The sequence below is a fragment of the Mauremys reevesii genome, linkage group 6, assembly GCF_016161935.1.
Source record: "Mauremys reevesii isolate NIE-2019 linkage group 6, ASM1616193v1, whole genome shotgun sequence".
Lineage (NCBI taxonomy): Eukaryota > Metazoa > Chordata > Testudines > Geoemydidae > Mauremys > Mauremys reevesii.
In genome coordinates, this window is record NC_052628.1 from 87034106 (window position 1) to 87322463 (window position 288358).

The 288358-nt window shown below is 41.5% G+C and overlaps 6 protein-coding genes and 1 pseudogene across 26 annotated transcripts in view; 4 read left to right on the top strand and 3 right to left on the bottom strand.

Moving 5' to 3' along the window:
- The first annotated feature begins 405 nt into the window (after positions 1-405).
- On the top strand, positions 406-48233 carry ERMP1 (endoplasmic reticulum metallopeptidase 1). 7 transcript variants are annotated; one of them, XM_039543375.1, is made up of 15 exons: positions 406-486; positions 9171-9472; positions 18500-18627; positions 19905-20010; positions 26178-26324; positions 28243-28335; positions 29921-30133; positions 31448-31668; positions 34290-34464; positions 35834-36024; positions 37116-37268; positions 38986-39188; positions 39778-39893; positions 40404-40567; positions 42123-44700. In XM_039543375.1, the coding sequence occupies exons 1-15, from the start codon at positions 425-427 to the stop codon at positions 42285-42287; spliced, it is 2439 nt and encodes an 812-aa protein (XP_039399309.1). In that variant the 5' UTR covers positions 406-424; the 3' UTR covers positions 42288-44700. The 7 variants fall into 7 exon arrangements, with proteins under 7 accessions (XP_039399309.1, XP_039399304.1, XP_039399305.1 ...); XM_039543370.1 differs by lacking the exons at positions 406-486; positions 42123-44700 and adding exons at positions 514-878; positions 48069-48233; XM_039543371.1 differs by lacking the exons at positions 406-486; positions 42123-44700 and adding exons at positions 515-878; positions 47344-47470.
- On the bottom strand, positions 47409-128791 carry RIC1 (RIC1 homolog, RAB6A GEF complex partner 1). Of its 2 annotated transcripts, none has more exons than XM_039543368.1 (26): positions 128180-128791; positions 116830-116937; positions 110664-110740; positions 88598-88705; positions 84638-84780; positions 84236-84369; positions 82451-82542; positions 79574-79662; positions 77758-77902; positions 77173-77221; positions 74341-74493; positions 73740-73943; positions 70772-70810; positions 70347-70457; positions 69844-69933; positions 67551-67711; positions 63543-63681; positions 60263-60379; positions 58412-59140; positions 57901-58059; positions 57651-57787; positions 52656-52942; positions 51573-51767; positions 50128-50305; positions 49797-49985; positions 47409-48790 (listed from the first exon to the last, which is right to left on the bottom strand). In XM_039543368.1, exons 1-26 carry the CDS (start codon positions 128318-128320, stop codon positions 48505-48507), a joined length of 4260 nt encoding a protein of 1419 aa, XP_039399302.1. In that variant the 5' UTR covers positions 128321-128791; the 3' UTR covers positions 47409-48504. The 2 variants fall into 2 exon arrangements, with proteins under 2 accessions (XP_039399302.1, XP_039399301.1); XM_039543367.1 differs by having other exon boundaries at positions 84236-84372.
- A 16968-nt stretch (positions 128792-145759) lies between these two features.
- On the top strand, positions 145760-147419 carry LOC120407280 (annotated as a pseudogene).
- An 8902-nt stretch (positions 147420-156321) lies between these two features.
- Positions 156322-192923, bottom strand: LOC120408002 (programmed cell death 1 ligand 2-like). 6 transcript variants are annotated; one of them, XM_039544454.1, is made up of 8 exons: positions 190776-191081; positions 177573-177838; positions 176420-176488; positions 168769-169131; positions 167503-167784; positions 166661-166798; positions 165955-165996; positions 156322-161606 (listed from the first exon to the last, which is right to left on the bottom strand). In XM_039544454.1, the coding sequence occupies exons 3-8, from the start codon at positions 176472-176474 to the stop codon at positions 161527-161529; spliced, it is 960 nt and encodes a 319-aa protein (XP_039400388.1). In that variant the 5' UTR covers positions 176475-176488; positions 177573-177838; positions 190776-191081; the 3' UTR covers positions 156322-161526. The 6 variants fall into 6 exon arrangements, with proteins under 6 accessions (XP_039400388.1, XP_039400383.1, XP_039400386.1 ...); XM_039544449.1 differs by lacking the exons at positions 177573-177838; positions 190776-191081 and adding exons at positions 176613-176692; positions 177112-177187; XM_039544452.1 differs by lacking the exons at positions 177573-177838; positions 190776-191081 and adding an exon at positions 192800-192923.
- An 8085-nt stretch (positions 192924-201008) lies between these two features.
- On the bottom strand, positions 201009-286145 carry LOC120408000 (programmed cell death 1 ligand 1-like). 8 transcript variants are annotated; one of them, XR_005600363.1, is made up of 12 exons: positions 285892-285949; positions 242705-242797; positions 230305-230384; positions 220667-220869; positions 219257-219409; positions 210590-210658; positions 209544-209897; positions 207995-208288; positions 205561-205661; positions 203814-203870; positions 203085-203150; positions 201009-201957 (listed from the first exon to the last, which is right to left on the bottom strand). XR_005600363.1 is itself a non-coding variant. In XM_039544442.1 (12 exons), exons 4-12 carry the CDS (start codon positions 220683-220685, stop codon positions 201935-201937), a joined length of 1146 nt encoding a protein of 381 aa, XP_039400376.1. In that variant the 5' UTR covers positions 220686-220869; positions 230305-230384; positions 242705-242797; positions 286131-286145; the 3' UTR covers positions 201009-201934. The 8 variants fall into 8 exon arrangements, 7 of the variants coding, with proteins under 7 accessions (XP_039400376.1, XP_039400375.1, XP_039400380.1 ...); XM_039544442.1 differs by lacking the exon at positions 285892-285949 and adding an exon at positions 286131-286145 and having other exon boundaries at positions 205551-205661; XM_039544441.1 differs by having other exon boundaries at positions 205551-205661.
- Positions 236037-280006, top strand: PLGRKT (plasminogen receptor with a C-terminal lysine). Of its 2 annotated transcripts, none has more exons than XM_039544456.1 (5): positions 236037-236250; positions 237636-237727; positions 274563-274693; positions 277181-277290; positions 279775-280006. In XM_039544456.1, exons 2-5 carry the CDS (start codon positions 237647-237649, stop codon positions 279894-279896), a joined length of 444 nt encoding a protein of 147 aa, XP_039400390.1. In that variant the 5' UTR covers positions 236037-236250; positions 237636-237646; the 3' UTR covers positions 279897-280006. The 2 variants fall into 2 exon arrangements, with proteins under 2 accessions (XP_039400390.1, XP_039400392.1); XM_039544458.1 differs by having other exon boundaries at positions 237641-237727.
- LOC120408003 (relaxin-3-like) overlaps positions 285221-288358 on the top strand; it is a 13258-nt gene continuing 10120 nt past the window's right edge. The window contains exon 1 of the mRNA XM_039544455.1: positions 285221-285499. Within this exon, the coding sequence (XP_039400389.1) occupies positions 285256-285499 (244 nt within the window). The 5' untranslated portion in view covers positions 285221-285255. The remainder of the gene's footprint in view (positions 285500-288358) is intronic.

The following is a 288358-nucleotide window of genomic DNA, read 5'->3' on the forward strand; positions in this document are numbered from 1 at the left end:
GCGGCAGGTAGCTCCGGTGGACCTCCCGCAGGCGTGCGGAAGGCTTTGGTGGACCTCCCGCAGACGTGCTGGGGCCTGGTGCCACCCCTGGTCCTGACTGACTACAACCAATCAGTATCAGCCAGGAACCCAGTCTCAGAGCAAGAAGCACGTAGGGGCTGAATTTCAGAGGTGCTGGTTATCTGCAACTTCCAGCTGAAATTATGAATAACCAGCACGTCTGAAAATTGGCCTCTCTCGACCTAGTTTATGACGGGCTCAATAGACGGCTAGTAAGACTCCTGGGCTGTATTCTTTGGCAGCCGGGCAGGAACATACTGAACGGAACTGAGCTGGGTGCGTGAACTAAGCCGGCCTTTGCTTTCCTGGCAGCAGGGAGCCCCCACAGGCAGGGCCCAGGGCTTCCGGGGTGGGGGGAGGGGGAATGGCTGCCGGTGTCTCCCCATGTGACTCCTCGGAAGCCGGCACCTCCCCCGCGAAATCCAGGTGGGGCGGCCCTAACCGAGCTGGTTTGACCCAAATCCGGCCCCGTAGCGTCCTTGCAGAGCAGCCTCCGCGCAGGCTGCCGGGCAGTGCCGGTTCGGTCTCGCTATGGAGCGGGGTGCGGCGGTGGCCGTGAGGCGGCTCCGTACCGCTGGCGGAGAGCGGGAGCCCCGGGCTCCGCAGCCGCCGCCGTTGCCGGGGCGCGGGGAGGCGGACCCAGGTGGGAAGAAGCGGGACTGCCCCGCCGGCGGCTCCCGGTGGCGGCTGCTTCCTGAGGCCCGGGGGGCGCTGCTGGTGCTGCTCTACCTGCTGGCGCTGCGGGCCCTGGTGCAGCTCTCCCTGCGGCAGCTGCTGCGCCGGCCGGGGCCGCGGGACTTCAGCGCCCCCCGGGCCAGGTACGGGCAGCGCCTGCGACCCCCGTCCAGCCTCCTGTCCCCTCTCCCCATCCTCCCGCCTCCTGTTGTTCCCCGCGCGTGCTCGCCTCGGCCTCCCAATCCCTCCCCCTTCTCCCCGCGCCCCCTCGCCGCGGCTTCCCCATCCCGCCCCCTTCGCCCCGCGCCCCCTCGCCGCGGCTTCCCCATCCCGCCTCCTTCTCCCTGCGCCGCGACATTCCCCGGGCCAGGTACGGGCAGCGCCTGCGACCCCCGTCTCCTCTCTCCCCATCCTCCCCGCGCCCCCTCGCCGCGGCCTCCCCATCCCGCCCTCTTCTCCCAGCGCCGCGACATTCCCCGGGCCAGGTACGGGCAGCGCCTGCGACTCCTCCAGCCCCCCCCCCATCCCGCCCCCGTCCTTCTCAGTGCCCCTACCCACCACGTCCTTCCCAGCGCCTCCTTTCCCCGTCCCGCACCTCAGTGCCCCGCCCCCCTTCATCCTGTCCTCGGACCTCCCCATCTCACTCCTGGGTCAGGTACTGGCCAAGTGGGCCAGCTGTCTAATTGCAGTGGAAGAGTCAAACTAGGTGTGATCTCTCGCACATCATCCCCATCCCCATCCCCAAAGATTCTGCCCTCACTGACTTCTGTGCAGTCCAAATGCTTTCACAGAGTTTTCAGAGAGTAGCTAATTGGACATGCAGTAGAACCTCAGAATTACAAACATCTTGGGAGTGGAGGCTGCCTGTTCCGAACTCTGGACAAAACATTAGGGTTCTTTTAAAAGTTTACAACTGAACATTGTATTAAGTCAACTTTGAAACTTTACTATGTGGAAGAAAAATGATGCTTTCCCTTTATTTTTTTGTTTTTACTAGTTTAGTACTGTGCTGTATTTGCTGCTGCTTTTTTTTTTTTTTTTTGTCTCTGCTGCTGCCTGATTGCATACTTCCGGTTCCAAATGATGTGTGTGGTTGACTGGTCATTGTGTAACTGGTGTTTGTAACTTGAGGGTCTACTGTACAATTCTGTTGATGAAACACGGGGACTAGAATCCATTTCTCTTAGCTGTGTTGGCTGTATATGGCTAACAGGACTAAAAAGCAGTAAAAGTTTACGTTTTGCCACTGAACAGATTTAATTTTGAGAAAACAAAAGGAAAATATCTAATTGCTATTTTTTTTTATTTATCAGTTTTCAGAGTGGAACTCTGCTTTGAGGCCTGATTGTACCAGGCATTGTACAAACACATAGACATGTTTGTTGCCCTGAAGAATTATAATTCTGGGAAAATGGGAGGGAGTTGCTGTCAGTTTTCTTCATGAAGAACATTAATTTCTGGAACTCCCCCCTTGGTCTGTCAGAGCCTAAAATTGTTAACTTTTCTGCCATTCAGCAAAGTCTGTCTATCTTAGGCCATGCCCACACTAGTGAGCTTACGGTGGCACAGCTGTCCTGCTGTAGCTGTGTTGCTGTAAGACTGCTCGTGTAGCCTCTCTATGATGGTCGAGAGCTCTCCTGTCGACATAACTAAACCATCTCAACGAATGGTGGTAGCTATGTCCTTGGGAGAAGCTTTCCTGCCGACACAGCACTGTGTACACAACCACTTATGTCAGCAAAACGTATGTCACTTAGGGGTTTGTTTTTCACATCGCTGAGCGACATAAGTTTTGCTGACATAAGCGGTAGTGTAGATATGGCCATTCTCTGGCTATTAGCCCTGGTCCCAATATCTACACTACTGTTGTTACCCATGTTAGCTAAATTAAATTTAGCGTGGGTATGGCTGCCTGTACTAACACCTTCACTTGCAGTGTAGACATACCCTGGGGAGAAAATGAGCTAAATATTTAAGAGCTGTGGTTTCCTTTTGGCTTTCTCATGGGTTTTATTTTTGTGGTGAATAAATATTGTGTTAACGTTTGGGTCGGGGCGGGCAAACTTTTTGGCCTGAGGGTTGCATCAGATTTCGTAAATTGTATGGAGGGCCGGTTAGGGGAGGGGGTCGTGGCCTGTCCCCAACCTCCTATCTGCCCCCCTCCCCCCGGGACCTCTGCCCCATCCACATACCCCTGCTCCCTGTCCCTGGACCCCCGCTGCCCCATCCAACCCCTCCTCTCATTCCTGATGGCCCCCTGGGACCCCTGCCCCATCCAACCACCCCTTCTCCCTGTCCCCTGACTGCCTCCGGAACCCCCCGCCGCCCCTTCCTGACTGCCCCCTGGTATCCCTGCCCCCAGGGCCGGCTCCAGAGCCCAGCGCGCCAAGCAGACGCGTGGGGCAGCATTGTCCTGGCAGGGCGGCATTTGGCTCCGGCGGACCTGCCGCAGGCATGACTGCGGAGGGTCCCCTGTTCCCGCGGCTCCGCTTGAGCTCCCGCAGGCATGACTGCGGCGGGTGCGCTGGTCCCGCGGCTCGGACGGAGCTCCTGCAGGCGTGCCTGTGGATGCTCCACCGGAGCCGCGGGACCGCGGGACCGTCCGCAGCCACTTCTGCCCCGGCCGCGGGACCGGGGAAGGGCGGCGCGAGCGGCGTGGCGCGCCGCCCTGTCCTGCTTGGGGCGGCGGAATTTCTAGAGCCGCCCCTGCCTGCCCCCATTCAACCCCTTGTTTCCCCCTGACCACCATCCACACCCCCAACCACCACCCCAAACTTTCCTGCTCTCTATCCAACCCCCCTGCACCCTGCCCTCTTACTGCGCTGCCTGGAGCACCGGTGGCTGGCGGTGCTACAGCCGTGCTGCCCGTCTGGAGCTGGGCCATGCTGCCACCGCCGCCACCACGCAGCACAGAGCATTGGGTCAGGCTGGGCCGCAGGAGCTCACATCCCCGCTGTCCAGAGCATTGCACCGGGGTGGAGCAAGCGAGCTGAGGCTGTGGGGGAGGGGAGACAGCGGGGGAGGGGCCTGGGGCTAGCCTCCTGGGCCAGGAGCTCGAGGGCCAGGCAGGATGGTTCCGTGGGCCAGATATGTCCCATGGGCCGTAGTTTGCCCACCCCTGGTTTGGGTGATCAAATTGTGTATTCTTTTGGTGTTGTATATCTTAAATTTTAATTGTTCTAATGTGTTTGGGAAAGGTGGTTGACAAATAGAAATAAATGTAAAATAAATCTATTATTTGGCTCCTTGTAAATCTTACTAAGGGCTTGTCTACACTACAGGACTATTTCGAATCTACTTAAGTCGAATTTGTGGATTCGACCTTAATAAGTCGAATTTGTGTATCCATACTAAATACACACATTCGAACTTCTGAGTCCACATTCACGGGGCCAGCTTCGACTTTGGAAGCGGTGCACTGTGGGAAGCTATCCCATAGTTCCCGCACTCCCCGCTGCCCATTGGAATCGTGGGATTTCCCCCCAATGCATGCTGGGGGGAAAAATGTGTCGTCATTGAACCGTCAATCCCGCCCTCCCTGTCTTCCTTGAAAGCGCCGGCGGGAAATCTGTTCGCGCCCTTCTCTGGTCGGTTACAGCGCGGACGCCACAGCACTGCGAGCATGGAGCCCGCTGCGATCATCGCTGCACTTATGGCCGTTGTCAACTCCTCGCACGTTATCGTCCACCTCTTCCACAGTCAGATGCTGAGAAACCGGGCGAGGAGGCTCCGGCAGCACGGTGAGGAGAGTGGCGCAGACCTCTCACAAAGCAGGGTACGCCGGGCAGTGGAGATCATGGTGGCAATGGGTCAAGTTCATGGTGTGGAACGGCGATTCTGGGCCCGGGAAACGAGCACAGACTGGTGGGACCGCATAGTGCTGCAGGTCTGGGATGACATAGAGTGGCTGCGAAACTTCAGGATGCGTAAGGGCACTTTCCTTGAACTGTGTGACTTGCTGTCCCCTGCCCTGAAGCGCCAGGACACAAGGATGCGAGCAGCCCTGACTGTGCAGAAGCGAGTGGCCATAGCCCTCTGGAAACTTGCCACGCCAGACAGCTACCGGTCAGTAGCGAACCACTTTGGCGTGGGCAAATCTACCGTGGGGATTGCTGTCATTCAAGTAGCCCACGCAATCGTTGAGCAACTGCTCTCAAAGATAGTGACTGTCGGAAATGTCCAGGTCATCATAGATGGCTTCGCCGCGATGGGATTCCCAAACTGCGGTGGGGCTATAGATGGGACTCACATCCCTATCCTGGCACCAGCCCACCAGGCCAGCGAGTACATTAACCGAAAGGGCTACTTTTCAATGGTGCTGCAAGCTGTGGTGGACCATAGGGGACGTTTTACCAACATCAACGTCGGGTGGGCGGGCAAGGTTCATGACGCGCGTGTGTTCAAGAACTCTGGTCTGTTTAGACGCCTCCAGGCAGGCACTTTCTTCCCAGACCACAAAATAACGGTTGGGGATGTGCAGATGCCTACAGTGATCCTCGGGGACCCGGCCTACCCGCTAATGCCCTGGCTCATGAAGCCCTATACAGGCGCCTTGGACACTGAAAGGAACTCTTCAACTACCGGCTGAGCAAGTGCAGAATGGTGGTGGAGTGTGCTTTCGGACGTCTCAAGGGAGATGGCGGACCTTACTGACTCGCTCGGACATCAGCGAAAGAATATCCCGTAGTTATTGCTGCTTGCTGTGTGCTCCACAATCTCTGTGAGAGCAAGGCGAGACCTTTTGGCCGCTTGGGAGGTTGAGGCAAATCGCCTGGCTGCTGTTTACGATCAGCCAGACACCCGTGCTGAGAGAATATCCCAGCGGGAAGCGATATGCATCAGGAGGCTTTGAAAGCGAGTTTCCTCGCAGAGCAGGGTAACCTGTGACTGTCCACTTGATTTTAAGAGAGCCTGATCATAAACCAAGTTTCCCCCACTTCCCAAGGACGTTTTAAAACTAAGGACATGTTTTAGTAATTAATAATAAATCTTTCGTTGACTTTGCATTTCTGTTTCTTCGTTGAAACATGGAAGCATTCTGTGCTGGTTAAGGTGTGCACTGATGGGTGGGTTTGCAGGAAGGGGCGAGGGGTGCCGTCTTTGGATAGGGGTTACCATGACGGCTGTGGGTTTGGGCGTTGGAAGGGGTGAGGGGTGTGGGGGAAGGGTGAGTATCTGCCCCTGGATGAGGTCTCTTTTTGGGGCTCAGGGCACCGGGGAGGATCGTGAGGATCCAAGTGCATGTGAAGGGAAGCCTGCCTTTACATTCGGGGATGTCAGGCACCAGGACCCTGCACAAGCATACACATCAAGGAAAGACCCGGGGCAGCATACACCACACAGACTGTCCCTGGTGCCTAGTGACTGCAGTCTGTGTGTGCCCTGCAGTTGACCCTGCAGCCAAGTCTGTAGCATGGCACTGTGGGCTATGCACTGACATTACAATCCCCCCCACAGAACAACAGAAAGTCTTCTGACACCAGAAACGTGACGGAAACAGTCAGTAACACCAAACCGCTTTTAATAATGTAATACACAGTGGGGGGTTTGAACTTGGAGTTGGGACTGGTTGATGCTGTAAGGAAAGAGCTTGTACAAATTTACAGCGCGACAGTTGTCTCGAACATTATCGGTGTGCTGCGGTGCAGGGACAGTTCTCACGGCCCCTACCGCCCCTCCGTCTTGTCACTTTGGGTGAGGGGGGGACAGGACTTCTTGGCGTTGGAGGCGGTTGCAGATGCACTGCAGGGCTCTCTCCTCCTGACTGCGGTCTTGCAGAACATCTACAAGGCGCCGGGCGTCTCCGTTTGCTCCTCATTAGACCAAGCAGCGTTTGAGTCGCCTGCTGGTCTTCCTGCCGCCACCTATCCTCCCGTTCCAGGTGTGTGCGATGCTGCTGACACAGGCTCTCCCTCGACTGTCTCTGCTCTGCCGCCTCCGCTCTGGAGCTGGCCATCAGTTCCTGGAACATGTCGTCCCTTGTCTTTTCTTTCGGCGTCTAATCTGAGCCAGCCTCTGCGTGGGGATGGCGGGGCAGTCGGGAAGGAGCGAATCTGTGTGAGGCGAAAAAGTAGGTGATTTCCTTGAACAAATACATGTTTGCCAACAGTAAACACAGTCTAGTCATTTTCAGTTAAGAAGACCAAACAGGGAACCAAGTCTCAGGAGATCTCGGAACTAGTCCGAGATTTGAATACGCTCTCATTGGCGGCGCGATTGCACTGGATAGCGCTGGCGAGGAGAGACAGCTGCATCCCTCTTGCACAAAGTCCTGGTAAGCCATACAGTACAGAGTGCTTATCGGTTAGTGCTTAGCTGTGCTCTCCTGCTGGAGGCAATGTGCAAAGCTGAAAAGATGAGCGTTATGCGGCATCTCCCGCCAGTGAGCAGGAAAGACCCTGTATGCTTTTCCTCTGAGGCCTGCAACACGTGGCTGTTAAGCGAGGTCATTCTTATGCAAAGTAAAACTCTGTTAAGCGAGGTCATTCTTATGCAAAGTAAAACTCTGTTAGCGAGGTCATTCTTATGCAAAGTAAAACTCTGTTAAGCGAGGGTCATTCTTATGCAAAGTAAAAGTCTACCATGCACAATAGTAACAGTACACTAATTCCACTAATTAGATGCAGCACTTCCACAACGACATCACCCTGAGGCGTGTCAGGCGCACACAGAGAGAGCGGATGTTAACAGAAGCCCTGCACAGACCAGGACCATACGCTGCCATGCTTGTCGAGGCGATGCTTCCCCTTTACCTTAGGATGGCCTGGCGCGGAAGAGTGTGCTTCAACGGAGCACCCAATAAAGCACCTCTCCCAAGAAACCTCTTGCTGAGGCTTTTCCAGCTGCTCTCTGAGAGCTTTTTTGAACTATCCCCAGAGGACTATTGCTCCATTCCTATATGTGTAGACCTGCTGTTTGTATAGTTTCATATTTAAAAATTTTTATATAGTATTTCTATTTTTTATATATATCCCTGTTTCTTAAAAAAAAAATGTTTCCCTGTTTGTAGCACTTACCGCCTGATCCTTCCCCTGATTCCGAGTCCGGGTTAACGGGCGGGGACGGTTGGTAGGGGATCTCTGTGAGGGTGATGAAGAGATCCTGGCTGTCAGGGAAAGCGGGAGTGGGTTCGATGTCGCCTGCGCCGTCCTCAAAAGACCCTTCCTCATCTTCCCCATCGGCGAACAGGGAGGAGGAACTGTCCCGGTACACTATTCCGTCCTCGGAGTCCACCGTCACTGGTGGGGCACTGGTGTGCCATTCACCTAGAATGGCATGCAGTGCAGTGCCTCGTAGAAGCGGCATGTCTGGGGCTGGGCTCCGGAGCGTCCGTTTGCCGCTCTGACTTTTTGATACCCTTGTCTTAGGTCCTTCACTTTCACGCGGCATTGCATCGCATCCCGGCTGTATCCTTTGTCTTTCATGGCTTTAGAGACCTTCTCGAAGGTCTTCGCGTTCCGCTTGTTGGAGCGCAGCTCCGAGAGCACAGACTCCTCACCCCACACAGCGATCAGATCCTGGACTTCCCGGTCAGTCCATGCTGGGGACCTCTTTCTATTCTGGGATTGCCCGGACTCCTCTGCTGGAGAGCTCTGCATCGTTGCAGGTGCTGCGGAGCTCGCCCCGATGTGCAACCAGAACGTCAGATTCAAACCGCCCAGACAGGAAAATGAATTCAAATTTTCGCGCGTCATTTCCTGTGTGGCTGGCCAGAGAATCCAAGCTCGGACTGCTGTCCAGAGCGTCAACAGAGTGGTGCACTGTGGGATAGCTCCCGGAGCTGCTAAGTTCGATTAGCATCCACACCAAGCCTAATTCGAGCTAGCAAGTGCGAATTTAGCGTTACTCCACCTGCCGGGGTGGAGTACCAAATTCGAACTAAAGAGCCCTCTAGTTCGAATTAAATGGCTTCCTGGTGTGGACGGTTGAGCGGTTAGTTCGAATTAACGCTGATAAATTCGAATTAAAATCCTAGTGTAGACCAGGCCTAAGAATGTGCTTGTTCAGACCTGCGGGGGATGGGGTTGGGGGTGTGATATATATGCATCAAAAAGCAAAGAACTTACTTGACAGTTTGCTCTCCCTTCATGCTTTTTTCTATGCAGATTGTCACTGCTGATATTCTTATTTTGAAAGATAAAATAAGTGGATTGTCATATTGTCACACAGAAAGGCGTTGTTTAGTGCTGTCACACTTCTCCCTGGTTCTGGTAGGCAACATGGCACTGAGCAAAAGGCCTTAACCTTTGACCTTAATAGCATTAGTAATTTTAGCAGTGTTCAGATGCAGTACATGCTAGGTGATTTAAGCATCTTCTGCTTAGCTTATGGAATGAAAGGGTATCTGAAAATGTACAAATTATGGCCAAGTTGCATATTGAATGCATTTGTTACAAGAGAGCTGCATTGTTAATGCTTCAATTTATCTCTTCTAGGGAATATCTTGAAAATATAACAGCAGTTGGTCCCAGGACAGTTGGAAGTCCAGAAAATGAAATTCTCACAGTTAACTACCTCTTAGGACAAATTAAGGCAATTGAAAGCAAAAGCAGTGATGCACACAAGATTTCTGTAGATATACAGAGGCCAACAGGCTCCTTCAGCATTGACTTCTTAGGTGGTTTTACCAGTTACTATGCAAACATAACTAATGTTGTGGTTAAGTTGGAACCCAGAAGTGGAGCTAAGCATGCCGTGCTATCCAATTGTCACTTTGACTCTGTACCAAATACCCCAGGTAGGTGCAAGTATTTACCAGTCTTTGTTGAACTTTTGTTGTCTTAATATGACAACTTATACCTTTTGGCTTCTAAAAGTTTTTCGAAATGAAGAGTAAGCAGCTTCTGTTTTATTAGAGCTTTTGGTGTTCTTTAGGATGCTTTTTACAGCCGTATAGTAATAGGAGCTGCTTGTGGACAAAGTGATGCATGTTACATGAGCAACAGAACTGTTTTCATGCAAGGAATTTCTTCTAATGTGTTTTTTTTTTTTTTTTTTTTACACACAATGTCTTTTACATCCACTTATAAGAGGACTAGCCATGTTGAAGAGTATCTCATACTTGCAACAAATTACACAAAACATTTAGGGTGAAATTGTGACCCATTGCAGTTAGTCGGGCCAGGATTTCAGCCTTGGTCTCTGACATGAAACCATGAGTATTTTCCTGCCTGTGAATTCTGGAAAGTGTATTTACATCTGAATTTCTCATATTCCTCTGCATACTCCTCTGTATCGTGCATTTTACTTACTTGGCCCAGATCCTTCAATGTTACTTTCCACTGATTCAAATTGACTTTTGTTATCCAAAACCAGCAGGGTGGCTTGATATACTAGATATTGTTATATTTGTAATTAATAAAGTCTGCATGTGTATTTTATACAGATGTGTTAAATAATGTGATTTGGTCCTGGTGGCGGCTAAGCTTCAATTGCAAGGGCTATAACATTTCTAAGTGGAGGCTGTTTCCCTCCTAAAATCAAATCAAATTTTGTTTGCAGCAGCATGTAATCAAACTATACTTATTATTTTACTACCAAGTCTACTGTGGCTCAGCAGGCAAAATGAATTGTTGCTTGTTTCAGGCAAAAATAGATTTTTTACTTTGAGAGACCTGACTGCAGACTATAACTTCCAAGCTCTTAAATTCAGCCTCTTAAAATCAAATCAAAGTATCTTGCAGCCTCTGCTGATGGTAAATTTGCATGTCTCTTTAACAGTGGCTACACATCCTACTCTGACTTGACTGGAAAATTAAACTATTGCATACCTTCAGACAAAGAGATACTACAGTTGAAGCAGGATTCCTATCTATGGAAAAACTGCCACTCAGTCTCTTCTTTCACTAGTCACCACAGATCTTTAATCAGAGGACTGAGAGAGAATGCCTACAAACTGAGGGTTGGCCTTAAGCCTGCTTAGCATGACCATGGTGGTCAGAGGAAATGCTACAAAGACGCATTGAAAGTGTATCTCAAGACAACTGACCTGGACATCACAATTTGGGAGGAGCAAGCTACCAACTGACCTCAGTGGCACCACATCCTCCATCAGGCAGTAGCTTGCTTCAAGGAGAAGCACCTTGCCGAGGGAGAGGGGGAGAGAAAAGGAAGGGAAATGAAAGACCTTTCTCCCAGCAGGCAGCTGACCTGCCAGGAAATGTCTGTACCTACTGAAGGCAGATCTGTGTTCCAGGCTCGTACTCCTGAGTCATCTCAGGACTCATATGTAAATCTGTGGTAGAGATCATCCTCGAATCAAGGGATTGCCAATGATGATGCTTTGCAGTGTCCTCCTTCCCGGCCCTCTTCTCTCAAGTCATTACTCATGTGGCTGTTCCCTGCTAGGCCGATTACCCTTCCCACTTGCTGGAAACTCAGAGCTAAGCAGAGCAAATTGAACTTTCTCCTTGCCTCTTTTCTACATTCTCACTGAGCTTCCTCTTAGATTGGCAGATCAGTGCTGCTGTTCCTGGTTTCACTCAGCCTACCTAAGCCTCCTCTGTTGTCCTTATCTGGTAGGCAGAAAACCTGATGCTTTTGTGCATCTGGATGGTGCTCTTACTTGTCAGGGGCTTCTGGGAAGTGAGATTATTTTTCCCAAAGCTAAGGTGGATGTGACATTACCCAAGCTACAATCTGGACTGTTGAACAGCTGTGTCCCCTTAGTTCTTTAGACTGGGGTGCTTTTTACACTGCATTGCTGTCAAACATTCACTCCTGGCCTGCTCTCTCAGCCTTCAGCATGCAAATTAACTCCTAACTAAATTCTTGAGCACTCTGACCTTTCACTCATGAATTACATACAGGGCAGCTCCTGCAGATTCCTACTCCTAGGCTTGTCCCCCTAGAAATGTGTGTCTTATATGGCTCGGTACCCTTCTGAACAATACAAGCTCATAGGAAGTCCGTCATTTCATGAAAGGAAAATGATAATGCACAAACCTTGTTATCCCCAATGGAGTTTTCCATACTAATCCAAACACATTGGTTAGATAAAACAGTAAGATAGGTGTAGACAGATTTTAAGTGATTACAAGTGATGATGCATACATTTCAGGATTGGTTACAAAAAATAAAAAAGTAAAATGCAAGCTAATACCTAACTTAACAAGCTAAAAGTGAACTTAAAAGCAAATGGTTTTCTCTCACCATATGCTGCAGTAAATTTCACAGGCTGGGTTTGCTTTCAGACTGGGACTCCTCCCCCTTATTTCAGTGTCCTTCAGATATTCTTTAATGTCATGAGCAGAGAGATTGGAGAAGTGAGTTGAAGACTGCTGTCTCACATTCTTATGCCCCCCTCCCCTCTGTGAGGGCAACACCCTGCTGGAGTGCAAGGGAAAAGCAAACTTTTGTGGACGTGAGGTTTGAACCATTCTTATGATGCAATATACGTGTGTGCAATTCACACCTTCCCTCTGCTGCAGAATGGCCACTTAGGCAGGTGATAGCTTTTCAACGCCAGTGTGTCTTTGTCTCTGAAAAAACTGGTTTGTGGGCTCTACCCAGAGTCACAACATATTTCAGTAACAATCATACAGCAGAATCTTTTAACTTCACTTATAGTGTTGCTACACATATTTCACCAGAATAATGACATTCAGCAAATTCTGACTTTTCAAATGAAACCTCACAAGACATACATTATACAAAGTTTATCATAGTCTTGTAAAAGTGGTGAACGTAATAGTATAGACTGTCAGTGGGTGAATACGGTTGCCAGAAAAGTAGTCCTGGCCTTATGGACATAAAGTCCATGAAAAAGTAATGATTCTTTTCTGCAGACTTTCTTATGGGTTCAGGGATTGGAGTGTACCTATCACTGACCTGCAGAGGGACAGTAGAGTCTGTCTAGACTGAGCAGGGAGTACTTGTGTGGCCAGTGGAATTAGGAAGCTGAGACATGGCTGCACAGATAAGACTTCCTCACAGCAGTGGTAGCGAGGTGCCTCACAACCTTGGTTACCCTTGGGAAATGTCACAGTTCTATGCTTAAATCGGCTGTGAGGAGTGGCTTGGTGGAGGGGGAAACGGCATAGTTCCATTCTGTCATAACTCCTATGGACCATGTGGACCAGACTGTGCATGCACCATTCTCATGGAGTGACTGAGCATGTTCCTTCCAGCCTAGGGGTACAGGCATGAAGCTGGGCTTTCCCTTTAATTGCAAGCTGCTCTGGGCATGGTTAGGGCTGGGCACTGGAACTTGAGAGTAGGGAGCCTGTCTCTCTTGTGCTCTCAGTGACTTCCCTGCTGACCCTAAGGCAGTATAGCATAGGAAGCTGTCTGACTTGAAATCTGGAGCTGGGGGAGGGAAAGCGGATGGGGACAAGGAGTCTGGGAAAGTGGAGGCGGAGAGAACTGGGGAGGGAAATGTGGAGGTAAGGGGGAACTGGGAGCCAGATAGCTGGAGAGGAGGATCACAGAGGTTGCGGAGAGTGATAGCTCAGTAGTTTGAGCATTGGCCTGCTAAACCCAGGGTTGTGAGTTCAGTCCTTGAGGGGGGGCCACTTAGGGATCTGGGGCAAAATCAGTACTTGGTCCTGCTAGTGAAGGCAGGGGGCTGGACTCAGAGACCTTTCAGGGTCCCTTCCAGTTCTATGAGATAGGTATATCTCCATTTATTATTATTTATTATTATTTTATTATTAGACTAAGAGCTGTGGGGGACATTGGAGCAAGGAGCCCAGGAGGGTATGTGTGAGAGGGAGACTGAGACTGGATGAGAAGCCCAGGCAGTGAAACTAGGAATAGGAGCAAGTGTTGGCAGAGAAGGGAGACATCAGACAAGATGCGGAAGTGGGACAAAGACTAGGACTGGCTGGGCAAGGAGACTGGTACTGGGTAGTGAAGGAGAATGGGACTGGGACAAAGCTTTGGGGGAGGAGAGGAGGAAGAGGTATGACAGGGACAAGTTGGAGGGGATGGAGCAGAAGGATCAAGTTTGGAGGGAATGGGCAGAAGAGCCAGTGTCCACTCAAGCACACACCCCTCCAGAACCTGAAATGAAGCTTGAGATCCCAAAGCTTTGCTATTCCTTTGCCATCAACAAATACCCGTGAAAACCAGTGGCAGAGTGTGTCTCACCTGCCTCTACTGTTGGTCCACATAGACTATGATGACCTACCACTGCTATCAGTCACTCCATTAGCTCAAGGGGAAGCTGTGCAGTAGATTTAGAGGTTCCAGTTCTGAGGAACTGTGTGGGTGTCAGCATGATACTATATGACAGAATTTCTGCTTTTGCTTTTCTAAAAAATCTAGGAAATTGCAACACAAAAACCATGTTAAAAGAACATGATTAAAATTGCAAAGTTAACAATCAAAAAGTTAGGAAATGCCAGTGTGACGTTAAGCCCCCATATTCTTCATAGAAATATCATGATATGAATATGGCATAACTAAGATATGTTTTATGCAAGATGGGTTATGTGAGGAATTTTGAAAGGTTATAATTTACTGAATGTAATTATCCAATTTGTATGTATGTATCATTTCTGTATCTGAAGTTAGGAATATTAACTATGTAACAATTGCAACTGTGTATAGTTGGGGAACGCTCACCATACAGTATGCAATCAGCCTGGATGGGCCATTAGGAAAGACAGTGGGTCTTTGCAGATGCTGATCTCCCATCTTGCTGGAGTTCCTTCCTGAGGATGTGGCCATATATTGAACCATGAGGAAACAATAAAATATTGACTAGATCCTCATTAAGGGAAAATAATCCCTCCTATACACTGAATGAGGCCGGGGCCCTATGGAAAAGATAGTATGTAATTAAGGACCATGAATGCATGTTTCTGGCATTTCATACCTTTTGAGTACTTGACTTTGCAACCCTAATAATGTTTTAACGTATGTTCTTTGTATGTAATTATTTAAATGTTGCTGCATAAATGTTACAGAATTCTCTTTGGTTTACTTCTGTGAAGAGGCTTTTTATTAGTTTTCACATTGAGTATGCTCTATGTCAGTGGTTCCCAAACTTTTACAACCTGAGAACCCCTTTCATGAAAATACCAAATCTCGGGAGCCCCCTCCTAAAAATGAATATTTCCAGGGATTTTCTCCCTTTTCTGAGAATAAATTAAATTATAGAAGCAGTGATCTTGGAAATAATTTGTTTTTTTATGACACGCTTATTACATGCTATTTATTACGTATCAGAGGGGTAGCTGTGTTAGTCTGGATGTGTAAAAGCAGCAAAGAGTCCTGTGGCACCTTATAGACTAACAGACGTATTGGAGCATGAGCTTTCGTGAGTGAAGTCTATAAGGTGCCACAGGACTCTTTGCCACTATTTATTACATTATTTATCATTACATTATTTTATTACATTATGAAAATGGCAACACTCTTCCAAGATTTCACTTTTGTAGCTCATATCACTTCAATAAAGCCTGTTATAGGACAAGGCTACCACATGTTTCATCAAGGAGTACCAGACATGAACCAGCATGAAGCCAATTCAGATAAAGAGGTCCTTCCATGAGCATTTGAATCTTGAGCAGCTCAGGCAAACAATGCACGACTATACCAAAGCTTAAACTTGTTCTTCATAATAATTTAAAAAACACTAGCAGCCTATTTAATTTTAGAAACAGCAACAAATATCCACCTCCCTTTCCGTTTCTCATAAGGAGTCTTAAAGTTTTAAATGGACGTGCTTGCTTTGATCTGCATAGCTCTTGGAAGTCTAGAACCACTGGAGAAAGATAAAGTCTCAGGTCTGGTTTGGCACTGAGTCTGCTTCTGTATTCAGTTTTCAGATGTGCATACGAGGAAAATGCTTTCTCGCATAAGTATGTTGAAAACAGTAACAAAATTATAGTAGCTTTTTCTGCTAGCAGGGGGTACTTGTTTCTTAAACTCATCCAAAAGTTGATCAGTGACAGACTTCTAAAACTCCTTTTCAGTTTGTAATCACAGGAGATCTCAATCAATTTCTCTTTTTCGTCAGTGCTCAATATCGGCATTGAGAAAGTGGTATCATCAAAGGAGTTGCAAATCCAGTCATTATCGCCTGATATAGCTGAAAAGTATTTCCTGAATGTTGTGCAAAGTCCTTTTAGGTGTGCAATTATATTGGTTTTAGTGCACTTATCCAACTGAAGTTTATGTTCTGCCAGGAAGTCATGAAGAGTAGTGAAACACTCATGATTGTTTTTCCAAACACCTTTCTCAGAACTGCAACTTCTTTATCATGGATTCAGCTCAGTCTTGCACGTTGAAAACTGTTATATTGAGGCCTTGAAGAGACAAATGTAGGTCATTAATCCTCAAGAAAATGTCTGCTAAATAAGCTAGGCTCTGGAGCCAGACATAATTTTCCATACAGCTGTCGAGGCGGAAGGGGTGGTTGCTGAAAAAAAACAAGGATTTCCGTTCTAAGCTCAAACAAGCGCACAAAGATTTTGCCATGTGAGAGCGGTCTAACTTTGGTATGGGACAACAGACAATTGTGTACACGACCCATTTCTTCACAAAGTATGTGAAATATTCTGGAATTTGTTGGCTATGATTTTATGAAATTCACCATTTTCACTGCATTGTTCAGCACTTCCTTCAGTCCATCAAGCATGCATTTTGCTGTGAGGGCTTGTCTATGGATACTGCAATGAGTCCAAGAGATGTTTTGATGCAGCCTTTTTTTGTTCGAGCTACAAATCCGGTCTATTCCCCATCATTGATGTGGCCCCATCAGTGCAAATGCCTAGGCAATGAGACCAATCTATTTCCTTTTCTTGAAAATATGTATTAGTCAGATTGAAGATATCTTCTCCAGTTGTCCGTTCTTTCCGTGGTTGGCAAAACAACAAGTTGTCTTCAACCAGACCTTCATTCACATAACGTACAAACACTAGCAGAATACCTTAGCAACATCAGTTGATTCATCCAATAGTATATCATAATATGGACTATTTTTCACTCTGTGTACAATTGTGGTCTCTACATTACTTGACATGACATAGTAACTTTGTCACGAAAAGTTAATGACATTGGACAAAGGTACTATGTCAATCCTTTTTTCAGCCTTTTCTCTGAGCATGCAATGAACTCTGGTCCATTAATAAAAGACAATCAAGCTCTCTGCTATGGTATGGGCTTCTGATGCTTTTGCTACTCGGTAGCTCACTTGATATTGCATTTCAAGTGCATTTTCGTTATCAGTACTTGCTTTGGATACAAAACTGGTAATGTCACTTTTCCACTTGACTAATTTTTGCTTGAAAAAATCAACACGCTTGACGAGTTGTGTGGGATCCCTAGTTTCTAAGTTGTGCCGAAGTAGAGAAGGTTTGTGGCTGCTGTTTGCTAGAACATCACCACAAATTATGCACTGTGGTTTTGGACATTTTTGATCACCAGTGCACGTAAAGCCATATTTTATATAATCGTTGTCATATTTTCTTTTCTTCATAAGCAACTTTTCAGGACCATCATGATCATTTGACTTAGATTTTCCACACTTTGTAGTTGACGAAACACTAGCTGATGTCAAACGTTCATTTTCTCTCATCTTTACACTTTCCATTTTCAGCCACTTGTCCATATTAGGTGTACAACATTTCAAATGAAAGTAACACACTGGAACACTAACAAACGAACAACCTAGTAAATGAGAAGATTCACTCATGTCTCATTGGAGCAAAACAGCATGCTACAGAGAATGACTGAGTATGAACTAACTGAGGGTCATTATCGCTGCTTTGGCTACAGTGACCTTGGTTCTGGCTGATTTGGCGTGCAAATACTTTTTCTTCCGCCATCGGGGGGTGCGGGGCCAGGGATTAGCCTGACTGGCCCCCCAGGTACAGCTCCCCCCTCTGACTTTGCCCCGCATGCTGCTCGACTTCCCCTGTCTGCCAGTGACAGGGTGTCAGCTGCTGCCTGCACGGCTGGGGTCCAGCGCTCCACAGGGCTCGGGCTGCTGGCCCTCCCATCTGGGTCCCTAGGGACGGCTCTGACCGCCATTACAGATTTTTTTTTTGAGAACCCCCTAATACATTTCGCGAACCCCAGTTTGGGAACCACTGCTCTATGTCAATGTTTGTTCATGTAATGTTTAAGGATAAACAACCCACAGACTTAAAGATTACTTTACTTGTGCAGCGTGGTGATATGCCAAAAGCTAACTCTCATCAGAAGCTGGATTATTACACAAGTGCTTTTAAAATAATACTTGAAACTTTTTATTTTAAGAAAAGAATGAATGTTTGGTCCAGTATTTTAAAACCATTTTACACTGTTTCCTCTAGCACTATTTTTTTGCATAGATTTATCTAATATCGCTGTAGGTACAATTAATATAATTTATTATGAAAATATCAGAACATAAATATTAAAGGAACACACTTGACTTTAAATCTGTTCAGTTTACTTTTAACTTTTTTTTTTTTAATCTTAAATACTATATCTTTCCAGTCTACTTGGCAGTTTTTGCTTTTAAATGTTTTTTTCTTTGTCATTGCTGTAAAGGACTTGTGCAAATACAGGAAACTGATTATGCAAAGGGAAACACTGAAACTTCATTTGTTCGCACATTGTGTATAGTCTGAATAAAATTAGTGAGGAATAATACATTTTTTAAAAATCTTTGTAGTGTTATGACGTGTCACTTGTAATAATATTAGGTTTTCAAAAATGAGGTGGATGATGTACGTTTTAAATATGTTTGAGTAGTTAAGGGTCAAGTTGAGGGCACAGGTCTTAACCATGTTAAATATCTCACATTAGCTGCTCTGTTCCACTTATTAAGGTGCCAGTGATGATGCTGTTAGTTGCTCAGTGATGCTTGAAATACTGAACACTCTCTCAAAATCATCTGATCCCTTGCAACATGCTGTCATATTCCTTTTCAATGGCGCAGAAGAAAATATCTTGCAGGTAAGATTAATTAGTATGCCAGATTTATAAAACATGCATAATCAGAACCCTGAATTAAAGATGATTGACAAAGAAAATAATAATTATAGGTATAACTTATAGGTAATTATAGGTATAACTTGTATTTTACAAGTCTAAATGTCAGTTACAGATGTTAATCTGCTTTTTAATTATCTGAGGAAAAGCTACTTGCTACTTAAAGTTAATTTTATACCTGAATTATGAATGCTCACAATATTGCCTTAATGAGTAGGTTCCTAAGTGTTGCAAGTAAGATGCAGCATCACGTGTTGCTCAGCTCAGAGGACTGAGAATCTTCTACTCCCAGCTCTACCTCTCATTGGTGTGACGTTGAGTTTAAAAAAATGTGCATCATTTAGACTTGTTTTCAGATGGGTGAAATACTTAATATTTGTAAATGTTTTGATTTCCTATGACAGACGTTACAGAAGTGCAAATTGATTATTTTATTTGTTTGCGTTAAAGTGTCTTTTGTCACGGTTGGGCCATTCGTTTCCTCCTTTGCCCGCCCCTGAAAAAGTATTTTAATGCTGTATAACTTTCTATTGGTGAAAGTTAACAGACCTTGTAACTCTAAAGGCTCATTTACTCTACAGGCATGATTCTCACTTAGATTAAGGTAACTTTTTTACATTATTCTGGAAGTGTACAGTAGTCTTAGTGTTCAATTTACATTTACACTACAAGTCTAACCATACTAGTGTACTGTTATGGAAGTCTGTGTATTATGTGGTTCTTCATTTATAATTCAGGTGGAACAGTTTAGTTAGTAAGCCATAGTAGAGAACCTGTTGCATTCATGATAATCAGTAATAATTAGCTAAATTTATTTTGTTATTACAAAACCGGATTGTAAACTATGCTAAACTATTGTTTGTAGGCATGTAAGCTCTCTGAGATAAACACTGTGTGTCTGTGTTTGTGTTTGTAAAGGGCCTGGCTGATTGGACTCTCTAGTATGTAATGATATACATATTAAATATTTGGATTTGACACGAAACAGTGAGCATGAACATAGTGGTTTTGAGGGCATGAAGAAAGAGGAGACATGTTGTGGTGGTGTCATGGATGCAGATGAGTGAATTCTGTTATGTTGATTGCTTCTCTTCCCTGTGCTCTCAAACTTCTGACTTCACCTGAATGCACCTATGATCTTTCCCTGTCAAAATCTGAATTCTAGGTGCCTCTTTTGGAAAACAATTTCTAGGCTTTGTCTTAAAGATATTTGACCTATATCTTCTTTGCTTCCTGTCAAGGCTAGTCATGGCTTCATTACACAACACCGCTGGGCCAAGTCGATTAGAGCATTTATTAACCTGGAGGCAGCAGGTGTAGGAGGGAAAGAGCTTGTGTTTCAAACAGGTATGATCATGCATTACATTTCCCACTTGTATACATGAGTTGGTTATGTTTTATATAGAACAAAAAACAAACTAAAGCTTTCTTATTAGAAACAAACTTCTTAAAGAATATTGAAAATAACCCATGAGGTCGATGAGAATACATTTCACACCATGCAGAATCTCCATCATATCCTTACCTTACAGATAACAAACTATTGAACAGGTTTAATTACCTGAAGGCTGTGGCACAAGCAGAGACAGTCATTGTGAAGACATGAGGCAACATGTCTTCTTAATGCCAATTTTTTGTACTTTTTTCCATAATGAATTTTAAATGGAATATTGGCTTTAATCTTGGTTTCTTGGCTCTCATCTGTCAACCTTAAATTTTTAACGATAAAATACACTTTGGGATCCTTTAAAATTCCATCTGCCTCTTTTTTTAAACAAAAAAACTGTTTTATGCTGTGAAATTCACTGGCAAGAAATCCTCTGCAGCACAACTGGGGCTTTAATAGCAGCAGTTGTAGTTTCATTTTGTGTTGAAGTAGTTGGTACCAAACAGATCAGTGGAATGGTGGGATAATCCTGCTGCTGTACTTCCTAACATTTTAAATGAGTGCATTTTGTATTTTCTGTTGGAAGCACAGACCTGGTTCTTTCCAGAGCTTTCTGCTGACCACAGCTCTGCAGAAATATAAATGGGCTCGTGATAAATTTCTGTTGTGTCCTGGTTGGGCTGCAGATTTCCCTCTGCTGCACCAGTTTATTTATTGCTTCTACGGAAAACTTCAGTAGAGAGTTTTTCAAAACAATGAATTTGACACATTGCTGGAGAAATAATGTGGGAGCGGAGGGGTCCCAAAGCATTGAAAAGGAGACGGTCAAAACAAAGCCCTAAAATATGAAACGTATCAAAATATTCAGATTCCTGCACTGACACTTATTTTTCCTAAGAATTACTTGATATCTGCCTAAGGAACTTGCTGTGCTTGAGTGCATTAATCCATGCTACTGTGTTGTCATTTTTAATGACTATACGCATTATAAATGACTCCTGTATATCCAGTTATTACATTAAAGGAGCTCTTGAATTAAGTGTTGGTTAGAGCAGAAGTTCTCAAGCTCTCCAGACCACTGTACCCCTTTCAGGAGTCTGATTTGTCTTGTGTACCCCCAAGCTTCCTCACTTAAAAACTACTTGCTTACAAAATCAGACAAAAATGTTAGAGAACACTATTACTGAAAAATTGTTTACTTTCTCATTTTACCATATAATTATAAAATAAATCAATTGGAATATAAATATTGTACTTACATTTCTGTGTAGTATATAGAACAATTTAAACAAGTCATTGTCTGTATGAAATTTTAGTTTGTACTGACTTCGCCAGTGCTTTTCATGTAGCCTGTTGTAAAACTAGGCAAGTATCTAGATGAGTTGATGTACCTTCTGGAAGACCTCTGCATACCCCAGCTTGAAGACCACTGGGGTAGAGTAATGAACCTGAGACAGGAAGTCAGGAATGTCTGAGAACTGTTCCCAGTTTTACCAGTGACTCACTATGTTGTCATCACCGTATTACTTAATCTATTTCCCAGTCAGTGAAGTGGGAGATTAATACTGCTAATACCTCTTCAAGAGTTTTGAGGATTTGGTAGAAGTTTATACATTGCTTTAAAGATCTAAAGTACTAAATGAAGGTTAAATATTACTACCCTTCAGATGAAGTAAGAAATACTCCTTTAGGGGAAAGTGATTTACTTTGTTATGCATTTTCAAACAATTATGTCTCTTACTTCCTTTCCAGGTATTACATTGATAATTAAATGCATATAGAGAAATGGTTCTTGAAAAAATGCTTTGACAATAGTGGTGTTCAAAACAGCATTTAAAAAGTGTTGTTGACTTGTTTAAATTAATTTAATCTTCTGAAGTGCTGGCCATCAACAGACTTCTGTACTAAACAGGAAAGTATTTACAAGATCAACAAGCAAAAAGCCAGGTGAATCACTGCAGAAGTGCTCTGTGTGCTGGAAGTAGCCAAGAGGGCCCTTTGTCACAACCAGTGCCATGATTTCAGTATAAGATTATTAGTCTAGTCTGGAGAGACACAGAGAGAGGCATTTCTGAAAGGAGTTTTAAAACGAAGAAGGGCATTTAAAAAAACCTTGTGCTATTGTGCCACTAGTTCAGCCTTTATGTTACTTCTAAGGAGAGTTAATTGCTCCTGTCACTATAGATATTCAAACGTGAAATTAGTTCTCAGTCCTCCAGTAGAATGTAATGATAACACCCTAACTTACTTCAATGCGAGCAAGATATGGCTCTTGAAACTGTTCTGTAGGGAACAGTACTGATTGGAAGTGAAAGAGATGGACTGAATGATCTGACAGGGCTCTGCCATTAAGAGTGACATGAGATTTCAATAAGTGGTGACTATTTACGATGGTATTGACCGTTTCCAGTACATGTTGCTATGGTGCTAACAGTTTGTAGCACAAAGTCAGTGGTATGTAGATTTAATTTAAAAAAAAAATTTAATCAAACTTGTAACTGCTTTAAAGAGCTGACTGAGGGGAAGAGTAGAAAAACATGTCTGTTTCAGTGAATTCTTGAACTTCTCAAAAGCCCTTCTCTCTCCCCCATTTTTTTTTATCACAGTGAACTACATAGTCATCTTTTCTCTGTCTTTGAAGCTTATAAACTTGGCATCTTCTTCGATTGAGCCCTCTCCTTTGACCAACATGTCTAAACCTTGCTGATTCTTCCTGTACAGCATCTCCAAGATCCTACATTTCCTCTTTGCTCACACTGCTAAAACTCTAGTCCATGCCGTGATCATCTTCTGCCATGATTACTGTTAATACCACCTCTCTGGCACTGAAGCCTGCAGCTTCCCCCACTCAAATCTATGCAGAATGTGGCTGCTAAGATACCCTTCCTGGCTCACTGCTCTGTCAGGCCCATCTGAAGTCCCTTGACTGGCATCTCCTCTTCCAGTGCATCAAGCAAAAACGTATTGTCCTTACTTTCAAAGTCCTCTACAACTTTCCCCCAACCTACTTAGCCAGGCTGTTATCACAAGGTCATCTCTTGGCACCATTCTGACCATGATGCCAGCCTTGATTGCCTGACTGTCCGAGCACTTTCAGGCTTTCTCTCTCGTACTTCATCTTATGAGTGGGGGAAAACGCTCAGAGTCAAAATCTATAAAGCTGCTTGCCACCTTACCGTCGTCAAAACTTGCCTCTTATGTAATGCATACCATAAATTACAGCCTGATAATGGCTAGGAAAGTGGTGAGCTGTAGTCACTGCTACTAAATGGCTAATTGTGCTCATGTGATATTTATCTGTTATCCTGTCTTCCCCATCCTTGTTTATCTCCTCTGCCTGTGATATCTTTTTTTTTTTTTTTTTAAAGAAATCTCGTAGGTGGATTGGGGTGAGAACTGTCATTTTTGTACAGTGGCTAGCACCATGGGGCCCAAATTAATTGAGGGGTCTATGTGCTACTGCTATATAAATGTTTATTGATCAACAATATGTCCTAAAGAGTTACTTAGATTTATACATTATAAAAAGAGACTGTGTAGTTTTAGGCCCAGATTAGGAAGGATTTTGGTTTGGGGGCAGGAGGAGTCTTTTGTAAAACCTTAATCAAGCCATCCTTTCATCTTGGATTAAAACCTCTCCAGAAGAGTGTGTAGGTCAAACACTGCATCACTGTGCTATTGCACAAGAGTCAGAAAGTGAAACTGATTGTAATCAAGTGAGAGATTTTTTTTTTTAAGTTGTGGTAGGGACCACAGTGCTAAATTCCCCAGTACCTCTGTCTGCTCTATGCTGTTCTGATGGTGTGAAGAATCCGTAAACCTGCCAATTGAAGAATCCCCTTTGCCTGGGGAAACCTAAAGTGATGTAGAGCCATGGTAGTGGCTCCTGGGCTATGGAGCCAGCCCCTGAGGGTGCTCAAATCCATGTTGGAGTCTTCATGGTGCAGAACTGGCATCAAGCTAGGGGTGGGGTGTAAACATGGTTTAAATAGGGAGCAAATTTTGGTTGGATTTATTCCTGGAGGGTTCATCACATGACATAATCTTTAATTAAAGTTAAATCTTTAATTCCTGGGGACTCCAGGACAATCTTGGAGGATTGGCAACACTAGGCTTAAAGCCACCTTGGTTAACTTCCTTCCTAAGGTGTGCTAAAATGGGCTCGGTGCTTTGCTAAAACATAGGACACCATGTTAGCTTATTTTCAGTGTCCAAAATGAACAAAGTATCAACAGTAAAAATGGTTTAAATAGTGAAAAATAAATTAATGCAATTCATACAATTTTAAAAATCCTTGTTCGTAATAACGTCACAGGTAAAGACTTGTATACTACTTGAATCTTTTGTACGGTGATGTTTTAAGAGATTTACTGAATGACATTAGCAATCTTACATTAAATCCTCACAGTTTTCAAACAGTTTATTTTAGATTGACTTTAATCTCTCATGATGAAAGGGCTTTAACTTGTTTTTAAACACTGAGATTAGTGTTTGTTGCATGGGAAAATGGGATTTGAGCATTGTGAACTGGAGATATGCAGTAATCCTTACTGTTTTATGTTGAACCAATAATTGTATCTAATCACTGATACAGTTGTGATTAAGGCTGGTTGCTTGTCATGGGAAACATTTTAGTTTAAAAATAAGAAGGTCATAAAAGCATATAAATTTCCCTTAGGAAATTATGAGAAGAGAAGGATTTACAATAAAATTGATAATCATGTGTCATGGATCCACAAAGCACTCTATGCCTCCAACCAGCCTTTATATGGTGTCTCTGGGAGTGTAATTGTCTTTTTCCTAGGCCTCCCTTTTTACAGGAGACAGCCCTTCCACTCAGCTACTCCAAGACTGGGTCCTTGGCTTCAACACCTTTTGGTTGACCATTGGTAGGTCCAAAAGAGCTCAAACCCCTATTAGAGACTTGCCCTCTTGGGAGGTCTGCAACGAGCAAATGTTTGCAGCAACACAGGACAGCCGTTTCAAAACAAGATATCATTTATTAGTCAACTGTAATATAATATTTAGGTCCTTAGGCTTTGCTTTACCATTCTAATATACCTACACGTGTGTGCTGCAGCATAGAGTGCATGTCTTGCCCAAACATCTAGGATTTCACTCTCTACTGCACTGGGTCGTAGCATTCTTATTATAGTCTAACATCTCAGTTCTTTGTTTCAAGCTCCAGTCACACTTCTTTCACATGTTCAGCCTGCCTTGGCTGGCAGTCATTAAAAGTTGGATTCGGCTGTTGGTCTTCCATTATACCTCCACGGTAACACCATTCATATGTTGATGGTTCTTGCTTGATCATGCATATGCCTACTGATGCACACGCAGCCACTTCATTACTTTCCCTCTGCCCTATGATAGAAATTAGCCCTTTCAGACCCTGTGGCCAAAAAAAAAAGTGTGACTCCATTTCCCTGATCACTTTTGTGTTAATTTTTAAAAAATAGAGAAATTTCCCATATTTTTCATGACCTCTTTTTAGTTACTAATATTCCATTATGCTGGATGTATAGAGAATATTTGTAAATGAATGCATTAAGAAGTGGGCTGGTTGGAATGAAGGACAATGACATGAAAAACCCTACAAGTCAGTTTTTTTTTTTTTTTTTTAAATCCTAGAGGTCATGACTCTCACTCAATATGATATCGATATGATCCTGATAAAACTTCAGTTTTCTCTCTCTTCCCGTCCACTTCCAATCTGGTTTACAGTCCTTACTCTCAATCTTATGCTCTCACACAGCAACATATTTGAGAGATTAACTAAGGAGCAGCATGAAACTTATTTAAGGGAGAAACTGTGGAAACACGGAAGAAAACAGTTTTCCATTCAGGTCTGTTTTTATGGGTGAACACTGATACTTAATCCAGAGACTGGCTAGATGTAATTGAATGTGCCTAGTTCTTCTTTGAGTATTTGCTTGGTTTTGGGGTAGATGGGTTCAGAATCTACTCCTTCATATCAGGTAGACCTGCCTACAAAATAATTAAGATGTTTCCCAGGAATCAGATATTTAAGCCCAGTGATGCCTCCTTTTAGCAGCCTTCATTCCTTTAGTTTTGATCTTGTATATGATTCTCCAGTTTTTGTAAATCCCTTGCTTTCTATTGGCAGGGCCTGAAAATCCTTGGTTGGTGCAAGCATATGTCTTTGCAGCCAAACATCCCTTTGCCTCTGTGGTGGCACAGGAAGTGTTTCAGAGTGGAATTATTCCTGCAGATACAGACTTCCGTATCTACAGGGACTTCGGGAATATTCCAGGTATGTTATCAGAGAACCTGTCAATGGGGGGCATTATTTAACCCTTATCTAGATTTATAACAAGGGGCTAATCCTGTAAATGCTCACTCACGTAACGGTTTTAGGGTTTGGGCTCTAGGCCATGAACTCCAAACTGAAACTTGACTTGGTATCTGCTTAAGTTTAGGAGGAACATATTGTATTTCTCCCCTAGGAAAATAACCCTCATGGTTTTTTGGTGTCCCACACAGACTTGGTGCATACACTCAGGGTCCTGAGTGTTCTCTGTTTCAGTGTGTCTTCATTCTCTGTCAGCCCCCTGACTTCTAGCACATTAGTGCTAAATGCCATGGCACACTGAAAATTCTCTGACTTTTAAGTTGTGGATTAATATATTAATAATAGTGAACTACATTTGATCTTAAACCAAAAAGGTACCACATTGGCAAAGTACAGCAGGTTTGAAAGTATAAAATGCTTTCCTCTATGACAGCATTGAGCACCGGGGGAAGACGGGGAAAAAAGAAGCATCGCTTTTAGATTTGTAACTTTTATGGCTGCAGTCTTACTAGTTTCATTGCAGTAGTCATGCTCCAGATGGTCAGGAATGGGGACTTTTGAATCCTTAGTTTACAATTCACACTAATCCCTTTTTCCTAACTACTTAAATAATGGGTGGTTTAATTGGAGAAGACAGCACAAAATGACATCTCACTTGGCACAAATGCTAAAGGAAAATAGATTTCTATAGGAGGAGGAGGATTTAAGGTATTTTAATATGTCTAGCTTTGAATGAACCCTGAGGTATCTTGTTCTCTAGAAAAGTGGTCTGCACAGAGTGACGCGTAAGGACATGGCATGGCTAAAACAAAGTATTGTACTGCATGCTCTGAACTGTTCTAAAGCACACTTTTAATCTCAAAATGAATTGTGTAAGCAAAGTACCTTCTGATATAGCTAATCTGGGTCCATGTGTGTTTGGAAACCTATCTGCTCTATTAGGTGGCAAATGAGGTTTTTATTGCCTTTCTTCTGATAGCCATGCAGAGCGAAAACAGCTGTGTTTGAGAAATGGATTCTATTCCTTCTTGTGCACCAACAGAATTGTTTGTTTTGATCAGCTACAGCGATACAAAATCAGTGACAGCACTAAGTATGCAGGTACTACTGTAAGCGTACACACTATGAATTGCACAGGGGTACACTGAAGGCATCATTTGGCTTGCAGAACCTCTGCTAGTGGTGATTCATGGGAAGGAAAGAAATCAGCTTGATTCTTGGAGCCCAGGTAGACTTTGCAGGACTGGCAATTACAAAAAAAAATAAATCTCTTTTTACCTGTAAACTGACAACACAGAATTGTTAAGCGGTGGTAGTCATGCAATCTCAGGATTACATTTTCTAGTTGCTTTTCTGTGTAGAACCACACTGAATCTTTAGCGATGATGTTGGGAAAGCACAGAATTTGGCCGTTGGCTGGTAAGAGTGATATTCCACTGCTTCAGGCAGACAACCAGTCTCCAAATAAACTATGGAAGGTGGTAGGAGGCTTATGCTGTCCTTGGAGGCTAGAGACTAGCCTCATTAGAGAATCAGGTGATCAGGAATATTGGTATAGGCATGACTTTCTACAGTAGAGGGAAGGGGTGTGTGTGTGTGTGTGTGTGTGTGTGTGTACACCAGGCATGACAGTAAAATACAGAAGGACCAAATATTTTCATATACCTTTAATTAAATATGTCCATGTTCTGTTACAAAATTGGTTCTTAAGCAGTCTTACTACATGTGGTAAGCTGTTCAAGTCATAGTAGTCAAAAGTGATTGTTGGGTTACATTGGTAGAACAAAACTATTTTTTATTTTGTAAAATGTTCTGAAAGCTTTCAAGTGTTTGATTAGGTTTAGGTAATTTTAATCATAGTCCTTTTCTATCTTCATAGGAATAGACTTGGCTTTTATTGAAAATGGCTACATTTACCATACAAAATATGACACACCAGACAGAATTCTAACGGATTCAATTCAGAGAGCAGGTTGGTATTCAGACTTCCATCAAAAATTTGATAAAGAATGTCGCTAAATGGAAATTGCTTCCTTTTCCCACTAATCCTTATCATAGCTTCTATAAATTGGAAATTTCTTAACGATTAGTGATGCATAATCTAAACATTGGTAAACCTCAAAAGAAATAAAACTTCTCAGAATTCAGTGGCTTGTGATTTGTAACAATCTATGGAGCCTCTTTCAGATTGAAATCTGGCCAGGCCAGTGGTGACCAAATTCATCTCCGTCTGAGGACTGTTCAAAGATCTATCTCTGGCCATTTTCCTATGGGTAAATATCCACAATACTTTGCATCCGTCTTTAATATTCTCCACAAGGAGACTGAGGGTTAAATGGGTGGCATGGAGACTGAACCGCCTCTAGAACTGGTCCTTCCCGAACCAGGGCAGAACCAAAATGGCAGGACAGTCTTGGCAAGCTTCTGATGCCGCCACAGCCCATATTTTGTTATTTCCATGGTAAAGAGGAGAATTCACTTTCCTGGTCGGTCAATATTTCACCTTTTATAAGCAATAAATTTACACTTAAGTAAAGAATCTGTAAAAGTAATTAATAATTTTTTTTGAAAAACCACAACACCCAAAAGTGTGTGTTAGCCACCACCAGGAATATTAACAAAATTAGTGTCTTCTTTCTTTGACTAGCAGAATTAAATCAGCTTTACTCTTTCCAGGCTTGTTTCTCAATCTTTTTATAGGCACTCAAGCAACAGTTGTCCTCTTGTAGTTATGAACAAATTATATAGCTAATATTTGTTCGGTTTTAGTTGAAGGAATTGGGTCAGCAGCAGAGTTCTGTGAATAACTTTCATGGAGATCAAACAGTTTTAAGTGTGTGTGTGTGTGTGTGTGTGTGTGTGGTTTTTTTTATTTTTTTTAAAGTAATACAGTTGCAAGATGCCCTAGTGTGCTTCTGTTTTTTCCCCTATCCCTGTTGTAAAGCTGATGCTCCTCATTTTGATAATTTGTTACAGCAAACGCAGTTCACTGCTTAGAGCTTGGTTCCCAAGGATGTTTATATCAAGGATCACTACGCAGGTTTAGAACAGTGGTTTTCAAACTGTGGGTCAGGACCCCAAAGTGGGTTGTAACCCAATTTTAATGGGATCGCCAGAGTTGGCTTAGACTTGCTGGGTCTCAGGGCTGAAGCCCAAGCCCCACTGCCCCTGAGCAACAGGGCTTAGGTTACAGGCCCCCTGATGGAGCTGAAGCCCTTGGGGCAGTGAGGCTCGGGCTTTGGCGCCCCACCTGGGGCAGTGGGAGACAGGCAGACTTAGGGGTTGCGTAGTATTTTTTGTTGTCAGAAGGGGGTCGCGGTGAAGTTTGAGAAGTCCTGGTTTAGAAGAATATTTTGTGTTGTGCGTAATGAAATATGTAATGACAGCTAAAAGATTCATTAAACACATTTCTAATGTGATGTAGAAGTATAATTTTAGATGTAATATTTTTCTTTTTTTATAACATCTATATATATAGAACTATGCTCTTGTCTTTCCTATTTTCATATTTTATATATATATATATATATATATTGTCTTTTTTCCCCCTTAAACAGGTGACAATATTTTAGGAATGCTAAAATACTTAGCAACATCAGATAAATTGGCCAAATCTTTTGACTATCGGCATGGAAATGTGGTCTTCTTTGATGTGTTTGGTCTGTTTGTCCTGGCCTACCCTGCTCGTGTTGGCACCATCATGAACTATATAATAACTGCAGTTACTGTCCTTTATCTAGGGAAAAAAATATTACAGCCCAGAAACAGGGGTAAGTCCAGCTAAGAACAATGTGATTTTTCTGAAGAGGAGGAACTTGGTAAGTTTTTAAATAAACAGGAGTTGATATGATAGGAAATTATCAGCAGATTATGCAATTACTTGCATAGATGAACTTTAAAATGGATATTGTCTACTCAGTAGCTTGTGTCAGTTGCTTTGGAACTCATTGTATTAAGTCACTCGAGCATGAAATGACTAAAGTGATAAAGGGATCCCCTCTAGGCCCAAAACCAAGAATGTGTTGTAGCTCAGCTTTTCATGAAAATTTCAATGGCATTTTTTAAAAGTTAAAAACAGTAACCTGAAATTATTTCAAAATTACACAATGTCCAGTTTATGTTAGTTTTAGTAACAGGGGCAGAGCTTTTTCCTTTTCCTCCTGCTTTTTTTATTATTTTTTTTTAAAAAGGGGTATCTTTTTACATACAGATTTGTCAAAAAACAGCAAATAATAAAACAGTCTTTAAGAGGAAAAAGGGTACTGAAAGTTATTGAAAGGACCTTGTCCATGTAGACTAAATAGACTCATAGACTTGAAGGTCAGAAGGGACCATTGTGACCATCTAGTCAGACCTCCTGCACATTGCAGGCAACAGAATCTCACCCACTCTTGAAATAGACCCCTAAACCTGGCTGAGTTACTGAAGTCCTCAACTCATGGTTTAAAGACTTCAAGTTACAGAGAATCCACCATTTGCACTAGTTTAAACCTGTAAGTGACCCATGCCACATGCTGCAGAGGAAGGTGATACCCCCCCCCCCGCCTCCCCAGGGTCTCAGCCAATCTGATCTGGGGGGGAAATGCCTTTCTGATCCCAAATGCTCTGCAATTAAGTCTCCTTTAATTATTGGGAGGGGAGAACAAGCACAGAACTAATAATTATATAATATAACTTAATAAAGAAATACTTTTAGCAAAACTTTATAAACAAAACCAAACCCACGGAAACTACCTTCTTTCTCTGGGAAACATAAACTGGAATCCTTAAAAAAACAAAATCTTTCCTGAAGTTTCCTATGCTGTGGGATAATCTCTCAAGGGAAATGCCCTGAACAAATCACTAGTTTAGTAAGAAAGGATCTTGTAGTGATAAGGGCATGGGCTGGATAGCTTGGGCCCTGATGCTGCAAAGGAATCTTCAACAGCAGACCCCTAAACCTACATTGCATCTTATTTAATTGCTTTAATGACCACGGTGATTATTGTTGTAATTTTAGTCCCAGTATAGCACCCTAACTGCAAGATGTAGCTAATAAAATGGCCCATTGCATTTGAGTTTACTATTTTTTCTCTCTTCCTTAGCTATTAACTACATGAAGGAGCTCTCCGTTGCATTGGGTTTCACACTGTTAAGTTGGTTCTCCACATTAGTGACTGTCCTTATTGTGGCAGTGTTCATCTCTCTCATCGGACAGTCTCTTTCTTGGTATAACCACTTCTATGTCTCCATCTTCTTGTATGGAACTGCAGCTGCAGCTAAACTAATCCTCGTGCACACGTTAGCCAAAAAGTTCTATTATAAGGTAAGTGCTGATTCTTTGTAGTTTACTACTTGGTGACATAGAGTAGAAAATTTAGATCATTATACTGATGAAGAACAGGGATTTAATAATCTGAACTGTGATAAGTGTTGACTTCTTGAAAGCCCATCAGTTCAGTTGGCTCATAAGCTTCATGAAGATTTGTATCTCTGTCAAACATGTATTTAAAAGACTTCTCTTGGGGTGTTAAGTTTAATATTTTTAAACATATCAAACTGGATCAGTCCCTAGACCCATCCAGTCCAGAATATTATGTCTGACAGTGACCAATACCAGATGCTTCAGAAGAAAGGGGAAAAACCGCATGGTAGGCTAATTTAAGATAATTCTTCCACATTAGGTCTCATCCTGGTCTCTAGTAGTTAAATTGGTTTAACCCTGAAGCATTCTTGTTATCACTAATTATGATAACTCTGCATATTCTTCATCTATGTAGTTATTCAGTCATTCTTTGAATCTTGTTAAGTTTTTTGGCTTCAGATAACTGCCTATGACAATTAGTTCCTCAGATTAATAAGAGACTGTGTGGAAAAGTGATCCCTTTTATTTGTTTTGAATTTCCTACCTTATAAATTTTATTAAATGACCCCTTAGTCTTGTGTTATAAGGCAGAGAGAACAGACGTTCCAGTCTGCCTTCTCTATACTATTAATTAATTTATATACTTTTATCATGTTCCCTCATATTTATCTCCTTTCTAAGATAACAATCCCAATCTTTTCAATCTCTTCATATGAGTTTTGACCTGGCTTTGATCATTCTCTAGTTGCTCTTCTTTGAATTTCTAATTCTGCACTTTCCATTTTGAGTACTGCATACAGCAGGGGTAGGCAACCTATGGCACACATGCCAAAGGCGGCACACGAGCTGATTTTCAGTGGCGCACTCACTGCCCTGGTCCTGGCCACCGGTCCGGGGGGGCTCTGCATTTTAATTTAATTTTAAATAAAGCTTCTTAAACATTTTAAAAACCTTATTTACTTTACATACAACAATAGTTTAGTTATATATTATAGACTTCTAGAAAGAGACCTTCTAAAAACGTTAAAATGTATTACTGGCACGCGAAACCTTAAATTAGAGTGAATAAATAAAGACTCGGCATACCACTTCTGAATGGTTGCCGACCCCTGGCATACAGTATGCTAGGTGAGGCCATACCATTGACTTATATAATGGCATTATAATTTCCATGTTGTTCATCCCATTCCTTATGCATCCTAATTTCTTGTTTGCTTTTTTGACCACAGCTTGATTGAGCTATCTACAGTGATGTCCAGGTCCCTTTCTTGAGTAAATATAGTTAATTTAGCACTCTGTAAGGTGTAGTTTACATTTTCACCTCCTTTGAGCATTACTTTGCATTATTGACATTGAATTTCATTTGCCATCATGTTGCTATGACATTCCGGGGTGCAATCCAGACATTAAAGGGCTGTGTCGCCTTTGTCCTGCAACCTGGGGTGTGTCGCAGTGCTTTGCTGCCGTAACTTGCAACTTCGGCCCCCTCAATAAACAACAAACAGCATGCAGGTCATACCCTGCGAGTTTGCTAGCAGGCTGCAGCTATACATGCTTCAGTCATACTCTGGTTTCCACCAGCCTTGGTTACCACTTGCATGGTGACCTCAACACACTCTCAGTCCCAAATTTCCCCTCAAAATGTATGTTCTGCACTGCCCAACCCTCTCCTGGACAACTCAGATATTTTAGGTCTGTTGCCCCTCTAAGGGGATCGATATCTAACAGTCCTGCTAGTTTAAATGGAGTTATCTCACAATCCAGTTTAACCACAACACTGGATTAGTTTTGATTAAAGACTAAAATAAGTTTATTTAAATATAAGAAGATACGTTTTAAGTGAGTATAAGATATTAAAATCAGAAATGGTTACAAGAGAAATAAAGATGAAATGGTTTCTAGTACTAAAACTTAACAAACTTGACTTGGTAAAGGTGAAATCTCTTACCACATGTTTTCAGTAACATTGCTAACCAGTGTTAAAAATGTGCCTAATCTTGCCTGTGGACCCTGGTGCTTCCTTTGAAAAAAAATAAAATAACCCCCGCATTTGGACAATATAGAATACTATATCAAAAAAAGGCTTTAATGTAATTGCATATGCAGTAGTAATACCGAGTATATAGGAAGAGGCATAGTTAACAGCTGCTGATAAAACTGCAGCTCAGAATCTTCTTAAGTGTTTGTGAAATGTGTTTTCATGTGGTTACAGACAAACTGTTTGCTACATATGAAAGTAAAAAGCAATGTGCATAAACCATACATCTAGAAAATGTTGCCTTTCTTTTCCTTTAATTCGCTCTGCCTTCCCGCCAACTTCCAAACTAATCTCCTGTTAAACTACTTTTTTGAATCCGCTTTGATGTAGCATTGTATAGCTCCATAAAAGGAAAGAAATTGGTGTGGCAGTGTTTATAAAAGGATAGATGGTGACCAAACAAAACTTTAGATGTGTATAAGCAACAGAAATTTGCAATAGTGGCCTTAAGAGATCTGATGTGTATATACACACACACATATATACACACACTGATCACTGAGTAGGCTAATTCTGTATTTTTGCTCTTTTTTTTCCTTTACAGAATAGAAATGAGCAGTACCTGGGGGAGATGTTCTTTGATGTCTCACTTCTCGTTTGGTCTATTGCATTGGTTCTAATCACTCAGCTAGGCCTTTGCTCAGCATTCATCTGTGCAATGTGGGTAGCGTTTCCTTTACTCACAAAGCTATTGACCTATAGAGAATTCAAACAAAAAGGTAAAAATGTATTTTATTATTTGACAACCTGGGAGCTCAATTATTATATGTCAGGGCATGATTACAGCCAGCTTGAACTAAACTAAAGAGAATTCCCATGAACGTGGTGTGGTTCTTTAAACAAAAATAACTTCTCTGAGCTCTGAATTATTCTGACTTAAGAAAACCAGTAGCATTTTTGTTAGGAATAACTATAACCTTGACAGAAAGGCAGCTTTTAAGAATAGAGCATATATGTAGGAGTGGCTTGAGTCATCTATATAATTAGAGCCCTGTGTGGATACAAAATTTGTATCTGCATCCGATCTGCAAAAATGGTCCATGGATATCTGCCTCCATAGACGCAGATATCCACAGATACAAAGCGGATATCCATGGATTTGCAGGGCTCTCTAGATAATATTCCAGTATTGTCGCCCTGAAGCCTAGAATGTCTGAGTCAGTGTGAAACTATGGAAACAGCAACAAGCATGTCTCTTTTGTTCAGAATATCACCAGATTCAATCATCACTAGAGTTTGCAGTCTGTTACCATCTACTTTCTAAATTCTCAGCTATTTTGACTTTACGAATTACACCTGTTTGGTGTACGGCTACACTATGGCTAATTATCTATGCCATGCCAAGAGTCATAGACCATTGTGATATGAGAGGTAACTCAACCTGCCACCACCCTTACTTTACAACTAATTTGCATGCAACAATTTCTTTGCCCATTTGAGGGATGTTGCATAGATGTGGGTTATTTGGCCCAAATGCTACACCCATGTGAAAGCGCCTCGGCTTTTGGCGACTAGTATAATATATATAAGATATATATTATATCAGTATAGACTCAGTAGGGCAAATTATCAGTATGTTCAGTTATGATCATTGTTCAAATACACCTCTACCCCGATATAACGCTGTCCTCGGGAGCCAAAAAAATCTTACTGCATTATAGATGAAACCGCGTTATATCGAACTTGCTTTGATCCGCTGGAGTGCACAGCCCCCCACCCCCCCTGCGAAATGCTGCTTTACCATGTTATATCTAAATTCATGTTCTATTGGGGTAGAGTTGCATTTAGATGAAAGATGGTACCTAAACCAGTGTCATAGTTAGACACACATATTGAGACACAAGTCTGTTTAGCTTTTTTCACAATACAAGTATAGTATTATGTGGCTTTAAAAATGTCTTGCATTGGCATGGTCTGTACCAAATGGAGCCTTCTGTCCATGTAGATGGACCTCGCCCTTGGAAATAGCTTGCATTTGTCCCTTGATATTGTATACAGTAACTAATTAAAACTGCAAGTTCTGTATCTTATAGGCTACAGAATATCATGCTTACTTGTTTTTGTTTTTTTTTAATCTCTCTCCTGTAGGTGCCACAATAAGATTTGTCATGATTTACATGCTGGGAATGTTTATTCCATACCTCTATATAATGTACCTCACCTGGACGATATTTGAAATGTTCATTCCCATCATGGGTCGAAGTGGTACAGAAATTCCACCTGATGTAGTGCTGGCAGCCTTTATCCTTAGCAGCACTGTAATTCTATCTTCCTATTTTGTAAGGAGATTTTTTTTTTTTTAAACCTTGTAATCCATATATTGAGCTACTTTTTAAAGGAATATTTGAAATTAATGGTGGCTTAATTGTAGGCTAAAAAGCTAGCTGATCACAAGGAACTCCCATAAAAGTAACTAAATCAATACAGTAAAATTAAACTAGACTCTCTAGAGATGCTGTTTGTGGATACTTGAAAGCCAAATTCTAGCTTCATATAGCGGTGTGCTCCTCTCAGTGAAGTTGGTTGGAGTTGTGCATGTTACAGGGTTGAATTTTGCCCAGTATCTGACTAGAGAGTTGGCTTTATACATGATATGAAAATGAGATGCTGATGGGGAAGTTCAGTGACTTTCCCCTATTGGTGAAGGAGTCCCTGAGAGGACCAGCAGAATATTGACCCAAAAAATATACTGAAGTAACCTGCTGGCTATGAAAATGGGGGTTCATCCCATTGTAAACTTCCTTTCCTGTATTCAGGATGATTGTTTTGCATTCATGATAAGATTAAACTGAGCCATTGTACAGGAGAGAGTTTAAATGAATAAACAATACATTGTTAGTTGAAGAAAACCCATTTAGACAGAACACAAGATAGATCTGCCGTAGGATGGAGGTACAGAGATCAGTGCAAGGAAAGACTATCCTCAATTGAAAAACATAATTTAACTTTCTTGAGAGATTTTAATTCTGGAGGGTAATTAGGACTTAGTGTAATTTAGGAAGAATGTGGCATTGAGTATAAATTGACCTGAATAATATATAGATAACTTCATGTTTCAGCACTGTTTTTAACAATGTGCCCTCACACAGTCCTCTAATTAAAAATAATCAGGTACCATTTGCTAATGAACATTTTAAAAAGCAGTGTGTGTTTTCTTAAAACTCTAGGAAGTCCGCACATAGATCTAGCATATCGGTTATTTAAGACTGCATGACTTAATGTCTCGTGCATCAAATTAAATAACGCTTGTGAAGATAATCACATTTTAAAATGTCCTCTGAATTCCATAAATTAGGCCTTTAGAAATACACTAACACTGCTACTCGGTGCAGTAATTTCATAACTGGTGCCTGATATTTTTATTCTCTAGCTTAACTTCATCTATCTTGCCAAAAGTACAAAGAAGACACTAATAACTTTAACTACAGTGTTTGGAGTTACACTAATTCTTGTTTGCAGTGGAGTATTCTTCCCATACAGTTCTGATTCCACTAATCCAAAACCTAAGCGAGTCTTTCTCCAGGTAAGAGAAACCTTACATAATATATAGCCTACATCTTCTATTTTTTTTTCTCTCTTCAACCTTCCTTTTCCTCCTTCAAAGAAGAGCGTTTTGTCCTTAAATATAGGACAATTCGTAAGAGGATTGTTCATTCCCAGGCAGTTTAAAAAAAAATGTAGCTGCTTGAGATTATTGTAACTTTTTTTTGTTTTCATTGCTCACGATGGGCCACACTCTTCCCTGAGTTCTGTTTGGTTACACCAGGAATTAATTTGGCTCAATAAACATGTTTAAATATTTACATATATTTGTTCTAACGAACAATATTCTTAGCATGCAGGAAGCTAGGCAGACTGTCTCTCTTTTGATCCTTGTGGAACAGTCCATCTACTTTGTGTGGAGGCTGGCTCAGCTGCACTCTGTATATACTGATTTTGCTGGAGTGCTATGGTCAACTTGAAAAGATAGGGCGTGAATCTTTTTAGCAGTGACATGATTTGCCTTCCCCATTTATTTTTAGAGTGCATACCTATTTTTAGAGTGCATATGTGTGTGCAAAGAGTGGGTGGAGTGACAAGTGTAGCTTTGCAATAGTTAAGTCTTACCAGATTTTGGAACAACACGAAGTGTAAAAACAGGAAGTGTATAAAATAAAGGCAAATTGTCTTGTTGCAGTTGGCTTGGAGCCTCTTTCTCTACTCATCTCCAGTTGAGAGATGTTACTTCAAGAAAACTTATTAATAACTTAAAAGACAACCAGTCCTGTTTATCAATGATATCCAGGTATTATGTACTGGAATTACCTTCTTAGTAGATTAGTGGGTAGTGGCAGTAATTTGAAAACTGGGATAATTGATTTTGTTCCTGACAACTTGTTCTTCTTTGAGTGATGGTGCCTATGTGTATCCCACATGTGGGACACCCATGTGTTGGAGTCTGGAATTTCTTGCAAGCAGTTTCCATTAGCCCACATATGCCATAGTTCTCGTGATGTGGGCTGACACCTCTCCAGTTCCTTCTGACCACCACATGGTCTGAGTCAGAATCTTCAGTGTCCTCAGCAGTCTTTGTTTTTTACTGCACTATTCCTGTAAGAATTGTGTATAACTAGTTTCTTTAGTAGTTTTTATAGTATAGTATAGTATAGCATAATCAGGGGTAGTCGATTATTTTTTGTCAAGGTCCAAATTTCTTAGTCAAGGTCCAGGGGTGTGCCACAGACCGCGCTCTGCCCTGGAAGCGGCCAGCAGCAGGTTTGGCTCATAGGCGGAGGCACACAAGCGGCTCTGCGTGACTCTCACCTGCAGGCACTGCCTCCCCCGCCCCCAGTTCCCATTGGCCAGTTGCTGGCCAATGGGAGTGCAGAGCCGGGGCTCAGGGCAGGGGCAGCATGCGGAGCCCCGTGGCTCCCCTGCCTAGAAGCCGGATCTGCTGCTAGTTGCTTCCAGGGCACAGCGCTTTGTTGGAAAAGGTAGGCAGTAGCCTGCCTTGGCTGGGCAGCACTGCCAACAGACCTTTTAACATCCCGGTTGGCGGTGCTAACCAGAGCAAGGTGACCCAGTGCCATACATGCATGCATACCCATGGTTTGAAAAATACTGCCATAGAAGACCTTACGCTGTGCCAAAAATGTGTGGGCGGTAGTGGTGGGCATTTCAGAATCTGTTCTGACTTTATCAGGTTACACAAAATATTCCAAATGCCTGATGGTTTTTCTGTTTGTTCCTCACTCTTCCAGCATGTGAGCAGAAGATTTTATGGCCTAAATGGAAACTTGGTAAAAAGTGACTCTGGAATATGGATTAATGGGTTGGACTATGCTGGCATATCTCACATCACTCCTCATATACCTGAACTCAATGACACTATCCGAACTAATTGTGAGGACAAGGCCCCTCTCTGTGGCTTTCCTTGGATTCTTCCTGTGCACTTTCTTCTCAGGTAACTTTCTTCTGAGTAATGCCACCGCCTGTTAGGACCACATGGAACTTAATTTCCAAGACACATCAGACACCTTTGCAAAAGATCCATCGAAGGATGAAGAATAAAACTCATTTTGTAAAGTTTTTGTCACTGCGAAAGGCTTTCTTTTTCATCATATTATAATGTCCCTGGCTGCAAGTGTTTTGTCACAAACTTTAGGAGAAAACATTTGATAACTGATGTCATGGTCTTGTGTCCACCCAATGGTAGCAATTTGGAAATCTAAAAATTCCTTATTTTGGTTATTGTTTTACCTTAAGTTAACAGGTGGCTTGGTCAAAGAGAATGAGGTGAGGAATAAAGGCATGGTGGAGGCAATCCTGCTGTTCACTGAGGGTCCCTTTTAAATGTTTTGATTGTGGCCACAGACTATGAAAGCATTAATCTTCACCTCTAGGGTGAATGGCACTTGAACATTTCATTTTTTAATAGCAAGGCTGCCCAGCCTTGTTGTACAAAGACTTGCATTTTGCCCAGAGTCTATAATCTTTTAGCACTAAGGCACTTCTGAGTGTTGCGTTGGGCTTAAAAATGCTTTTTATTGTAGAAAGAACTGGTATCTTCCTGCTGCAGAAATTTCTCCCACAAACCCTGTTCACTTTAAACTTCTGGCCAAAGAGCAAATGCCCTGGGATTCTACGAAGTTAACCTTTGAAGTATCAGGTGAGTGGCTATATGTCTATCAGCCTCTGATTTGTGATTTTGTTTTATGCTTATTATAGGCTTAAATTCTGGTATTGAAAGTGGCTATGCTATCCCTGGGACAGCGGAGTGATTGGCACTAATGCAAAATTGGGAACCTGGCATCAACTTATTCAACTTCCCAGGCACTCCAAAAATTGTGGCTGTATTGCAGTCGTAAACTTAAAGGCTCATTTGAATTAACAATTGACTTTTGTTAGCTAGAAATTTTTAAAGCTCATTTTATAACTCTGTCCCTCACTGCACAAGATCCACTATGGCTTCTTCTAAGGATAGCAGAGCTGCTTAGTTCTGTATCTCATATTGAGAGACAACTGGCAGCATACAGGCTAAATCTCCCATACAAAATTATATTAAACAGCTGATTGGGGCACAGAAAAACCCATAGTAGCTAGAATGCATTAGAAATGTGTTTCTCTTCACTTCCTTCTGCTAATACATCCAAATACATTTGCCTTTCTGATGTTGTAGGTCCCAGTCACATGTCACTGTACATTCGATCACATGAAGGGTCAACACTGTCCAGCTGGTCTCTTGGAGATGGCACTCCTGTTGCTAGTATAGGAGGGGATTATTTTGTGTTTTACGCTCATGGGCTGCAGGCTGTGGCATGGCGCTTCTGGATCGAGTTGAAGGTGAGGGTGAAAATGTTTGAGAAAACTTTAAGAATAAACCCAACTTGCTTTATTATATAGATTAATAGAAGTTAGCGGTGAGATTTAATTTGTCTTTTAGTCTGTCCTCCGTGGGCTGATACAAGGCTGTTCCTCACTGTGTGTGTGTAAATATTTTAGTGCATTCTCTTGTCAAATTTTAAATGACCCAAGGGATGGGGCTTCCATTATTTCCTTTGATAGACACTTTTACAGTCTTCTGTCTTGCCATTAGGATTTTTTTATATTTATCTCAACTTTACCTTTTCTTAATAATATCTCACTGCTCCTAATTAGAGCTGTTTTGTTGTAGTCTAAATAATTCCTCCCCATATACTCTGTTTACTTACTTTGGGAAACTAGGTCTCTTTTAAGTGGCAAATCCATCCCCTTAGAAAGGGAGGGAGTTACAGACTTTGTTTTGTAAACTTCCTGTGGATGCTTTTACCCTTTTAAGGTGCCCCTTTGAGCAATTCCCAGTTTCTTTTCCAAGGTGAATGTTGATGGGACCACGGAAGTCCTCTCATCATCTTACCTAAAGTTTCCCAGAAATAATTCACAGCATACCTGAAGCTTTTATTGCCGTAGAATTTCAGATGTCTGATTCCCTTGGAAACATTTATAGGGAAACATACAGGTTCAGCAAAGGTTCGTTCCTGGATAAGGTGTTCTGATCACTTACCAAATGATTTTCCAAAGTGGAGTAAAGAGATACTCACCAGCAGCCCTGCACCCAGTTGTGCGAAACAGGAGTCTGTTTTGTACTAGAGCTCTGCCAGATGGACAAGGAAATTTTATTTGTTACCTAAACTGTGAGATTGAGGAGTTGGGAAGAGCTCCCAAAACTTGTAGCCCCACTTTGGTAGTTATGATCAGGGGGCTGAACTCCTTTGTATAGTAAACTGAAGGTAAACTAATTTCATTTAGTTGCTAGGAAAGGAACCCTGGTGTTGGTGATGAGTGAGCCTGCTGCAGGGCCCATCAGAAACTTGACAAGTAGATTGATCCAACAGGTGAAGGAGCAGCCCTATTCATCCCAGATTTTGGAAGCTTTTCACAGTAATTCTCTTCAGGCAGGAAGATTCACTTCCTTGTGTGTATTGGAGATTTGATCATACTGACCTTCAAGGATATATGGGCCAAGTTCTGAGCACAGTTGAATGTGTGCAGTCTTAAGTAAATGGCATTGTACATGTGCAACGGAATACAGATCAGCTGGGATATTGGGTCAATATCAATACTTCTATAGATTCTCTCTTCTATCAGGGATCTCCATTCTGCAAAGTCTCTTCTGCATGGTGGTAAATCCATTTTCTTTCACATTAAATAATACTGCTGGTATATTTTAACAGACATTAAGAAGGCTTTTAACTTTAAAAATAGTGAACCATGGGGCTGATGTAGTATATTGGACACTAGCTAGCTTGTAGGAAGACTCAGCAGGGGTACCTGGAATGAACAATATCTAGAACCTATGAAAAGGCCAAGGGTAAAAATAATGCTTGGTAAATTTGGCATTGCCTTTTCTCACTTTCAGGCTGCAGAAAAGCACTCTGATGGAATGGTTTCCCTCGCCATAGCAGCACATTATTTCTTTGGGGAAGATCAAAAGTCACCTCAGCTGTATGCCTTAATGGAGAGATTTCCAAACTGGACATTTCCTTCTGGTTGGGTCTGCACCTATGACCTCTTTGTCTTTTAGTCTTGCAGCAATGCAGAGATAACAGATTAGTCTCACCGTGTCAGAAGATGCAACTCTCATTCATAATGAGTTCATTCTGGCAAGGTGCACAAGATGGTTTTTACAAATCTGTGAAAAACATTCTGGGCACAAGATTGTTTTTGTGGTAGCGTAACTGCTTAAAGGATAAGCAGGGTTCCTGTCCTCTTTCGCTGGGAGTGGGTGGTCTTGCCCTGTTGGGCTGGGGGAAAAGTGCCTCCATATTTATGCAACTATAATTCAGCTGTTTCTCGCACTGATGTGGCAGTTCGACTAGTGTAGATCTAACATGAAGACTGCATTTGAGGAGGTAACTATAGAGTAGCCCTCTGTGCACTATAAATGAGGGTCTTTGTGAAGGAATTCCAACAGTGTTGTAAAATACTCCCCAGGTTTTAAATGCATGTGGGTGCTATCACCTACAAACACTTATTTTAATAGGACTAAGGTTTTGGCTAAAAGATTTTTGATTGTGTATGTGATGGAGCAGAAGCCTTTCTCTGAGTAAGTATTACTGTGACCTCTGGATGAAACCAGTTTTGAAGTAGTCACTTAGGCTATGCTGTGCCCTTGGAAAATTTCAAAGACTGGAAATCTCATGCATGGAACTTGATCAGTCTGTTGCTTTCCCTAAGGATTTATGTAACTGTTGTGAAGAGACTTTTAAAGCACATGAAGTATCTGACGTGTGGAGAACTGTTCTTAACTTAATCTTATAGTGTGGGATTTCCAAAAGCACATAAGTGGTTTAGGAACACAGCTCCCATTTAAAGTGAACAGGACTTGTGCTCCTAAGTTAGCTGTGTGTTTTGGAAAATCCCACCCCTCTAGGAAAAATGCAGCCACCAAAAAAAAATTGAATCTTTGATTTTGTTTTCCTAAACTGTGTGTGTAAGGTGGGGAAACTTCTCCAAATTAATTCCAGCGGTTTGTGCTGACCATTCTCTAGCACAATGGTGTAAACTTAGTACTTTTTCACCTGAATAAAACTTGCTGAATTATATGCACAGGATTATCTTTGTGCATGCACCAGTTAAAGCAAACAAGCTGTAGTGTGGTGGATATCTACACAGTATGTGAGAAATTAATGCTTAAGATGACATTCCTCATGACTTGCAGTTGGCCCTGAGGGATGATCAGGTTTATTGGCTTCCAATTTAATTTTTTTAATTGTTCAGTTAGAGTGTACTTAACCAGCCTGGAACAATTCAGAATAGTATGAGGATACATTTGTAGGGTGTTGCATAACTGACTCTCACAGATCAATTAAAGTAGCTAGTTGTTTTGGTTTGTGTATTGCATAAAGGAAACAAACCCACCAGACTAACACTGTTGGCTCAATAGCACCTGGTCTTTCATGTACAGTGCTTATCCCTATTCATTTAGAGTATTTAGCTATAAAGAGGGGTGTACTATTAGCTTTCTGTAAAACTATTAAGATTGCAGAGTCTTAATAGCTTTCTTAAATGTATGGTAGTTCTCATTAAATGCACTATTTTGTACTGCACTTACACTAGAGTTGGCACAGTTAAGCCTGATGAAGGATTAAGGCTGTACCAGAATCATTCACTATGTCTTCCCCAAAATTGGTATTTTCATTGTGCCTCTAACTTGTAAACTTAAAAAAAACAAGTGCAAGAAGAGTCCATGGAGTGGGATAATACCAATGTGCAGCATGTAGATAACTTCTGGAACTTCAGTGAAGCAATAACTATATTTTGTTACTGTAAGAAAAAATAAAATTACTAACTCAGGATGACCCTTTATTAAATAGCAGAATTAAATTGTTTGGGATGTCTGGTTATTGTGAATTCCTGCCTTTTTAACATGCTGATTCTGTTACTGGGAGATTTGATTGTTTTTGTTTCTAGCACTTGGAGCCTAAATCTTTTACTGGGGGAATTAAAATGACTGGTAAGACATAGCATGACCACAGAATGTAAAAATATTCTCAGTAAAGTGTGGACATGGAATGAGATAGTGATGTATCTGCATGCCTGAGTAGTGCAGCATAGGTTTGCTGAATTGTTTAGAAGGTGTCAGGGTAACAAGGTTTCTAAAAACTGTAATGGCACAAATCGTGTGTAGGTAATTAGAGATGCCAGAGGGATTCAGATATATTGGCTTTGTTGAATAAAAACTGATTAGTTGTATATATGTACCAATATAGTTTTTTATATGACAAGTCTGTATGAACTGTTCTATATTTTTTTCTTTTAACCCTCTGACTTCTAGAAATAAGTCTGCAAGCTCTATGTGCAACTCACTCATTTCACATTACAAGCAGTGCAGCCTTCAGCTAACAATTTCAGGAACTCACCTACCTTTTTTAATACTGCAGTTTTCTTGCCTCAAACTCAAACTAATAAAGTACAGTATTGGACTTGAGAGTGAAGCATGTCCCAATGACAATCATGTGTTGAGTTGAAAGGTAAAGGTGCACTGGGTGGAAGCCTTTCTTTACTTTTCGTGGGGTAGTAGGCAAATAGTAGATTAACTGTTCCATTTGTGGTGGTGGAAGTTTATAGAAGTCTGGTCTTTTTAAAAGTGCTTTCATTTAGGCTAACTCTTACAGATACTCCAGAAAAGTCTCATGTGGTAAGTCTTAATTTAAACCTTTACCACTAGCATATCTATATAAATAAACTACATAAAAGTTTCAAAAGGCAAAGAAGTTAATTACCTTGCAGTAAGGGTGGGTCTGTGCATTCTGTACACATGGATCCCACTCTTGAATATAGGTGATCAGAATATTTTACACCAGCAGTGTGTGTTTAGGGCTGTGGATGTGTCCTGTATGCTTTCATGCAACCCCTCTTGAGGGTGTAGCATCCCTATCTGCATATAGAACATCTTGAAGAACCTCAGTTACTGTCAGGTAAGTAACCATTGTTTGTGTACACATGTGTATTCTCCTCTAGAACAGTACTTTCCTGAGACAGGAACTTAAGACTCATACTGCTTAAGCAAACTGGGTAGCAGAGATGGAGACTGATACTTCCAATTTATTATCCTCATTCCTGAATTGTGGACATTCTTGCACCAGTGCTAATGAGGTAATACAAGTTTCCTATTCCTGCCTGTAGATCCAAGGAGTGCATAAGACTTTTTGGCCACAGCAGTGTTCATATTCACCAAACTCTTGAGTCACTGTAGCCCAAGCTCAAGTCCCCTATTGTGTGACTATGAGCTTACATTTGCTCTGTAAGCTAGCTCCAAACACTGTATCTGTGACCCACTGTCAGGATTTAATTATCAATGCCCCAAACTGTCAATGATTGTTTTCTTCTAGTTCATTGATAAAATATTATATCAAGCCAAGAACTAATTCCTGTTGCAGCTGTGTTAGTCCCAGGATAAGGTAGATGAGAGGAAACCTTTACACAGAACTGTTCATTAGGTATCCATTCTAGTTTAAGCCATGGAGGCACAAGTCAAATTCCATTGTCATCTGATGGAATTGAGACTGACTGCTTTAATAGCTTTTGAAAGTAAGATTTAGGCTCCTACATCACATGCCTTAGAGAAGCCTATACATTCATTACATTACAAGTTGAGCTGGTCCAGAAGTGGGTCCTCCACTAATGGTATCTTGTAGAAGGAAGTATTTAATGAATTAGATCTTAGAGTAGTTTTGGTAAATGCTATTTTAATTACATTAAGTTTTTAGTATTGCTTTTACTAACAGGACAGCTAACTTGCTTAATTTTTAACACTCCTGTCCACAGGTAATTTGCTGTTTATTTCAGCAAATGCTAGGACATTGGTTAAGGAAAAAAACCTGTATTCCAAAAAGAGTGGTGTACAGGTTGACTTAAGTGTTTAAGATGCTTTGCAGCACTGCAGATGACTGCTACAAGGCAATTTTTTCTATATCTGTTCAAACTACACATAAAACAGCAGTGCGGGAATGTAAAAAAGGTCAAAAACTTGGCAGTGATTCTCAACGAGGGGTACTTCAACTCAAACAGATATTAAAAGTACTAGCAAAAACTCAGTACAATGAGTTGTTTATACTACAATATGTATTTACACTGAAATGTAAATTGAGGAATAGCCAGACACTGAAATTTAAGTACAGTATTTGGTAAATAAGAAAGTAAGCAATTTTTCAGTTAACTGTCTTATATACCACCAAATTATACCTCAGACTGCTGAATGGTTGAGTCACTGGTTTATGGTGAAGGAAAACTTGCAGCACAAGTTCTAATTATAGCAGTAGCTGTCATTTTCAAACAGTAGGAAGAGTCCTGCAAGCTCACTTCAGGTGGGGGCAGATCTACCTTGACTCCTGTAATAAATCTAACTTTTCCAGGAGTGATAGTCTGAACTTCTGTTCATACTTTTTCCAATCCATTAGTGCAGCTCTCAATTTACCATGCACAAATTCTGTCAGTTATTAAAAGTGAAAAATAAACGGCAAATAGTACACAAATGACAGTCAGACTTTTACTTACAGCATTATCTGCTGACTGGCCATCTTCACAAAATTATTTTTTTCTACACCAACTTTAAGTTAACTGTATTCTTTTAACCCAGTAATAGATTTAAAAGTCAGTTCACCAAAAGCTTAATACCACTGTTTCATTGTTCAAGTCCCCTAATTTGAATGGAAGAACATACTTCAGATAACTGACAGTAGTATGCTTTATTTACTAGGCAGGTATCTGTCCCCCAAAGCTATACTGCTGTAGATTAACTTTTGCTGCATGTAAGACAAATTAAAGCAATCAATAAAATTACACCTACAGCAGACACCATTAAACTCTTTAAAACATAAATAAGTGCAACCAGCCACTTATTTCACCCTTGTGAATATTCTTCACACTTAAGACAGGTCAGGTTTTATTTTCAGAATCTGAATAGGAGTAACAGCAGTGGGAGACTATCCTGTAACTACCACATTGTAAAAAAATCAATACAATGATGTTATAAAAATAAGCTAGGGGGATTTTGTATAAAATAAGCAATGTTGCATTATTTTGTTCAGATTGCACAGTACAAACAAGCTAATATCTACATTTTAATACTGTTACAGGTATTTAATATTACATATATTGGAGGACAGCAGCTAGGAAAATAAGCACCTCAAAGCAGCCATGAGACTTCCGCAGCCAGCTTTTCAGAACAGTGTCTGAAAGTTAAAATAAAATCTTATATTTAATTACAGGTATACACATTATAAAACGTTCAAAAAAAGTAAGTATGCACTGCTTACATATTACTAAAATTTAGTAATAGTACATAAGTGATTCTATTTACATAAAAAAATCCATTCTTGTGAAAGGAATTTACACATGAAATAAATAAAAGTTCAGTAATCTTAAAATGAATTGTAGGTCAGAGTGGCCAAGTGTAAAAATTAAGCCACTTTTAAAATGTTACTCTAATGATAGGGCAGAGTATAAAAGTATGCCACGTCCAGAAGGAAGTGCAACTCTGCTTTAATTTTACCAGTTAGTTGTAACCATGCAAAATACACAGGTACCTTCAAATATGGTACAACCCCAAGAGCATGAACAGCACACCCTTGAGAATATTTATACAAGAATATTCACAAAAACATACTTTACAATTCTTAATAAAAAATATTTAGTGATATCAAATAGCATAATCTATTAAACACTTAAATCCCAGTTGACTCAGGCCATAACTTTCTAACTAATCTTACAATTCATATTTTTAAGTCTTACAGGAAAAACAGGCAAGGTGGGGATGATTATAAAATGGTGTAGTCATCTCTTGCTTTCTCTCATTATATAGGAGATATTCAGAAGGTTGTTCAAATTAGGTGACAGACATGGCAAAGGGACCCATGAAATGGATGTTAAAATAAAAAACTGCATTGATGCCTATTGCTGTTCTTCTGCAAGCAATATCCATTACCAGAGAGCAAGTTCAATTTAGAGAAGGATAAAGGAAGAACAAGTCTTATTCATAATAAAACCAAATATTTTCACATAACTATTTCTCTTGGTTTCAATTGTAGATGTTTTAAAACTCTGAAAGGTTGAGCTGCTTATTTGAGATCACCTTATATTCATCCATGGATTTGACACTCTCTATTTAATGCTTGTAGAAATCAAACATTAAAATCCAACCCAGGGAAGCATGTCTGAAAGCTGGTTTGCTTCTTTACAATCCTGATAATTTGTGTACTTATCTGCCAGCTGTGCTATCATTAATAACTAAAATCATGTTAGGATACAGTGCAGTCATAACTGCCTTCCTGGAGAGGATCCTCCTCTTCTGCCCCAGACATGTCCTCTTCATGTCGACTCACACTGCTACTTCCACTATCACTCTGAGGGCTAGTGCTATGGCAGGTCAAACTCCGGCTTTCCTCTGCCCTTGGGCTGGCTTGTTCAGTAACCTTACAAGGGTTCACTGGTTGAAAAGCTTCAGGCTGCACTTGCTCTTCTGATATCTCATTTAATTTCTGGAGTTGTGGCTTGATGACATTTAAAAATGGCTTGTACCCAGGGCTAAAGAACAAAGAAGGAAGAGGTAACTATGCAGTGAACTAAAAATAGCAGTTCATTCACATTCTGCCCTCTAGGCTTCAGCAGTAAACCATTACTGTAGACAAGGGGTCAGCAACCTTTCAGCAGTGGTGTGCCGAGTCTTCATTTATTCACTCTAACTTAAGGTTTTGCGTGCCAGTAATACATTTTAACTTTTTTAGAAAGTCTCTTTCTATAAGTCTATAATATAGAACTAAACTATTGTTGTATGTAAAGTAAATTAAGTTTCTTAAACATTTTAAAAACCTTCTTTAAAATTAAATTAAAATACAGAGCTCCCGGAGCAGTGGCCAAGACCCCAGGCAGTGTGAGTGCCACTGAAAATCAGCTCAGGTGCAGCCTTCAGCACATGTGCCATAGGTTGCCTACCCCTGCTGTAGACCCACCTATTAGAGCTCTTGCATAAAGCGCAGGGGGTCAAGCTGCTACCATCAAACAGTGACAGCAATTCAAATAGATACCATTGTTTCAGGGGACTATACATTATAACAGACTGTTACAGAGCTGTCTTTCCTGTGAAGTTCTATAGGGAAGCTGCTAAGGAAAGTTCTATTCTAAGTGACTAAACTCTTATTGAAGTCAATGTAAATGGAGACCCAAGTAGCAGAACATTGTCAAAATACCAAATTTATATTGTAATAGGAGAGTCCCTTCATTTATTCAAAATAATTTTAAAACTTATAAAGTAATAGTGGAAAACATGGCACTGTGTTCTGTAATTAGTAAAAATGTAAAGTGATAGGTTTCTAGTTGCATTGAAAGTATAAGTAATCAGTATATTGCAGTGGCACCAAAAAGTCTCAGACAGGATCAAGGCCCCATTGTTCCAAGTCTTGTACAAACACACAGGAAGAAAAGAGACTGCTGTGTGAAAAAACTCACACTAAAATATAAACCCCAAATTGAATTTTGTACAAATTCTGTATTCAGCCATCTATCAAAACTAATCTGCTGCAATGACACTTACCAATCTGTGGAAGCCCATCTGTCTACAGCATGTAGCCCAGTCCTGATATTCTGCCATATCTCTCCATCAGCATCAGAGGACTGCATTATGATAAAAACCTGGTTGATTATTGAAGATTCTCTGAGAATAAGGCCTATGATAATGCACCAGTCCAGACATCCTGCTTCCATGAAGATGTGTAGCAAATACCTATAAGAACAAAACAGTTCATGCAGTGCCACGCTTTTCCCCCTCCCAAGGACAGAATTCAAACAATGCTAGATCACACGCATGCTAAAAGCAAGAGTGAACATATTTTAGTCTCAATTCATCTTATGATGATGTAACTTACCGTAGTTGGACCTGTGACTTGTGTGGCCCTTTACTAGCCAATTCCAGAGAGATATGTTCCAGCTCTGACTGTGTTAAACTTAGAGTGGAAATGTTTTCATCCACCATGGTCCAGTCACCATCCACAATAGAACTTGTTTCTGTCAGGTCTGTTGCTGAACCAATGCTGCATTCATCACCTACCAAAATACATTCAACAGGATATTTAGAAAGCCATCTATTAATTTATCAGGTGTCAATGTTTTCTTTTGCAGTGCTTCCTCCAGAAACTGACTGGGCTCATTTAATAGTTAAACATTTACATACCAACGTAACTAGCTTTGGGATTCAGTAAGGGTGTTATTGGGTACTGAACAGCTAGTAGTTAGCCAGGAGCAATCTGAATGTAGGTATAGTGTCCTTCTAAGGATTTAAAGGTCTTATTGGTGCATTGGATTAATATATACTTAAAGATAGACTTGCTTTTCTTTGCAAGCTGTTTTTTCAGTAGCAATTCTTGTTTGTACCAGGTAAAGACAGTCCTGCAGGATAAACTGGGTAGGAAGAGTAATATGTATACAACAGGTCCCCCAGGCACTCATACAGATCATTTGAAAAAGAGTGAAGTACTGTTGAGCTCTTGGACAGATGTAGAAATCTCCCAAACACTATTAGTAATCAAAATTACTACAGTGAACATCTTAACTGATCGTAAAACTAAAGTCAATGGAAATAGGTTACAAGGCTGTTCTTAGCATGTGCACAACATGCCCCAGGTGGCACATGACCAAGATTCATTGCCAAATTTGGTCTGCTGGTTGGATCATTAGCTTCCCTGAGCATGACATGAATGCTGATTCATGCCCCCAGTTAAGTTATTTCCAACACTCCTATGTTCCTTTGATTCCTGTTCATTTAATACTGTAAGTTTTAGAGCATAAAGTGAGTGAAATGGTCCTGAAGGATACAAAGAAGTCTGAAGAGCAGGAGTGGATTGGGAAGTGTGAAACTGATTTAAAATTGACTTGTCTTTTTCCAAATGAAGCAAGATACAGAAAGGAAACAGTCAAATTTTGTTGTTAAAATCATGAGTTTTAATAGTTTCAGGTGCTACCAACACAGGTAAGGACTTTGTGTTTTCTTTAAAAAACACAAAAAAAACCACACATGAATTTTTACTTTCAATTCTTTTTAAATACAGCTGTCACTTGCCTGGTCATAGTCTTCAATTTTGACTCAGCCACAAAGTTGTCAGTGCACTTTTCATTGTTTTTAGTATACTTTTCCACTGACTGAGCCAATCTTTTCTGCATTACGGTATCACCAGATAACAGGACAGCACCATACAGCAGTGATGTGCATTCATGAGAAAGGATGAATACCTATATGCAATTTTCTGAGGGTGATGCAGAAAAGTGTGAGAGTGTGAGTGTGTGTATGTGAGAGAGAGAATGAGAAATAACCTACCTTTATTTAATAAAGGAGAGAGGAATGCATCTTGCATGTGAGGTCCATGGGAAGAAACTGTGTCCATTTCTCTCTGGGAGGAATTGATGGTGCTAAGCCAGCTGTGACTCTGAGGTGCACTTGAGACCCCCGTGTCCATTTCCACATTTAAAAAGCTGTCTGCAGACTGGGACTTGAGCAGCTGCTCTCCAACAGCTAGAAATAAGGAGGCATTTATAAAAAACTGACCTACAATACAAGTAGCCATTTTTTAATACATCTCCCAAACAACTTTTTACAGTTATATCCAAGTCAAAATTCAAGTAATTAAGTTGCTTCACAAACGAACAAATGCAAGGGAATGCAGCTCTTATGGCTATTGCAAGACCCTTTGATCAGCCTCAGTGTACCTAGACACTGGCACACAGTGTAAGTGCCATCTAATATGTTGCTGGTATAGCTGAGCTACCACGTAAACTCACTTTTTTGCAGTCTTGAGACAAAGAAACTCAAGTCTACCTTATAGAATTAAAAGATGCTTTAAGATTGCAGTGAGATCCATGTGGTAATCACAAAAATAATATATGCAAAGATGTAACAACATTGTAATACAGGTTTGAAAACTGCAGCACATTCTCACAATTTTAACTCTTCCATCTCACTACCACATTGCTAGCACATTTCATCAGGTCACATAAAAACAAGGTGTCATCTTTAAAAATCAGATAAAGCTGATCAAATGCACATCTAAAACCACATAATGTACTGATTTTAGTCACTTTCTTTGGCTGAAATTATATAAAAAGTTGTGTCCAGACTGACCTGTAATAGATCTAGCTCTCTAATTTAATACAGCTAAAATATAACTTCTGAGAGAAAACAGGAAATCTCAACAGAAGCTACAACAAAACAACTACGACTAAGACGTGATGTCTATTCTAAACAGAACCCCTTCAAAACCATGCAAAGTAAGGAACTGTGCAGGTGAAAAACCTCAACCTGTTCTTTGCTTGGCTGAATTGAGACACGGGAGATTCAAACTGATGGAGGCAGGACTGCAGGAAAGAAACCTAGTCCACCAAAATAACTCGGATGGTACAGCACCTGTCTTGTACTTTCCATTCTTGAAAGGTGAATTAATAGAGCAAGCTGGTATGACTGGAAATGGCCAGAGAAAATCCTTGTGTAGTCTCTTCAAGGCTATCACAAAATCCTCCACACGGGCAGCTCGGGCTCGCTCCTTACACAGCCAGCCAATCAGCTCAAAGCCTAGTTGTGCAGCAAAGCATCCAAGGTCTTTAAGCCTGATTTCCTCCAGCAAGCGTCGAGCATGACGCCAGAGCATCATATCAATGTACATGTTCTCAGCACAGTCACCGTCTTTACTCCACCTGTGGACCAACACAAGAGAAGACTGTAGCTTAGAAGTCACTTAAAGATCAGCGGTAGCACAGATATATGAAATTGCAAACTAAGTTGAGTAACAATTTAATAGTGAAAACCACTTGCACATTGATAAAAGAGACTATGCATTACCTGGGGTTCCTTTACCCAAGAACCTCCACTATCACAATGAGCTATCGGACAATAGGAATGTGGTAGGTAGAAACTAGATAGGCAGCACCAGCTGCAGTGGCTTAAAGTCTTCGCAGTGTAGGCAGGGCTACATGTCACTAGGGAAACTAGGGAAACAAGGAGCAGCCCCCCTTCCAAAGTGGCCTTTCAGAGAAAGCAAACTCCAGAAGACTGTAGCACTAGCAGTTTCTCTCACAGACAAGCACTCCTGCCACTCTCTAAACCCTCAGCTGGGGCTCCTCTGTTAAGCAGGGGGATGAGTCCCACCCCTCTGCATCACCCCACTAAGCCCGAACCAGACCCCTACCCCACCCAGCTCCACACTCCCAGCACCCAATCCCCCCACACTCCCTGCTGAACCCTAACCATCTTCACATGGACCCCCCCTGCAGAGTCTCATTGCCCCTGCACCTGGAACACCCCCTCCTCCCCATAAGCCCCTCTGCATCCAGATGCCTCACAGAGCTTCCCACACCAAAACTACCACACTCAGAAGCCTCTTGTTCCACACCTGGATCCTGCTAGCCTGAGCCTGCCTGCCAACACCTGGTGTGCCTGGCTCAGAGGGGCAGAGCCCTGGAGTGTTTCTGGGGTCAGCCCAGCCCTTGTGCTGGGTCAGGTGCAGCTTCACCTCCGAGTCCCTGTCCTTGGGTGGGGGTACTATAGGGTGAGCTCCCATCTCAATGCAGCCAGTGACCTGTGCTCCCCACTGCCCTGCTGGAGCCTCCACATTTATTTATTGACGAATTAAAATGTGCAGAATTTTTAGGCTCAGAATTCCCTCAGGAGTAGCAATGTCACTGTGCTGTGGCACCAGGTGTCAATTCAGGACAGCTAGCTTTCAGCAAATGACTCTTCAGGAGATGGCTATGCATGAAAAATGGTAGCCTTGCAAGTTTTGTGAGAGGTGAGCTTTCCCCTGGGTCAATGTTTCATACAGGTACTGACTGTCTAACATGAACTTTAAATACTGATCCAGGAAGTGGACTTTGTGCTGGTGGTGGAATAGTAGCAATCTTCAAACAGGAGAGGCCTGTGAAGTCCAAGAACCCACTGAAGAAAAATAGAGTAAATGTGCTTCATATTACCGTCAAAGCACAGATATCTACCTTGTTCCTTCCTACACCAAGCACCATATCTGAGTGGGAGGGGGACACTGCCTTTAAAAACGAAATGTACAGTATTCTGGAACACAAATGTCTTACTGGATCAGACCGGGGTCCATCTAGTCCAGTACTTGGTCTTTAACAATGGCCAATACCAGCTCCTTTACAGAAAGGAAGTAAAAAGAAGGAAAATAGGATAGCCTGCTCCCAATAAAGTTTGTCCTAACTTCCAATAGTTAGAGATCTGAGTAAACTCTGAAGCTTAATGTTTTTATTTCTTTATGGGGTTGAAAGAGGTTGAACACACTGTAATTTTCAAAATAAAAATACCACAAGAAAAATAATCAAAGCTGATACTTGGGAGAAACATTTAGATAGAATTATTAATTGCATCTCATATGAGTAGTCCAGCAAAACCTACTTCTGGCAGATCAACACCAGATTCAGAGAAAGCTGGTCCATTCCACATAAGAAGTGTTTAGCACTCCTTGAGAAAGATTGATTTTCTTCAAGTAGGAGGCCTGGTCTACACTGGGGGGGATTGAAGTTACACAACTTCAGTTACGTGAACAACGTAGCTGAAGTCGATGTACTTAGACCTACTCACCACAGTGTCTTCACTGTGGTGAGTTAACTGCTGCCGCTCCCCCATCGACTCTGCCTGCGCCTCTCGCAGTGGTGGAGTACAGGAGTCAACAGGAGAAAGCTCGGGGGTTGATTTATCGCGTATAGACTATACACGATAAATCAACCCCCGCTGGATTGATCGCTGCCCACTGATCCGGTGGGTAGTGTAGAAATACCTGGAGTCTTTTACAAGAATCTTTGATCTGGCAGCTTAGGGAAAAAGATGTTTCCCTGGACAGAATCCTCCCAACATGAAGATGGACAACTGCACACAGTGAAAAATTCCACCTGCTCAGAAGCACAAAGATTTAGGAAAATCAATGCTTATGGCTAAAAATTCCATAGGGAATTTCTGTGCTTGGGCTGGTAGGAACTCTTAATACCAAAGTCATAAATTAACAACTTTGATCCAACTATTAGAAATATCTTAATTTTAAATGGTACAAAAAGGGGAAAAAAAGTTTTAAAATAGCTTAAGATTGGAGAAAATTCTCCTAAGAACATAACTGAACTCAGCTTGTAGGACATCAATCTGACTTCACTGTAACTAAAATTGATTTGAACTGCATGCTTTCACTGTAATTGCCAGAATTATTGTTCATACTTGTCTGTGTAGTGCTAAGCTCACTTAACTTGCCTTATCTGTTGTATTGCTTAAAAGGACTAAACTTGAAACCTTTAGTTTGATGAGTATATAACTAAATTTCAGCATTCGCATAGCACTTTTGTAGCTGGCATTGCAAGATATTTACGTGCCAGATATGCTAAACTTTCAAACTTTTCATGCTTCGGCTACCATTCCAGAGGACATACTTCCATGCTGATGACACTCATTAAAAAAATAATGCATTAATTAAATTTGTGACTGAACTCCTTGGGGGAGAATTGCATGTCTCTGGCTCAGTTTTACCCACATTCTGCCATATATGTCATGTTATAGCAGTCTCAGATGATGACTCAGCACATGTTCATTTTAAGAATACTTTTGCTGCAGATTTGACAAAACGCAAAGAAGATACCAAATGTGAGATTTCTAAAGATAGCTACAGCACTGGACACAAGGTTTACGAATCTGAAGTGCCTTCCAAAATCTGGGAGGGCCGAGGTGTGGAGCATGCTTGGAGAAGTCTTAAAAGAGCAACGCTCCGAGGCAGAAACTTACTTCATTAAGTTTATACTTAGTTATTTGATATTCTGTCTCAGTTTAGGTGTTAAAAATGCTTAGTTACTAGTTAATATTGATGCTGTTAGTATTTTAAAGTGAACACCATTGTGGTTAATGCTCAGAGGTTTTTGAATTTTATACTCAGCTTTATAACTAGTCCACTCAATACAGTTAACCAACCATATTTTAATTTACTTTATATTTCAGAATTTCATGTTTTGTTTAGAGGTTGCTTTAAGAGTTGCTACATTGTCTCATTCATTTTACTTACTTGTTTATGTGGTTTATATCATTTGCATGATTTGTTTATTGGTTTTATCATTTTTAATTACTTAAAACACTCTATTTCAAATAAGAGTTAACTGTTTATTTTGGGGGCAGCAATGTATAAAAGAATCCATGTTAAGTTTTGCAGTGATGCACTCCCAGTGCAGTCTCATTAATAACCATAATCAGTAAGTCCAGCTTTTGATTTGGTTTTCCTGAACTGGTCATGTGAGAAGCAATTAAATAATAATTCCATCTAATTAATTGTTTCCCCAAAGTATTCATTTTGCTAATTGCTTGTTTCTTTTGGTAATTTTACTGGCATCCAACCCCTACCACAGCAGGCCTTCAAAAGCTTTTGTTTCTTAATTTTATAATAGTTACTATAACAACTCTGGATATTCTTGCTATCCATGTAAATGTCCGTTTTATTACACCTGCTAAGTTCTTGACCGTAGTACTATCTTGTAGCATTTTATTTGAGTAAAAGATCAAACACTGTGGTCAGAAGGGTCATTTTCCTCAAAATGATTTTAAAAATACAATATTGGACAGTAACTTCTTATGGACAATTCTGGTTTGTGCTCCCTGCTTTTTATCTTTTTACCACTTCTAAGCAGAACAAAAGCACCGATGAAGTGGGTTTTAGCCCATGAAAGCTTATGCCCAAATAAATTTGTTAGTCTCTAAGGTGCCACAAGTACTCCTGTCCTTTTTAATATCAAAGTTACAGCTTGTGCACATAAAAAATTATGATAGATGGAAATTGAAGTAGCCAATATCTGCAGTAAAAGCAAAGAGAAATATTTCTTCTGTGGTATTAGGTGAGATGCTCTATTACAGTTAATGGACATGTGAGTGTTCACTGTATTCTGCTCCGAAAGAACCTCCAGGGGTTTGTGGAATCTCACAGCACACAGACCACCACCACCACCAAGATTGCTGTCAGGGCCAAATTAAGACAATCTAGGGTCCTGGGCACCCCCCACATAACATCCCCCACCCCACCCATGCTGTGGCCCAGACCCTTTCAGGACTAACAACAGGTTTCACATTTAAGATGAATGGCTCATACACTCTAGAGGTACTGTTTCAGGCAGGCATCAGCTATACTTGGTTCACACTTTTCAACTTGTCTTTGCATCCATGAGAGCTAGAAACAATTTTTTTTTAAATGGAAACTGAAATCCTTATCTCACATGACTCCAGGAGTCATGAGTGCCCATGCCTTAATATAGCCCCACTGTATAATTTGTTACAATGTAAAGAGTTTGGATGAGTGGGGCAGGGACTATTCTCTGTACAGTGTCCCAGCACGGTAGGGATCAATCATGAATTGTACTGTGATACAAATGTTACCTTTTCCCAGATGGACCAGAAGGCATGCTCAGTGTTTTCTGTAGATTAAATTTGTTAGCAGGAAGATTCTCTGCTGATTGGGATAAACTAATGCTGCGATGTCTGAAGAACTCAAAGCCACCAGTTGAGCTGGGTTCCTACAACAAAGAAGCATATGACCAACTAAAATAAAAACATGTGCATCCTGGTATACATGAGATTCATTATGTTTAGTGACTGATGTACAAGATTTATGATTTTCTTAACAAACCTGAGTTGTGGGCGTAGGTGGCGGAGTCTCTGATTCACCAGAACCAATGGCTTTAAGAAATCTGATCATGTGACGACAAAGGTCCCACTTCCCCTGCTCCAGGGCAGTGTTGAACAGAAGAGTGGCATGCTGCCTACTAACTGCTGGAACCTCCATGTTCTACAAGTAACAATGCACAATATAAAAATAAATTTGCTTCTGAAACCCAGCAATACTTTTGGAAAAAGTCAAGCCCCCACCCCAGCAGTATGCTCAAAAATGAGAGTTGTAGGTAAAGGCACATTTCACAGTTTTCTATTTTGTTAAGTGCCATTTTAGGAACCTATTCATATTTAATTTGATCCCTAAACAGATATAATTGAGGTGAGCTGTCCACCAAAACAAACGTAAGTGTTACATTTATTTTTTTTAAAGTTATGCTAAACATGCAGTAAATCATTTAAACAAAACAAAAAATATGCCGACTAACTGGTCACTTCTTTTTTGTAATCAAGTAGCAGGATACTATTACCTGTAGGATAATAAGGTAAGAGGCAGCTGTGTCTAAGTCCTGGGCCATTAAGCACTCCTCAAATAAGTCTTTTGGGTTTCCAACAGCAGCAAACAGGTAATTCCACAGGGCATATTCCGTCTTCCTAGCGCAATGAACAACTGTCTGCAGGAAAAGGGGGAACTCTGTAATGAACTTAGCCACAGTGGGAAGCAGAGGGTCGGGAATGGGCTCCCGCGAGGTAGCTTCTTCTTCCAGCACTTCATGAAGCATCAGTTCTAGCACATGAGGAAAGTAAGGTAATGTGGCACAGGAGTGGGCCAAAAGCAAGGCTTGCTCTCCTAGGTTCCTCACCAAAAGCTGGCGCAAAATGTGATGGAGGTAGATCTGAGAGGTTCTCTCAACAATACAGAAAGGAAAGAGGACCTCCAAATGTTGTCTAGCACTGCTGTGAGTGTATAAACAGTCGTAGAGTACAGTGTCATTGACAGCACCAAGAACCAAGGCATCTTCAAACAGAACAGCCAAGGGGTATATGTTGATGTGGAAAGGCAGCATGATCCGTCTTGACAAAAAGGAATGTGGTTTGCGGTGATCCCTGGGAAATAAAGGAAGCCAGACTTTCATACCTGACCCACCACAGCTGAGCCAGAGTGCCTCCAGTAAGTGGCGCTTTTGTTTGTTTGCCCTGCAGGTAGTCCAAACATTTTCAACCGACTGGGCTAGCACAACTGGAGCACAAAAAGGCAGCTAGGGAAGAAAAGAAAAGAAAAAAAAAGGATCTTAATACCCTTTTAATTTATGCCTCATCTCACTGGTATCCTTCCTTCAGCTGAAAGGGGTGACAGCACATTTCACTTCCATTTAATAGATTTGTCGGTGAGGGGAGTATATGATAGAAATTCACTATTGTAGAGAATTATGTATTAGGCACTTCTAAAACGCTAGACAGTGCAAGTACTCAAGAAAGCAATTCAACCTGCGTTTCCAGCCCCACAAACCTAAAACTGCCAAAGTACTGTATACCACAGATATTTATCAAATGCTGCCACATCCATTTTAAAGGTTTTTTCACAAATACAACTTGTCGTCACCGTGGTGTCGTTACTTTTCTACAAGTGAGGACTGATAAGAAGTGCAATTCCTATGCAACTTAGTCTAGCTGCATTTTGGGCACCCAGAAAAAGCTCCTGTATTAACCCACCAAGAGGGATCTCTTTCATTCCTCACCTACCGGCTGGTTACTGTAACAATAATGTTTGCAAGCATTCACTTGAATCCAACCATGCTCACGCTCACACCTCTCTCTCTGCAATTTCTGAAGATTCACACACAGATCATTAATACGAATGATTGTGAAATTGTTGCTCTTCATATGACTCTCTACACATTGTCATAAGAACAGGGATAGTCATACATTAAAGAGTTTGTTCATTAATTTGTTATCTCTTAAGAAGTTGGTCAAAAATGCCAGTATGTGCCTGAAGGGGACGACAAACCACAAGTATTGAAAGTGAACAGTTTAGGAATAGCCCACAGGTCGAAAATTGTTTGCCCAAGCTTCGTACAGCATCTATCACAGTGGGATCCTGATCCATGATTGGACCCCTATGTTACAGCAATACAAGGAGTAAATCTGATTGTCACAGATACTTGCAGAAATAAAAACTGGCTTGTGAATGATTCGTGAACAGAAAAGAGGGCTGCATTTGTCAGGTAATTTATTCACAACAAATAATTCAACCAGTTTTAGCACAGACATTGAAGTGTAGCTACACACTTGTTTCTAGGCCGAGATCAGTCACCTTCACAACTTGCTGAGTCCTCAGAACCTTTGAAAAGTCTTGTGTAATCCCAAATATGTTTACTCACAAGTTTCCTTTGGTTAGGACTGCTGTCCTTCTCTCGTATCTGGGGGCCAGACCGATCCCTTTGTACCATGATGAGTTGTCCTGCTAAGTTTAACATAATGCTTTCTGCCTCACAGGCCTGTGGGGGAAAAAAGGGTAAATTACTTATCTCTAAACTTTTCTGAATCCATCATTTTTGCTTTGATAAGTACAGTATAGTCTCTGCATAAACTCACAGCCAAACTCAAATTCAGAACACTGGCACTCCCACTGAGCACATCTTTATAGGAGGCTTGTAAATACTAGCTTACAAACTCTGGATACAATTCTAACTATCTTCCAAACCAGAGTGCATATAAAGGAGGACAGATGCAAATACTCAAAGCTTTGATCTGTTTCTTAGGGAGGGACCTACCCCGTATGCTCCTTAAAAGCTTTGCTTGCCTAGGAGTAAAGCATATAAACTGGGGATATGTTGGAGGGAGGTGCTGGCCTTTCCCTGCTCTTCATTTTAATCAAACAGTTTAATTGTAAGCGGAGGTTTCAGTGTGCAACTTTCCTCAAAAAGGCTCTAAGGGTATGTCTACATTAATTTAACACTTGCAGTTGGCTCACATCAGCTGACTTGGGCTTGCAGGGCTTGGGCTGTGCTACTGTAACACAGTGGTGCAGATATTTGCCTCAGGCTAGAGCCTGGGCTCTGGGACTCTCCCCCATCATGGGGTCCCAGAGCTCGGGCTTCAGCACTAGCCCAAACATCTACACTGCAATTTTACAGCCCAATAGCCTAGCCTGAGCCACACAAGCCCAAGTCAACTGATGAGGGCCAGCCAGAGGTGTGTAATTGCAGTTCAGACATACTCTGAAACTGCATTGCATAATGCCATGGTTTTTTAAATGGTGTTTAACAGGAACAGCTTTTTTACCAGAGCTAGTATGTAATGCACTCCCACAGACCTCTACACAAATCTCAGTTAAAGGGTTGACTTGAGGCTGGTTACTGTATCTACCTCAGCTGTGGCTAAATAAGCTCCTAGCAGCTCACTGCCAGTTCACCTAGGGAACAACAGCCCACAAGGACAGCCATTTTCAACACTTAACTTTTGAAGAAGAGAATAGAATGCCGTGGTTGTAGAGTACTCCATATTCCAAAAAGGAAAAAACCCAAAAGAACGTAAATTATATGCTCACAATGTTAGTTCCTTTATTTTACCCAGATACATGCACCCCAATCATCTAAGTGTCCTTTGTGCCCCTTGCTTTTAAATCTGCTTATTTTAGTTAGCATTGCTGCAGGTCTGTGCAAGTGCCATGTGGTGGAATTGGTTACGCCAGGGTCAAGCCTTCCTAATACACAGAGGGAAGCCCCTTAAAGAGCCAATTTAGTATAGGAAGCAATCAGAAGAAACAAGCAGGGCTGGGCACCTATGGAAGGAAACATTTAAATGGTTCTACTGTAGAAGTGACTGTAAAAATACCATCTTGTTCAACAGGACTGCTCCCTGTGTCTAGTCGTAGTTTTGCCTCAACTTTAATTGTCAAGTAAGCTTTTTCTACTTCTGTTCTGTTGACATTGCAGAGTCAACACTGCTACAGGAAAGGAAGATGGATTCCATTTTGGCTCAGGCATCATCAATAGAACCGTTAATCAAGATTGATCACAGGGACTTTACTGTTAATGCTAGGGCCAAAAAGAACCCAGCTTAACTTTGATGTTTAAGGTTGACTTGCAGAGATGACAATTAGAGTAAATATCTTTTTACTTGTAAACTCAACAAATTTGGTATGGAATTTCTTGACAGAAAAGCAATCAGGGAACCCAACCTGTAGTGTAAATTTTTCCCTCCGAAACAGAAGTGCACTTAAAAATCTTAAACGTTTACTACTACACGGATACTTGGATCTCTGAAAAATATTTATTTTGTTTTACATTTAAATCAACTGCCTGACAGCTTACATACTATCATGTGTGTAAAAACCCACATCCAGTTTTTCGTATCAGACAACAAGGACCTGAATAGTAGATTCTCAGCATCTGAGATAGAAGACAATTAATTTGATCCTTTGCTTATAAGCATTTTCTTGCAGCTAGCTAAGAATGGCAAGACTGTGTCCTAGAGCTCATGATGATTTAGAGTCTGCAATGCAGCTTCAGCACTGCACAGGAAGAACAGAATGCAAGAGGCATCTCATAATGAAGCAGGAAGTGAACCAATGAAAGCTCTAACACCCATCCACTGGATCAGTTACACTTCTCACAGACAATTCATCTCCCTTAAATAACCCAATAGGTAATAGTCTTCAGAAAGGAAGGATAGTCCAGAGTTAAGGGCACTAGTTGTCCAATTCCCTGCTCCACCACAGAATTCTTGTGCAACCTTGCACAAGATAGATAGTATGTGACTCTGGGTATATGTACACTGCAGCTGAGAACATGCCTCCCAGCCCAAGCAGATAGACTCTCACTAGTTCAAGGAGCGCTACCATGCTAAAAATATGCTGTGTCATGGGCTAGTCACCCAAGTACAAGCCCACCTGATCCTCTGGGTCCCTACTCTGGTGGCTAGCCCATGCTGCAACATCCACACTGCTATATTTAGGGCACTAGCTCAAGCAGAGCTAGTGTGTCCATCTACCTGGGCTGGGAGGCATGCTCCCAACTGCAGTGTAGACATACCTTCTGTGCATCCATTTCCCATCTGTATAATGGGAATAGCAGCTTCCCTACCTCACAGGGGTGTTGTGAGGATAAATACATAAAAAAATTGTGAGACTATACTATGATAACAGGGCAATAAGTACCTAAGATAGAAAAGTTGGTCCAGGCCTCAATGCTACGTAAACAAATATTGCCCCTTTCTCAGGAATCAGCTGCTCCTTTAGATGGATTCACTGCCTAATTGACTTTGGTGGGTAATACCAAAAAGATGCACCTTGTGTGTGTCCAGGGGTCCTACATTATAGAAAAGAGTTCTATGCATGTTCTAGAACAGCTTGGAATTGTATGGGCATTGATCCAGAAGATGTATATTTCATACCCACACTATTTAAATAGTTAAATGTATCCAGGTCTTTTGTTTGCTTGCTTGTTTTTGTTTTGATTCTTTTGGGCTTTAGCTCTCATACTAAACAATAGAAGCATTTTATAAATATTTGAAAAGCATCTTCAAAAGAACTCTTTATTGCTACTGTCTGATATCATCACCCAGGCAGAACTCTTAAGACTAAAACTACCAACTCCAAGGACTGTCAGTTATTTTTTTATTAAACTTCAACCACTCAAACACTGGATAGACTCATACCTGCTGTGGCATTTTCAAGCTGATGCCAGTCTCTGTTCTCACTGATGTCAGAGTTACAGAAACAACGAGGAAAGGATGAGGAATGTAACGAGACATGGATACCTCCTGAAGAACTTGAATACTGGCAGTAGGGTTAGGACTGTAAGAGGAGGAAAAAAAAAACAGTTGCTAATCATTTCTCCTCTAAGATAGTTTCTAAATGCTTAATGATGGAAAATACTAATTTAACCATAGGAAGCAGAGCTCTTTCAAGAAACCAGAATAATTTCCCCTTAAACTGCAAAACTGTACCCAGGCCACTCTTCTGAACTGGATAAAGTTATATTTAATAAACCCATTAGCCTGATTTGTTCCATCTTGATAATTCATGGGAACACAGGAGGAAAGAGCAAAGTGCTCAATGTACCTCTCAATAGTGATGATTTCAATCCAGGTTTCTCTGAACAAGGCATTGGAACTACTCTCCTCCAAGTTAGACAACAGCCATCTCCCTCCCTACTGATGAAGATTCCCTCTCTGATTTCAATGCAGGCTACAATATTGTGGACAACTCCATCCATCAACTGCAATAAATTATGAACTCTCCCTTGTTCTGGTTCTAATCCTCCCCACTAAATGGTGCTGACTTCTGTGCTAGATCCTCCTCTACACTAAGAGGAGACTCCTACATGGAGTCTAAAGGTTTACTTTTCACAGCCCTTTGCTCTTTTTTACCTCGCTCCTCCTTTTCAGTCATCCTATCCTTCCTCTCCCTTTAAGCTTAATTTCCACTTTTATGGTGATGATTCTCAAGTGCACATATGTTTCAGTGCCTTTGATGACTCCTATCCACATTGGTAAGATATGAGGCATTACACCACTAACCCGATATAACACGGGTTCGCAAACAAGGCGGTAAAGCTCTGACAAGCTGCTCTGAGCAGCGTGTTAAGGGTGCCGGGCTCGGCCAGGCCAGGGCCAAGGGGTTGATAGGGGCAGAGGGTCTTGGGGGTGGTCAGGGGCTCCCCCCCCCAGGGTCTGGGGGCAAGAGCTGTGAGAGGGCACTTTTGGGGGCCCCGCAGTCCCAGAGTGGCCCAGGGGATTAGTGGGGGGCCGGGAGCAGCCCGCTCCGCTTCCCTCACCCCGGCCGTGTTGCTCGGGGGAGGAGGTTTGGGTGAAGGGACCCCCCGCACTCACCAGCAGCGGCGGAAGCGGAGCAGCCCAGCCCCAGCCCGCTCCACTCCGCCAGCTCCCAGCCACAGCACTCCACTTCCCGCCACAGGTGAGTACGGGGCTGTCCTTTCCCCAACCTCCCCGCACTCACCTGCAGCGGGAAGCGAAGCGCCGCGGCTGGGAGGTGGCAGAGTGGAGCGTGCTGGGCTGCTCCGCTTCCCGCCGCTGCCGGTGAGTGCCGGGGGGCAGGGGGAGGGTGGATAGGGGTCGGAGCAGTCAGGGGACAGGGAGAAGGGGAGTTGGGGGTCTCTGGAGGGGGCGGTCAGGGGACAAGGAACGGGGGAGAGCGCAAAGCAAGTTTGATATAACGTGGTCTCACCTATAACACGGTGAGATTTTTTCTCCCCCGAGGACTGTGTTATATCGGGGTAGAGGTGTATTTAAAAGTTCCTTCAGCTAAGTATCTGAGACGGAAGTTTTTATGGGCAGGAAGGGCATTCTCCAACATTTTGCTCTTCAATTTAAAACATACTTTTACTATTCACTTTCTGTAACCTTAGCACCCGTGATTCAGAACTCACCAATTCATGAGTTTACTATGCTGTAAATCTGTCTATAATATGACCATCTCTATAGCACTGACCACATTTTTTACCACTTTGATGCCACCTGCTCTGAAATCCTCATGGCCTTTTATCTTTTCTTTTCTTGACAGCTACCTTCGTTATGGCCTCCCATTTCTCAGCTTCGACTGTGGGCATATAAAGAGTAATTCTCAACTCCATTCTCCAGCAGCTCTACCAGCTCCCATTTGTTTACCCAAATCCTGAAACACTTAGTTGTTTTTAAAGTCTCCATGGAACTGTTCTTGCCTGTCATGTGGACTCATACTGCCCAAGTGCCCATTCCTTTTGCTATCAGGCACCTCATCTCTCTGCAGCTCCTTCTAACAGTGGAAATGCCTCACATACCATCTGGAACAGTCTTCCTGTATCCCTCAGCCACTCCTAGTTCACACAACAAATCTCTGGCAGGACTGGAGAACCGGAATTAGTAGTCCTGACCTCTACTACTCTGCAGACATCTATTAGGGCCATTTTACATTCAAGGCTGCATAAGGAAGGGTGAGAAATTAGAGGGGGAAAAGTAATAATGAACTGGAGCCCAAAGAGTTAGAAAACCTCTTCTCTATGGAAATCTTGTAGTGCCTTAAATACTACCAGCTAATCTTTTTCTGGACCCACTTTCAGGTCACGAATCCTGTATCTGTTGCAGAAACTACTCCAGCTGAGCATTCACAAACAGGACAAGTTTCTCTCCATTACATTTACTTATTGACTCAACAGATGTTCAAGCATCTTCAAGCTTCTAAATAAAAGTCTGCACTGAAGGGAGGGATTCCATGTTATAGGTTTTCTGAAAAAATACCAAGTAGGCTAAAGTAGCAGCTACATAAGCTCTCCATAGTCTAGGTTTTTACAGAAGAGTAGGCCACCACTTAAAGCAACCCAGAACAGTACCCTCAGGGACAAACTGTAGAATTTAGAATTCAATGGGTAAAAAAAAAGTAAATAAAAACTCAATCTGTCTAAAGCCAGCTCTTATTAAGAGTGTATGTCCATTCACAAATGATATTTCGCATCCTTCCTTGAGAAACATTTAGAACCCTTAGAATTCTTTGTCTAGACACCAGTTATCTAAAGATCTTGTGTCACTGTTACATCCTGTAAAGCAAAGTAATGTTGTGAATACAGATATTCGCTCGCTTAGGCAGTTGCTAGGGAGTGTAGAAGCAAGTTCCATTCTGACAAACTATTAAAAACAAGCACTTAGAATCTCTGAAAAAGGTATCTTCAACTTCTGAAGTCATTATTACCTTACCTAAATACGGCTTTCTAAAGTAAGAAAACAAGACAAAAAAATTCCTCTGACTGATCTTTAAGTGCTATACCAATTAGTGACAAACCCTTCCTTCTCCAGCTGCTTACTTGTCAAAAAGTACAACAGACTTCTGTCCCTGACCATTTCCTCTAATTTTCCATGGTGAATGGAATGTGAAAACTAAAGAGACAGAATTAACTGGTGGGTACAGTTAGATTTTTTTTTAAATTCTCTATTTAGAAAAGAACTTTACAGATTTTGTAAAGTTACTGATACCAGTTTAAATAATCACAGGTCTGGATGCAGGTTTTTATAAATTATGAAAGTTGTATATAGTTTTCACATGCTTGTTTATGCTAAAATACAACATTTAAAAGCTACAATTTCTAACACTAACGAGTGGACTGGAACCCAACGTGTCTAGAGATACAGATAATTAGAATCAGCTAAGCCATAGTCAATGCAAATTTAATCAGTCCATCTACCATCTTCCTCAAGTTTAATCTCAATGTGTGATACAAGTCCCAAGAGAAAACACCAGAAGCCCAGGTTACTTTCCCTACCAGCTAAAATGGGCCAAGTTTTCAAATGTGCCCCAGTTCTGACATGTTTTTCCTCAAGCACAAGTTTGTAAGTGCACATTTCAGGCACTGTCACATGCACACGTAAATTATGTGTGGAAGTGATAGTGCTCAAAAAGTTTCTCTGGGTAAGTATTGTGCATGTGAACTTCCAAATATGCAAACCCTTGCATCCACATTTTGAGCATTATCATTTGCACACACAGGTGACAGAATTGCTACAAATGGATGCCATATTTTGAAAAGTTATCTCAAGTAGTTATCAAAGCCTGTGATTAATCTTAAGACTAACAGTTTATGAAAGGAAATTAGTCATGTAGAGGAGATATTTCTGAGTTAATTACTATAAAAATGTGGCAAAATAATTTTATAGACTTGCTTCAGTTGTACTCACCCATCAGGTTGTCTTTCAATACTATAAAGGCAAATAGAACAATCTGCTCTAAACAATATTACTATATCCCGGAAGACACTGAGTAGTAATGTTTCTGCCTGCACTTTGGTGACATGTGCAAATGCATTGTCCAGATTGGATGTTCGCAGGTAGATTCTTAGCTGTAAGGACAATTAATGGTTTAAACAAGAGTTCTCTTGCTGCAAACATCAACGTAATGTAAATACTCAACAGAACCATTAATGCCTCATATGGATTTTTGTGGTATGACAAAACATTTTAGGAAGCAATTTTAAATTGTATACTAAACTGACTGACTGAGTGCTTAACTGGTAGTGCTATGGTAGTTATATCAACAGCAAAAAGTAAAACAAAACAAAAAATTAAGAGAATCAGTTCTAAAAGTGCAGACCTTGAACGAAGGGAAGTTTTTACCTTCCGCAAATATTCATCCAAATTCCTATTCACACTGAGCCTCTTTCCCCCTCCTCTCCCTCAACTGAAGAGTTATACAACATTCCCCCAAACATTCCTCTATATTTAGTAGGGCTGTCAAGCGATTAAAAAAATTAATTGTGTGATAAATCACATTGCTAAATAATAGAATATCATTTATTTAAATATTTTTGGATGTTTTCTACATTTTCAAGTATATTGATTTCAATTACAACAAAGAATACAAAGTATGTAATGCTCACTTTACATTTATTTTTGACTACAAGTATTTGCACTGTAAAAACAATAAAAGAAATAATATTTTTCAATTCACCTAGTACAAGTACTGTAGTGCACTCTCTATCAGGCAAGCTGAACTTACAAATGTAGAATTATGTATAAAAGACTGCATTCAAAAGTAAAACAACGTAAAATTTTAGACTCTGCACGTCCACTCAGTCCTACTTCTTGTTCAGCCAATCGCTCAGACCAACAAGTTTGTTTACATTTGCAGATCATGCTGCCCGCTTCTTATTTACAAAGATTTTCTTTTTTTGGTGGTTCAGGTTCTGTAGTTTCCATGTCGGAGTGTTGCTCTTTTAAGACTTCTCAAAGCATACTCCATACCTCATTCCTCTCAGATTTTGGAAGGCACTTCAGATTCATTAACCTTGGGTCGAGTACTGTCGCTATCTTTAGATATCTCACACTGGTACCTTCTTTGCCTTTTGTCAAATCTGCAGTGAAAGGGTTCTTAAAACTAACAGCAAGTGCTGGGTCATCATCTGAGACTGCTATAACATGAAATATACAACAGAATGCGGGTGTAAAAGAGCAGGGGACATACAATTCTCCCCCAAGGAGTTCAGTCACAAATTTAATTAACGCTTGTTTTTTTTTTTTTTAAAGTGTCATCAGCATGGAAGCATGTCCTCTGGAATGGTGGCCAAAGTATGGAAGGGCATACAAATGTTTAGCATATCTGGCATGTAAATATCTTGCAATGCCTGCTACAAAAGTCCCATGCAAATGTCTGTTCTTGCTTTCTGATGACTATGTAAAGTGGGCAGCATTATCTCCTTTAAATGTAAACAAACTTGTTTGTCTTAGTGATTGGCTAACCAAGAAGTAGGACTGAGGACTTGTAGGCTCTGAAGTTTTATATTGTTTTGTTTCTGAGTGCAGTTATGTAACAAAAAACCTACATCTAAGCTGCACTTTCAGGACAAAGATTGCATTACAGTATTTATATGAGGTGAATTCAAAAATACTATTTCTTTATCATTTTTACAAATGATAAATATTTTTACAAATGATAAATATTTTTACAAATATTTGTAATCAAAAATATATACTTTGATGTCAATTACAACACAGAATACAATATATATGAAAATGTAAAAAAAATCCAAAATATTTAATAAATTTCAATTGGTATTCTACCGCTTAGCTGTGTAATTAAAACGGCGATTAATCACGATTAAAATTTTATTTTTTAGTTAAATTGCATGAGTTAACTGCGATTAATCAACAGCCCTAATATTTAGAAAAACACAAAAACCTTTCTGCCAGCATTCAAAATTATGTCACATTTCTAAGGAAGATGAACATATTCTTATGTTGTCTTAACATGAAAATGGCTTTTAATGTCAATGGACAACTTTACCACAAAGGATTGATGCAGGCAGAATCAAAATGCTTCAAACATGAAGGGTTAAAGGAAAGGAACCTATATTAGCTGAGATTCCTACAGTTCTATGTTTGTTTTTTCCTGTTCATAAAATTAATTTTGAACATGCCTAATATTTAAAAATAAGATAGCAACTGAATAGCTTGCTTGAAGAAACGAATGCCTTACCTCTTCTTGGCGGTCACTTAAATTATAACATGCAAGAACAATGAAATCATTCCACCAGGCTATGCCACCTGTTACGATCATATTTTGCTCCTTAAAATAAAATGAAAGATCAAGCAAGTCAGAAAGGTTATAAGCTGCTTACAAGTTTCCACAAATCACATAATTTATACATACAAAAATAAATTAATACATAGAGAATTATACACACACTTAATACATATATAAGCCTCCTACAGACTACATATAAAAAAAATCTCCTGTAGATGACACATAAAAAACAGTATCAGTATGAATAGGACAATCTTAATTAGGTATGACATTACTTTTTTAAAAATAAGTCTTCAAGGGTTGTCAGATGGATATGTGATCATCAAAAACTATTCAACAAAGCCAAGTTCTTCTGTCTTCAAGAAATTCATTTGAAAAAAATATGTTCAAAATATTGTGATTAGAATAAATCTGGTTAAATTGCACACAAGCTCATAAAACTAGTCAGCACTCACCTGGGTAATGTTCCCAAACAACTTCCATTTTTTGGTGAGTAAAGAATAATGTGCAAAACCAAACTTGCCAACAACAGCTACATTCTGCCCCAGCTTGTCAATGGCTGAAAACTGTTCAGACAAAAATTAGGTGGGGGGGGGGGGGGGAGAGGAGGAAAAAACTATTGTTCAGAAATCTTTCAAAAAATCTCACACTTCTGTTCAAGATGATCAATACTTTAGCAATATTAATATACTCAACTGAACTTGAAAATTGTCTGTACTAATGTTCTCTACCATACTTTTAAATAAATGACATTTTTCTTTTAAATACATAAATTGCTTTGATTTAATACAGTGGCAATCTCACCCTATAACAAGAACAATTACAAAAACCTAATGCTTGCATTTTTCATCAAGCACCAACCTATTTTTAAGTAACTCACCCTTATAGGCCAGTTGCTCTCTAGATATGTACTGTGAATCTAAAAAAAAATAAAATATATAATACAGATCACTGTACTGATAAATTGAAAATAAATTCACACACTTTAAGGGACATAAAAGAAACAATGTTGACTGTGTATCTATTTTTAATTCCAACAACATTCTGGTTTCTTCACAGCCATTGGAGTTTTTTCACCACCACAATTCTTCCCTCACACCACTCTTTCCAATACATTTTAGAATTATATAAACCCTAGGAAAACAATTTTAACAACATATTTTAAGCTTGTTTTCTGATTTTCTTTGCTTTGATTAAAATATGTAAAAATCTACGAATAGTGAGTTACAGGGGCAAAATACTATTTTTTTAAAGATTTTTTTTCCCCTTCAAGCAGTTGATTTTTTCCATCGATTGAAGAACTGTCAAGGGAGGATTCTATTCAGTAAAATCATCTGTTATGGATGGTTTCTTCAGTCCTCACCTCCAGGAATCAAATTTTCTTGGATTTGTACTGACATAACAAAAAAAACCCTATTCTGACTCAATTTGCCTTTTTTGCACTCCTGAATGGTTTTATTTTGCACAAAATGTATATACTAAGTTATGTTCTTCTCATAAAATTAACATGGTAAAATTCCATTAGTCTGTATACAAACTGCAGCATAGCAAACTAGTGGCAAGAAGATTAACTAGAACTATGGCTATAAGGAAGGGAAGGATTTTGTTCTCTAATACAGTTGTCTGAAATATCTGTAGTTTGATTTATGGTTTCAATGGATTACATTTCTTGGTCAGTTACCTAGCTGTTTTAAATTGGCTTCAACTTCTGCCACAGACAAAATGAGATTCAGTATGCAATATCAATACTTTTTTGCTAAAACTCAAATTATTCTACTTGGAAGTCTTCTCATCATTCCCCATTCCCGTCTGCAATTTATAAGGATATTAACCATAATTTCAGACAAATTTAGGATGTTCATTGTAACCCATCAGGTAAACATTTCACAAGACAACAACTGTCTCAACCTAGGTTTGAGGTAAATTATAAATTTCAGGGAACAAGTCTTTCAGAGTTAGATTTTAACTTTTGATTCTTTTGACATGAAAGTCCAAGGGGTTTGGAAAGTGGCTGGCATTGAAATGAGAAAAAGAGTGAACTTAGGAAGATACTGAATTGATAACAACCAACAACGCAAAAGCTAAAAGACTCAATGCAAGCAATTTATAAAAGCCTCCAGCTCATTTCCAGATAGAGAGTTTACTTACTCAGTATTCTGTTACCTGAATGATCCAAAGTGTTATCAAATTAAGTTTTACTGTCCATAAGATATAGTAGCTCTTTAAACAGAAACCAATCAAAGCTATTTTGCAGGACACAGCAGGGCTGCCCAGAGGATTGAGGGGGCTTGGGGCAAAGCAATTTTGGGGGCCCCTTCCATAAAAAAAGTTGCAATACTATAGAATACTATATTCTTGTGGTGGCCCCTGTTGGGCCCGGGGCAAATTGCCCCACTTGCCCTCCCCTGGGCAGCCCTGGGACACAGTACTTCAAGGGAACTTTTATCCTGTAAATGTTCAACTTGGATGAGTTTAGGCAAGAAAAAAATGTATTGGTTGAGGCACCAAATAAGATCATTCAATCCTTGAAAGGATTCAAGGCCTGTATTTTTGTAACAAGTTAAACCATTATGAAGAGATTTTTGGCAGTTGGATCCATTTCTCTAATATTAAATCTGCTGTCTGGTCTTCCTTATACTCTTACTACTCATTACCAACTGTAAATTATGCCTCAGCAGATAAACTAGGCCAATGGGGGTGAAGAGAGCAGTTGTCTGAGTATTTCTCCTATTACCTGTGTGTAAAGGCCTATTAAACAGGTCTCAGCCTAGATTGGTTCTACAGTTCTCCTGTGTAACATTCCTTTTCATTTCTGAGTGCAGTGGAGAAACAGAAGAAAAGGTGGGACCAAATTCCTCTGTGCAAAGTCTGTTAGGACAGGCTGACTGGCGCTACTGCTCTTATCATATGAGCAACTAAACCATCAGACACCATAATTCAAATGAAACTGCTTCCCTAGATGAGGTCGTTTTCATTAAAGGCAAGCAGGTACATTCTAAATTAGAGTAAGATTAGAAACCCACATAAACACTCTCCAGGTTCTGCAGATTATTTGTTTTAAAAGGCATCAGTTTGTAAAATATCATGGGTTAATGACTGTAATTAGTCGTAAAAAGCCAAAAAGCCAGGAAAGATGTGAGGGGTGTAGACACTGCACATACAATAAGTTAAATCATGTCAATTTTACTAAAGTGTCATCCTCAGTTTTAGTGAAATCCATAAAGCAGATATGTAAGCAGGAAACTGTGTCTAAAATTATGGATTCAAAATTATCTAAATTGTTCCTTACTGCTGGAATGAGTAAGCCTGATGGGCTTTGGACTTAACACCTTCTGGAAACAGCTTCTGGCAAGCTATGATACTATAAAGTGGTTTCAACTCCTCATCTAAACAAACAGTTTGCATGTATTGCCAAAACCCTGATGCTGTCTGCAACAGACAATCTTTAAATCTGTCTACGCGGCCATTAGAAACTTCATATATTCTACAGAGTATTTCGTACCTACAACATCCCCAATGCTCCTTCAGGGCAGGAGGCAAGAATTTATATGTGGAAAAAAACCAGCTCTCTCTCATGAGGTCAGAAAGGCATTTTAAGCCCTTGATTGGCTAAGATGCAAATCCACAGCCGGAGGAAAAAAGGCCAGCCAGAATTCTTTTGACCCTCAGAGAATAACAAGCTGTACCGTGGGAGCAAGCAATAGGAAACAGAAGGGCAAAGAGATTTCACACTATATGAAACAAATACAATACTTGCAGAAGGGATAAAAAGAAACACAGACGCCACCAGGTTCAGGTGATAGCAAGTAAGTACAAAAATACTATTTGAGTAACAAATGGAGAATTACCTGTACAACATGCCAATGCCTGTGTCCTAATAAAGTGCTTAAACCCTGAGAATCTAAACTGCCCTCCAAAAATGGGCCCCTTTCCCTGATGGGCTTATGATCAGAGTGTGCTGAAGCACTTCTGGGATTCTGGGCCTGTGTTGCATCCCCACAGTTCAAATACAAACGATCTTCTCCTTGCAGGAGGACCTGCTCCTGGTTACTCTATATTTAAAAGAAAAAAGAAAAGATAAGATATAATGTTACTGCACAGAAAATAAAATAAACACAGAACACTTCATTTCACAGAGTCCAACTTAAACCAACAGTAAGAAAATATGATTTAAGGCAGTTTTTCCATCTTTGAAGCACCAATAATATACTGCAGAGATAGCAAACAGAGGATGATCATTTACAGCAGTATTTTCAAAATAGCTCCTATTTCAAAAGCCGATTTTGCTTAATTAGAAAGACACACTTAAGGCAAGAGAAATATACACAAACATGACAATTTATTAGAAAACACATCAGGCTTCACTTTATAAAGGAAGAAACATAAATAAGGTTATCTGAAAACTGGGGACAATCTTCATAGATAGATCTTACTATTTTAGACACATACCATGCAAGTGTTAGCAGTGAGTGCACTCTTGATGAACTGAAATTGCAGAATACCAAGTTGATGAGCTTCGTTCTTGGTATCTATATCACACCCTGCATTCAGAGAACAATTCCCATCGATCACCCATAGGTGATAGCCTTCTGAACCCCAGCTCTGAACACATGCAAAACATAAAATAAATAAATATCACTTAATTGATTTAGACTGTCAGAAAAACAGAACATACAGGAACTCCCTTTATACAGATCATCCAGGGTCTTGGGCCAGCCATAAGACTGGCAGGGAACTCCCATAGCTTGCAGTTTTCAAGTCAGCAGCTCCAGTTGATATAGCATAGCTACTCCTGGCAGGGAAAACACTTTAGTGCCCAGTTTAAATTCTTCTCTATGCAAAAGCTAGAGAATATAGAATTTGGGGGGGGGGGGGAAGATTAAAGCACCCATAAATTATAACTTTAAGAGGAAGTATGTGGGTGAATGATCTGTTAAACTTATTCCTGTGATCTATGAATATATAATTCATATTAAGTAATTTTATTTTGTATACAGTATCAGTTGTAACAGATCAAGTCTTTCAAAAGCACTAAAAGCATTTCTAGAAAAGTAAATATTAAAAAATGGTACTGCAAGAGGCAACTGAAAAGCGGACGTCATAGGAACATACCATGACTCAAAGTCAATAACTGGACAGTCACCACCAGCATTTGATTGGTGTTTTTTTTGTTGTTGTTAAAAGTAAACCTTCATATACATCCGTCTATCAATCTTTATAATAAAGCATACATAATGTAGACAGTGATTAACATTTGCAGAACAATCTTTCTTTATTGTTTCTAGGCTCTTGTGTTAAATTTCTCAACCTGAATGCTGCATTAATGCTAGTTATTTGCATTTAAAATACACGCAGACTTCAAATGTTCTGCAGGAGACAGTAGAAACGCTATATAGAAGACTGGACATTTTCATTGCCCAAGTTAATTAGTAAACATGTGCCTGGACAGAAGGCACATCACACCAATCAACCAATGGAAGATCTCCCATTATCTGTAGTAACAAAGGAACAGTTGGTTGGCAGTGCTAAGAGCTGCTGTGGTTTCACTGCAGAGACAGTGCATGAAAAAACCTGCTGGACCCAGTGGCTTTAACACTAAGCAATTGGGGTTTTCTTCCATGTGTCATGCTAGGAAGCACAATCCCAAGACTGGAAATCTGTTACAGGTAGATACTTTTGGAGAAACAAAATGTTTATCTTCACTTTAACTACACTCAAACTCTGAAATGCCTTTTTAAAAAATGGGCACCTTACCAACAATGGTATCAATATTAAAATTAACAAAGTATCGCTTGCATAAGCATCCCACTTAGCTTAACCATTAGTCTGCAAAAATCTGTTTTAGCACTGTAATGCCCCATTGCTCTGAATGGCATCTTAGGCACCAGTTATGTTAGGTCCTTTTGAAGCAACGCATTTCCAAAATGTATCATTATGAATTCTAAAATATATATATGTGATATGATCTTTGTCAGGGGATTATCATCTCCATTGGCAGGGGATGAACTCAGATGTATAGATCTTTTCCATGTCTAAGTTCTATATTCCTATCAGTAATCTGTAGTTAGAAATTCAAAGGACAAGTATATATGTAACATTTCCTAAACAGAAAACAAATTAAAGAAGTTCACATGTTTAAGGCTTCATATGCAAAAAATCCTGTTTAGCCCACTGGTTTAAATCCCTAATAAAACACCGTAAAACTAACGGTAAAATCCTGCCCTGCCCCCCGGCCCTCCCACCGAATCAATGACAACTCCCATTGACTTCAGGATTTCATCCTAGACTTTTAGAAAACCCAACTAGTATGTCATCTGCTCCTAACAATATATAGACATTTATACCATTTTGTGATGTCTGCACATATCCCATGACCAACTCAGTTGCAGGGATGGCATTTTTATGAATTTTCAATGGGCGATTTTCATCCTTATGGTGCTGGTCTCCTCTCTAGGACTCCCATTTTATAGATGGGAATGAGGTAGAGAGAGGCTAAGTGACTCGCCCAAGATCCCACATGGCAGAGCAGGGAAGTGAACCCATGTCTCAGGCCTGCGCCTCAGCCACAAGTCATCCTCCTCCCCAATCATTTTGTGGTACATATTCCAAAGCTACATACAAAATGGAATATGAATTTTGATAAGACTTTAAACAACTCAATACTTCAGTTAAACTGTACAAGATGTTCCACAGTTAGTGGAGAGAAGCCTTGCTATTTCATCAGCTCTTTTCTTTTTACAAACGTTTGACTCAGACTGGCAGAATTTCAGACCAATTCACAATACAGATAGATCAAGAATTGTTTTAACTGCTCTATAGTTTTAATTTCTGTTTGTGTTAAAACAAAAGGTCACCAAACAGTTTTGTAAAGAGCTTTAAGGGAAAAATTAAAGTTATAGCCATGAAGTTTTCAGTCTCAAGGTATTCTAAGGCAGAGAGGCTTATTTATTGTTCCAAGTTGCATGAAATAGAAAAGTTAAGCCAGAGAGCTCATCTAGTTATCTTACTCATCCTTAATTAAGAGTAATACCAAAATAAAGCCTTACCCTTATGATTAAGCATGCATACCAAAACACGCCCAGTAATCAGTTTAAGACAAACTGAAGTTGTGTTTTTTGTTGTTTGTTTGTTTTGTTGTTAAAAACAAAATGAAACAGTATAGCTACTTGTCAAATTTACTGAAAAAACAGTGTGGGTTACCTGAATTTTTTTCTAATAAAAAGTATATAAATGACACGCTACTAGACTTCTTACTGTGTTGCTATTTACAATTGTACTTACCATAGAGCTGATTTTTAGAGGGTCTTTTTTGGTACCATCAGACCGATAACTAAAATAGAACACAATAAGTTTGACTTGAAACTAAACTGATTCACAGTAAAAAAAAATCTTGCTATGTCAGCATTGTCTTAGTATTTATATTTTTACTCAAGGCTCAAGCCATACTGTCTATTTGATTCATGCTACTGCTTACATGCAACGCCACTGCCACTTGTTTGTAATGCAAGAGCTCTTTAAGTTCTTGCTTTTGGTTACACTGGATGCTCTTAAAATGTAGCATGCCATTTACAGAAAATAAAGGGGACGTTAATATTTTCCTTATAGTTTTTCTTTAGGGTGATGAGCTTTGCTGGCCACAAAGACTACCTCAAAAAAGGCAGTACTGTTATTTTCAAACCTTCCTCCTTGCTTAAATTGGGTCAGTGTTTTCTGGCCTCCAGGAAAGCACAAAATAGCTTGAGAAAATCTAAAATTACTAATCAATCATTTAAAGAATTGTCCAGTGATTGAGAAGTCAAATACGAAAGAATGCAGAGATTCTTTTTCAAGGTACATCGTTCTTGTAACTAGCTGATATTTACTCACGCAAAATCTCCTCCCAAAGTACAGATAAGCTGGGCACCAAAAACACTCCATAAGGACAAGCCTCCACATTCCCAGGTAACCATAACAACACAGTTATCAGGAGACCACCTCATCAGTTTTACAGGTCCTGTTTTGTTCCAAATATCTGTTAACAAAACAGACAGGAAAACATACATGAAAAGCTTCAAAATAATGATTTAGCTGCTTTTACCATGTTGTGCACAGAGTTTTGTATTAAATACAATAATGTTTTGTTATTTTTCTGATTTGCTGAGTTAGAATCCTTTTCAGCTTCACAAATTTCAGCATGTCAAAAAGGAATGAAAAAGATGATATGAACACCACAATATGAATTCTTCCCCAAGATTTGATCGAAATCATGGGAATTCTCTATTGAAGTACATGAGGGGTGGAAATACACTTACTCAAAGGGAATATATTTGTAATTCCCTACATTCTGAAAAGAATATCTTGGAAAGCTAAGACTTTACAGCTGCCCTTAGGCATCTTTAGCTTATATAATCAGCACTTAACTCATTAGATCATACTTGGTCCCCACTGACCTTGGCAGCATTACAAGGTTCATATCTTCACATGGATGACATGTTCTTGAAACATTTGTACTAGAACCAGTATAAGGCATAACCGGTATAAGGCATGCATATTTACCTCTTCAACTATCTCTCCCCACGAGGTCCGTTCATATTTATTATGCCTACTGTGAGGAAAATTACTGTCTCTAATGTTCAGGTAACATTGCAGAGCAGTCAACTAAAGTGCACTGGACTCCTGGTGCATTTTTTGCTAGAATTTGGAAGATATCTGCAAGGTTTTCTATAGAACTACACAGAAATGTTGTGAATTGTCTTAAGTCCACTATGCAAATTCTTACCACTTGATTTACTCACTACACATTTTGACAAAGAATACTTCATGTCCCTCTTACAATATATCAGAGTAGCAATGGAAAAGAGGATTTTGTTCTGCATTTATATCAAAGGAGAAAGAGGGAAGGGAAATCTGAATCCTGTATTCAAAGTCAACATCCAAATACAGCGGTCAAGCAAGACTAGAGTTTGGTATTGTTCAGGTTGTGTATTATCTAGCCAGTGCACCTTGTGCTGCTGTACAGACTATGCATAGGGAGGAATTAAGGAAGACCTAAAAACAGAACGTAACTTTTCTACTACAATTAGTCCAATGTTATTTCTCACTTGGCCAGCAGAGGGACTTAAAACCTAATAAGAAAGTAGTGTAAAGTACCAAGATTTACATCTTTTAAAAGGAAAATACTAAAGCATTCCTATCTAAATCTTACTAAAGTAAGCTATTAAATAAGAGATCCACACCTCATTTGCAAACTTTTGACTTATTTCACAAGACAACTATATCCAAATCAGTCAATTAAAAGCACCCAGGAGACCAACATAAGCACACACACGTAAAAGCATACTAATAAAACAAACTTGTTATCATAAATAACTAACATGTTTACTAGCGTTGGATAGTATAAGCAATATTCTTTAATTCCTGAAAAATGCAATAGTGTGTGGATTCAAAACATGCAAGAACAAAATGAGGGTTTTTTTTTCAAATCACTGTGACAAAAATCAATGTTCTATTTTAAATTGTGTGTATTTGGAAATCATAGCATAAAGATAGTTACGATTATTAACAAATATTACATTGTGTTTTCAGAATATTTACAAGAAACATCATGACACTCACACAATTTTACATGTTCCATAAAATCAGCATAATCTTCATAAAACACAACTGCAAACCCTGGTAAGAAAGTTGGCATATATGAACTCACCAGGATATTGTTTTGGTGTCAGCTCCAACTTATGAGACAACTGCATGGCTCCTGTGGAGTTATCTATTGTATAAACTTGCACAGAGCCACTGGAAGAGATATGACACATTTTATGCTCAAACAAACACTTTTAAACACCTAAGTAACTCTTACAACATGTAAAAACTGATATTTAGATTGTATAAAAAGGGCCCTCAGTTCACAAAAGTGCCTGACTCATAATTCATAAACACCAATGTATTTAAAAGCAGATAAAAAAGGCAGTTTCAAGTTTACACCATATTTAACAGGTTAAATTCTTATCATAAAGCAGAAATTATACAATTAAACATGAGAGATTTTTAAATTGCTATTAAAACTAGTAAAATATTCATGTTTGTTAATACTAAAAGTTCTTGATATTTAGGATTAAAATGTTTCTTGCAGACTGGAGAACGATACACTCTGTCAGTTAACATTTAAAATATGAAATGTAGGACTCAAGACAGATTTATGAAACTACCACTGCACTGAATACTATTTGGATCAATGAAAACATTCTCTACATTGTAAATGTTTATATGGATTCCAAGTTCATAATAATCCCCATGGAAGACCTTTTGATTTGATGCCAGAAGTCTGTTTTGTACTACCCAGTGGCATATAAAGGGTGCTTTATTATTCAAAAATAAAATAAAATAAAATTAGTACAAATCATAGAAAGGAGAAGAACTAAAAGAATACAAAAGTATTTAATTAAACATATGCCCAAAAGCAGACAGATAATTGGAAGACTAAAACACAGATGGCCCAAATTCTTATAATTTGCTCTGAAAATAGCTACCCCATGGGTGAGACAAATTTATACCCAACAAGGAGAACTGAAATGGAGAGGAGGAGGAGGGGCGAGACAGTAGTTTAGCATATCAGAGAGTTTCGATATTTTCAACTTTTCAGTGTAAAAGGTGCCCAGCCACCAAGCAAATTTGCTAAGCATCTCTTCTCAGCTTACATTCTATACTACAGAATTGAGTATTCTGTCAGTAGGGGCTGTAATGTGTGTTCTCTAGTCAGGTGTTAGCCCTACTGATTTTAAAAACGCACATCTTATTCCAAACCAATCCTGCTAGTTTGAGAAGCCTGCTCCTGAAGCCTATTTAAAAAGTTTTAAAATTGGAAATGAAGTGTGAGTAAAATGGCAGTTTCAAACAGAGTACAATTGCTAGTTCACTGGCAGTGACTCCTCTTCCCTCATACACTTTTTCTACAAATTGTTGCATTTATACTTTAGGTATAGAAGCAAGAAAATAGACAAATGTCTTTAAATAATAGGAAAACTACAGGAGTGACAAAACCCCTTTAGTTTTAAACAGCATTGTTTAATATTGGTTAAAAAAAGCATAAAAACAGGAGTTCAGATGTGGTGAAAAAACAAAGTGCATACGGTTTCATCTTGGAGTGTTTGTAGAGAGCTACATGTACATCCTAACGTCCATTAGCTGCACAGCTCAGAGTTTTACTCTGTGGTAGTGCCGCAAAGGAAATAATGTATTTATAGTTAGCCATATAAAAATGTAAACTAAAATCTAAACAAAAAAACAAAAAAAACCCAAAACAAAAAAAAAACGGAAGCAAGAACCACATTAGTGAAGTCACTTCCTTCGATCAAAGAAGTTGCCAGTTGGAATAAGTCTCTCTTCTGCTCTTCATAGTGGTGTACTTCTCAAATGATTCAATGTTTACCGGGAGAAAAAAGTATAGCATACACACAAACTGTACTGAAACTATCCTATCATATGTAAAATTGAGCACTTCAGTGGCAGTCCAGGATGCTACGCTATTTATATCTTTTCATGGTGTTTCTTCTAGTTGGGGGGAACATAATCAATGAAAATGAATCGATGGACGTTAAAAAAAATGGTAGAAAGTCCCCTCTAAACCTTGCCTTCACATTATTACATGGATAATCTGTTTCAAGTTTTAGAAGTACAGGCCACATGGCTAAAAATAAATCAGGTTGGAGAAATTCTCTAAATAGCTTTCATTTGTATATTTGTATTTCCATTGCTAGTAACAAAGTGCAGTCCCATCATTGCTTATAATTTTTTTAAATCCATAATTAACTTAAATTCTTAAACTCTACTAAACTCTTCTAAAACTGTAGAAGCTAAAGGTAAAAAAACAAAACAAAACAAAAACGGGCAAGTCATTTAAATAAAAGAAAAAAATCTCATCCAAGAAATATGAGGTACTATTTTTAGCTTCAAAAAATGTATTGGTAAAAATATGTTTGCTCTTAAGATGCAGGGAGAAAGCAATAACCACAGTGCACTCAGTTATAAAAACATGCCATGCCACTCAAGAAATCTCAATGGCAGCTCTGATGAGAATAAAAACTCAGGACAATGATTTTCTGAGAACAGAGTGGGAACACAGAAAATAGGGGAACCCTGGTGTCTCACCTAAAGTGACAAAGAATCCAATTTAAACATTTATATAGCAAATTACATTAAAGAAATACCATAACCAGTGGCATTTCCCATATTTAGTCTGTATCACTGAGGTATTTATATTTGAGAGTTTACTTTGTAATATGCCCCTGGTATCCTCCAGTAAGCTTGCAGCTTAATTTTTATTATAGAAAAAATTAGCAAAAATACTTCACTTGTGGGGCATTGCTTCATTACATTGTAATTTAAGACATTTTGACATTTCTTTATAAGCCAGAGCAAAAAGTTCTACCTACAATAGAACACCTATTCATTAGTTTACAAGTTCCAACAATGCAACTTTGTACTCTTATAAGGTAGTACTAAATATAGGAAACTCTGTCTATGTTTCATTAAAAAACCCCAAACCTTTCCCATCAGACCTTTAGAGTAGCAATATAGAACTTACTTGGCACATCCAAATGCCATTAATCTGTATTTGTTATTTACTGCCACACAAGTTCCATCAAAAACATCTTGTGCCCAAACACCACGGAGCTGCTGCAAGGGGGATGAAAAAAAAAAAGAGGAGGCTTCAAGAGATGTTATTTACGTAGCCCATTAATTCATCTAAGTGGTCCCAATCTGCAACCCTCCATACGTGGATCTCCCACTGAATTCACAAATGTGACCAATGACCATAGAAGACATCAGGTGCTCTGAGACTAGAGGAGAGACTCCTGCATTGGGCCAAGAGGAATTAAAACCTACATTTAAAAAAAAAATTAAGATGTCCCCTCTTTTTCAAGATAGAAATTATGTCCAGATAAATGTCTTTTCAAATGTATGCTATATCTTGATAGCTTGAAGCAAAGCTTATCTGTCGTTTTCTTTGAAATATGGCCAAAGAACAGAATTTTACCACTTGAGAACACAATATTTTGTAACATTTTTTAAAATGTTGCTCTCCATATTTTAATGGAGGCATTGAGACACTTCAGAAAATGAGGATGTTGACACAGAGATCCCAAGTCAGAGCTCTATTCTTTTATCATAGCTCTTAGTAAAATAGATCACACTTCTACACTGGAAAAGCCCAGAATATTTTTAAAGGCACTGATATGTTCTAAAAGTTTGTCTTTTATATTACAGGAATGACAAATTATAAAACCATGTAACAAGTGCAGTTTGCCTCAAAAACTGACATCTTTCTCCATTTTTGTAGGGTTGTTGTAAAATTTAGTTAGGGGCATACATGTAAAAATGCCTGTGAAATTATCTGGGTTATGGGCTTTAATTTAATGAGAGCTCTGGTTAAGCAAAGTAAAACAGGTTTATAACATTTATTGTAAATCATGTGCTTTTATAGCACTACAGAAAAAAAAGTAGAATGTACCAGGCAAGGATTCATGCAAGTAAAAAGCATTACCAAATCCAAGCTGAAACTGATGGCTCTAGATAATACTAAAAATGTAAGCAATATAAAATCCAGGAAGCTGAAAAAGCCTTCTGTAGAGAATAAAAAAGTCAAGTAAGGAAATCTAACAAAACAAAGTTGAATATATTATTAAATAGGCAAAAAGCCCCAAAATATCGGAATGTTAAGGAAAATAATTATTTCCCCCTGTATTGGTAGCTTGTAGGTTAAATTAAAAGTGAAGAAAACATCTCAGAAAAGATCATAATTCTCTAACAGAAACATTAGAAATCATATCTATAAAAGTGTAGGCACCTCTCAAAGCACTTAAATCAATAAGAGGTGGTATTCTGCCTAACGAGGTATTGCACAGCTGGGGAAATCACCCATTCTATTATTCCCTGTTTATAGCAGGAAACTAGTGGCAGAAACAGGAATAAAACCCCAGAACTGGGAACATAAACAAAGTGACAGATCCTGAGCTGTTACAAATTGTAACAGTTTCATCGACTTAATGAGAAATATGACAATTTTCACCTGTTCTCTATCTGTCCCCAGATCTCTTAGCATCCTGTCCTGTGCTTTCCCACAAGGCCACACTTCCTGCCCTAAAAATGATTAATTCCAGTGATTTTTATGGACTACAGTAATTTTATTTGTCCATATTACCAGTTATGTTAGTGGAAGTGGCTCTACAGCTAATATTGAAGAATTCAGATGAATGTAAAGAACTCATTTAAAAATGAAAAATTAACATCAAGAGACGGGGAAAACAGTCGCAAAGACAACCTATTACAAAGAAAAAAATGTGTCGTAAGAGCAGTAAGTAAACCGTACCTCAGCAGTGAATCTACTTGATATTGGGGTAATGAAACCAACTCTGCCATCGTTAAAAACAGCAGCAAACCCATCAAGTGTGGCACAATATTCCATATCTCTAATGTGTACATCTTCAAAGCCCAAGAATGAACCTGCTGATGAAACAAGAGCAATTGTTAAGAACCGTCATCACAATCATTTTGCTAGCCAGAGTTTACAATCTTTCAAGTATTCTCTCTGTATGTAACAGGATCTCAGTACAATAGGCTAGATTATCTATATTTACAGAAGGAAAAAAAACTCGCCTCTTCAGTTGTTAGGGCAGAAAAGGTTATGAGACTTAGCTTTTTGGTATAGAAGGTATTTTTTCCACGGTATCTAACCAATAAAGGGGGGATGAGGACAGAGATGGGAAAGTACCTCGAGAAGACTGCAGGTCCACAGAAAATGGTATTGTAGATAGGTTGATGGCCTTCCTTCCATTTGTCATGCCATCCCAGTGAATAAGGTGGAGCAATCCATCAGCAGTAGCAACCAGTAGATCCTCCAGCATGGACTGCAAACTGAGGAAAAGCAATTGTTACTCTGCAGAGATGGGTTGTCTAAACCAAACACTCAGAGGACTATTCATGAAACAAAACGCTACTTTAAAACACTGTAGATAAACAGATGTCTGGAAGCAGTTACTCAAATTACACTGTGGAAGATGTAGTATGCAGTTAAAAGGTTTATCAAGATATCGAACTAACAAAATATCAGAGGTGTTTCCACTTCTCCGAGAATTCAGAGTTCATGAACAGTGAATGGATAAATTAGCAGTGTTACGGATATCTGAACTCCTGATGAAGACTATTTTCTTTTTGTGAAAGTGGAAGAAATGTGTAAAATTATTGGAAGTAACAATTACTTAACCGTCATACCAGATTACTGCTATTCAGAGATTATAAAACCAGAAGGGACCACTGTGATCATCTAGTCTGAGCTCCTGTATAACAAAGGCAGTAGGACTTCCCTGAATTAATTCCTGTTTGAAGAGGAGTTTATCTTATCAAGGCTTTATGTGACAGCTGCTAATCTGAGACCTATACCTATTGCCAGAGTGAAAAATACCTGTTGTTGCTAAACCCCTCCCAAAAGCCAGGCTCCCTACAATCTAAAATAGCTAAAACCTGTATGCTGTATTACACACTGTACTGAATTTTCACTTACTAACTTTTTTTTAAATTTTTTTAAAATGCAACCTGTGTTACACTTTGCATTTCCATTTCTTTCCTATAACAGAACATGGTCTCTTTCTACCCCTCCCCAAGTTATTTTCAGTGTTCTCCTTTCTTCCTCTCCTTTACTCACTCCCTATCACTCTTCCTTCCAACATCATGTTTCGTATCACCCTCAATCCTGTATTTCCTCTACAACCCGCTCACTCTTCCACCCATCCACTAATGCACACCCCTTCATTTTCATCACCCTTCCACAAAGGACTTAGGAAATTTACCAGACCCCTAAATAGCAAGAGGCTATTAGGCAAAAGGTCAAACATTTGGAGGGGTACTCTTACCCATAGCCAATACCCATTCAATGAGAAATCTTCTGCTGGGAAAAGGGACAATACTAGGATTCTGACCCAGGGTGCTGTCCCTGGACTATTTAGGCAAATGTAGGTGTCTGATAAAGCTGAGTGCCCATTCCTCCCTGCATCCAGAGCCTCCTGGCTTTCTATAAAAGTAGGCAGAGGGGTATGTAGAGTGAAGGTTACTAGATTCTTTTCAAACTCACTACTGCTCACAGGATACTGAATGGCAGCAGCTAAAACTAACAAAACTCTGCTTCAGCATTGCAAAGCTCTCAGGCAGATGTAACAGAACTGTTTGCATACAGACATAGGAAAACATTTTATCACTGTGAACTCTGATTATGTACGTTTCACTATCAACAACCTAAAAACTTAATTTTCTCAAATGAAGTCCTAGAATCTGCAGAAGTTGAGGGTGCCTGGAAAGAGTCCTTCTCATTGTGGAATTATCATATCATTCCACCTCATAAAGGCAAAGAATCACTCAAAAGATGTTTATTTTCTCCCAAACAAAATATTTTATAGGCACTTTGAACCCAGTGCCAAATTCTACATAGAAGCACACAAGCCAAATACAGAATTTATACTGGAGACACTGAAATAATCCTTTGCTAAATTTAATTCTGATTTCTAAGGCTATTTTTGAGTTTTCATAATCGTGTATCAAAATTACTTTAATGTTGCATATTCGTGTAATACATATACAAAGTTCAAAATTATTAATGTTTACACTATTGTAAATATTTTCCAAAATTCCCCACAGAATTTTAAGAAATGGTGAGGGTAAGTACCATTCAAGCTACAACATGAAAAAAATCTGAAGTCCATTGCTTGCTATAACTAAAAAACACACATCTGAAGCAGCCCTACCCATTTAATTCCACAACACACTATTCATAACTTAGTAAAAATTAAAACATTGATTTGTGTTCCTTAAATATTTGCAGAATGAGTCAGAAATAGAGGTTTCCTTTCTACAAAACTATGCATATAGCATACATTATGTATATAATTCATGTTAGGATATAGATATTCAAGCCTGTCTGTAAAGGCCTATACTTAAAGAATTTACGTATATGTTTATCATTTAGCTAGTTATAGAGGTATAAAAGAAAATCTGTCTAAGGGCCTTCTCTCACTGTGACAGTCTGAGGCCCTGTTCTTAGGCCAATGCCTTTGGCTAAGAGGCAGCCAGGAGCTGGGAAGCGTGCAGTCACATCCTCGCATTTCAAACTAGCCATATTGAAATAAGGCAATCTGGGGCTGTTAGGAAGGTGATCCGATCTATTACCTCCAGAGAAAGGGAAGAGCCTAGAAGATGTAAAAGGAAATTTAGTTTGATAGTTTTCTGTCTGGTAAGAACTCACTTATCAAAAGACACAGCTGCGAAACCCGTATGTCTGTATAGATGTAGTTGTGAAATCCTCACTTCTGTGTTGTTTTGTCGTTATAAGTTCCCACTTTGCTATGTTTATTTGCATGGACTCTCTCTGGTTCTGTGATTGTTTCTGTGTGCTGTATAATTATTTTGCTGGGTGTAAACTAATTAAGGTGGTGGGATATAATTGGCTAGCTAATCATGTTACAATATGTTAGGATTGGTTAGGTAAATGTTAGTAGAATGATTGGTTAAGATATAGCTAAGAATATTACTATATAAATTAGGGGAAACAGGAAGTTGGGATTTGAAAATAAGGAAAAAGGAACTTGGATTTAAGTTTGCTGGAAGTTCACCCCAATAAACATTGAATTGTTTGCACCTTTGGACTTCAGGTATTGTTGCTTTCTGTTCATGCGAGAAGGACCAGGGAAGTGGGAGACTGAGGGATTAAGCTCTCTAACAATTCAGTACACACAAGCACCCCGAAAAGAGGCGGCTAAATGGAAGTTAAAACTCAGCTATGACTTGTGTTTATATTTCCTCTCTCCCTCTTCTTTCACTATCATTTTTGTGCCTTCTTCCATGCCACCCCTACACACTTGGAACTTCCTTTTCTACATCTGTGAATCATGTACTCATCCTCTTTTCTTTCAAGTCCCATCTGGAAAAAAATCACTTCCATAAAACCCACAGACACTACCCCACAGTGCTACAGCTTTAAAAGAGTCATTCCTATTAAAACAACCCAGACTGAATTTCTTTCTGAGCAATCCAGTGCGCTTAAATTTATGATGTTTGTTTAGACTGAGTCTTTCAGGGCAGGAAATAGGTCTTTCGTCTTGTATTACTGTTGAGCACAGTGTGGATACGTCAATATAGTACCTTTCAGCGTGTTTTTTTTTTTGGGGGGGGGGGGGGGAGAGAAATGTGCTCACCAATGGAAGAAGGAAGCTTTCCCTGGACTTCACAGGTCAAGTTCTCCACTCAGCCTTTGTCTCTGTTCTAGCAGGTTTAGTAGGTATGCGTACTGGTACCACTGTTCTGTTTACCATACTACTCTGTATTTTGCATGAGCAAAACAGAATATAGAAAAGCTATTTAAAAAATAGCTAAGAGCTTCTAAAGGGTGTGAAGATATGCAGCAGTAGTGCAAGCAATTTTTTACACCTGTGCAGGATGTCTACATTAGATGTTTGTACTGATGCTGCTACACCAGGGCAAAACATCCACACCATAGACAAGGCCTGTAGACAAGCGCCGAGGTGAAGTATTTGTGCAAGTAAGCTTCCACTTTCCATCTACCAGTTAGCAACTTAGATTTTACTTTCATTGGTCTATTTTCTGGTTCCACTCTTTTTTTTTTTAAACCAACAAGCTCTATTATTGAGGCAGAAACTCTAGAGACATGTATGATTATATACCACACCTGGTGATAGATGCTTGCAAATCCAGCACTTTCTTCATCTCTAGATTTAACGAAGGAGCACATTGCTCTTCCTTATAACGTGGTGTCCCCTTCACATGTGGGCTTCCTCTACAAGAAAAATCAAACATTAAATTGAAATAAGCTGATTGTGTCTCAAGTGGTAATGATTATACAGATCCACATTTCTCACTCAGTTTTTTTCTCTTGAAGTGTAACTACAGATGCTTAAAAAGAACAGGTGTACTTATGGCACCTTAAAGACTAACAAATTTATTTGAGCATAAGCTTTTGTGGGCTAAAACCCACTTCATCGGATGCATGTAGTGGAAAATACAGTAGAAAGATATACACATACACACAACATGAAACAATGGGTGTTACCATACACACTATAATGAGAGTGATCAGTTAAGGTGAGCTATTACCAGCAGAAGAGAAAAAAAAACTTTTTGTAGTGGTAATCAAAATGGCCCATTTCCAGCAGTTGACAAGAAGGTGTGAGGAATCGTAGGGGGAAAAATAAACACGAGGAAACAGTTTTACTTTGTGTAATGACCCATCCACTCCCAGTCTTTATTCAAGCCTAATTTAATGGCGTCCAATTTGCAAATTAATTCCAATTAAGCAGTGTCTCGTTGGAGTCTAATTTTGAAGTTTTTTTGTTGTAATATTGTGACTTTTAGGTCTGTAATCGAGTGACCAGGGAGATTGAAGTGTTCTCCAACTGGTTTTGGAATGTTATAATTCTTGATGTCTGATTTGTGTCCATTTATTCTTTTAGGTAGAGACTGTCTGGCCTGGCCAATGTACATGGCAGAGGGGCATTGCTGGCAGATGCTTACTTAAGAATAAGTGACACTGGCAAAATTAAATATTTTGAATGCAGTTAGAATAAATCTAATGTCAATGTATCCATAGTCTCATGATCCTAGTCCAGCATAAATATGAGATACTTCAGCCTTGATAATTTTCATTCATAACCAGAGTATCTGTCTGAATGCTGTTTATTAGTATGTGACAATATACTTTGTTCATAACTTATGTAAATTTTGATTTAGTGTTTATTACACAATGCTATAACACACAATGCTGTATATTTTATAAAATTATAAAATTAATGGTATCTTTCATATGAAACTTCTCTATAAAGTTTACTACTAAATTTTTTCTGAGAGATGGAGAGTCCAATTCTCATGGTGATTCTGAAGAATGAAGTTTTGCAAACAATGACTTAGCAGGTATTACGGAGGTTAACACATTAACAAGATACAAGCATTTCAACAATGCTTTTCAGAGGACTCAACATTTATACCAACATTAATTCTGCATCACACCTCATGAGAAATAGGAAAGCATTTATTACTTCACACATGGGAAAATGTGAGGCATACAGGTCCCAGGAGTCAGTGCCAGAGCTAGTAGAACAAAGCAGTCCAACTACCAGCCCCCTGCTTTAACAGCAGACCATCAGGTCTAGCACCCTATAGATGTGAAATGCTTTATCTTAACTTTTTGTCAAGTTTCACATCCCTAATTCTTCCCTGCTAGCCATAAACTTGCAGTTATTTTAAACCTCAGCTCAATCCTGCTGAAATGCAACACAAAATGGTCGAATTTGCATATTAAAACACTGTTGCAGGAGCACTTCTGCAAACCATCCAAAATCCAGAGTTTTGTGAAGCTATCACAACAGAAGGTAATTCAAGTATGGCCAAGTGTTCAATAAATTTATAGTTATGATTCATACACACAAAATTCTACACAAAAAATAACCCCAGGTTTGTTTGAAAAAAGTCACACGAGAAAGAAAATTTGTCAGACAAGGTTAACATTACCACAACAGCCTAAACTTTACCCCACTGCATAAGCATTGCAGAAAACATTGTCCTTTGGGTGAGATTCTCTCTCGATTACACATTCTCAGGATTCATCCCACAGCTTTTGTTTAGAAATATTATTTAGCAAGGAACATGCAGTGTTTTAACAAACAAAGGTAGTAAATACAGCAGACAGCCTCATAATTCACTGTTGTCTACCATTCCATTGGTTGTTCCTGTAACATCAACTCACAGGAGTGCAGTTCTACCCTAGTCTTCCAAGGTCAGAGCTACATCATCTATAGCACAGCACTGGTTCTCAACCAGGGGTACACGTACCCCTACCCCTGGGGGTACGCAGAGGTCTTCCTGGTGGTACATCAACTCATCTAGATATTTGCCTACTTTTACAACAGACTACATATCAGGGCCGCCCAGAGAATTCAGGGGGCCCGGGGCAAAGACATTTTGGGGGCCCCTTCTATAAAAAAATTGCAATACTATATTCTCCTGGGGGCCCTTGCGGGAAATTGCCCCAGTTGCTCCCCCCCACGGGCACCCCTGGGAAAAATAAACCTTCCGCATTTCGGCACAAACCCAGTTTTGAGAACTTCTTTACAAGGTATCACTGGTTCTCAGCATCAACTAGTGCTAAAAGGCACCAAAGCTCATTAAAAGGGTTGGACAAATATTTTCCATCAAAACTTGTTTTGGACCCAAAACTAGGGGTTTTTAAAAAGCAGAAAAAAATCGCGGACAATGTCTGCTTTCCTTCAAAATTTGTGGTGGTTTTTTTAATTGAAAAGCTGAAATTAGTCTGCCAAAACCTGAACATGGTTTGAGGTTTCAGAAGTGTGCAGCCAAATATTTGCTGCTTGCTGTGTTTGATTGTTTAAAGAAACAATAAAAAAATTCTGCTTAAAAAAATCCAAAACTTTTGAACCACCTCAGCTTGTAACCAAACACCTGAGCCCATCCAGGCAGAGATTTTTCCAGGTTTCTGATACTCTGCTGGCTTCCTTGACTCATATCTGTCTCCATAACTTTGGGTTCATTTAGATTAGAACATAAGAACAGCCATACTGGGTCAAACCAAAGGCCATCCTGCCCAGTATCCTGTCTACTGACAATGGCCAATGCCAAGTGCCCCAGAGGGAGTGAACCTATCAGGTAATGATCAAGTGATCTCGCTCCTGCCATCCATCTCCACTCTCTGAGAAACAGAGGCTAGGGACACCATTCCTTACCCATCCTGGCTAATAGCCATTAATGGACTAAATCTCCATGCATTTATCTGTTTCCTAGAGACTGGCTCCATGTGGTCCCTCACAAACTGGAGACGGTTACTGTGGGTTTGTCTTTAGTATAGACTATGTACATACTCCACGAACTGAGCATTTGAGCTTGTTCCAGAATCTGGGATGAGCCTATGGTGTCAAAACTGAAATGCTCAAAATAGCACATGCATGTGAATGGACACAGGGTGCTAAAATTAAATTAATCCAGGGGTTCTCAAACTGGAGGTCAGGACCCCTCAGGGGGTCACGAGGTTATTACTGGGGGTCACGAGCTGTCAGCCTCCACCTCAAACCCCGCTTTGCCTCCAGCACTTATAATAGTGTTAAATATATAAAAAAGTGTTTTCAATTTATAAAGGGGGGGGGGTCGCATCAGAGGTTTGCTATGTGAAAGGGTCACCAGGACAAAAGTTTGAGAACCACTGAATTAACCCCTCTGAAGCCTCAGGGAATGCAGGGGGTCTCCCTTCGTAGAGTTGGGAAGGATATTGCTCTTCTCATGTGATCCCTCTCCCGGTGGCTAATTTTAAATGAAGCTACCCTCCCCTGACATGAATCTCCCTATGGCACTGAAATTAAATATACACTATAACTTGGCATTTGAGAAGTGAAAGGGATGGTAGCCCTAATGGAAAAGCTAACAGCTTGGCTCTTCTGCAAGCCTCAAACTGCTGAATGAGCTTTAGGGTAAGGAAAGCTGTGCCTCCCAAACAGCCTGGCCCTGCCCCCTGTCCAACCCCCACCCACTTCCTGCCCCCGACTGCCCCCCTTAGAATTCCCAACCCATCCTGCTCCTTATCCCCTCACCATCCCCCAGAGACCCCCCACCACCACCACCACCACGGGACCCCACCCCTGCTCCCTGTGCCCTGTCTGCCCCCAACCCCTAGCCACCCCCCCCAGAACGCCCACAATCCAATCCCCCCTATTCCCTACCTCCGACCGGCCCCCAACCTCTGCCCCCACCCTGTGCCCTGACTGTCCCCAAGACTCCCTGCCCCCTAGCCAACCCCCCTGGCCCCAGCCTCTGACCCCCGGCTCCCTCCTCACCCGGAGGCTCAGCGCCTCGCCGAACAGCTGCAGCATGTCTCCGCTGGGGCCTGAGCCCCGCCCTGCTCCGAGCCGCGTGGTCAGGGGGCGGGGCTGTGAGCTCCGGGCTGAGCGGAGGGAGCTGAGCTCCCCCTGGAGCTCGCAGCCCCGCCCCCTCACCACGCCACTTGGTGCGCTCAGCCTCCAGGCGAGGGGTAGAGGCGGGAGCCTCAGCTGTTCTCTTGAGGGCCCCTGCGGAGCCCGGGTCAAATTGCCCCCTTTGCCCCCCCCCGGGCGGCCCTGCTACATATAAAAAGTAGTAGTGAAGTCAGTACAAACTAAAATTTTATACAGAGAATGACTTGGTTATACTGCTCTATATACACTATACACTGGAATGTAAGTTCAATATTTATATTCCAATTGATTTATTTTATAATTATATGGTCAAAATGAGAAAGTGCGCAATTTTTCAGTAATAGTGTCCTGTGACACTTTTGTATTTTTGTGTCTGGTTTTGTAATGGGTATTCAAGACAAATCAGACTCCTGAAAGGGGTACAGTAGTCTGAAAGGTTGAGAGCCACTGAACTATAGTAAAGAGGAAATTTCAGGAAAAAACTAGTGTACACATTCAATGTTAACACTGCTTGGAGAGGAAGTCTTTTGCAGTCCTCATCGAAGTATACAATACAAACACTGACATCTGGAGCCAGTTAATAGGAATGCATTGTTTCTGCAGAACAGCAAATCTCTCTTAGGAGAGAATATAAATGATACAGATTAAAAGGAAAAAAAACACTGAAGACATCACTGCTTGCTGGAAAAGGAACACCAAATCTCCGCTGGTGTATGCAGTCATAGCTCCTTTGGAAAACAAACAGAACTCTCATAAGCCACAAAGCATCTTTTTCAAAAAGACAGTGATAATTTTGAACTGTATTTACAAGTAATTCCAATTTTAGTAGTTCTATTCACCCCTAATTACTGCTCATTAACTCCTGATTATAATTTTGCAAATAGAATGCATCTCCTATTGTCCAAACACAAAGGAAGAGACAGATCGCAGTTTGATGAATTCAACAAAAATATTTTATGTTTTAAGTTAACATTGTAACCTCTTTCTCTGTTCATTGAAGAATTTTTTCTAATTCTTACATGTCAGATTCTCTGATTTAAAAGATAAACACTCTTTCTTATGTAATATGAATGTGGTTTAAGAAGGTGTATTAAAATCCAGAAGTTATACTGTATTCAGAAATGACAGACATTTTCATGAGTCGGTTTTACTATTTAAATCACTTTGACCTTTAAACCATGAATGCATGTTGCTGACAGAAGCAGGAAGGAATGTTTCTGTGTTGCCACATCAGCAGCTACTGCACTTCTATTTAAATTCTAAGTAACTGCAGTGATTTCATACAAGCACTTAAGAGGGATGAAAACATTTTAAAAAGCCAAAGAACTTAATGTCTATGAGCTTATGACACATTTTCTGCAGAACTCTACTTGCATTAAAATGTACAGTGAAAAAACCCTTGCTGAAGAAATAGGTTAATAGGTTTTTTGGTTTATTTTGGTTTTTTGCTTCTTTACAGGGTAAGCAGAGGGCTCAAACGGTTTCTCCATTTCTTCCTCTCCATTGGGAATTCACGTCTTGACTAGTTCCCTGGATGACTTAAGGCCTGGCAGAATTGTGTCAGATGCCATGAAAGAGCAACCTAAGAAATAAAATTGGGTTTTATTCACTATTTAAAACCTCTGATTTTGTTTGGTGTCCTCTTCAAATTTTATGAGCATACTCTCCACTCCATTAATGAAAATACTGACCAGTATTGGAACCAGGACAGACTCCTTAGGGACCCCACTAGATACTTGCTGTCAGACTGGGAGGGTGTCACTGATAACTACTCTAAGTATGGGTTTTCAACCAGCTGTGCACCCACCTTATAGTAATTCCATTTAGACCACATTTCCCTTGTTTGATTATGAGAATTTCATGTGAGATCATGTCAAAAAACCTTACTAAAAATCAAGATATATCATGTCTACCGCTTCCCCCCATCCCTGTCAAAAAAGGAAATTAGGTGGTATGACATGATTTATTCTTGACAAATTTATGTTGCTATTATGTGTCACCTAGTATCCTTTAGGAGCTTTTACATACGGATTATTTAATAATTTGTTCCAGTATCTTTCCAGGTATCAAATTTAGGCTAACCAAATTCCCTGGGTCCTCTTTGTTCCTCCTTCTAAAGGTAAGTATTGCATTTGCCCTTCTCCAGTCCTCCATGAGTTCCTGAAGATACTTGTTACTGGTTCTGAGACTGCTCCAACTAGTACTTTAAGTACCTGGATGAATTTTGTCAAGACCTGTCAACTTGAATAAATATAACTCATCTAAATATTATTTAGCCTGTTCTTTCCCTATTCTGGCTTGTGTTCCTTTCCCCCTTGTTATTGATGCTAAGCCTGTTAAACATCCGCTCACAATTAACCCTTTTATTGAAGGCTGAAGGAAAAATAGGCATTAACACCTCAGCCTGTCTGTTAAAGATTTAACATTCCTGATCATTAAAAGTGAAGACCTGAGAATACTCCCGTTACATCCCTGTGATTCAAGGAAGGCCTTTGGAAAAATCAGGAAGACAAAATTTTATGTCCCTTATATTTCTATGGTAAAATATAAGAATGGGGGAAGGGGACTGCAGCTTTCAGGCATTCTTTAATACATCATAAAGAATCAAAGAGGCACAAATTCTTATCTTGATAAGATTTCAGACCACAGAATAATTACTTAAAGATATTTTAATTATAAGTCAATCTCATGTCACCTATGATGCATCTATTTCACTGCACAGCTACGATCATGAGTACTATATGGTTATTATAGAGCTAAGAGAAGCATCTTCCAAATTATGACATTCATATTTTAAGTGAGAAGACTTTAACTTGACTAAATTGTTTAAAAATAATTCCCATTTAACTGCTGAACCTCTTTTCTCCAAAAATCTCTCACTTGTCTTCATCTTTTCCCATCTCCAACCCCATTCCTTGTTGTAAGTGAGCAACACTGTCCTCCCCAGACTAATACATTGGTTTCCATTTTGTTTCCGAACAATGCAGGTATATCCTGTAAACAAGGGCAGAAAATCTGAACAAACACACACAGAAATTTGTTACAGGACTTGCAAAAATAAGAGCTTTACTTGCATATAAGCAGGGAAAGAGGTACGAGAGGAAGCATGAGATACCATTCCCACTGAAGTCAATGGCTTTCATCAAAAAAACTGATGCAGGGATGAAGGGAATAGGTTCTTATTTCAACAAAAAATGCTCAGTTTTAGTCAAAGGCAGCAGCAGCACTGGGCAAATATAATGAGTTCCACTTGACTGGAAATGTTTGCACTCTGTTCCTAAAAAATATGCTGAGCAGACTAGCATAGCACAGTGACAAACTTGTACAATTTTGAGTGGGAAGTGAAGGAGCATGAAGACCTCCATGACGAAAAAATCTGAATACCTGCCATTTGATACACCTGCTCCATTCCAAAGGCAAAATAATTCATCCTTCAGAAATATTTTTAAAATGAGCCCTGTGATAAGTCAATGCTAGCAGAAAAGATTAAACGGTATCCAGAAAAGAGGTAAATTCCAACAGAGGCAGAGAAAGCATACTAACCTTTCTTTCAATTTGGTGTTGCTAAAATGTTAGCAAGGGGTTCCCAGGAATCCCCATCAGTCCAGTACGTAAAAGGTATTTTTTCTTTAAATGAAGATGCAAACACCAATACAGTGATTCTTTTTCTACTGAAGAGAGATAGGTAATGTGTAACAAACATCCAAAAGCCTGTTGCACCAATCTCCCACTACTTCTTTAGTCCACCTTACTACAGAAATATACCGCCTTTCCAGCCTTAATCAGCCCTGGCATCTTCACCTTGCCGGGACACTTTTGTGGTTTACTTGATATTTACAAATTATTGAACATTAAATAGTGCCATTATTAACTAACCAGCATCAAGTATTATGCCATGGGGAAGGCATTATATAGAGGTCACAATTGCCTGCAGCAGAAACTACCCAAGGGTCCATAAAAATGAGCTACAAAGATTTTTTTTTTTTAATTGGATTTGTGTATTTTTTGCTTCTTTGTAATCTGTGAGACAGGCCTGAAATGGTCCCTCTGAGCCATCCCACCATAAAAGTCCCCTTTTACTCAGGTATTTTCAGCTTACAAATATTAAGAAAAAATAAGTATGGTCTTCTCTGGTGTTTCTGGAGGACTTCATTTTGGGATTTGTCTCAAATGTTTATTGTGAATTTATACCTTAGTTGAAGAATTAATAATTTGAACACAAGCAGTACTACACAGCATTTTAGAAATATAATGGTGCTTATATCAGTAAGGATGAACACAGAGTGGTGTCCAAGAGGGAGCTTATTGTCCAAGTATCATTTATAATTTATAGGCATGTGAAAGGAACTATTAGAAGCTGCATGGAATTTATTATTTTAAAACTAGCTCACACATAATGGACGGATTCCTTTTTAGGAAAGCTGGGAGAGGTGCTGTCATAACCAGAAAATGCACAGAATGCAAGCATTGCATACAGGCAGATCCAGATGTCAGAAGGCAGTGAAACAAGTGAAAGATAAAGTTTTAACAATTTAAATTTCATAATTGTCAAATCACTCTTGGTCCACAGATGCTGGAGCCAATAATAATGATAAGACAGAAAATATATTGCCTCTATATAAATCCATGGTACACACTTTGAATACTGCGTGCAGATGTGGTCGCCTCACCTCAAAAAAAGATATATTGGAACTGGAAAAGGTTCAGAAAACGGCAACAAAAATGATTAGGGGTATAGAATAGCTTCCGTATGAGGAGAGATTAATAAGACTGGGACTTTTCAGCTTGGAAAAGAGGCGAATAAGGGAGGATATGATAGAGGTCTATAAAATCATGAGTGGTATAGAGAAAGTAAATAAGGAAGTGTTATTTACTCCATCTCATAATACAAGAACAAGGGACCACCAAATGAAATTAATAAATAGCAGGTTTAAAACAAAACACAAGAAAGTATTTTTTCATGCAATGTACTGTCAACCTCTGGAATTCTTTGCCAGAAGGTGTTGTGAAGGCCAATACTATAACAGGGTTCAAAAGGGAGCTAGATAGATTCATGGAAGTAAGTCCATCAATGGCTATTAGCCAGAATGGGCAGGAATGGTGTCCCTAGCTTCTGTTTGCCAGAAGCTGGGATTGGGTGACTTGATAACCTGTCTGTTCATTCCCTTTGGGGCACCTGCCATTGGTGACTGTCAGAGGACAGGATACTGGGTTTGATGGACCTTTGGTCTGACCCAGTATGGCCGTTCTTATATTCAATTTACACAAGAATATGCGAAGAATTGCCCTCAGTAGGCTAACCAGCAAATACCCGCAGAAAAATAAATTAATCTCCAACATGCAAGACTAAATCTTTGTGATCATGCCATTCATGGAATGTAAAATCATGCTTGCCAAAACATGTCCTTTCCACAACACCTTTGCAAGGTAGTTTGATGCTTCAGACATTAAAAACTTTGTCTTCAGAGACAGGCATTATAAATAAAGAAATTGTATTATATATTGCATAAGCAAATTATGAGAAGACAAATCTCCACCCAACCACTTGTGACACTCCTGCTACTGACAAAGAACTCCAAAAGGCAATGAATGTAAGACAGATCCTGGCTGCACTGACAAATTAAACCATTTTAGATTAACTGTTTAAACATGGTTCATGCCTACAGTTTAGTCAGTGTCCAGTCATAAGTCTTTTATAAGGCACATTTTAATGCAGTTTTCATCGATGTGTCTACATTAGAAAAGTGACCCTTCACTGACACTTCATTGTCTAGCATGTTTTCTATAAAGGGTTCTGAAAACTGTTTGGCCTCAACTGTATAAAAGCAATAAAACAAGTTAAATCCAGTTGAAACAATTCCAAACTAGGTCACTCTCTAGACTTAATTTTCACAAAAGCCATTTTAACTGAATGGTACCCAGTTCACAATACAGGCAAAACTATGGCTGAAAGCTTTTAAAGTGAATTCTTAGAGGATGCCATCTGTAATCCTGAATCACTATGAACTGGATTTTACTGTAGATTGAGGGAAATGTACAAACAAGCATATTTCAGCATCAAATACTGAGACAACAACTAGTTTGTTTACTTTGTAGCTTCCATAGGCCAAGCTCACTGCACATACCAAGGGTTCCCTGTATTTCTCCATTCCACTCCAGAAGATCCCTAGGAGCCACTCTCCCATTCCCCTTTATTTCGGGGACCTCCCTGTAACTCCCCCACCTGCTCCTTCATGCCTGGAGCTGTGCGTGCCCCATTCCTGGGTTTCTGTGTCCCACCCTTACCAGGGTCCTGTATTTTCTGCCCCATGCCAGTGGCTCTGCGTGCACCCATATTTCCATGCCCTCCCTTCCCCCACTCGTGGCAAGGGCTCTATGAGCCCCCACTTTCCCCTCCCCCATTCCAGAGTTCTATTTCCCACACGAGGGGCTTTGTGTGCTCCCATTTCGCCTCCCATGGCAGGGGTTTGCGTGTGTCCCCATTTACTCCTCATGGAAGGGGCTCTGCCTGCCACCCGTTACCTTTTCCCCATGAAATGGGCTGGCTTCCCTTCTCTCCTTATACCAGGGTGTCTCAGTCTCTCCTTGCCAGGAGTTCTGTGTGTCTCCTTACTAGGGTCCCACATTCCCACCCCCATGCCAGGACTGTGGGCACAACCCTATCCCCCTCCCACCTTACCTAAATTCATTCAGGATTTCAACATGTTAAACTCTATTGGGAGGATAAGTAGAGATGAGATAGAGGCAGTATTATGCTGGAAGGTGTTAATGCAGTGGTCCCCAACCTTTTTTGTCTGGCAGGCGCCAGATGAAGGACCATGGCGGTGGTTGAGCATCCGCCGAAATGCCGCGGGTGCATTTAGGGGACTGTGTTGGGGACCCCTGTGTTAACGGGTATTTCAGTCAGTTTGATGTACAGCCAACTGAGAAGGTGCTTGACACTCCAGCTGTGATAAACAGATGGCAGGAGCTCCATATGTTCCCCATTTTCAATCTTTTGGTAATCTGATTTCCAAATCAGTGGGGTGCTAACCAAGGATGCCAAGAACATTCCCTGAAAGTTTTGGATTGATTATATATCATGTTCAAAAGATCCCACACTGCATACAAACAAATGCCATCAAGTTGAGTGTATGGCCTAGCAAGCTCAGGCAACTAGAGTTTCATAGACTAACATGCATGGTATAAAACGTTAGACTTATGTGCTAGCAAATACTGTCCTAATATAACTCCTATGTTGCCAACAAAGGAAGGTGTAACTGGCCTAGATTTAGTTTCGTATATAGTATAAAACTGGCCAATGAAGAACAGCGACCTATCTGAACCATATAGCTAAATCACAGTCTAGTACAATATCAAGCTTATTTCCCACCAAAAATGCTTTGACAAAAGATATGTAGTATTCAAATAACTATATACCACTTCATTCCTTTGATGCAGATGCTGATATTCTAGAGTATAAAAATCAAACCTCTGACAATATTAAGCTTATCCTACTAAATCACAGAAAACTCAATGATAAAGGTAACAATCTCTATACGTTTAATCTTGCTAAAAAAGATAGTATCAGTGGGTAAAATTTTCAGGAGTACAGGTGATTTAGACCCAAGTCCCAATTTTAAAGTGTGACTTTAGACATAAATGTGTGACTTGGTGGGCTGGGAAGGGCCTATTCAGGGCAATGGGCCATTAGGAAAATATAATAGGCCTTAGGAGAAGCTTATCTCCCACCTGGTGATGAGCCTTCCTGAGAACACTCCAAACAGCCTGTGAGTAAAGGCTGCTATTACTTTACAAGGACATGTGATGAGACCACATGATGCTGGACTCCATCTTGGGATGTCAGTATTTTTCCACAGACTGGTCTGGGAACCAAGCTTTGAAACAAAGGATTCCCACCATATGCAAAAGCTATATAAGGCAGGGTAGTGACATCATCTGGTGAAGAACACTCCCCACACAAGAAGACTCCTGGAAGCACCTGAGGAACAAAGACTGAACTAGGGGAAGTGCTAGACCCAGGCTAAAGGGATTTCTACCCTGTGTATGAAACACCTGGGGATTCCAAGTTGCAAACCAAATGTAGTTTGTGCCTTAAGACTCTGCAGTCCGCTTGTATCATCAGTTAGGGTGAGAGATTGTTAATTCAAATCTGATCTTCTAGTATGTTACGCTTAGTTTGTGTTTTTGTTTTTTTACTAGATAATCTGCTTTGATCTGTTTGCTATCGCTCAAAATTTTTCTTTTGTAGTTAATAAACTTGCTTTTGTTTGCTCTAAATCAGTGAGTTTGAGGGAAATGCATGGGAAATCGTGGCTCAAGGGGCAAAGGCTGTTGCATATTCCTCTCCATATTGAGGAGGTGGCAAACTGGCAGGATGGTACTGCTCTGGGGTCCTAGGCTGGGAAGCTGGTGATTATTTTGGCTGTAGCCTCTCTATTGTTGTTTCTCATATACTGGCTGGTCAGAGAGCCTGCATGTAACTGCAGCTGGGTGTGTCCCTACCTGTGTATGCTGGTGAAGTGTAATACCAGAAGCGTGTCTGCAGCAGCACAGTGTGAGAGGGAGCCCAGACTGGTGGGTCAGAAGGGTAAGTGGTACCCCAGTTCCAGGTGGCACCCCAGAGGGAACCCATCACAGAGGGAATAAGAAATTCAGAAGAACATAGCCCTGAGTATCTGGAGGAAGTGGGGAGAAAAGTTAAACAGCAATGATGCTGGTTACTTCTCAGGTGGTGCCTAGGTATTAATGCAACAGATGGTGTTACAAGCGCCTCCCTCAACTACTGCCACATATACACACTCCTCAACAAAAAGAGCAGAATTTCTCTTTCATGACAGAAACCAGTTCATTTCTGGGTAGGAGATCTTTAATGCCCTGACTAGGGAAGCAGCCCTAAGGAGGAGGACATCTACATGGTTAAGGAACTAGCCTAGGATTCAGGAGATGTGGGTTCAATTCCCAGTTCTGCCACAGAATTCCTGAACGAGTTATTCCAATGGAGGCATTGAAGAACAGGTTGGATGAACACTTGTTAGGGACGGTCTAGGCTTACTTGGTCCTGCCTCAGCACAGGGGCTGGGCTTGATGACCTCTGAAGGTCCCATCCAGCCCTACATTTCTATGATTCTAAGGAGGAAGAGTAGGGTTCCTTTCTCACTACAAGGTTCCAGTACAACCTCAGGCCACATACACCTTCCATCACCCCCCAACAAATGGCTCTGATTACATCTAAGTTAAGTTTCTACAAGAGCTGTTTAAACTTTAATTCGTCTGAGCTGCATAATAATGCTCATTTTCGTGAAAATGTTGAAATATCCAAAAGTGATGTGCTCTGCAACAGAGTGAAATACAGGACACAGCTAGTATCCCATAATCCTTGATACTTTTTTACACTGATTGGCTTTGCCCTGCAGAGTTGAAAGTAGTCACTATATACTCTAATGTTATAAGTAGTATTGTTTGAGAGGATCACAGTACTCAACCTGGTAAAACTCTGTTCTAACTACAACTAAACATGCTTAATCTCAACATACCCATTTGCCAGACTATCACTCTGTCAGGGTAGAAAGTTTTTTGACTCTTAATACTAATACCATCTTGACAATATTTGACAAATATAGAATCAATAATCCAGAATGTCATCTTTCAACTAATTACCTGGGTCCCACTTTGTATCTTAAAAGTCTGGTAGAAAGCACCTGAAAGTTGGATGTGTCAATATCAATGTAAACCAGTTGTAAAAACATTTATTTGAACAACAAAGCCCCTCAAAGGGCTGCCAAATCTTTCCAATCTGCCACTGTTAAAGACAAGCTTACCTGACACAGTCAGCTGAAGATTTTAGATCTTCTTACTTATACAAGAGGTTAGGACAATCTGCTTCCATGGATCAGTCATTTAGCCCTATGTGCCAAAGCAGCTAAAGAAATTTCCTGCCCTTAATCTACACAATAAACTTCCAGACATTAACGAGTGCAAAACACATGGATCACTGGCAGTATGTAGCCACTAATGACTTGGGCAAAGGTCCAAACACACATTTTAAAAAACAAGGATCCTCTTGCGCAGGAGGAAGATTAGGACCTTTGGATTCTCTTATGAAGTAAAATAATCTCCTTTCAAAAGCAAGTCAATAAATCCTGCTCTTGGTTATTAAAATAAACTACAAGTCCTAGATGTTGCAAGTGGCAACTGTACCAAAAAAGAACAAAAGTTAAGAAGCCAATAGTAGCCCACAGATGAAGTTCAAGAATTACAGGGGTTTCACAAACATGCCATGGCACACAGGGAAAAACTCTCAGTGGTCAGAGTCTAAGATGAGACCAACCAACTCTTTCTCCCCAAAATTCCATTCAATCTTAGCCAGGCACACTTAACCTCTTCAGAGATACACTTGCTCTCTGCAGTCTGTGACTCTGCCCAAGTTCTTCTCATGGTGGTTGAGAGAGAGAGAGAGAGAGAGAGAGAGAGAGATGAGGTGGTGGGGGAAGAGCTTTCTACCCCCATTCATGAGAGCTCTGTTCTCAAGAAAGCTTAGAAACTTTCAGTAAGTACCACACTGTGATCACTAGTTAGCAATTTCATAAGGACTTCCTTGGTGTTGATCTACTTGTACACTGGAATGGCTGGAAAACCAAGTACCATCTGATGACACCGACATTTTCTTTCATTTTATTTAGCTAAGTTGATATCAACAAGAATTCAGTTCCCAAAGAATAGGATCTTTAAAACCTCCCATGCTCACTTAATAAGTAGACTTTTTCCTGTATTTGCATGCAGTGCCTGAGAGAATGATTATAATTTGTCTACAAAACTGGGTGTTCCCCTACATGTTCATAATTCAACACCATTCCAATACTCACGACTCAATATTCATACCTCCAAAGAAGAAGGCTGACAAATTAAAAGGAAATATGGGGATGAAGCAATTAAGCCCAAACTCCTTCCAGCAGAGGCAATATTCTCATGAAAAGTCTGCCTTGGAAAATTTGGGGGTAAAAAAACCCATAATGGGAAAAAATTGAGTGGAGAAGTAAGAGCACCTTAATAGCAGAATTTGATAGATTAAACTCAGTCTTCAGTCTGGGCAAAGATACAGAAATTAATACTTTAATGAGAACAATGTGCTTTAGGAGATATGTTATCTGTTTGGACCCAGTTTTCTGTAAAGCTTGGCTACCATGTAGCAGTTAATATCAATTTATAAAGGTTGTATATACTCAACTGAGAAGTTTTTTTAAAAAGGTTAGATTTGGTGGAATACATAAAGTTACAGAATCCGTAATGTTATGCTTCTAATTCTCCAAGTGTATTCAATTGCATTTTTAAAGATATGGGATGCGCTTATCCAGGCACCTGGCTTCTCCAATTTAAGGCTTAAATTGAGTGGTTTTAACAGGGGGCTTCAAATGAGCTACAGTCAGCCTGGTTTTCTACTAAGACACTTCCACAAAAACTACCTGCTTTGGATAAAATCAGAAACCAGTTCTTTAGAGCCAATTGCATCAAATAGGGATGTTTACAATTTAGGCATGTAAAATCTTTATCTTGAAGTTTATGAAATTCTACTTTTAAATGCAAGTTAGAAATTTAATAAGGCAAGATTCTCTAAACTACTGAAAGCTCTTAATTATCACTCCAAAGTCTGAAATTAAAGACTCTTTATTAAAGTTGAGCCAACTGTTCTGATCTTTGATGGCCATTAGCAGTGCTTGTTTCCCAAATGAAGGCAGAAATACATTTTGCAACACTGTCCAAATCCTCTGTAGTTGCTGACAATTAGCAGAAGCTGGTACAGATCACGAAGTATGAGGATGTAAGGACCTATCTATCTGATGCAAATGAAGACCTGATACAAGCATTCTAACTTATTACTGAAAGCATTCATATAATTTTTGCTTTAATGCAGCTATAAGAGGTGTTTGAAGATGTAGCTTTAGACAGCTTTTTTGATATTTCAAGAAATTACCAATTAGTAAACTTTTTTACACAACAGAGGTTTCCCCAGAGACCTGAGATTGGGTGGGAATTTGGTCTGAATCCATAGATCTAGGTGGCTTCAGGGCTAAAACAGGGTTATCTGCATTGCTCAGACTACTGAAAATAAAATCCAAGTAATTTGGTGAAGTCCTATTTAACTAGAATTTACTTAAAACACACATTAATTAAATCTCAACAGGAAAACAAAAACTGATCTTGGAAATAAACTCATTTTAAAGATTAAAAATACAGCTCAAACATGCAGAATAGCACTATGAGCCAACCCACCAGCAAGCTGTTCTTAGCAGGTATCCAATCTGCTGCACATAGAAGATTGTGTTTCCAGGAAGCACCACTTTGTTTCTAATCTCAGAGAGCTGATTTGTGGATAGTTGATTCATGTGAGGAAAAGGGGGAGATGGAAAAGGTGCTCCTCTTATGACAATCCTACAATATAATTACGTCTTTCCGCCAAGTTGGAATAGAGTCCTGACCAACTATACAGGAAAACCAGAAAGCGACTATAGATAAGGCACTGCCAAGCGCAACCAAGAAAATAAGAAAACAGAAAAATGTTAATCACATTCATGATAATTCTAGAAGATCCTCAGAAATATATGAAGCTGATGTACTTTTAATAACCTAATACAAAAACTTCAGTACAGTACTATGTAATTATAAATGAAATATTGGCATGTGTTTGCAAAAAAATCGAGGGTTAAGTTTAAACACACAAATGGTCTCACTTAACTCAGACTACTCACCTGATTAAAAGTTAAGCATGTGCTAAATCTTAGCAGGATTGCGAAATAGGTTGCAGGCCCCAAGACAGTTGGCATCTCTTGTATTTGACCACAGAAGTATCATGCACACACTGTGGGCCCATATAAATAGATCTTTAAAATCTCAATTACTCAGCATAACGCCCTCCTCTTGATCAAAGAAAAGTCTTTCACCAATTTACCTCTTGAATTTCTATTAGAGGAACTAAGTCAAACAATCTCTAAAGTTTTGTATAAAATTACTAAGGGCAGCTCTACACCTTAACACACTGCATCATTGCAGCTGCACCGCTATAGTACTTAAGTGACGGGAGCTCTCCCGTCAGCGTAGTTAATCCACCTGATATAGATACGTCAGTGGGAGACGTCCTCCTGTCAACATAGCGCTGTCTACACAGGGGATTTATGCTGATATAACTATGTGACAGAGGGGTATGGATTTCACACACCCCGAGCAAAGTAGTTATACCAATACTGTATAGGTCTGCAGTGTAGACGAGACCTAAGATTATTAAACAGTCACTAAGAGCTTGACTAGAACAGCTGATTTTAAAGAGTCTACCACATACTGTATCTTTAAACAAATTGTCCCTCAGGCTTTAGCTTTACTAGAACAGACATGTTTAGAAATAAAATCCCTACAAGACAAAACAGAGCGCACAGCCTCAATTCCTGATAGTCTCATGTAATGTATACAAGATACAATGCCCCTTCAGTATATTTATATACACTTCAAAAAGTATGTGCTCTCAGCATTTTGGGCTGTTTCATTCCATTTTTCTGGCAATAAAATAGGTGTAAAATAAATTTGCTGGGATCTTGCTAGTGTGGAGCTTCCCGATCTGTTTTAAAAAAAGGGAATGCATGTTAACTACATAAACCTGACATTTATCTATGATGTATAAACAGTAACAAACTAGAAAAAATACACAATTAGTCATGAAAGTAAAAGTAAATTCAGCTTTATTCTTTATATCTGATAAAGGGCTGTCTGAAAGGCTGATATATGCACCACATGGTAAACTTTCCACTCAACCAAGCAAAAATTCATTTGGAAATCGTTTAACATACGTGCAGCTCTGCTCCTTTTCTTACTGGCACTGATCATACTACACATCAGTCCAATTCCTTGGGTGTCTGAAAAAAGGCAAACACCTGGCCTCCATGTTGCATTCAAAACTCAAAAGGCCATGGAAGTTTAAAAATACTTTTAGAACAGCTTCCAAAATCATTCTACCACCAATGAATCTTCATCACAGAGTGGATCTCCATTTAATTCCCACCGACAATACTTTCTAAAATCTTATAAGTGAATTGCAATAAATTATTAGAGTAGTCGAATGTCAATGTCATTCGAACTACAACAGACCCTGCATCTTCCTTCAGGGGTGAGACTTCTGTAGACTCCTTCCCACAGGTAGGGTATAATGGGGCAGAGAAATCTTTTGGTGCTACTGAGGAAGAAGTCAGATGTTTACATCACTCCCTTTCTAAAAGCTGCAGTACCAGCATATTAGTGGCTGAGCTCCCACAACTCCATGCCATCTCTGCCGCCACCCACTTCCACACCCAGCAACCACAAAGTTTAAGAGTACTCCTCAGCACCCTTATAACAATTCTCTCCCCTCTGCCAGTCATGATGGATCTTCAGTGGAATAGTAAGCAGAGGATACTTCCTATCAATGGTTAAAATGCTATTAGCTGCTCTAGTCTGCGACATACCAAAGCAGCATTCAGGTAGACCAGGTGCCCACGAGGAAGTAGAAGAAAAAAAAAAAAAGATATCTTAAAACAGAATTTGAATCTAAAACTAAGATGTTAGTCAAGGGACACACAAATATTTAACCTGTCTTTTGTTACTTACAAGGCCTTTTTTTTTTTAAAAAAAAGGTTCTTATGCTTGTGTCACACAAGGAATATCAGGTCCCTAAATCATTTTGGGTAAGGACCTAAGCAAGATCTTTGCAAGGCCCACACAGTGGTATAAGATAAGGGTTTATCCAAGCTGCAGTCTGATTCAACATCTCTCCTCCTCGCCTTAGCTGGAGGTAAGACAGCTGCAGTTCAATCTTCAGACTGGATGTTGTGAAGATCTAATATTTACAAAGCTAAATTTGTAAAGATATCCATGATTTAAAACTTCATAGCTAACCTCACATTTGGTCAAAGCACAGACAGAGGTCTAAACAAAGACAACATTTCTCATTTGCTTCTGCAATTACAGACAAGATTCTAGATACCAAATTTATGCAATTATATGAGTACATATATAAACATCACACCATCAGCTTTGCTTCTTATAAAGAGCTGCTATTAGTAAAGCGAGGATGACAGAAGTGGGCAAAATGAGACAGCTGGTTACTTGAAATGGAATCAATCCAAAACAAATCCATGCCACCTTTGGTAGAAGGTTGAACCAGGCAGGAACAAGTGATCAGGATTTCATCAAATGAGGCTACGAAACAGGATACATCATTAGAGGGACAGAAAACTACAGAAGGAGAATCACAAAGTGAAAACTCCAAATCCATGTCTAAAATTGACCCAAAAGAGAAAATGTATACAAAAAATACAATATCTATCCTGTTTTCTAACCTGGGTTATTTGAAAGAGATAAATCACTCCTGAAATGAAACATGCTGCCACAACACAAGATGCACAACTCAAAAAATCAGTTGCTGTCTATAGAACCAAAGCTAGAGTAATAAAGGTGAGGAAAAAAGAACAGCACTTGCTGAGGTTTAAAATGAAGAGCTGGGAAATGTTTCTTACATATCTTACGGTATAACAAATACGCTTACATTTAATTATTATGTACATTTTAAACAAATCTTCATTATTGCCTCTATTTATACAGTCTTAAGGGAAACAGCCCGGGCTTGACAGTTGTTCAAGTGGTATTGCTACTAGGGCAGAGGTCCCCAAACTGTGCGGCACGAAGGAACGTTCAGGGGGACATGGCTGGGGCCCAGGCCAGCCCACACAGGGGGTGGGGAGGCAGCACCATCCAGCTCTGCTCCTGGCCCCCACCCCCCAGCTGTGGCCCCAGCCTCGGCTCCCTTACCCTTGATCACACCCCCACATCCTGGAGACATGGTCCTGACCCCAACTCAAGGATGGGGGGCAGACAGGGGTGAGGGAGGTGTGAGATAAAAAGTTTGGGGACCACTGCACTAGGGGAAAGTGCAGCAGTAGGCATCATAGAGCTGGTCTACACTACCGCTTAAGTCGATGTAACTTACGATGCTCAGGGGTGTGAAAAAGACACCTCCCCGATTGATGTAAGTTACATCGACTAAGCTCCCTCCAGACTGCTATGTCAGCGGGAGATGCTCCTCTGCAGATATAGCTTCTGCCTCTCGTGGAGGTGGAGTAATTATGCTGACGGGAGAGCGCTCTCCCATCAGCACTGCGCGTCTTCACCAGATGCACTACAGAGGCACGGCTGCAAGGGTGCAGCTATGCCGACACAGTGCAGTAGTGTAGACTTGCCCTCAGATTCAAATCGCAGGAGTTGCTCAAGACAGTCATCAAAATAGTAATTTCATCAGGTGCCCTCTCTTTATTTGGTCTGGCCAGAACACCATATGATCAAGAGAAAGGAAGCCAAGTAGCGCAGATGGTCTCAGCAGGCAGCAGTGATGATTATGATGGCAATGCTGGTCAATGGTGCTCCAAAGCTCCCTTCCACACTTTCTACTCACTGTCAAACTGCACTATTTAGCTTGCCCAGTGCACCTCAGAAGCATCCAGAGGTGAACGCTGTCTCATCAAAATTATTAATTCACAGTTTTATTTATATATTGCCACTTCATTTTATGGTAGAAATGGTCTGTTGATATAAAAATTCTGTGATCTCATCAGAACCTTGAAACTGTAGAAAAAAAGATGTGAGTACATAATCTCACTTTATATCAGAATATTTCTTTAACTGTTCTGCAATTTTTTAAAGGATTTTATCTAATGAGATTATAGATTAAGAGGAGACATCCTGCCACATTTCACCCACTTTTGAACAAAAAAACCAATTTAACCAAGGTTTGAGCAAAACCATGAAGACTAAATGTTTTAAAATGGAATCTTGGATTCTAGAGTGGGGGGTAATCCATGGCAAATTTTGTGGCTATGGAGTCAAGAGGCCCCAAGTATGTATGTTTTCTTTCTTCAGAATCAATAGGGAACCAAAGCTCATCATAGTTTTAAGGAAGTGCCATTTTTCACATATGTAAAAAGGAGCCTCTCACCACTCAAGCATAGTTATCACTCTATTGTCTTAGCCAGTTTATGATTTAAAAGACTACAGATTCTGCCTACATAATAACATTTATCCCTACAGCTTTAAATGTAATTTTCAGCTTCTGTACCAATCCTTTTAGTAACATTAAAGTGCATTGTTAAAAGTTCAGCATATTTCACTGGCAGCATTTCAAAAAAGTGAAGTATATTCTGTAGTCTGTAACCATTTGGAAATAAGAGGCATTACATAAATACAAGACATTAAAAATAAATTATGTACAGTAACATGAATTTTACTTTCAAACCTGTTTAAAGACAGTTTAGAGATGCTTTAAAACAGTTAATTTTTTGGCAGAAATGTACAAAATTATATGCTGGGGTTTCTTTCAGGCATGGTTTGTTCCACTGGACAAAACTAAGAACTGAGGCTTATATCATTAGGTTTCATGAAACTGAACGATTGTTTTTAATCGGTTTTAAAATTAGAACATTTTATTGCTGTAAGTTGCAGAGCTCTTCTGGTGGCAAAACCAAGCATCTTACCTGTGCATCAAAAACCCAAGGGTTCCATCAAGTATATATCACTTTTCCACTAAACAGCCCTTCAAAAGTTTTAGGAATTGTTTTCAGTGATCATTAAAATACCTCTGGAGACATTTTTGTATTATATGAATCTAGTTTTGTAACATTTTTTAAAGAAGTTCTTTGCAAAGAAGTACATTCAACGTAAGTAAAGCTATTTACTGTAGTGTACACTGCAAAGAATAAAGTTTAGACTACTTACTTGGGATACACAGGCTCATAAAGATACTTGTCCCTTGAGGATGGAATATCAAAAAATAAGATGTATCCATTTGCGGTCTGAAAGAGATAGATGCTGCAGCTTTTACAAATGTTGTATTTGTGTGTGTATATACGTAAAACTTACAGGAATTCCAATAAAAACCATTATAGAAGTCTCAAACATTTTACAAACTAAGTAGAAAATCCAGTAAAAAAGTCCTTAATTTCATATACCAGTTTCATATACCAGTGTGATTACCACACTATGTGTGCATGTGCTACTTAAGACAAAATATGGTTGATCATAAACAAGATGCTTCAATTAACCTTACATCAGCCAATGATATGCAAAATGTTACACAAGAAAGTTATACTGAACAACCCTGAAATCAAGATGCATTTCTGCTAAAAATCCATACTACTTCTTAAAATCCACCATATGGATCACTTGTACAGTAAAAGACAATATGAAAAGCATACCACTGGTAGGTATTTTCCTCCTTAAATACGGAGATTAGAGTTCAGACTGTAGGAGTATGGGCCTGATTTTTAAAAAGGTATTTAGGCACCTAGTGCGATTTTCATTTAAATGAATGGGAGTTAGGGACCTAAGCACTTTCAAAAATCCCACTAGGTGCCTAACATCCAAATACCTTTACAAATCGGGACCGAAGTGCCCACAAAATTGTGCAGTAAAGCTGCTGCAGTAAACACTAGAGTAGCATATCCTCAGCACCTCTGAGACTGGGAAAGAGGGGGCAATGGGTTTAGGCATACCATACCACCATAATTCAAACAAATCTGCCTTTCAATATGACAGAAGTAGTTTCAAACTTTAATATTTTATTAATCTAGCAGACGTATGTTTATTCAGTCATTAACACGTACAGTTAAGACTAAGAATTCATACAATGCCTGCATAAATACAGCAGAGGCAGATGACCAAGAAGGTCTCAAGTCAGCCAGCCAGCAGTTTCTTACCAAATATTTAGCAGCAGCATCTAGACAAGTGGGCAAATGCATTTAAACTAAACTATGTCTCATTCATTTTAAAACTGGATGGGCATGCACTCGAAGGAAAAAGACTGAAGGCAAGAAGCAAAGAAATATGAAAGGTTTCAAATTTCTTTCCAGAGCTGGTTTCCTGTTTTTCAGCTAAGGAACCAAAAGGGAAACGTGCTTGTTCGCTTATTTCATCAGCTTAAATAGAGTTTTTGCACCAAAAACTTAGTGCTTTTTAATATATTCAATTTGAGTTTCAGCTTCAAACTAAAAAACAGGAATATAAAAAAAACAGGATTCTTCAAGGCAAATACCTTTCTTCCTTCGAGATGACAAAAAACGTGCCACTCTGACCTTGAGAGTTAAGTTTCCATTTATTTCCAGCCACTGTGCAACAAAATTAACTTCACTGCACAATACATAGTACAGAAACTTAACATGCATCTATTTCTAACATCTACATAAGTTTTTTCCATTGCTTAGCACCTGTTCAAATATTTAAACTCATAAGAATCCTATCCAGATAGGAAAAGTAAAACAATACTGTAAAGTATCTTCCTACTGACATTAACACACAAAAGACCTTCTTGAATTCCATCCTTAGTACAAGCTGCTATCCTTAGGTTTACTTCTGAACAGCACATCAAATGTCATCAATGAAGCTACTTGAACAATAAAGGAACTGAACATTTTATTACAAATTTGTTGCAAGATCACTATAATCATTCAACTGCGCAATTACTTTACACTAGGTAGGATAGTTTTACACAAATAAAACTGCCACATTCTACAGCTCCCCAGTGCCCTGGTCACTCTGTCAATAGACTGCCAGGACATCCACCTTCCTTGCTTTGAGAGATCTGAGATACATATGCTTATAAATCCAGGAGTGTATTCGCTGCATTGCAAAGGATTCATCTATATGATTTTCCTTTGACAGTGTGAGACTAGTTAACTCTGTTCCTATAGCTTTTTAACAACAGCAAAATCCCACTGCATATGTTGGGAATCAAGTCCTGAACAGAAAAACATATTATAGGACTCGTGGAAGACAGGCAGCAGCAGGGGAAGTATAAGAAAAGGAGGAGGACTAGAAATACATTTGATATTCTGGTTTCATCCATACCAGCTGTTCTCAAACTGTGCATCAGGACCCCAAAGTGGGTCACAACCCCATTTTAATGAGGTCACCAGTGCAGGTATTAGACTTGCTGGGGACCGGGGCCGAAGCTTCTCGCCTGGACAGTGGGGCTTGGGCTTTGGCCCATCCACCTGGGGCGGAGGGGCTCGGGCTTTGGCTTTGTCCCCGCTCACCCGAGGCGGCAGGACTCGGATGGGCTCAGGCTTCAGTCCCCTGTCCTGGGGTCATATAGTAATTTTTGTTGTCAGAACAGGATCACCGTGCAATGAAGTTTGAGAACCCCTGATCTAGACTAAATCTTTTTGGTCCTGTTGTAACAATGTAATTGACTGGCAATTGAACAGAGTTAACATGATTATAAATGTTAATCTAGACACCCTACAAACATTTGTTCCTAGTCCTGATTCAGCCTAGAGCTCAGCCTGAGGCAGGGTCAAAAAAGGAAGGGGAAGGTAACAGCAAGATGAAGTGGAAGAGTTTTGCACACATAGATACAAGCAACAATAATGTTCCTAGAGAAGTAGCTTTTGCTACCTATTGTAATTTCAATTTATTTCTGCATTTGACATCACTTTGGTCATCTGGGGAACAGTAAAACTCAGTACATGCAGTCAAGCGCTCCCTTGTTAAGAAGATGAACAAGGGCACACATCGTTATTTTTTCCCACAAGGAATTTTATATATTATTAGGTCAACAAATTTATCTTCCAATTCAAGAATGTATATAGCCCTGGCTGTCTAATTGAGAGCTAGTGCTATCCCTTTTCTTGAGCAGGAAATAATTAAGCCTCTGAAGCTGCACCTTTCAACAACAGTTTGACTTTCATTCTGAATGCAAGTTATTTTAGTTTATGAAACTGAAACTCACATGAACTCTGTCTTGAAGACATGGGAGTTCAGAATTTCCACCACCTTGCATCAGCAATATATTAAGCACTGTCCTACAAAAACATTCTAGAGTACTGTAACTTATCCAGAAAATTACTAAAAATCAACTCTGGTTCACAAAACAGCACATCAATCTCATGTCAAATGTGTCCTAACACTTTTCAACACCCCAAAAATATATTTGTTAATATAATGCAGCATATTTCAGCAGTTTAGTTTAATTTAAACATTCACGAAACTAGCTTTTTCAATCCTAATTGTAGCAACTCATTTGGCAGTTTGAAATTGAAGTGATTTTGGAAGACCATGGTTTATGTAAGAAAACACACTTCAGGTATTAATACATGACCTGTAGTATATGCCCTTCATCATAACACCTGATATCCCTTTTAGGTACAAATGTGAGCATGTACATCATCTGATGAACAGAGACTCTTCCCTCACACATTGCTCAGACACTCCCTGGGAGTGTCACTGGGCCAAATTCTGCTGTTACACTTCTGCAAGACCACTCACTAACGTGCTGCCTTGGAACAGAGGTGGCCAGTAGAGTAAAGCCCTTAGGTTCAAACTCTGCCATAATATACACAGGGAAAAAAGCTCAAGGGATAAATGTTTACTGTTTATTGAACAATTTTGTATTTTTACTCACAAGAGTTCCATAGGTTTAAATAGTGGTTTTTAAGGAGTCTGAGCAGCATTATAGCAATTTATCAGACACTTATAGTTTAGTAAAGTCCAGGAAAGACTCCAGCAGAGAAAGAAGCACAAAAGATGGATTTAATCAAAAGATTCCTGGCTATTCACCTGATTTCCAGAAGTACCCACCCAGTCCACGGAGTCATAATTTAAAAGTTGTACAAAACTAAATGGCAATAACTTAATACAACATCTTATTGCAATCCTCAGTTCCCAATTAAAATTTGAGAAAAACAAGATTTACAAGAAGTTCAACCTATAATAAATAATTCAACATAATGATTCATGCCCCCCTAGGTATGAATAAGATGCCACTTGCATACAGTGACAGTTTAAAATGCTGAAATTACTGTAAAGCATTGATATTAGCTTGGTAATGCTATAATACAGATGAACTAAAAATCCTTCTCTCTCTAGCAGTGAAGCTAGAAGAATGCTACATAACATTATTGTAAAGTTCTACTTGGCCAGTCACTCTGGGAGAATAATGTTTTTGCTAAGTAAATAAAATTCCATATTAGCCTTCAGAGAGTAGATTTTCTTGACAGTTTTGTAATGCTACCATAGTACATAGACAAACACAGGAATTACTAAAGAAAGCAAAAATGGCCACACTGTAAACAATCAGATTTGTACAATATTTGATGAGTTTCTACTAAAGAATCTTACAGAGAGATGTTTTAATATAGTAGGGCAATCACTAATGAAAATGCTAAAGAATTTATATTTGAAGAATTTATATCTAACATATTTGTGTGTGTGGTTCAGATGCAGTATATCCGATGAATAGCTAAGCTTTCAGTACTTAAAGCCTTCCAACCATCTGAAAATGTATTTATTTTGTGTCTCACTGCAGCTGAGACATACAAGCAACAACATGGCTGAGAACAGCAAAACCAGAACTCACTGTCCCTATACAAAAAATGGAGAGGAAGACAGAGTCTCTTTCCATGTAGGACTGGTGACTCTGGAGTTCTCTCCCAGTTTCCTTTCTAACCCAATCCACATCTCAAATATTTATCTTCTTGAAGTCTTGTCCTCCCTTGGCTTTTGTGACTTCAACCTCTCTTCTCTAATCTCTCTTCAGTGGGTCCTCCTCATCTCCAACTTTTGGAGAGGATCCTACAGAACTAAACCTGGGCTCCTTCTTTTGTGCCCCTGTACATTGTCACTGGATAACCTCACACATGTACAACTTCAGGCAACTTTATGCTGATGACCCAAAAACGTGCTTCTGCATACCATCTGAACCTACTTCTTCACTTGTCTTTAACATCTGATGGATGTCAAGTGATAAAACTCAACATGGCCAAAACTGAACTCATGATCACCATCCTTCTCAAACCTTCCTCTAATACTTAGTCCTGCCTTAAGTGCCAGGGACTGGACTAAATGATCTTTCGAGGTCCTTTCCAGTTCTGACTCCCACACACATCACAGTCACTCAGGCCCATAATCTAGATATCACCTTCAATTTGGCCTTCTCTTTAGACCCGTACATCCATGCCATATCCAAGTCTTGAGGTTTCTTCCTATACAGTTAAGATCCAGCCTTCCTCCTCTTCTACTCTCTAGTCTTTATTGCTGCAACCTTGCCTCTTCAAATCCATTCAATATGCTGCTGCTAAGATAGTTTTCCTAGCAATTTGCTTGATCACACTCCCAGCTTCTTTCTACTGGGCTTTTCCATTCATAAGATACAAGCTTCTTGTCTTTAAGGTTCTTCAGGAATGAATCTGATTTAGTAGCTATGCAGCATGAAGTCATAATGTTGAAAGCTGCCTTTGCTCCAGTGTTTATTACCCATCGCTCAGCTTCTCTCTCAAAACACTCCATTGCTCATTCTCATGCCATTCCCTATGCATAGGAAAAACCTCCCCCAAAATATCCATAAAGCTATTACTTTATCCTCTAAGATTCACGTCTACTGTGATGTCTATACAGCTGAAAAGCCATGGCTACTACTTACCAAGCAAGATGTTTGGTTTTTTTTTTTTTTTTAAAACATTGTTATCTCCTCCTTCTTTACCCTCTCCCCACCTGTTTGTGTGACCCATCTATTAAGTCTTGTCTGTAGACTCTGGGGCAGGGACCGTCTTTGTACTTCAAGTCTGTAAAATGCCTAGGACCAAGAGGCACAGATTCCTGAGCGGGGCCTTTAAGCACTACTGTAATACAAATAATGAACATCCACAATGCTCCTCTGTGCAAAATTCAAAACTAGATTTCCTTTAAGTTTTTATTATGCATATCATGCATGAGAACTGGGTGCTGTACCAATGATCAATATTGATTATGGTTTGCATAGTTGGTCTTTATATGGGACTTGTTACCTATGGTACATAAGGCCTTTTGGCATTAGTTAAGATTGATATATACACTCACTCTCACATACACACAAACATCACAATTTCAAAGAAAACAATTCTCTACTTACTGAAACAGCTATCATTGTGCTGTCAGGCCTCCATTCTGCTTGCTTATAGGGTCCAAACTGAGAAGCTGGTTTTGATAGTTCCTTGTAGCTTACAATTAATACACTGGGCTGGGGAAAGAGTAATAAACATAGTTACATTTCATGTCCGAAGGTTAAAGGAATATGGCTTTTTTTATTGTTTTTCTGCTGTGTCATTGTGCCACAAAATAAAATCAAGTTATTCTGATGCTAAGAAACAGAATTTCAGGGAAACCATTACTGTACAGTTGATAAAGAATAGCATACTGCTTTTGAAAGGGATTACACACTTTGCAACAGATACTTACTAAACCTACTTCACAACTTTTAAAAACTAGGCCACTTCCTATATAAATGTGCTTCAGACACCAAATCAAGTGCTATTATATAATACACAGGCAATTAATATTATAGGTGGGGCTTGTATTACCACTTAAGAGTGCCAGACACTGCTCACTGTAAGACTATCTTTGGTTCTTATAATTTTGCCAAAACATTTGAGCTGATTTTTTTCTATATCAGGTGTCTGCCTCAGGCTTATTTTTATGGAAAAAAATTCAGCCAAAATTTCTGATAACAAGGCTTAGGAAAAATAAGTTTTGCCTCTATGCTTTGGTCAGCCACAAATCCAAGATTTAAAAAAAAAATTCAAAAATTGCAGTTTGCACATCACAGTTGACTTGCTAAAACTTTGCAGCTTGATTCCACAAAGTTTGAGCAGAACTTTCCCTGCAATTGTGGTTCTGGGCTGCTGCAGGCCAAGATGAGGCTAAGCACTAAAACAGAGCAAGATGACTGTCTCTTCTGTAATTAAGAGCCAGAGGGTGAGACTAGAACTTGCTGGACAAATAGACTGGGAATGATTAGGTGAGGCGAACAGGACTGGAACAAAGAGGAAAAGGTTGGTAAAAGACAGGACAGGGACAGTTTGGACGGCATGGGGCAGAAGGGGTGAAACTTGGGGTAATGAACAAAAAAGTCTGTGCCCGCTAGAGCACACACCCTCCAATGCCTGGTATGCAACCCAAGATTCCTGTGAAATCCACTGACAGTGTCCCACTGACAGTCCATACAAAGCAGGGGTTCTCAAACTGGGGGTCGCGACCTCTCAGGGTGTCATGAGCTGTCAATCTCCACCCCAAACCCTGCTTGCCTCCAGCATTTATAAGGGAGTTAAATATATTAAACAGTGTGTTTAATTTATTAGGGGGAGTCGCACTCAGAGGCTTACGATGTGAAAGGGGTCGCCAGTACAAAAGTTTGAGACCCACTGATATAGAGGATTACAACCTACCACCATCAGTTACTCTTTGAGTTCAAACAGAGGTCCGTGCAGTAGATCTAAAAGTCCGAACTCTCATGAAGAATCATGTAGACATCAATATGATGCCACATGATGGAATTTGTTTATTCAGTTTTATTTTTAAAATACCTAGAAAGCTACAAACAATTACCATGTGTTAAAGAAAAAAATAGTATGTGCTCATGTAATTAAAGACAGTATCACAATGCATACACACAAGGTATCAAGATTCAACACGAGATCAGGAATGCTTCTGAATTCAAGTTACCCATACACTGATCTATTTAAAAGCAATCCATTTTGGCTGAACTTATGAAATGTCACTTTAGTTGTAAGCCAAGATCAAATGAATTTAAAATGGCTTTATTTCCTTAAATTGTATTTTACCAGCATGCTTTTTGTGTTTTCTGTATCTTCATTAGAATCTCAGTAATTTCCACTAGTGACTAGACCAATTACCAGCTACTTGATTTTGAGCATTTCAGTAGCAAGTGAAAAAAAATCTCAATATATTCTAGTTTATCTTTAATTTGTTCATATGTGATTACTTTACACTAATTATATTTATTAACACTATGAAGTCTTTGTAATACTGGACATTTCTTTATTAGAACACTATGAAAACTGGAAATAAATTAATTCTATGCATGTAAGTCAGAGGATACACAAATTAATAAAGTTTGACTATACTAATTTACAAAATAATTTTACTCCATAGCATTGCTGCAATTCAAAGGCATGTCTAAAAAGATTAGTAGCCAGCAGAATACATTTTATTTGGCCAAATTTTATGGTGTTTCTGGAAGTGAAGATACTGTTTTCCTTACTAGAACAGATATTTAGTTCTAAATTAATGGGTAATCAAGTTAGCCTACCTAGACATAGAATTTAGTAGTGGAATAGCTACTGTTACAACCTGGTTCCATGTGCTGAAATCAATAGCATGCCTCCTCTGATGATGAAAAGAGGTGCAAGTTATAGGAAGGGTTCACACTAGTGGATAGACTAGCAAAGATGAAACGAAGTACATTATAGGGCAAGCTACATTGTTTTCTATTGATATCTGAACCAAGCAAGGTGAAGTGGCTGGCAAGGCTAGCACAACAGAAACTTGAATGGATACTCTAGGATGTAATACAAACCCTGATATATAAACATTTACACTAATTAGTTTTACAGGCTGCCCAGAAAACAACATATCTGAACATACCACAGAAGACAGACAGCTAGCTTCCCTATTCTGCTCTCGGAACAGAAACAAAACAGTCCATTTGATCTCCAAAGCAATTTGTTACAACCTAAGACCCCAATACAACTTTTAGGAACTATGTGAGCAAACTTGCAAAGCCTCACTGATGTCAACAGAAGTACATAGTTATCAATGCAGAATTGGGGCTTATCTACAAACTGTGGAACATTCTGTTGCTAAAAAGCATTTGCCTATAACAAATGGATTGTAACAGAAAAGTCGGCTTGCTTACTGTGAGTAACCCAATAGTTCTTTTTGTCAGATGTCCTATCCCTTTTATTACAATTTGTACTTGTGCTTATTTAAAACTACATCCTAGAGCCTATACAGAAAGAGTCTAAAACTCCTACTGTAGCTCTCAGAACTTGCTCCTTCAACACCAAGCAGCACAAATTTTACACACAAACCTTTCATTTCTGCTTGTGAAGAGACAAAACTAAAGCTCCAGATTTGTATGTCTTCAGAACTTGGCTTGATACTGTTTTCTTTTTCTAAAATGCAGGAAATTCTGAAGAAAGTTGCATCAACTTCACAAAGCCTACTTTATGCAGGTGGCATAACTTGGAGTGACAATACTGTAGGAAAACTACAACAAGATATTTTTTCCCTTCACACTTTTGTGGGCATAGTGATGGAGGCCCATATAAACAAATCTAGTCATGTGCAACTGCAATGAGACATATGGGTTGCAGTTCTCTCAGAATCAGATGTGTTGATTCACCTTGCTCTTAATTTTGTAATACAGAAAAACAGCTCACACTTTCCATGCAAACTGTGATTCTACCATTGAGAATCTGCTGTTGATTACAGAACACTTGATAAAAAGTGATCTAAACTAGTGAATAATATTCCAGACCATGATTAGATTATGGAATAAAAGTTGAACATCCACAAATCATGAGCAAAAATTCAAAACTTTCTGTAAGATTGACAAGCAAATTGTATACACCTCACACAGACAACTAACTATTAATGCATAGTTAAAGACACAATGCTACATTATCAAACCAGATCAATATGCCACCTTAGGAATTCCCAAAACCTACCCCAGAGAAGACCTGGGGTTTCATGTGACAACATATTTTGTCTCCTAAAGGAATTCATAGCCAAATCAAGATAGAAACCTTACATATTTTATGAAGAGGAGGCTAAATGGGCTAGCACTACTTCACAAAATGACAAATGGGGAACACAGAAGACAGAGTGGGAAGATCTTGAAAAGAGTCTAGTGATCTCACAAACAAAACAATAGATAAAGCAAATAAGATCTATTGCAGGGGTTCTCAACCTTTTTCTTTCTGAGGCCCACCAGTAATGCTATAAAAACTCTACAGCCCACCTGTGCCACAACAACTCTTTCTGCATATCCAGTAAATTAAAAGCCAAGGCTGGCATTATGGTGTAGCAAGCAGGGCAACTGCCTAGGGCCCCATGCCATGAGGTGGCCCCACAAAGCTAAGTTCCTCAGGCTTCAGCTTCAGCCCAGGGCAGTGGGGCTCAGGCTTCAGCTAATGCAGCAGCTCTGGCTACCAGCTGCTCACTAATATATGTACACGGAATAACCCACCTTGAAATATTAGAAATGTGTACAAAGAAAAGCTTAATTACTCATGAACAACAATGCAAAACTAATCCACAAGTTAAAATAACATTTGTAGAATCAGGTGTAAAGTTGTTCTTGGTTGTCATTTCATTACTATGTTATCTAGAGGCATACAAAAAAAATCTCTAATCAAAGTGACCTCAGTTCTTCAGGCAACAGGATTTCTTGAGAGTGACAGTTATGAAGCTCTTTATGTGTTCATGGCTCAGCACTTATATCCCACAACAGGGATGGTTAAATTGATGAGCACTTCATTCTACCTAGCAGTTCACACTTGCTTCTCTCCTATTTACTGTATTTAATCAGTAAATATTAACAGTCTTATGAGAGGTTTGTGAAAGTTAATTCTAATCCAGAAAAACAGCCCTATTTTTTCAAGTGTTCAGTTGATCAAGATATTCAAACTGATCAAACATTCAATCCTAAAGATCTCAGCAGACTAGATATGGAATATTGTCATGCTCCCCAAAAGAAATATATTCCAACAGCATTCTAACTTGGGTTTAAATGTCCACTCAGTACGCATTTGCAATCAAAATGTTAGTGCTGTTCTGAGAAAATGTGTAATTCCAATGAATTAGGTTGAGAAATTTGGGAACACTGTGGTCACACAATTTTATTACTTTTCAATTGCTGCTGTATTTTCAGACCGCTAGGAAAGTTTAACAATTTTTGTTGTTTAGGATAAACTTATTTAAACGTTGCTAGAGCGCAAAGATAGGGTATCCCACTGCCTGTCAGTCCGTTCAAAGTTCCTGCAAGACACTAATAGCGCTACTAGAATAAGTTGTGCACAAAAAACATTCTCCCTGTACTTGAGGACCAATATGTGAAGAGCAGCACTCTAATCCTTGTTTAAGTTTTAAAAATATGTTTAAAAGCTACATTCTATGTTGAAACAGCATTCGTTAATAAATTGCACAAAATAGCAAATTATCAAAGAGTATAGGCAGAATGCCCTAGTCAGTGAAGCAATGTGAAAATCAGAGCATTATATAAAAGTAGCACCAAATTATTTTCCAAGTCTTCATTCGTATCTAAAAATAACTTACCTAAGATTCTCAAAATTTTGGCTAGACTACAATAGGAGTCAGCCAATCTCAGCTTTGAATCACAAGGACTGTTTGACAAGAAATAACTATACTGTCACAATTCAGGATGCCCTGTAACTTATACCTTTAGAATTTAATCTCTCTAAAGAATCTGTGCTCAGTTTTGGTTGGGTTTTGTTGTTGTTTTGTAGTTGTTGGGGTTTTATTTGGGGGCTTGGGACGCAGTTGAAATATGGAGTCAAGTGTGAGAATCTCAATCTCTGAAGGCCTGCATTCTTTAGCGCCATTCCCATCAGACATGATTCACAGTGTGAAAAGTCAGCTCACTGGGTATTACTGATTTACTTTAGAAAAAAAATTTTTTTGCACTCACTCAAGTAGGGTTGTCAAATTAGCATGCTTGTCAGCTGTTATCTATACGCAAAAAGATTGTACTAGTACATTTGCTAGAACATGCAGAAGTATTAACAGCTGACAACATGGAACCATGTAATATCACTGGAATGCCAATGGTGAGCGTCAAAGGCCACAGAGATTTGTCAGGATGCTACGGTTACTACATTCACCCACTATTCAGTATTTTAGACATAGATCACTTGGAGTTTCATTCAGAATTAGGTGATCTCTATTCCTGAATACAAGAGAATAACTTACCTCATGTTCTCTTTAGATTTCTAAGACAAGCAATTTTAAGTATATATGAAAGATAAATACTTAGTGAATAAATATTACTAAAGAGCACGCTAGTCACGAGACTCAAAACATGCAGCTTCTGCCTGAAAAGTATACAATCTAAGTAGTGACTGACTCAAGACCGAAGAAAACAAAATGAGGAGTTGGGAAGATAAGAAACCAGGGTTATAAATGCAAGATCCTGGGTGAGCTTAGTGGTTCTGTACATATCCTGATTATTTGTAATGATTACATGAGCTGTTTGCAGCTGTTCATGCTGAGATTTTTGCAGAGTGAGAAGGCGGCAGATTTGGAGGAAGGGAGGAATGTGAGAAGAGAAAAAGGAATGAGAAAGCAGCAGACAAAAGGCATCAGCAAGGGCATAGAAGAAGCAACAGCAGAAAAGGTGCTTCTGAGGCCTGTACTTCTGAGACACTGCACTACTCAGATTGGGGAGGCAGCAGCAGCCCAGGTGGTGGCCCATCTTGGGAGCAGGGAAGCGGCGAAGGCCCGGCTTGTAGTGGGGAGCTCCCATGTTCTCAGGCCCCCACACTGTCCCTCTTATAAGTTGGTGCAAGCACCCCTAGTGAGGATGCTCTCCACTGGCAGAAGGGGGGTAGTGCGGACATGAAAAACTACTGCCGTAAAAGTTGGTAGTGCAGACACGCCCTGAGGAACAGAACAAGGGGCATGTGATGCTGAGATACAAAAAGCAATTGGTGATATTAAGGCAGGTACAGATTAGTAGCAATAGTCACTGAGGTAAAATTACCACACATGCTGGGGATATTTACACATATATCACGATAATTACAGGGCTAGCTGACCACTGTCCCTTTGTGGAGGTCTCACCAAGTGCTCACCCATAGATATGAGACCTCTTCTGGAGTGGAATTTCACAATTTTCCCGCTTAGACCAGAGCCTGGGTTACAGCCCTGAGTATCAAGCATGACTACTACACCAAGTCAAACAGCATTTGGCACCTGCAAGATCCTTTTTTCCTTTGGGAGCCTGTGACAGAATAGGTTTGCAAGGGATACAAAAACAGCTTCTTCAGAACAAAGCTTCATTTATTTATTACTCAAAAGGTACAAAGCACATAGTAGGCTGTTTGTTTTACCCAGTCCTCTAACTCACATGGGTCTTACACACACACTGGTAAGTTTCCCTCAGCCCATCTACCTCCATTCCTGGCAAGGAGAAACAGCCATACAGACTGTGCCACAGACTGGCAGCCTTTTCCTTGACAAATCCTGGCCAGTCTCTCCCGACTCATAGACTTTAAGGTCAGAAGGGACCATTATGATCATCTAGTCTGACCTCCTGCACAACGCAGGCCACAGAATCTCACCCACCCACTCCTGAAACAAATCCCTAACCTAGGTCTGAGTTACTGAAGTCCTCAAATCGTGGTTTAAAGACCTCAAGGTGCAGAGAATCCTCCAGCAAGTGACCCGTGCCCCACCCTGCAGAGGAAGGCGAAAAACCTCCAGGGCCTCTGCCAATCAACCCTCTTTTTCCAGGGTTTTACATCTCCTTTGACCCTAGGCTTAGCTTTGGGAAGAGTAAGGCATTCTAGCAAGATGGAGCCAGCTAGGTAAATTCTCCCCTCCACCACACCCCAAACTGTTGCTCCAGCTATTATCTTTATTCCTTTAAAACAGTGGTTCCCAAACTTTAGCAACCTGTGAACCCCTTTCACTGAAATGTCAAGTCTCGTGAACCCCCTCTTAAAAATGAATATTTCCAGGGATTTTCTCTTTTACCTGAGTATAAATTATAAAAGCAGTGATCTTGGAAATATAAAATTTGTTTTTGTGACGTTTATTACACACTATGTATTCATTATTAATTTATCATTACAGTATTTTTATTGTATTATGAAAATGGCAACACTCTTCCAAGATCTCACTTTGGTAGCTTGTATCACTTTGAATAAGCCTGTTATAAGACAAGGCTCCTATGTTTCATCAAGGAGTATCAGATGTGAAACAGCATAAAGGTATTTAAGAAGCCAACTCAAAGAGTTCCTCCTACACAAGCATTCAGGTCTTGAGCAGTCCAGGCAAACAACGCATGTTACAACAAAGCTTAAACTTGTTCTTCATAATAATTTTAAAAACAATACTAGCTGCCTATTTAATTTTAAAAACAGCAAAAAATATCCACTTCCCTTTCCATTTCTTATAAGGAGTCTTGAAGGTTAAGTCTCCTCAGTGTCCCATCCTGCTCGGGGTCCCTAGAGACAGCTCTGTCCGCCATTAGGGAATTTCCCCCACACACACCCCGAGAACCCCCTGTAACATTTCATGAACCCCCAGGGGTTCACAAACCCCAGTTTGGGAAACACTGCTTTAAAACAATGTACATGAGAGGCTCTTATCTGTGTTGCTGTTTTACCATTCCTGCTGGTTCTTTAGTAACCTCTTTAGCTCCTCTTTTGGTTTAACTCTAAGCACTCAGCCAGGCAGCATTACATAACTGAACAGGGAAACCACATCACACAAACATTCATAAAAACACAGAAGTATTCTCAGTGCATCACATACACCACCCATATCATCCTCAAGGATGTCATGAGGCTTTACATATAGAAGATAATTCATCCACCACTGGGGTGGAATATGGCAGTTAACGACACTCCATATGTTTAACAAAAATTGAAGCACACCATATTAATTCAGTTTAAACTACAAAGGAGAGGTTTAAATACAGCAATTTAGCATGATTTAGGATTCATTTTAAAAGTACCTAGCACGTTCTGGGCTTTATACAAGTTTCTCCCCCAATTGAAAGCTCCTGTAGCTAGCCAATCTGTTGTCCAAAAAAATACGGCTAATGAATAGGATGCTACTCAGTGCCTCCAGCAGATTGTCAGCAGCTAAGGTTAATCAGTGGTGCTTAAATCTGATATTAGTAAAAGAGGCTCTGTATAAGTGAGGTCAGAGTCCTAGTTGTCCCATCACTTGTGCACATACAACTCATATTGGCTTTAGAGTGAATGGAGCATGGGTAATTTGATGCAAAGGTCAGGCTCCTGATGTATGATGTTATACCAGCTTCCAGAGCAGAGAATTCTGGGAGAGATATTCCAGGAGGTGCAAAGCTCAGGTCTCTGCTACTTGCACATCAGAGTGAAAAGCCTAGTTTGAGGACTTCTGGACATCAATGACAATTTCTCCATCCCATTAGTCTAGTGGAGACTTATCGGTGGATATTTCCTCAATTGTATAGCCAGATAAACAGTTCTGCAGCAGTAGCATAGCTGTTACACTCTATTTGAAACAAATTATCAACCAAGTACATAAAACTGAAGGCTAACAGAAACAGCTAGTGGAGGGACCAAGGTATTGCTCAAGTGGAGATGATTATAATCACTGCTAGACCACTGGTTCAATTTCAGGCCAGATCTACAGGAATGCGAGCTGCTACCTTCTGAAGACTATTGGGACCCTACAAAAATGATATAGTCTCAGACAGTCCAGCTGCTGACAAGTGTCGGCAAACAAGCTCAATTATTACTTCTTAGCAAAGGCCTAAAGTCATGGAGGATGAACTACTCCTGCCAGAATGAGGGTACACAGTGTGGGGGGCAGGAGGGCTAGTGTGCATTGAGATATCTGTGATATACAGCACTTCGTTCTCCAGGAATATCATGCCAGCCTTTTAGAAGTACAAAAAGCTTTTAATTAAAGCGAACATTGTTTGCAACTTATTGCAAGGCAAACAAGATGCTACAGAGAGGTTGTAGACAATCCCATATAGTCCTAACATTCACACAATAAAGAGAAAATGATCATATATGACAATTCACCAACTCATTTTGTTCACAGTTCTGAAGGGTACATTCAGTCAGCAATTAGTAAAATAAAAAGTGGAATTAACATGTTTCATATTTATAATTTGTTTGTAAACCTTATAGGAATAACAAGGCTGTAAAACAAATTTGTATGTTTGTCCACAAAACAGCTAAAGCACAAATTTCCCCCTTCCCACAGCCTGAACTCCAGCACAAAAATTACTTACAAGAGGAGAAGATAGTTGTCTATTGTCATCTGTTTCCTTACCTTCTATATTTGGGGCAGATCTACACTTAAAATGCTGTAGTGATGCAGCAGCGCCGCTGTAGCACTTCAGTAAACCAGAGGATCTCAAAATGTAGGTTGTGACCCCATATTAATGGGGTCGCCAGGGCTGGTGTTAGACTTACCAGGGCCCAGGGCTGAAGCCAAAGCCCCACCACCTTTGGGATTTGGCTTTTATCCCCACCCCACCACCCACCCCCGGGACAGCAGGGCCTGGGCTTCAGCTTTGGACCCCCACCAGGGGCAGTGGGTCTTGGGCTGGCTCAGGCTTCGGTCCCCCGTCCTGAGATCATGTTCTTAATGGTTCTGTACCTATCCTAATCATGTAGTAAGGGTTTGTCTGTATGGAGAAGAGCCTGGAACAACTATTCCATACTAGCTTCCTTATGTGGACACTCCTATTCTACTCTAAAAGTGCCTTTTTCAGTTTAGATTAATCTACTTTGGAAGTGGATTAACCTAAACTGAAAAGAAGAACCTTCCATGCAGAATAAGTGTCCACAAGGGGAACTAGTGCAGAGTAGCTGATACAATTTGAATTCATAACCTAGTTATTTCACATGAACTTTCCTGTGAATTCTGCCTAGAAAAATCATATGTGACACCGATTATACAATTTTCATTGCCCAACCTAAGTGAGGTACAGAAAGTAAACAACAGAACTGCAGGATTTTAGTTTTCAGTTTCAATACAAGGTGTTAAGTAGCAAATTTTTTATGCTGCTAGTTACTCTTGACTAAAAGTCTGCATAAAATCTCCCCCTCGTGGAAGTGACTACAAGCTGACAACAGCATTCAGTCTACTGCAGGATAGAAACCTAATTAATTTTCATATCTGATGTGCATTTCATGACTCCCTCAGATTTCCAATTCTGGGTTCAAAGAAGCTCAAGAGAGACTTGAAGTAGGTTTGGCCTAACCTACTTTTGTGGGGGGAATTATCAACAGCCATTACAAAGTGCAACCAGGCATTGCTGAAAGTTTCAGTACACACAACTGATTGGACACATCCATACATGATATCCACAAATCAACACTGCAGCATTATACTGGTGAGCAAAGAACATAAAGACTTGCCAATATTTCTTACCCAAGACAAGTGAACAACAAGAATTTTTCGTGTTTCAGTAACTGCAGCTGTTAACCCAAAGGGCCTAGCTTCAAAAAGTTACATGGCAGCGACTCGTTACAAATAACTAGCGAAGCATTGTGCAACTGGTCTGACTTACAAGACGGCTTTGAAACACAGAAGTACATGCATAGGAGCTAGTCCTGCAGCTCCACAGCTGCTGTGTGGGCAGGAAGAGGAGGAACACATGCTCCCTACAGGTGAGGTTGCACAGGGAGCGGGGGCAGGGCGCTACTTACCCTGCTATACCAGATGCTGAGCTGGGACGGGGCCAGCACTGCGAAGAAAGCCCTCTGGGGGTCCGTCTGGATGTGCAGCGGCTGCTCCAGGGTCTCCAGAGGGCACCGCAGCCTCTTGGGCCAGCCGCTCAGGAAATACATGGCCGGAGACGCCCCTCTTTCCGCGGGGCGACGAGGGGGCGCAGTGCGCACTGGGCCGGGCCGGCACCAGCCCGGCGACGCCGCTCAAACTCCCTGCCGCGTCCCGTTTCGCGAGCCGCGGGGGGAACGCACCCGGGGGGCCGCGGGGAAGGCGGGCATACTAACGGCGCCAGCCGCCGGGGTGGGGGAGCCGGGACCCCGGGGCGCCTCCAGCTGCCGCCCCGGGCAGCTCAAGGGGGCACCAGGGAAGCAGGGGCTCGGGCCAGGCCGGCGGGGCTCAGCGGGGTGCTGCAGGCGGTGGGCAGGGGGCTCGGCGTCTCCGGGGCACGGCGGTGGTTACTGCTCCGAGCGCCGGGATAGCGGGGTCTGCTGCAGCGGCGGCGCCTGCTCCTCCCGCCAACCTCCTCGCGCACCGGCCGCCTCCATGGCTCCCTCCGGCGCCACGGCCTCGGGACGGTAGACTCGGCGCGTCGGCAGCTCCGCCCAGCGCCGGGAGGGGGCAGAGACGGGCGCGCGGATTGGCCTGCCGGCAGAACGCCCCGGAAGTGACGGTGCGCGGCTGCAGTAACGCCCTCCATCCCTTCGCGTCGACGATCCGGGAAGGAGGGAGCGCGCGCTGAGTGTGCGTAGGAGAGGGCGAGGGAGGCGCGCAGGCGCACAAGCGCTCTGGAGGCGGAGAAAGGAAGGGTCGGTAGATCCTTCTCCGCCCCGCCCAGGCGCTCAACTTCTGAGATTTCTCAGGGGCGAGTGCGCCACCCCCGCCAAGCGCCTGGCACCGCAGCCACTCTGGGGCTAGGCTGACTCTGCCCCCGGAGCAGATGCCACTGACTGAGCCCGGGGAGTGGGAGCTACAGTTAGGCTGCCAATAGGAACGACTCCCGCCCTAGTCTTCAGGTGCCTATGGCCTGGGGGGAGGGGGGAGTGCCCCAAGTGCCCAAACCAGCGTAACTCTAAGGTGGGGAGCCCTATCCGTACAAACCCTCAATCAGTTCCAACTGCCCTACACTTCTAAACCCTAATCTTACTCCAAGTACCCCAATAGATATCCCAACCCTAGGTCCAAGTGTGTTTGTTACCCATGGGAATCCTAATGCTAGCTCCAAGTACCCTACCAATAGGAAACCCTAACCCTAGTTCCAAATATGCTACCGATATGATCCCTAACTGTAGGGTGGGGAGCCTACCCATAGGAACCAAAAACGTAACACTAAGTCTGCTACCCATAGGAAAGCTAACAGTAGGGCAAGAAGACCTACCCATAGGAACCCCACTGCTAAGGCAGGGAACCCTACCCATAGGAACCCTAACCCAAGTTCCAACTACCCTAGACCTAGGAACAAAAACCCTAGCTCCTAGTGCCTTACTCAGGAAACCTAAACCTACGGTGGTGAGCTCTACTCATAGGAACCCTCACCCTAGCTTCAAGTGCCCTACCCAGAAGAACCCTAACCCTAGCTCCAACCGCCCTACCCATAGGAACCTTAAGCCTAGGACATGGAGCCTTCCCCATAGGAACCATAACCCTAGTTCCACAAACCTTTCCCAGAGGAACCCTAACCCTAGCTCACTGCTCCCTTCCCATAGGAATCTTAGGGAGCCCTACCCATAGGAACCCTAACCCTAGGGTGGGGAACTCTACTCTCAGGAACCCTAACCCTAGCTTCATGTGCCCTCCCCATAGGAACCCAAAACCTAGGGCAGGGAGCCCTACCCCAGGAACTCTAACCCTATGTCGGAGAGCCCTACCATTGGAACCCAAACCCTAGCTCCAAGTGCTCTAGCCATATGAACCCTAACCCTAGTTCCAAGTGCCTTTGCCATAGGAATCCTTACCTTAGGGCGGCAAGCCCTCCCCATAGGAACCCTGATCCTAGCTCAAAGTGACCTTTCCATAGGAACCCTAACCTTGTCTCAAAAAACTGTACCCACAGGAACCCTAACTCTAGCTTCAAGTGCCCTACCCATAGGAACCCTAAACCTAACTCCAACTGCGCTAAACGTAGGAACCCTATCCCTAGCACCAAGCACCTTATCCATAGTAACTCTGACCCTAGGGCGGGAAGCCCTACCCATGGGAATCCTAACCCTAGTTCAAAGTTCCCTACCCATAGCAGCCCTAACCCTAGCTCCCTGTGACCTACTTAGATGAACCCTAATCCTAGGGTGTGAAGCCCTACCCATAGGAACCCTAATCGTAGCTCCAAGTGTCCTACACAAAAGAATCCTAAGCCTAGCTCCAAGTTTCCTACTCACAGGATTCCTAACCCTAGGGTAGGGTGTCCTACCTATATAAACCATAACCCTAGCTGAAAGTGCCCAACCCATAGGAACCCTAACCTTAGGGGTGGGAGCTCTACTCGTGGTAATCCTAACCCTAGGGTGTGAAGCCTTGCCCATAGAAACCCTAATCCTTGGTCCAAGTGCCCTATCCATAGGAACCTAACCCTAGCTCTAAGTGCCCTACCCATGGAAACCATAACCCCTAGTCCAAGAAAGCATTGCCAACCGTCCAGGATTGTCCTGGAGTCTCCAGAAATTAAAAATTAATCTTTAATTAAAGATTATGTCATGTGATGAAATCTCCAAGAATACATCCAATCTAAATTCGCAACCCTACTGTGGCGCCCTGATTCTGCATTTTGACCCAGGGCCAGTTCTGTAATACAAGCCCCTTTTCTTGGAGCAGCTTAGCTATCCCAGGGCTTTCTACAACCAGGACTGGGCAGAGAGCAAAAGACTTCATGGAACCGTCCCCAAGCAAATCTGATTTAGCTAGGCAATGCACAGTGTGATAGGTGCTGAGCAAAGCCCTGCCAGATAAAGCAGCACTAAACAAGGAAGTTAAAAAAGGGAAGAACGCAGAGAATGGATGAAAGAAATCAGGGAGTAGCACAACTGAAGTGATACTGTACAATGAAAATCCTTACACACTTTTCACAAATTTCTCATGATTGACACAGAAAGCACACATATTCTCATCTCACAGAGAAAAGGATTATTTTCAGGGAGAAGCTACAAGTATTACATTAATGACAATAAGTCTTCCCAATAGGTCCCCCAGTTGCGATAAATACAGACTTAGTTTAAATCTGACTATTTCAAAATTAACAAATCATGTTCCCTTGTTCATACCAACCTTTATTTGTATGGAAAGTTTCATATGAGTGATTTACTGTTTGTTTTCCTTTGTCATTGAAAAAAAGTGAAAAGATAAGACAATAGAGAAGCAGAGTGATAATTCCCTTACGCTATCAGGGCAATACCCTTGCTAGCAAGACACAGCCAACATAGTGCCCAGACAAATCAGAAAAGTTTCCTAAACCATTTTCCGTCTGCTGCCTGTCTGCCACAAGAATCCTATTAGCCTACAGCAACACAAAACATATCCTATAATACATTAACTATAGCACAACAGAGCCCTTCTAAGCATGTGGTGCGTCACCACATCTAAGAAAGCAGAGCCGGATATTTGGGTCTTCATAAGACAATACTTTGATGTATTATACAAGGATCTCAAGGCACTTTACCAACATGTGGTGCAGTGCTGATAAACTAAGAGCAGCAAGTAGCTGATATTAAAATTGCATTTCAGTTTTGTTTATATCAAACATTTTTAAACTGACCAGCAGATGCCTGTTGGTCCACAAAGTACTAGCTGGTCTTAATGTACTGACTTTTCCTCTGTATTTCCACATGTTAAATTGCAATAAATGACAAGTAAAATATATATCAAATACTTTCCTAATATTACCTTTTCTTGTAAGAAATTGCTATAGTTACCACAGGGACATTGTGATGGGCTAGGAGGGGAGGGGATCTGTTGAACACAAAGGAAAGAATAACAGGTTTTTAAGAATCTCTATGTTAGAACATAGTTGAAACTACAATAAAATTTGAAACCACCTGTAGTATAGAAGCAAAATATCAAGGAGGAGACAGCTATTTCCTATACTAGGTACTCCTGGGGGAATTCTGCGTTACTGAGCATGTGCATAATTAATGAGCCATGCATATTTTTATTTTTTTTGTAGAGAAAAAAAGCTTCTGCTAAAACGTTGCTGCAGTTCCACCTTTTTCCCACCAGAGGGCGCAGTGGCTCAAGAACAGCAGCTCCCAGAAAAAAATAACTTCTGCAGTTCTGCCTTTTGCCCACCAAAGGGTGCTGTGGCAATAGAACAAAGCAGCAGCTCCTGGCCAGCTAGGGAACAGATAGAGTCTGCCATCTTCGTAGTGCCTGTCAGGCCAGGTCAAGAGACAGGGGTTATGGGGAGACAGAAGCATAGGGTACTGGGGCGGGGGTCAGACAGGGGCTTGTAAAGGGCTAGTGGGGGAGGACAGACTGGGGCAGAGGCTGAATGGGAGTGGAGGCACAGGGCCACAGGTAGGAGGGAGGTGCAGGGCCACATGGTGATGGGGGAGAGGGTGTAGAGCTACATAGGGACAGAAGGTGGCTGAGTGGGGGCATGGAGACACATGGGGATGGGGGAGGGGGTACAGGGACACATGGGGATGGGAGGAGTGGGTGTCTGAGTGGACACATGGATAGGGGGTGCAGGAACACATGGGGAGAGGGGCAGACGTGCCTGACTGGATGGGAGAGGCGAGGGGTCAGCCAGGGTCTGCATGGGGGAAGTTCCCTAACAATCCCTCCTCCCAAAAAAACCTGTTCCATACTTTTCTAACCCATCCCAGCAACCCTCCAAGTTCACACTCAGGCTCCTTCCCAGCAATTTACTTCCCTCTCCCTCAGCTCTGTTACTCCTGACTCCCCCAAGCCTTTGCACTGCTTCTGAGGGGGGTGGAAAAAATGGTTCTGTATTGTAGTTTAAATGAATTATTTCTCAGTGTTCTGTATTAATATGCCTACTGAGAAATCTATTTGTCATTTCCTGAATCTTCTTTGTTGTCTGTATTGCTACAGACGTACTTGCTGACAGGTATTTTGAAATAAATGACCAAAAATAATTTAAACTGGCGTGATTATATTGTGTTATTTTGACAAATAAAATATGCAGAATTTTGAAGAATTTTAAAATATCGAGCACAGAATTTTTACTTTTTTAGCACAGAATTCCCCTAGGAGTAACTAGGTTCCAGCAGAGTAAACCTGGGAATGTCTTTCAACCAGATTCCTTGCCCTCAAAAAGGTGGAAGTTCAATCCCACCCGTACAAAGATATTTCCTTACAACTACTTGGCCATGACTTCCTTCTCTTTTATAGGTACAGCCCTAAGGTAGTCAGCTGGTTTGAGGTACCTCCCTTCCCCCTTATCATGCAATAGATGGTATACCTACTCAAAATTAGTGAATTTTAGACTAACACCCTGTGTCTGAGGTAGGTAGGTATTCACCTTGTTTTTCACAGGAGGAAAATGAATTAGATTTCTTCAAGAGAGCTAGTAGGGGACCCCACATCTCCTGACTCCAGCTTCATTCCTCCCCACAATTCCCAACACACACACATACCCCCACGAGGGGCAAGATGTGCTGCCAGGCATTAATCAACTTTTACACCACAAAAAATAATTCTCTCAATACCACATCTATGTAACAAGGCAGATAATGACAGGTGTGCTGTCAATCCTCCATGCTATACAGAAGTCAGACATAGAAGGGTGAATGGAATCTATCACCACAGAATCTGGGGAAACTTTACATGGTTTAGATTAGAGAGAAAATGTTTCCCAGCTATAAGAAACAAATTTTATGATTTGAAAACACCTTAAGATTTCCTGCAGCACCACAGAAGAGACAAAGAAAAACTCTCCAAGTAGACTAAATGTTAAGGCTAGGGGGCTGCAGAGTCATTGTTTAGGAAAAAAATCAGGCAAAGATGTACGTTTTACAGTGCTTTCTGAATATAGCCAAGCTAAGGGATTAGGAGTATTTCTGAGAGACGGATTGATCTTCTAGGGGAAAGGAAGGACAGTCTCTTCTTCCGTTATTCCTAAACCCTATTTAGCAATCTAGAGGGGATAGCCCCATGACATTTGAGACAGTGGTCTGTTGCTTGTATGTAATGACTGGAGTCATCAGTTTATTACACAGATTAATCATTCTTGAATGCAGCAGCTCAAGGCATGCAGATGGGTCTTTAAATATACACAAGGTTTCTGTCAAATTAATTTTTATCCTTATATCCAGATAGATCTAAACAGCTTAAAAAGCTAGAGTTGAGCAAAAAGCTTACAATTAATAATTTATTCAATTAATTTCATGTTTTTTTAATAATGAATTATTCACAAATTGCAAGATTGCCCAATTTAGAAATTATTTTCAGATTTCTACAGTAAATAATTCTTTGTCCCCAGATGACTTACAATAGTTGGGTGTGATAATTCACAATTCATTCTGTTCTCAGCCTGTATGACTTGTGTAACTAACCATCATCATAAAGTACTAGTATTACAATTCAATATAAAATTTGAAATGTACACTATGCTGGTTAGTTTCATATGTCACATAACACTGTTTCTGTTTTCTGATTGAGACTTATTTACGTAACTGAGTTTTAACTCTGAATTTTGCACATGACTATAACATTCAAAATTTACTTTGTGAATCTTCAGGCTAAGAAATCCTGACAGCTTGAATGTTTGCAGAAAGTAAAAGCAAGAAGGTTGTAAACATGGTTTTATCTAAATTCACTATAGAATCAAACAAATATTGATTGAAAATATTTTCCACTATTTGGTGAGCACTAGGAAAATATAAGGAAAATGAGAGGTGAGCTATTACCTACAGATTAATTGAGAAACCACATTTGAACAAAAATATTAAGGGAGGGGAGAAAAGGTTGAAACAAATCTATATTGCTTGTTGCAATAATAGCTCCAAAACATGTACATTTTGAACAGTAAATCTTAAAACATTACTACAGGATGTAGATACAGGTTAATATGGGTGCGTATCATAACATTTATATAAGATGTAGATCAGGGGTGGGCAAACTTTTTGGCCTGAGGGCCACATCGGGGAATAGAAATTGTACGGTGGGCCATGAATGCTCACAAAATTGGAGTTGGGGTGTGGGAGGGGGTGAGGGCTCTGGTTGGGGGTGCGGGCTCTGGGGTGGGGCTGGGGATGAGGAGTTTGGGGTGTAGGAGGGTGCTCTGGGCTGGGACCGATGGGTTCGGAGGGGGATCAGGGCTGGGGCAAAGGTGTGGGAAGTGGTGCAGGTTCTGGTTGGGGGTGCGGGCTCTGGGGTGGGTCTGGGGATGAGAGGTTTGGGGTTCAGGACGGTGCTCTGTGCTGGGATCGAGGAGTTTGGAGAGCAGGAGGGGGATCAGGGCTAGGGCAGGGGGTTAGGGCACAGGGAGAGGCTCAGGAGTGCAGGCTTGAAGCAGCGCCTACCTCAAGTGGCTTCCGGAAGCAGCGGCACGTCCCTTGTCTGGCACCTAGGCGTGGTGCAGCCCCTGACCTGGTGCCCCGGCTGGAGCCCCAGAGCGGGGCTGAGCTGCTTGGTGGGGCCCCACACAGCACCCCAGCAGGAGCTCGTGGGTCAGCTTAAAATGGGCCGGATCCAGCCCGTAGGCCGTAGTTTGCCCATCTGTGATGTAGAACCTCTTTGCTTTTCATAACTTATGAGTTTAAAAGGATTCCATTTTTTAAAAAATTCCTCCCCAGGTCAGTGGAAATAGTCCCAGAAATACATACACACCCTCATATTTTATTATGCCGGTTTAAATCACTAAGGAATGTACTTTTAGTTTCACAGTTAAGCTATGAAGAACCTGCTTTGCACACATACTATTCTCTGTCTGGAGTCAACGACAGTTCAGGGAAATACAACTGTAGCCTCCAGGGATGCAGAACACGTTTTGAAAATTAGACTCCTTTAAGGTGTTTCAAATCAGGCACCCACATTCACTAGTCACTTGTGAAAATCTTGGCCTTAAAAAATAATTTTGTTTAGATTCTGGAGCACATGATGCAGCCTCCAGGGAAATATATCAACTTGCAGTGTGACAAGTTAGCCTAATTCAGTGCGTGATTGTCCCCTCTTGTTGAAGAGAACATGTGCAAGCTCACTCCATGCCACAAGAGAAGAAGAAGATTGAAAAAGGAGTTGAATGACATGGATACATAACTCCTAGCACAGTGTTCAGCAGAACATGTTGGAGAAGACCCATTCTATTGACAAGCTACAATAATCAGGTTGATGGGGAGGCTATTCAAGCTAGTACATGTGGGCAGCAATGAAATAGGCAGTGTGGGGATGATTACAGTGCGTTGTGAACTGAGCAACGCCCACTGGGTGAGGTTTCCAGGGGACATGATGGCCACAGTGTGTTGACATAATGACTGATTGCAGAATACAATAGCAAAGCATCATGTGGATGTGAGCTGTTTTATGTGGAAATTAAATGGATAGACATGACTGGCTGGGACTCTCAGATTATACATCTGAACTATTGCCCAACCCCTGGTTCCTCAACATTGTAAATATCATATAATCTAAACACCAAAAAACCACACTTGATGAAATATGGTACATGAATTAAGCAAACTGTTTTCACTTTCATCACTGTGAAGCCCTATGATGATGTATGGCAGATTTGTGCCCTTTGCTACTTTCCCAGATGACATCTATGCCAATATATAACTCAGGGAAGCAAGGATACTATGTGTCACATTATGCAATGAAATCAGTGATTGAGCAGACTTTTTGTAACCCTAAATGATTTTTTTTTCTTTTGGTATCTACACTATACAATATTCAATTTAATCTAACAAAGGTTTATGCCAGCTTGTTTTGGTTTTGCATGCTGTACAATATGGCTTTCTTCAGACAAATTCTACTTCAGGTTAAAGTAGATGACATGGATAAAATTCTTGTGCTAATGAAGAAGTTGTTTAGGAGTTATCACCAGAAACTTGTTCTCAGGATGGTTTTGTAGTGTGACATGTGAAGCACTAAAACTGATGATGGCTCTGCATGAATGTTGCTCACATAGATATTGGATCAGTATCCTACATTACACAAACAGTACATCATTCTGAAAAGATATCATAAGCATTGCTATTGTGAGCTTAGAAAATTATATTGCTCTTTGGTGTGTCTATACTTACATGAGTATAGTAAATCCACTACTGAATTATAGTTAACACTACTCTTCCCTAGCAAGAGGTAACTGCATCTGCTTCCCAAAAGACAAGCCCTTTCTGGACTTTTTCCAATTTGTTGTCAATAGATATAGGTAAGGCTACATTTTACTCACGGGTATTTTTAGTAAAGGTCACAGGCAGTAAACAAAAATTCATGGCCTGTGACCTGTCTATGACTTTTACCAAAAATACCAGTGGCTAAAACTTGGGGGGGGGGTGCCCAGGGCCCCCGCAGTGCTGGGGGAGGACAGCCTGGATGCTGGGGGTGCAGGTGGGTGGCGGTGCGTGGGCCAGGACCCCCACTGGTGCTGGGGGGGGGGGAGCGGGCAGTGGCGCACAGCTCAGGACCCCTGCTGGTGCTGGAGGGGGGAGCAGGTGACGATGTACGGCCTCGGACTCCTGCTGGTGCTGTGGGGGGGATTGGTGGAGCTGGCAGGCTCCTTACCTGGTTCCACACCTCTCCCCTCCCCCGCCCAGCAGCAGAGTTTGGGTGTGGGAGGGGACAGGGTATTGGGGCACAGGATGGGGTCAGGTGGGCTCTGGGCAGCACTTACCTGGGTGGCTCCCTGGAAGCAGTGACATCCCTCTCACTCAGCTGCTTGGCGGAGGCATGGCCAGGGAGCTCTGTGCGCTGCCTCTGCCTGTAGGCACCGCCCCTGCAGCTCCCATTGGCCACCTCCCAATCAATGGGAGCTGCGGGAGCGGTGCCCTGGGCGGAGGCAGCATGCAGAGCTGTCTGGCCACACTTCCACCTAGCAGCTGAATGAGGGGGATGTTGCCGCTTCTGGGGAGCCCCCAGGTAAGCGCTGCCCAGAGCCTGCCTCACCCTATCCCGTGCCCCAACCTCCTGCCCCCACCACACCCAAACTCTTCTGCTGGGGTGGGGGGCGTCGTGGCCCAAGGCTGCCCCAGCAATGGCCAGTGCACCTGGTGCAGGGGCTGCCTGAGCTGCCCCTGGGCCAGGTGCACCAGTTGCTGCAAAACTCACTGAGGTCACGAAAAGTCATAAAATCCATGACCTCCATGACAAACTTGCAGCCTTAGCTATAGGCAATGGGACAGAGAGGAACTGTGCTCATCTTTGCATATCATGTGTAATATACCTTTAACTCTTAGCCATTTCCTGAACCTGGATGTAGGTCAAAGTAATGTCCTGTCATGTACAGAACATGAGTAGAAGCTTTAGACAGGGTACACCCAAACTGCTTTCTGCTATGTGCAATTGTGGTAGATCCAAGTGTGAAGGGAACAGTGCCTGTTGTAGTGTTGGCCATATTGTGGCATGAGTTTCCCAGACATTCCAACAGAGCACTTCATGACCAGTAGTCAATGATAGCATTTCTGGTAAATATGAATGTCACTTTGGTATCCCGTTCTGTGTGGGATAGTGAATTGAGCATTACTCTGTATGTGTTATGTCAGCTACCATAGTGTACAGATATGGTACTGTACACATGGGGTGTCCATTGATTGTATTAAGAGCACTTTTGTGGAATAGGATGTGTTGCCATGTGTGTTTGAAGAGCAGTCTGGGTAGCATGTGCGGTCAGGGGCATATACAGGATCAAAGATGGGGAAGGGCAAACCCAAGCTAACAAAAATATTGTCCCTTTAAGAAGACCTCCAAACCAATTCCAGCAGAGTTCCTAGTTCGCTATTGTTTTAGGAAGCAGCCAGGTTCTCTCCATTCCCTTAGATGTCAGGTCCCAGAAGAAGCAGCTAAACTAAGTTCATAAGGCCATAACCTCAGAGCAACAAAATTTACTGTCAAAAAATACAGTCTCTATAGCCCAACTCAGGCTAGTGGTTGTGGGGAAGAGAGAAAAAGAGAGGCCTTAATGACAGACAGACACCCAGCTTCCTTTGCTTGATTATATAGCCCAGCTCCAGGGCAGGGTGCTCCTCTTGTGCTGAGGTGTTTTGGCTGTAAGCACCGGTCTGTCCCTTAAAGGAATAGTACACCCCACCACAGGCATGTTAAGGTAGCCTCTATGGGGTTCTTGGGTTTTGTGTGTTGTTATAATAACAAGCTATTTAACTGCTGCATTTGTTGTCATCTTTGTGTTTTAGTGCTGTTGGACAATAACAACGGCTACACAATTATGCTCATGCACTGACCTTTACTTGGGAGTATACACAGAACCTCCTTACCCCTTGCAAGTGACACCAACAATTTCTCCTATGCTTGGGAGAGCCTGGGGACTGCTCCATCCTTGCACAACTGGGGCACACATCACCCCAAAGAGGATAGGGAAGGTGCAGAACCATGGCACTGTACTCCTCTTCTTTGGCCTACAGAGCAAGTAGAGTGAACCAGAGGCTGCAACAAACTAAAGAATCAAATAATTACATAAAGTGTTGGAAGTGCTAAAGATAGGGACCAGTGGTAAAATTCAGATCCCAAACATTCAGTGTGGGGCTGAGTTCAGGCCTAAGGTTTTGGTTTGGTCCATCTCTGATCCTCACAGACTATGCTCATGAATCAGCTGTCAAGTCTCATCTTTCCAATAACAAAACAGTAGAAGTTCAGGACAGAGATCTAAAACAATAAATATCAAGCCATTTATCAGCATAGTTCACGTGAAAAAAAAAATGTCTGTGCAGTACTTAGTGGAATAGATGTGCCCTAGCTTTCCCACTAGGTTTAAAAAGCATGTTTTCACTCCAGAGAAGAAGTGTAGGGGAAATTGTTTGTACCAGCGATTAGGGAGGTGCTGAGCTCCTCCCGAAGATATGGAGTACCCTCAATTCCCATTCACCTCAGTACCTTGCCAGATCAGGCTATGAGAGAAGATGTGAGGCAGCAGACACCCTTGGGTTGAGCCCTGCATTCCAGATAGAAGAGATTTTAATGTTTATCTAAGGAAATATAAACCTCCAAAACATGTTTGCAACACAAGAAATTATATAGTGAAATAATCCACTTTTAACAAAGCACATTAAAAAGGAAACTAAACATTGGTATTAAGGGGTCTAGTACATTGTACACTAACAATATTCATGTGCAGTGTAGCAGAGAGAGGAGGTGGTTAAGACTGAAAGAGAAGTGAGAGTGAAGCAGAGATGTGAAAAGATAACTTCTTTTTTCTTTTTAACTGTATAGTAGGTGTTAGACTCAATATTATCTTATAGGAGTTCCCAGGTAAGACACTGTTTCTATGTCCTATCCCATCTGGAACGCGTGATGTGCCTATTAACAGCAGATTGGCTAACTCAAATTCCCATTCAGTGATACATGGGGAAGATTGATATGCATAGTCCATTAGCACAGTTCACAGCATACTCTGTTCACAGCGTACTCTGCTGGCCCATGTACTGATCAGCAGAGGCAGCTGTGTTAAAACACTCACTAATTCTTTGATTACATATTTATACTGGGTTTTTGAGTTATTTCTTACAAAATGTTTTGTCAGGAAAACCTCAATGAATTGTGAGATCTCCTTTCCAAGGCTGCCTTCGAACAAAACAAAGAATGTAATAGCAGTACAAATCCACTTTATTACAAACAGCTATGCAAGCAAATTTAAAAAATATAAAATCATACATAGTTCAAACAGTTTCTAGCTAGTTATATGATACAAGTTTGAGTCTTGAATGGCCAGAGAAAAACTTTTTATACAGCAAGAGAAAGAGCTCCAAGAAAATAAAGTACTATTTTTATGACATCATTCGTATGCAAAGCATAAAGGGACAAACTTAATAAGGTAAAGAAAATATCCTGTGTTGTAAGGTAAGATTTAAAAAGGTGATGTGACTCAAGATAGCATGTAGCTCAGCTATATAGCATAGATAAAATACAGGTATCGGAGGGGTAGCCGTGTTAGTCTGGATCTGTAAAAGCAGCAAAGAGTCTTGTGGCACCTTATAGACTAACAGACGTTTGGGAGCATGAGCTTTCGTGGGTGAATACCCACTTCGTCGGATGCATAAAATACAGTTATGTAACTGCTAACATGGGAGACATCCGTGGATTGGATGAGATAGGGAATTGGAGATTTCCACCTCCAGGGGTGAAATTCAAGCCCTACTGGAATCACTGGCAAAACTCTCATTGTTTACAAGGGGCCAGAATTTTACCCCAGGTCTTCAGTCCATGAGCAAAAATCACTACTGACCTGATGGCCTGAGCAGAGGGGAAAGAGAGGGGGAGGAAATAGTCTCATTTCAGTTCCTTGGGGGTAGGTGGCCACATCGCTAAAATAACTCACTATCATTATGGATACTTTGTGGTAGCCTTAGCCAAGAGATCCAGGAATCAGTGGGTACAGTGAATGAACTGTCCTAGCATGCACATATAGGAGAGGGTTTGAAGCATATTGATGGGAAGGTATGCAAGTTTACATTGTTTTTCTGTAGATAACTGAAGACAGTAATTTTCTGAGGCCATGTCAAGCCAACATTTTTCTTCAGCTCTAAATCCACTAAAAAGTAGAATAAAGTACCAAGGCTTCCTTTGTCTATTTGTAAACGATCTATTTAAGGCTTTTGGCATTTCCCAATTGCTGGAATGCAGAGGTCATTTCCTATGTGTCCAGTTATAAAAATTAATTCTCATCCCCCAACCACCATTGATTGAAGTGTTACTTGTCCCTGAAGATGATGACAGAAGATGACAAGTTGTTACCTGCACTCATGTTCTTCAGCAAAAAGCAAAGCCTCTTATTTGCCATGTTCATCCATGGGTTACTCTTCTCTGATGAAGCAATATGTGTTTGATAATGAGGCTATGAGGAGGTAGCACAAGTTTAGGGGCCAAGAACTCCTGAGTTCTGATTCTAGTTCATAAAATGACTTCTGTATGGCCTTTGACAAACACTTAACTATCTGCATCACAGGGGTGCAACACAGATAAATTAGTTAATGAGCCTGACCTTACATTCCTCAAAACACCTGTTTATTTCAACTGAAGTTCTCAGCAAACAAAAGATACAGGATTGGGTGAAACTTTTTACAGAACGCTGTAAATGTACGGAGGTATTATATACATATAACATCAGTTATATTCTCACGTGTATCAGCATAATCACTATTTTCTAATCAGAGAGGAAGTTATCATTGCGATTTATGTAATAAGTTATCATTGCGTGTGTACACATACACATATACGATAAGCAGAGGACTGGGCAACTGGTCTAGGTTGTGCAAAGTCCAGTCAAAAGACAGCAGATACAACATTAGTTTGTCTTTCTGGAGAGAGGTTTGAAGTTCAGATGTAAACACTGGGTGGAGCTATAGGACGATTTTCTGGAGACGGAACATGAAAATAGAACTCATTGATCCTGTAATACTGAAGAGAAGAGCTATCTGAACTTCTGTTTTGAGATACCTACTACACTCCAATAGTCACAATTTGTGTTAGTCACTAAACCATGCCAAGTTTCTGACAGTTCCTTGACAGAGTTAAACAAATATTCTCCTGCACATAATCAGGACAGTTTGCCTTCTGAAACATGATTTTAATATGAGAGAGAAAAAATATTTCAAATGTTGCTCATACCAGATCCAGAAATCTGTTTGTTGGGAAGGACTCTGGATAAAAATATAGTAAAACAGAATAAAAATATACATGTTTTATTTTTGCTAAGAAATGTGTTATGTATCATTAGAGCACAGATTTTACTTTAGGACTTAGTTTTGTAATTGGAGTAAACAACAGGCCAATTGATGTAAAATAAGGACTTACTCAAACAGAAATGGTTCTCACTGTTGATCTTTTCTTGGTAACATACAAATGTGTCACATCTGTTTCACGTGGTCCTTAAAAATACAGTAATGGGACCATTAAAAGTTCCTAAGAAATTACATTTTGAAATCAACCTTGTTTCAAAATTATTGCTATGTATTGCTCACTGTTCCTTGTGTTCATCACGTCAAAAAAAAGATGGTTAAAAGATTCAGTGTGAGAGAAAATATAAATGTCTAACATAAGGTTTCTTCAGCAAAGGTTTAACTCATATAGGCCCAAGTTCAGCAAGCCATGTGCTTTAATTGTAAGTGCCTCCTTAAATTTTGTTGACTTTATTATTTTGAAGTATTTAGCTGAATAAGAATGGGATTATTATGAACATGCCTAAAATTAAGCATGTGTGAATCAGGGTTACCATACAGACTCTTCAAGCACTTATTTAGGATTAATCACTAATTATTTTTTCTAATAAATGGTAACTCAGTACTTCCCTAATGATTAGAGAGTAGCCTCCTTTGCTGATTATTAAATCTTGAGGTTCAAATTCTGTTCTTGATTATGTCCAGACAACCACATTAAAGCAAGAGGAGTCTCACCTGTGAATGACAGAATCCGGCCCCTATTTGCCATAGATTTTAGGATTAGGTTGTGTTATGATCGTTTTGTGCATTTGTTACTGAATCTGTCATCATGGGTGTTTATCAGCTTGAAAGAGCCTGTAGCCAAGTTTAGAGTCTCCATCAAGTTTTCATTTGAAGTAAATGTCAGACACATCATACAAGGCTCCAAACTCTTCAGCACAGAGAGACAAATTTACAGGCAACCATGTGTCGAGGCTGCTCTCCGCTCCAGACATGTTTGCTAGAATGAGAAGCAACAAACTCAGAAGTGTAACTGAGGCCTGGTCAGACATGAGTAATTAACATATGAAGGGAGGCCTCATTTCTTAGAGGATAAAATTAGGGAGTTAAACAGATCATTAGATTACAGTAAATAGGTCAGTAGGCTAAAAGACAGATTATCTGAGTCAGCTAAGATAAGAGGGAGAACACCCAGGAAACTGTTTGCTAACAGTGGACAAGATAAGTTAGGAATGTAAAGAGGAGGTGGAGCATGGACAATGCAAGGGCAGAGCATGCTGCATAGGGATTGGTTCCTGCAAAGTAACCAAGCCAATTGCAAAATGTGTGATGTAGTGTATAGTAAATGCAACAAGATTTGTAAATGTATATGAATGAAGAAGGTTTCTGTGTAACTTTGGATGCGTGCTACGCCCTATACCCATCCCCTACACTTAAGTATGATCAACTCAGTATATCTTTGCTGTATGCTAAGTAAAAGAACCTGAGTGACAAAATCTGGAGTCCAACTGAGTTTTTTGGATCTCAGAAACCTGGATGAAGTGTTCTCCCAGAACTGAACATGGTGTTCCAGATAAGCCAAGTGAAAAAGGTCTCAGGAGGAATCCCAACAAGAAGTCTTTTCAACTCATTTAGAAGTCTAAATGTATCATTTTCAAAACCTAGAAAAGGATTACAGCAGTTGTCCTAGAACTATTGAACAACAAATAATAGTAAATACTTTGCATTTATAAGGCTCTTTTCATTTGAGGATCTCTGAACATTTTACATATACACCAAGTTACTCGAATTCAAACCTCTTCTCATACATACACTTTCATATAAATTACAGGAATCTAGTCCCTCACTCAGGGTGAATAAAAATCAATTATTATTATTTTTAATCGGATTTTTTTAATTGAAATCAGATTTTTTTGATAAAATGCTTTTTGAGGAAAAAATCTATCTAAAGACAGTTTTAATTAACATACATTATAGATCAAAGATATCTCATCATGGAATAGGGATTATAAATTCTAATTCTATAATATGAGACAATATATTCATGTAATGTTTAAGAAAAGTTTTGGAAATGAGTTCCAATAGTTCATGGATTAGGGACCCAATTTTATGGGGTTCCAGGAGCTTCTGTATAGATTATTTACGTTAATCTTTCTATCTACCCAATGGCACTCAGTGCTCAGTCTAGAAGATACCATCAGAGATGCTTAGTTTTGCAATTCTAAGACAGTGGATTTGTGTTTCCAGAGGTAACATGCTTGTTAACAGCAAAAACGTTTTTACATAAATAAATAATATATAGAGGTGAGAAATAACAGACCTCAACCGTATTGTCCTCTGCAAATTTGTGTACACAGAGTTAATCCCTTACCTTTCTCTAAAAGTGCAAAGTTTCAAAAAGTTCAATGAATAGAAGATTGTTGGGGGCAGAATAGATGTGGACAAGGAGAAAAAGTCTGGAGATAAATGTGAGACGGGAGAGACAGGCAGTAGAAACAAAAGTGAAATTGTTTGAGCAGCATATTCCAGAAGTCTTGAGGTCTTCTGAAAGCTGCCATACCATTCTCTCACTCGAAGGGAAAACCTATAATGGCAGCAGGCCGTAAAAGAGACCCAGTTTGGGAATATTTTAATGAAGTTCCTCTACCTATGGGTAAGACAAGCATGTGTGCAAAATGCAAACAGTGCAACAAAGAAATGCAAGGCCTGGTTGCCCGAATGAAACAACATCATGAGAAGTGTTCCTTCTCAGGAGGAAGCTGTGCTGAAGATGATGAAAGGAACATGTCTGAACATGCAGGATCTTCAAGTTGGTAAATTTTTTATTTCATACTTCTTTCTTAAGGACTGCCTGTCTTCTTTCTGGACTATTCTTGAATTCTGATGTTTGAGTAAAAGATATAGTTGTTATTCTATGGTACTATAATTTTAGATGTAGTTTCCCAAAGTGTGGTACACGTACCCCTGGTGGTATGTGAAAGGGTTTCAAGGGGTATGCCGCAGAATTTTAAATTTTTAATTTTATCATAGTTTTTTTTTTTTAGCAGCAGAAAACAATTCACTAAAATTTAATATATAAGAATGGTGTACACTTGTTCAGTAGAAATACACACAGGTTTACATTGTAACTAATATAATAACGCGTTCAGTAACATCTAGTAGCACAGCAGAGCCGACACAAACCACGTATGCGCATTACCGGGCAATACACTTGCCTTTGTGACATGCGCAGAAGTCATACTGATGGATAAAAGATAAAAGTGAATAACTACTTGTAGTAATCTAAAGATCGTATCAAGTACATACTTGATGTGTATTAATATACAAAATTTCTCTGTTTTTGTTTTTGTTAAACCCATTTACAATGGATTGCTGGCTAAAAACAGGAAGTTTGAAATGTACAAAAGAAAATTATGAATGTTAGTGATAATTATGTAAAAAATGCAGTGATACGGCTACATCAGACAATTGTGATGACAAAATTAGCAAACCATGTGAACCATCTGTAAGTTTATTGAACGTATCAGCTGCAAAGAAAACGAAAAAAGCCCGCAAATATGTTGAAGAATATCTTAAACTGGGGTTTTCGTGGACTGGCGATGAGGTGGAGCCTGTTCCACTATGTGTAATTTGTTATGAGACTCTCACAAATGAAAGTATTAAACCATTCAACATAAAATGCCATTTCGATAGCAAACATAAATAATACAAAGGAAAACCTGTAGAATTCTTCAAAAATAGGTGCAAAGATCTCCAAAAGTCCCAGAAAACAATTTGTAATGTGAAGCTTTGGAAATAACACTGTTCATCGTAGAATCACAGATATGGCCGAAAAGGTAAAGCGGCAATTATTGTCAAGAGTACAAAAGAGTCGCTACTATGCACTGCAAGAGGATGAATCCACTGATATTGTGAATTTAGCTAATCTTTTGTTGTTTGTCAGATACGAGCTGAATAATGAAGTCCACAATGATATTTTGTTCTGCCAACCTATATCAACACGTACAACTGGAGAAGCTATTTTTAAAGTTATTGATGACTTTATCAAAAAGAATGACTTGGATTGGAGTCGTATTGGAATAAGCATGGATGGTGCCAGAGCCATGATTGGTTCAAAGAAAGGAGTTGTTGCACGTATCAAGCTGTTGCGCCAGAAGCAAAATCGACTCATTGTTGCATTCACAGGGAAGCACTCACCACTCAGAACATGCAGGCAGATCTAAAGCAAGTACTGGATGAAGCTGTGAAAATAATCAATTTTGTGAAAGGCCGCCCTCTGAACACCCAGCTGTTTTCTCAGCTTTGTGATGAGATGGGCAGTGATTACACACAACTCCTATTTCACACTGAAGTGCATTGGCTTTCGCGTGGAAAAGTTCTGAATCGCCTACTTGAACTGCGAGAAGAACTGCAAGTTTTTTTAGATGAAACCTTTAACCTGTGAGACTGTATACACGACTGGAAATGGCTGTGCAAACTAGCATATATTGCAGATATCTTTGCTCATTTTAACAACCTCAGTCTATCCTTGCAAGGGAAACTCATATCCATATTCCATGTTCAAGACAAGGTGAGCGCCATGGTCGCAAAATTGAAACAGTGGCATAAACGTCTTAGTCATCGTGAACTGGATTCCTTTCCATCTCTTCATGACTTTGTAATAAACTCGACTAATGAACTTGATAGTGATGTGTTGCAAACCATGAAGCAGCATTTGGAAAGCTTGCAGAAAGATCTTCGTAAGTATTTCCCTGAACCAGACGGCACCTTTGAATGAATAAGGAACCCTTTTATCATCAATGTTCAAACATTGTCAAATAACCTCTCTGCTTCAGAAGAACAGCAGCTCTTGGAGATGGCTTCAGGTAGCTTCCTGAAAACAAAATTTGAGCAAAATACACTGACGTCATTTTGGTTGGGGGTTAGCTCTGAATATCCAGCTCTATCGGACAAAGATGTCAAGTATCTTCTGCCTTTTCCCAACTCGTATTTGTGCAAGATCGGATTCTCTGTGCTGGTTGGCATCAAAACAAAAAAATGAAATCATCTTATTGGCATGGAGCCCCATCTTCGTCTTAAGATCACAAATATCGAGCCAGATATCCCCATGATGGTGTCTGGTCAAAAGCAGTCACATCCCTCGCACTGAATAGTTTGGTTTGTACTGAAAATTTTTCAATACCGAAATAGTAAGTATTAAAACTAGTGCTTTCTTCACTAACTTAACCAAACCAGAGTATTTTAATTTCAGAATGATACGAATTCACCATATATATACACAACGCTGTTCTGCCAGACTGTTGATTCGCTTCTATTATTTTAATTATTTCTAGTACTATTTCTATATGTAACTGTTATTTCTATTAAAAGTTTTATTTCAACTCTATGTAATATAATTTTGTATTTATTTCTAATAAACATTTAATCCAGAATGAAATTAATTAGGAGTGTGTTATAAAAATGTGGCTACCACCCCCCACCCAAATTATCTTCACCAGAGAAGGGGTACGCTGGTAAGACTAATGTCTCAAAAGGGGTACGCAACTGTTGTAAGTTTGGGAAACACTGCCCTAGGTGACCATATGCGATATCACTTTCCTGAGAGTAACAGAGGCAGAAAGGGAGCAGATGCTGCAAGCCTCTGGGTACATACCTGGTCCTTATGCTGCAATGCAGTGTGCTGCAATGATGCCAGCAGAGTTAATAATACTGGAGTGGCGTGGGAAAGTGTCCTACTATGGTGGATGAAATAAGGCAGCTCTTCCCAGAAACCTTCTGCAAAGGATTGCAGAGTACCTCCATGAAAGTTTCCTAGAGATCTCAAGGAAGGATTCCTGGACCATCCCTGGGCACATAAACACTCTTTTTTGGAGAGCACCCTCTGCGTAGCTGGAGTGGCACCGATAACCACTATACTTATTTTTTTATTCAGATTCAACATTAAAAATAATAGCATGTAACCTCTACAGTTTGACTGGAAATGTGTACTTACCAGATGTGCCTTCCCCGGTATCACGCTCCGCTGACAATTGGTCCTGTGAGGGGATGGGCTCCAGAGTTCAAAAAAGTTCTTGGCTGTCGGGAAGAATGGATCCTGCGCTTGCCTACCGCACATTCTCCTCCTCCTCCTCTTCCTCATCAACAATGTCCTCCTCGTTGTTGCTCGAGGTCGCCTGGGGCTCCTGAAAGGTATCCATGGAGCGTTTTCAGGCAGGGCTGCCCAGAGAATTCAGGGGGCCTGGGGCAAAGAAATTTTGGGGGCCCCTTCTATAAAAAAATTGCAATACCATATTCTCCTGGGGGCCCTTGCGGGGCCCACAGCAAATTGCCCCACTTGCTCCCCTCCACAGGTGCCCCTGGGAAAAATAAACCTTCCGCATTTCGGCACAAACCCAGTTTTGAGAAAACTTCTTTACAAGGTATCACCGGTTCTCAGCATCAGCTAGTGCTAAAAGGCATAAAGCTCATTAAAAGGGTTGGACAAATATTTTCCATCAAAACTTTTTCTGGATCGAAAACTAGGGGTTTTTAAAAAGCAGAAAAAAATCACGGACAATGTCTGCTTTCCTTCAAAATTTGTTGTGGTTTTTTAATTGAAAAGCTGAAATTAGTCTGCCAAAACCTGAATATGGTTTGAGGTTTCAGAAGTGTGCGGCCAAATATTTGCTTCTTGCTGTATTTGATTGTTTAAAGAAACAATAAAAAAATTCTGCTTAAAAAAAAATCCAAAACTTTTGAACCACCTCAGCTTGTAACCAAACACCTGAGCCCATCCAGGCAGAGATTTTTCCAGGTTTCTGATACTCTGCTGGCTTCCTTGACTCATATCTGTCTCCATAACTTTGGGTTCATTTAGGTTAGAACATAAGAACAGCCATACTGGGTCAAACCAAAGGCCATCCTGCCCAGTATCCTGTCTACTGACAATGGCCAATGCCAAGTGCCCCAGAGGGAGTGAACCTATCAGGTAATGATCAAGTGATCTCGCTCCTGCCATCCATCTCCACTCTCTGAGAAACAGAGGCTAGAGAAACCATTCCTTACCCATCCTGGCTAATAGCCATTAATGGACTAAATCTCCATGCATTTATCTGTTTCCTAGAGACTGGCTCCATGTGGTCCCTCACAAACTGGAGACGGTTACTGTGGGTTTGTCTTTAGTATAGCTTATGTACATACTCCACGAACTGAGCATTTGAGCTTGTTCCAGAATCTGGGATGAGCCTATGTTGTCAAAACTGAAATGCTCAAAATAGCACATGCATGTGAATGGACACAGGGTGCTAAAATTAAATTAATCCAGGGGTTCTCAAACTGGAGGTCAGGACCCCTCAGGGGGTCACGAGGTTATTACTGGGGGTTGTGAGCTGTCAGCCTCCACCTCAAACCCTGCTTTGCCTCCAGCATTTATAATAGTGTTAAATATATAAAAAAGTGTTTTCAATTTATAAAGGGGGGGGGTCGCATCAGAGGTTTGCTATGTGAAAGGGTCACCAGGACAAAAGTTTGAGAACCACTGAATTAACCCCTCTGAAGCCTCAGGGAATGCAGGGGAGGGGGGTCTCCCTTCGTAGGGTTGGGAAGGATATTGCTCTTCTCATGTGATCCCTCTCCCGGTGGCTAATTTTAAATGAAGCTACCCTCCCCTGACATGAATCTCCCTATGGCACTGAAATTACATGTAGACTATAATTTGGCATTTGAGAAGTGAAAGGGATGGTAGCCCTAATGGAAAAGTAACAGCTTGGCTCTTCTGCAAGCCCCAAACTGCTGAATGAGCTTTAGGGTAAGGAAGGCTGTGCCTCCCAAACAGCCTGGCCCTGCCCCCTATCCAACCCCCACCCACTTCCTGCCCCCGACTGCCCCCCTTAGAATCCCCGACCCATCCTGCTCCTTATCCCCTCACCATCCCCCAGAGACCCCACCCCCCCAACGACCACCCTGGGACCCCACCCCTGCTCCCTGTCTGCTCCAACCCCTATCCACCATCCTCCAGAACGCCCGCAATCCAACCCCATTCCCTGCCCCTGACTACCCCCAACCTCCGCCCCCTCCCTGTGCCCTGACTGTCCCCAGGACTCCCTGCCCCTTAGCCAACCCCCCCAGGCTCTTACCCCCGGCTCCCTCCTCACCCGGAGCCTCAGCGCCTCGCTGAACAGCTGCAGCGTGTCTCCGGCGGGGCCTGAGCTCCGCCCCGCTCCGAGCCGCGTGGGGAGGGGGCGGGGCTGTGAGCTCACGCCGAGCAGAGGGAGCTGAGCTCAACCTGGAACTTGCAGCCCTGCCCCGCCCCACCCCGCCCCCCTCACCACGCGGCTCGGAGCGGGGCGGGGCTCAGGGGCCCCGCCAGAGACACGCTGCTTGATGCGCTAAAGCTCCAGGAGAGGGGCGGAGGCGGGAGCCTCAGCTGTTCTCCTGGGGGCCCCTGCAGAGCCCAGGGCCCGGGGCAAATTGCCCCCTTTGCCCCCCCCTCTGGGTGGCCCTGTTTTCAGGTAGTGGACCAGTGGTGGGGTCACCGCTTAGAATCGCATGCAGCTTCTCATAGAAGCAGAATGTCTGTTGCTCAGAACCACAGTGATTGTTTGCCTCCCTTGTCTTCTGATACGCTTGCCGAAGCTCCTTTATTTTCATGCGGCACTGCTGTGTGTCCCTGGTGTAGCCTTTGTCCCCTATGCCCTGCGCAGGCAGAGCATATCTTCTGCTGGTTCAGAGCTCTGCATGCACAGACTCTTCTCCCCACACAGCAATAAGATCCACTACCTCCTGTGTGCTCCATGCTGGAGCACGTTTGCAGCCTTGAGCATCCATTGTCAGCTTTGCTGACAAGCTCTCTACGCCAATCAAACAGGAAATGAAAATTCAAAAGTTCCCGGGGCTTTCACAGGGGGGTGAAAAAGTTCCCGGGGCTGTTTCCTGTGTAGCTGGCTGAAGTGCAGTGCAGTTGAAAGTGGTCTCCAAAGCGGTTACAGCAGAGCACTGTGGGACACCTCCTGGAGGCCAATTCATTCGAATTACACAGCGCTGTGTCTACACTATCCCCATGTCGGCACATGGATGTCAACTGAAGCGCTACGCCTCTCGCAGAGGTGGAGTATGGAAGTCGGCTTTACAAGCCCTTTAGTTCAGCAAAAAGGACTCGGTAGTGTAGACACATACATTATTAACTTGACCTAACGCAGCATATGTCGACCGAACTTTGTAGTGCAGACCAGGCCTAAAAGTCACTTTCTCTTGTGCTGTCACATCTCCAACAGTAAAATGGCGATTATAACATCCACACCCCTTGGTAAAGCATTTTGAGATCCTCAGATGATAGGTATTGGGTTGGTGCTTCATTAGCCCACAAGCAGCACATGACCAGCCAGAAGTATCTTTATCTCTTAGTCACAGGAAAAAACAGCTAACATATCAAACTGTGGCTCAGAAATACTCCGCAGCTCAGGGCTTCTTATACACAATCTTAGATAATCAGCCTTTTCTCAAGCAGTAACTTCCTTCCTGTTCCTAGACCTGCTGAGAGCAACTGTGAGCCAGCATTACTGTTAGCTCCTCACTTTCCAGGGACTCAGTCTATTATTAAAAACAACTAGGAGTCCTTGTGGCACCTTAGAGACTAACAAATTTATTTGGGCATAAGCTTTCGTGGGCTAGAATGCTCAAATAAATTTGTTAGTCTCTAAGGTACCACAAGGACTCCTTGTTTTTTTTTGCTGATACAGACTAACAGGGCTACCACTCAGAAACCTGTCAATTATTATTTACTTATATTACAGAAGCACCTAGTGGCCCCAGTCAAAATTGGGACCACATTGTGCTAGGTACACAATGGGAAACAGTCCCTGCCCTGAAAAGCTTATGATATAAATGGACAGAGGGTGTGAGGGAAAACAGAGGCACAAGAAGTAAGCAGGGGAGGCTCTAGCCATTTTGCCGCCCCAAGCACAGCGGGGCGCTTTGCCGGTCGCCGGTCCCGCAGCTCCGGTGGACCTCCCGCAGGCATGCCTGCAGAGGGTCCGCTGGTCTCGGGGCTCCGGTGGACCTCCCGCAGGCATGCCTGCAGAGGGTCCGCTGGTCTCGGGGCTCCGGTGGACCTCCCGCAGGCGTGCCTGCGGATGCTCCACCGGAGCCGCGGGACCATCGGCCCCTCCGCAGGCATGCCTGCGGGAGGTCCACCGGAGCCGCCTGCCGCCCTCCCGGCGACCGGCAGAGCGCCTCCCGCAGCATGCCGTCCCAAGCACGCGCTTGGCGTGCTGGGGCCTGGAGCCGCCCCTGGAAGTAAGTGACTTGCCCAAGGTCACAGAGCAGATTGGTGCTTAAGCCAAAAATAAAACTCAGGACTTCTGACTCCCCATCTAGGGACCTATCCATTGGATCAGGCTTCTTCCACAATGGAGCCCCTGCACCCTGTCACACTGCTATAAGTGTATGCTGTGGGGATCCCTCCCCAGCCCAAGAAAAATCCAGAGCCACGCCCAAGTCTCTTTCAAGCCTTTCCCTCAGGGCACACTTATTAATTCAAAAATAAAGACTCACCAAACAAAGCTGCTCCAGTGACCTATACACACAACAGAGGCCTCCAAACCTCTCCCTTCACACCTCACTCTCCCGCCAGAACAGAGAGACACCCTGTCCTTGGAAGTCCTGCTGCATCATGTGACAGACAGGCAGCTACTTACCTTCCCTGGCATGGGTGGCAGGTATAATAGGCCAGGGGAGGACACCGGGGCCATGGTGGCCTCACCTGTGCTCTGCCCCTTCCCCTCCCTGCTCCGCCTCTTCCCCCAGGCCCCCACCACTGCCTGGTGAGTCTGTCCCTCCTCTCCTCCATTCAACACCCCCTCCTGGGAGGTTCCCGCTGCTTCCCACATCTCTCCTCTCCTCCACCTCCCTCCTCCGCAGGGGCAGAGGCAGGGTGGTGAGCAGCAGGCGGGGGCTCTTGCGGGCGTGGGGGATGGAGGAGGGATGCGGCAGGAGGGGGGGGTCTCATGGGAGAGAGTGGAGGAGAGGAGGGATGTGGCAGACCAGAGGGTCTCAGGAGAGAGGGGGTGGAGGAGGGATGCAGCAGGCAGGGGGGTCTCACAGGGGAGATGGGTGGAGGAGGGACATGGTGAGTCTCAGCAGGCAGGGGGGTCTCGTGGGGAGGGGGGATGAGGAAGGCAATGGCACGTGGTGGGCAGTGGGGCCTTGCGGGGGCGGGAGGAGAGGAGGGACGCGGCAAGTGGTGGTGGGGACTGAGTGGGGGAGGAGGCAGGCCTGGGGAGGGAGCGGGGTATGGGGTGGAGCAGGGGTGGAGTGTGGTTGGGGCTGCAGGTGTAAGAGGCAGGACAGGGAGCTAGCCTCCCCCAGGGGAATTCTCACCCGCCACCCATGTTCCCTGGCTGTCTCATCCTGTCACAAAATTATTTGAAATTGACAGCACTATACATTGGGCACTTGGTTCAGGTTGATAGTATATAAAAGCTATTAATAACCATCTATTAAATGTGCATTTGGAAAAGCATTCAAATATTTTTCTGTAATAGTATCAAGGGATCAAGCAGTTCTCACTAAGGCCCCAATCCTGCAAAATCTCCCACATGCTTGCATGCTGATTTCAGTAGGGGTCCACCTGGGTGCAAGGCAGCTTGCAGGATTGGGCCCTTAGTTTCAAAATTCTGCAAGGATGTAATTATAATAAACAATCTATGGTCTTGACTCTCCTACAGCCAGAGGGGAAAACTTTCTTTTTATTGAATAAAAATAGATGATAAAAGACACTACCAAATAAACTAACACAGACATAAGTTAAAGTAACAACCTAGAGCAGTGTCTGTCTTAAATACACCAAGGCCACAAAATTCAAAGCATTAGACTGAAAAACATCAGCCTGATGCACTGTCTATAACTCATTCCCTTAACATTTCACACAGGGTTGTTTTTTTGTTTGTTTGTTTTTTGGTGGTTTATTTAACCGCTTAAATTTCAGGGAAGTGTGATTGTTATGTAGCTACACACTCAAAGGGGATTTAAGGCTGTATTTACATTTGTCTTTTTTCCTATTATTGCTACAATATGTGGGTGCTGGTGTTTTAAAAAATATATTCCATTATTTTATACTTACCAGAGCAGATCTAGATGGAGTAAGACCCAGTCCTGCAAACACTCATGTGATGAGTGTAAAGTTAGGCGTGTGTATAAGCTTTAGTCCCATTGGATTCAAAAAGTGTACTCATGTGCACAAGGTAAGCACTTGCATAAGTGTGTGCAAAATTTGAGCAATAGTTATTATTAGGGTAACCACACATATGTTGTCTATACAAGCGCTCTCACTGTAGGAAAACTGCAGGGAAAAAAGGCTAGCGTAGACCAGCTAACTATACATGCATATTTCTGTGGTTCCTCATAGCTGCTGAGAGAGTTTCAATTCTTGTAAACAGCCTTGTTGCTAGTTTAGTGCAGAATTTACTGGCATGACACTGCAACAAGTGATCTATTTTTCAAGAAATTTTCCCAATAGGTTTTTCATGTCAACCATGCCAGTGAGCATTTAATATGCTTTTGTTTATTTTGGGAAAACCCCAAGCAAGTGAATACCAGCTGATCAAAGCCCCAGGGGAAACTTTTGCATGTAAACAACAATCTTCTTCTCATGGGCCTAGAATGTCTGTTTAGCATTTTCAGAATTTAAGTGCAGTCATTCTATAATGGATGATAACAGCTGGTTATTTTGCGTGTTTCTTTGGAGCAGAGTTTCCTAGGGATCTCCTCATTTCCCTATCTTTTGCTCTCAAATCCCATAAATTGGACAAGTCTTCCTCCAGCTCTGGAAAGATTAAAGCAACTCCCTCCCTTTAGAGCAGTGGTTCCCAAACTTTAACAACCTGTGAACCCCTTTCACTAAAATGTCAAGTCTCGTGAGCTCCCTCCTACATGAATATTTGCAGGGATTTTCTCCTTTACCTGAGTATAAATTATAAAAGCAGTGATCTTGGAAATATAAAATTTGTTTTAATGACATGTTTATTACACACTATTTATTATTAATTATTATTTATCATTACAGTATTTTTATTACATTATGAAAACGGCAACACTCTTCCAAGATCTCACTTTGGTAGCTTGTATCACTTTGAATAAGCCTGTTACAAGACAAGGCTCCTATGTTTCATCAAGGAGTATCAGATGTGAAACATCATGAAGGTATTTAAAAAGCCAATTTAAAGAGTTCCTCCTACACAAGCATTCAGGTCTTGAGCAGTGCAGGCAAACAACGCACATTACAGCAAAGCTTAAACTTGTTCTTCATAATAATTTAAAAAACAATACTAGCTGCCTATTTAATTTTAAAAACCGCAAAAAAATATCCACCTCCCTTTTTCTTATAAGGAGTCTTAAAGTTTAAATCTCCTCAGTGCGATAGCTCTGCTTAGCTCTTGGAAGTCCAGAGGCTCCGGGCTGCTTGCCCCGTGCCAGGGTCCCTAGGGACAGCTCTGTCTGCCATTAGGGAATTTTTTCCCAAGAGCCCCCTGTAACATTTTGCGAACCCCCAGGGGTTCACAAACCCCAGTGTGGGAACCACTGCTTTAGAGACTCAGCTTTGCTTCAGGTGCTGGCCAGACCCTCACCCCTCTGAGTAGGTGGGGAGCCCTGCCTCCATGAGCTGAGATTCAAAGAATTTTCTTGCCCCTCTGTAGGAATAACCATATGTACTTAATGTATTTAATCCACCACTCAAGTTAGTATAATTTGTACCATATTCTGGCTTGTTTGCTTCTCCATGTAAAGCAGTTTTTAAGATACTGTTTGCATTAAAAAACACTGTGCTAAATGAAATTGTATTGTTAATACTTTTCTGCAGGGAAGACTCTTCAGCGGGCACAACAAGGACATTTCATTTCTCAGTTGGAAAGTCCAGGGAAAGTATATTATTGAGTCTAAGATGCAGAGACCAGTATATATGAAAACAAAAGCAAAATCCAGTGCAGAACATGTAATTACTATAGCATTATTATTATGCTTCAATTTTATCACAGTCGAATGAGAGCAAATTCCAAGTGAGGGGGGTTACCTTCTGAGGGCATAAATACATTATCCTGCACTTTAATTATTAACATGAACCATATGGTTTGCTCTGCTTTTTCCACACACTATTTCAACTAGTAACCCTTTTTGTTTTGTTTTTGCTGGCAAGCAGCAGGTTTCTGCCAGGGATGTGAGTCATTTAATATGGGAGAGAGCTGAATCTGCAATGCTGAAGAATACTTTTGCTTTTGTTTGTTAGCTGTGCAAGTCTTTAGATGGTATCTCCAAATGTTCACACCCAGGCCATCTCCAGGAAGAGAGAGAAGCTGTGGGGGTAGTTTTTCAGAAAAGTAAGTTTCAAGCTTGTAGGCCAGATCCCAGGCCCTTTGAAGTCAATAGGATGTTTACTGTTGACTTTAATGAGATCAGGATATGGCCCAGAGAGTGTCCTCCTTTGCAGTGCAAGAATTCACTGGTTTAAGTAGTTTCATTAACTCTGCATGTTTGCAAAAATTTTATGTTTGTGTCTATATAAAATAAAGTCCAAGCCATTCCAAATTCAAAGTTATCATCTGATCTACGGAGATTTAACTGTTAGGGTGTCTCTCAGAGAGAAAAAAAAAATCCACACTAGTATTTAGGCCTCCCAATTAGCAGATTTTGGATATAGCTTGTTTTCTTTTACTGTGGAGGCTCCATACATCAAAGTGAACATTTGAAATCTCTCTCCGACTTCAGTCCAGACGCAAAAGACGTTTTCACACACACTGTTGTTTTGAACAGCCTTTCTTCATCTTCTTCTCACTCACCATTATAGCAGATTGTCTTCACTGGGGATGATGGTTTTCTCCAAAGACATTAATCTTCTGGCAGCTGACAGTTGTTTTCAGTTATACCAATGTAAATCCAGAGTAACGCCACTAATAGGATTACTCTAGGTTCCCTTTAGTATGGGAAAGAATTAGATTGAGCTGGTATGCTAATATGCTGAGCCAACCCCCCTCACCCCCCCTTTTTTTTCCTGGCCAGCTACAGTTTGTTTGTTTTTTCTCTCCCTTGCTCCTAAGTAAAGTTTCAGTAAAGTCAAAATGCTGCTCTGGCAGAAAAGCCTTTAAGTCTACAGTAGAAACCTGAAGGCAACACAAGTGGAAGACTGAACAGAGAAAGCAACCACCTGATCCACAGTTCAACGGCAAATATCAGACTTTGTTGCTTACTGACAAGCAGCAAGAACACAAGAGCACCCCTAACCAGATAAGAGGAGTAAAAGATTATATATACAAACACTTCATGAATTTCAAAATTTCAAGAATAATCTGCATTTTGGGGAGTGCAAAAATCACAGTAAATTAACTGGTGAAAAATGTTGCCTGGATTTTCACTAAAATATTTTCACCAGCTCCAATTAAATCCCCAAACCTAATACAGTGCACTAGCACATAGTGATATAGTATATCCTCACAGAGGTCATCTGGAATGAATTTATACAGATGAATAGAGGATATTTGTGTCAGAAGAAATCATGGGGCCCTATAGTAGAAGGTATCCAATGTGCCAGCCTGTGATGCCAACCTGGGCTGATTGTATGTTGACTTTCAGACTGACTTCTCTTTCCATGCCATTTTAAAACTTTACAGTGTTTGATTTCTAGCATAAGAGCAGGTTTTAATCCACTGTTCTTTGGAAACTGCTCATAAAATCTTTGATCTCTCACCATTCTAAACCAGAATATTCCGGCCTTAGCGGCTCCAAGATAACAGCTTGTGAAAAGCAGTAGGTGAAGCAGAAAGTATAAAGACTCATCATATCACACACATATCATATACTCAGGGGATTACAGAAAAAAAAGCCAACTCATGCATGAGTGCATAAGCAAATACAGATTGGCCAAGCAGCTGACATGCTAACTTTCATTTGCTGAAATTTGAGAGCTGGTTTGGTTTCCCTTCTCTTCACTGTGGCACAGATAGGATCTACTCCAGGTAGGTTAAGGTGCAAAAATGCAGACCGGGATACATTTATGATTCTGACAGCAAAATACTAAGGAGAATTATGGTCCTGCTCATCTCTGGCATTTGAAGGTACAGAGCATTAAGGGGAGCATTGTGGGAGCATGCTGTATAGTGCTTTTTACATTTGATGGTGAAATGTACAATGTATGCTTCTCCACAGGACCAGCTTCCCCACTATTGAACCTACACACAACAAGTCAAAATTGAATCTTCAGTGTAAGATAATAATGTCAGGCAGAACTCCCTCAGTCTGTTCATTTGAATAAGGAGGGAACATCAATGCACATGTATCATGTTTTTCCAGATGCAAAGAGCAAACGTGCTTCTAGCTTGAATTACTTTTATTTTATGATTATGGAAAACAAACAAATAAGAAGGAACAAAAATAAAGTCTCCATGTGAGAGCACAATGGACCAGTTTCTCTGCACTGGTCTGGTAGCACAAAAAGAATGGAGACAGCCCATAACTTCCAGTTTAGTATACCCCTGACATGAAGGGAGTCCCTAGTGAGTATGAGGCCAACTCCCATGCCTCTCTCTCTCTACAGCCCCTAGCACAGCAGATGTAACAAAGCACAGAGAAGGAATGCCTGAAGCATGATATACTTTGGCTATCCTCCACTGGTGCATGGTCCCTTATGGACCATTGCTAGCTGATGCAAGTTAGAGTAGTCCCCAGGCTTCTCTACTCTGCACATGAGGCCTGGCAGGGAGTCATAACTAGAGCCCTGCAAATCTGCAGAGCTTCACTTTATATCTGTGCACCATTTTTGCACATCTCGGATCAGATGTGGATGCAAATTTTGTATCCACACAGGGCTCTGCATAACTGACTCTCTGACATCCCAACTGATTTGCTAAACTCAGCAGAAAATCTGGGTCAGTGTGTCTCTCCTCTGCAGCAAGCTACATCTGAACTGAACAGAAAATGGCAGATGCTTCCAGCAAACAACAGGCACCTAAACATTTAAAAGTGCAATACATGGAAACCAAATATGACTCTTAAGTTTGTTCTTTCCCCATCAACCAGTGATTATTCATAAAATCAGTACTACCGCTGAATCTGTAAGTCAGCTTCTGCCATACATCAGGGACCTAATTTTCTATTGCTCTGCATCTTGTGTAGTCATTTAAACCAGGGCAAAATGAGTGCAAAGTGGGTGTAAATGCTATCATTCTGATTAAGTAGTGTTGTACACCCACTTTGCCTTGGTGTAAATAACTGTACAAGATGCGGGCAGTTGGAAACCAGATTCCAAGTATCCAAATCCAGACCTAGTAGAGGAAGAGCAAGATGTTGACTTTGCTGTTGTGACAATTTTTATATAGCTGGGCCAAAATATTTTGGGAAACTCCAAACCCGAGTATTTTGTGGGGAATGGAGATATGACAGAAGTTGGTTTCACTGGCTTGTGTATATCTCTGTTTCTTTAACCCTACAAGGTACATCTAAGCAGTGGCTCCTTTTCCAAAAGAAAAGGCCCACAAAAGCCACCGCTCTAGGGATAAATTACACCAAGTTCTGTCAGGTTTTGGCTCACAATGTGGAGACATAGCTTCTTTCCAAAATGGCACTCCAGGAGATAATATAAAAACATGGTGGTCCCCTGTACTCAGTTATTCAGAGGTGACTCTGGCATTCCTTTGATAGGATGTAGAAACTCCATCCAGTGATTGGTATGGAGAGGATTAACTTTCTGTTCCTGAGGAGGGTTAAAACTGCACCCTGGCTAGTAAACACCTTCAGCACAGAAATCTGTATTTAATTCAATTTTCAGTTTTGCTTTGCAATTCCCCATTAAGTAGATACAGCACTGTAGTCTACATTTTTAGTTGTCTCCCCTAAAAAAAGTAAAACAGTATTAATATTACATGCCTTCTACAAATAAGAAATAACTATAAAGAAATCAATGTAACAAACCATACATTAAACTGTTGGTTGTATGACATAATGTTGATCCAGGGGTAGTTTTGGGTCTGTTGCTTGAAGTGCACTTCAGACTCTTGTTAGCGTTGTAAAATGAAACTTCTTCAGTCTATCTCCTTGCTTTTGGTGCTCTAGGTAATTTCCAGTTTATGGGTTATAAAGTTTGGACCATGAAAAATAGATATGTAGAAATTTCTGAATACAAAAGATTATTGTCCAGGCATCGGCACGTACAGAGTCCCATGAGACGTGACCGAAGCTCTGTGTCTTGACTGTACTCCTGAAATTAAATCACTTAGTAAGGGGATTCTTGAACACAAAATATTTGGTGCACGCAGTGCTCTCAGGTGAACAATATGCCCAAGCATACAGCATATGGGATACACTCCAATAATCCCTTAATAGTTGTTAACCACATTGAATAACAGTATGGTTCTCTGTAACTCTAAGATGTAACATGGCAAAAGGCACAGGGAGCCTTTAAGTGGTATACTACAGACAAAACCAAACATTTGCTTTGTTTGTTCCAGACCTAAAGTGCTGTGATTTCTCTATGCAGTCTTCAAAAAGGGATCTGAAAAGTGCAAACTGCAGGCATGGCAGATGAAGCGTTTTCATGGACATATGTCTGTGCAGTCTCTTGAATCTGTGACATTCGTCATAATTAAGTCCTGGGTTTCAGGGTTCAAGTGTCCTTTAAAAAAACAGAACAGGAAAATTTAATTTAAAAACATTTCTGTTTAAAAGCACTAAATATTGAGAACCTAATTCTCATTTACACTCAGGCTCCTTTGCATCATATTGGCGGTGCAAACAGGACTTGAAGTGGGCATAAATTACAGTTACACCCATTTTAAGATTGCTTTATACTGACAGAGTGGCATAAGGGGCTGTAGTATTAATGAGAGTCAGGCCTTGAATATTACTATTAATAATTATGGGTCAGATTAAGAACAGCTTACTCAACTGGTAAGCATTTACTTTCATAAGTAGTCCCACTATCTGGGCCTATATACTGTAAAGTTACTTATTGCCAGAGATGCGTGTGTTTGCACATGCACATCAGGGATGAGGAGAAGTGTGCTGACAAGACTGAGACGATTGGTCTGATATCTATCATGACCATTGTCAGAGTAATTGTAATGACAGAATCCCTCATCCTTCCTACCTGGCTTGCATAAAGAAAGCCACTAATGTCTGTGCAGTGCCATTCATATCAGTGATGCAGCACAAGTAACAATGATTTAATTGAACTGAAGATACAAAAGCCTACATATTGGGAACAATATGTGAAATGGGTAATCTGCAATCTTTATTTCAGACTTTATGTGGTTAGAAAATAGTGTAATATATTTTTAATAATTGATTATGACCAACAGTGGAAGATTTGCAAAATTATCTGTTAGTTCTTTTACATATAGAGATGGGCAAATAATTACATTTTCTGTGATTTTTTTTTAAAAAATTTAGATGAATCAGCTTTCATTATGTTCACACTCCTTTTGTGTAGCAGCAAGTTTACCAGCATGAATGTTTGACCAAGCCCCAATTCAGCAAAACGTGTGAGCATATGCTTAACTTTAATAGTACCATTGACTTCAAAGGATCTACTCTTAGGCTTACAGTAAGCACATGAATAAGTGCTTTGCTGAACTGCAGCCCAAAGCAATGAATTTTAGTGAATATTTTGCAGAATATTAGCAAAATATAGATTTTGAATGCACATCCAACCAAGGAACAGAAATAGACCCAATCAAAACACTTCAAAATTTGAATCTAGAACACTGGCAATAAATTGCTCGTGAACAAGCTATGGTCCAAGAACAATGAATACAGTCATTTGTGGAGAGAAAAAGAGTCAAAGGTCATCTAGATTATTCATAATGATTGAGCTCTGTTTCCAAATCTAATATCTAAGAGCTGCATCCTCAATTTCTTATTCAGACAAAATTCCCGCTGACCATCATATATATGAGCTGAATAACAACAAATCTACAGCCTGTTAAAATGAAGTCCAATAGGATTACTCATGTGAATATCATGTGTAAAAGTATACACACTAGTGGGGCCTAAATAATTAGGTCAATGTTCTAAATCTGTATTACTGACATAGCTTAAGTTGTCCTGTTTAGAATTTCTTATACAAAAAATTCTTGTTCCTCAAACTGAGGGACTGTAGGTCATTTCCAAAGCATTACAGTAAACATCTGTGGCTTTCAGACTTCATATACACACACAGCATAGAATAAAGGTTCTTTCCAGTGTTTCTTAAAAGTGCATGGTGCTGAGAAATATAATTGGCTGTCATATGATTTCCTGCATACTGAATAGACATTTTCAGTCATTAGAAAGAGGAAGTAAAACAAAATCCAAAAAAGGCAATGAGTATCCTAAGATCTGTTATCTTCCCTTTCAAATTCTTCATTTTAACGTGTTTCATTATAATCTCTAACATATGACTTGATGTGTAAGCAGGGGCTAGGGCTTATGGTGAAAAGAATTCTACTGCTGTAAGTAATCAAATCCATGAGAAGCCACGCTATGTGCTCAAACAATATGCATTAGGGTTAGGTTTGGACATGCATTGAAGCTCTGCTCCAGAGTTTATCCTGCTTGATGGTTTTAGTTTAGTTGGGATCAAATTTTGCTCTCCTGTGTGCCTACAGTAATTCCACTAAAGTTTTACATTAGTCTGTGAGAGTAAATAATTTGGCTTTTGATTATTAATGTTTATTTTTAAAATGCTTAGTTGGGACAGCATGAAAGTGTCTCTTTTTGGACGTAGTACATATTAACTTTAGCGGACTGGAAAGCCAGAGGTATCCTGTAGCACATATCATTCACGACTCAGTGAGTCATTTCCATGAAAAACCCAATCTCCATCAATCCAATTCCTAATCTGCACTTCTCCCCTGAAAGCTCAAAGTCATCTTGTCACCAGGCCATCTTCTAACTTGGTTTTTATTAGTTAGAAGAGAGAATGTATTTCAATTTAATCCCATTATTTGAAAAGAAGTAACACTAGCTGTCTTGTAAACTGCAATTTGTAGTTTCTCCAGAGACCATTCCCAATACTGATACAAAACCTCACCTGCGCCAGAGCTTTGCTCCGCATATTTCATTGATCCCTGGGGCTTTGGTGGTCTTGTGGGCTTTGGCCTGTGGAGTAACTTAAAACAGTTTTGGGACTGCTCTAAATTATGTCCCGCTTCAATGACTCCCAAGGGGCCATTCTGGCAACTAGGTTGCCAGGACACAGTAACACTGTGGCCACAGTCCCTCCTACTGCCAACAACCAGGACTTTGGAGCGGAGCCAGGAGCTGGAGTGTGGAGCAGCTCCGGAGCAATGGAGCTGCAGGTTTTTGCCTGGAGCTGGAGCGGTGCCGGAGCACAGCTCCAAAGCCCTGCCAACAACCCTGGCACATAACCTGTGCTTGGTTTAGGGAGAGGTTAGTGGAACAGAATCCGCTCCCTATGCCAGGAGAATTTCCCTTTGGCCAAAGAGACTGGCTTTAAGGGCATTTTGTGATGCAAAGCAGGCTTATCAGGGGCCAGAATCTGGCCCATTATTTTAACTATGTCCTATGGAGTCTAGTCGCTGGCAGTTCTCCAAACTGTTTTTGTCCTGGGTCTATCTTCAGCATATTATTGATAAACAGCTTTATATAGATTTTTATCTACAATATCTCAGGTTGAAGTATATAAATATTGTTATCCCTTTTTGACCTGAATGGCTAGTCAAAATTCTGGTCTCTGGGGATCTCCAGTTGGAAGTAGAAATTTATGGGGGAGTCTATTATTTTCTTTCATTCAATGTTGTTTATTTACAAGAAATGCACAATGTCCTGCTTCTCTGAATGCAGAAAGAACCAAAACAACAGGATAGCTTCTTTGCTTACAGTCTCAAGCTTCTTTAGCCAGTACCAGACCCAAAACCTCTCTCTCTAGCTTTTTCTAGGGTCACACATCATGCTTACAGACTCCTGGTTGGCTTTCTTGCTGCCTCTGAATCCTCTCATTTTCTTATCTGTCCCACCCCCCATAGCATTTTCCATACTGACAGACACTCTCATGGACTCTCTCTCACCCATGACTGGTCAGAACAATACTCAATGGAACCTTCCGCCCACATAGTGCTAATTTCTGGGCAGACTCTATTAGGCCTTGTTTTAGGTGAGGCCCCTGATTGGTCCTTTCCATGTATCTTAAATGAAGGGCATATTCACGCATCAGTTTTAGAAAGGTTTAATCTCAACCCATAAAAGGTTTAACCCAGATGATAACAGTACGAAATAGAACCAAATGTAGAAAATTCTTTGGTGGGGGTAGTCAGATCTATGCTGTTATCTTGCTTATTGCTTGCTTTGTCTTGTTTTCACAAAATGAAAGTTCTGTTGTAATACAGTTTGTGGAAGTTCAGATACATTTGGAAATTACCGGTACCTATTCTTTGCTTTGTGCAAATTTCTGTACGACAAGGAAAGTCATACATTCATAAGAGTTTAAGATGGAAAAGACCCATTTGATTATCAAGTCCATCCTCAATAAGGACCGGATATAGTCCCCAGGAAAGGACATCTTAATTGATATATTGATAAAAACAGATACTATATTAGATTTGAGACAAAGGCCAAGGAGAAGCAAGTCTCATGCAATACTTACTACCACAGAAAACTCTACATTCACCAAAACAAAGTTAGTTTATCATCTGGTACTGTACCAGATTATGGCTAGGAGAAACACAATGTCCTGACGTGGACCCAGAACCAGATTAACAGCCAAGGCAATACCTTGGAGGGAGGAAGTGACCTGTTCTGTATTATTTACAAATTTCTGTGTTATCTGGAAAGTCATAAGATTACATGTAGAATCTGGAGAACATTCCTACTAGGCTGTAGCAATGTTAAGGAAAATCAAATTTAGACTCTAAAGTATGTAGTGGTTCTTTAGTGTTCTCATTTGACTGATTCTTTATATATTGACAATGCCCTTATTAAAAAGAAAAAGTCATAAGCAGGAAGTTTAAAATTCCATGACTTACTGTTGTCTTCTTTCTGTAACTGAGGACATTTTCTTTTTTTGTCTGTTAAAGCAAGTGTGAACAAATCTGATTTAGAGAATTTTATTTTAAAAGTTTCTACTTTAAAAAAAATAACTTAATATAATTCAAAAGATTTTTAAATATCCAAAACATCTGTGTTCTTCTATTTGGCATGAGACTGTAACAAATTTCTCCACAGTTCTTCTGTCCAACAACTGTATGGCCAAATCCTACAGCCCTTAATTGCAGGATTAGGCCCATAATCCTGTTTCCATTCAAATTCTGTATTAAGGTAATCAGAATTCATGTATAGTTTACTGGAGAAGTGATTTATTACCAAGACCAGAGTTGCATAATAGGCCATTATCCATTATTACTTCTCCACTAATGTTTTCTTTCAGATAGTAAAACATTAAGAAAAAAAGCAAAATAAAAGATCAAGTAAACTCAGCTAATAATAGTTCAGTAAAGAGTATGGTACATACACCATCCTGTTAGCTATTTAATCTGAACAAAAATCATACATAAAATTCCTGTGTCACATGGTGAGGGAAGTAAAGCCTAACTCAATGAAACAATCAGTCATCTTTAGATCAGAGTTCCTCTAGAAAACAAAAGTGAGTGTGGGTAGAAATCATCCAGTTGTTCTGAAAGGCCTGAAGAGCAAATTAGGAGACAGGATGTACTAAATAAAGTCAAAATGTACCTTTTTTGGCATGGAGCTTTGTGAATGATTTTCTCTTTAGAAAGATAGTTAATGCAGATATGAGAACAACCGCTATTACACAGGTTGGGATGACAAATAAATTCAGAGATTTTTTTCCAACAACTGCTGTTTGTCGAGCTACAAAAAATAAATAAATAAATAAATAAATAAATATAGTTTATAAAATGATTGGACCTTACTTTCATTTACACTACAGCCTCTTTACACCACCATGGCAGAGCAAAGAGTCCCTAAAGTGGTTGGGTATAAGTTTTCACACTTACAGTAAGACTCCTTTAAGCTGCTAGAGTGGTGTAAAGGGCTCTTACTGCAAATGAGAATTAGGCCCATGACTACTACTCATGATGGCTCAGTGAATACTATTATAAATCATCTGTGCACTGACTGAAGACTAGTGGGATAGAATTCTAGAAAATGGAAGACCATGGAGATTGGAAATATACGCTGAGAGTATCATTGTACTGACAGTTAAGCAAGGGCAGCTATTCTAGAATTTAGGGGAGGAAATGCAAATATGTGACAGGGGAAGGTTGTGTATATTAACAGCAAAACTAGTCTGGGTTCAGAAAGAACTAGTAAAATGCCAAGTTTCCAAAAGCAAATACATTTGATTTGTTTTATCTCCAAAAAAATCAATACTATACTACTTACTAGGAAGGAATTTTAGAGATTGATATAATACTATATATCCTAAAATCAAAGCACATAATCAGCTTCTACAAACTCTCTGTCTCTCTCTCTCTCTCTCTCTCTCTCTCACACACACACACATATATATATTGTGGCAACCCCTATGTAAAAGTTCAAAATGAGATACGAACCTAAAGTGAAAATGTAGGAAGTTTTTTCATTCAGTTCTTTAGACCAGAATGTGCAGCTGTAGTTTTCACTAGCATTTGGCTTGAATGTCAGCATACTGGTTACATTATATAGTCCATCTGTGGTCAATGTGTAGGTGGTATTTACAGATCCGTTGACTTTAAGATTCTTCTCATTTTGCCAGAACACTTCAGCTAGAGGAAATCCTTCTGACTGGCAAGTTAAAACTAACTCCTCTTCTGCAGGTTCACTCATTATTTGTACATTTATTCTCATGTAGGATGCTGCATAAGAACAAGTTTAGTGAAATTGCTTTTAAATATGTATTAATTTTTCCACTATTCCTTCCTCTTTCTCTCTCTTTCTTTTACTGTTACCTATCTACAACTGTATCTGATGTACTACAATTTGAAATGATGGCCATTCTGCAGAAGAATACAGTATGCATTGCTCAGTCCTCCTCAGGCCTACCATGTCTATTCTTTCTTCAGTCTACTTCTTGCAGAGCCACACTAGATCACGTGCTTGTAATTCATGGATCTAGAGAAAGCTAGTGCCTAGCACAATGGAGCTCCATTCACTGATGGGGCCTGCAGGCTTTACTGGAATAAATACAACAGTGGTAATATAATAAAGAACAATTCAGGCCACCTGAGGGAAAAATAGGTGTTTGGAATGTTTGTGTAACACCAGCTTTCATCTGTGGCATTATCATTGCATGACTAGATGCTTGCAAACACAAGCCAAAAGAACACAGCTGATCCTTTAAAACTGGGATCTCCATTCTTTGCCTTTCAAAAAACCCTTCCTCTAAATGATCGCACAGGAGAGGTTTCAACTCAGAATCTCATTGACATGCTATGAGCAGCAAAAAAGGCCATGAGCCAAATTCTGTCCTCAGTTACATCAGTGTAAATTATGTTTAATATTGTTAGGCTCTTACAGATAACAGGTCCCTGGCCTGACAGGTACAAACACTTGGGCAATCCCCACTTCATCTGTTACAAGATGGTACAATTTAGAGCAGCCCTAAAGCTGCTCCAAGTTGTGCTGGGAACAAAGCAAGTTCCAGAATCCAGAAGAAAGGAAAGGTGATATAAAGCCACCTTTACTCCCCCTCTATGAGCTATCCCAAATATTGCTTAGGTATACCTGAGGACTGAGCCCAATGTCTTTGTAGAAGAGCCAGAAAGTTTTAGTGCTGATCTTGGGAAGCGGAATATTAAATTTGAGTTAATATATTATTCATGTCTTATATAGCCACTAACCTTTTACTTCCAAAGTAATGTACTTGTAATCAGCTCCTCTGTAGTCAATGAGACAGCGGTAAGACCCTGCATCCATGAGCTTTACGCTGGTGATTTGAAGCACTGAACATCCCAAATTCAATTTGTCACGTAACAATGTTGCTCTTCCCCTATAGTCTCTGTGTTGGGATTTAAGGTCTTCCTCCCCCTTTTGAAGAGTATAAACTTCTTTTGATTGTTGCTCTTTTAACCCTTTTTGCTCCCAACTGACACTTAAGTCTTTAAGATTTAACTGGCCATCCACTGGAAACCTGCATTCCATGGTCACGTTGCTTCCATATTCTGTAATGTACTGTAGCTGAGGAACTTCAACTGTGAAAAAAGCTAAGATAGACAAAACCATATGATTCCCACTGAGCAAATGTTATGACTTTTCCTTTAATTGGGTCATTGGGTCAAAATGTGTCAAAAATTGAAACATTCACAATTATTGGTTAGACTATAACTTTGCAGCCTTTTCTTTGCTATTGTTCTAATTTTTCCCCCATGAATAACTGTGAGTAAATAGCAAATCCACTTGATTCCATACTGATTTCAGAGTCCAAAATACAAAGACAGAAGAAGATACAAGCTGAGGTTCTCTGCACCTCAGAAATAACCCATGATTGTCTTTGGATGGATATTTACACAAGGGGCACTTGTCTAAAATTATTACGGTACCTTGTGTACCCTGAAGTTTCTCTAAAAGGAACATGTGGACATGCTAAGCCAATTTGTTTTATCCTTTAAACCAGTGTGACTCCAGTGCGACTCCTTTGAAATCAATAGCTTTACCCTGGATACACACATATGCAAAGGACAGCAAAATTTGTCCAATGTAAGTACACATTCCTGGAGGAATTTATAGACCAGAGGCATCACACAATGCAGCCTTCAATCATCACCGCAGTTCTGATTCTGCCACACTTACGTGGAGTAGCACCTTACTCCATGAATAGTTCCAATGAATCTTGTCAGTGGGACTTCTTGCAGAGCAAGATACAAGCTCATGTGAGAAAGGATGGCAAAACAATTCCTTTAGTTAGCTGCCAAGAGTAAATTTCATGACATTTGAGACATTCAGTCACATGAGCCTGAAATATTTATTGCTGTATACTATTTACACCTTAAAACTTTATTTGATGCATAATGTTATTTCCACTATAAAATTCAATATTTATTATGTTTTATTTTATTTGTAACATCACCTGTACAATACAGTGGCAGATTTAATGCAGTAGTGCTAGCAATCATTGATAGTGATAATCAAGAGAAATCCAGATAGCTACTCATGCATCCTCAACTTTGTGTAATTAATTAATGAAATATCAGTAGGAAAAACTTCATTTTTTTAGCAGTGTTATTGTTGCTTCACTTGTTAGTAATTGTCATCACAGAAGAATGATATAAAAGAGTCTCAAGCTATTCCTTTTTATCTATGTATCAGAGGGGTAACCGTGTTAGTCTGGAACTGTAAAAGCAGCAAAGAGTCCTGTGGCACCTTATAGACTAACAGATGTATTGGAGCATGAGCTTTCGTGGGTGAATACCCACTTCGTCAGATGCATGTAGTGGAAATTTCCAGGGGCAGGTATATATATGCAAGCAAGAAGCAGGCTAGAGATAACGAGGTTAGTTCAATGAGGGAGGATGAGGCCCTCTTCTAGCAGTTGAGGTGTGAAAACTAAGGGAGGAGAAACTGCTTTTGTAGTTGGCAAGCCATTCACAGTCTTTGTTTAATCCTGAGCTGATGGTGTTTAATCATGAGCTCAAAGAGAAACTGCTGCGCTTCAGTTCATCTGCAAATTTGACAGGGCCTCATCCTCCCTCATTGAACTAACCTCGTTATCTCTAGCCTGCTTCTTGCTTGCATATATATACCTGCCCCTGGAAATTTCCACTACATGCATCCGACAAAGTGGGTATTCACCCACGAAAGCTCATGCACCAATACGTCTGTTAGTCTATAAGGTGCCACAGAACTCTTTGCTGCTTTTTATCTATATCATTTATGATCTCATATTTACACAGAAAGTATGGTTTCAACTGCACCTTGTGGTGAAAGTGAAATAATAAATAAGAGTGAAAGAATATCTTTGTGCTGTAAATTCCATTTGCATGTCTAGAAAAAGGTAAAGTGAAGGTTTTATTCTTAGCAGTATTTAATAGATATTTTGGACTGTATTCTCCAGTTTGCTAAGACCACTTTGAACTGCTTATGTGGTAAAAAATGGCCTTATAATGTCTAAAGATAGCCAGTGAAAAATTCCTTTTGCATAATGAAACTCTCTATCTGCAGAAGGCTGATAGAGGCAACTCCAGTACCTCCTGTAGTGGTTATCCAGCTCCAGCTATGTGTGTGGTGGGTCATTCTGAGGAATAGATGTGAGAGGATGTGGGGGAGGAAGGAAGGAGAAGTGGTGGAGCAGAGTTCCACACTGCTTGATCCTCTATTGATCCTGGTAGGTGGTGGCTTTTCAACATGGCTGACAAAGGCATAACAAGATCCAATGACTGGAAGTTGACATAAGACAAATTCAGCCTTGAAATAAGACACAATTTCCTAGCTGAGAGGGTAAATGAATTTTGGAACAGCTTTCCTGAGGAGGTGATGGACTCCCATTGCTGGGAGTCTGTAAGATGAGATCTGGTTAAAAGATATGAGTTAATCCAGCTGGGAGAAATTCTATGGCCTTTGTGTGGGGGAGGTCAGGCTGGATCATCATAGTGGTCCCTTCTGGCCTTGGAACCTGTGAATCTATGTATCCCCCATTCATCACGTCCCTTCATCTGCGATGGGAAGAACAGCATTACCTCTTCATGTTCATAACACTTGCACCTCTGCATTAAGATAATGACTATAATCAAATCTCATGCTTCAGAGGGTTCAGCAGGTCTCCTGAACTGAATTTTTTTTCCCTGATGTACAATTCGGTAGATGTATTCTGGGCTTGTGTTTCTTTTCTCTTTCCACCTTCGTCTGAAGCATCAGAGATTGGCTACAGTGAAGATGGGACATCAGATGAGGAGGATCAGTGTTGTCAGGGATACAGAGAATCCTCTTTCTAGATGCCTGGCTGGTGAGTCTTGCTCACATGCTCTGGGTCCAACTGATCATAGGCACCAACTTCTGCTCACGCCGGTGGGTGCTCGACCCCCTCTCTGCCCCCGGCCCTGCACCAACTCCACCCCTGCCCCCCCTGCACCTGCCCCGCCCCCATTCCAGCTCCTTCCCCAAAGTCCCCACCCCAACTGCACCCTCTCCCTGTCCCTATTCCAACTCCTTCCCCAAATCCCCACCTTGGCCCTGCTTCTTCCCTGACTCCTCCCCTGAAAGCGCCACATTCCCACTCCTCGCCCCCCCCCTCTCCTGGAGCTTGCTAAGCCTCCAAACAACTGTTTGGCAGCAGCAAGCGCTGGGAGGTAGGTGGAGGAACAGGGATGTGGTGTGCTCAGGGGGGGAGGCGGAGATGAGGTGGGGCATGGGGAGCAGGGAGGGGAGCTTGGCTGCCGGTGGATGCAGAGCACCCACTAATTTTTCCCTGTGGATGCTCCAGCCCCGGAGCACCCATGGAGTCTGCGCCTATGCAACTGATCACTAGGTTTGGGGTTGGGAAGGAATTTCCCTCAGGTCAGGTTGGCTGGAACCTGGGTTTTTTCCACCTTCCTCTATAGCATGTAGTGTGGTATCTGGACATCTCTCACCTATTCAGTTTCTTGCCATTACAGGAACCTCAAGCACTGGTAGCACCTTAGTCACTCTGGTTTACTGCCTGCCGCCCCAAGCAAAAATAAATAAATAAATAAATAAAAAAGCCGCTTGGACTGCCGCCCAAACTGCCAAAGCAAAAATAAAAGCTGCCCGGACTGTGCAGCCCCAAGAATGGACAGAATGCTGCCCCTCAGCATGTGCTGCCCCAGGCATGTGCTTTCTCTGCTGGTGCCTGGAGCCGGCCCTGGCTGCCTGTGGCACATAGTTTAGTCTCCTGAGGACTGAAAGTCTTTGGTCTCATGAAAGTCCTAGGGCTTAACATAGGGGCATCTGGATGAAATTTAATGGTCTGTGATATACAGGAGGTCAGACTATATGCTCTGATTATCCCTTCTGGCCTTAAACTGTATGAAATGATGAAACCATCCTCAACTGTCAGTGGCAGCCATTAGAGCAGTAAAATGGCATCCTCCACACACTCAGGATTGCCGCAACTTCATCTGCTGATGGAGCGACCCCACTTAAAGCCACGACCCACACTTTGGGAACCGCTGCTCTACGGGCTGCTGCAGCAACCATGAGTACACAGGGTTCTACAGTGCTTCGTCCACACTCACATCCATAGCTATGCCTAGAGAGCAGGGGCGGCTCTAGGCACCAGCAAAGCAAGCAGGTGCTTGGGGCAGCCCATTTGCAGGGGCGGCAGCTGGCAGGGATCCAGCCTGGGAGCTGAGAACCAGCGGGGGGCCCTGGGAGCTGTAGTTCCTAGGTTAGCTCCCTGCCTATAGAGCCAGCCCTGGAGCAGGAAAAGAACTACATTTCCCAGTATTCCCTTGGCCGCTATCAACAGGAAGGGGAGGGGGAGGGAGTATGGTAGCTGAAACCTCATGCTGCAGCTTGCTGTGAATGGAGAGCTCACTGCTAGAGCAGGGTGGCACTGTGAGTGGGGAACAAGTGTGCCCAAGGAGTAGAAGGCTTTGGCCCAGATATCCCCTTCAGAAGACATCCCCAGACTGGATTAGGGATACTGGTGTGACCTCACCTTGCAGTCCCCAAAGAAAGAATTGGGTGGATTAAATGGACAGTGCCCCTCTCTATCTGAAGCCCAGCAAGGGAGGTATGTGGATCCCACTAGAATTTAAAATGAAAAGTAAGGGAGGGGAGGCTCTACTGGACCTGGGTAGCTTTAGATACAGTACCAGGCATGTAGGAGGATTTCCACTTCTGAGCCATGGAAGCAGAAATTGACTTTAGCTAATATTCAGAAAGGGAATCTAGCACCTGCCTTCCAGATTTGAACACCTCAAAATTCAGGAGTGCTCAAGCTCAATTTGGGCAGCTGTTACTTCATTTCTCCCAGATCAAATATACTGATCAACTGTAATTTGCTGTAGAAAAAGTAGGATAAAATTGAGCAAGAAATGCTTCCCAGTGGCTTTTAGGACTGGAGCTGCTATTTGCAACAGCCATTGCCCTTTTTTTTTAGTTTTATTTGTTTAAAAGGAAGACAGTGATATTGCATTGGCAAATTCCCCATAGAAACAAAGAGTGGAACAAAAGAATAATAAAGGCACCTCAACTTTTCCTCATTTATGGAGGGCAGTCTTATAATATGCATCCAGATATCTTCCAATCACACAAGCTGAAAATTGTTCTACTTTACTGCAGCTCTGTAACCATATGGGAACCAATCCTGTCTGTGTTCTGTGCACATCCAAAATTCTTGCTGAATGACCCACCCTGGGAGCAAGTTACCAGTGACCCAGGGCTGGGGTGGGAGGGTGCAGGTGGCGGGGGGGGAGAGCCCAGGGCTGGGGCGGCTGGGGGTGCGGGGGGAGGGGGCAGAGCCCAGGGCTGGGGTGGCAGGGTGGGTGTGGGTGGGGGGGCACTGGTGGGGGTGAAGGGAGCCCAGAGCTGGGGCAGCATGGGGTGCGGGGTGGGAGAGCCCAGGGCTGGGGTGGGGAGGGTGCGGGGGAGAGCCCAGGGCTGAGGTGGGGAGGGTGCAGGGGGGGGGAGAGCCCATGGCTGGGGCAACAGGGGGGGTAGGGCTGGGGTGGGGGCAGCCAAACATTTTTTTGCTTGGGGCGGCAAAAAATCTAGAGCAGCCCTGCTAGAGAGAGGAAGGATGGTCCAGTAGTTCAGATGCCAGCCTGACACTTAAGAGATGTGGGTTAAATTTCCCTCTCTAGCACTGACTTCCTGTATGACCTTGAGCAAATTGCGTAGTCTCTCTGTGCCTCAGTTCGCTACCTGTAAAATGGGGGTGCCTCTCTACCGCACAGGAGTATTGGGAGGATAAATACATTAAAGATTGAAATGCACTCAGATACTACATTGATGGGGGCCATATAAGTGTTTTAGATAGAAGCCCCTAAGCCAGGGACTATAGCTGGCTTTACCATCCAAATAGCCTCTATATTGGAGATATTCTTCAGTGGGTAGAGGCATAAAGGGATATTAGGACAACATAGATCTGGGTCCAAAGATTTATTTTCCCTAGCCCATTCCTTATATGGACAGCTAGCCTATTCCTTGACTTGTCTCTAGTCCCTAACTGTGTTTTCTTATGTATTTGTATAACATCTGGTACATTGGACCTCAATCCTGAGTGGGGCCTTTGATGTTACCACAAATCAAATATTTAATAATTACTAACAGTTTACTATCAAAGGGGTAGCTGTGTTAGTCTGGATCTGTAAAAAGAGTCCTGTGGCACCTTAAAGACTAACAGATGTATTGGAGCATAAGCTTTCATGGGTGAATGCCCACTTCGTCAGACACATGCGTGGGCATTTACCCACAAAAGCTTATGCTCCAATACATCTGTTAGTCTTTAAGGTGCCACAGGATTCTTTGTTGCTCTTAACAGTTTAATAATAGGATTGGATTTATTTGAGGCCTTTGTTTTTATTTTGTTTATTTCTCTCTTATCCAATTAAAGTCATTTAGTTTCACTGAATATGCAAGAGTGAGTTATTGTGTAGCTAGAAGCCTAATAATTTTCGGATGATGAGGATTGGATGATTTAGGTGCTCAGCTGCCATGGTGATGGAGGTGTCATATGAAGTAAATAGATTAGATAAATAGATTAGATAGAGAGGAAAAAACAAATGGATCAGTGGATATGGATGAAGGAAAATGTCTCTGTTAAGAAAATGGCCATTTATGGAAAAATTGATGGGTGCCACTTGGAGGGAAACACCCAAGATTTTTAAAAGTCACTAGTGATTGTGGATGTTTCAGTTTTTGGATGCCCCATATGAGATTTCTTAAAGGAGCCTGATTTTTGGAAGTGCTGAGCACCTACACTTTGAAACTCTGCCCCCTACAACAGTGGTGTAGCCAGGATGGGATACTTGGGTGGGCCCCAACTTTGGGGGGTGGGCAATGACAGGGGAGGGGGGCCAGGAGGGATCAGAGCTGCTTTCCCCCTATCCTCTCCAGCCGGCCTTGCAGGGGGCAATGGACACACTGGCCTGGGGCCCCCAAGGGCCCCGTCATGCACCCAGGGAGTGGGGTTGGGGCACTGGGGCATGCAGGCAGGCAAGCCCCCGTGCCCCAACTCCGCTCCCCGGCTGGAGTCCTGGATGGGTGGAGCGGGGTAAGCCCTCAACCTGACTCCCTGGCTGGAACGCCGGGCAGGCAGGCGCGGAGCGGGGCAAGCGCTGGGGCTGGAGCAGAGCTAAGACTATGGTGGTGGGCCTGGGTGCTAAATGGGTGGGCTGCAGCCCATCCAGGCCCACCCGTGGCTACATCTCTGCCCTACAAGCCTCCTCCATTTGGACGCTCAAAACAGAGCTCCCAAAAATCACTAGTCACTTTTGCAAATCTTGGTGAAGACTTTGAAATGCACGTATAAAGGCTGTAGCTGTATTCTTATGCCAGTTATATTGATGAAAGTTAAAAGAGAAGATCTCTCACCTCTTATCAAGTAGAGCTGCACTTCCAATATCAGGATTGACAGGATTCTGAACATTTTCTCAGAGGAGTCTAAAACACAACAATATTAGCAACTTAAATTTTCCCAACTGCCAAACTCCTTTACCATAAAGTTATTAAAAGTTAACCCACTTTCCAGGTTCTTAAAAGTCAGAAAATATAAATAGGACCTTACATGCTGACTGAATCAAGCGACTTTCTGGGTTATAAAGACACAGGCACATGCTGTATATTGTGGTACACTAAATTCTGACGCTGAAAACAAGGAAATCACTTTTAGAGATCCGCATCTGAGCCTTTATGATTTCAAGAGTCCAAAGGGGACTTATCGACACCAGATACTTTCCAGGATTATTTCTTACAGTAACTACAATAACCTCGCTTTGAAACTGTACCCATTAATATTATAAGCAACTGAAGATGAATTTTCATAGTCAGTAAAGCTTTGTACATATATAAACATACTTCCCAAACTCCCATAGCTGAGGGAGTCTGGCATGCTTTGTGGCTTGATAGTAGAACAGCCCTGACTTTGTCTCCTCTCCACCCCAGTCACCCTTTTAGTGGAATTTTCACATGAGCCCTCTGTGCTCATAGCCGGTATGTGTTTTAGGTCTCAGTGTAGGACACACAAAGGGAAAGGGAGGCCTCCTTCTATCTTCTCTCCCACTCACCCATGCAAAGGCCAGGGACAGTCTGGCCTTTAGTCTGGTCAAAAGAGGTTAGATTTTTCATGAAGGGACTTTCAGGAGTGGAAAGCTTATTCTGTTCTCTCTGCATGGAGTCGTGATACATTATGTGCCACAAAGTACCATACTGTATTGACAGACAGCCCATAAATAATGCATCTGAAAGGAATAAATCCAGTTTTATTGTGGGCAGCCTTTTGTGCCATTGATTATTAACAAAGAGACTATTCTTTGTACTTTTTTCAGACACACAAGTAAACAAAAGAAAAAGCAATGGAATGAAATAGTCTTAAATATGCCAGAGCTAGTGAGGTAGGAAAATAAGGAGCAGATTTTATTTTTATAAAATCAAGCAGACACAGAGACACAACCAATAAAGCAAACAAAATAGACCCAGAAATAAACATAAGGAAATAAAGAGCGCAAGGAGAAATTTTTGAACTCACCAGAACAATATGAGTGTTAGAATTTTAGTTCCTCAGTTTTTGGTGCCCTACTTGAGCACTATGATCCTGCAGCTCCTTCAGCCTTCACTGCAAGTTGTGAATTCTCAGCATCTTAGACTTAGATATTTGATTATCTGTCCTCTGTCTATTTTGCTGGGTATGTACTTGGGGAATTATTTTTTCCATAACCAAAACCTCTCATTTTTTTGAACCATTCCTCATTGGTTGGGCTATTTTTCTTTTTAAAGTCTAAGATGCTGGGCTTCCTAGTGGAAATGGTCACACAAAAGGAAATGAAGAATTAATTTCTCATCTGCTAGTAGTAGGTCAGCTATTTCCACTAGGAAGCCCTAGGAGGATTACCAAAGAATCATTTGGTAATAAATATCCAATGGTTTGTGATATTTGGTTATTGGATTATTTGCAATGGGTGTCATTGGTGACCAAAAACCTTTTTTTTTTCTTAAAAAATCAATGGACAAAGAGAAACATGATATATAACGTATTTGGATTTCAGTAAAACATTTAACAGATCTTACTCTAAAAAATAATTCAAATACGGAGAGGGTATGAATAAGGCTGTGAGTCTGTCACGGAGGTCATGGAAGTCACGGATTCCATGACTTTCCATGACCTCCATGATTTCTGCAGCGGCTGGTGCTGGCTCAGGATGGGGTGGGGGGCTCCCCAGCTCCCACTGGCATGGCCCTGCAGCTCCTAGGTAGCAGAGGGGCCAGGGGGCTCCACACTGCCCACGGTCCATGCCCCCGCAGCTCCCATTGCCTGCGGTTCCTGGCCAATGGGAGCTGTGCAGCCAGCACTTGTGGCAGGAGCAGTGCGTGTAGCCCCCTGGCTCCTCTGCCACCTAGGAGCTGCAGGGACATGTGGAGATGGGTAGGGTGCCCCTCTCACCCTGCCAACCATCCCCCCCAGCACCACCGGGGGACCCGGGCAGCAGGCCATGGGCCACGCCCCTCCCCAGCACCAGCGGGGGTCCTGGGCCACCTCCCCCAGCACTCACAGGACCCTGACTGCCCCCCCAATCACCCACGGCCCCCTCCCAAAGTTTTAGTTAGGGGTATATAGTATAAGTCATAGACAGCTCACGGGCCGTGAATTTTTGTTTACTGCCCATGACCTGTCCATGACTTTTACTAAAAATGCCCATGACTAAAACGTAGTCTTAGGTATGAACAATGTTACTTTTGATATTGGAAGGGGGCATGCAGTGAGGAGCAGCAGAGACTGGTGTAATGGCAAGTCTTATTTAACATCTCCATAATCTTAAATGGGAGGGGAAATAACACATTAATCATATTCACTACTACACAGATGTTGACAAATTAGAAGGAGTTCCAAGAAGAGTAACAAAACGGTTCATGGTTCAAGAGGGAACCACTAAATGAGGAAAGACTACAAGAATTAAATCCATGTAGATTGACTAAGCAAGAAGTATTTAAATTGTATAACCAAGGATGGGGAGAAAAGTTACCAGGGTGGTAAAAGAAGGCATCCTCATAGCTAGGAGCAATCAAATGAAGAGACTCCCAAGAGAAGTGGTGGAAGCCCTGTCACTTGGAACTTTAATATAAATTGTCTCACTGATACCTTCTGCTCGTCCCCCCAACCCTCCAAATGTATCTGTTGTCTCTACTCTTGCATTTAGATTGTAAGCTGTTTGGGACAGGGACTGTCTTTTTGTTTTACATATTTACTATGCCTTGAACGATAGGGCTCCAATTTCTGCCTGGGGCCTCTGCGGGCTACCATAATCATTGTTATTGTCATCACTGGAGTAGATAAAATAAAATAAAAAGGTACTATAGGGAACATGGAAATAAAATTGAAGGTAGAAAACTAAATGCTGATTTAAAAAGCCTTTAGTACTCAGTGCATAACTCATTGTCATGGGATGCCATTGAGGCAAAGAACTTAAAGACAAAAAGGAACTGGACATTTATATGGAATACAAGAACATCCACAATTGTAACAGTTAATGCAAAAAAATGGGAAGTGATAGACATGTCATGCTTTAGAGCTTACAGCAATCTGTTGCACATCTGCCTGCTGTGGAATGATTACATCTTCCTCTGAAGTGTGTGGTGCTGCCCACATTTGGAGATAGGAACTGGACAATGAGTCTGATACAGTCTGGCAATTTCTATGTTCCTAATTCTGCATTGGCTTGTGATGTACTTCATGATCTAATAAGTCCAATTTCTATTATTAACTTTCATACTCTATGATTCAGTGTCTATCAGAAATGATGACAGTTTAAAAAATAGGCTGGATAAATAGAAGACCTCAGTATGGGACCATATGAACAGCAGTGAGGGAGATCATCCCTAGAATACCATAGACAATCTGGGCACCAGATTACAGGAAAGTTATTGAAGCACCAGAAAAAAGTATAGACGGAAGCAATGAAAATGATAAGGATCTTGAGTGGCATAATTACAAGGAGAGTTTAGGGACTTTAGGTGCATTGTATTAATTGGAAAAGAGATTAGGGAACGTGACTGAGTTCTTAAATGTTCTGAGAAGTGTAGAGTCATTGGATGTCACAAAACTATTCAAGATAGTAATAGGCTAGTAATCTCAAACACAAGAAGAAATACTTTTCTGCCAACTTTACGCACCTTATCTCTTTCTAGTCTTCTCTAACCTTGCCATTCCTGCTGTTTTTAGCACCAGCTTCCCCTTTGCCCCTTCCCAGAATTTCTCCACTGTTGGTGAAAGACCCTTCACCTCCACAGCTCTTGCATCGACAGACTTTCTACCTCATCAGTTGTCAATGCATCTCTGTTCAAATCTCATATTTTCTCCCTCTGTTATTAGCCTTATGATTGCAAGCTTTGCTGTGTTCTGTGCCATATCATACGCTGTCAGACATTCTGCAGTATAAAGTCGTTTGTAAAATACACAGTACTCCATAAAGTGTTTTGACATACAGTTTCAGTGAAAGAGGCTGTACAAAATAAAATTTTATTGTACTGAGCTGGAGTTGAGAGTAACTAATGTGTGAGAGACTATCAGCAGCAGTCAGACACTGACACCTGAGGTTATTAAAAGAAGGGTTAGATGAGGACGGAAGGCTTAATTTTCAGAGATGATGAGCACCCACAGCATTCATTCACTTCCCCTGGAATTTTGAATATGCAGCACGTTTGAAAACCAGGACCCTACAGCCTGAGCCTGCTTAGTGCCCTTAACTCTCTGAAGTTAGCAAGAAAGAAAAGTAATTCTTTTCTAAGGAGTTTTTTCCTTAGAAGGTACATGCCAGGACCCAGTTTTTCCTGCTGTCCCTTTTGTAACAGAACTCAACTAAATCTGCTTCATCAATATAACATTCATTGGGTCCCACAAACCAAAAGGAAGGGGAAATTCCAGGGCAGTTATGATATTTAGGCAACAACTTATACATTTTATTAGTTGCTTTGAAGCACCACTTCCCATTTTTTCCTCTCAGTAAATCATAGTTGGTTAAAACAGTTGTTTGAATGTTAACACAGTGCATTCACCTCAGCAAACATACTGGGAGGACTTAGGTACCAAGTTCTGATCCAGATCTGGGTCCAAACTTCCCAAAGTTTGGGGGCATTCAGATCTGGGGTTTGGTCTCAAGCCCATCTCAACTGTCTAGCATAGACCTGACGATAGTTCAATGGATGGAGGGTCAGGAAACCTAGGATGTAATCCTGGCTTCATTGAAGTCAGTGGCAAAATGCCCATTGACTTCAATGGTGCCAGAATTCCATCTCTAGTTTGTGTTTCCAGCTCTCCCACTCACTCACGCTGAGACCTTGGGCAACTGAGTTTACCATTGTGCCTCAGTTCCCCAACATTTTGTGAGCACAATAGCCCGGTATTGATTTGACATAATTATCAATCTGATTTCACTGGGACTGCCTTCTTTTCCCTTCCCCCTGGTAAAAAGGCTCACCTATCAAAGTGAAATTTTGGAGGAGCGGGAAGGTTCTGGCATTTCAGAGGGATGTGTTTGAGACTTTTCCATATCACAAGCCAGTCAGCTCAAAGCTCTTCTGCTGACCCATGCCTAGTCCCATAGTTTCATCTCCAGGATACTATGTCCCCCAACTTATGGACAACTCTGGCTGGGGTTGGAGCCAGTTAAGGAACCATGGAACGACTCTGAATCATCCTTCACAGTCTACCTCTGTTCCAGTGGCACTAGGAGGGAATAAAGTTCCAGTCTGCCCATACTGAAATAGGCCAGACCTCTAGAACATCCTGACATTGTGCACTCTGTCCATGCATCCTATGGAGGTATCTATTAATCTGCCATGATGGCAGAGTAGTATCCTTTCCTGTTAAGGTACTTACTTGCTCTAACGTAGCAGGATGGGTATACTATACAACTGCTCCTGATGCTGGGGAAACATTGCCATTCAAACTCCACAATTATTTCAGGGATTTTTCTAACTTTTACAACTCTGGGGGCCAGCACAGCAGTAATTGCCTTACAAACCTCCATGTCCATTGTGCCAAAGGTGGAGTTGCCAGCCCATGAACGGATTGCCAACAGATCAGTAACAACATGGGGCTGCCAGCTTCTACAGAGTGATAGAAACATTTCTGGACCAATATTCCCTTTCTCATCAGAGTGTCCTGGTGCTCGAGGGCCAGGGAAAACTCCTAACACAATTCCAAAAATGTGGCTGTCCTCATATGAAAGTTCTGGGCCCACTGCTGGTCATGTATTCATCGTGATGTAGTGCATCACCTTGTGCTTGTGATCCTGATCCAGAAGTGGCAGTCTGCATTGTGGGGTGGAGGGTCTGCCATGGAAGACAGTAGCAACTGGGTCCATGCCATCATGTACTCATGGTGCTGGTTTTGTCTCCTGCTTGTAATAACAAGCTGCTGTGTTCTCCAAGCCAAAAAACCACCTCTGTAACAGTCACCATTTTTTGGTACCAGCTTCTCTGGAAGAAGACCAAAGAAACATGGTCTCCATAAAAAACAGCAGCAGTTGGTCCCGGTTGTTTGGACAAGTGGGATCTATACTTTAGAGCACAAGGACACAGCACACCAGCTTGGGCCATGCCTGAAAATGAATTTCCAGGCCTAGGCCATTTCTGCCCACAATTCCCAGAGAGGACAGAATAACTGTCCCAGAGTGCCCTGCGAAAGTGAGCATAGAGTGGAGCAGTGTTTGTGTGGTGCTGTGAACCATGGGACATGCACCCAGAGAGCTGCGTAACTCTCACAATTAGATTCAGTGCCAGTGTGGACATGGTATGTGACAGCAAGTGTCTGGTAATTGACTGCTCTTCTACAATGTGAAGCATTCTACTGATACAGGATAAAGTGAGACAGCTAACTTGTGATTTCCTATCTTGGGGCTAGGCTGAAGTGAAGACATAGCCAGAGATCATGAAAGCGTGAGCAGGACTGTGAGTAAGAAAGAGTGACAGAATGAGTGTGAGAAAGGAAGGAAAAAAAATCCATAATCCTCTTTACAACAGCCTTCCTATTTCACAGCAAGTACTAGGTTCAAATTAGCACCAACGCTTGTGGTCTTTTCAGGGACCAAAAGGTACATAACTGAAGGTGTTTTCTCAGTAATGTGCTAAATGGGACACCGGGGGGTGGGGGGTGGGGAGAGGGGGCTTGTGATAGTACCTTGTTAAAATTCCACCACCAAATCAAAGGGATGCTTTGAGTAATTTCCCATCCTCTGGTGAAATTCACCACCTCTCTGGATTCAGTCCTTGCATGAGATGACTTTGGTGCTCAAGCAAATCGTTTGCCATTGGAATGCACCAATTCTCAAGTATTTTTGAAAAATTTCCTGTAGGGGAAGATACATTCCCAGTTCCCTTGTCTGCCCTACAACTCCAGTTCAAGTTATATATCATCCACTCAGCATTTTTTTAATGAACACATTTCTAGTGAAGTGCACTTTAAATAAGTTTGCTTGCAAGTGGTTTTGTTTTCTTCCTTGATTATGATTTTGAGGAAACATTTTTGCTTAAATGGGGAAACAAATAGAGTCCTGTGTCCCTTTCCCTTCCCCCCTCTCCATCTTCCCTCTTTAAACACACACACTGCTGAGACATGGAACTTGTCACCAGCTAAGGTAGAAGCCCATTGCTAAAATATTGATGTTTTGTGTATATACATGGTAGAAGTTTGTATCAAAGGTCATCAACAATTGGATTTTTCTGACTTATAAAATTCTTATGCAGTCAGCAGTGAGACAATATAGTAATGTACAAGGAATCCTAAGAAGAAATATACAAATTTACCCCCCTTCTCCAAGATTTAAGGAAAATCTTAGATAAGTTATAAATTCCTTGGGGGAACAGATTCTGGCACCCTATTTCACATCAGGTAACACCCAATAGTGGAGCCAGATTATGAGCAGTGGTAGAGCCAGGGAGCAATGGGTCATTGATGATCCCACCTTTAGTTATACATATTGGCTTGAAAAGGCACCACACATACACCTAAAGGCCACCAGGGACTACTGGTCACACCCTACTCCATGAGTGGTTTCATTGACTTCAATGGGATATTCATAGGGCAAGATTCTATTCACCACAATGAAGGGTATCAGAATCTGGCCTTTAGAAATGGAAATGTGGGTGTACTGCTTTTAATATAGCAGAGATTCTGGTAACATTGGAGGGGGTATAAAGAGAAATAACCTCAACTTTACTCATTTTTCTGGAAATAAAGCTTTCCCCAGAAGTGAGTCATCCAGAATTGTTCCTGGCAGCTCCAAAGTTGTGTATATCAGACTGGTAGCTCCACTATCTTTGCAGAGGATTTAATGTGTTCCCTGCTCCCGGCCAGCCAGAGGGAAGGTGTTCTTTGTGTCCCCCTCCCATCCATCCATCTCTCTAGGTTCTTACATAGCCCCCATTATTGCAATACCTGAGCAGCCCACTTGCCCCAGAATTAAGCAATAAGTGGCACAACAAAGGTGTGGTGATACTATTTAATATGTTGTGAAACTCTTACATATAGGAACATGTCAGTGCAGTAAGGAGGCCAATATAATGAATGAGAGCCAACACTAAGAGCCAGTCTCTTGGTTAAGAAGAGTACCTATCATGTGTCGTGCTGAGAACTAAATTCTTATTCTTAGATGCACACATAGCTGAGGAAAGAATTTTGTCCATGCCCTTTAATCTCATCCTTTTCCACACTTAGTAGGACCTATCAGTTAAATTTGGATTGTGTTCTTTAAGTTGTTCTATGAACTATGTTACTACAGAATTTAGCCCTCTTTCACCTTCAGGGCCTGTTTGTACAAACCCTCACTTACATAGCTGGTCCTTTGTCACACAAATAATATGTAATTTTTGCACAATCAGGACCTAAGTGTAGTATAGAGCTAATTTAATTTAATTCCAATTTGTTCCAACATATATTGACATTATTCATTATTTCCCAACAAGCTTATTTAAACAGCCTTAAGCTGAAAAAGAAATCACAGAAGTAAGGGCATTTTTGTTCAATTCTATAATACAAAAAATGGAAACCATTGTTCTAATCTGCCCTTAATATTGTTCACATAACTTGTACATGGAAACGATACGACTAGATTGAGAACATAATACTGTTATTTGAAAAATGAAAATACTCCACTTATAGCACATACCGTAATTGATATAAAGGGCTAAATTCTGCCTGCCAGAATTAATGGGTTTGCACAAGCTTAACAGAAGACCTAAGGTGCCTTTAGAACAGGAAATAATTTGTTTTCAATTAACATTAAACAGGATATTACTTAATACCAACTGAGATTAAATAGACACAGTCACACTAAACTAGTGCAAAATGGTTTGGCTCATTAAAAACAAATTTCCATGAAATGGGATAGTCTATAAACTATGTTGATATTAAGTGAGCTTTATACTTTAACAGTATCACTGTAACGGGTCGGACTCACCCCTGCAGCGCCTCCTGCTGGTGACTCCGGGGAATTAGCTCGATTTCCAGCCTAGAGCACCCTCTGCAGGCCAGTGATCTGCCTGTTCCCTGGCCCTGAGTCCCTCCCTGGACCCCAGTGCCCTTTTACATGGGGTGCTGCCCCCCCAGCAGTAACCCCTTTCTCTCAGGGTCTCCCCTCCCCAGGGAACCCCCACCCTCTATCTCCACCTTGCCTCAGTGTATGGCTACTGCCAGTCATTGTCTAGCCCCACGTCCTGGGGCAGACTGCAGTATCAGCCTATTCATCACTGGCAAGGAGGGTTTGGACCTGCTGCTTTGGCCTACCCCTGGGCTGCCTCTGCAACCCCCAATACCTGTTAGCCCTCTGCTAGGTGGCAGCCTGGGGCTTTCCAGGCCGGAGCTCCCCAGCTCCTCTGCCTTTCCCCAGCCCTGCTCCACTCAGGTACCTGGTCTAGCTCCCTGCAGCCAGGCCCATCTCCCTCTGAATGCAGAGAGAGACTGTCTGGCTTCTGGCTTCCCTGGCCTTCTTATAAGGCCCTGTGGCTCAGGTTGGGGCGTGGCCCCCGCTGCAGCCACTTCCCCAATCAGCCCAGCCTAAAGGCTGCTTTCTCCAGCCACAGCTCCTTCCCAGGGCTGTTTTTAACCCCTTCAGGGCAGGAGCAGGGGTCCACCCTGCTACAATCACCATTCCTGAGAGTCTCTCGTTACCACCATAAAATGTTTCCATTAAATCCATCGGCGTACACATACGTACATACAAACATGTACACACACACACTTGAGGAGAAAAACATCAAAGCCTGAGATTTTCAAAAATGGTGCTTAAAATTAGGCTCCTACCTCCTTATTTAAGTGCTTAAATATGGACTCAGGATCCTAATTTTAGCCCCCATTTTTTAAAAACCTGCCTAAACTATTTTCTGTTTGTTCTAAGATTCTATTTGTTCTACATAGATTGCAAGGACCTCATAACAGGGACTTTCAATTTTATGTGCCTATAAAGCAACATGCACACTATGGTGCTGTACAAATAACTGTAATGAATTATGCTAATATACTATGCTGCAGAAACCCCACCTACCACAACCATTATTACGTGCTGTTTGTATTGCTTGATGAAAACCCACTCCTTGGTGATACCCTGAACATGTTACAAGGCACAAAATTACCATGGATCTGACAGAACTTTTATGCATCTTTTAAAAAAATGCTACAATTAAAAGACAGTTTCAGCTACTTTCCATTGTTTTAAAGCAGTGGTTCTCAAACTTTTGTACAGATGACCTCTTTCACATATCAGGCCTCTAAGTCTGACCCCCCCCCTATAAATTAAAAACACTTTTTTATAAATTTAACACCATTATAAATGCTGGAGACAAAGCGGGGTTTGGAGTGGAGGCTGACAGCTCGTGACCCCCCATGTAATAACCTCACGGCCCCCTGAGGGATCCCGACCCCCAGTTTGAGAACCCCTGTTTAAAAGCAACTTGGAAATTCTTCTTGTTCAAGAACAAACTTGTCCCTGATAAAACACCACTGACTTCAAAGGGATTACGCAATGGTTTAGGAAGGGAAATTCAATATACTGTTGCACCCATTTGAAACTTCAGGGAAAATTTAGATAAGTAGAATATAGTCAGAATTAGAAACTGTCAGGACTATGCAGGTGCTCTGCCTTCCACACTCTCAATGTCTTTGTGGACCAGGTAAATTTGTGGCTTCATCTCTTATTTCTTTCATCTAAATTATTCAAAGATGGAAATGCTTCTGCTGGGTAAGCAGACAACCTTCAAACAATTCCAGCTCCTGTCTTCATAACTCATACTTCCCATTTGCCACCATTATTAATATCAGTATTATAACAGCAACTAAAGGCCCGAGTCATCATCAGGTCATCACGGAGCTAGGCACTGTACTAACAAAAATGAAGTCCCTGCCCCAGAAAGCTTCTAGTCTAACAAACCATGCATAATAATCATCCCTAAACTCTTCTCCTCCTCCATCTTCATGTCTGCAGATGGCCATGTCCTAGACGGTGAAAGTTTAGTCACAGTAATAATACTCAGCATTTATATAGCATTTTTTGCTCTGCAAAGTGCTTTACAAACATTAATTAATAATGTATTCTTATGACATCCCCAGGGCTGCCCGGGGGAAGGGGGAGGGCAAGTGGGGCAATTTGCCTCAGGCCCTGGGCCCGGCAGGGGCCCCGCGAGCCGCTCCGGGTTTTCGGCTGCACTTCTGCGGCAGGCCCCTCACTTGCTCCGGGTCTTCAGCGGCGGGTCCTTCAGTGCAGCGGAAGACTTGGAGCGAGTGAAGGACCCGCTGCTGAAGTGCTGCCAATGCCTCAGAGCACCGCCCAGTGAGTACAAGTGCCACTAGCGGCAGGGGGGAAAAAAAAAAAAGCCATGATCGGCAGCACTTAGGCTGCTCTACCACCACCGCTTCATTCTTCGGTGGCAATTCAGCGGCGGGTCCCTCTCGGAGGGAAGGACCCACTGCCAAATTGCCGCCGAAGACCTGGCCCTGCCCCAGGCCCCCTGAATCCTCTGGGCGGCCCTGGACATCCCTCTGAGAAAAGTAAGGGGCATTTCATCTAAAAGAACGTAGTGGTACAGATACACTTTTAATAGATTCATAGATTCCAAGATTAGAAGGGACCATTGTTATCCTCTAGTCCAAGCTCCTGTATAGCACAGTCCATAGAATTTCCCCAAAATAATTCCTACAGTACATCTTTTAGAAAAACATCCAACCTGGATTTAAAAGTTGTCAGTGATGGAGACTCCACCATCACCCTTGTAAATTATTCCAGTGGTTAATTTCTCTTTCTCTTTAAAACGTGCACCTTATTTCCAGTCTGAATTTGTCTAGCTCTAACTTTCAGCCATTGGATCATGTTATACTTCTCTCTGTTAGAAGGAAAATCCCATTATTAAATATGTGTAGCCTGTGACATTGCACCCCATAATGCTTTATAGAAATGTGCTTATGAGTAAAAAATATTACATAACTGGAATATGTTTTATGCTAGATATGCCATGTAACATATCTTTGCAAAGGTTATGAGCTACTGAATATATTCATCCTATTTGTATGTATCATTTTTATATCTGAAGTTATGAGTGTTGGCTCTATGCTTGTATTTAAAGTGTTTGCTGTAGGAAGCACATAAGGCAGATTTAGTCAACATAGTGTGAAAGGGTTATTCAGGTAACTGGGAGTACTTAACTAACAATGGATTTTGGGAGATTCCAGTGCACATCTGAGCTGTCCTGGGAATGTTGAAACTAACATGTAAACAATGGTGTCAGCCTGCAAAAAGCTGAATCATCCATAGACATGTGACTTGCTCAGGTGGCTACAGACTCCATCTTGTTGCTGTGATCTTGAACAGGAGAACAAAGGGGTTTCCACCCACAAAAGAGAGAATATAAAAGACCCTAGAAACCCCTCCATTTTGTCTTCAGCTGGCTCAAAAGATAGCCTCTCCATCCCAAAGAGATGCCTGAAAGAAACTGGAACAAAGGACAGTAACTACTGGGGTGGAAGTGACTGCTGGCCCCAGACTAGGAAAGAGTCTAGTCTGTCAAAGAAGCTTATTGGAACATCTCTGAGTGTGAGATTTACCTGCATTTAGTCTCCTACTGTATTAGGCTTAGACTAGTTTTTGTTTTATTTTGCTTGGTAATTTATTTTGTTCTGCCTGTTATTACTTGGAACCACTTAAATCCTACTTTTTATATTTAATAAAATCAATTTTTGCTTATTAATTAACCCAGAGCAAGTATTAATACCTGGGGGAGCAAACAGATGTGCATCTCTCTCTATCAGTGTTATAGGAGGTGAACATTTTAAGTTTACCCTGTATAAGCTTTATACAGAGTAAAACAGATTTATTTGGGGTTTGGACCCCATTGGGAACTGGGTATCTGGGTGCTGGAGCCAGGAGCACTGTCTGAGCTGTTTTCAGTTAAGCCTGCAGCTTTTGGGAGATATAGTTCAGACCTGGGTCTGTGTTTGCAGCAGGCTAGTGTGTCTGGCTCAACAAGACTGGGTACTGAAGTCCCAAGCCGCCAGGGAAAATGGGCTCAGAGGTAATCTCAGCACATCAGGTGGCAGTCCCAGGGGGGTTTCTGTGATCCAACCCATCACATACCCCTTGCAGGTACTTTTAGACTATAATGAAGTCATCCCTTAATTTTCTCTTTGTTAAGCTAAATAGATTAAGCTCCTTGAGCCAATCACTATATGGAAGGTTTTCTAATCTTTTAATTATTCTAGTGGCTCTTCTCGGAACCTTCTCCAATTTTTCAACATCATTCTTGAACACCAGAACTGGGCATAGTATTCCAGTAGCAGCTGCGCCAGTAGCAAATACAGATGTAAAATAACGTCTTTACTCTGACTCGAGATTCCCCTTTTATGCATCCCAGGATTGTATTAGCCCTTTTCACCACAGCATTGTATTGGGAGCTCATGTTCATCCAATTATTCATCACAACCCCAAAGCTTTTTCAGAATCAGTGCTTCCCAGCATAGAGTCCCCCAACCTGTGAATATTGTTGGAGGACAGTAAGGCAGACAAATAACATATTATAATATGGAGCATCACCTATGCAACATTGTCTATATATACCACTGCTCAACTCCACCTTTACTGTGAACGGAAGTATGGTCTGGCAGATAGGGTACTGGACTGTGGACCAAAAGACCTGGGGTAAAATCCTGACCCCAATGCAGTCAATGGGGATTATAATAACAGTGAGCCTGGAATGCAGGATGTCATAAGGGATTAATACAAAGTAAAAGAAAGCAAACACGACTTTTTAGGAGACACATTCTAAAACTCCTAGTGAATTGGAAGCAAGGCAGGATAAGCCAGAGCTGTAAACCAGAGTAAGATAAACTCTGGCAGAACAATAGATGGGCAAAAACTGCAACATACTGATCCACCAGTTGAAGCTGCTCCCCACCACCATAGCTTTTGCTCTGCCTATGAAATAGAGAGGACCTATTTGTAAGATTCTGATCCATATCCGGGCTTAGATTCTAAAACCCTCCCTCCCAGGGTTTGAAGTTGTTTTGGACCTGGGGTTTTGGTTCTGACCCATCTCTGGTCTGAAATCTGAATGGAAACCAAACCATCTGAAACCAGACAAACTGACTATAAATCAAGCAAGATAATCTGACTATAAATCCAAGTAGGAATGCTGTTATCTGCTAGTCACAAAATGCAGCAGAAATCATTTTACATTTTAGCAGCATTATACTCACATCAGACCCATGTAGCTGTTGGAAGAATCAGGGATCATATAGCAGTTGAAATTGTCAAGGTTTCCAAGGCAAAGCACCTCTAACCTATTGATGTTCTTGCCACAAGAACATCAGAGGGGAAAAGAATAGCAATCCCCCAGCACTTTATGCGGCCAGTAATGGTCCATTTACTCTCTGATTGTATTCACGTATCATGCGTTTTAAAAACTAAAGCTTGCATCAAAAGGAAACCACCCATGTTTCGCAGGAATGGACAGGCATATGTTCAGTTTCATTCTGACTGTTTAAAGCCAGTGAGAATTCTCTGAGCTCACCACTTTGCAGGGCTGTTCTAATTAGAGAACACTTGTTTAAAACACATTGTAAGCTGATTGGGTCAAATTCTGATCTTGGCTAACTCCTGAAAAACAATTAAAGTTACATCTGTGTGGTGCAATAGGGGGCAGAGTTTGGTCACAGAGTTAATAACCGTGTGATCATACTGCATTGTGAAACCACATTGTCTCTTACTAAACTTTCTTAATCCTCATCAGCAAAAGCTTATGTGGCTCTTTCTGCAGAAGGAATACCTAACATTTCTGTAGCACATTCAAATGGCTTTCCAAACACTAACAAACCCCCTTGCCAAGAAGGCAAGCTCTCTGCTTCCTTTCCTCAAAGCCTACTTAATTTCCCAGTCTGTCTAACAAGGACTTACTTTCCAGGGCAACCTAATACAAATCTCAGGTAGAATAAATTCATAAGGAAGAAACTCACCGTGTGCTGTTCAAATGCAAGCAATCTCATGACAACCTTCATTTGTATAAACCACACTTCCACCTTCCCCATTATTCATCGTCATCTTCCATGAATTGCAGAATGTTGTATCTAAACTACACTATATTATCTACAGAGCAGAGGCTATCCTGTTACAAAGCCTCATACACACCTATGGCACCAAGGTAAAATACGAATTTCCCCCATTTTATAGATGAAGAAGCAGAGGCAGAGAGGTTAAATGACTTATTCAAGGACAAAGAATAACAGTATTGTAAAAGGCTTGTGTGCAGACTGCACAACCGTGTGGCCAAATCCTCCCCCTCCTACACATCCTGAACATCAGGGAAAGGAGAAGTAAGGAATTTTCTTTTGAGGTTGTGCTGTGGTTCTATAGTCCTATTCCTGCTGCATTATATTTACATGAGTTTGTGTGTGTGGTTTCTCTTGTGAATCCACCCCCTCGTCCTTGCTTTGTCCCCACAAAACCCTGCATGCTAAGGTGTAGTGAGGATCTAAACAGAGGTGGGCAAACTACGGCCCATGGGCCACATCCAGCCTGCGGGACCCTCCTGCTCGGCCCCTGAGCTCATGGCCTGGGAGGCTCGCCCCCAGTCCCTCCCCTGCTGTTCCCCCTCCCCCGCAGCCTCAGCTCACTGCGCCGCTGGCACAATGCTCTGGGTGGCCTGGCAGCGCAGCTGCAGAGCCGCTGCCTGACCCGGTGCTCTGGGCGGTGTGGCTGTAGCGCCGCCAGCCACCGGTGCTCCAGGCTGCGCGGTAAGAGGGCAGGAAGCAGGGCGGATTGGATAGAGGGCGGGGGAGTTCAGGGTGGTGGTCAGGGGGCAGGGGTGTGGATAGGGGTTGGGGCGGTCAAAGGGCGGGGAACAGGGGTAGTTGAATGGGGGCAGGAGTCCGGGGGGGCAGTCAGGAAGGAGAGGACGTGTTGGATGGGGCAGTGGGGGGCAGTCAGGGGTGGGGGGGTCCGGTCAGGGGACAGCAAGCGGTGGATGGGGCAGGAGTCCTGGGGGGCCATCAGGGGACAGGTAAAGGGGGAGTTGGATGGGGTAGGAGTCCTGGGGGGCTGTCAGGGGGTGAGAAGCAGGGAGGGTCGGATAGGAGTCGGGGCCGGGCTACGCATGGCTGTTTGGGGAGGCACAGCCTCCCCTAACCAGCCCTCCATTCAATTTTGAAAACCGAGGTGGCCCTCAGGCCAAAACGTTTGCCCGCCCCTGATCTAAAAGCTGGGCCCTACAATGCACGGGAAATACCTATTCCTGAGTGCAATCCAAGATTCCTGTCCCCTCATGCAATGGAGCTGCACTGGTCCGATTCCACTGTGTTCATAATCCTCCTCACTGTAGTGGAGGGGTTCCACTACCATCAGGGCCCTCTGATCCAGTGGCTTGTGGGGTGGCAGCAGAGTGTGTGTGCCAGTATTAGCTGTATTTCCATATTTCACTGTTTAGTGTGTTCGATGTGTTGCTATATCAGCAGAGCTCTCTCTGCAATGTTTACTTTTACTGTTTTAAAAGACCTTAACATTCTCATGTAACTCAGTCATTTTATCCTTGAGTATGTAACTATTGTTAGTACTACAGTTAACTCACATCTTGCAAATCATGTCCAGAAAAGCTGACACATTCTAATCATCATTATTTGGCAATGTATGACACATTTGTGTTAGCTCTGCTTTGGTTTTACAGTAAACCAGTTAGATAGGGGAAGTTTATTTTCCTTGTATTGTTTTAAATTCAGGCTGTTTCCTGTTACTCATATTTCCTGGATCCATGAAATCTGGGAAAGGCAAAGAAAGTGCTGTCTTCTTCCTCATCCTCCTATCATGTACAATACCTATGGTGGCATTTAGCTGCTATATGGGGATCCTGCTTTCACTTATTTTCATTTTTGTCATTTCAGAACTTTATATTGGTTTCATCATTCACGCTCTCATTTTGAACTGGGTTAGGATATATAACCCAGTATATTTGTGAGTGACTGAGTCTGTCTTCTCACTAAGCAATTTTTCAAGCATGTTGCAGAACCATGTCTAAATTCTGCTGCAGGACCTGAGTACTGAACCTAGTTCCACCAGCACAGCTGAATTTGTACAGTGCAGAGCACTAACAAGGTGCATGCTGAACAATGATTTTGAAAGTATTTCATTTAGTGGTTTTAAGCATGTTGTAAAGCCATTTTCAAAACCAGTGGACCTTTGTGTTAGGGTGAACAGGTGTTAACAGTGCAAAGGTTCTTACTGATGTATAGAATAAAAGTTTTTGCTCAAACACATCCCTGGGGTAACTCTATTGACTTTTGTGAAATTACACCAGGAGTTAATTTAAACTCATTGTGCTCAAATTCTTTCCCCTCCCGCCCACAACACATATTAACTCAGTTAAGTCAAACATGATGAGGCAAAAAGTAACTGGCATCAGTCCAAAGGCAAAGATTATCTAGCTGTGCAGCCAGAGGATTGCTTGCTTTTCTTATTCATTTCCTCTCTTCGCCGCCCTCCTACTACCATATTCATTTAAGGTATTGTTATAACACACAGGGTTTCTCAGATGATGTAACTAGAAGATTTATGGACTTGTCTACAGCTACAATTTCCTTGTGTAGACAAGCTCTGAAAAATACATATTACTACAGTGCCACCACAATCAGCCCCCTTAGGCAAACATACAAAACTGGGTCCAAAAGGCATTGCCACAAATAACTTTCCTGCATTTCCAAATCCACACTCCCTAGGCCAATTTATCAGAACCACTGTTCCCACAGTAGCAATTCTATTTTCCTTACTATTTTTATCATTCTACCACTGCTAATAATAAATAATGATAATAATTCCATTGGGAACATAATGAAAAGATAAATATGCCATCAAACTGGTTTATAACAACTTCTTTAAATCTACATTTTAACAGAGGGCATGTCTATACTACAAAGTTAAGTAGGTGTAAGGAATGAGTCCCAGGCTCTAACACAGGGGTGGGCAAACCTTTTGGCCTAAGGGCCACATCGGGGAATAGAAATTGTATGGCGGGCCATGAATGCTCACAAAATTGGTGTTGGGGTGCAGATGATGAGTTTGGGGTGCTCTGGGCTAGGACCAAGGGGTTTGGAGGGTGGGAGGGGGATCAGGGCTGGGGCAGGGGTGTGGGAAGGGGGGCAGGTTCTGGCTGGGGGTGTGGGCTCTGGGGTGGGGCTGGGGATGAGAGGTTTGGAGTGCAGAAGGGTGCTCTGGGCTGGGATTGAGGGGTTTGGAGAGTGGCAGGGGGATCAGGGCTGGGGCAGGGAGTTGGGGCAAGGGGAGAGGCTCAGGGGTGCAAGCTCAGAGGAGCGCTTACCTCATGTGGCTCCCGGAAGCAGTGGCATGTCCCTTCTCTGGCTCCTACACAGAGACACGGCCAGGAGGCTCTGCACACTGCCCCATCCGCAGGCACCACCCCTGCAGCTCCTATTGGAGCACGTAGGAGCCAGAGTGGGGCCATGCAGCAGCTTCCAGGAGCCATGTGATGCGCCCCTGACCCTGTGCCCCTGCTGGAGCACTGGAGCGGGGCTGAGCCACGTGGTGCGGCCCCCAACACAGTGCCCCAGCCAGAGTGCCAGAGCAGGGCTGAGCCACGTGGTGTGGCTCACGGGCTGGCTTAAAACGCTTGCAGGCCGGATCTGGCCCACGGGCCATAGTTTGCCCACCCCTGCTCTAACAGGAATACACCATTTCAGGGTATGTATTTAACAAGCTAATGTGGCATAGGGTGACCAGACGTCCTGATATTATCGGTACTGTCCCAATATTAGAGGTTTTGTCTTATATAGGCCCCTTTAACACCCCATCCCTCCAACCTGGTCCCCATTTTTCACACTTGCTATCTGGTCACCCTACTGTGGCAGTTCTTGGGCATTTGAAACCACTTGGCCTTTGAGGTGCAAAAATAACTTAGTAATGAACACTCTGCTATGGCTCACTGCTTTATTTCTCGATATTCACAAAGCTAAACATTCCCTCAACATGCAAACAATACTCACTGAAACAGAGTGAATATTACATGCCTAATTATTAACTATAGATTTTGTGTAAAAGAAATGCCAAGTAGAATCTTGCCTAAAGAGCACAGGTCCTTTCTCTCCATCTTTGTTCACTGAAGGAATCAATGTTTTGCTCCTCTACCGAGAGGACAAAATATCAATCTCCATATACTACAGGGATTGGTTTTCTTTCCGATACACACACTGATTAGCATATCAAGATTGTTAGGAAAGAAGAAACGGAGATGGAGAAGATTACCTCCAAAACACACTGTTAGTAAAATGACTTCATAATTGAAGCTATAGGTTTATGATCTGTGGGTCAAATCCTGAGAGGCTTGACACCTTAAACTCCTGCTGACATCAAATGCTCAGGATTTCAGGAGTTGGTTATGTGTGGGTTGGTGTTTGGACTTTTCTAAACAACTCTTTCTATAACTGATGTAAATAATTTTTAACCACAGATGTGAGAGGCTACCAAATATGTGTGGGAACTTTGGTACATAAATGAGTGATATCTGTCAAAATGAGAGACATTTGAGATATGCCTAAAGAACTAAATTAAATTATTAAAAAGTTCTTTCAGCTCTAATCCTGACGTAGGCTGTGTTTGGTGTCAGCCCAAAACTGATTTTGGGTGGGTGATTTGTAAAATTGCAGGAAAAGTCTTTCAGCCAGTTTTGGCCTAGGCAGGCAAGAAAATGTTTTCCCAGTAAGTTAAAATAAAATAAAAGAATAAATAATAATAATAATAAACCCCACATTGTAAACAACTAAAATGTCATCTTTGGTAGTTTGTACCACCAACATACAGCACTTAGGTATGGTGTGTGGGGCTTGGTGGCCCTCTCTACCTAGGGTTGCCAACCCTCCAGGATTGTTCTGGATCCCCAGGAATTAAATATTAATCTTTAATTTAAAAATATGTCATGTGATGAAACCTCCAGGAATATATCCAACCAAAATTGGCAACCCCATCTCTACCAACTCGAGGGTAAAAACAGTCAGCCACACCCAACTCTGTTTTATGCAAGCTCTTTCATGCTTCTGCACACTGTAGTAGGGGCAGAACACCCTTAATATGTACTTCTATAATGTGGTGTCATTTAAAATCAATGGAGTCAGGCAGAGTAAGCTTGTATGGTTGCCAATATTGTATTTCAAAAATAAAGGACTGTTTTCTTAGCACTTTTGCCCAACTTTTCCCAATATGATTATGATCATTAACATTATTAATTATTATTATTAGTAGTAGTAATAATAATATAATAAGCAGTACTCACCTACATTTGCCAGGGCTATTTCTTGCTGCTTTTTGCAAAACTCAGTAACTCCCAGTCTTGTTGTACAGAGATGAAGAAATCTTTGCAGGATACCTGGACGTTTATGCAAATTTGGAGTTCATTTTTAACTAAATCTATGTTGCATCTGTTCTGTGTGTCAGACCATTTATTCCCCATTAATGAAAAAATCCTGTCTACAAATGCGTTTGATCCTGATACACTAAGTACAAACTACACAGTTTGGAACAAGTTTTTCAAGTTTTCTTTTCCACACTTCTGAAACACATACATCCATTTTTCACTGATATATGTGGAAATGTCATTTCATGATGTTTTGATCACATCTCGACTGGTGCAGAATTCCTCATTTTGAGTGCATCTGTTCTGTGCTCATGATCTGAGAAACTAAGCTTCTCGTAGAGACCCATGGGTTTCAGCTTCATCACTGCATTGTCAGTAGAGAAATCAAACCATTTATTGATGTACAAAAGCAGAGTCATAAAACTTAATGATGGTTTGCTTTACCTTCGCTTTTTGTTGTAATAGTAGCTTTCTCTTCAGTTGTTTGGCCTGGAATCCAAAAAACAAATCCTCTTTCCGGTTCAGCATCTTCAGCTTAAAATGGCACATTTCCACATACACGTCAGTCAGCAACACATAGTTTTGATGCTTCCAAGCTTCTCACAAGTATATCAAAGACACAAGATGTGTTGGGGAAAAAAACACATGCAGGCATCCTCACCATCTTATAGGCACATGTTCTTTAATGCTACTGGACAAGACTCCTGTAGTGACTTGAAGTAGGCTGTAATTGCTGGCCAGTTTCTCAAAAGTTGATCAACTGCTGGATTAAGGGATAGCCATCTTGTACTCACATGTCGCACTACTTCTTTCCATTCAATGTCAACAAACTCAAAACTCTTTGGAGTTCTTCACTGCATATTGCGGCCACAGAAAAATTGCTGTAAATTTTCAACACAGTTGTTTCTATGTCAACCGACAGCTGAGCACGTGCATGTTTGCAGGTATTGTGGGCTATGTGTGCAGGGCAGTTTGCCTTCAAAATTCAGTCATTATCTGTACATAACAACTGATACACCTGACTGTGTTTGCTATAGTTCACATTTGCATTATCAGCAGAGTATGCAGTAATGCAATTAACATTAAGCTGGTATTTCTCTAGGCAGTTCAAACTAGCATGATGAATGCCTTTTGCAGATTCATCACCATCTTCATAAAAATCGAGCAGCTTGAACTGAACGCCATCTGTTATGATGAAATATTGTAGGCACATCGGAAAATTCTTCCTATTACCCTTATTTGAGGCATTGGTCGCTACAGAGAAATACATGTGCTATCCTGGTAACGGTGGTAATAAATCCCATAAGCAATTTCCCACAGACATTGGGGCAAAAACATTGATCACAAATAGCTCTGCTTTGGTTCTTACATGACATAATTTGTTCTCAATATTTGAATCATGAAACATTTCACTGGCAAGCTTATTACCACAGTGCATGCTGTTATAATTTAGATTGTGTTTACCTGTGTGGCAAACAGTTGTAATTACGCATGCTGCAATTCTGTCACTTTCAGTGTTTGAAGAGACAAAGAATTTGCTAACATTTTTCATGCCTTTGGCCTGCATGTTTTTCTTATGTCTATCAGTTGCTGCATGCTGCTTCAGGTCAGTTTCACCTCTATGCCTGTTAGTGAATTAATGCTGGCACAAAGTACAAAAGGCTTTACCAGAATTGCAAGTGACAGATTTAACCTAGCTGTATTTTTCTTCCCATTTATTTTTATATCTACACAGTCTTTTCTGTTTATGTCTAGGAGGAATGTCTGGTGTTCCCAATGCTTCACTCATAATTGCATTGAATGTTTTCCTGACCGCGTGTAAAAGTGTGCTGTAGCCAGGGGCGGCTCCAGGCACGGGGGTGGGGGGGGACGACGCAGTAAGGTTATCGGGGGCACAAAGACCCGATGGGGCCATGCTGAAAGGCTGGAATCAGGAGGGAGCTCTGTCTGACAGGGGAAACAGACAGGGCTCTGTGCAGGTGGTATTGGCTGCCAGGACCAGGCTCCCTGTCCACCTCGTTCCCCCACTGCTGCAGCTGCAATAGCCACCAACCAGCAGTTACGCTCCTCTGCTGAGAATGCTGACAGAGACAGCGAGCAGTGAGGTTACACCCTGGGAGTACTGACTTCCCTTTCAGAGAGAGTCCCTTCCTGACCCTGGCCCTTCAGAATAGATCCAGGGCACAGAGCCCAGTCCACTTGCCCTGCCAGACAGAGACTGTGCAGAGAAAGTGTGGGGGAGGGGGGGCTGTGATCAAGGGCTGGAATCAGCAGGGGGCCACTACTCTCAGGTGCATCTTTCTCCTCTGGACCTTGAACCCTGACCTCAGCCTGGTCTTCTTTCCCTGCGCAACTCTGAAGCGCCAGAGTCGGGAGGGGAGTGGAAAGATACACCATGAGTACTGGCCCCATGCTGTTGAAATATAGGATAAAAGTCATCCCATACTGATTTTGTATGGGACAGGCAATTATCTATTTAAATAAGGGATCTCCCTTGTAATACAGGACTATTGGCAATACTAATGTCACACCATAGCATCATAATACTTGTCCTTTTTATTTTCCTCCCATGTAAAAGCTATAGAAATTAAACATTTGTACTAAATGTTTTGTTAGTACAAAATTAAAGTTGAAATATAAACGCACAAAGTCAGGCAATGTAAAAATGGTGGTGCCATGAGAACACATTCTACAAAAGCCCCTTGTATGACAACAAGGAACTGTACATTGGCTGTGTGATATTATTTTGACATTTATTGAATTGTTTAGAGAAATGTGGCCAGCAAAGGGAAATTAGATGAACTCTGCCTTTTGACTTTAACATGCAAATAGCTGTTGCTGTACTGAAAGAGAAATTCAGAAACACAGAAGTCCAGCTTGGATGAGCAGCACCACACCGATCTGAAATAATCTTTGCATGTAAAAGAGGATTGCCAAGGAGTGGAACTGGGGATGTAGCCCCCAATCTTGCATCCTTGGAGCAAATGGGAGTTTGGCCATTGACCTTAATGGGAGCATGATCAGGGCTTTAGAGGGGCTGAGGGAGTTTCTACATTGAAAACAGTACTCATGAGTAATCAGCATGCCCATTTCCCATCCTACGCCAGCTCATGGTGAGTGGTGTCTGACCCCATGCCAGTGGAGGTTCCCTCTGACACGGCCTGCTCCTTGGGGTAGTTAAGACGAGTTTACAGCCGAAATGCACCCATGGTGCAGCCTAAAGCAGCCACACCGAATGGTGACTTTCATGAGTTTTGTGATCAGTATGACAAAAGCACCCAGGCCCAGCACATCACCAAATTCCAGCAAAGGAAGCTAGGCTCCAACTTCCTTTAAAAGGAAGTTGCCCGTTGCCCTCACCATGATGTAGTATAGCTAGAGGCGTTAGGGGGTGTGCGTGTATTTTTGCAACAGTTGAAGTGACTCACACAACCTGTTTGAGAACTAGCATTTTGAAAAGTGAGGCACTCCACTTTGTTTTAAAGTTTTCCAATTTTTTCATAAAGCCATATCTCACGAATGCTGTAGTCAGTATTTGTTCTCGTAGGAAGTCCTCAGTAAGATCCTGTGCAGGAGGATTTTTTGAATGAATAGGGTTGTGTTCATTTTAGGAGTTATTCTCCCTGAAGCAATTCACCCCAGCAGAACCTATGCACTTAAGTTTCATTTACGCCCTATTTTGAAGGCTTAAGTGGTAGCCCTATCCATAGGACTAAATTTCACCCTATGGATTTCAGTTTGTTTCAGTACTGCAGGAAAGTTCATAAACTTTGTCCACAGATGTTAATACCCCTTTAATTTCTTTACAGAAAAGACTTGGCTACTTTAAGTCTGAAACTAAGATTTGAGTACATTACTTGGAGTGACTATGAATGATATTTCAAGTTATTGTAATAACATACACACATCCTAATAAGTGTTTGTCCTTGTAGCAGGCTCTTGACATGCCAATGTAAGGAGAAAATGTTATATAAAGGGGAAGTGCTTAGGAAATAGGATACAAAAGGAAACAAAATACCCTCTTTATTAAAAAATATAGTTTTTAATCTTATTGTAATAAATAAATTCTAATAATTTATGACACAGTAAAGACAAGTGCGTATCTTGCAAAATATAACCAAACCATAGCTTAATGATACTTAGAATCCAAAAGTGCTTCCAAAATGCATACTAAATGATTTAATGAGAGTCTATTTTGTATCATAGAAGAGCAGACATTCCATCTCAACTGTTTCCAAAGAGTCCACTCCATGGGCTATTCTTCTAGAAGGTCCAAAGTCTTGCTTTTCAGATGGTTGATCAGAATAGTGATCGGTTGCAAACTGGTGGTGCCAACTATATCCCTAGTTACAGTAAACAGTACAACTTCTAACTCTCTGGAGCATCTTCAAAGGGCAAGAGATTATCTGTTGACTTCCAACCCAAGAGGAATCATGATGTTGACAAGAGAGTTAAACAGCCTTTTCTCTGTTGAAGTAACTAACTAACTAACTAACTAACTGCTGAATGTTAGCCAATATCTTAAAATCTACAGTAAGGAGAGATGGTGGCCCACATGCATGACATTCAGTCTCCTCCTTATCCTTGTATGGGTCAAAGTGATGACAATTTCATCCATGGAGGCTGGAAGTTATAGTGTCTCAGTAGGGAATTTAAAGTTCAGAGAAAAATTGGAACGTTTTAAAAACAAGTATGAAATGCATTAGGGTAGGGACCTAAAGTGCTTTCTTTTTTGACAGAAGTATTAAAAAAAACCTGAACATCATCCACAAAAGTGCATAATGGACAAAGCAGACATGTAGGAACTTAAATAAATACAAATACATACACAGAAAGCCTGATGCTGATCAGTTTTACATCACGATAACTCCATTAACTTCTGTGAATTTACTCTGAATTTATACTGGTGTAAATGAAAGGAGATTTAGACCAAGACATTTTAAAATAGTATTTAAAATAAAACTCCCAGAGCTCTAGAACATATTCAGTGAAGGAAGAAAACATTCTGCATTAAGTCACCTCAATTCGTACATCTGTGAAAAGAAAAAAATTAAACAAGCATTATAGAAAAAAGACATCACCACACATTTATGACATCGTTTACCATCTTTAGTTTGACTAAAGGCAAAAGTAAAATAAATAAAAAATACATAACCTACAATACTACACAAATTCTGCACCAAGTTGTGCCCATTTAGCCAATAGGGTTGAGTGGATATAAATCAATGCAGAATTTGACCCAATCATTTTTAACCCCAGAAGAAAATAATCTCTATTGTGGCTTGTAATTGTCCAATTACCACATCACGGGCCCAATGCAGGCAAAATTTGTTCCCATTAAAGGTCTGTACCTTTTTAACTAGATCAATTTTTAATTCAGCTGAACTAGCACAAACAATGCCAAACTAACTGATATTTAAAAATTAACTGACTGATGGATCATATTCTGCAATTATATTCTTGATGACTTTGGGCCTGATTTAGCCAAAATTAGCATCTGTGGTCATTGACTCACAGGAATCTCCAAGTGCGAACAGAGAAGGAGGAATTATTCTTTTACTAACTACTATCAAATTCCAGCTTAGATGGTTGTGCTGCTACATCCCTAAGGACAGAGTCATGTGACAAATACATAAAAATGTAATCCATGGACTTTACTGAACATTCTAATATTTTCTCCATGCTGCAGCATATTAACGAGGGTGATTGTTTATCTCCAGGTGACTGAACATTAACCAGCGATGGAAGAATTGTAAAAGGGTCTTATTCTGAAGTTACTGGTCTTTCCCTGCCTGGAAGCTACTTTTTGGAGATCAGCCAGAGAGACCTAAAAGATTCCCTAGAGTGCAAAGATTTAAAAACAAAAAATGTAACTAACAGGTAGGAGAAAGGAAAATAGGAGGCCTCAGATCAGTAAGTCAATAATTGGGAAAAGATTCCCTAAAATCACAGGAGTGTGGACTAGGAAGTACTCAGAATCTGCATTTATATTTTTAAACTGGTCTCCAGGCCAGTTCATAGTCTGTCAGTTCCCTTAGCAACAGGTGCCATTAAGCTTCAACTCCCACTGGGCTATACCCTTTCCCTGGACATGGAAGCTGGCAGATGATTTGTACTGTATGAAGTTTGCTACTATTTTTCTTTTTTCATCTGTACTTACTTTCTAGTTCTTCATTCTCAGGAGAAATCTCTCTGCAATCGCCCTCTTCCTCATCTGTCGATAATTCTTTTAAAATAATAAAAATAAAATATCAACACACACATACACACGAGTAGGCATAGTTTTTCCGCTCCCCCCATGTATGGTTATAAATCCTTTGTAAAGAATTCTGACCATGGCATTCTAGGTAAGCTGAGTGCCTAATTGACCTGCAGGCTTACAGAAAGAATTAATGCATAAAACAGTTTGTTTTATAGAACTAAAACTAAAAACTGTTTTTCTCTCTAAAACACTATTCATCTGACGTAGCCTCTGGAGGAGGGAGGAAATTGAGCCATTTTAAGGCATCCTAAAATGGACAATCAAAAACTGACTCATTCAAAATCACTAGTCACTTTTTAAAATCTTGGTCTTTGTGTTTGCCTACACTTTTAGCCACAACACTAATTTCTGTTTGGTAGGACTGTTTGTGTTGTAATATGTGAAGTTGGTCCAGTGTGATATTTTACTTAATTTACTGTTCAGAATATATGTTTTTATTATTTCAGAAAATAAAAGGCACGAAGTTCACTGTTTTATTATTACTGTCTAGTTATCAGACACCTTAAAAGAAGAATGTAAAATGGAGCAGCATACAATTTTGCTTAGGGTTGCCCCTATTACGTAGGGAGTTCTCAATTAAGCCAGTTTCACTTGAAGCACATCCAGTCACATGTATGCAATACTTACTTATCAATTTCACTGCTGCATTATTTGTACACGTCTCCCTGTCCTGATCTTTTCTAGCTGCACGAGAAAAAGGAAGAATATGAAAGAAAATACTAATTTTAGATTTAGTGTTACTAAAAAAAACCCTGAAATATTTATCTAACTTATTTGCTGTTGTATATTTTTACCTCAAAAGACTACAAATTAGGTATAGTATCTACTGAAAAATCACCATTGTCACTGTTCCAATGCAAACTCAGGGGGAAAAAAATAGCTAAAGTATTACTCCTTCTTGTAATTTAGGAAAAATGTGACCTTAATATCACATTCCCAGGAGGGCATCTTCTGAGACACCAAGGCTTTCCCATGTTCCCTCCTCCACTTTCACTGTGTACTCCTGTTCCCACCACACTCTGATAGCAAAGGTACTGTTGATTGAACAGTACCCTCTGGAGTCTGCTAACACCACTGCTGACATCACTTGTGGGGCTGTTATAGAAGAATACAGAACATTTATACAGATATCTCCATAACACCCTGTTATGTGGGGCAGGGGAAGGCTGTATGAAGAGATGAACTGAGTCTGACAGCAATGTTATGCTATCATTAACCTGATGGACTAGGAATATGCAGGCCTACTGGAGACCTTATCATAAATTTTGATAATGAAAGACCTTTTCCATGTGATTTCTAGCCAGAAAGTATTGCTATTTCCAGTGCTGGGGTGGTGATGGGGGAATATATTACATGGCCTGAAATAATAAAACAGTTTCATAACCTACAGAGAGGTATTACTGAAAAAGATACCACATAGCTCTGTATTATTTCCAGCTGAAGTTCATGCCAGCTGTGTGTTTATGCCTACTACATAATTTTAAAAGATTTTCTGGTGAGCCGTTAGCCCTTTGCCTGGCTCAAACTTCCTCATGCATTTCTGGTCATATTGTTACAGTATGACAAACTGGTGTAGTTCTGTAAGCCTAACAGGTGTGTCAACACTGAGACATCCAGTACTTTTCAGGTAATCCCTCTGCAACCCAGTTTGATCCTGAAGCTACCAGTTTTTTTAAGTCACTCAAATTAACTGAAGAAACAAAACCTAATTTAAAAAAATAAAGAAAATGGAACAAACTAGTGGTGGCAAACCACTACATGGGGAGGCGGAGTACCTCTTGTGATAAAATCTTAAAATTCTTGCAGATACCTGTTTATGGTCATTTCTATTACATTTTAGCCATGATAAAAATATAACTAGAATGCACTCATTTAGATCCCTTATAAAGTTGAGTCAAAGTTCAGATAGTTTTGTTAGAAGCTATGACAGAAAAGACAAATATCATGCCAGCCTAATGACATGTAGGTTCCATATCATGAGGGAAACTGAGGAACCGGAAGCAGCTTTGGCAATGCCAGCTGGGTAGGAATGCTTTCACTTTTGAATGGGGAAAGCCCCACTCATAACACTCTGCAGCAGCATCTACAGATTGACCAATGGAGATGCATTATCAGCTACCTGTAGGCAGATGACCAAACAGTTCACTGTGCCAGGGAGATGATAAATACTACCTTAACGGTTAGTATGTGGTGAGAGCAGATTACAAAAAAACAAAGGAAGCAGGAAGGATGTGATACAAGAATTAAGAGAATTGGGGGTTTCAGGGTGAAGGAGTTGGAACAGATCATCATCAGCTGATTTCAATTCTATTAGTATCAACAAATATAACAAAAGGAGAAAAATATGGTAAAAAAAATGTATACCCTTTTTTACCCAGAGCATAAATAGAAGCAATGATCCAGAGAGAACCAACACAGCCCCAGCTGTTGCAAAATAGTGTCTACTGTTAATCCTTTGGCTACCTACTGGACAATCTAAAAAGGATTAAAAGAAAATGATTAGGGAAATAATCAAGTTACAGTAACCAGTTAAATTACTCAAGCGAGTTAAACTCTCTTGAATCTTAGACATTTCAACAAAACTTTTTTTTAAAGTGTCTTATTTTTTTCTTGATTATCAATGAGCTCATGGAACTGGACAAAATGGAAAAATTTCACAAAAAATTGTCACCATTTAAAAATACAGGATATAAGTTATATAGATTTTATTTCTCTGCGACTATTCCAAAACCCAACAACCTGAGAATGTTGTTAATATTATTGAATTACAATAATTAGTTTAAGAAGTTCAAACAACTTTGATCACTACAAGACATGTCCATGACTCATTACTGTGCTCACAGGGGAAATACAGAATCATCGTAATGTAAGGCTGGACTGGACCTTGAGAAGTCAGCAGGTCCAGCTCCTTGTGCAGAGACAGGACCAAGTAAATGTACCCCATCCCTGATAGGTTTTTAAGAACAGGTTGGACAAACACCTCCAGTGGTGGGAATTCCATAGCCTCCCTTGGAAGTCTATTCCAGAGCTTAACTACCCTTATATAGTTAGAAAGTTTTTCCTGATATCTAACCTAATCTCCTTTACTGTAGATTAAGCCCATTACTTCTTGTACTGCCTTCGGTAGACATGGAGAACAATTGAGCACCATTCTCTTCATAACAGCCCTTAATATATTTGAAGATTATCAGATTCGTCCTCAGTCTTCTTTTCTCAAGACTAAACAAGTTTTCTAAAACTATTATCATTTTTGTTGCTCTCTTCTGGACTTTCCAAATTTTCTACATCTTTCCTAAAGAGTTGTGCCCAGAGCTGGACACAATACTCCATCTGAGGTCTCAGCAGTATCGAGTACAGAGGGACAATTACCTCCTGTGACTTACACAGGACACTTCTGTTAATACACCCCAGGAAGATATTAGTCTTTTTGAAGGCTAACATTTTATGAAGGGAGCTTAATCATTAGGGAAAAGATATACAATAGTGCAGAAACTGATTTTACACCAATCACTGCAAACCTCCATCTGAAGTTGTAGCTAACACCTCTCTGTTCACGTCGCAGGTATAAACCCCCTGCTCCCCCACTGCATGTAATCACCCTACTCTAGGCATTTCAGAATGATATTCAAGCAGCTTATTTATTTTTGCTTTCTCTTTTGCTTCTGCTGTTATCTACTATGTGTACCTTAGGGCGATTATGCACAAATTCTGGTGTGATACATTTTAAACTGAGTTCAAGGACACACCCTGATGCTGCATTCCAAGCCATGTGAGACAAGTCAATAAACAGAAACTGCTTCAAACAAGGTGGAAGACAATTTAATATATATCTTTGCTTCCGGAGTCAGTGCTATCCAAAGAGATGCACTGGATAACACAAAGGGGTCTGTGACAGGATGCAGGGGGATCACTCTTCCATAGGTGTTCAAGGAAATAGCTATCACAATAACTGCTCAGGAAACAGACTGGGGAGTATCCTTTTGGAAAGGCAGAGTTCCACACCCAGGATTACAGGGCTGGACTGTATCTCACCTGGGGATTTTGCTGTTTAAATCATTTCACTCCCTTGTTAAATACCATCACCCCTTGAGACTTTGCTCACCATAACACTTTTTCCCTCTGATGATTTATTCTAGCAGTTTCCAGGAGCCTCACCTGGACTTTTGGATTTATGCAACCTCTTCCTTCCACTCCATTCTATGTACAGATTTTGATTATGGTGCTAATTTGTTTAAATTTAATGTAGGAATAAGGAATTGATGGCTCTGATCCCCAAACTGTACATGTTTATGATTAAGTTCCAGGGGAGGGTTTCATTTCTCGGCTCCAGCTAGACTGGGACATTTTCTACCCACAGGTTCATATATAACTTTCACATAACTTTTAAAGCTGTGCAGAACTCCACACCTTGAATCACCACCCACCCACTCCATGCATTCTGGAAATATAAACATGGTGGAAAAATATCCTAATAGCAACACTTAGCATTTTCAGTGTTCAGAGTGCATTACAATCACGATCACATTAATGCCTATACAACCTCGGCAAGGTATTGTCTACGTTTTGCATGTGGGAAACTGAGGCAGGGCAGTTCTGTAACTTATCCAGTGCCATAGAGGAAGTTTGTGTAAGAGCCTGGATTTAAAAACCCCCACAAGAGTTTCCAGCTATTAGGCCTAAAATTCAAACCCCCAGATTAAACCCATTTCTAAAATATATTGCTTGGCCTTGTCTAGATTAGGAAAAGCAGATTGTGGTTGATCCAATAGACACCCTTACAATGCACTAACATACTTAAGAAACATTACCTGGTATGATTAAAATAGCAGATGTGTTTTCTTTAAATTCTTTGTTCCAAAATATACAGTGAAATGTCTCATTAACACTTGAGTTGGTTTTAAGTGTGCTTGTCACACTATACAGTTGATCAGTTCCTGCTTCATAACTTGTGTTTGCTTTGGCACTGAAGTCTTGATGTTCCCCATTACGCCAAATGACTTCTGCCTTAGGATACCCTTCTGACTGGCATATTAACTCCCATTCGCTGTGTCCTGCAGTCCCCTGGACAGTCACAGTTCTTTTGGTTATGTTTTTATAAGGAGCTAAACAAAAACAATGATACAAAAAGCTATTATAGCTCTGGTGCTGACAAGAGTGTGTGTTATTTCAGTAGGTCATGCTCTTTTCACGCCAAAATTCTGCATGTGAGCAAGTAATATTTTTTGATGATCAAGTTAAACATCATTATTGTTTGCTTCATCATTATGGTATAAGTGGAGAGGTAGGTTTGTACCTGGACTGATCTATTTTCACTACAGTTTTGCAACTTTTTTTAAAGATTGTATCAACCTTCGCAACCAGTGCTTTCTTCAGCTGGCCTCCCCAACATCATTCTTCATTTGTTTCACTGCCATGTGTGGTAGAAAAGGGCAGAGTCATGGACTCCACCAAGAGGTAGGTGTGGGGTTGGGCTGCTGTGTAAGTGCCAGGAGGGTGCCTCAGAATGGTCAGTGGAGGCCTCTTTGGATGCTGAACCCAAGTGGACAATTGTGGTCTACAGATTCTGCATCATACATGCACCAGAACCCACAATTTATCCCATAGCTCCCATCAGCATCTGTGGGAATTACTTGCATAAATATCTGTGCATCAAAGTGATATTAATATTCCCCCTAGTCTACATGTTTTCCACTGTATCTTTGTGGGAGAACAGTTTGTAGTGAACTTTGCATTCTTGATACTGAGTAAACTCTTGTGCAGAACTGCAAGGTTCAATCTACAATATATACCTAGCAGTATTGAGACAAGCAATCCATAGTTTTTCAGAAAGAAAATGAGGGCAACATATAACTTGTATCAGGGGTCACAGCCTGGGGCAAGAGGTGTCAGCACCATCCCTGTCTAGAGGATGGGAATCCATTCAGGTATTTTGCCTTTCCTCTCCCCTACCTCTGCAGGATTATTCCTCTTCTCCAGAAGGCAAAGCTATGGGTGAGAAGGGGCCATAGAGGGAGGTTAGAGCATCCTCAGTGTGACCAGGAGGTAGGAGGTGCTCAAGGAAACCTGAGCACTTTTGCACAAGAAATGCTCTGCCTCATCTCCACTTCCCTCATTACCCTCCAAATGTAAGTGAGAGAAGGAAAGGATGGACAGCACTTACTCTCTCAAGTTGACTTGCCAATGCTGTAATGCAGAGGCTTGAGCTAGGTCTTACACACATTGTGAATACTAGTTACAGATGAAGAGCCAAATTTCACCCTCTGGCATTATTGCCATCCCAGTGAAGTCAGTGAGGGGAGACTGTAACTGGATAATGCAGTAATAAACTGATTTCCACTATCTGGAATAAATACTTACCTTTTACTTGTAAAGTGATCGTCTTGTAGTCAGCTCCCTCATAGCCAATGAGACAGAGGTAAGTCCCTGCATCTGTAGGTTTTACACTGGTGATCTGAAGCATAGACTGTCCCAACTGCAGTTTATCTTTCAACAAATTTACTCTTCCCCTATAGTTGCTGTGTTGGTTATTCAAGTTTTCCTTTCCTTTGTGAAGTTTGTAAACCTCTTTTGTATGTTCCTCTTTTTTCTCCCAAATGACACTTAAATCTTGAAGCTTTAATTCACCATTCACTCGAAACCTGCATTCCATGGTCACGTTGCTCCCATATTCTACAATGTACTGTGGCTGGGGAACTTCAACTGTGAATAAAGCTGGAAAACAGAATTCAGAATAAAACTTCTTTTCCAAAAAGAACATGGATTTTCAAAGTTATATTTTACCAACCATGTACATACATTTCTGTGTGCCTAATTTATGCACACAAACATTCACAGCGTCTGTGTGCAAGTTTGGCATTTGTGCATGTACATAACCAGTTAGGTACCTAACTGGCTCTTTACACCTGAGATGTACACACACACAGAGGATATTTGTATACATAAACTAGGTGTGGGTGTCCTCTTGGCCCCTATTTTCAGAACACCGAGGAGAAGCTTGTACCATTGCTGCCTGTTACAAGAGTGCACTATATTTGTATATATGTAAATAGTTACTAGATAAAGTGCCAGCTGATGACACTGAAGAATATGTAGCATAGTACTTGGATTTGTGGACCAATAAAATGTGCACACTGCAATGTCTTCCTTTGTGCAGTTCTTTACATCTGCTCTTTACACCCCCACCCACCCACACTGTTTTGTGGATACACTGAAACATTTACCCCTGCCAGCTGCATCAGTCTAGCCCTTTTCAAGCACACACATTTGGCTTAACATTTAAATGATAAAGAACAGTGTTTTTTTACCTAACAGTTTAAGAAAAACTAAGTTGGAAGGTATAGTTCCTGTGCCCATACATTGAAAAAAAAAACAACCAACCCTAAGCAAATATTTCTGCTTCTTACCATTTAGGAAATGCCCATGGGACAGGAATATACACAAAAGCAATGCATTTTCCATCTTGCAGAAAGAACCTAAAATGATACAAAATCCTATTATGGTGTGTTTTCTAACATTACACTATACACTGTACTTTAGCCAGGCAGAATGTAGTAACTGGACATAAGTATTGAGTTCTACTATAAACAGATATATGCCAGATTGCCACAAGGTACATCAGAAGTCTAGTATTGTATCTAGTATCAGAGGGGTAGCCGTGTTAGTCTGGATCTGTAAAAGCAGCAAAGAGTCCTGTAGCACCTTATAGACTAACAGACGTATTGGAGCATGAGCTTTCGTGGGTGAATACCCACTTCGTCGGATGCATGTAGTGGAAATTTCCAGAGGCAGGTATATATATGCAAGCAAGAAGCAGGCTAGAGATAACGAGGTTAGTTCAATGAGGGAGGATGAGGCCCTCTTCTAGCAGTTGAGGTGTGAAAACCAAGGGAGGAGAAACTGCTTTTAAAGTTGGCAAGCCATTCACAGTCTTTGTTTAATCCTGAGCTGATGGTGTCAAATTTGCAGAGAATTTGACACCATGGTGCAAATTTGACACCATCAGCTCAGGATGATGCAAATGTGTAGGATGGCAGACTTGTAAAACTGTGAAGGAAAAAAAAAATCTACCAGCTCAAAATCTGCTTCCTTGTGCTTCCCCACCCCTCCCACCTCCGTAACTAAAAGAGTAAGTTACTTTTCTCATTTGTCAGACCAAAAATTACTCACTCCTGGATTAACTGATTTTTAGAAGTCTTATGTGGGAGTGTAAACTATAAAAAAGAAGTACTGCTAATTTTAACTGCATATGCTAACTTCATTTCAAAAGGGCCACATTTCTAAGTACACATTTCAATCAAGAAGAATACCCTAGGGCCAAATCCTACAGTCCTTATTCAGTCTATACTCAGGCAAAATTCCCATCAGTGAGTTTTGTGTGAGTATGGAGGACTACAGGATTTTTTCTTATATATTTTTAGATCCCCAAATTTCACACCCACACAAACTGCTATAGAAATTGGCAGTGCTTTTATTAAACTGCCTTTAGGTTTTGTGTAAGAAATTAGGTATCCATAATAGTTATCTACCTTCCTAGTTATATACTGATAAGAGTTTACCATTTACTTAACTATTTTTTTCCTTCAGCATTCTAGTTGTATTTCAATATTAAGCTGATAATTAAGCAAGCGTTTCAGCTATTGTGCTGGGTTATAACACATGTCTAGGCTTTGACAACACTGTAGATTCAAGGGCATGGAGTGTGCTGAGAAGGCTCAAACTTCTTTCTCCCACACTTTTTGACTGGATTCAGGGCCCAAGAAGGAAAGCGTTAAGGGTCTGGAGAGTCAAGGCAGCTGGAGCTCATGAAGCAAGCAGGCCTGAGCTACATGCAAGGCAGGAAGAGGATTTGAGGAGCCAGAGTAGGATGCTCTGATTACAGGCAAAGGAGAGGGTGGAGTAGAAGCTCAGAGTGAAAGGTCTGTTTCTGGAGTACGCTTGTACCCTAGGAGGAAAGAACTTCATTTTGGGATGGGTTGTTCCTTTGATGAGAACAATCTGGGAAGGTTGACATATGAACTTGGAAGCGCCTACCCTGTGAAACACACAAAGGATGTGACTGTTGAAATACAGAATCCCTTAAGACAGGAGACCTCCTATTTTAACGCACCAGAGGTGGGAAAAAATGTCACAGGATATTTTCCATAGGGAAATAAACCAAAGTCCAGGACAGCTCACACTGCACATAAAACAGACAGCAACAATCATTATGGAGCTTGGTCCTGCTCCAGTTGAACCTGACAGACGTACTCCTATTGACTTCAGTCAGAGCAGCCTTAGGCCTTAAATGTTAACCTAAGCTTTTTAGGGCAACGACTGTCTTTTTATTACACAGCTGTACAGCACCTAGCATAGTGCCCGCCCCAATATCTGACAAGCACTTATAGGTGCTACTGTAATACTAATACTAAAAAATGATCACAACCCAAATATTCTAAGTTTCCAATAACTATATGTTATGCCTCATGATTTCTCATAAAGAGTCATAGAACACAGATATTGTGCCCAATTCTTCATTCATACAAGTTTTACGTTGCTGTAACTCCAATGACTTCACTAGGGAAACTTCTGCAAAAATTCCCCAGTGTTGCTAATAGTGGTTCAACTTCACCAGAGGCAGCAATACTTGGAATGTTAGTACAGATAACATTTTAAGCCTCATTCATCTAACCATGCTCAGAGCAAGGTTTGATCAACAGTGCTTGGAATGCTAGTGGCAGCCAGTTGCCTGTCTACACTAGGGCTCCCAATATTACTAACATGGGGTGGCACTGAACTGCTGTTAGCAATGGAGAGAAATTTCAGCAGTGTTTGTGTAGACTTGCAAGTAGGAGTAAAAGAAGTGGGGAAAGCACTGCTCCCCCTCCTCTGGAAAAAGCAAAGGGAAAGCTTTGCCCTCCTCTCCGTTGCTTGGGGGAAACAAAGCTTCCTCACAGCTCCCTCTCCTCCATGGCTGGGACAGTAGGAGCTTCCCCTCCTGTTTCAATGTACTCTAACCAGTATCTGTAACTGAGAGAAAACTGGGTCCATTATGTTAAGATCAGAGGAACAAACAGCTCCGTCATCTTCATTAGCTTTCTTGTACTGTGATTCTTGAAACACAGGGTGGATAGGGCACAATTAAATGTTAAAGATCATAGTCTGATTGGATTTATACTAGTATAACTAACAAGCAACTCCATTTGGCTGCAGTGATTACTCTGGATTTACACCAGTAACACAGCATAACATGACATTTAAAGCACAGTCACATTAAAGGGCACCAGTTTGTTGTGTTTTTGTAGAGCTCAGGATATGTGTATGAGAACAAAGGTTGAATTCACAGGAAACCACCTTTAAAGGTCATCTAACACTGTGGCAAGTATTTCTCTGCTCCCTACCTGTTGCGGCATCCAGCCACAGTACAAATGTAAAGGAAGAAATACATAGATATAAGTCAGTATTTAACCTTGTTACTGTAAAGTGTGGGAGAGGCATAGAAAGTCCTATAGAAACAAGTGAAAAAACAGAACCATTTGAATGTACACATTCAAGTACTGAGTAATCTGAAAGTACCCAAGGAGTGGTTGAGGGGGTGGATTTTTGTGAGTAGCTAGACAGAACTAGGAACTGCTTGCACTAGATTCTTTTGCAGTTAGAAAACTGTTTAATGATATACACAGCTATATATATATATAGCTATTCTGGGGCCCTATGCAGCCCCCATGCGGGGGGGAGCAGGCCTCTGTGGGGGAAGAACAGGGGGGGCTGTCCCCAGGCCTCCATGGGGGGGCAGGACTGGCTTGGGGGGCAGTGGGAAACCACCCCCTAGTACTCAACGGTGGCACGGCTGGAGCCAGGTCTGCACTTCCCGCAGTTGGTGAGTGCACCCCCGCACTGCTGCAAAGCTCAGAGGAACGGGGGTGGGGCTCGGGCTGGGGCAGAGCAGGGGCGGGAAGAGGTGGGGCTGGAGTGGGAAAGGGGTGGGGTGGGGCGGAGCAGGGTGGGAGCCCTGGGGAAGAGCCGGAGAAGGGGCTGGAGTAGTATGCAGCTGCACAGGGCACCAGGAAATTTGGGGCACCAAATTTCCTGGTGCCCTACGCAGCTGTGTACTTTGCATATGGGTACAGACAGCCCTGATGATATACAATAGAACCTCAGAGTTACAAACACCAGAGTTTCAAACTGACCGGTCAACCACACACGTCATTTGGAACCGGGAATATGCAATCTGCAGCAGCTAAGGGGGGAAAAAAGACTAAAGAAAAAGCAAATATGGTAAAGTACTGTGTTAAATGTAAACTATTAAAAAAATAAAGGAAAAGTTAAAAGATTTGACAAGGTAAGGAAACTGTTTCTGTGCTTGTTTCATTTAAATTAAGATGGTTAAAAGCAGCATTTTTCTTCTGTATAGTAAAGTTTCAAAGCTGTATTAAGTCAATGATCAGTTGTAAACTTTTGAAAGAACAACCACAATGTTTTGTTCAGAGTTATGAACAACCTCCATTCCCAAGGTGTTTGTAACTCTGAGGTTCTGCTGTATTCTTTATATAAAGACATAAAGCCAGCTTTTTAGAGTGAGGGACAGATCCTGCTCTTCTGTAGGTTTGTACATCTCCATTGAGTTCAGTGGGAGTTACATGCACTTAGCAAAGGGAAGAACTGAGCTCTTAGTGCTCAGAAATTGGAGCTGGTTGAGAAAGCTACACAAGATCAGCAAAGAATCCTGTGGCACCTTATAGACTAACAGACGTTTGGGAGCATGAGTTTTCGTGTTTGATCGCCACAGAACTGTATCATGTTGGTGGGGGTGGCAGGGCAGAAAGAGAGTCCTCGAGATAGGACAGACTTGTCTTCTGGGCTGTGTGTGTGGTTGGATAGATTGACGATATTGCTGGGTGGGTTAGGGGTACCACGGTTGTGGCCCCATGTGGCAGGTAGGAGTTTAGACAGCTTACAGTCCTTTTTCCTTTGTAGAAAAGATAAGAATTTTGCCTTATGTGTTGCAAGCAGTAAACACTTCTGAAAAACTTCCCCAGGAATGCAATTTCTGAGAGGGGTGGGGTGAATCGTATTAAATGAAAGTGTGAATGAAAACCAAAGACAGGATGTGTAAACATTGATCAATATACACACCATGGAAGTACACACTGTGCTTCAACATGCTTTATTAAATATAAAAGTACACTTATTCATGTCTCTAGGCATACTGACAACAATTAAATTCACATAGGGATATAACAAAAATTAATATACCCGTCTGTAAATAAGCAGCCAGTTGAACCCCTATTCCACTCTGCTCTATGCCTTCAGACCTCACCAGGAGCCATATCATATAGATGGCTTTTTCTTCAACAGGCCCTGAAGGTCTACAGAGTGGGCTATTTCAGATGACAGTCTAAAGACTATGCATAGACCCTGAGTAAGATTACCTTTAAGAGTGCAGATACTGACTGATGGACATACACATTGAAGTATGTTATTGTGCTAATAAAATAGGTATGAATTTTTAAAATATTTATTCTATATTTAGAGGTGAGACACATGCTTGAAGCATAAGTTGATGTGTGGATGATGCCACACCATACATCAGGACAAGCTATCTTACCCCATTAATCAAGGGTCTGATAATGTGGGGTATGGAGATCCCTCAGCTCCCATTAAAAACAATGTGAACTGAGCACACTATGAACAAGGTGCGGCACCTTGCATGACAGGCTGTAAATGAGGAGGCTGCTTTCGTGACCATATCTACCTCGATAGTTCCTTGTCATTCTCCTCCATTAATGCTCTCGTTCTGCCCCTTCCAAACATCAAGCTGCATTTTTAGCCATGTAGCTTCGTTTTCAAAGTATTTAATTAGACCCATCCTAATTGCTCAGTCTTTCTTTCAAGGTGCAGAGCACCTTCTGTGTGATACTGAATGCCTTTGACTCCTGTTGCTGTCATGGGAATTGAAGATACTCAGAACCTGGCAGGATTGGACTCCAGTGCTAATATGTCTACTTTGCTGTCCAAACTTTTAGTGCCAACTTCCTTTCTGTTGAAACAGTGGGAAACCCCTGAGTAAATCTATTGCCTTCAACAGATCCTGCCCCCAAAAGCTGACAATTGAAGGGTCCAGTTCTGCAGACCTTTGCTCGCCTGACTGGTCCTTATTCATACAAGTAGGCCTGGGAAAGTCAATGGGACTTTTCTCATGAGCAAGATCAGCCTCAACAAGAAAGAGTGCAGACAGAGGAGACTGGAAGGACTCCAACTGACCTTTTTGCTTTTCAGTTTTCTAAATTTTATATCTTGACCGGTTTCTCTAAATACTACTAGGTTAACTATCGGAGTGATGGGCACAAGGCACTAACCTCACTCAGCTGCCCATGCCTTCCTTTGCACAATTGCTCAGGGTTAGGAAATAGAGGGGAGAGAATGCCTCTGGGGAGGGTATCCAGATGTCATGGAACTTGGATAACCACCACCGACTCGTGTCTAGCTTCCTGCTAACTGCTTTCCTTATGTATTGTTTTCTAATTATAGACAGTATACATCAAGGAAAAGACCTTGTTGATGGGAGTTACAGTGCTTTACAGTGGCAAGTACTTTGTGCTATCATTTATGAGCAAAACAATCATCCTAACTAATGGGGCAAATAATTTAAAACTTCACCATCAGCGGGTTTTTTTATTTTTCTGTATATAACATACATAAATCAAAAGCAGCCTATATTCAAGTTCTGTTTAGGAGATTTTCCTGACTCTGATATCTTAGCCCTTTTTCCACATGATATTCCTAATCAAAATCCATGCTCAGAACAGATTTAAGAGATGAATTCCCTTGTAGAATCTCTTAAATGTTCTTTGATGTAGATGAAAAAGGTGCTTAGCCAAAAACAAAACAAAAGCACCTGAACACACGTGGATGCAGAACTAAATACAAAAGGGTTTGTTTTCAAGGTTGTCAGGTTGTGACAGTTTAAAGAATCAGTTCTGCATTCTTTATTTAGGCAAGACACCTACACAAAAAGGGAATTTTGTGATTAACTGGACAGTAGAGTCCATTAATGACTGCAGAGATGTGTCACTAGGCTGACCCAAGAAATATTTTGTCATTTACACCCACTCAAAGCCACCTCCTTAAATGTGGCGATGGACTGGCCATGTACTTCAGATGGCATAGGCGCCGACTCTGTGAGAGCACCCACAGAAAAAAATTAGTGGGTGCTTAGCACCCACTGGCAGCCAGCTCCCTGCTCTCCTGCCCCCGTGCCTCCCGCCTGCCAGCAGCTCTGCCAATCAACACCTCCCCCTGCCTCTCAGCTGTTTAGCAGTGTGCAGGAGAGTCTGGCAGGAAGGGAGAGGAGTGGGGATGGGGCATGCTCAGGGAGGGGGGCGGAACTGGGTGGGAAGAGGTGAGGAAGAGGTGGGATGGGAAGAGGCAGGGCAGGGATGGGAAGAGGCGGGACAGAGGTGGGGACTTGGGGGAAGGAGGCAGGTGGGGGCGGGACTTGGGGCAGAGAAAGGGGTTGAGCACCTCCCCCGCCCTGAGGAAGCCAGCGCCTATGTCTGATGGAAACTGATTCCATCACCAGAATAGCAATAAGATGGACATCTGAAGGCTCAGTGGTTTGAGCATTGGCCTCCTAAACCCAGGGTTGTGAGTTCAATTCTTGAGGGGGCCATTTAGGGATCTGGGACAAAAATCTGTCTTGGGATTGGTCCTGCTTTGAGCAGGGGGTTGGACTAGATGACCTCCTGAGGTTCCTTCCAACCCTGAGATTCTGTGATTTGGAAAACAAGGCCACCTGAAAACAACATGGCAAAGAGTTGTGGAAGCTGAGCTGAAAAACCTGGGGCACAGCTGGGGAACCATTGAAACAGACAGGAGTGGAGGAGCTTTGTCACTGCACTAAATGCCCAAAGTGTAATGAGAACATGATGGTGACAAAAGCCACTTCCTTATTCAAGGAGCATTTGTAAATTGGAAGGTAGGACAGGCATGTAGCATGTGGTGGCATTTTGCACAGATATAAAGCTATAAGTCAGAGAGCGGACCATGCCAGCTACTTCAGCACAGATTAACAGTCGCTGGGAACGTGTCACTTAGGGTAACCCAAAATATTTTGGCATTTACCCCCCCCCCCAAAAAAAAACCTCTTATTCAAATTAAGAAACAATTACACAAAGAGGGACTGAGGTAACAATGAATATATACTGTTATAAAATTCAGTCTAGTTTATTTTGGGAAAATGTCTAAAAACTGTAAACTCGTGTTGAAGAATTTTTTAAAAATAAGTCAACCGTGTGCCTTTCACTAAGGAGCTTGGCTCAAGAACAGCTTCAGCCTTGTAGTACCCCCCTGGGGACCAGAAAGGAGGGCAGCCCTCACTCCCACCCCGCGCAGAGTAGGGCAGCAGCAGACATTCTGTGACCATTGCTAAGGTCCCCTATGGTCATCATGCTTTTCCCTCCGCGGAGGAATGGCTAGTGCGTCTGCTCAGTAGTGGGTCCATCCTCCTCTGTGGGGCTAAAAGCCATGGACACTCCGGAGGCGGACACCCGTCACCGCGTACAGCCAGGTCCCCGCTATCCTACACGTTGAGTTTTGTTTACACGGAACAGCTGCGTCAGCGTCACCATGCCCCTTTCGAAATCAAACCTAAGTCGATCGCTTGAGAGAGAGAGCTCGCTAACCACAGGCGCTGCAAATTGGGTGCGTTCAGGCAAAGCCCGCCCTTCCCCGTGCCCCGCACTCGGCACCACCCCAGTTTTCACGGTAGACGGGCTGCAGGGGGAGCGGTAGGATTTGCCCCTAAATGGGGAGCGCTTTAAAATCAGTCTAGGGGCGGGGGGAAAGCTCTCTCCCTCCAAATGCGAGCGGCCCGGCAGCTCTCGCCTCGTGTGGGTGTGAGCACGGCAGGCGGACGCCAGGCAGACATGCACACCCCCCTCGGGCACGTTTCCACTGCTCTAAGGACAAGCGACAGCCACACACCCAGCCTGCGAGGCGCGCCGCTCTCGGCGTTAAACGCGCGCAACGCCTGGAGATGACGCTCTCTTCTGCTCGCCCCGGAGCTGTAAAGTTCTCGCTACGGGCTGTCCTACCTTTCGGAGGGCCAGCGAGAGTCTTCCGCCGCGGGGAAAGGCTGGATGACAGGCACAGCAGGTGCAACGCCACCGGCTCAGCTGGAGTCAGCAGGGAAAGCGGCAGCAGACGCGGTAGAATATGCTCCTCCCAACTCAGCTGCCTGCTCGGGACTGCAGTGAGAGGAGAGTAAAGGGGAGATCTTCTTTTTCTGCGCTCCACCCCCAAACTTCCCTCCTGGTCTTGCTTCACCTTCCAGGAGGTTCACACGCCTCTGGGGCTTGGGGCACGTACCCGGGGTTTGCCTCGGTGACCCTAGACGGGAAGCAAACGGAAGGGAATTCCAGCCTGACTCAGTCAGCGCCACTAAATCTCATGACTATCAGTGTCATAATGAGAGTCATTTATCCAGAACAATCCCTTTGTTTTCTGCTTGAAAACACTCCCAAGTGAACTCAGAGTCCAGCCCCAGCCTTTGCAATCAGCAGAGACCACAGGGGAGATGCCCTCATGAAGAGATGCCCTCTTCATTCAGGGGAGATGCCCTCATGGAACGAGATTAGATGTGACCCAAATCTCACTTCCCTGGTAGGGGAGTGGAGGACTTCCTTACTTGAGATTCATTTCTAGGCAATGTTTAGTCTCTTCCATCTCTTGGGGATTCTGCTGTCTTGTGATTCAATGAGACATTTCAGAAACTCACTCAGAACCATTTTATAACCTGACTCACTCAAAAATGTCACAGCACGTAACAGCCCTGCATGCCAAAGTCGACACAGGTCCAGAGGTGGAAGAGGTAAAACTGTGCAAGACTAAATGACAGGTGAATGCCCCATTCATCTTCTATCTGCCTATATATTTAGGGCAAGAAATAACTGTTCTGCAATAAAAATGCCATCTGTTGTTTTGCCAATTCTTCTGTGTACGGTATTTTGTATTAACATCAGACCCAAAGTTAAGTGTATGTTGGAGAAGAAGTTGTCTACTACTCTATTATTCAGGGTCTTCCTCTCAATGGTCCTTATTTTTACCAGCTGTAATATCATAATAAAAACTTGTATTGGACAACTCCGACCTGTTAAATTAAAATCTGATCCAAAGTCTAGGGGTGGAAAACTCCAGGGTGTTAGTTCAGCCCATTTTATAGAAAAGGGGATAACCAGCAGATTTTGTATATGGTGTTGGATCCAAAATTCCCCACAGTTTTGGGGTATTTGGATCAGGAGTTTGAAATCAGGTCCCTCTCTAATTTGCATTTATTGTTTCTGTTCATTGAAAATCTCAAATCAAATCATCCTGCTTGCAGAGATATTTGATAAAGCTTTCCCACCATAACCAGACTGACATCCCATCAGCCATTTTGCTTTCTCCACCAAAACAAAATAACAAAAAAAGCAGCAAACAAAATATTCCCCAAACAAATCACCTACCACAGGCAAATCTTTTCATCCTTCAATAGGGAAAAAAGCTGAAGACGCCAGGGACTTCCCTATTGCCAATCTATTTTATGTGGAAGATTCTCAGAGACCACAGAGATATCCAGAACGCTAGAGTATAAGACCATTTGTGATAATGTAAGTTTGTATCACTAAAGTCAATGGGAGATTTTCCATGGTTTCAATGAAGGCTGGATCTAGGACATAAGGAGAGACTATTTTAGTCTGGTGTTTACATCACTCAAGTCTATTATAAATTCCCTCCTTTGTAAAACCAAAGTTCTGATTATCTGGGGGTATAAACATGAAACAAAGCAAATGGTTTCAGGGGAAAGGGTCCAAAATCTGACAAATGCATATATTGACATCAGAATGATACACAAGTTAGCAGCAATAACTTTGCTGCTGCAGCAAGGAGCAATAAAAAGTGTTTCATGGTGTATTGAGCCAGACCTATGTATGGCATCCAGTGCCGACACTGTTGGTGTCTTACACCAAACACACGTTACAACCTATCTAGCTTTGTACCATCATTTCTGCCAAATAGGATTTTGCCCATAATGCCAGGATTTAGCCGATTGTTTATAAAATATGACGACTCTGGCTAAAAAGTGCTATATAAACTTAATATCATTGTCTTAACTCTGAGAAAATATACTTAAAACTAGGAAGCCAAATCCAGTTAAAGTCAGCAAGCAGGTGGGTTTATTTTAATTTCATACAAACCACAGTAATAACCATAGCTATGAGACACAAAATAACCTTCCTCCAGCAGGAGGTGGCAGCAATTAGTACTATAGCCCTACTTTCTGCCAGAGTATGTTGAAGACACCAAGAGAAAGGGAGGAATGAATGGTCTTTCTTCAGATTAAGATACATCCCAATATTTTAACAACTGTAGACATGAGATAAAAGGAAATTCATCAGATTTCTCATTATTTGGTTAGTTTATCACCACACTATAAAACAACTGGTGATCCACCCTGCAGTACATTCCTGGCACAGCAAAGCTTTGTATTTAGTCCACAAAAAGTGAAACTGAAATAATTTCATAGGATGTATTTCCTTCAGTTTTGTTTTCCTATAACAGTTGGATTAATGGGAAAGCAACATCACTGGCCAATTTTAGTTTCTCAAAATAGAAGTTACTGTGGGGAAAGGAATTTACAGAATTTCAAAACCTTATTGACAATGATAACCTGTAATAGAAAGAGAGATATAGTCAGTGCAAGATACCACTACCGTTTTTTGGTTTATAACTCATATAAGCAACTAAGTGCACAAATTCATCATATTGGGTATAGTTTGAATGACATCTAGTAGCATTATGCAGTATTGTTTGCTGGGAGGACAAGTCAAAATAAATTCACATGTTTAAGTGTACTGGAGGAAGAAAATGGCGTATGACGCATTATATTTAATAAATACACAAGCATGTATCCTGGTAGTAGACAAGAATGACACTGTTATTCAGTTATTACATGCAATGAGTTAATGTAGCAATATATTTTCTGGCGTTATCTCCACATCCATAAGTACATAGCTTTTATGCAAAAGCCAGCATCTCAGATACAGAAATAGGCACTCTGATGGCATATAAAACAGGCACATGTAAACTCATGACTGCCAGACATTTGAAAGAACAAGCTAGAACACAAAGATTGTGTAGCTTAAGGCACAGCAATGGGCACAGAGACAGGATGGTCTCTGTTTGAAGGAAGAGCTGCCTGTTAATTTTGGCACAGACAGCTCTCTGGTCTGCAGGCACTAATTGAGAGAACATTTTGGACAAGTAGTATTTTATCTTTGTTAGCAAATTTGGAAGGGGAGCTAATTTGCCAGGCACAACTGGATATGACACATTTCCAAGCCACTACACCAGCAAATCAGGGATCGTCACAGAAGAGAGCTTGCCAGCACAGTTCCTGGGTGGCCCCTAGACCTCTTCAATAGTTCTCTTCTTTGCCACTTTGTGATCCTCCTGATGGATGTATCCTCCAGGATCACAACTGCTTGAAACAGATTTACTTTCTTTACTAGACATCGTCCTATTAACAAACATGCACCCCCAGCAAAAACAGAAAACAAAAACCAAACAACAACCCACCACAGAAATATACAATGAGAATATCAGCAAAACATGAGCTTGCAAGGAGCCAGAATACTCACCATCATAAAGGCTTTGACAGAGTTGTGCTGGTAAACATTTAAACTGATAAATGTTTAGTAGCACTCAATTTACAGAGTCGAATACAGAAGAAAACCCCACAAACATTTAAAACTAATCTATAACAGAATGAACAAAGCCCTACATATTGAATATCTGAGGATTATATCAGAGGGAATTCTGAGCTTTGACCCCAAGTTCCCATAACGACCTTGTAGTGAATATCCCACCACAACACACAGCAAACATTTTCCATGAGACAGTGTGCCATTGGGTAGTGTGGGCACTCACCCACAGCATAGCATCTTTGCATTGATACAGCATGCTGGTGTGTGGATGCAGTGCGTCAGTGCAAATGACAGTGTGAACGCATGTCAATGAAATAGATTTTCGGTTGCACTATACTCCTAAACTGTATGTTGGTGAAACTTCTATGTGTAGACAAGGCTTGAGCATTGGTTCATATTGGGAAGTCAGTCTGCACAACCAGAAGGACTAGAAACTTAAGGCCTGATAGGGTCTACTAGGCCCCACCCTGTTTTGGGAATGGTACAGGACTGCACCATGATTGGGAACATTAGGAGGCATTGTGACTCAGGGAGTCTCTGCAGAATGCATTCCCCTCTGAGAGTGGCCAGCTCCTCTGACTAATAGGGGCAGAGTTCCTTTGGACTAGCTAGTGCCATGGGGGTGTTAACAAGGATTACAACTGTGGCCAGCCTCTGCATGGAGCACAAAGAGGGAGAAGGCTTCTCATGGCTCACTCCATATTGTGCATCCACACAGGTGCCAGCCACTATCCAGTCCTAACATTTTGGAGTAAATAGCAAAAGCTCAGGGATTTCTTTTTTATTTCAGTTCCCAGCTACTGTCCAGAATTCCCACTCCCTGACAGGATGTCCGTCACCCATGCTGGAGACTAATTCTGCTTAGTAAATCATGACCAATACAAGAGATAAAGCACCGGCTCTGGATAAAGATAAGATTTGGATTTCTTGAGAAGAAATGCTAATGCTTATCAAAGAAATATGCATGTAGAGAAAGATATAAAAAATGCCACTCTGATGAGTCTACAAAAATGCTTCTCCTTCCATTCCTGAACTTATACTAATTCCCTTAAATAGCTGTTTAGAAACACAAAAATATACATTAATGCCATGGTATGGCAAAACCCAAAAATGTTAATAAAACAGATTATGAAGGAAACATTCAATCTGAGACAATAATAAGTTAATTGGATCAAATTCAACGCTTGTGTGAACTTCACTGAGTTCAGTGGAGTTACAATGGGGATAAATTTGGTCTACTTTGTTTAAACTGAGCAAGTCATTATGATTTATTATACTGTAGGTGACAATCAATAAAATGTTTAATTAAAATTAAAGAATCAAGCAAATGATTTTCTAATTGTTTTCTTATGCAATGTGATTTCGTCACATATCATGCTCTTCCTCCTCCTATCTGGTCTACTTTAAGCTCTGGTGCTGAGCCAGTAACTTCATCAAGACTTATTCTTTGGCATCATCCTAGCAAACTGGAGATGCAAAGCCAGTGACCTTAGTCTTTGAATGGCAGATTTAGTTATACAGGTAAGTTTATAAATGTAACAACCTTCAGAACAATCACTATCTTATCTCTAATCACTCAATATACAACAGGAATGAGAAGGTTTAGTTCTAGCAACAAAAGGATGTTTGCCAAGAGATTCCCAGCATTAAGAGGAAGCCCAATGAATTTTTCTCAACATTAACACAGTTCACTTTTGATAAGTGGTTTACTACATAGGACAAATTAGATCTCTCTGGAACTTCCCATAATGCAAACAGAAAATGTTGTGTCAAGAGTCCAAAAAAAATGGTTTGTATTTACTCTGTTTCTACACTCAGATTTAATAAACCGCTAAGTATCACCTACTTCCATTTTCATGGAGTCAAATACTAAAAGGAAAACTTTCCGAGAAAAAACTCTTCTGGAATTAGTTGTCATTAAGATGAGGTTATAAATATCCTCAGTATGCAGCTTTTTCACTAAAACTACAGAAACATTTTTTTTTAATGCTCATTCCAAAAAGAGAAGAAAAAACTGCTGATGGGTCTAGTTAGGAATCTTTGCAGTAAGCAGATTTTTCACCACAAACTATTGACCGTAAGCAAATAAATGTGAACGCAAAATAAACATCAGTACTACAGAACTCATAGGATGGGTTATACTTGGACAGTCCAGTGAAGGTTCTAATTTTTTTAATGGTTGACAATTTTATTCCAAAAACTTCAGCTAGTCTTGCTTCTTGAACTGTAATATTGTGAGGATCTAAATTCTCAGATCTCAGAGGTTCAAATTAGTGATCAACATTACCCAAAGAACCACAGTAGTGTGGATTCATAGTTTTGTTTACTAGATAGATTATAATAATCTAATCTATTTTATTCTCAGAGCAAAATGACTGATTAAATATTATTATTTTATCAACTATGATTGGTTAATAACTTAGACTGGTAAGTAATTAAATCACACTGTTTTAACATCATGTGCTGCAAACAGCTGCAGGAGACACATTAAAGAGCCTCTTGCAGCTCACGAGCCTCAGTCTGAGTATCACTGATCTAAATGATCATTTGTTCTTCTATTTTGGAAAATATAACGAAGAGTTTTAGAATCAAAGCGTGATGCTTCCCACAAGTACCCAAGATTGTGAAGTCCTCGCTACCACTTGCCCTTAGGGTGAGGAAGCCTCATCTATGCTTACCAGGGGTCAGCTCCCCAACTCCACCAGCCACAGGCAACAGAAGCACTCCCCTCCAGGCCTAAGTAGGCCTAGCTTTCTGTTTACAGGTTCGTGATAGAGACACTCCAAACTTGATGTCCTCCAGTGTTCAGCCCCTGATTCACTGGACACTCACTGAATTCACAGATTCACTTCTCCTAAATGAATAGTACACATCAGATAACCAGTTTCACCTCAGGATCACCATTCTGCTTAACACAAGCACTTAGATACATTTATAGTGAAAACATTTACAGGATTATTTATCAAATTATAGCAATTCTAGAAGTAGTACTTGAAGTATTGGAAACAAATTGTTACATGTAAAATAAAATCATAGCACACCTTCCAGAACCTGAACTCAATTAACAACATACCATCTTGTCTAATTAAGTTTAATTCACCCCAAGACTTTTCAATGTTTTCCAGCCAGGTTTGCTGTGAGCTTCTTTTTCTAAGACAGAATACACTGACAGTTCATCTTCTTGGGGAAGGATCCTAGGTGCATCTCAGTACCCCCAGTTATTTCCCCCCAAATTCATTGTCTTTACTCATAAACAGGACACTCCTCTACTGGTTTTGTTTTTCCTGCAGATTTTCTCTCATGTGAATTCACAATCTTTTCATTAGCATCAGTCTCATAATGCAAATAGACTTACATACAGTACACAATAACCAGTCAGAGAAATATGCATCTACCCCATGGCTGAACAAAATCTATTTATAACCTTCTGGTGACCAGTCTTAACTCACATACCTTAAGAACATATGTATCTATACTGAAAACTAACTCCTTAAATATCATCCATAGATACATCTCACAATGATTAGGATGACAAGAATGTTACTGGCTGTTGGTAGAGAGCTCACACCTTTTGTAAACATCAGACCCAGAGGGTCTCTGTAAACCCATATGCATCCCTTATGCCCTGGGTCACATAAACTGAGAGTTTAACCTGCAAAACAATTTGACAGAAGTATAAATCAACTAGAGAGACTGACATGCATTTAAACTCTGTCAATATTAGTAATGACATTGCTGCTTTAAAGATTTTTAGTCAACAAAGCAGGGTCTAGGTTGTAGCAACATTAGATCCCTTTTTAACTCGCTTGTTACCCATTTCAGCTTCAAAAGTCAAATTGCCTATTAAACCCAAGATCTCAATTATGTTAAAATACCAAAATGCTAACCCAGACGGAATTGATTGACCTTTGCCTATATGTGTGCTATGTAGATATGAAAAGGAGCATCTGCTTTGTTTCATACACTTCTGTTATGTTTTCTCCTATTACATCCCCTTTTCTGTCACATTGTATAAATTCAACTCATTTTACTCACCCCGCAAATACTAAATCTGTACAAATTACATTTCCCACTTACACCTAGTCAGGAATTATTTATTTCTGGCATATAATTTACATCACTGAAGTCAATGGAGTTACACCAGGATGAAGGTGGCTCATTGTGCATATCTTTGGAGAGAAGTCTTCTTTAGTCCAAAAGCAGATATAGCCTAGAACTAGCTTAAATGCTTCCAATACACAATTAACTCTTTTTAGGCCATGAATTTTAATGATTTTTAATTTGGAAGTTAACTGTAAAAATCATAACCAACATCAGGACATTTGCTGTTAGGATTCCATTTTATACATGAATACACCACTTACTTTGACTACATTTTCAGTTCCTGTTTGTCCTTGCCAGTAAATTAACTGTGACAGACTTAAAGAAATAGGACCAGGAAGGCACAGGGAGGACTATTCTGCTGACTCATGCTAGCACAGGTTGGCTGCTATGTTAGGGAAGTGTCATTAGCAGTGGTTCTATATTATAAGAGAGTTTCCGGGTTCCTATCCAAAACAGGAGAGGAAGGAGATCTTGCAGGGAAAACCCCTAGAAACATCCAGTTCCTGATGCTTATGTATGATTATTTTAAAATTGAGAATGAAGGCAAACCCCAGAGAGTGGGTGAGTTTTGCACATTAGCTCATGTTTGCTCTGTAGAGAGTTGACTCTACCTATTCACATTAAACTGTCTGTTTTTTGGGGGAGTCCTGTTTCCTTTATTTATCTACCAAGCACAAAAAACAATATTTAAAAGTTTTAACCACTTTTAATTTTCTCTAGGGGAAGAATCTGTCTAATTTAAAGTAGTTAGAACAATGGTCCCCAAACTTTTCAGGGTCATGCCCCCCCTACTCCTATCCGCTCCCCCCAGATCTAGGTCTCGAAGTGGAGCCGGGATTCCGCGGTGGGGGGGACGCAGACAGAGATAAGGGGGCTGAGGCTGGGGCCACAGCTGGGTGGAGGTCCGGGGCCAGGAGCAGAGTTGGGGCCGGGAGCGGGGCCATGCCAGAGGCCGCGGCTGGGCTTGTGGGCTGGGGCTGGGACTGAGACTGGGGCCAGGGCCAGGTGTGGAGCCACAACCAGTCCCAGGGCCAGGCATGGGGCTGGAAACCAGCACCACAGCTGGGAGAGGGGCTGGAGCAGAGCTGGGAGCGGATCGGGGTGCTGTGGCACTCCTTCCTTGCCCCCTGTGGGGGATGGCCTGGGCCCTGCCACTCCCCACTCCCCCCGAACAATCCTTACAGTTTGGGGACCTCTGCTTTAGAACAAGATGAATAGAACAATAGAGATTCCTCTACTGGAAGAAATTATCAGCTCATGATTTTGCATTTGGAACATGTTTTTGTTTCTGATCTCTTGCTACAGCATTTTTTTAGTTTTTCCAGTGTTGTATTCTCTAGGAAAGCAGTTGTGCCATCTTGTGAGCAAAGAACATATAGCAGGAAATCCCTCCGTGTTATCAAGGCTGTATAACATTATAACTAAGCCTGGTGACAGGTTTCAGAGTGGTAGCCGTGTTAGTCTGTATCAGCAAAAAGAACAGGAGTACTTGTGGCACCTTAGAGACTATGAAATTTATTTGAGCATAAGTTTTCGTGGGCTAAAACCCACTTCATCGGATGCATGCAGTGGAAGATACAGTAGGAAAATATATATACACAAAGAACATGAAAAAATGGGTGTTGCCATACCAACTGTTACGAGGGTAATTAATTAAGGTGAGCTATTAGGTGAGCTATTATCAGCAGAAGAAAAAAAACTTTTGTAGTGATAATCAGGATAGCCCATTTCCAACCCTTGACAAGAAGGTGTGAGTTTACTTTTAGCCCACGAAAGCTTATGCTCAAATAAATTTCTGAGTCTCTAAGGTGCCACAAGTACTCCACATTCTTTTTATTGTAACTAAGATTGCTTCTTTTTCAGATAAACAGCACCACGCCTCCTCCTGACTTGTCTACCTTTGGACTCTATATTCTGTTTACAGCTAAATTGACTCTTATCAGCCATGCATATGGAATTGTTTTTACAATCAATTAGCTTTAGCTCTCTGCTCTGCCTTATCATGCCTCCAATTCTTGTTTTCCTGATTCCTACCAACACTTTTTCTCTCCCCCTGCTCTTCACTGTGCCTGCATCTATCTCAATTTTCAGCTATGCCCCACATCTGTCTCACAATCTTCTCTAACTTAGGGTGTTGTACAGTATCCCATTACATTTGTATCTGAGCGCCTTCCATATGACCTCCCACAAAAGATTAATTACCTAGGATTTTATACAGTAAAATAAATACATAAAAATAATCAGATGCATCCTTTTAGGATTCTCTGCCAATTATCTTCATTTTGTGACCCACATCCTCCCTTTCCCCTATTCCCACTCTACTATTTGTTGCTATCGCTTTATATCTTGTCTACAATTTAATCTTTGTTACTGCAAAGGGATCCTCAAAGATGTACACCATATAAAACTTCATTGGAGTTAAGAGGTGTTCGCAGACCTCCCTGTGCCAATCCCTTTGCAGGATCAGAGGCTAAGGGTCCAGTTTTGCAGACACTTGTGCATTTCCTTCTATGGTATGACTAATGTGGGTCAAATAACTCACTTGCAAAACTACAGGCACTGTCAGGATTAGAACCTAAGGCCCTCATCCTGCAAGCATTTACATCAGTGGTCCCCAAACTTTTCATGGTTGTGCCCCTAGTTTACCCCTGTTCTAAAGTTACCAAATCTCCAGGATTGGCCTGGAGTCTCCAGGAATTAAAGATTACTCTTTAATTAAAGATTATGTCATGTGATTAAATCTCCAGGAATACATCCAACCAAAATTGGCAACCCTACCCTGTCTGTGTCCCCTTACCCTCACTGAAGCTAGGGCTGGGACCATGGCTCCTGAGGTTGGGTCATGGAGAGGGGGATGGGGGCCAAGGCTGGAGCTGCAGCAGGGGGCGGGTCTGGAGCTGAGAATGAAACTGCAGCCGGGAACGGAACCATGGCCAGGGGCTGAGTCCGGAGCCGTGGCCAGGGACTGAGGCTGGGGGTAGGGCTAGGAGTGGAGCCGCGACTAGGGGCCCAGGCTGCAGGTAGGAGCGTAGTTGCAGTCGGGACTGTGGCAGAGCTGGGGGTGGAGCGGGACTGGGTGGCACTCCCTCCCTGTCCCCAGGAGGGCTGGTCCAGGTCCCACCAAGGCCTCCCAAACATTCCTCCGTGCCCCCTTAGTGGGTCACGCCCCGCAATTTGGGGACCTCTGATTTACACTCAAAAGTAGTCCAATTGCAGTCAATAGAACTACCCTTGTGTGGAAGGTAAACATGTGCAAGTGTTTGCAGGACTGGGAGTAGCGACTATGTCCTTACCTCTAACTGTAGAGCAGGGCCGGCTTTAGGAAGTGCGGGGCTCAATTCGAACATTTTCGGCAGGGCCCTGGCAGGGATGACTAAAAAAAAAAAAAAAAGTGTAAAACAAAAAACCTTTCATTTCTTCCATGTATTATTTACTTTCCATAACTATATAAATAATAAAATTATATATTATGTACATTGCATCATATATGCTGTTGATTGGTTATTAATGACCACCGTTTCACATGCGTGGGTCCCTGCCAATCCCTGGGGGTGTGCACATGTGTGGGTCCCAGCTGCTCCCTGCCCCCATCATTGAAGCAGGTGTGCAGGGTTACTGCCCTGGGAACTGCAGGGCAGCAGTGGACATGGGGCTGGTTGGAGGCAGGGCAGGGGCTGACTGGAGGTAGGATCTGGCGGCAGGCAAGGCAAGGGGTGCGGGGCTGGCTGGAGACAGGGGTGTGTGGGGCGGGCTGGCTTCAGGCAGGGCCGCAGGGGGGTGCAGCAGGGGTTGGCAGGGCTGGAGACGCAGGAGTGCGGGACTGGCTGGCTTCAGGCAGGGGGGTGCAGCAGGGGTTGGCTGGAGACAGAGCAGGGGGTGCAGGGCTGGGTGCGGGCAGGGCGGGCAGGGCTGGGGCGGGCAGGGGTGTGTGGGGAGCTGGCTGGCTTTGGGCAGGGCCGCAGGGGTGTGTGGCAGGGGTTGGCTGGAACAGGGCAGGGGGTTTGGCAGGGGCTGGCTGTGGGCACGGGGTGCAGAGCTGGCTGCAGGCAGAGGGGGCGGGGCTGGTGCGGGCAGGGCAGGGGGTGCAGCAGAGGCAGCTGGAGCTCCGGCCCTTTAAATAGCCCCCTGCTATCCCAGGGCTCTGGGGGCTATTTAAAGGGCCTGGGGCTCCCCTGCTTCTACCCCGCCCCGTACCTTTTAAATAGCCGCGGGAGCCCTGGGGAATGCATGGGGGCGACGGGGCTCTAGCGGCTATTTAAAGGACCGGGGTGGCAGAGGCAGCTGGAGCCCCGGCCCTTGAAATAGCCCCCGGAGCCCCCCGCTACTCCAGGGCTCTGGGGGCTATTTAAAGGTCCCAGAGCGCCAGCCGGGAGAGTGGGGCTGCAGAGTAGGGCTTGCCGCGCTCCAGCCGGAGCTCCAGCTGGGGCCGGCCACACTCCGGCCGGAGCTCCAGCTGGGAGAGTGGGGCTGTGGGGCAGCCACGCTCCCGCCTGTGCTTTGGTCAGGGGAGCAGGGCCACGGAAGACCCCGGAGCAGACAGATGGCAGCCGGAGTAAGTAAAAAAAATTAAAAAGGCGCCTAAGGCGCGGGGCCCTCTTAGGCGTAGGGCCCAATTCCCAGGAATCGGGCGAATCGGCCTAAAGCCGGCCCTGCTGTAGAGTGCCTAATATACTTCTGGGCATTGTATAAATAATAAATGTAGCTGGTCAAAAAGTGATTTTAAAAGTCAAGAACATTTTCAAAAAATCTCCACATGCTTTTGTTTAGAAGTTTTCAGGCAATGTTTGCAATTATTTCTTTAAACAAAATGTTTTAGTTTTTTAGTTTTTAACTCCTTTTTTTCCTCCCTTTTCTCCTTTTTCCATTCTGCCATGGAAAAGGTTTTGGAGGGTTGGGGACAAGAGAAAAAGGAGTAGGAAAAAACAATAAATAAGTTTGGGTTTTGTGTAAAAAAAGAAAATTGTTTAAAAATGAAAGTTTTTGTTAAACTTTGTTTTTTGTAAAAAGACCAGTTTTTGATGGAAACATTTCTTATTTGAAAGTTTTTGATAGCTCTATTTATAAAAAAGAACAAGAATAATTGAGAAGTCCAGAAAGCAGCAGTGCAAGTTTCTGAAAATGATCTGACAATGTCTTCTGAACCCAGAACTAGAAAGACCCGGTCCACAAATGAGACAATTCTTGTCCTGTGAGCTGAGACCTCAGACTTTATGGATCCACTGAGCTTTGATTTGTATTCTCATAACCTGCTGTCAGAAAAGCTAACTAAATACTCTAATACAAAAATATGTATCTTTGGGATGCTATAAACATTTCTTTGTGTTTAAAGAACAAGTTGACAGTCCCAAAAAATGTAGAGATGAAAATTATTCTGTGAATATACACAAAAGGTTTTAAAAATTAACACTTAAAAACCCCTAGATTAATTGGATTTTAAGCTAGTTTAATTGCATTTTATGTATAGTCTTTGCCATTCATACATGGAACTAATCTAATATGAAACGCAGCATCTATATAATTATATAATTGATTATAGTACATAATTAACACATTCACATTGTTTTCTTTGTTTAAATATACTTTGTGATTAGTTGTTATAAGGTTATCTGGGCTGCAATCCTTTAAAGTCTTACTCCCATGCTGAACTTTAAGCCTGTGAGTAAGTTCCATTGAGTTAATTGGGACTATTTACATACTCAAAGTTATGCATGTGTATAAGTCATCACAGGACTAGAGCCTTAATTTTGTTTATTTTAAATATTTGTACAATTCTTATAATTATAAAAAAAGTTAATTCATCCATTAATTATATATAAATGTATTGTGTTAAGTTGGTTGAAATGCATAACACTTTAATGTAATAATAATCCTAAATTTTAAAAGAAAGTATGCTAAAGAAATATTCTTAGTTGTTAGAACTGTATGATGTAGGATGTTAACTTGAGGTTAACTGACAAAAAAAACCCATGTATAGTCTTGTATGAACACAAGTCAGAAGATAGATCAGCAAAATTTCCTGCATGAATATAGGCCAGAGGTTCTCATACTATGGTCTGTGGACCACCAGTGGTCCACAAGCTCCATTCAGGTGGTCTTTGGATAGTTCCCCCTAATGTGCACGCCTGGGCAGTCGCACATGAGAGAATGAAGGGCCATCCACCTAATTAGTGGAGCTGCACAGGTGAAGATGCTGGACGCTGGAAAAGATGCACATTTAAGGTGAAGTGGTGACCTTGGGGGGGAATATGGGGTAGGTGGGAGGGGGAAGTAGGAAGTGGGGTGAGAAGAGTGGGTGAAGGAATTTGGGATGTGTGGGGCCAAGGTGGCCAGAGAAAGAGGTGACTTTCCCCAGCTCCAGGCCTGCGGCTGCCGGGGAGAGACGTCCCTCCTTCCCAGCCTCAGCTCTGGGGCTGCTGTGGCGGGAAAGAGACCCCACTCCTTCCCAGTCTCAGCTCGGGGACTGTCGCGGCAGGGGAGAGATGTCACAACCATCACATTAGAAAGGTAAGACTAGTGATATTAAAATATGAGTTGTGTGTTTTTATTTGTAGAACAAAAAAAGTTAATTATTAAGGGTTTTTTTTTATATAGTGCTTTTATCCAAAGCACTTAACAATAGTTAGCTAACAGTACAAACAAAATTTGGAAAGATCACTAAGTGGTCCACTGAGACCCTCAGCAATTTTCAAGGGGTCCGTGAAAAAAAAGTGAGAACCACTGATATAGGCAATTTTTCCTTCACTCTCTAAAGGACTGCTCCAACTTCCATTAAAATGAATAGAAAGACTTCATTGACTTCAATGGGAACTGGATTGACCCTAAAATATTTGTTGTGTTTCAGTTATATTTATAGATCTTTTAGTTGTCTGTGCATTATAGCGACTGTTTATGACAGAGGCAGGCAAACTTTTTGGCCATCCAAAATTGTATGGAGGGCCGGTTAGGGGAGGCTGTGCCTCCCCAAACAGCCAGGCGTGGCCCCACCCCCAATTCTTGTCCCCTGACGCCCCCCCCCGGGACTCCTGCCCCATCCACACACCCCCGTCCCCTGTCCCCTGATGGCCCCCCTGGGACTCCTGCCCCATTCAAGCCCCCTGTTCCCTGTCCCCTGACAGCCCCCAGACCTCCCTCTACCCCATCCACCCCCCCTCCTTCCTGACTGCCCCCCGGGACCCCTGCCCTGTCCAACCACCCCTTCTCCCTGTCCCCTGACCGCCCCGAACCCCTGCCCCTGACTGCCCCCAGCCACCCCATCCAATCCCCTCTCTCCTTCCTGACTGCCCCCCCGGGACCCCTGGCTCCATTCAACCCCCTGTTCCCCACTCTCTGACTGCCCCAACCCCTATCCACCCCCCAACCCCCTGTTTTTCTTATTTCTGCATTCTTTATTACTTCATCACACAAATGAGGGGACACTGCCACAGTAGCCCAGGAGGGTTGGGGGAGGAGGGAAGCAACGGGTGGGGTTGTTGCAGAGCCACCCCCTAGAATGGCGTGCAGCTCATCATTTCTGTGGGATCTCTGGGGCTCTGACACAGAACGGCTGTATTCTTTGGTTCTCTAGTACGCTTGCCCCGTATTCTAGGCTGGACTGACTCTATTTTTAGACAAAACATAGGAAGGGAATGACCTAGGGAGTCATTCCCATTTTTGCCTATGTGCCCCCAGCGGATCTCAGTGAGGCCAGCCAGGAACACCCATGATAGCAGCAGATGGTACAGAATGACTGATAACAGTCATCTCATTGCCAATTTACAATGGCATGGCAGACAGTACAATATGACTGGTAACCGTCTCTGCTATCTTGCAAAGGCAAATGAATGCTGCTGTGTAGCAGTGCAGTACCGCGTCTGTCAGCAGCATCCAGTAGAGATACGGTGACAGTGAAAAAGGCAAAACGGGCTCCATGAGTGCCATGCTATGGATTGCCAGGGCAATCCAGGGGAAAAGGGCGCGAAATGATTGTCTGCTGTTGTTTTCCCGGAAGAAGGATTGAGTGACGACATTTACCCAGAATCACCCGCGTCACTGTTTTTGCATTGGGATCTCAACTCAGAATTCCAAGGGCGGGGGAGACTGCGGGAACTATGGGATAGCTATGGGATAGCTACCCACAGTGCAACGCTCCAGAAATCAACACTAGCCTTGGTACATGGATGCACACCGCTGAATTAATGTGCTTAGTGTGGCCGCGTGCACTCGACTTTATACAATCTGTTTTAAAAAACCGGTTTCTGTAAAATTGGTATAATCCCGTAGTGTAGACATACCCCCAGGCTCTAGGGATGCACTTGGGTCACATTTTCAAGCTTTTGTCATCAACCAAAAACTCAGCGTTGCCAATTCCTGCAATTTTATAATCAGTCACACAGTATTTGATGTCTTGCTTAAAGCCCCAGCTCCTGGAGACACATGAGCTTTCATTTGAATAAATGAAGTTTCTAGCCCTTGTGGTTACTGAGGAAAGGTTGAAAAGCTCCCCCTCATGCGCCTCAAAAGTCCAGAAAACAGAAGGCAAATAAGAACCCCAAATGTATTAAAAACTAAGCAAATCCTCGTGACCTTGACGCTGCGGTTGCCAACATTGTATTTCAGAAATAAGGGACTGTTTTCTTGACACCCCCGCCTCCTGATATTAGTATCATGGTTATCATCGTCAGTAATAATAATAAGCAGTGGGTACCCAGCTACACTGGCCGGGGTATTTCCTGCTGCTTTTTGCAGCACTCAGCAACTAAGGGACTGTTGGCGATGCCCCTCTCGTGAGTTTTAGGGGCTGTCTCCTGGTTTATGGCGGTTTCGGGCTGGCCATTGCGACTGCGTTTATTTCCATGGCTCCAGGACCTGGGGTTTTAGGGGTGAGCGCAAGGACACTGGCAGTAGCATTGTGAGAGGGCGGGGGGGGGGGGCGACATATGAGCTGGGGCCTGGTAGGTCCGGCTGGCTGCCCGCCCCACCCGCTGCAGGAGGGCGCTGGCTGCTCGCGGCACCAGCTTAGGCTAACAGCGCGCTGGCCCTTTAAATCGCCAGCAGCGCAGAGAGACGCCGCCCCGGCGCCAGGAGAAACCCAGGGCGGCGCGCTCGTCGGCCACCTCCGCGGAGCGGCCCGGCCCGGCCCGGCCCGGCCCACCAACAACCTTCCCGGAGGCCGGACAGAGCGCGAGGGAAACAGAGGGGGAGGTTTCTCCTGAGCGACCTCCTGCCCCCCGAGACCGGCGGCTCCACTGCCCCCTCCTGCGGTGAGGGGAGGGGGTTGCTGGAGGATGAGCGGCTGGAAGGAGGGGGAGGGCTGCTGGAGGGGGCTCGTAGTAGGCTGGGTAATGCCGGCGGTTGGGTGGGGGTTTGGGGGGGGGCGGGGTAAGGGGGGGGATGGAGGAAGTAGGGATGGGGTTTGGTGGGGGCTGGGTAATGGGGGGATGGAGGAAGTAGGGATGGGGTTTGGTGGGGCTGGGTAATGGGGATTGCAGGCTGTAGGGATGGGGTTTGGTGGGGGCTGGGTAATGGGGATTGCAGGCTGTAGGGATGGGGTTTGGTGTGGGGCTGGGTAATGGGGGGGGATTGCAGGCTGTAGGGATGGGGTTTGGTGGGGGGGGCTGGGTAATGGTGAGGGAGGGGGTTGGGGGATTGGAGGAAGTAGGGATTGGGTTTGAGGGGGGCTGGGGTCCAGGCTGTGCACTGGGGTGAGGAGTAGCAATTGCAGGGAGATGGTGTGTAAGTGGAGGGCAGGGATTGGGCTGTGCTGCAGCAGGAAACTGTCAGCCAACCCACCCCCCTCGTTTGGCGCTAAGGAGAGCGATCCCAAGTTAAAAACAGAGAATAAAACCCTATCCAAGGAACATCAGTGAACATGTGATTTAAGGAGGCAGGCTGGAATAGGCAGGCTTTTCCAGAGGTTGGGGGGAGCCCTTAGTCTCTCACATACTGTGTGTCGCCTGTTTTGTTCAAAACTTTGTTTTTCTGTTTGAACAAGTTTTAGGCAACGAATGTTGTGGGTAAAGAGCAACCAGAGAAAGCTTAGAGGAGCTATTACAGTATTATTGTGTGAAGCAACTTTCCACATTTGTGGGTGGAGGGGATTATTCAAGCAGCAATCACTAGCTGTCTTGAAATAATAAGATTCCTTTTTTCAACATTTCTTTCCCTGGTTGTTGTGGTCAGGAACCTTGGTGGTGGTGTTTTGAAAAATATTATTACAAAACAGGTATTCCGTAATTGAGGGAAGGTAAAGGGAAACAAGATGTCATCCATATCCCTTTCCTTCAGACTTCTATATCTCCTTCATTCAAATCCCTTCTAAAAACCCACTTCTTCCATGTTACTCACATGAATTGAGTTCTCATGATTTTAATTAATCCATCAAGCTGGCATCTGATTACTGTAATCCTTAAAATACATCCCACACTCTGTCAATGTTTGCCACATCTATAGTTAGACAAGAGTGATACAGTAAACTACAAAAACTTTTGGGTCAGGAGGCCAGCAGCAGAGCCCTTATTAACCAAGTCTGAGCTATAAAGTTTTTTTATTGTTACTATTGTGAGAGACACATTCAAAATAAACTTCAGTTGTTGTGGTCAGTGTTTAACACCTTTTAAAATCTACCTTTTAATAACTTTTTTGACAGTTTAGATCAAAATGGGATTCATCTTTTCAAAATCTATAAATGAAAACCTGAAGAGTCAACAGGAGTTCATGCTCATGAACTCTCGACTTCAGGTAAGCATTTGTTGTACAGAATCAAGAAAAGCTATTGATTTTTATCCTGTTTGGAAAAGCTTACTCTTACGTGGAAGTGTATGAGGGGTAGGGTAGAGCTATGTGATTTTGTTGGTTTAACATGTTTATAAATAAGGAAAGTTTATAGCAAAAGTCCTTATAGCATCTTACAGGAGATAAATCCCATAGTACCCCTGTGATATAGGTATTATCCTCATTTTACAGATGGAAACTGAGGTACAGAGATTAAATGATTTATTCTAAAATAAGTCATAAATAAAGAATAAATGGTTCCTAAAAATCCAGCCCTGAAAGCATGCCTTTGAGTAGTCCCACTGAGCTCAATGAGGCTACTTTTGTGTAAAATTAGTCGTATATTTAAGTGAGTCAGTGACAGCGATAGTAATAGAATCCAATGCTCTGCTCTAGCTATTAGATTCCAAAAGTTAAAACTAAAATATGTATTTAAATTTTCCACCCCCATACATAGTCTCATGTTTGTCAGTTGCAGTAATTCCAAGGTAGTAGCAATACCTTGTAACTTGTCTGTCTTTTCCTGGCCATGGAGCCAGACTAATAAAGACCAAAGGTTGGGTAGGCTATGCTGGATCACTTACTCTCCAGTTAGTCATTATTTTATTAGAGTGTTGCATAATGGAGATGGGGAAGAAAGCTTTTGACACTGAAATCCAGAAGTAAGCAATAGAATTACTCTTTCTTATCCAGGCAGTAATGCGGTTGTCTGCTGTGCTGTCAAGTATTTTCATAACATCTGATGGCATGTCTACACTTCCCAGCATTTTAGGGTAGTGGGTGTGAATTGCAGTATGCACCAAAGTGCTGTGCTGTAACTTCCCCATGGGGACACTACAGGTGCTGCAGTTCACACCCGTGTAGTCCGAAATGCAGGGCAGTGTAGACATGCCTCTGACTTTTCAGTTTACTGTAAGTCAGTGGGGAGTATGTGGTTTAATCTAAAGTTTTCTGTACACTTCTGAAGTTGAAATCAAATATAGTGTAACTTAAAAATACATCTTTCATTACAAATTATTGATGGATTAACTTTGCACTTAAATTGCCAGTAGGTGGCATATTTTAGCTTTTGGAAGCATTGAAGACAAGTAGATTTTTAATATTGATATTTAAACTGAATAAATATTTGATATTTAAACTGAACTGAATATTTGGAGGACATGTTTGTATAATTGAAAATTGGGGGGGGAAAACCAGGAGCATGAGAAAAACATGCTGCGGTCTTATAGCAGCATCGATTTGGTGGGTCTGGTGAAGTTGCGATAAATCAATGGGAAGAGCGCTCTCCCGTCAAATTCAGTACTCCACCTCTATGAGAGAGAGCCAGGAGCTATGTCGACGGGAGAGTGTCTCTCACTGACACTGCTCCTAAAAGAGCATGGGTTGATTTGAAGCAGGAGGGAATGTAGAAAATAATTGCAGGTGTCCTAATGTATAGAGGAAGGATCAATTAATGTAGTTTTCTGTTTCATGTCCATCAGGAAGAACAAATGGATCATTGAACGTTCTCTGGGGCAGGGACTGTTGTGGCGGTTGTGGAGCTGCTGTATTATAACCTAAGAATATTGATCATAAATTTTGTGAATACTGTAGGTGAATGTAGTTACATTGTGGTGTTAGACTTTCCTGTATGACTATATTCATCTAGCTTAGTAAGGGGCGGTTGGAAGACCAAGCAGAAAAGCAACACAATGGCTATATATAAGCAACCTCACAACAAACCCTTGCGGGTGATGGGGGTAATTCCAAGCATGTTCTAGTTCCAGGCCGCAGCCTGAAGTTAAACAGCTTTTTGCTAAGACTGGGTGCCTAGGGATCAAAGAGACACTAAGGCCCACAAAGCTATTTAGGTGCCCAAGTCTTAATTTTAGGAACCATGTAATCCACAAAACTCTTGCTCAGCTGTCACCTAACTCTGTAGGCACCTAAACTCACTTGGTGCCTAAATTTTCAGGGTAAACATTCCCAAGGCACCTATATTTCAGCCTGTGAACAAGCACACTTCTGTCACAAACTAGGTGTCTGAACACCTGTCTCCGACCTAAGGCCCAGAATGCCCCATAAATTGGGGGGAAAATTGATGGAAGAGCACCTATATTGCATATTGGGCCTGATCCAATAGGTGTACTCAGAGACGACTAAGATCATGGAAGTCCCTTTGTAGATCTGGGCCTGAGTGAGTAAAAGGACTGGCAAGAATGGCAGGTGGGAGTTGAGTTCTGTTCCTGATGAGAGCAGACTGATGAAACAGACACGGGTCCTGCAAGGATGCCTGAAAGCAATTGGCCCTTCCTTGGCTCCCTGGAAACTGTAAGCCTTAGGGAAGAACAATGATACTTGGGTTAAGATTTTTTCCCCTGAGATGCTTTTGATCTAAATAAATGATACTTTGTGGTAAGAAGGCTGCCTGGTTACTGGAAATTGTCATAGCTCCTGGTAGGAACAGAACTATAGTTACTGAACCTAAGCTGACCTGCTGAGGTAATCATGGTTGATAGACCAGGGCCTAGGCTGCAATCCCCTATATGAGAGTAAGAAAGTTGCCTGATTCCACTTGGAGAGGTGACTGCACAAGGCATGAAACCAGTTCATAGAGACTGAACTGTGACAGCCAACATGTTTCTATAAAGGCACATCTGAACAGGGCTAGCCACCTCCTGAGCATCCTCTTGTGGCTAGAAGTGGCTGTGCAGCACTCTGCCTCAGTTTCCTCTTCACTCAGGCTCCTCAATAACGCTACAGAAGGGTTTGTCCAATAACATTCCTTCTTGTGGTCTGGTTTATTAACATAAAATGAACTAAAAAAATTAAGGTTCTTCTGCCCCAATCTCTTACTGTGCACAGTCTCCACTCCGCCACCCAGGTCTGACCACCTTTAAGTTTCCAAGCTGGTCACAGCTTTTAGGCCCTTCCCAGGTTCCGCTTTGTCATTTCCCTTAATCCACTCTAGACTACTTTAAACACTGCCTGTGCTCTTCTAGCATTCACTCTCAGGCATGGGCAGCGGGTATAAGAGGTCAGGGGAGGCTAAGCCTCCCCAAACAGCTGGCCCACCACCTCTGGAGTCCGCCACCATTGAAAGGATGCCCGGGCTGTGGCCCCGCCTGCACTTCGTGCCAAGGCTCCACTCCGCTTGTCCTCTTCCCCCTGAGGCCCCGCCCTTGCTCTGCTTCTTCCCATCCCCTTCCGTCTGCATAGGGGCCTCGGGAGGAGGGGAAGAGGTCCATGCAAGTGGTGAGTGGCTTGGCAGGAGTGCAGGAGGGCCATGGGGAAGGGGTGCAAAGAGTTGCAAGCAGAGGGTGGGTGGGGGGCTTGGAAAGAGGCATGAGAGGCAGGCAGGAGGGGTCTTGGGGGAAGAAGCAGGTGGGGGGCTCGGGGAAGAGACGCGAGAGGCAGGCAGGAGGGTTCTCGGGGGAAGGGGCAGGCGGGGCCAGGGGTGGAGCATGGGCAGAGCTTCATGGGGAGGAAGTTGAGTGGGGGTGGCCTCAGGGCAGGGCCACAGTCTGGGCACGCCCAGCCTCCCCAAATGGAGGAGTAACGCACCATCCATGCTCTAAGGCCTTCCTACCTGGAATCTTTTCTTTCCCAGGGGAGATCCATCACTCTCTCAGTGCTGTCTGTTTGTCAGCTTTTAAAGGTCAGCAGGCAAACCCCTCTACTGCTCCCTTGGCCCTCACCCTTCTTCAGCCCTCTGGCCCAAACCCTTGCCTCCAGGCAAAGTTCTCCTACAGGAGCCTTCTGCTTTCTCTAGCCTCTATCATAGCTTCCTCTTCCCCACCAGTGCTTTATAGAGACCATCTGCCACCTGTCAGGCACCATCAGAAGGTTGTTAATGAGGCATAGATTGGCTAAACCAGTTCCACCTTAAAGGGCCCAGTGCACCCTACGATATATATTCACCTTCTTCACAGCTTCCTTCATTATCAAGTTTGATAATAAATCTATTGATAGTAACATACTGTACCACAGACTATTCTCTCAAGCTCACAAAAATAAAAAAAGTTAGTAATTCAGCCTCCATGTTTGTTAATAAATAGCTTGGATTAGGATTGCTCTAGTTTGCACAGGTGACCCACCAGCCCCTGGCTGGCCCCGGGATAGAGGAGCGCAAGGGTAGCATGCCTCCACTTCTCCTCTCTATTTTTGAGCCAAGTAGAACTCAGCCAGAAGAAAGAATTGAGGCCTGTAAGTTTTGTCTTGCTGTTGTTTTGTAAAATAATGAAGATTGGACTATCAGCCTGCTTTGTTCTGGAGGACTCAATGTTTGTTTGTATCAGAGGGGTAGCCCTGTTAGTCTGGATCTGTAAAAGCAGCAAAGAGTCCTGTGGCACCTTATAGACTAACAGACGTTTTGGAGCATGAGCTTTCGTGGGTGAATACCCACTTCGTCGGATGCATGTCCGTTTGTCTGTTTGTTTGTGTTATGCATTGATATGTGTCTCCAGAGCTAAATAATCCATCTCAAATCAAGTCAAAAAATATAATTGAGGCCAGGGGCGGCTCTAGCAATTTCGCCGCCCCAAGCACGGCGGCACGCCGCGGGGGGCGCTCTGGTGGTCGCCGGTCCCGTGGCTCCGTTGGACCTCCCGCAGGACTCTTTGCTGCTTTTACAGATCCAGACTAACAGGGCTACCCCTCTGATACAAACAAACATTGAGTCCTCCAGCACGCCTGCGGGAGGTCCACCGGAGCCGCGGGACCAGCGGACCCTCCGCAGGCATGCCTGCGGGAGGTCCACCGGAGCCGCCTGCTGCCCTCCTGGTGACCGGCAGAGCGTCCCCCGCGGCATGCTGCCCCAAGCACGTGCTTGGTGTGCTGGGGCCTGGAGCCGGCCCTGATTGAGGCTTCACTTTATTATATCCCTGCTGCTTGAGGGATCACACATGAAGCTCTTCCTTAAAATTATCAGATTTACAATGAACATATATAATGTTTTTGCCTTACCTTAAAATTTGAATGTGTAGAACAGGGGTCTGCAACCCGCGGCTCCGGAGCCGCATGCGGCTCTTCAGCCTCCTTGTTGTGGCTCCCTTCAGCCTTGACAAAAGGAAAAAAAAAGAATAACGGTTATTTATTATTTTAATTTTTATTTATATACTTTATTTTTGTTTATTTTGTTGCACAGTTATCTTGGAGTTCGAGGTGATACTTTAACATCGACTTTTAAAAAGTTTTTATAATTTGTCAATTAAAATATGCGTCACATCCACGTCTATAGCCCTCGCCTTTACCTGCAGGCGGCTTCTTGAGTGTGCGACCCCCGCGGTAAGCTAACCATGAATACATCCCAAAAAAGAAAAATCTCAGAAGAAAATAGAGAGTTTAATTCTGCATGGACAGATTCCTTTGCCTTCACTGCCAACGACGCTGGCTTACCTGTGTGCTTGATATGTGGCGAGAAATTAGCAAACAACAAAAAATGTAACGTTGAAAGACATTTTCAAAACAAGCACTCAGCATTTTCTGAAAAGTACCCAACTGAAGATGGGCGAAAGAGAGCGATTTCGGAACTACTACGGAAAGTTGAGCAGAGCAAACATACTTTCAAGAAGTGGATCAACTCTCCAAACTCAACCACAGCTACTAGTTTTGTGGCAGCTCATGAGATCGTAAGGAGAGGGAAGCCATTCACAGACGGAGAATACATGAAAGAATCGTTCATAAAAATATCAGAGCATCTATTCTCCGAATTCAAAAACAAACAGGAAATTATTCAGAAAATTAAAGAAATGGCTCTCTCTGCAAAGACCGTCAAGGACAGGACCATTAAAATGGCAACAAACATCACCAGTAAGCAAATTGATGACATCAATTCAGCTCAAGCATATTCAATTGCCTGTGATGAGTCAAGTGATGTAAACGATATTGAGCAGACAGCACTGTTATGCAGATATGTGAACTCTGATGGGCCGCAGGAAGAACTGATTGAACTCATACCACTAAAGGGCCAAACGCGGGGACAGGACATTTGTGAGGCTGTTTTGAGTTGTCTAAAAGCCAAAGGAATAAACACCACTCACCTGGTGTCAGTGTCTACTGATGGTGCACCCAGTATGAGAGGAGCACAGAAGGGCTTTGTGAATTTACTTCAAAAGTCGCTGGATCGAGAGCTGATGATGTTTCACTGCATCTTGCACCAAGAAGCACTGTGCGCTCAAACATTCCCCCCTGAATGTGTGGAAGTGATGAACCTCGTTATTAAGATAGTGAACAAAATAATTGCAAACGGGTTAAACCACCGACAGTTTTGTTCATGGTTAGATGAAGTCGAGAGCGCATATTTGGATCTCCTGCTGCACAACAGAGTTCGGTGGCTGTCAAGGGGAGACGTGCTGAAACGCTTTGCTGCTTGTCTGGAACATGTGAAAACCTTCTTGGAAAGCAAAGGCCTTAGCTATCCCGAACTGGGAGACCTCGATTGGCTGGAAAAGTTTTATTTCATGGTGGATATGACAAGTCACTTAAACACGCTGAATAAAAATCTCCAGGGAAAGGGAAGCATGGCCCTGCAGTTGCTGGAGGATGTTCTGGCGTTTGAGCGCAAGATGAGGGTGTTTGCCAGAGATGTACAGAGAGGTACGCTCTCTCACTTCCCCTCCCTGAGAGAGTTCAAAGAAGAGAACAGTCACATACATTGTGATTATTTACACCGTGCAATTATGGCAATGCAAGCTGCATTTGGAGAAAGATTCAGCGAGTTCAGAAAGGAAAAAAACACTCTGTCCTTCCCTGTCACACCGCTGGACATCGACCCATCCCTGCTGAACATATCCGCATTCACAGGGATAAGTCAGCCCGATCTTGAAATTGAACTGGCCGACATAGCGGATAAAGACTTATGGGTGTCCAAGTTCAAAAGCCTGACAGCGGATCTCGAAGAAGTCGCCCGTCAGAAGGCCACTCTCGCTAAAGAGCACAAATGGAATGATATTGAAAACCTCCCCAAACCCGACAAACTTGTTTTTGAAACATGGAGTGCCATTCCCGACACGTATATGAACATGAAAAAGTATGCATTTGGAGTCCTGTCCATCTTTGGCTCAACATACTTATGCGAGCAAGTTTTCTCGAGCATGAACTTCATAAAGTCCAAATATCGCTCCTGCCTCACAAATGAGAGCCTACAGTCCTGTGTGAAGATCAAAGTCACATCTTACAGCCCCGACATAGGGAAGATCAGCATCGAGCTTCAGAAACAGAAGTCACATTAAACAGGTGAGAACACTAGCATTTAATAGGCTATTATTATTCAGAAAAAAACATTTATTTCAGACCTGGAGCTGATGTAGTTTTTTATTGTATGTTCAGGTGCTTCGGTTGATTGCTGGCCGAGAAAGAAACCCGAAGAGGATGAGAGCACACTGAAATGGACTTGTCAAAAAACGTTCCTAATTTTATGTTTACTTTTTTAAAACTGCTAAGCTGCAACTATATGTTTTTTTATATTAAAGTGGGCTACGTTTTATTTTAATTTTACACAAATACGGGAAGGACTCAAAAAGGCCTGCATAGTTCAGTGTTTAATTTATTTCAAAGTAGGCCTACACATGCACACTGCACTTCTGTTTGTTGTATTCTGTTGTTGTAACAGGTAAAATTAAAAAAAGATTAAAACTTTTAAAAGTTTATAAGCAGTGTTATGTTTTGCAGCTCCAGACTATTTTTCTTTAGTGGAAGAGGGGGGCAAAATGGCTCTTTTGATAGTAAAGGTTGCCGACCCCTGGTGTAGAAGAAGGAATCCAGGTCTTAGAGCATATATAAGACATTTTATAATGTTTATAAATAGGGCAAACAAAATGCTATATGAGTACCATTTGCATGACTATAATGAAGTACCTTCCAAAGTACTGCTTCTGGGAGCCGTGTGGAGCCATAGCACATGTGGAGCGGGGCAAGCTCCAGACCCCGCTCCCCAGCTGGAGTGCTGGAGCAGGGCAAGCCCCAGACACCAATTCCCAGCGGGAGCTCAAGGGCCGGATTAAAAAGTCTGATGGGCTGGACACAGCCCGCAGGCCGTAGTTTGTCCACTCCTGCTTTACATGCTAGTTTTTTTTTTTTAAAATATCTCTTTATGATGGAGACTGGCATAAGAGTACTGTGGCATATTTTGTAAGTGGGTCATGTTAGTCATCTCTGGAGCAAACGGTAGATAACTTAGAAGCTGATTTGAAAAGTTTTCTTTTCAGATGTCTTTTAATAACACTCTGAGCCCTGGTCTACCCTACAAGTTTAGGTCGAATTTAGCAGCGTTACATGGATTTAACCCTGCACCCGTCCACGTGATGAAGCTGTTTTTTCGACTTAAAGGGCTCTTAAAATTGATTTCTGTACTCCTCCCCCAACAAGGGGATTAGCGCTGAAATCGACCTTGCCAGGTTGAATGTGGGGTAGTGTGGTCGCAATTCGATGGTATTGGCCTCCGGGAGCTATCCCAGAGTGCTCCATTGTGACCGCTCTGGACAGCACTCTCAACTCGGATGCACCGGCCAGGTAGACAGGAAAAGGCCTGCAAATTTTTGCATCTCATTTTCCTGTTTGGCCAGTGTGGCAATCTGCAGATGAGTGCAGATTTAATCAGCAGAGATGACCATGATGGAGTCCCAGAATTGCAAAAGAGCTCCAGCATGGACCGAATGGGAGATCTGGGATCTGATCGCTGTATGGGGAGACAAATCCGTGGTATTGGAACTCCGTTCCAAAAGACAAAATGCCCAAACATTTGAAAAAATCTCCAAGGGCATGAAGGACAGAGGCTATAACAGGGACCTGCAGCAGTGCTGAGGGCGGGTCAACTGATGACATGACTTACAGGGCATTAAAATCAACAAAGGGGATGGGTTTGCATCAAGGAGAAACACACAACTGTCACACAGAATGGCCCCCTCAAGGATTGAGCTCAAAGCCCTGGGTTTAGCAGGCCAATGCTCAAACCACTGAGCTATCCCTCCCCCCACTATTCCAGACAGGACTGGATCTCCATTAAACTTTTCAAGGACAGACCTCACCGAAACGATTGTCGGCCGTTGATTTCATGGAGGGAGGGGGGAGCAAATGAATACAAAACAAATCTGGTCTCTTTCTTGTTTTGATCCACTCCATCTCTCTTATAAATCTTAGGCTGGCAGCAGACGGTGCAGTACGACTGCTAGCCATTGTCGTCTCCTGGCTGCTCGCCAGACAACGGTGCAGTACGACTGCAGGCAGGACTGAATCTCCAGGAGACAAAACTTAAAAAGAGAATGACCTGGAGTCACTCCCATTTATGTCCAGGCTCCCCGACAGACCTCCCCAGGGTCTGCCAGGAGCACCCATGTCTGCCCAGGCACCCCTGACTGACCTCACCAAAGTCGGCTAAAAGAGCACCCAGGAAACGACGACGATGGCTACCAATTGTAATGCACCGTCTGCTGCCAAAAGGCAATGAGTTGCTGCTGTGTAGCAATGCAGTACCACGTCTGCCAGCATCCAGGAGACGTATGGTGATGGTGAGCTGAGTGGGCTCTATGTTTGCTGTGGTATGGTGTCTGCTCTGTCAGTCACTATTTAATCCATTTAACATGTAAATATATAGTGCTAATTTTTTAATCAGACTGTTGTGCTGTACCAAAGCAGGTGCCTTTCAAACGGCTATATTATATCTATGCAGTTGCCTTTATCAACCAAACTTGTAATCTCAAAGGATGGAAACAGATTTGTTTAACCATAAAAGCTTGTTGACTGGTATTAGTTATATTCCTACCCTGTAATTGTTTACAGGTTGAATCCTGTATCAGCTCTTCCATTATTTTGCCTGGATTTAATGTCAGGATAGCCAGCTTATACTGAGCCATATCATCTTGCTTGCTCTTTCTGAATATTGAGCATTAGCACTCTTCTAGTATTCTAGAATTTTTCCTGATATTCCAAGCATTATTAAAAACTTACATCAGCAGGCCAGAGATCGCCTCAGCCAACTCTTTTCCCCAACGCTGCTTGATAGACTGTCATCTCTTTAGCAATAAAAAAGACAATAACAGATATTTGCTTGCTGGAAGAGGGCAAGATGCCTCAGCAGTAAATTGCAAAATGGTTAATGTAGGGTTGTGATGCTTGGTTCTGCCAAACTTAAAGAGCCATACTCCAGAAAGACACGCTAGAGGAAAAATGTTTCTGTACAAGGGCAAATCAGCACAGAGAGATTTAGTAGAAAACAGAAAGTCATTGAAGAAAGTGTTCATGGGGAAGGCGTTGCTTTAGTGGTGTACCTGTCACCTTTGTATCACAGCAGATATTTACAAATATAAGCTATGATGATAAGATACAGTGGTGTATAGTGAAAGTCTTGAAGGAGCTAAGTGAAATTTATCCATGATAGGAAACAACTGTACTTACTGTAATAGTAGCTTTTTGACTATGGAGTCTACTCCCAAAATGGCATTTTGTATTACACAATAGCATTGTGTAAAACAGATGTCTGTTTTAATATTTTTCACTGCATTGAAACTTTGTAGTATTGACTTAAAGTGGGTGTACATAGTGATAGCATGCACATAGTAAAAGCATGTATCGTCTGTCAGTACAGTTGGACATACAGCAGGGGTGAAAGTAACTTAAAGGACTTACCGGTACTCCAGAGCCCTTAGGAGGGGGTGGGGCCTCAACCAGAAGAGATGGGGCCTTTAAATCAGGATTTAAAGGGCTGGAGCTGTGGTAGCAGCAGCTGGGAGTCTTGGGCCCTTTAAATCACCCCTGGAGCTACCAGCTTCAGAGGTGGCTGGGAGCCCTGGGGGTGATTTAAAGGGCCCGGGGCTCCAGCTGCTGCTACCGCAGCGGAGCCCCAGACCCTTTAAATCACCATCGGAGAGGGCTCCAGCTGCTGCTGCTACCCCGGGACCTCGGTCTCTTGCGGAGCTTTAAAGGGACCGGGGCTCTGTTGCAGTAGTGGCAGCCAGGAGCCCCTGGCCCTTTAAGTCACTGCCAGAGCCCTGCTGCTACTACCCCAGGGCTCCACCAGTGGGGCACGGGTGGCAATTTTAAAGGGCCCTGGAGGGTAGCAGCAGTGGGAGCCCCAGGCCCTTTAAATTGCCACCCGAGCCCTGCTATCGGAGCCCTGGGGTAGCAGCGGTAGCTGGGGGCTCGGGCAGTGGTTTAAAGGGACCGGGCCTCTGGCTGCTGCTACCATCACCCTGGGCTCTTTAAATCATCCCTGGACCCTGCCAGAGCCCTGGGGTGGTGGCGGGGCTCTGGTGGGAAGTTAAAGGGCCTGGGGCGGTATCAGCGGTCGAGCCCCGGGCCCTTTAAATCACTGCCAGAGCCCCGCCGCCGCTACCCCAGGGCTCCGGCAGGCTCTGGGGATGATTTAAAGAGCCCAGGGTGATGGTAGCAGCAGCCAGAGGCCCGGTCCCTTTAAACCACTGCCCGAGCCCCCAGCTACCGCTGCTACCCCAGGGCTCCGATAGCAGGGGCGGTAGTGGCAGCCAGATCCCTGGGCCCTTTAAATCGTCCCTGGAGCCCTGCTGCCAGAGCCCTGTGGAGGCGGTGGCGGGGCTCCAGTGGCTATTTTAAGGGCTGGGGTGGTAGCAGCTGCCGGAGCCCCAGACCCTTTAAATAGCTGCCGGAGCCCCTCCACTGCTACCCCAGAGCTCTGGGGATGATTTAAAGGGCCCGGGGCGGTAGCTGAGGCAGGTGCCCCGGGCTCTTTAAATTGCCTCATGAGCCCTGCTGCTGCTTCCTCAGGGCTCCAGCAGGAGGGCTCTGGTGGCGATTTAAAGGGCCTGGGGCTCCAGCCACTGCTAGGAGCCCCAGGCCCTTTAAATTGCCACCAGGGGAAGCCAACCCGCCTCAGTATGGCGCAGCACCTTACTTTCACCTCTGACATACAGCCAAAACAGACCCATAGCCAGATCAATGACATCCTTTGTTTTTTGGTTACCAAATAAGTGAAATACATTCAGTGACAGGAAAGTAGCCTTTGTTTCTAAAAATCATAAAATCTGTATTGAAAACTTGACTTTCGAGCCTTTTGAAACCATTGCGCTGTAAGACACAATGCATCTGTTTTACCACTGTCTTCACAGAATAGACTATTTTTGAAAAAAATTTCCAGTAAAACAAAGAAACATCAAATCTACTGTTGGCAAAACATAAACTCCAGAGTCAGAAAATGTTCTTGCATATTAATCTTTGATAGGAGCCATATAACCTTAAAGAAAGTAAACATACTAGGAAATTAACACACTTCAGCAAATCTGCTTACTTACGAAAAATATGTTTAAGGTTATAGCCTCCCTGTCAGTACTGGGAATCCTACCAATTTCAGATCTGTTTTACCTTTTGTGTTCATAGTTGTTAGAGTTGATCCCTGTTTAATAGTAACCTTTTTGGATTTGGCACAGATTCCCCGTTACACTGCAAATGACAGAGAAAATTTCATGTAATGTTGGAAGATAAAGAAAGTGTAATTACTATCCTTGCTTGAGTCAAAAGTTTAAAGTACATTTTGAAAATTTTGTTTGTTGTTTGAGAATACCACCTTCCACAGTGATTTATTGAAACAAAGCCAAATACAAAGCATATTTAACAAAGAATCTCAATATTTAATTATTTTATTGAGCAAGGCATTATTAAGAAATACAGAAGACTTCAGGAACATTTTGAGAATCCAATATACTAATAATAAACCAAATATCAGACACAACATTCTTATAGCTTTTTAAAATTAAGGAGCATATGTGATCTTTTTGTGCATAAACTTTTTTTTTTTATATTGGTTCACTTCACTATGTCTTTAAGGATACTTTCAATCTTTAAAAAATGTTGAACAAATTATACGCAATTAACCTTAGAGGTCTGATTTTCAGTGTTCTTGTTTCCATTTATTGAACAAATATTGTGAAAAGCTGTAAATTGTTGTTTCCAGAAATTGGTGTACAGTAAATCTAAACATTTAGCAGATTTTGTAATGCTTACATTAGTCTGTGGTGATCATGTGTGTTGGGTAGGAGAAACACAATTCAAAGGAGGATTTAAGTAGCAAGAGAAGGATTTAATCAATATATAGGAAGCCAACATAGACAGTTGGTGAGCTTGCTTTTTAATAAAGTATAAACAGTTGGGGAAGTGTTCCAACCTACAAGCAGATTATTACAAAATGCCTATATAATAAATATTTTTATATAACTGTAGATCCAAAAAATGTGCTAGATGCTGATCAGACATAAAGGAAGACATAGCCCCTGCCTGTATAGTGTGGGAAGGCAGGGGTGGAGGTACTTTAAAGATATCATATTATTTAAAATGACTTCCGGATCCTTTTGGCAAGTGTTTCCTGAAATGCTGTGCAGGCAAGGAATAAAGCTGAGACATGAGCCCAGACGTTTTATGAAGTGATTTTTTTTTAAATGCTCTTCTACAAAAGGCTGGAAACCTGGGGAGGAGTGATGATAGACTAGCTGCCAGCAACTGGCGCCCTAGGTGAACCATGCAAAAATCAGTGCCCCCTGCCCCCAAGCTCCAAGGGCAGATCTAGGCTGAGGTTTTTGGTAAACTGGGAAACATGTTGCCCCTTTTTTCCTTTTAATGTTTAAGCGTTTTTTTAAACAGAGGCTTAATTATTCTGTTTGTCCGTCCATCCATCCGTCTGTCCAACCAGTGTTTCTCACATTAGATAAAATAGAGACACGAAATTTTCAGAATAGATTTGTACACAACAGCTAGATGATACTTCAGTCCGATTTCAAATAAAATGCATTAAAATGTTAATTATAATTTTTATTATTACAAATCCAAAATCATCTATTATGCTATCCTGCTTTAACTGCTATTGCCACCACATCCAATATAGAAAGAAATAAGAAAACTCTTCAGTTAACTTTAACCTGTATTTACAAAACATTCCAAATAAAAACACTCTGTGCTCTTAAAACATGACTTTTCTTGCTTTCTAAAACATGCTCTGTCATACCATTGTTGAAAGCAGATATGTTTTTATCAATTTTAACTTTGAGAAGCTACATTTCCCATTAGCTACGGAAACTGGAAAAGTTAAAAGAATGCATAGAGCTATAAAAATGTTTGGGAAACTGAGTTTATTTTCACAAACAAACTTCAGTACTTCTTCAGGAGTTTCTCAAGTCGTCTTTAAAAAGCCTGAAGCTCACTGCACAAATCTGTAGCATCAATGTCTTTTGAATTTTCATTAGTCAGTGCTGACTCCAGTTTTATACAAAATTTCTCTTACCTGTTTTGCTATTTTCTTTTGCAAGCTGTGGATATCGTATAGAAAGCCAAATACAGGCTCTAGCTGTTGCATCTGTTGAAATCCTTCATCAACCAAGTGAATAGCAGTATCAAGGACTGCAAAGTAGAAATTCACTTTGAACCTTTGTTTTAGGTTCTGAATGAGTATGTCTTGTCCTTCATATGAAAACTCCTGTTTCTTTTGCTGAATGCGAACTGGCTCTGTTGGAAAGTCTATTTCTTCAGCAAGTGTGAGAGAATCTACCAGTGTTCTTTGAAACCCTTCATCACTTCTGAATTCCTCCAGAATATTTTTAGTTTGCTGCAGTTTTTGAATAGCAGAATGTATGTTCAAGTTCTTTTCCTGAAGCTGCTTACTAGTGAGGTTAATCTTGAAAAGGATATTATACCACAAAATGAGTAAAGTCACAAATTTGAACTTGGAAAGGCCATTTGCAAGAGCTTCTGCATCTGAACGTGCCGTATTGCCAGATGATTCAGTAAAGGTAGTATCATCAGAAATTTCAGTTAGGACATCATAAATGTTTCCAAGTTTGTAGCAAAGAGGCTTCAAAGCATCAATGCAACTCTCCCATCTTGTCTAAGTGGTTTCACAGTTAGAGAATTCATGTGATGAGTCAGAATCTCCCAACAGCATGTTGAGCCTGAGGAAAAAACCGTAAACACGTTGCACCAGGTCAAAGAAATTGCTTGCCTCCAAATAGCATCTAGCCATTGACAACTAATTCAGAGAATGCGCACTGCAAGGAACAAAAAAGGCCCTAGGTTTGATTTCCATCATTCTCCTTTGCACACTATTGTCTTTACCCTTCCCGTTACTCCCATTATCATAGCCTTGGACATGTAAGTTTTCAACAGATAATGACATTGTTTCAAGCTCTTGTAGAATAGTTTGTCATAAATGCTGCAGTCGTCTCCTTCAGTGGTACAAAACCCCAAAAATGTTCCTTTATGAGCACTTCAGCATTATCTTCATCTGCAGACTTTTCCATATCCACAAAACTAATGATCATTGTCATTTGTCCAACATGACTCACATTTGGTGTACAGTCCAGTATTATTGAAAAGTATTTTGCAGAATGGGCAGCTTCTACAATTTTCTTTTAATGGCATTTACTAGGATTTGAATCAGTTTATTCTGCATATTTTTTCCTAAGTAATGAACCTGTTTCATGATCAGTTATTTTACATAACTGCTCCTTCATGACTGGATCAAACAAAGCTAGTTATTCAACAACTTTTTAAAAATTTCCATTACCTGGAGTGTATAATTTTTCATTTCTACTGCAGCCGCAGAATGCTAAATTTTGCCCACTGAGAACTCTTACTAAAGCAATCAGATGCTCTAATATTTGTTGCCAATATTCTTCTTTTTCCTTAATCACACATAAATTTTCTTTGATTGTTTTTTCCTTTTTTTTCAATCGTAATTCAAGTTCTTTCCGATTTTGAAAACATTCCAAATGTTCTGTACTTCTTTCATGTGAGGAGAGAATTGAAGAGATGTTTTTCCAGTCCTTCGAACCATTTTCAGTAAGTGATGTACTAATTGCTTCATTTCTAAACAACTTGCAGCAAAAGCAAAACACAGAGTCCTTCGATACTGAATATTGTAACCAGTTTCGATGAATTTCTTCCCCATTAATGAGTTTCCTCTTGTAATGCTGAGCAGAGAATTTTATTTTATTTCCATCCTTAAGGAAGGGAAATTCATGAACTTGTTCGGGTCCATGTTCCACGAGAATTTGCTGCACACTATCATCACATCTGGGCCATGAAGCTGGGTCACCATACTGTAACTTGTTTGTAACTTCCTCATCCTTTCTTCCTTCTACTTCATTTACTTCAATTTCTTTGTGTCTCTGAAGCAGGGGCGGCCCCAGGCCCCAGCACGTCAAGCGCGTGCTCGGGGGGGTGCTCTGCCAGCGCCGCGAGGGCAGCAGGCAGGTTGCCCTCGGCGGCATGCCTGCAGAGGGTCTGCTGGTCCCGCGGCTTCGGCAGACCTCCCACAGGCGTGCCTGCGGAGGGTCCGCTGGTCCCGCGGCTTCGGCGGACCTCCTGCAGGCACACCGAAGCCGCGGGACCAGCGGACCCTCTGCAGGCAAGCCGCCGAAGGCAGCCTGCCTGCCGTGCTTGGGGCGGCAAAATGCCTAGAGCCGCCCCTGCTCTGAAGGTGAATAAATTTTCTCCATTTCCATATCAGTCTGATGCTGTGAGCTGCCTTCATCTAGAAATAAGTTTCCATCATCTTGAGTTTCCAAACTGCTTTTTTTTGTGGATGTGAGCTACCCTCCTCTCCAAGTAAAATTCCTTCATCTGGATGCTGTGAACTGCTTCCAACTTTATTTGGATTAAAGAGAAGATAGCAGGGATCCTTCCTGAAATGTTTTGCTTGGTCCTTTTCATTCTCAGCCTTTTGTTTACGATACTCAGCTCCGGAGGGTTTTCTTTTTCCTCTTTCTGCCATGGGGCATTTGAATATTATGTACTGTGCTCCCGACTGCAAGCATTATAGCGTTAAGGATGGCTGACACATCCACTGCAGCCATCCCAACATGTCTTTTCACTGCTTAAAAGTTCAGTGATTAGTAACACTCACTTACCTATTAAAACAGTTACAGTGTTTACATGGAAACAAAATGACCTTTTTTGATGTTACAACCAGACACCAGTTGTTTGGAAAGTAATCCCCTTCCTCATGGTTACCCGCTTAGAGTGTGACATCATCACTTTCGTAGTCTATTAAGCATTAATGCTGTCACTTTTCTTTTGTGGACCTTATTTATTACATGTGAACCAGTTATAACAAAGAAAAGTTCATAATTATATAGCCCGAGAATAACGCTAAGGTTTAATAATGCTTAAAAATACTCACATTTTGGATTTATAATGCTGAAAGACCATATTCTTTGGCACCAAGAAACACAGTTATCCACAGTATTCGCTCAATTCTTAACCATCTACTTGTGACGTGTTAAAATGATTGTTTGACATGTATCAACTCGCGATATCTCCGCTCTACATGAATTTCCAGCTATGCGACCTTGATGTATATTCGAGTTAGGTGTCACTAGCATTGCAGCTCTTGCTGCTGGTGGATGTGTTTCATTGTGGCTTTATTTTTGCAGTAAATAAAAGATCTGACATATTAATACATTTCTCAGAAATGTAGAGAAATGAATTATAATTCATATACCCTTCATACACGCACGGGAATTGAAATCATGACATTTTCATTTGTATTTTTTTCATTTTTTTTATTTGATTTTTTTCCTCAAATTTGGTGCCACATTTAACTTGGCACCCTAGGCGACTGTCTAGTTCGCCTATATGGACAGGCTCTCCTAAGCTAACGATCTGCCCAGGATGTTGAGAGGGTACAAAAGAACATTATCTGCATCCAACAACACAACAAGAAATCTGGTTAGCATTACAGCATACAGGATGTAGCAATATAATAAATGAAATATTTTAATTGTAACATACCAGCAAACTGGTATGTTAAATGAAATTGCACTAAGGTGTCTTGCAGGCTCCATGTTTTTGGAAATAGATGGATTAGTTCATTTTAATAATAATGCTCAATCATGAAACAAAGAAGTTTTACTTTTTAAAATGACCCTTGGGTGCTCTGTTTTGTACTTTAATAAATAATCTATTTTCTCCAATTGTTGCCCCTGGTGAAGAGCTGTAAATTTTGAAATCAGCCTGCTGTAACTATTATATATGACTTCAGTGTGAAATAATGTTGCTGTCAAGTGTGGAAGTGTGTATGTAAATAGTTCTAATGCTGAAATTCTCATAACAATATGTCTTGCAGCATTGTTTAGCTATAATTCGAGGTATGCAGAGACTAATTTATTTCACTAGACTCTAATTTGATGCAATATAAAATACAGGGCAAAATATTTGTACTGGAAAAATGTATCAAATACTGAGTGGGAACATAGATTAATCTAACTAATGTCACTTTTTTATTTCCTTCTTAACTATCAACACTTTCTGTCTTTGGTTTCAGGCAAAACATAACATGATTGCATTACATCTTCTGCCAGTGTTTTTCTTAACAAGCTTGAACTGAATAGCAATAAGTAACAGGAATGAGGCAATTTTCTCCCCATATTCAACAATCTGTTCTTAAATTTGAAATACAAATATACCAGTTATCTCTCGCCTGCTTCCAGATAAGCAGTTCCTTATGATAATCCCAATGCATGTCTTTTTAGAATAGTAAAGAAAGAAGTAATGAGAAGCAAATAAGGGCTAGCATTATACATTATGGAAGAGGCTTGAAAAACTAAAGATTACATCAAGAAATCGCAATTTCTAAAAGAAGAAAGTCCTGGTATACTTCAGTAAGATATTGTCCAGGTTAGCATGTTAGTACCAGAGCAGGGTAGTGATCCACTTAATTAAGCAGGGGCCAATACATGATGATCCCTTTATGGTTTATTTTCAAGCTAACTCTGTTCTCTGTTTAACAGTTAGCTTGGGTTTTCATTTGTTTTAAAAACAAATAAAGTGCAAGTATCTGTCTTACAGTAATATCACAATGGTTCTGGACATGGTATAACCTGGCTTTGTAAAGACCAGTAGAAGTAATTCAGATTTGGATTTGTTAACTTTCCATCACAGTTACCAGTGGTATATTGCTTCAGTTTTAAATTTGGAAAATGATGTCAACTGCTACTCTGAAACCTGGCTTGAGAAAGTGACCAGCCATATGAGTACAAAAGTATTGTCTGTGTGTACAGAGTTCAAGATTTATTTTATGGTAACTACTGTGTGCTGTTGCCTACATTATTGCTGCTGCATGAGGCCTCCATTTTGCAGTCCTTACATAAGTAGTCCCATTAGTGCTAATGGATGCCCTAATGTGAGTAAGGTTTACAGAATTGTGTAACTCTAGTTGCCTGCATAACTATTTGTTGCTTAATCTCAATTTTTCAATGAAATTACACACAGAATACCATTAGTTTTATGTCCTTGCAATAAGATAAGTTTATTCTAATTGGGATTTAGGAATATATTTGATTTATTTCTTATAGGAGTGAATCTAATGAAATTCTAATTGTCCTCCAGATGGCTTTATCCAGAGGTTCAAACTTCCAGGAGCTGGAGTTTTTTATTTTCCAGTCTTTGCACATATTTTTCAATCTGTTGTATGCATACTATACTATAAACTAGTTAAACATCTGTACAGGGCTGTTAGTAGAGATAAGTGGAACTAGTCATTTTGAATAGAAAGGCAAGATTTATACCAACATCTGTGAAGGTGTTTTGGTCACAACCCTGACTTTTGTCTTTTTTTCTTAATGGTTGTTTTTAGTAATGTCATGACATTTTAATTGGGTTATGGAATCCACTACATTTAGGATTTAGAAAATATTAATATCTTATTTTGTATAACTACTTTGTTAACATTACAGACCCAAAAACCTTGAGAGAGAGATATGAGGAAATGTTGACATTTTTTGTTTATCTGCCAGGCTGTCTAGTAATTTCTCAAGGTTAGCTTTAAATTAGGAAGGTTCTTGTTCTTGACATGCAAGTTTTATTGCACTTAAAAAAAAAAACCCACACATTAAGGTCTTGATCTTACGCCACTTAAGTCAATGGGAGTGGGAATTGTCTTGTCTTCAGGTCAGAACTTGCCTCAGCTGACCAGTTTAAATATCCTAAATAGCTTAAGGAGGACAGAAAGGGGGAAATAAACAAAACTAAATGAAGGAATAAAATCTTAATATCTGGCCGTATTCTGCTACATATGGGAGATAGGTATTAATTAACTGGAAATAACCTAATAATTTAATATCCCCAGATTTGGTCCATATTTCATGTGTCCCTGTTTGAGGGCATTACTGACTGCCAGGATAAGGGGTCAAAACAATGGGGGAGGGGGAGATCGGGGAAAAACTTTTTTTTTTATTTGCAAGTAAGGACGCTAAAAAGAAAATTGCATGGTGGTTTTTTTGTTTTTTAAAGAAAAATATACAAACAATTACTTATTTCCAAGAAATTAAATCTAAAGTCTGCCTTCTACTGATGATTCACTATCTGGTTAGGAAAATGAAATGGGTTTTTAGTGAGCAGGTGTGTAGTATTGCTCGGATGTAGGCAGGAAAAAATGTGCTGAAGTCCACTGGCATTTTACCAGTCATCAATCAGATTTATTTTTTTATGCCTCATCACTTTCACTGACTTGATCATCAAAGAAAGAGAGTTGACATGCAGTTTACAGTGAATTTAGCCTAGGCTTTTTTATTGATTTTGTGTGTGTGTGTGTGTGTGTGTGAGAGATCAATGTGATTTCTTGTAATGATTTTGTTTACACTTCCAGACTTGTTTTGGAATATAAAAATTATCATTCTTCCCTGATAATAAATGAGAATATAAATTATTGTTAGCATGTTAGACTTTGAGTGATATTTTCACCTGGTTTGAAAATATATCATCAACCTCACTATTTTTTTTCCTCAGGTTTTTCTTTAAGAACTAGTCTAAAATATTTATTTTTTCATCTTCTCATTTTAGCAGAATAAAACCCACTGAAAACAATGGCTATATTTCTACTACATACAATAAAGCTTCAACACTCTTTCTCCATCCACCATCCTTCCCTTCACTGGGGTCTTGGGGAAAGAATCACTACATTTGTTGTATGTCTGACAGGATACTGTAGTAATGTTTATGGGATTTCTAATGCATTTTTCTTGAAGTAACAAGAACAACTGTTTTTTCCCTCCAGGTGATGTATGCTGTAATTCAGGAAATAAATTTTCTCATCAGTTTGTGTGTACCAAATAAAATCTAACAAGATGAATGACATAACAGTGTCAAGGAACATTGGAACCATCTCACTAGAAAAAGGAATTTTTGCTGAGAGTATTCTATGCTGTACGTCTATAAGCCAGTATATTTTTTTTTTTATGAAGAGGCAAAGGACAACATTTATTATTAGTTTAGGCTTTGTTTAAAAACAGCAACAGCAGAAGAAACAGAACAAAGACTGATCATAGCATAAAACTTTTTTTTTTCAATTTATTTTTATAAATCAAAAACCTTTGTACTGGAGTTAGTCCTGCTGTTAGTGGTCTGCGTGAGATCAGGTTCACACTTTTGCGGGATGGAGGGGGGATTCAGGTAGGGGAGAGGTTCCGTAAGGACCAAATTAAGCCGTGATATAAGTGGTGGTGAAAGTTGATCAGAAAAAAGTGTAAGTCAAAATAGTGTAATTTTGCATGCCCGCTATATACAAAATAGGTGGAATAGGACTTATTAGGTGAGTGAAGAGAAGTAAGGCCCAGCAGGAACACCACATTGGTTCAAGTTACATTGCTTACCATATGTATCCATTCTCTGATTAGTTTATGCTATCATTTATATCACTGTAGAATTTGGCCCAGAGAATTCTGTAGAATATGCATCTAGTAGCCTATCTAGGGGGATCTCTACAAGGTAAATGCACTCTAGAGGGGGTATTGTTGGTCTCCTCACTGGAGAAAAGTGATTGCAGTACTCTGCTTTGATGGGGAAGGCACACTCCTTCAAATGCAAGAGGATAAATATTGAGAGTTCATTTTCATTTAAAAATAACTATGCTACTCTTGTCCAACAAAGGCTAACTTGCAGATAAGAAAACACTAACACCTATGCAAGTAGCAGAACAGTTCCGCCTAAGAAATCACCAGTGCTGCTGCTTTCAGCACTCAGAAATTTCCTGGGCTGTCTCCCATTTTAAAAGTCCAGTCCTACTAACAAAGAGTTTTGCCTGTAACTTCAATGAGAGCCAGATGTGGTGGTACATACTGGCCACTTTAATTGTTCTTCCACACAAGCCACACCATTTAAAAACTATAAGATGAAACTGATAGGGTATTAAAAATGGTTATAGTATATTTTTATGTACTCTATCAAGCAATACTCTTAATAGGAAATTTAAAACCAAGAGTTTAAAAAAAAACACCTTACAACTTGTTTTAATGCTGTCTCCAAATTTTTCTCTACTTTTGACACAAGTTTGTATGTATGTGCTCGTGTGCTCTCCAATGAAGAGGACTACAATACTCTCTTAGCAGATAATAAATAAGGACCACAGAATCTGAAATGGGTATGAAGAAACCTCATCACAGACTAGGCTGTCTTGCTTTAACTGCCCAGTCACTGACAAAACAGGACATGATACAGTGTACAGTCATAATAACCTTTTATACAAGATCATTTCAGTTTAAGATCCCTGCTTCCAGGGTTTTATTTCTGCTTCGGTGCTCTGATTCTTTACCTCTAAAGAATAACTTCATAGGGCACGTTATACACTTGAAGAGAATAGTGGAAAAAAAATCATGAATCAATAGTTTTGTCACTGAAGTATTTATTTGTTAGACTGGCTTTTAAAAAACTTTTCTACTGAACTTTCAATTTTTATTTTTTTGTTGTCTTAAACGAATTGCTTTGTTTTGACTGTTCTGCTTTTCTTTCTTTGTTCTTTATCTATGTTGGAGTAACTAGATTTCTAGAAGACTTCGTACTTCACAGCAGTTAATCTTTGCAGTATTCTCAAGATTGTTAGGCCTATAAATTGACTTATAGTAGCCCGACAGTTGTCTTATGCTGAAGGCTTTCCCTGAAAAATTCTGAAATGCAGGATTTTTTCCAGGCTGTCCTTGCTCTCTCCTGTCCCTCTCGTCCTGCAGATCTTGTAAACACTGTGTGAAAAGGGCAGAGCTTTCTTTTTAAAAACTTCCAGAGGGCTGTGGGTGGGGATTGGGTGAGAGCCAGTGGTTTGGGTGGTGGCTGTTCACTGGAATCCTGTGGATAGGGTGACCAGACATCCCAATTTTTAGGAGTTTTTCCTGCGTCCCGACCAAAGTATGGTCGGGACGCCATTTGCCCCAATATTTTGTTTCGGGCCTTTTTTCCCCACTCACCCGTCAGTCGCTGACGGTCTTTGGCGGCATTTTGGCAGCGGGTGATTCTGTCTTTGGCGGCAAGGTTTATTACCCGCTGCCGAAACACCGCCGAAGGCCGTCAGCGACTGAAGGACTCTCCACTAAATTGCTGCCGAAGATCCGGACGGGTGAGTGTTTTTTAAAAAAATAAAATAAAATAAATGCTCCCCCCCCGCGGCGGTCCCAATCTTGTCCCCTTACCATCTGGTCACCCTACCTGTGGATCCCATGAGGTGTACAGAAGAGAATCCCCAATGAGGTTTAAGAGTGTGTGATGGCAACAACCCTCCTAGAAAGCTTAGTGAAGGAATAGGAGTCCTCCCTACTATGCTTAAGGAGGCTAGTTGCCAGCCCTTGTGTGTGATCTGTTAGTTGAAAAGATTCTTCTGTTTTCATTGACAAGTTTCCATGGCAGTTGGGTTACATATTGAGATCTACACCTCTGCAAGAAAATGTCCTTGAGACTTGTTGTTTTTCCTTTTTTTAAAAAAAAAAAAAAACTTACAGGCCAAATCCTTCAGTGCTAGGGTATGGGTGAACATCTTAGTCATTTGGTGTCTGTATCAAATTAAGTGGAGCCAATGTTTTGTAGCAACATTGCTAATAATAATTTTGAGGTTTGAAATTGTATTTTAATAAACTAAACTTTAGTGCTGGACGCTATCTATCAGCTAGGGGAATCCAGTAAACTCAACTTGTCCTGTCTTTGAGGGATAAGGGGTTTTTTATTTTTTTTTATTTTTTTTGAGGGGGGGGGTTGTGTGTGTGTGTGTGTGTTACAAAGTGGCAAAAGTTTAACTTCTTGAATGGTGGTGAACACCTCTATTCTTAGAGTGTCAGAATTCATGAACTCCTTCTCAGTTCTTATTTTAAAATGTCTTGAGATTTAAAAAAAAAGTGCCTAATTTTGGGGGAGAGAGGTATGAATTTGAGAGGAGGACTAAAACTGGACTTATAATAGAAACTCAGTTTCAACCTGAACTATGTAGTGGCTACTGTTCTCTAATAACAGTACCAGAAAGAGGAGATGGGAGAACCCTCAAATGTAGGGACAAAGTCTGTCCCTTGCTCCCACCACTATATATCATTCTGGCAGCCTATAGGAGCTGTACAGGAGCTGTAGTTGGCTGGAGGCGCATTCCCTTGGCGCAGCATAAGGCTGCTGTAAGTTATCATACACTGCCTATCCCTTACAAGCCTCAGGGCAAGAAGGGGTAGAATCATAGAATATCAGTGTTGGAAGGGACCTCAGGAGGTCATCTAGTCCAACCCCCTGCGCAAAGCAGGACCAATCTCCAACTAAATCATCCCAGCCAGGGGCACAGATTGGTGTTCATATGAACATCATAGGATGTGTATGTGCAAATTCCAACTTGCATGTGTGCACCGGGGGTTGCATGCATACAAGCAAGTCATGCATAAGTTGTTTTGAAGACGTAGGCCCTAACTTCTGAATAACTCAAGGAATAGTGAAAATTATTTTGTTTAGGTTAGAAAGTGGAAGGTACTATGAGTGCTAAGTAATACTATTATAAGGTTGCATCAACCATGATAATTGTGGCTAACAAGTGCAGTGGACTGACCCTTGGACAGAATCAAAAGATTAATTTGAGGTGGATATACAGATTATGATTAATTTGAAATGTGAAGATATTGTTTCTTTTTTAAGAAGGAAACGGAAAATTAAAAGAGGAGTTGTATTCCTTCCAGAGGAGACTACCTCCTTTCACCACCTAAACACCTTTTGATCAGGGTATCCTCCTTGCTACTGCACATCATCTCTCCCAAGAAACATGACTCCTCTGCAGTTGTGCTGCCACTAACTGGCTGCCTTTCAGCCAAGCCTGTGTCCTATCCATTCCTCTGGGGAAACACATGAAGTGTCTTTTCGTGCAGAAATACCACAAGGTATAGTGTGGCTACTCTCTCCCTCTGTCCCAAAATATCATTCTGACCTGCAGAACTGCAACAACATGGTGCTCAAGAGGGACTTCCACAAGCTCAGGGGAGATGGGGATGCATCATTTTGCTTTGGCTCTGCTGCTCACTTCTTCTGTACACTAATGGTCCTTTGTATATTTCTTTTTTCTGCTTTTTTGCTCCCTACCGCATATCACAGAAGAGGGGAACATAGGACCCAAATTCTTTTGATTAAACATTGCCCTTAGACGCTCTAAAGAGCACTGCAAGCTAAATACCAGACCAATGCAGAAGTGGTCTTTCCTTCACCAAATACATTTTCAAACACTACAGCAGAAAACAACAAAATAATCTAAATTATTGGTAACTTCGAGCCTATCTACTAGTGCTCAACTTGTCAGCAAGAGTGCTATTTATTCTTCACAGGTTGTCAAAGTTGATTAAATTACTGCAGATGAGACTGTTCTCCCACAAGATTTTAATCAATGAAATACAGGTTCAAATAATGTCTTCTGTGGTTTGACATCATTGTGACTGTCTTAAGAAGAATCAATGGAAATGATAGGGATGATTTACCCCTGCCTAATTAATAACATTATCAGTTCACAGGCACTGACTGCCTTTTTTTCCTTCTCTATCTGTCACATTTCATTTTTTTCAAATTGATTTCCTTTTACTGTAAACTGTTTACATGTTCCAGGCTTCAAATGCTTGACTATCCCTAGAGTTTCTCTCATCCAGACTATTAAGTAACTAATAAATATATTTACACTAAAGTGGAAAAATCGTTTTAAATAGGTCCCTTGGGAGTATTACAAAGTTTGAATTTTAATTGCTATTAGTACTACTTTTAAAAATGTCTTCTCTTCATTCCAAAAACAACATAAGAACTTACTCCTATTTGTATGAACATCTCAAGATAATAGTGTACCAATTTTACATATGTGCACATTTGTGTATAGGCACTCAGCTGTTTACAAAGGTGGTGGTGTTGTGTTTTGGTTTTTTTTATAGCTGATCCATAGAGTTTTATGCCTATAGACAGCTCTTCCTTTCCGCTAGCATTTGCTTCAAAAGTCAGAGGGCCTGATTCTGGTTTCACTTAAATGGATGTAAATCCAGGAGTAACTCCATTGATTTCAGTGAAGTTAGTGTGTAAAAAAACAGTATTATAGGAAAATTGGTCTAAAGTTTCTAAGCAACATGACCTGAAAGTAATGTATGTTCAGGCTTTCCCTAAAGGGGTAAATTGAGGGGGGGGCGGGTGGGAGTGGCGGGCAAGGAAAGAGATCTTTTATTGCCTTATAGTTGTGTAAAATATTTACTTAAAAACTCCTAGAGAATATTATGTGGTGCTATAACTAGAAAATAAGTACAGTATACACATGTATATTAGAGCAGTAAAGGCTGAAATGTGAAATAGAGTTTAAACAATGGGTGTTGAGTATTACCAAGGTCTTTTTCATTTTTGTATAACTCAGCTGCATGAATCCAAAGACCAATGTGATTAGTTTAGCTAGAGCATTCTTAGGTCTGTGCTGAAGAGCTGATTTACTTGAGGCTTGTCTACACATAATTTTTGCATTGATCCAACCATAGTGGTTTATAAATCCATATAATTAAATCAGTGCAACCCTTAATGCAGACGCAGTTTGTATCAGTTCTTCTGATATAAAAATCTTACAAAAGCATAGCTTGTTTCTAAACCAATATAGTTAGATTGGTACAAAAACTGTGTAGAGCATCTGGCAATCTTCATCTAGGAAGGTTGCACAGGCAACCTTCATTCTGGCATTTCCTAACTTTTGAGTGCTTGACTGTTTTGGAGTTTTGTGGAGATATAAAAATAAAATCGGGGATATGATTTGTTTAGTGGTCCATGGATGAATGGTGGCCTGCACAAGGCTGGTCATATGGTGCTGTCTCTTCTTTCCAGCTAAGAGAATCTGAGTAAATGGCATGGGGAAACACAAGTAAAATAAATATCAAAAGTAGAATAATTGGTTCCAAAGAATCCCAAAATACTTATCACCATTATACCAACTAAAAATCCATAAACTCTAGAATCATAGGGTTAGAAAGGATTGCAAGGGTCATCTAGCCTAACCTCTAGTCAAGATGCAGGTTTTGTTGTGTTTAAACCATCCAAGCCAGATACCTGTCCAGTCTCCTTTTGAAAACCTCCAGTGGAGGAACTTCCACAACCTCCCTAGGCACTGTGTTCCATTGTCCTACTGTTCTTACAGGTAGGAAGTTTCTGTTTTACTCTTCTACATAAACAATAGCATGAAGAAATTAGATGGTCACAAATGGAAGGGGAAGTCCTCAATTACACCTGTGCAAACTCACTTAGGGTACACAAATGTAATTTAGGGTATAATCTGTAGACCATGGAGCTACACAGGTACAACAGAGGGCCTGATTGTTATGCAAGAGGTGGAAAGAAAAGCTTAGGGTGAGTTTGCAGAGCTGACTGTTAAAGAAAACATCTCTTTACTTGCAAATTTAAGATGGAAATAAATGAAAATGGAACCCCATGATGCCAATATAAAGTACATTTTTAGGGTAGAAATGCAAGATAAAAGAAGATGAAACTTTGTCAACTCTTCAAACTACTAAAATCATGATAGGGCTGAGAATGATGGGAAAAGTTAGAACTGCATATAAAAACTGTACACTGCATGCAGAAGTAGTAATGACTGCTGTTAAGATAATTCCCCGCCCCCCCAATAGATCTTTCTTCAAAGTATTCTATTTCTTTCATGGGACATAATCTCTAAATGCTAATAGACAGCTACCGATTATAGCTTTTTACTTACATGGATAGTCATTTTGAAGCTGATAGGTCTACATGAATAAGAGTTTACAGGTTTGGACCTATAATTTTAACGTGAAATTGAATGTATGCAGTTAGAAATGATAGTAAACAAATAAAGCTGTGTATTGTATAATGTTTGCATTTGTGGGTCAATTGGCTAAGGAAATAGTCTCTCAGACCAATGATGTCAATCTAGACAAAATATAGAATGCATGTTTTAAATATGCACTTTACCTATTTTTAATTACTTATTTTGTGCATCGTTCCATGCTTGAAAAGTGATGGTTTTCAGTAAAGCAAACCAGTGCTCAGGTCACTTTTAAAAGTCTTGCTCCTGGTTTTGCTTTTTTAATTTGGAAAAAGTTTAGAAGATAGTTGGCTGCAAGTAGTCGTAACACAGCAAGGCTCACACTCTTGTAATAAAATCTGAATATTTAGTAGTTTGGGTTTTTGTCCTCTGTGACTGGCATTTTTCAGTAGAACGTATAAAGAAAATAAACTAAGACAAATCACTAAAACTAGCAGCTGAAAATGGAATATTAATTTCAAATCTGCTTTTAAAAAATATGTTGTGCTTAACAGTCAAAGCCTTTTCCAACATGGAACTGATGTTGGATCCAGGTATATTGAAGTCAGACTAGCTGACCACCGTCATCATTCCTGGCTCTCCAATCTATGAATAACACTTTAAAAATATAATTTAAACTAAACCTCTATTAACCATGTATGTGGACCTCAACAGGATATTTCACTAAGGGCCCTCCGTTGCCATTGAAGTCCATGAAAACTGAGGGTGCTGTCTTCAAGCATACTTAATATTAGTTAAGTCTTTCAACATCCTTCTGAAGTAGGTGGTGATCTCCCAGTATTACAGATGGGTAAACTGAGGCACAAAAAAGCTTAAAGCCTAACTTTCAGAAATGCTGAGCACAAGACTAGGATCAGAGTGAAAATACAAAGGTGATGGTACTCTTCCAGGCTCTGCACATGAAACAAGTTCCACTTGCATAATACGATCTAGGCGTGGCGGACTCTCTTTGGAGTCTGAATATATCCATGGGCTCTGCTGGGCTCCTCATGGCTGGCTTCCCCTCAGTGAGGCTGGGTTTTTTAAACTTGTCATCTCCCCTTTGGGGGCGCCTCAGCTGCTCTGCTGAGATCCTTCTGTTTGGGTCCTCCTTGTTAGAGGGGGGTGGGCAAATAGCTTGTTTTCCAGTGAGTCTGGGAAGTAATTTAAAGTGAGAAGCACTTGAAAACCCCTCAGCCTTTGAATAAGTTTAAAAAAAAAAAGTTTTGGAAATGAATATACTTGTCAGTGGTTTCTGAGGCTTTGTAATTTGGCTAAATCAACATAATTTTTTAAGGGGGGAGGGTACATCTGATTGTGGGTGGGAGTGACTCTGACACTGGGTGACCTTGGTTGGGAAAGTCATTGAAACACTCTGTGCCTCAGTTTATCCACTTATAAATAAAACAGAGGATACATGGTATTTATTAATAATTGAAAATATCTTTTGAGACTTTCTGATGGAGTTGCATTGCCTGGGACAACTGTGGCTTGGGCTGTGTCTGTGTTTTCTCTCTTAAGGATGAGACTGAAATCAGTCAAAGTCACCTTAACCTTGCCCTGAAAGATTTTGTTTCTAGGGCTGCTGAATCTCTTCCTCAATCACCCCCTGAGTTTTTCCTATCAGGCAGCACCTTCTGATTACTGTAATATTGCTGTTTTATGCCTGCTGTTTCTGTATAAGGAAACCATACTAAATGATAACTAAAATAACCTATTTTGATTTGTGAAAGGGGTGCAGAGGATGAATATTTTCAGGATCTAATGTATGATAAGAAAAGCATAATAATTATTTCTGGAATTTAAATGGTTTGTCATCAGGTTATACTCAGTCAAAGATATTGGTTTGTTTTTTGTGTGCAAAGAAGAAAGTGTGGAGCATGCATGCTAACTTTATATACTTTAAAAGAGAGAGTGTGTTCTTTTTTGAAAGAAAGACACCATATTATAGAGCTACAGAAATCTGGGTCCAAATCTTAGTAACAAGATTGTAAAGGTTTTTGTTTAACATGACTATAAATGCTCAAACATCTTCTAATAAAACAGTCATCAAGCATTTTTTAACAACAATATTTTTTGTGTAAATAATGGACTAAATTATAAATCCCTGGTGTAAATGCCATTGAAGTTAATGAAGTTACATCAGGGATGAATTTGGGCAAGTGTCACTAGGTTTTGTTCATGCTGTTTCACGCTGTGGTTTAGTTTATGTCAAGGTGGAGTGTCTGTTCTTTCACTGAACATTTTAGTTGTATTTCTTGCTACATTGATAAGATACTTGTTTATGAAATCTCTTATCAGTGAGAATTAAAATGTCCTTCCTTGTAACTAACCAAGGCAATGTGTGCAAATGACTATTCTCTAATTGTAAGGAAATTGAAATTTAACCCTTTTACATGGAAGGAAGAACAAGACTATACTTTTCACAGAAGCTAACAGCAGGTTTGAATTTACATGGTTACTTTATTAGAAGTAATACAAACCTCTTTATTTTTGTAAACTTCTGTTTTGTAAGTCAATGTGGGAGCAGAATTAGGGCCTGATCTAAGACCCATTCAGTTCACTGGGAGTCTTTCCAATGACTTCAGTGTCCTTTGGATCAGTCCCTTTGGGAGGAATGATATGAATAAAGAAAAATTTCTTGCCTGTAGTCCAGATCTTGTTGTCTTTTCTCAGGCAGAATTTCCACAGTCCTCATTGGGAGCTTTGCCCAACAAGGATTGCAGGAATTGGCCCTCTTAATTTATTTAGATGCTCCAGTGAAATCCTGCTGAATCAAATTAAGTAATACAAATAACACTGAGTATTATAGCCTACATGCACATTTTTGGCAGGGAGCAGCTTCTTGAGAAACCTCCATTTAGATAAATATGTGATGTACCAAAGAGGCCCAGTGGTACTGGAGGGTACATATTACCCTGGGATTTAATGATCTCTGTCACTGATTCTCTAAAATTGTATGGTTCCTTGCAAAATAGCAACTGATAAAAGTACCTTTGTTTTTGAGATATCTCAGAACTATTAGCACTATATTAAAAACTACATTAATACACTTAACTGAATTCCTAATACATGCCTGGAACACTGGCACATATGATAAAATCTTTGTTTAGGAGTACTCTGTTCAAAAGTCAAAGAATTAAAAATGTGCATTTTGGGGCAGGAAATCTGCATAGAAAATTACTAGAGTTGTGTAGGGTTAGCATCTGTAGTTAGTATTTGCTGTAAGTTGAATAGTATACACTAAGGAAAGTGTTGTATTAAGAGGTTACAGAGGAGTATGGAGAATATGACTACATAATCTGGGGTTTTGTTTTTAGTGTATAATCCAAGTTTTAGTTCAGTGGTTCTCAACCAGAGGTAGGTGTATCCCTAGGGGTACTCAGAGGTCTCCCAGGGGGTACATCAACTCATCTAGATATCTGCCTAGTTTTACAACAGGCTACATAAAAATCACTAGCAAAGTCAGTACAAACTAAAATTTGATACAGACAATGACTTGTTTATACTGCTTTGTATACTATACACTGATATGTAAGTACAATATTTATATTCCAATTGATTTATTTTATAATTATATGGTAAAAATGAAAGTCAGTAATAGTGTGCGGTGACACTTTTTTGTGTTTTCTGTGTGTGATTTTGTAGTTTAGTGAAACTTGGGGGTATGCAACACAAATCAGACTCCTGAAAGGGGCACAATAGTCTCGAAAGGTTAGCACCACTGTTTTAGTGTATAGTAAATGATAGTTTTATAACTTGTTAACTCATAAAATAACTCCGGGCTTCTGAAACTTGACATGGCAGATTTATAGAGATATGTTCATCTGATCTTTTGTGCCTGTAATTCAGTAACTGGTTTTCTTCCTTTTGGTACGTGGATTACAATGCGCCATCAAAGTATAACTTTTATCTTTAAAAATAGTGTTAATATCCTATCTGGTTTACTTTTTGTACTAAATTTTTCAATCTTTTATTCACTTGCTTGTGACTGACTGACTGCAAATTAGATTGTACTTGCTTTTCCAATAACTACTTTTTAGCCAACTTCTGTTTCCGACACCTTCAGCAGATGTTCATGCATCATAGCCTCTTCCCTTCTCCCACCACCCCAAATCAAAGACTACATTTATAGAACTATGCATTTTAGGAGCACAGATTATTTGTTGTTCAAGCAAACAAAAAGGTACGTCTATATTTTCCACATCAGTGTGTATTGTGCACAAATAACTAAATTGAGAGGAAAATAGAGGTAATTATATTGATATTTTATGTATAATTTATTAGTCATTTCAGCCCTCAACAATTTGCCAAACCTCTGATATTAGGGTCCACAATGGAGCTAATTAACAAGCAATGTTGCTGCTTACCTCAGATTGCAAATGTCTTATGAGTGACAAAATTAAATCTAATTATTCTGATATTTTATTAAGTGGTTTATGAGCCACTACATAATTACCTCTTCTGAAATTAAAGTGGTCTGAAAATTATGGCTGTCTGGAAAATTAGTGGATGTTGATGATATTTGCAATAAGAATTATTCTTTTTCCAGACTTTTACTCTCCAGATGTAACAATTTGCTGAGACTCTACTTAATGGAGCTTTTCCTATGTACAATTAAATATAATTAAATCTGTCCCTTATTATGTTTAACAAATTAATTCTACTCATCTGGTATCTTACCTGTTTTATAAATAGGATGGCAAGATCAACATAGTCTGAAGGAAATAATCCAGTAACAATTTAACTTAAATTGTTCTGTTTAAGTTACATTCATAGTGATGTAGATAACTAAATGGGTGGGAAACCAATTACAAAAGTATAAAAACATTCTCACATTAGACAATAGGTAAAAATAGTACATCTAATATACTAGATGCATAACAAGGGAACATTCTGTACACTTACTCTTTGTGTTCTTAATACTTTTTTGTCTCTCTCCAGAAGGTGTCATTCTTCTTCGAGTAGTGTCCTTGCAGGTGCTCAACTTTAGGTGCACATGCACTCTGGTGCCTTTGCACAGAGATTTTTGCTAGCAGTGCTCATTCCGTCCACACGTGCACCCTACACATCCTTGTGCCCTGTACTGAGGCTATATAGGGCTGCATGGGAGAACCACTCTCAGTTCCTTCTCAACCATCTTCAGCCAGAGATGGAGTTTACTGTATGTCTGTTCATGTTCCCTCTTGTATTAGTGCTTTAGTTTTTATAGTTAGTTCTCAGCAGTAGTAGATTTAGTACCTTATAGTTGTTGGAATTTGCGTTTTCCCCCCTTGTTCTTTAAAATTACACACACACGCATTTTTTTTTTCTTTTCCCTTATTGAGAAGCTTGAGCAATTTTCTTCTGTCAGGGTTGCCAGGCTCCCTAGGCCAGTGGTTTTCAACCAAGGGTACCTGTAGCCCTGGGGGTACTCAGAGGTCTTCCAGGGAGTACATCAACTCATCTAGATATTTACCTAGTTTTACAATAGGCTACATAAAAATCACTAGCAAAGTCAGTACAAACTAAAATTTCGTACAGTCAATGACTTGTTTGTACTGCTCCATATACAGTACTATACACAGAAATGTAAGTGGAATATAAATATTGTACTTACATTTCTAATTGATTTATTTTATAATTATATGGTAAAAATGAGAAAGTAAGCAATTTTTCGGTAATAGTGTGCTGTGACACTTCCGTATTTTTATATCTGATTTTTAAGCAAGTAGTTTTTAAGTGTGGTGAAACTTGGGGGTACGCAAGACAAATCAGATGCCTGAAAGGGGTACAGTAGTCTGGAATGGTTGAGAGCCATTGCCCTAGGCTTGGCCTGTCTTGTCAAGAAGCAATCTCTGTTAGTGACAGGCACTCCCAGTACATTTGTTGTTTGGGAGACTCTCACGTTCCTAGCAGGTGTAAGACCTGCTCTTCCTTTAAAGGAAGATCCCAGAAGAACAGGGAAATAAAGTACTACCTCTTAATGGTGGAGCAAGTTTTGAGACTGGCCTCTGACCTGAGAGCAGAGGCCCCCGCCTCTTCTGTCAATACCCTGTCATCATCGACATCATGGTCACCAAGAGCTTCCAAGATGAAGACAGCATTGAAACCCCATCTCCAATACTCCCAGAGTGAGGTACCAATAACTGTGCTGCTGATAGCGAGAGTGTCCCACTGAAAAGTATAAGGAAAACGATAAGAGGAGCAGACTAGAGAGGTCTTAAGAGCAGGCAACAGGTCTTCATATCCAGTCACCAGACATCTCAGGCCTCTAGAGGAGTACTAGTGAGGCTCCGAGTACTTCAGGTACCGTGAAGCACACTAAGACTTCCAACTAAGTCCCATACCTCACCAGTAAAGGGCTCGGTACTGAAGACTACTATTGTCCAGAGACTGGCTTCAATGGAATCCTCAACCCATTCAGTACTGATATCAGTGCCTTGCACAACAGTTTCTACATCATTGGTGCTGGTACTGAGTTCTATTGTGTTACTGGTACCACAGGAATTTCAGAACCTGAAAGACCTTTTGGTACCAAATGAACCTTAATCTTCACTCCTGGCAACCTCTGGACACCTCTTGGTACAGAAGTCAGCTGGGTCACCGACTGCTGACATGTTTCCGAGAGACCTACCTCTTTTCTCTATCTTCTACTATCCAGGAGGAGGGATTGTCACCTCTGATACAATATGTGGGGCAGCATTCTGACTCAGACTCTGTAATTTCTATTCAAGGCTCTCCATTTATTCCAGGAGACGTTATTTCCCATTGCAGATGCAACAAAGGCAGGACCCCTGCCTGGCAACATTTGGGATGACTAGCACTCGATATCTCCCTCCTCCCCCGCATGCCATATTGTCTCACTCATTGGCCTTACTGGGATCTATGGGCAATGTTCTTCCAGCAATTTTGAGTGGCGTCAATTACATCCCACAGGGAACACGGAAGATCTTGTTCCCCAATACCATGTATCTCTCCTCCCCACTCTGAGCCCAAAGAGATCTTTGAAGGGCAAGCGTAGACAAGGAAGTTACCCCACCTTACAAATATCTCATCGTTGTCACCTGATGAGGCAGTAATGCCACCACTGCCATCATTAGCTGATGACTTTAAGCAATTCCAGGACCTGATGAAGTGGGTTGATGACACCCTGCAAATTCCGGAAGAAGTCCAGGACTTCCATCACAAGCTCCTGGACATACTGCATACCTTTACCTCAGCGCAGGTAATAGCTGATAATAGCCCACCTTAAGTGATTACTCTTGTTATAGTTAGTATGGCAACACCCATTTTTTTCATGTCCTCTGTGTATATATATCTTTCTACTGTATTTTTCCACTGCATGCATCCAATGAAGTGGGTTTTACCCCATGAAAGCTTATGCTCAAATAAATTTTAGTCTCTAAGGTGCCACGAGTACTCCTCATTCTTTTTGCAGATACAGCCTAACACAGCTACCACTCTGAAACCTATTTCTAAGGTTTTTGCTTCTGGGTAGCACCAACAAGGTGTTTAGCCAGCACATTGTGAAGGAACTACACCTCTGCCCTGATATAACGCGACCTGATATAACACGAATTTGGATATAACGCGGTAAAGCAGCGCTGGGGGGGGGGGGGGGGGCTGCGCGCACCAGTGGATCAAAGCAAGTTCGATATAACGTGGTTTCACCTATACCGCGGTAAGATTTTTTTTGGCTCACGAGGACAGCGGTATATCGGGGTAGAGGTGCATTTGAATACAATGGCCCATTAAAGAACACTTAACTCATAATGGAAGGAGCCTATGTACTCTTAATGGAGTTTCCTGCTATGACTAAGCGAAGTCATGCATGGACCTGTGACTTGCTCATGTGACTCCAAACTCCATCTTTTACCTGTGATTTTAAACTAGCTGAGCTGAGGCCTTTGTCTGAAACATCAGGTTTCCCTCCACTTGGTAAAAGCCATAAAAGGCCATGGAAACATCTTAATTTTTGCCTCTTTCCTGCTCCAACATCTGGACTATGGACTTATACTAATGGAAGCATTCTAAGCAAGGGACTGAGGACCTTCCAATGATTTGGAAGCAACCAGAGACTTGACTTAAGCCAGCAGTTTATTCCAGCACTGCTACAAACGTGAACCAAGAACTTTACAATTGTTGTATGTATTTGATTCCTTTAACCAATTTTAGCTCTCACCTTTCTTTCTCTTTATAAATAAACCTTTAGATTTTTAGATACTAAAGGATTGGCAACAGTGTGATTATTGGGGAAGATGTGAGTGATACATTGACCTGGGTGTGTGGGATCAGAAGAACCTTTCATTTGATGAACTTGGTTGTAAAGAACCACTCATCTTAAAGTCTAGTGTTTTTGGTGGTGATACAAGGACTGGAATGACTAAGGAAACTGCTGTTCTGACTTCTTATTAGCCAGTGTGGTGAAACAGAAGTTTACTTTTGTTGCTGGTTTGGTATATCTTAAGGGAGAATAACAATCAGTTTTCAGGTGTATCTGCCCTATTTCTCAGCAGTTTGTCCTGAATTTGGTAGTCTCAGTTGTGACCTGCAAAGGCACGGTGACGGGGGGAATGCTTTCTTCTGATATTTGCTAATCTAGAAAATCCTTTATCGTAGGAATACTGTTATAAACTGTTCTAACAATATGAATTATTAGAGAAGACTTATCTCAACATAATAGTGTTAATAATTGCCTGGAAAGAGATGAAGACCAAAAACTTCTCACTAGAATTTTGTGTTGATTGATTGAAAGATCTGCTCAAACTTTCAGATTATGAATTACTTTGTTTTATCTAATTTTTCCTTTTCTTTTTCACTTACCCTCAGCTGGAAAGACAGCTACTGATGCAGAGTCAAATGCGAGAGAGACAGATGGCTATGCAGATTGCTTGGACAAGGGAATTCCTCAAATATTTTGGAGTATTTTTTGGACTTGCTGCTGTAGGTCTAACTGCTGGGTATGAAGTTTGTTATGTACTAGAACATTCAAGTAAATTAGTTGTAGTAATTCCTCAGTGGTCTTTGTCTGTCGCCTGTAGTAATTCCTCAGTGGCCATTGTCTTTCTGTTGCCTGCTCTTAAGTAGGGTTGGCAGTAGCCTTGGCAGTAGGCTTTTGATTTTTATATATATAAATTTCTACCAATATCAGTGTGTTTTGTTTTAAGTATCTTTTTTCCTATTTTTATCTATTTAAATTTTCACAATTGTGGGGAATTATAGGGGAGGTCAGCTAGTAATTATTTAATGTCAGTAGTCATTGAGATTCAAAGAGTTAAAGCTTTGTATCAGTTAAAACACAAATTGTCAACATCACGTGCCAAAATATGTAACAAAGTAAATATCCTTAAATCAAACTCTAAATTCTCAAACAGCATTTTTCTTACTTTGCTTGGCTGTAAATTTCAATTACTTATTGATGACATTTATTTTTTTCTCAATTTTTCTGTGTACGATAAGTACGGACATTTACTGATTTTAAAAAATCTAATCCTTCCAAGCCTATTCTTAAGTAATTATTTTGAAGTGTGTGTTTCTGATCAGAGAAGTAGAAATGGCATTTCCTTAATCAATCTTTCAGCTCCCTGTATATCATATCTGCTTGCTTTAGTGACCAAATCAAGTTGTTTGGTATTTTTACTGTTAATACTGAAGGGCAAATATATCTGCAGAGGAGATAGCCGTATTCTTATAAAATTTAACATTTTATATAGTTCTTTACGTATTCAAAGTGCTGAACAGACTTATCCCTCACAGCTGTCCTATGAAATGGGTGGTAAGTAACAATATTCCCATTTTACATAAGGGGAGATTGAGACATAAAGGTTATACTGTGCCCAAGGTTACATCAAGAATTGGTGTCAGAACTAAGTTAGAATTTAGGACTGCTGATTAACAGCTTTTGTACTAATTCTATATCACTCTCCCTTCCTGTACTGTTTTACCTCCTCTGTCATCAAAAGCATCATCTCAAGCCTGATTGCAGAATCTTTATTGCTCATTAGACAGAACTTTTTTTTTTCTTCCTGGTGACTAACATTTTTTCATTTCTAAACTCAAAAGTGACTTTGTAAAATGGACGTATTTCTGTTCATGTTGGTATTTTGCACTTGACTCTATAGGTAAGCTCCTCTGTCAAATTCAGCATAAAATAATTGCCTACAAAGTTTGTGCCACTTTCTTTCCTGTACTATGACTTAATAAGATAACTATCTTGCCAAACAGCCCTACCTAGGTTCTCTGGATGACTGAAAAATATAAGTCTCTGAACAATGTATATACATTCTCAAAAAACTCTAAAGTTCATAGGAAATGACTGTGTGTAAGGTATACATTTAATGTATACCTATGTGTGTCTTATATTCTACATGTGTGGTGGATCTGGAGCTGTCTAATTTGTGAATGCTATATTTCTATAGGTTTTATGTGTAAGGGGGTTTACTTTATCTTGACATGCTGTTGTGATGTCTACTGTATGCATATATTGAGTTAATTCAATAGTGGGATTGTCAGGAAATGAGAAGGAAGTGGAACCATATGTACACTTTCCAGCGTACACTTGAGACAAAACAAGAGTAATTCATTTTGATGCTCTGCTTGACCTCCTGCTAGGCCTGCCAGACAGGTTTTCCCAGGAGTGACTCTGTCCCTGTGGGGAGGGAAGTTCAAGGTAGCCAGTAGGGATTAAGACTCACGCCACCTCAAGAAGGGGGAGACGCACAGGTTTTTGAGAGCTAAGGTAAATCCACACTTCAGAGGTTAGGAGTCTGGGGTAGGATAAACCTCTTATGTCATGCTTTGTTCATACTGTTCAGATTAAACAATACTTTGATTTAAGGAGGCTGTTTTGGGTCACTTTCTTCACCACTGGTCACACGCTATTGAAGGGAAGAACTTCAGGTACCTCTATCTAGTCAGACCTGCTGGGTAAGCACAGTCAATACACAGAGTACTGAAGGCCCAGAACCCAGTCAATGAGTGGGAGAATCATGGGATTCCACCCTGAGAGAGGTTAAGGCCTGAGGGGGAGCCCTCAAGAGACCAGAAAAGGGATCAGAGATGCAGCTAGCCCTGTAACGATTATGTACATACTACTATAAAACAAAATAATATATGCATTTTGGTTTGTAATAAATTGCATGTATTGTGAACATCAGACTCTTTTTGTTCCGAAACACACGCATGCTGAACCAGTAGTTAGTAGCACTTTAAACTTTTCTGGAGCACAAGAAATGTCTTTCATTTCAATGTTTGGTTTGTTTGTTTGTTAAATAAATGTTCCTTAAAATGTGCATAAAACAGGTTAATAGTCTTCTGAAACATATTTGGCTCTGTCTCTAGAGTAGCTAAATACCTTCTGTGTGATTAGTGAAGCTTTTAGGCCGCTGCTGATCTTACAAAACTTATTGTAAGTTTTCTACTCCCTCCTCCCTTTTTTTTATGAACAGAGCAATAAAAAACAAGAAACCAGGACTGTTCCTTCCAATGGTTCCCTTAAGCTTTATACTTGCCTACCATTATGATATGGGCTATGGAACACTTTTGCAAAGGATGAAGGGTATGTATATGGAAGTTGTTGAGACTTGTAACCAAGCCTAGCACCCTTTGGACTACCTTGTTCTTGACCACAAGGTGCCATGCCAGTCCCTTTTGCAATTCCTTTTGTCTTACGGTCAAGTGCCTAAACTCATTACTTCCCTCTCATTTCTGTCTCCCTTAAAGTCAGAATTGTTTCCTTCTGTCTAAGCTTTCCCAGCAGAGAGTATTCCATCCTAATAGCCTTCGCTGCCAATTCACGTTGTCTTAAGTAAATACAAAATTTGAGAAAATCAAGAGAAAAATTAATAATATTTAATTGGACTGTAAATACAAATCGACTAATAGGAACAATTTTAGAAGTGACAGGTTTAGTTACTTCTCTCCAGTTTCTGTTTTGAAATGTAATAAAACAGTATGAATGTAAGTGAAATTTACTGGTGCACTTCCCCAGTAAGTTAGTCTTAATCATGTGCAACCTAGAGAAATACCTGATGATAGAGCCTGTCAAAAGTAACAAATTGAAAGTAACATTGCATATGGTTTGTCACTTTTTCTACACTATAGAAAAAGGTCAATGAGGAGCTATTAGTGTATATTTAGACCTGGATTCAGAATATGGCTTGTCCTTAGAATATGCAGCCCTTGAATCAATGTAATGATCAGTCCAGATAACTTTCTGTTAAGCACAGATATGAGGCAGGTGCAATAAGCTCTAATGGAAAATATAAAATACAAAATACTCAGCTATAAGATTTATTTTCAAATTTTATACAGCATTGAGCATATATGTAATTGCACACAAAACTACATTAAAAGGACATTGTTAAAGTTCCACAGTCAAGCACTCAAAAGTTAGGAAAAAAACAGAATTAAAATTGCCTATTCAACCTTAATTTGGCCCCCTTGTACATATTAATTATGACAGTCATACATGATCATCAACACAGAATCAATAGTTTTGTCTTTAGAACAGTAAATAATGTGCAGTAAATAAGGCCTAAGGCCACACATTGAACAATGAGGATAAACAAAATATTAAATAGCTTCTCACTAATTGAGCATTGTCCATCTTGTGCACTGAATGAGGCACTGGTCTGTGGGAAAAAATAGTATGGTGGTGTAATTAAAGACTGTATTAGGCACATGGTAACTGAATTAAGGTTCCTTAATTCTAGCATTTTTTTTTTAACTTTTGAGCACTTGAGTTTGCAATCTTAATGTTCTTTTTACATAGTATTTTGTGTGTAACTTCCTAGATTTTTAAAAAAGCAAACTGAAAACAGAAATTCCATCATGTGGTATCATTGACACCCACATGGGTCATCAGCCCGATTGGAACCTTTAGACCTACTGCACAGACATCTGTCACTTGAGCTAACTGAGTAAATGTAAGCAGTGTTAGGTTATCATCCTTTATGTGGAATTGCCCTAGAGCGCAGCCAGTCTGTCCCCCCACTAGCTCCTCATCCTATCCCAGTCTGCTCCTCCTTGTATTGGTTCCCAATCTTCATCCCCCTATCTTCTGCTACCAGTTTTTATCCCCTGCTCTCTCACTCCTCTTCTTGTCTGTCTCCTTGCCAGCCAGTCCTGCTCCCCCGCCACCAACTCTTTATTTCATCCCAGTCTACCCCCAGTGATGTATTGGCTCCCTGTTTCACTCCCCACTCCCTGCCGTCAGCCGGCAGTTAGATCTGTGCCTCCCCTCCCCGGTTCCATTTTCCAATTTACTCCCCGCTACAGGTCTGGCCCTTGTCTCCCTGTATTCAGATCAAGCAGCTTACTCCTCCACTCAGCCTGGCCTGTCGGGATGGGGTGGGAGTCAACTGATGAGAGTACAAGAGAGACAGTATCCCTGTTCTCTGTTTTGGAGCCTGGACCACAGTGGAACAGAGCCATACTTGCAGGGAAAGTCCTACTCAGTCCTGGGATGGAGCATGTTCAATATGGACAGAATCATAAAGAAATTTAGCTGAGAAACTAGCATGTCTCTGTTGAACATGTGCAACTGCTGTTTTTCAAAGGCTTATAATTTGGCCAAATTTGGGAGGATTTTATTGGGAATGGGAAAAGCATATCCCTGACACAAAGGACATCTGTTAAATTTCATGTCTTTACTCCAAAACATGGGAGCACTAAAGCTTCTCAAAGAAAAGGTTGCCAGAACTTTTTAACATGGGCAAAAAAGCATTTTTCCTTAGCCTTGTTCTTGGAAATGAATGAAATTTTTCCAAACAAATTTAGCCTAAGGCAGACACATGGCATGGAAAATTTCAGCCCAAACGTTTGGCAAAATTCTAAATAACTGAAAACAGGGTCTTATAATGAAAAGTGTTGGACAGTCTTAAAAATAAGTGGTACTACGAGCCTCAGTTATAATTATTTGAGTAAATATCTAATATTCTTCAGTTATTCAAGCCTTCAAACAAAATATATACAATTTCTCTGAAAACTTTTTTTGTTCTTATTAAAGTGCGAAGATGCATGTCTCTTTTTTTTTTTTAAGGTGAAGCAGAGAACATACTTGACACAGAGAACACCTTGCTAGAAATGCCAAAAGGAGCCCTCACTTTTGAAAGTCTTGAAAAAGCCAGAAGAGCTCAGAGCAAGTTCTTTATAGAAAAATAAGAAGACTGTAACCACTCAGTACTTCAAAGCACAACATTATTTGTTTGTAATCATGTTGCTGACTTAAAATATGTCAAATTATTTGTTTTGAGAACATAATATTTTTAAAATAAAATGAATTTCTTTTAAAAATTGGTTTTTTTTTCAAGGCAGTGTTTTTTCTTTTTAATATTTTATGTATTTACTGCAAATATTTTAATTTCAGTAGTTCTTGTTTATCCCCTAGCATGAAACATCATGAATTCCTGCTCTTCAATTCTAACTTCATTATTACTTAGTTTGAAAATACCTCTTTCCTCTATAACCAGGGGTTAAGGATCTGGCCTATCGACTATAGCGACATGTTTTTTCAAATTTAAGTGCCTATAACTGTATTTAGGTATCTATATTAAACATGGACTAAGTTTTCAGGCATGCTAGAGCACCAACAGCTCAAACTAACATCAATGGGAACTGTAAATCAGGCCACTCTTTCTAGCTGCTGAATTATAGGCATCCAAGTTTGCCAGATTTGCTTCAAATTTTAGAATAAAAACTTTTATCAAGTTCAGAAATACAGGTATCACTAGTTAACAGTGGATATGTCAACACAGCAAAAGCTGTGCAGCTAGCTTGAATCCAGCTACTGTGGGTAGCAATAGCAGTGAAGACAGCACAGCAAAGGTTTCAGCATGGTTAGTACAAGCTCTGCATGGTCCCTGGTCACTACCCTGCTCTGAAGCCTATGCTGTGCTGTCTTCACTGCTATTGTTACCCACAAGCTAGCATGGGTAGGCTAATCTGCATCTTCCAAGGAAGATACTAAACTGATACAGGACCCCGAGCCTAGAAAAAGGAGGTGGGGTTGGGAGTTCCAAGCATGACTGCCCAGGGAACATCAGTGTGTGTTGACAGGCATAGAAGGGGAGACACAGAAAGAAAGAATGCTGCGAGAAGGACAGTCTGCTTGTCCAAATCCAGAGATGGAGGTAACTGGGCCAGATGAAACATACCAAAGCTTGCAAGGAAATTCTAAGAGTTAGCTATGGAGAAATATGCATAGAGACCCTTACTGTTTTTACATTTTGCTCTATGTGCTTTATACATATGGGTGAATGATGGTTTGTTTTGAAGATGCTGTTTCTGTGACACAGCAAACTTAGCCCCTTCAGGAGCTTGCGACAGTAACTTACAGGTGCCAAAATTATTTTGGCCTGTCACATTAACATGGTTGGAGTATGTCCTTCAGAGATTCAGTCTGAGGGGTTCAACTGCATGATGCTGCCCAGAGAGGGGTGAAGGTAGCATGGTCCAGCCCCACAGGGATGCATGTGAGAGGGACTAAAAGGGGTCTACAATATAGTTTACACTGTAACTGACATCACTTTTTACTCCCCCTCCCCTCAAATAAAAGCCAGTATCAAAAATACGCTGCTCTTCTCACTTTGAAACTCAAATGGTCTTAACTGCAGGACTGCCTCCAACATATCATAGACTGATTTTTGTTTGTTTGTTAGACAGTGAGGCGATCAACTTGAGGGAGAGGGAAAATACTTGTCTGGGGCCTGACCTAACCTGAGACTAGAACTACCATCCTAACCCTGTTGATTTTTCTCTCCTGTGATGTCTGATAGCCATCCTTCCTGAATCAGTGTCACGCAGTTGGCCACTCTTCATGGGAAAGTGGGAGGTAAGTCCATAATAAAAAAGTTAAAACTCTACCAAAACATCGCCAGATATTCTGTGCATGATGTGTCTTTCTTGCCCTCATCAAGAAACTCAATTCTTCCAATGCACCCTGGTTCTGATCCACAGTACTATCTGCTCTAAATATCTCCTGACTGGTTCAGACCTGCCCCATAACTCCTTACCCCATCCTCACAACTCTAGTTCTGACAATGCTCTTTGGGAGCATGGGCTAGGGTTTAGAGAAGGCGCATAGTCATGGCAACTAGGTACTTGATGTGCGACCTTGGATTAATTATCTCTATCTCTGTTTTCCCATTTGTAAAATGGGGATGATAATTCTTACTATAACTACAGCTCACAGAGGTGCTCTGAGAATCAATATTTATAAAGTGTTTTTAAATGTTTAGATGGAAGGTTCTGGACCTCCTAAACAAACATACCCAAACTCATTGGGCTTGCCTCCCCCTTTATGATTACTAATTATTTGTATTGCACTTGCACCCAGACCGCAACCAGGATTGGAACCCCTGTATGCTGCATACTGTAGAAACAAAATAAGACCATTCTTGCCCCAGTGAGCTTACAGTATTAATGGACGTAAGATGTGACAGGTGGGTGTAGAACACAAGGCGTTGGGTGGAGATGGAAGATGTTTTTTATTTTCAATTATTTTGTCCTGTTTCTCTGTGCATCTTTAAATAAGTGGTATTTCTTCTTCAAGTGATGGTCCCTATTGTATTCCACTGAGGCCTACGCATGCACACAATGTGCCTGGAATCAGATATTTTGAAATAGAAACCTGTGACTACAGAAGAGGGAAATAGGAGGCTGTACTCCTAGATTATAAGAACCACGGTATAAGCCATACATTCAAGAGTCATGAGAATTTTTTATTCCCTCCATGGATATCAACGTGTCACCTTCTGGAGTATGGCTTGAACAACCCTTTCTGAGATTCTAAAATGCAGTGTAAATGCTGTATAGGTCAGATTTAGCATCACACAGAGAGATCAACTGGGCAAGAGGTAGAGGACAGAACTTTCAGTAATGCCCAAAGCTACAAAACTCCTTACTAGCAGAGATCAGGCTGAGCCCAACTTGATCCATGCATAGGACATCCTGCAAAACTCATCTCTGTATGAAGGCACACCCCCCAAACAATGAAGTGGTAGAAAACTCTAGCAGCACTCTGAAGATTTCAGGCCTATTTTGGCCAAAATGTATCATTCATAATCTTGTAGTGGCACTTAAGTCTGAGGTAGTGGGAATTTTAGAAATGCTTATAGATATCACACCATTGTTACATTCAAATAGGAACATATTAATCATCACATCATCTAGTGCAACGGCTCTCAACCTTTCCAGACAACTGTACCCCTTTCAGGAGTCTGATTTGTCTTGTGTAACCGCAAATTTCACCTCACTTAAAAACTACTTGCTTACAAAATCAGACATAAAAATACAAAAAGTGTCACAGCACACTGACTGAAAAATTGCTTGCTTTCTCACTTTTTTATCATATATTCATATTCTAGTTGATTTATTTTATAATTATTATACTGACATTTCAGTGTATAGGATATAGAGCAGTATGAATAAGTCATTGCATGAAATTTTAGTTTGTACTGAATTTGCTAGTGCTTTTTATGTAGCTTGTTGTAAAACTAGGTAAATTTGATGAATTGATGTACCCCTGGAAAGAATGTTCAAAGCACCTTATTTGTGTTTCTATTCTGTTTAGGACCAATAAAGAATAGAGACAACTGTACATTATTTTTATTATTGAGCCTGCAAAAACAAACAAACCCTATATAGATAGAATACAATGCAGAGGCATTTACAATTACAGTTACGAGGCAGAGAGAGCAGGATGTGAATGGAAGTGAGCAGGACCTTTTCCTAACTGTTACCCATGCTATTGCTTGTTGCCCAGTGGCATTATGTTAATTTTTTCTTCTTATCTCACTACACTAACCAGCGAAATACGGAACATTTTTATTTTGTCAAATCTACCTCATATCACTTCTGCCCCCCCCCCTTCTTCTTATTACGTCTGACATGCTTTCCTATGGGGAAAATATAATGTAATTCCCCAATGCATAGATGTCTAACAGATATGTTAATGTTGCTGAGGTCAGAAAGAACTGAGGTTTTGTATTCTGATTGGGTGCTGCTCTGTACAATTTTGGAGTATATAGGGTACAGTCTGTGATTGAAAATGATAAATTAATGTTAGTAGTTAAAGAAGGATCTAAACTGGACATTTCCTAATTTTTAAAGATAGGTGTGGATGGATAGTTCTCTTAAGCAGTTTAACAAACCTTTTCTGTGTGTGAGTTTGTGCAAATAAATTATAAGGCCATATTCACCTTACCTAATACTTTCTGATCTCTCATCAGTGACATGCTATTGGGAAAAGGCACAACTGCTCAATGATTACAAGTGCCAGGAGCCAATACACAATAGTGTATTGTATTACAGAAAGCACAATAATGTTATAGCAAATAAATTTTTTGTACACATACTTCCACCAAAAATACCATCTGAAACCAAGAAAATGGACACCATTAATTTGCAGCAGCAGCTGGACACTTCTAGCACCAAATATTTTTAAAAATATTTTAACTATATTCCAAGATTAATCTCAATAAAATTGCATTTATAAATAGTGCTCCTTTTTTAAAGAAATAGCCCCAGGCCTGCTTTCCACTACCTACCCTGTCTTTAGCCCTAAAAATGTAAATAAAGGTTGACAAGCAATTGAAAGGAAAGAGTTACAGCTACATACACAGATCTAGGAAAGGTATGAGGTGTAGCAGTGATTATTTTTATTTTCTTGGCTGCATGCAGTCCAACATTAAGTACACATGAGGGTTTTTTCCCCTCAAAATTCAAGCGTGAGAGTAACTTCTAAAAAGAACTACTTATACTGGAACAACATATTGACTATAGCAGTAACATCTCTACCAGTATCTTACATGTCTCATGACTAAACATAATTTTGCTTCTTTGCTATTGCCTATATAATTCTATTACAAATACTTGAACACAAAAAATATTACTCTAATTTGTTAACTTGCAATACAACTATTTTAGCTACTTTTCTTGGGTATAGGTTTGTTTTGAACAGCTTTCCTGCCTGTGATTAACAGCTTCTGTGACTTAGCCTCCAGTTAGAATGAAATGAATGGCAAATCATTGAAAGAAAGAGTGTTGGTTATGCCTGCTGTAGAAAAGTTGATTTAAAGTTACAGGATTTATATAGCAATGCTTCTTTACAACGCACTATTCAAGATGCAATGCCTGTATTCAGGGGTGGTTGTGCATGATGCAAAAGTAACAAGACAGCAGCTGGTGCTAGCGCTGCTCCTTTAGGGCTGGTTTGCAAAGGCGGGAGGGGAGGGGGTCTCCAGTGTGGGTGTGGGGTTATTATGGGAGCGCGGGCACGCAGCGCCAGCCAATAGCTCAGTGGGGCCAGGCGGAGGGAGGCGGTGGCGAGCGGTGCCCCCCTCGCCCCCGGAGCTGGGCTGTGCGCGTGGCTGACTCAGCGCCCGCCGCGCTCGGCACTGTATATAAGCGGGAGTCGGCGAGTGCCGGGCGCGCAGCACGAGGCGGGCGGTTGGCGCGAGGCGAGGCGGTGTGTAACCGTCTAGCGGGCGGGTGTTAGGGCGGGTCCGGGCCGCGCGCCGGGATGGGGCTGGGGCTGCGGCTGCTGTGCGCGGGGCTGCTGTTAGCGGGGCTGCCGGCGGAGCTGGGCGCGCAGGGCGCCCCGGATGCGGCAGCGGTGCCCCGCGGTGGGGGCGGCGCCGGGCCGGGCGGCGAGTACGGGGTGAAGCTGTGCGGCCGGGAGTTCATCCGCGCCGTGATCTTCACCTGCGGCGGGTCCCGCTGGAAGCGCTTGGCCCTGCAGGCGGAGGAGCCGCTGCCTGGCGCTGGTGAGTGACCGGGCGCGCGGGGGGCCGGGGAAGGCGGTGTGCGCCCCCCGGCTGCAAACGGAGGGTCTGGCACGAGCGGGGCACCGCGCTGGGACCTGCTCCCCCTGCAGCCCGGCTCGAGGTGAGGGGAGCGGGCCGGGCTCGCACGCGTCGTGGTGGGGGCGGCGCGGTGTCCCTCGTACGGCCGGGGCCGGGGCCGGGGCGGCGGCTGCTGATTGGACGGGGCAGAGTTAGGCGCAGTCTCGGCTTTTGAAAGCGAGAACCTACGTCGCCCCCTTTCTCCCCCCGCCCGGCTACGGCCGATGAGGGGAAGCGGCCAACTTCCCTGTCTCTGCCCCTCGTTCTTGGGGAGCATGCTGCGCCCTTGGCCCGGGGACCAGCGCGAAACTCACCCGTACGCGCCAGGAAGGGTAAGACACGCGCCTGGGACGTGGCCGTCCCTGCTCCCGCGCAGCCTTCGAGCGGGACCCTGGCGAGGCACTGCCCCTCCGGTCCCGCTCTGTTCGCTGCGGCCCTTCGCGCACGGACAGGGCTGCCCCGGCCGGGGTAAAGTCACTAACATTCGCGTGTGCTCAGGTGCTACCCTCGTGGTCCCCATACAAGTACCTAGGAGGGAGCGAGACCTTCTTACTCCATTTAACAGCTCCGGCCAGCGGCGAAAGTGGCAAGTGTCACTGCTAGTCGCAGGCGAGGGTAGAGAAAACCCGTATTTCTCCCCAAGAAGCTTGGCAGACTGGGAAACAAAGGGCTGCTGTACACCTACAACTTAGCTTGACCCAGCTCTGGTGCTCAAGGGGGGGGGAATTCACACCCTCGAGAGATGTAGCGAAGCAAGCCCTGGTCTAGACACTGCTGTGCTGACAGAATTCTTCTGTTGACTGAGCTGCTGCCTCTGAGGGGGTGGATTAACCACAGTGACAGCAAAACCCTTGAGTCACTGCAGGGCGTGCCTAACGCAGCTGTGATGCCCTAGCATCTGTAGTATGGGCAAGTGCTCAGTCTTCTCTCTGCTTAGACTCTAAACAAGTGGAATTAACCACATACTTGTTATGGGCACACACTTCAGAGAAAGCTCTACTACTTACCCCTCTTCCATCTTGAATATGGTGGTAAGGGGTTGCAGCTGATGCTCTTCAGTCAGTCCATATGGCAAGAACAGAGCACTGTCACAAATCACCTAAAAACCCACAAACACATGGGGTCACTTCTACTTTGCTAGTGATGGGACATGTTCAAATAAATGCTTCTGTTAGTGAAACTTTAATCCATCATCCCAGGAAAAACAACAACAACAACATCGAATCATGGCTAAGCTCGCAGCATTTCTCTAGTTCAGCCACCAGGGGCTTTTCTTGCAGCCACAGCCTTCTGGGTGGTGATTTGGGGGAGGGGGCAAAGAAGCAGCCCTTACCCAGGGGCCGCCAGCAGTGGTTAGGCCCTGCCCCACTCTGGAGCGCCACAAGCTGGAGGAGCAGGCAGCCAGTGAGCTCCCTCCCTTTAGGAGGGCAGTGGGGTGAGGCTTCAGCCCTTGGGTGGCAGGCTCTAGCCACGGGGCTTCAGGCTCTGTCCCTGGGCCCTGTCCCCTGGCATTGGACTTCAGGCTCCGTTCCCTGACTGCATGGTGACAGGCTCTAGGTCCAAGCTCTCTCCCGGCCCCTTGCTGCCTCCCCCGGTGCCCCATCACCCCTACTGCCTGTGTACTCACCTCCCCATCCAGGGCTTAATTTGTCCCCAGGCTTGCCGGAGCTGAGTAAATCTGCTGTGAAAAGTGATACAGGTCTGTCACATCTTACAAGCATTTAACATGCGCGATTTCAGCTTTACGCGGTTGGCAAAACCAAAAAAAAAAAGAGAAAAATAAATTTTAATACTGTACTTGTAGTGTGGGCAATTCCGCCCACCATTCAACTCAATGCAATTTTGACTATACGCGGTTTTCGCTTTACACGCTAACCGTGGAATGGAACCCCCGCGTAAGATGAGACTCACCTGTACTAACAAACATACAAATATCACTTTTCACAGCACACATAGGCGATAGCAAGTCTTGGCAAAAGAAACAATAAGAAAAAAACCAAGAACATTCAAAGCACCTTATTTGTGTTTCTATGCTGTTTAGGTCCAATAAAGAATAGCGACAACTGTACATTATTTTTATTATTGAGCCTGCAAAAAACAAACCAACCCTAAATTGGTAGATTACAATGATTTGGACATGTCTATGTGCATATTTGTTTTTCCTAAAGTTCATTAAGTATATTAGGGAAAATTTGTCAGAGGAGCCATCAGCAATAATTGATGGCCGCACTCTGAGGCCACCAAAAATTTGTTGAGAACGCATGTCATAAAAGGTGTATTTGCTTAAAGATTAAACACTGTCACTGTTGTTCAAGTCATGTTAAAATGATTCCTATTATGTATTCAGAAGTCAGAAATAGCAACCGACTCCAAAGCACTTCCTAAGACTTCTGGATTAGTCAGCCTGTACTGTATTTATTGTTAGTGTTTAGTTTTAACAACTAACTGTTGAACAAAGTATACATTTATTACCATGTCTCTGTAGTCACATTATTTCCTGAGTTTTTTATTGTATTATAGCAGTACCCAGAACCCCCACACATGGATCAAAATCCCATTGTGTTAGGCACTGCAGAAACATAACTCAAAGACTGTCCCTGCTCCAAAGAGCTTACAATGTAGCTTTTTGCTTATTAATCTGACTAAGAGATTGTCCTGCATACAGACAAACTGTTATAGTTCATAACTATTCATCAGTTTGATGCACACACAAAGGCATTGTTTCTACCTGATACTTAGTTTGTACATTTATATATCACATAATTGATAAACCACATTTAA

Excerpts from the sequence above, each read along its gene's own strand:
- ERMP1 (XM_039543369.1), top strand. The coding sequence starts at position 592 with ATGGAGCGGGGTGCGGCGGTGGCCGTGAGGCGGCTCCGTACCGCTGGC. Across the intron at positions 18,628-19,904 it reads CAGAAGAAAATATCTTGCAG|GCTAGTCATGGCTTCATTAC; the intron begins GTAAGATTAATT and ends CTTCCTGTCAAG. Across the intron at positions 37,269-38,985 it reads CTAAGCGAGTCTTTCTCCAG|CATGTGAGCAGAAGATTTTA; the intron begins GTAAGAGAAACC and ends TCACTCTTCCAG.
- RIC1 (XM_039543367.1), bottom strand. The coding sequence starts at position 128,320 with ATGTATTTCCTGAGCGGCTGGCCCAAGAGGCTGCGGTGCCCTCTGGAG. Across the intron at positions 57,788-57,900 it reads CACCTACGCCCACAACTCAG|GAACCCAGCTCAACTGGTGG; the intron begins GTTTGTTAAGAA and ends TCTTTGTTGTAG. Across the intron at positions 50,306-51,572 it reads CTCTCCTTTATTAAATAAAG|GTGATGAATGCAGCATTGGT; the intron begins GTAGGTTATTTC and ends GTATTTTGGTAG.
- LOC120408002 (XM_039544449.1), bottom strand. The coding sequence starts at position 176,661 with ATGTGCCTGTGTCTTTATAACCCAGAAAGTCGCTTGATTCAGTCAGCA. Across the intron at positions 176,489-176,612 it reads TCGCTTGATTCAGTCAGCAT|ACTCCTCTGAGAAAATGTTC; the intron begins GTAAGGTCCTAT and ends GTTGTGTTTTAG. Across the intron at positions 165,997-166,660 it reads AAAGCTCCATGCCAAAAAAG|ACAAAAAAAGAAAATGTCCT; the intron begins GTACATTTTGAC and ends TTGCTTTAACAG.
- LOC120408000 (XM_039544442.1), bottom strand. Across the intron at positions 208,289-209,543 it reads GATCACTTTACAAGTAAAAG|CTCCTTATAAAAACATAACC; the intron begins GTAAGTATTTAT and ends GTTTTTGTTTAG. Across the intron at positions 203,871-205,550 it reads TATGCTCTGGGTAAAAAAGG|CTAGAAAAGATCAGGACAGG; the intron begins GTATACATTTTT and ends TTTCTCGTGCAG.
- PLGRKT (XM_039544456.1), top strand. The coding sequence starts at position 237,647 with ATGGGATTCATCTTTTCAAAATCTATAAATGAAAACCTGAAGAGTCAA. Across the intron at positions 237,728-274,562 it reads TCATGAACTCTCGACTTCAG|CTGGAAAGACAGCTACTGAT; the intron begins GTAAGCATTTGT and ends ACTTACCCTCAG. Across the intron at positions 277,291-279,774 it reads ACTTTTGCAAAGGATGAAGG|GTGAAGCAGAGAACATACTT; the intron begins GTATGTATATGG and ends TTTTTTTTTAAG.